Source organism: Astatotilapia calliptera, chromosome 7, assembly GCF_900246225.1.
Source record: "Astatotilapia calliptera chromosome 7, fAstCal1.2, whole genome shotgun sequence".
In the NCBI taxonomy this organism is placed as follows: Eukaryota; Metazoa; Chordata; class Actinopteri; order Cichliformes; family Cichlidae; genus Astatotilapia; species Astatotilapia calliptera.
This window is the reverse complement of record NC_039308.1, coordinates 40,650,446-40,911,428: the sequence shown is the minus strand read 5'-3', so window position 1 is coordinate 40,911,428 and position 260,983 is coordinate 40,650,446. Positions and strand designations below refer to the sequence as shown.

At 40.7% G+C, this 260,983-nt stretch overlaps 8 protein-coding genes and 3 long non-coding RNA genes across 19 annotated transcripts; 4 read left to right on the top strand and 7 right to left on the bottom strand.

Annotated features, from left to right (window-relative positions):
- Positions 1–24,478: 24,478 nt before the first annotated feature.
- LOC113026231 (metabotropic glutamate receptor 8-like) lies at positions 24,479–179,025 on the bottom strand. Of its 2 annotated transcripts, none has more exons than XM_026174761.1 (11): positions 178,949–179,025; positions 163,347–164,148; positions 96,909–97,125; positions 55,516–55,651; positions 53,092–53,246; positions 52,864–53,001; positions 44,954–45,154; positions 38,032–38,171; positions 36,835–37,770; positions 25,891–26,137; positions 24,479–25,104 (listed from the first exon to the last, which is right to left on the bottom strand). In XM_026174761.1, the coding sequence occupies exons 2-11, from the start codon at positions 163,995–163,997 to the stop codon at positions 25,055–25,057; spliced, it is 2,871 nt and encodes a 956-aa protein (XP_026030546.1). In that variant the 5' UTR covers positions 163,998–164,148; positions 178,949–179,025; the 3' UTR covers positions 24,479–25,054. The 2 variants fall into 2 exon arrangements, with proteins under 2 accessions (XP_026030546.1, XP_026030547.1); XM_026174762.1 differs by having other exon boundaries at positions 163,347–164,145.
- LOC113026233 (uncharacterized) lies at positions 112,548–115,122 on the top strand. The gene is made up of 4 exons (XM_026174764.1): positions 112,548–113,021; positions 113,333–113,500; positions 113,822–113,917; positions 114,410–115,122. Exons 1-4 carry the CDS (start codon positions 112,668–112,670, stop codon positions 114,740–114,742), a joined length of 951 nt encoding a protein of 316 aa, XP_026030549.1. The 5' UTR covers positions 112,548–112,667; the 3' UTR covers positions 114,743–115,122.
- On the bottom strand, positions 115,615–118,343 carry LOC113026232 (zinc finger BED domain-containing protein 1-like). The gene is made up of 3 exons (XM_026174763.1): positions 116,969–118,343; positions 116,540–116,792; positions 115,615–116,363 (listed from the first exon to the last, which is right to left on the bottom strand). The coding sequence occupies exons 1-3, from the start codon at positions 118,084–118,086 to the stop codon at positions 115,947–115,949; spliced, it is 1,788 nt and encodes a 595-aa protein (XP_026030548.1). The 5' UTR covers positions 118,087–118,343; the 3' UTR covers positions 115,615–115,946.
- LOC113026234 (uncharacterized) lies at positions 139,156–143,514 on the bottom strand. The gene is made up of 2 exons (XR_003272896.1): positions 142,723–143,514; positions 139,156–139,257 (listed from the first exon to the last, which is right to left on the bottom strand). It is a non-coding gene; the product is annotated as an uncharacterized LOC113026234 (long non-coding RNA).
- A 3,045-nt stretch (positions 179,026–182,070) lies between the features above and the next one.
- Positions 182,071–211,745, bottom strand: LOC113026230 (acyl-coenzyme A thioesterase 4-like). 5 transcript variants are annotated; one of them, XM_026174759.1, is made up of 11 exons: positions 211,495–211,736; positions 210,617–210,813; positions 209,476–209,575; positions 209,209–209,399; positions 208,959–209,128; positions 207,518–207,637; positions 207,196–207,278; positions 206,986–207,079; positions 184,821–184,901; positions 183,183–183,324; positions 182,071–182,931 (listed from the first exon to the last, which is right to left on the bottom strand). In XM_026174759.1, the coding sequence occupies exons 2-11, from the start codon at positions 210,810–210,812 to the stop codon at positions 182,801–182,803; spliced, it is 1,308 nt and encodes a 435-aa protein (XP_026030544.1). In that variant the 5' UTR covers position 210,813; positions 211,495–211,736; the 3' UTR covers positions 182,071–182,800. The 5 variants fall into 5 exon arrangements, 3 of the variants coding, with proteins under 3 accessions (XP_026030544.1, XP_026030543.1, XP_026030545.1); XM_026174758.1 differs by having other exon boundaries at positions 210,617–210,818; positions 211,495–211,735; XR_003272894.1 differs by lacking the exons at positions 182,071–182,931; positions 183,183–183,324 and adding an exon at positions 197,039–197,221 and having other exon boundaries at positions 184,842–184,901; positions 210,617–210,818; positions 211,495–211,745.
- Positions 211,746–217,437: 5,692 nt separating this feature from the next.
- kbtbd13b (kelch repeat and BTB domain containing 13b) lies at positions 217,438–220,480 on the bottom strand. Its single transcript, XM_026174756.1, has one exon. It carries the CDS (start codon positions 220,392–220,394, stop codon positions 218,952–218,954), a length of 1,443 nt encoding a protein of 480 aa, XP_026030541.1. The 5' UTR covers positions 220,395–220,480; the 3' UTR covers positions 217,438–218,951.
- A 574-nt stretch (positions 220,481–221,054) lies between these two features.
- On the top strand, positions 221,055–226,670 carry LOC113026229 (serine/threonine-protein kinase pim-3-like). The gene is made up of 6 exons (XM_026174757.1): positions 221,055–221,588; positions 222,174–222,283; positions 223,343–223,393; positions 224,671–225,034; positions 225,280–225,456; positions 226,222–226,670. The coding sequence occupies exons 1-6, from the start codon at positions 221,405–221,407 to the stop codon at positions 226,422–226,424; spliced, it is 1,089 nt and encodes a 362-aa protein (XP_026030542.1). The 5' UTR covers positions 221,055–221,404; the 3' UTR covers positions 226,425–226,670.
- Positions 226,671–230,457: 3,787 nt separating this feature from the next.
- On the top strand, positions 230,458–237,924 carry ftsj1 (FtsJ RNA 2'-O-methyltransferase 1). Its single transcript, XM_026174755.1, has 11 exons — positions 230,458–230,587; positions 230,854–230,991; positions 231,296–231,365; positions 232,543–232,663; positions 232,756–232,834; positions 232,931–232,983; positions 233,058–233,111; positions 233,704–233,806; positions 234,151–234,234; positions 235,998–236,101; positions 237,362–237,924. The coding sequence occupies exons 2-11, from the start codon at positions 230,871–230,873 to the stop codon at positions 237,533–237,535; spliced, it is 963 nt and encodes a 320-aa protein (XP_026030540.1). The 5' UTR covers positions 230,458–230,587; positions 230,854–230,870; the 3' UTR covers positions 237,536–237,924.
- A 679-nt stretch (positions 237,925–238,603) lies between these two features.
- On the top strand, positions 238,604–252,075 carry LOC113026224 (bromodomain-containing protein 1-like). 4 transcript variants are annotated; one of them, XM_026174752.1, is made up of 12 exons: positions 238,604–239,132; positions 240,660–242,044; positions 242,493–242,649; positions 242,743–242,871; positions 243,290–243,418; positions 244,914–245,226; positions 245,406–246,137; positions 246,246–246,375; positions 247,584–247,714; positions 248,742–248,836; positions 251,010–251,164; positions 251,765–252,075. In XM_026174752.1, exons 2-12 carry the CDS (start codon positions 240,678–240,680, stop codon positions 251,949–251,951), a joined length of 3,525 nt encoding a protein of 1,174 aa, XP_026030537.1. In that variant the 5' UTR covers positions 238,604–239,132; positions 240,660–240,677; the 3' UTR covers positions 251,952–252,075. The 4 variants fall into 4 exon arrangements, with proteins under 4 accessions (XP_026030537.1, XP_026030536.1, XP_026030538.1 ...); XM_026174751.1 differs by having other exon boundaries at positions 245,406–246,143; XM_026174754.1 differs by lacking the exon at positions 248,742–248,836 and having other exon boundaries at positions 238,605–239,132; positions 245,406–246,143; positions 251,765–251,851.
- On the bottom strand, positions 250,545–251,015 carry LOC113026226 (uncharacterized). Its single transcript, XR_003272893.1, has 2 exons — positions 250,950–251,015; positions 250,545–250,808 (listed from the first exon to the last, which is right to left on the bottom strand). It is a non-coding gene; the product is annotated as an uncharacterized LOC113026226 (long non-coding RNA).
- Positions 251,127–256,378, bottom strand: LOC113026225 (uncharacterized). The gene is made up of 4 exons (XR_003272892.1): positions 255,734–256,378; positions 255,407–255,486; positions 251,410–251,446; positions 251,127–251,192 (listed from the first exon to the last, which is right to left on the bottom strand). It is a non-coding gene; the product is annotated as an uncharacterized LOC113026225 (long non-coding RNA).
- Positions 256,379–260,983: the final 4,605 nt, after the last annotated feature.

The window sequence follows — 260,983 nt, the reverse complement described above, 5'->3', positions numbered from 1 at the left end:
GAAGGGGGGGTAATTTTTCCTGAGTGGTACACAAAAGTGAAGTTTTCACAAGAATGCATTATACATCAGTAATGCAGACCTTTTAAAATGTGAAGAACCCCCGGAAGCTCAAGAGACACTGAGAAGAGAAATAGAAAAAATTCCAGAAAACTCTCTGCCCTGAACACAACCATCACCGACTGTTAAATGCAACAGTCCTCTGATTTATAATATTTTTTCAAAGCTTTACACATCCAAGGTTTGATATTTGAAAATATGTCCATTTCCTCCTTTGGGATTGACAGGTCCTCACACTTATTCTGTGACAGTCTGTTATTTCATTCAAGTCATAGCAAACATTTTAGAATAAGGCTCAGTCAATACAAGAAAAACACAAGTATCTCCTCTGACCACACACCAAGTGGACTTAAAACCATTGATTAAGCCCTTATTTTAAGTCCCTCCATCAGGGTAATAAGGCTGACATTCTTGTGCTTTGTTAAAAAACTGACATTTGACTGAAGACAGTCAGTTTTATTGCGTAAAGATTGTGCATTGGCATGGATGATTGTGACAGGAGGGATCCTCCAATGGCCTTGCAACTGAAGTCTCTGTCTCACTCCGTGTCTGCCCCTCTTCCATTGATTTAGTTCTCCAACACCTAAGAAATCATACCAAAAAATGTTGGTGGCTACAGTCACCATGTGCTCCATGTTTGACGTTGTGGTCCCATAGGAACAAAAGGGACTCTATATCAGAGAAACAGAGGATATCTACCTCTCAAAAAGTGATAAATCAGTCAATTTTGTGTTTCCTTATGTTCATAAGGTTTCTGATATCACTCTCATCTTTATTATTGGTTTTCTGTGGTTTAATTATTTGTGGCACTAATCTTAGTTCCTTGGCTTATGAGTCCTCTTGGTGCTTTCTTTCTGTGCCCTTATTCTTGTCTGCCTTCCAGAGTCCATGGTAGTCTTTCTGTGTCAAGTTCATATGTTTGAGACCTTGTCTCTATTTGTTTTTTCATGTTTTATTTTGGTAATACGTTTCCTATATGTTTAGTGCCCAGTTTTACTTACAACAGTATTTAGTATTCCTTGCTCCTGTGAATTCTTCTTGGATTTGCGAGCAATCTTGGAGTAATTTTTAAACTAGAATATGCCCTTCAATAAATGTGTAGGACTGCTTTCTTACATTTATGCAATATCTCTAAATTAGAAACTGGAATGATGCTGGAAAAAGTAGCTCATGCATTTACTAGTCCTAGGCTTGACTGCTGTTCATTATTACCAGGTTGTAATTTAGGCTGACTGAGAGGCTTTCAGTTGATCCAGAATTCTGCAGTGGGAGTAATGACAGGGACAAGAAAGAGAGAGCATATTTCTCCCATATTCTTATGCCATTTCTTTATTGACTCCCTGTTAAATCCAGAACACCAGTTAGGACTATATCATCCTAATAGAGTACTTTGTTCTTGGACTACAGGCATACTCGTGGTTCATACAGTATATAACAATAGAATGGAAAGCAGATGCAGGAAAGGGATTGGACTCAAACCCGGGTCGCTGCATTTCAGCCATTTGGCAAGTCTTCACCTGCTTACTCAATAATATTGCTTAAATCAAGTTATTCCAGAATTCCTCTTGGCATCCAACTTGTGGGGTATATACTCCAAAATAATTCAACATCAATCCATCCAGTTTCAATCTGTCTAACTGTAACAATTCCAGCTCTTCATAAATCACAGACGCTCATAGAGCTTGGCTTTTCACGGTTTATTCTGCAGAAGACATAGAACACACTTAACATGTGTCTTCTGGTGGTACCCGCAATTGTAGCTCCCTCACATAACAATCTTTTCACTTCCAAAACACTCTTCATTAAAGATTACGCTTCCTATCTGCACCATGGCCTGAATCAACCTCTGATGCCCCTGGCTCTGCCTGGGTTTCCTGCCATTTCTCCCTGATTGTGTTTGTGTTGGTTCTTTCGCCTTTTGAATTAATCTTGTTGTTTTAACTTCTGATGCATTATCTTTTGTTACATTAAATCTTTTGTTTGCTCAACTTGTCAGTCTCTGTCTTGTTCTGCATTCCAGTCTACTTTAAAACACTCATAACATGCTTCTTATATAAGACTCTCTTTGCACAAATAGCATTCTCAAATGAAGGCACAACTTATATGGACCTAATATACTGCAGAGCTGTTTTGTACATAACTGTATCCTAAAATAAACTCCTCCATCAGCAGTGGCAGATATTCCATGTTGGGGTTAGCAAAAGGTTATCTGGACTGTCAATAAATTACACTTAAATACATTCAATGTTTTTTTTATTATGATGCTCAAGATGATGATGGCTATTGGCTTGGAGGATGTTAACTTAGGCCTCAGTAAACATGGTACATTGTACCATTGTTTATACATTGTAGTTTACTGTGTAGTCTCCAACTGGAGATTAAACCCTTATGAAGGGTCCTCATTAAAAACAAACAAAAAAATCAACTGGAAATATTAAAGTCTGCTGCAGGTGGTATTCTCAGCTTATGCAGACAACAGGATTAGAAGAACAGTAAAATGCTGCATTTGTCCACAGCCATGCTGGCAGTGTGTATGCTCACATCATTCTTAGTTCATTCTCCTTTAGGGTGAATAAAACACATTCAACCTAGTTTGATGAAGGTTTTATTCTGTCCTTAGGAAGTTAATAATAATAATAATAATAATAATAATAATAATAATAATAATAATAATAATAATAATAATAATACATTTTATTTATAAAGCGCCTTTCAAGACACCAAAGGACACTGTACAATAAGATAAAACACATAATAAAACAATGACACAATAGTTGAATAAGTATAGTAAGTTGAATAAAATGAAGACATCAGTAAGACAACTTCACAGTGACAGTGGATGGGGTAAACAAAGTTCAGCCTCCTTATAGCATGGTGAATAAAGCTGTTCAACAGTGTCATGGAGCAAGCACTGAGCCTCCGATATCTCCTCCCTGAGGGCAGTAGGCTCAGGGTGAGGTGGTTGCCAGCATTGCTGATGGCTCTGCTGATGAGGCTGGTTTCATAAATGTCTATTAAGGAGGGCAGAGGGACACCGATAATCTTGCAGACTGAGCCTTCTTGGCCAGTGATGTTGTGTCGTTGGACCAGGAGAAGTTCTGAAAAATGTGCACTGCCAGGAACTGTGCTGCCCAACCAAAAGTGAGTTCTTTCTCCCCACTGTCACTATTGCTTCCTCCATTGCTGGGGGTTGACTGTTCTCTTTATCACATTGTAGGGACTTTATCTTTTAATACAGGGCATGTTGTTACAAGCGCTGTTGTGTAATGGTCAGAGGTGGCAAATGTACAGGCATTCTGTATGCAAGTACAGACACTAGAGTTGAAAAAATACTCCAGTAAAAGCCCCTATTCAACCTTTTTACTCAAGTAAAAGTGAAAAAGTACAGGCTCTGAAATGTACTCAGAATAAGTAAGCAAAAAGTAAGTCTTTGATTTTCATTTCTTTGAGCTGTTTTTGTACAAAACTAAATGAACTATGCACTATATTAATGTAATAATATATAAATTTTAATTGAGTTTACATTTTTATTCTAATCGGTCTACTTAGCTTGAATCACCTAAGTAGAAAAAAGGCAGACAAAAAAGGAAAACAAAATAGCTCTTATTTCTGTTGCCTACATTGTAGAGAGTGAATTTGATTCTAAACAGAAAATTAGTACAGTTAGAGGTTAATATGGAAGTCAGCAGTTGGCAGAACCCTGAAACAGGTTGTAGTGGCTCAGCATGTGCAAAAGAATCAATTTCTATTATGGGCTCCGGCAGATTTTCTTTGTGTACATGCTGTGATCAGCTGATCTGGACTACTGCTGCCCTACTGCTCTTTGTGAATTTAACAAGATGTAAGCAGGTGTTTTATGAGTTGTCCTGTTCCATCCGCTACACTGTCAGTACACTGTTCACGCTGCCTTTATACCAAATAGTATGAAGTGGAATTCAGTGAATGAATCTAAGCATCATCAGGTTAAATCCAAATTCATCTCTACTATACTTAATGTGATCCAACTCTGACCATGAGCACCACAGTCTCTGTGCACCAGTCCAACACAGTGCTTTATTTTAAATTCTTAACATTAATGCACCTAACCAGTTTATCATGCACTAGACTGCAGAGTATTTTCATGCAAATTTTAAATAACATACTTTACCTTAGTTTGTTTTGCAGCATGTTTTACAATATGAAAAAGCATATTGTCACACGCACACACCCAATATCTGATTTAAAATATGAGGACTTAAATGTAAACTTTAAATTTCAAGGTTTTTTTTATATCGCACTGAACAGTCTGTCATGGTCTGGTTGGGCACCTGCAGGTCTCAGACAGCGGCTCCTCCTCCTTTAGGCGGAGTCCGGTTGCCCCTCCCTGGCTGACCACCTGTGAGCAATCGTGCCAGCGGTATATCAGACCTGCGCTCTCAACCACTCATCGCCTGAGTATCTCCTATTCCCATGTTAGTTCAGTGGAGCATCCTAAAACCTTGTCTTAACGCCGTGTGATGACTGACCTGTCTTTTCTTGTCCTCAGCGATAGCACCCGGAGTGGAGAGCTTGTTCCCCTCGCTCCCGTCCTCCTGGACCTGGGCCGCCAGCTGCTCACACAACGTGGCCTGCCGACCCACTGCTCACCTGCCTGCCTCCCCACGCCTCGACCGCTTCCGGGTTTTCCGCTCCACCTGTCCCCTCCATCTGAAACCAATGCCCCGGCCCCTACCTAGTCCTGTTTCTACCTCCCCGCTGTCCCCGCTGTTCAGCCGTCTCCTAGAGGTGTCTAGGTCGCCCTCATTTTCACAGACTAATCCTACGCGCCACTAGTGTGGTGGCGTCGCTTTGTGTTTCACATTTGTTTTCCTGTGGGCGGAAATAAATCATTTGTTTTCTGTCACCTCGCTTCCGGGTTGGTTTCTGCGCCTGTGTCCATCCCTGTTCCCTCGTGCCGTTGAGCCGTGACACAGTCTTTACCTTTGAAACTAACCTGTCTTCTTCCTCTCCTGTGCTGTCTTTCCTGCCTTTCTTCATCTCTGAGTGCAGTCTCATTCTCTCCCTGTGAAAAACAGCAGCTGCACCTTTAGGTGTGTGACAAACAGCACACACAGTTTGTGTTTGCTGGTGTTTGTTGAGCTGATAGAAATGTTGCATTTAGAATTATGCTACTTAGGAATTACCTGCTACTTAAAAAACATTATTCGCTTTATGCTTTCTCCGCTTTTGCAGCGCTAGCTAGATACTGAAGTATGGCAACTGCAACTTATGGAATTTCTGGTGTTGCATCCAAAAACTTTCAAAGTTTAGGTGTGGTAGAGAGTAAACTAGCAACAGTTTGCAGTATTATTACCTCCACTGAATAGTCAGTGTAGTGAAATTGTTCTGTCACACTCAGTAATGGTTTTCCGGCATTAATAGCCAGAGGTGTGGACTCGAGTCACATGACTTGGACTCGAGTCAGACTCGAGTCATTAATTTTATGACTTTAGACTTGACTTGAAAAAATGTTCTAAGACTTGTGACTTGACTTGGACTTTTACACCAATGACTTGGGACTTGAATTGGACTTGAACCGGTTTACTTGAAAAGACTTGATATTTTACCCCAAATATAAAATTTAACATGCATATTATATAGAGATTGAAAATGTGACGTCATTCACGGGTAGAACCGCAAAGGATTCTGGGAACTCGTGGCAAGCGGTACTAGCGCACGCAGGCTTTCAATTAAAATCAGTTATACAGCGATAAAAAGAAACACAAAAATGTCAAGAAGCCGTTGTATTATTAACTGCAATAGCCGGTCGCATGACAGCCACGGGAAGCCGACGGGTAAAGAGATCGGTTGTTATCGGATTACGTCGTTGAAGAGAAATTGTTCAAGCCATGTTTCCGAAGTAACAAAGACGCGACGGGTGGCCTGGATTGCAGCCATTCAAAGAGCAAATATAACGTCCCAGAACACTCCAGCTCACAGGTTAGTCTGCTCCAAACATTTACACGAAGGTCAGTCTGCTGTTGTAGTTAATGCGTCATTTTTCTTAACATAATTGGTGATATAGGTTACAAGCAAGTCTGGCGCTGAACAGAAATTGTCGCGCTATGCTCCTTTGTTTATTGTGCATAAATAGTGAATTGTCCTGACACAATATTGCGTTTCGCTTCTGTTATTATGGTACACTGACAAAAACATATACTTTTATTCACAGGATAAAACAGGTTTTTTGTATCACTAATTGCCCAGTACGATTACAGCATACAATATTATTGTCACTGCTACATTTCTGTGATGAACCAGAAATTATTTCCACTACTAATTAATTACCGTTGAGCTCAAAGGTCCTATTAATAAACGGTTAACGAATGTGTATTTATGACGACGATTTGTGAGACTGGTAAACTTATGATACGTACGATGGTCTTTACTTTCTACACGGTGCATTTCAAGGTCCTGCACCCATCCGTCGGTAAACTGTACCTGGGCTTGTTGCAGTGACCTGAAGTTACTAAACTTCATGAGTGTATGCGCTCACTCCAAGAGCCGTATGATTATAAATATGCATATAAATATGCTACGATGAGATAGCTGACTTCATCTAACTAGCAAATGTTGTCCAGGCTACGTTGGTGATACAGTTTTTTTTAATGTGTATGATATTTTTGTCATGCGATTTTAAAGCTGGTCCTACAACCGCATCCAAGAATAACATGCAGCGTATCTCAGAACTGTCGGTGAAAATTATTCTTGGAGCTAGGTTTAATTGAGCTGCATTTTAAAGAGGTGCAATTTCACAATTTGTGTATATTTTCTAAGTTCACTATTTTGTCATGTGTTGAGAAAAACACAGGTTTAAAAATCACATGGTCTAATATTTACATTTAGCATAACTGCAACATTGTTTTTTCATTTTTTTTTTTTAAAGACTCGAAAGGACTTGAAATTCAAAGTTTCAGACTTGTGACTTGACTCGGACTTTTACACCAGTGACTTGAGACTCGACTCTGACTTGCCTGACATTACTTGAGACTTGACTTGAGACTTGAGGATAAAGACTTGAGACTTACTTGAGACTTGCAAAACAATGACTTGGTCCCACCTCTGTTAATAGCAACCCATGCCTACGACTTGGAAAAGGGTATTTTTCTGACTTACTGTTGCTTGTGACAACCGTTTTAACAAAAGGCTTGATTTGAATATATCTAGACAACATGATGGAGTTCAGCTCTTCCATCTTAGCATGAAGTGAAGACAACATGTTAGATGACAGCAGGAGAGGACTGATGACTAATAACTGAACTAAAGGCTCCAGTGCAGCTCCAGGCTTCATCTGCACTGACAGATTCAGGACGGCAACTTCGCAGCATATCGTAATCTTCATTAGTAATACTCAGGAAAAAATAACAACAACAGGAACTGCATGTTTTATCTTTGGTATCGAAGGGTTCAGGTTGTGAATATTCACATTTCATAATCTGTTTTGTCAGGTATAAAAAGGTAAAGGTAATGCTATGAAAACATCATATTTGCCCTGATTATTATCAAACAGGTATCTTAGCAAAGAGATAATGTCTTCATATTTTAATATATTAAGTACTTTTATAGACAGTTTGGTGGATTTACAGAAGCCATATATAGTGACAGTTTGCAGCTTCGTATTGATAGTTGTCAGGGTGACAGTGTTAGTTGTCAACACGTTCTCATCCCAACGTGAAACATACCGACGAATGTGACAAACCGTCGGTATGTTCGGAGGCAAGAGTGGCAGTTGGAATGAATCTATACATGTAAATGTGTTTTACATTCTGATCCTGAATCACTTTGGAAAATTCTATGTGATAGGGTTAAGGTTATAAGTTTATGGTTAAAGTTACGGTTAAAGTCATGGTTATGGTCGCTTGCAAAGGGAGAAGAAGGCCCAGAAACAATAGTAAGAGATGTTATTCAGACTCACCTGAAACTATTAGAGGACACAATGAAAACCATCAGCTTCCGTTATAAACTTCACCATTAGCAACACTATCATAGATTCAGAAGGTTGATTTATAATACTTATACTAACATATAATATTTATATATTCAAAATATGAATTTATTTCTTGCCATGGATGAAATGTTGATAACCCCTCCTTTTTCATACCTTCTTCACTTCACTTTTTGATTGCTCTGGTACCACACTTATAATAGGAGGAAGTATCAGCTTAGCATTTAATCCATTGATAGGTCCAGTAAAGCACTGAGTCAGAGGTACTGGTAGTCTATAACCATTCTTAAACAGTACATGAAGCATTTTGGTTTTTACAATGCAACATTTTCAAGGATTGCAACTTCTTTTCATCAGTACACCTCTTACATTTTTGCTTATACTACTTTTTAGCAGCTTCATTATAACGGACATCCAAAATGCTCAGATTCATCCCATTACTATAATGTGATTATGCACCAGTGTCTCTCTTTGACAAATAAAAGGAAGTGGAGATTTAATACATCATTATTTAAAGAGCAAGATTTTCTTAACTATTTCAAAAACAAGTGAGTAACATACTTTGAAAACAGTGACCTGCCAAGAATGACATATGTGTTCTTTGGGAATGCAGAGTAAAACAGTATCTTATTGTCGAATTAAGAAAAAAACTCTTTAATATTAAAATTACAGCAAAAACATAATCAGAAGATGCCTATGCTGCCTCACCACGAGAACATATAATTAGGAACATAAGAAAACAAAAATGATAATTTAATGAAATAATTGATAAGATGGTGCAATTTCTAGTTGAAAGGCTGCCTTTGGAAAACTTTGAACATGGCAATAATTCCATGTCAACTTATTAATAGTAAATAAGGAATAGCTGTTTATTTAGATGGAGATAAAAGCATTTAACGGGTTAACTGGAAATTTATATAAGAAGTTCCACAGAAATTAGGTTTGGCTCATTCTTCATTGACTGGATAAAAATACTATACAGCTCTCCAAATGCATGTGTTATCACAAAGTCACTTGACCCAAACATCTCAAAATTCTTATAGAAAGACAAACCACCACAAAAAGGGTCGATTGTGGCTCAAGAGTTGGGAGTTTGCCTTGTAATCGGAAGGTTGCCGGTTTGAGCCCCGGCTCGGACAGTCTTGGTCGTTGTGTCCTTGGGCAAGACACTTCACCTACCGCTTACTGGTGTTGGCCAGAAGGGCCGATGGCGCGATATGGCAGCCTTGCTTCTGTCAGTCTTCCCCAGGGCAGCTGTGGCTACAACTGTAGCTGCCTCCACCAGTGTGTGAATTATGTGGATGAGTGGGTGTGTAAAGCGCTTTGGGGTACCTAGGGAGGACTACTAAAAGCGCTATACAAATACAGACCATTTACCAAAAAAGTTTAAAAACTCCAAAAATATTGGTGGTCTGGAATGCCAAATTTTGTATCACTACTTCTTAGCTAAAAGATTACTGTATGTTTTAAAATGGATCAAATCAAGTTTGTTAGACAGTCCTTGGCTAGGCCTAAACCAAGCACTCTAAGTCAAAATGTTTGATCTGCCTGCCGGGGATCTTTCTGACCATTAAGATTCATAACTGTTTTAAAAACCTTATAAACACTTCCCTCAAGGCATGGTGGGAATTTTTAAACATAAAAAAAATTTACAAGGTGTCACCTGTGATGGCTGCCTCTGTGTTTTTTTATGTGCTCTTTTTTTTATTTGTTTGCTAGTTAACTTTGGGCTTTGCCATACAACGAGAACGTCTTGGACCAGATATGGGCTCATGAACATCAGGGCCACTGGTGGTTCAAGGCTTTTTCACAGCACTGTTTACAAGACTAAACATGTTTTTAAAAATTCCTGAACTGAATGAGTTACCTCTATTTTATAGTTATCTTAAACTTAATATTAAGGTGTGCCGGCTTCCGTAAGTCTTGTTCAACTTGTCCCAAAGGTTTTTTTTTTTGGAGAGTATTCAGTTCAATTTTATTTTATTTATCCACCATCAAATCACAACAACAGTTGCCCGAGGAAGACCCTATAATAATACTACAGAGAAAACCCCAACAATAATACGACCCCCTATAAGCAAGCGACAGTGGAAAAGAAACACTCCCTTTTAACAGGCAGAAACTTGGGCTCAGGAAGGGGTGGCCATCTGCCATAACTGGTTGGGGGGATGGGAGGAAGACAAGACCAAGATTGAAGAAAAAATAGTCAGTGCATCATGGGAATCTCTAGCAGCCAACGCCTAAATATAGTTCAGCCTTTTTTTCCTTTTTCTTTTCCTCTCTTCTCCTCCATTTATTGGCATGAACATATCTAATTTTTAGTTCCACTGACTTTTCTGAAAAAGACAAAAAACAAAACAAAACATGGGACTATATTTAGTAACTCAAATCCTTGTTTATGCATATGAACACAACAAGGTACTGAATGTGTCTTTTATTTGAAGGTGTAACACAAGCAAGTTGGTGTCATCCCACCATCCTACCTGTGATCCGCTGGTAAATTTCTGAACAATTAACAAATTATTTGCTGAACCTGTTTAGGTGTTACTCATCACACTTATCTGTCTGCAGCATATGTTATTCTTGGCTTCTGCCTCTTTCTGAATTCATTACTCAAAAAGCATTCATCCCATGTCAACCAGTATACCTGTATGCCCAGATACACTTCACTGTTTCCTTTCTATCCCTGCTCTATTTACACGGCCCACACTGCTTGTCTGATGAGGAAGGCCTTCAGCCAAGAAAGACTTAAAGTCTGTGCTGCTAAACATTCCTTAACATAGAAATATCATTAAAAAAAGATGTTTAAAGGTAAAGCATCAGTATAAGTTGTAAACTCAAGTTTATTGCCTGCTCTAATGAGTGGACCCACCAGCTGCAACAGGAGTATTAAGGTAACAAAATATTTACCCCCCTGAAAAACAACTCATACTAAGCAGAAAGCAGGAACTTATTAACTAATCATTTTGGCAGAAACACAGAAAACACATCAAGAGGGAAAACTCGATAAAACTCAATAAAGCCCCGCTTTCCCCTCCTGAGTCACTTGATGGTTTGCCAGAATTGTTTCGAGGCAGTTCGAAAGTCTTTTATCATGGCCTCACCATTTTTGCTTCCGCCACTGCCCAAGCCACATTCTGCTTAAGTGTCTAGAACATATGGCAGCACATCTGATGATACAATTACACAACTGATTATCGACCTATGGCCTAGGGTGTTTTGGTGCCATGTGCACTTATGGACACAAACATGTTTTTCATTATGGACAAACTGTGGTCTGCACAGAAGTCCAATAACAGAACAACTCAGGCAGGCTGTGCCTCTCATTCACGCCCCTCCAACTGTTGTTGCCCATGTGACCATTGAAATCTCAGTACAACATCAGAGTCTCCAGGTGGAGCACCCTTAAGCACCCCATCCAGGGTCTACAGCAAGGATGGATACTCTGAACGGTCGTTCAGTGCAAAAGTGCAGACGACAGTCAGGACCTGCTCCCTGACCCGAAGGCGCGGGGAACAAACCCACTAATCCACTGGGAATAACTCCAACATACAGACATAAACCTAAGGGGATACCCAGCCCAACGCCTCTCACCAAAGGCAACTGCAGACTGGGACAGTCTCGCCCCTCTCCAAGAAACTGGCTCCAGTGCTTAAGCCGTGGACACTTGTGGGCTTTCCAAGTAGGAAGAAAAAAGGATGCAGTATAAACTGTTAAAAAAAAACTGTGCTCCACTATATTGAAATAAACAGGCTATTACTGAAATATAATCAACAGACTTAACATATAAATAACATACAAGTGCTATATAAACTATGATGATAAACTAGATCTAAAGGACACTTTCCTTCTTTTCCAGTCTTATTCATGTACCTTGTTGGTTCTCTTCTAAAATCCAGAGATCTGTAATGTTCATAATGTCTAACAAACCTTCTACATGTCTGTGAAGGTTCTCAGTCATCCAGGTCATCGTTTCTTAGCTGCAACTATTTGAGCCAGAAACTTTCAAATGATTCATAAATCTTGTTGATTCCACTTCGAACACAAAAGCAATAAATTTACTCACAAATAGCTATGTCTTCATTCTGAGACTGTCCACAGATGCAAGTGGTAAAACAGGAACAAACAAAAAAAATCTGTTTAAAATGTGACTAAACGTTGGTCTGTTTAGTATGTAGAATTACTTGAAAAACAATTTAGACTGATATGACAGGTTTGTGCTGTGAAGTGAGATGCCTGTTATTCTGTGACTGAAGGTTTGTGAGATGTTCTTATTAAGTGGAAACCACTAATAGTGGTATTTGTATGGAACGCCAGGACTGCCATAATGAATTAATTAAATACACCATTAAAAAAATAATTAAATGTGGCAATAATTAATTAAAACCGGAAATAAATATTTATGACACATGTCATTAATTAATTAATTATTGACATATTTAATTAATTAATGACACATTTAATTAATTATTTCTTTATTTCACATTTTAATTAATTATTGCACAGTTGACTCCTTCAGGTCTCACCATGAAATAATTTTATCTGTCAAACTCACCCATCAAACTCAGGGGGCGGGGCTAACGCTGATCGAGTCAAAACCATTGCTTTGGCCTGGTGGCCATTGTTTTTAGCACACAACAACCGGCATGTGGAAGCTAACAGAACTGAACTTTGAAAAACCCTGTTTGTGTGTCACCAAATACCGTTTTAATATTTTTTTAGCCGAGAATGTAGTGGTTTAATCTTCATGTGTCTGGTCGGTTTGTCAAGATACAGCCTCTTTGCAAAAGTGCTTCGATGATTTCGGAGATGTCTGCCCAGTCTCACGGCAAAGCGTGGATAGACCCGTTCGCCTCGCAAGCAATCGAGCTGTTATTACCACCGACAAAGCGCAGGCCCCGGTACACAGCTGTAATAACCCCCGTTGACACTGACTTCTTTTACTAAGATTATTTTTATCGAGGTTTTATTTCCTGATGTTCGTATGTGTCCTACGTGTTTCAGTCGCCAATTCTGAATTACAACTAACATTAAAAACATGTTTAAGGAGGAGAGAGAGCAAATAAATCTGTTTAACATCTGATCTTTGGGTTTTTGTTCAGTCATCAGTGTGACCTGCGTATAAACGCATAAAAGAGATAACGTTGGTGTTTCCGTCATGTAGTAACTGCTGGCTTTAACTGTACAAAGGTTGTTTGACACTATGAAACACATACAGACTTCATGATGTAATATTCCTAATCTTTTTATTGTGAATATTAATCCTGGGGGTAAACGGACCTGTACACCACGGAGCGAGGTCAGCATATCCACGATATCCTCAGCTCCATGAGTTAACACAGAGTTTCCCAGCTGACTAATCTAACGGTCTTCTACGAATATGTCACGGGTCATATCAATATGATTTTACAGAAAATCATCCTTATTACTGCCAACTATTCCAGAGACGTGAAAATCTACAGCATAAAGAACAAAACATCCAGAAGTCTGCACGATGTGTTTCATAGTTTGTAACAAGGCTTTGACAATTAAACATAACATGACCGAAAAAGAGAAAAAAAGAGAAAAAAATAAATCACAAATTATATGTTAACTTCATTTATTTTTATTTAAGTAAACTCTAAATATTCTAACAGACACCTGGTGCTTAGAATAAAGTTGAATAACTATTAAAAAACAGATGATATAATATTTCTGTCCAGGTTGCAGTCTTCATGATGAACATGCTGTTGCAAACTCTGCTCCTCTCTGTGGAAATGCGCCTCCTCTTCTCTTTCTTTAAAACATTTTAAAAGTCAGTTTACTCTCAAGATTCACTGTTAAATCCAAAACACACCAGATAAAGAAAAGCGAATAGTTCAGTCTAACACATGTGCCAGTGAACCATTAAAGGTCTGTAAAACTATGCAGTTCTGAAACGTAACTTTAACCTCAGCCAAACTGATTTGCTCAGTTGTAAATAAAACAGCGAAGTAAACGTGACCCGACAGACAGAACCTGAGTGAATGAAGTCCAGCGTTTAACCACTGAGAGCTAAAACTCAGCTGAGGTTTCAAAGCTGTGTGCCGGTGATTGGACATCAGCCGCTGATGAAGCTGTTCGCCTATAAAGTGCTCTGTAAGGAAACGAGCTCCAGCAGCTCTGCGCTCGGGAAAAATACTATATTTACTTATCTTGTGCAGAAAAATGTACATTTCAATTCCTTTAATTTTAAATATGTTTATATTGTCTATCCTGTAAAATAGTCAGATGTCTATTCATATTAATGTACAGAATTCACCTGCTTGCTGCTACTACTGCACATTCACCCAATGTATATATATATATATATATATATATATATATATATATATATATATATATATATATATATATATATATATATATATATATATATATATAATGTTCTTCCTCTACACCCCCCCAATTTTTTTGCACATGTCGAGGAGCGTGTCAGGCTACATTTCACTGTGTGTTATACTTGTATAACTATGCATGTGACAAATAAAGAACCTTGAACCTTGAACCTTGAGAAATGCGCTGACATTGCTTTATATCGAGCACCGGCTGCACAGTTAAACTGTGACTATCACCAGGTAACGTGGGCGTGTTTCTTGAATTAGCAGCAGGTGTTAAACAACTGACAGGTGAGGAGGAGGATGCATGCAGGTAAACTGAGGGTCTGTTGAGCTGATCGCTGGTTTCGTGAGAAAAATGTCAGTTCGTTCTTTATGTTGCAGAAGCACGGAGACACAAGACCAGGCGGAAAGAGACGATCGTTCTGTGAAAATGAGAATCTGCGAATGCAACATGTGGAAATCTCTGAAAACATCTGAGCACTTTTGCAAACATGTTCTATGTTGACAACCTGACCAGACATGTGAAGATTACGGCGCGACATTCGCGGCTAAAACACTGTTAAAAGTGTAGTTGGTGAAGGAAAAGGGGGTATTTTAAAACTACACCACCACCATTGTTGCCTGTGATTTGAAATGCATTCTGGGACACCTGGCTACACAAGCCAGTCTACACAAGCAATCGATTATCTAGGATCGACCTGTTTTGACTTATTTTGCACGGCAACCAATCAAATGTTAGAGAAGCTGCATGGGCAGTGTTAACCCCGCCCCCTGAGTTTGATGGGTGGGGCTGACAGATAAAATTAATTCAAGATGAGAGCCAGGCGCCAGGACTGCCAAAATGAAATAAATAAATATATCATTAAATAATTAATGAAATGTGTCATACCTATTTATTTAATTAATTAATTCCAATTTTAATTAATTATTGCCACATTTAATTAATTATTTAATGGTGTATTTAATTAATTCATTATGGCAGTCCTGGCATTTCATATATTTGCAGTTCAGTTCAATTTTATTTATATAGTGCCAAGTTAAAATAATTGTCACGGATCTGGGTCAGCATTTTCAGTTTCTTGTATTTTGGTATATTTCTGTATTATGGTTTATGTTCTGATTCTTTAGTTATCCTATTTTGAATATTATAATTCTATGTTTCAGATTTTCTGGTTAAGAGTTTAGTTCTTAGGTTTTGCTTTTGTGCCCTTGTGTTTAGTGTAGGTTTAGTTCAGTGTCAAGTCTGTGTCTTTGTGAATTGTTTCTTGTTTCTTGTTTCCTGTTTTACTTTGAAGGTCCAGGTCCTATGTCAGTGTATTCAGTTTTGCGTCCCCCCGTCTCGTCAGGCTCATCAGGTCCAGCTGTGTCCCCCACCTGTGTGTAATCTACCTGTGTTCTTCAGTGTGTATTTAAGTCGTGTCAACTCGTGTGCTGGTCGCTGGTCCGTCTGTGTCTCTACCGTGTGTTCTCCCTGCTGTCCACCTTCACGTGCCTCTGCCCACCCTCCTTCATGTTCATGTTCATGTTCATGTTCATGTTCATGTTCATGTTTGCTGTTTAGTAGTTTAGTTTCTTCCAGTTTAGATTATCTTTAGTTCCATTTTGTCACATTCACCTTGTGTTTTATTTTGCAACAAACCTCCTTATCATCCCAGCGAGTGTCTGCTCTTGTTTCCTCATTTATTCCTCAATACGGCTTACCCCATTAGCCGTAACAATAATAGTCTTCTCAAGGTGATTATTATTGAAAGGTAAAGACCAAACAATAATACTCAGAAACTTTGTCGACAGTGGGAAGGAAAAACTCCTTTCTGTCCTGATTTTCATTAAGAGAATATTATTGTAATGTAACACATAATATGATAATATTTAAATTCACCATTGTAGAAGTACTTTTGTGGGAATGGGAAGGACTGCAAATGAAAACTAAATGAAAATTTCTATCACAGTTGAAGGTCACTTGAAAGTATTTTTGCATCTTTTTATAACAAATGAAACAGCACATATATTATATTAATATCTTTGGTTCATTCATATTTTTCTTTTTCTTCTGTGTTTTCAATCAGTACTTGTGTACTGAATAAACATCTGTGGTATAGGAATACTGACTTTAACTTAGGGACTAAGGGAGTCATAGTAGAACACTTGGCAGCTTGAATGTAAGCCCAAGATTAAGATGCTAAGTGGGATGCAGATCTCAGCTGGAGGAAGACAACACATGCTCACATTTTCATACATATTGTGATCTCACAGATCTCATAGTTAAAAAAAAATAAATGTAATAGCATTCAGAGATTGTGACTAGTTGTCTTTTCCAACTTGAACGTTCATATTTATGTGTGCTCAAATATGGCAGTTTGCGGGACTGCTGGGTATCAATCTGGGGAGGGAGGAACAATGTTCTAACTTGTTCTAAACCACACCCCCTCCCAAACACTATTCCTCCACAACTCACCCTTGCCCACTCACCTCACCAATTTGAGTAACCTCAATTTCTCAGGCCACTCACACACAGACTCTATTCAGACCAAATCTTTTTTCTTTGAACTTTGAACTACTTCCAAGCACTTTGCAATTTGTTCTCTGTTGTGTGGCTTTCTCGAGTTGCTTCATCAACTCATCTTGTTGGATGACATGTGGAGCAGCATGGGCTCAAGTTTGTGAAAAGTTTGAGCCCTGACCTATTTGCAGTATTTGTAGCACTGAACTCCCTATAATGACGTCTGCAGACAGGTGGTAGGATGGAAAGAAAGAAAATGAAAAGGACCTACAGCTATCAGCACTGACGTGTCCTTGGTTCCTGAGCAGGTTTCTGTCTCCCACAGTCCTCGGGGTGTATTTCTGAATAAGCACGCTGCCTGGGAGCTATGCCGTAATGAAGAAAAATACAGCATTTCCTCCACAGCCAGAGCTAATGGTAAATAATAACAGGACAGCATGTGGCTCATTAATTTCAAGCTTCAACGATGGGTCATCTATGCCTGTAGGGAGCCCAGGGGGCCAGAGCTAATTATAGCCACTGCCCGGGAGGGAGATGAAGAGGAGGCTGTTAAAGCAAGAGAGTGTTTCCATCATGTATTGGCTTTATTATTCCTGAATGTGCAGGTGTGCCTCAGTGAGTGTGATTGCATGTGTCGTGCACATTCAGCAAATAAATGCATTTTTAGTTTAGTTTGTCTTACTGTGAATAATATGCTGGGTATCTTAACAATACAGTAATTTAATTGGCTTGAAATGGATGACTCTTTGACCTACCAAATAAGATAAATCTTGTATATAAATAAGAACACACACACACACACACACACACACACACACACACACACACACACACACACAAGAAATAACAACAACAACAACTTTTTTTCGAATTTAGTTGCCACACTCTTGGTGTCAGAAATATTGTGCTGTTTAACAAAAATAGCTTAGAAGTTGATGTAATTTTGTATCACCATTTCATAAAAATGTATTCGTTTGCAAGATGGTGAATGTGTTCTGCGTTGTTTCAAATTTAGTCTTTGACTCAGCCATTACATAACGCATGTAATTTGTTGTGATATGCTTGTGTGATTATTATCATGTTAAAAGGTCAGCTTTCATTTAAACAGCATTTTAGTACATATATTCTCACATTGTCTCTAATTTACTAATATGTGTGTGGAAATATTCTTATCCTAAAATAACAAAGACAGGCTAAAAGACTACAAAAAACCCAAAACAAACAACCAAAAAGCAGGCAAAGGACGAGATAGTGTGTGACTGTGTGATCATGAACAATGATTAGGCTGGGATGTTATAGTATTACTGTATACTAGGGTAATTAGAAAATCAGACAGTGAGATCAAAACCACCAAAAACAAAACAAAACTGAAATGGAGATCACAGTTAGCTGACATCACTGAGCTAGATAATATTAAGTAGTAGACAAAGGTCAGTAAACTAAAAATATTTCAAATTTAGTCCCAGGGATAAAGGTGAGCCAACAGCATGGCTCATCCATGTTTGTAGTTTGTCATTTTCAGTGGCTCAAAAATAAGTGGGCAAACTAACATAGTTTTAAATAAATAAGGGTTGTTCTTATTAATAACGTTATCAATTTGCACTGTCAAGTGCTGTGTGGTTTCCCAGCATTTGGCTGAATCTGAGCAGTGAGTATAAGACTACATGTAGACACTTCAAGAAACACTTACTGGCTCAGTTCCATTGGCAGCAATATCTGTGCCCATACCATAACATTGCTTCTGCCATGTTTGACAAATGATGTGATGTGCTTCCAATTATGGAATATTCCTCTCCTTCTTCATACTTTCTTTTCCAATCAGTCTGGTTCAATTTCCCTTGGTTTCTTCTGTCCAAAATGTTTATTTTTCAGAAATGCTCTTTTAGTTGTTTTCTGGCAAAATCTAATCTGGCCTTCCTGATCAGAAAAGTGTCTTTAAGTCAACTGTTCAATTTCTTTTGAGTGTCTGAAAAAGGAGAACTATGTTGTAACTAGCTGTAATTCCAAAGCATGCACAAAGTTTGGTAAACCCCTTGAATTAAAGTTGAATGTCTATACTTCAATGATATATTCATTTAATGTGGCGTGCAGAGGCAAAACTGCAAAAATTGTGTCTAATACAAATTATTCAATTCAATTATATTATATTTATATAGCGCCAAATCACAACAGCAGTCGCCTCAAGGCGCTTTATAGATCATACAATAATAGATACAGAGAGAAAAAAAAACCCTGTGAGCAAGCACTTTGGCAACAGTGGAAAGGAAAAACTCCCTTTTAACAGGAAGAAACCTTCGGCAGAAACAGGATCAGGGAGGGGCGGCCATCTGCTGCAACCAGTTGGGGTGAGAGAAGGAAAACAGGATAAAGACATGCTGTGGAAGAGAGACAGAGATTAATAACAGGTACGATTGAATGCAGAGAGGTCTATTAACATGTAGTATTATGGAGCTAATTGCCTCCGGAGTCATATGTAGTTGTACATATGATTCTAAGCTGATCCATTTTATCCAGCACACACTTGAGGGATCAGAATGGTCTTTTTCTGCTGTCTGTATGTAAAGAAAAGAGTAGTTGTGTTTCCGCTTTCTTCACACTCATATATATGCATTAAAAAAATTTCTTGAAGTAGTCTTCCATGGTTTATAAATAGGCAAGTCAGATGCCAGTGTGATGCCAGTGGCAGATTTCTCATGCTAATCGTGAATATGATTTACATGCTGATATGACGAGAATACCAGTGAATGATCTGTGACCAGCCTTATCTGAGTATGAATACGTCAGTTCATGTTTGCACTGGTATTATGTTCAGTTCTATTCTGTTCCAAGACTAATTTTCAAAGCCATTTCTATTAAAAAAAGTTGCTGATGGTGAGACTTAAAAAGATTATTTCTGTTACTTTAGACACTTCTGCTGCTTCACTAAAGATGGCATTTTGGATTCAATTAAAAACATATTTTATTCCATACAGGCTCAAGTCATAAATCAAGAATGTGAAATGCAAAACTGAGAAGTTTTGGGTTTCTGTGTTCCACTTTGACAAATCCACATCTTAAAAGTTCTCTGTTCAGACTCATTTATTCAAAAATAAAAAAATACCAAGTCAAAGAAGACATTTTAAATTATTTATTGTGATGTACACTTTCACTTACATGCACGACCAGTTTGATAATATGATTTAGTACATTGAGAGCATTTACCCAGCTGATGGTGAGACTGGTAGACAATTTTGCATAAAACCAATAAGGCAAGATTTCAGGATGTCCTAAAAACTTCCCGAAAAGGCTGCGTTGGTCCAAAATGCGGCAGCAAGTGTACTGAGTGACTATAAAGAGAGAGCATATTTCTCCTATACTTTTTTTCCCATTAGTGTTAAATTAGGTTTAAACCTTTCCTTTTTGACAATGCTTATAGTTAGGGGTGGATCAGGTGACCCTGAAAGCTCTCTTAGTTACACTGCAATAGGTTTATTGAGTGTTTCTTCTTTAGTCACCTTTTTAACTTATTATATGGTGTTAGCCCACAACTCTGCATGTAGTCAGAGGTTATTGTTAACGTCTGGCTCTCTTCCACAGTGTGATTTGTCCTGTCATCCTCCCATTATCCCCAAGTGGTCACAGTAGATGGCTTCCCCTGCCTGCACTTGGTTCTGCCAGAGGTTTCTTCTGTTAAAAGGGACCATTTCAATGTAGTATTTCCAAGGGGTCCAAATTATACCAAGAAAGTACCCCACACATCTATACACTATCTGCAACAGACTGAACTGTAAATACAATGCACAGGCATCCATGTTGTTTATCCCAAGTTCAGACCTGACCATCTAAATGTTGCAACCATTGCCAAAACTCAACAGACCAGGCAATGTTTTATTTCCAGTCTTCTATTGTCCAATTTTTGTGACCCTGTGGAAACTGTAGCTTCAATTTCCTGGTCTTAGCTCACAGCAGTGAGACTCAATGTGGTTTTTGTTTGTGTAGCCCTTTTGCTTTTTGCTTTTCTTCTTTTTCTTTTTATTTGACTGTTGATATAAAATTCCCACAAAAGCTGCTGCCTACTGATATTGCTTTGCTCTCCCTCTCACTGTGTGTAAAGTTTCCTGCACTGCCTGCCAATGGAGAGTTTTCTAAAACTTATGTCCCCACCTCACACTCTTACAATGGACTGTTTATCTTTGTAAACAATAGCCTATGTTAGAGAGTGTTCAAAGAGTCAACAAATGAATAGGTTGATGGTAGGTGTTTTATTCTCTGCAATACAGCTTTAAGACGACGATGTCTGATTGCAAGCTCAAAATAAAATGACTACTACTAGCCTCACAGGCTATATGTATTACAAGCACCATTATTACTAAAGGAAGCCAAGAAGTAACTAAACATCTTAGACACTGAGCAGGAAGATAACAGAAGGGACAGGTGAAGAGGCCATGCTGCTAGCGAGTTGGCTATGAATTAAGCTAAGCTAGCGAACCCTAAAGACAGTGAATGAATATTGTATAATATTGTTGACATGAAAAAGACACTCACAGGTGTTGGTAACCCTAGATTTGTTTGGCACTTAATTATTAACAGTCCACTGGCATAATGTAGCTTGAAATTACAATTGACCCCAGAGTGGATAGTTTGCCTGAGGCAAGCTAGAGTTTGCCTCAGATTATATTTGGAATGACCTAGTGCAATGGCAAATGTAGTGCAATGATTCTTATATAATCCTCTTCTATTCTACCTGAGGTTAGTTCATAGACTGCAGACTGTTAGACATGATGGATAGCATTAACAACCCGCTAGCTGCAAATAATCATGTGCAGTTCTGAAAGCGGTCTATGAGCTAACCTCAGCGAACACCAGCTAACAATGTTAGCTCGGTGGCCAGTAGCCTTCAGTAATAGGAATAAATCACAGGGCAACAGTACATTGATATTGTTGTAAAAAGCATGACAATATATTAAGTAATCCAAAGCATTCAGAATACGTTACTCACATTGAGTAACTTAACGGAATACGTTACAACTAAATTTTGGGGAATGTATTCTGTAATCTGTAGTGGAATACATTTTAAAAGTAACCTTCCTCACACTGCCTGAGCACTCACCACCAACCCTTCGGTTAGTAGATGGCCTGCTAACCCTCCTGAGCTACAGCCACCTCAAATAGTTCCAAATAGAAAAGATGGTGAGAGCAGTAAGTTGCAGTTACCGGTTCCAAACCAGCTGCAACTTAACCATTACTGCATCTTGTTATGTTAAGTATGTGGTAGGTTAAAGACAAACTGTAGTTCTTTGTTAAATGAACTGAATATGAATATCTCAAAGCAGGAAATACAATCTCTAAAGTACGTGTGAGCAGCCGAACCTGGTCAAACAGGAAATATTAAAACAGAACCTGTATAGAAATTTAGCTGAGCTGTTTCATCTTCAGTATTATATTCATTGTAGTTCTGTTCTTTCAGTTGGCTGCAAATACAAGAAATGAGAGACGTCCGGGGAAAGTAGTCTGGATGCTTCATCACTCAGACTCTACTTGTTCCTTTTTCCTGCCAGTACATGCAGAAATATTCATTACATGCACGAGGAGTTCTCTCCAGCAGCTTGTATTGATTCCCCCCTCTCTGATTCCACAGAATGTATTGATCCCACTGACTGTCTTTTTTGTATTGAGATGCCCACTGTGCTGAATTTCCTGCCAGGTTGTTAAGATGTTGAAGGTCAAATCCAGTGTAGAAATATAATATAGTAGTTTTTTAAATCTTTTGTGGATCTTGTGGTGTTGGCTGATTTCTCACATTTCCTCTATTGTATATCACATGAAAGTTATTCTCTCTTGCTAGGACTCTCCTTTACATGACCTTCTTCTAGTGAGTCTCTGGACAAATGCCCAGCAGGTGTTGCAGACAGGAACCATTTCAGTGATCTGCATGAGCAACTTTACTTAACTCATGTTCACTAGAATGAATGATTTCATACGTTCTCCGTGTAAATACTGAGGACTACCAGCTGGTCTTTGTTACTAGAAGACAGCATAAATTGATTAAACTGAGATTAGTCAACTTTTTTCTAATGTCTTGTGGAAGCACAACTCTTTTTATCTTTGGGAGCACAACACTGAAACAACAACAAGGCTTCTGTGAGAGGCCCCAGTATCAGTATGGTATAAATATGAACCCAACTTTAATGTCAGAAAAGGTAAATCAATGCAGTTTTTTTTAACCCTGACAGAATATCCACTATACTATTACTACTATTAATAGAGCACTGCATTGCTGGAAATAAATATAAATTTAACTAACGAGATGCAGCATTTCCAGTATGAAAGATTACGCTAAACCTTAGCAATTGAGCTTGCTAACTGGTGGAATTTTTTTTATCTGTTATAAACAATAGAAAAATATCTGTAACAATTTTGACAAATAATCAGCGCATGTAGGCCCACTACTTGCAGGAGGCTTGCTGCCTGCACGTTAAAGTTTTCATCAACAGGGTTGTTCACTTGCTCCTTTGGGCCGCAAACAGGTTGTGACCGTGGTTTACACTGTATCCAGCCTTCTTGGAGTCCCTGGCTTTAATGGTCAGGTGGGCAATGGGGCAGTGAGACCTGGAGAGGTGTGATTGTATGTAATTTCGTAAATAAAAACTTTTACTGGCTAGCCACACTGAAAAAAGAGAATCCACCTGTTTGCTGTAATGCCCAGGTTTTTAGAGCACTTTATAAATGAGGTTTGTGTTGAGAAGAGTCTGTTTAAGTTGAGAGTGTTGATTTTTCCTTGTTGGGTCAGGTCAACAGACTCAGTGGCACAATCAGCTGGCAGAGCAGATGTCCATAAGATATGGTGAGCACCATTTTATGCAATAAAAGTATTTTTCCCAAGCACATACAAACACTTTATACATTCAGATTACCATATATGTCACAACACAAACATAACAAAATTTCTTACTGAACCATGTTAGGAATCCTAACATCCATCAGCAGGTCTTTAGGGAAAATAGGTTGACGTGTGTGTGACAGACCGAAAAGAAGCCTCCAGAGAAGAGATGCCATACTTTTTGGAGACCTTATTCACATGCTTTGGTTAAGAATTTCTTATATCACTACTTCTTACTGAGTGGATTACTTCATATTAAAAGGGAGGAGAATTGAAGCTCAAATGTAAATGAAGAAGACTGTAGAGTAGGGTTCCATGTTTCAAATTAACCTTGCATGTCCACTTTAAAGACTCTTTCTTTTGCTAACAAATTGGCCCTATTGGTCTTTAGAAAGAGATGTTTAGGACATTAATTGGATTCACTTTTGAATCTACGACCACCTTAATATACACTTATTTTATTCAATAGCATTTCCCTAACACCAGGTTGCATGTTGACATAAGAAATCAACCCACCCTCTATCAAGAACATTAAGAAAATGCACTCCTGAAGCCTTGCACTTAGGGATCAGCAGTGTTTCCATAACATAAACTTTTTGTCATTGAGATGACAATGCCAGTTTGAAATAAATGGGAAATCAAAACGTTGCCACAGTCATTATGAAAAGAAAAGTTTTAATTTTGTCCATTTATTCTTTTTCAGACTTCCCCCTTCAAATAGAACAAAGAATGGCTACGACTTGAGAAACATTTTTTTATTATAAATAGAGCCTTTGTATAAAAAGTGCATGCGTTAGTTAAACCATGGCATTTAATCATATCACAACCAAAACCTGCCAACCAGTTAGTCAAAAACAGTGACAGTATCATCTCAAAATGCACGTCAATGGACACACAACATCAGACAAAATCAGAATTTTCACAACCACTATTAAGTTGTTTTTGTTGTCAACATACAATTAGAATAGCAACAAATACAGTTAGTCCCCACAATTTCTTTCAGAAGATTTTTAAAAAATGTATTTAAACAAAAATTTTGCTTGAGTCTCCAGTTACCATCTTCTTGTTTCCTTAATATTTTTCAGATGGATTTTACTTTATTTTTAGGCTTTTTGCTCCGCTGAAGTCTGTTCCCTGCTGTCTGTAAACAGAAAAAAACAAACAAACAAAAAACTCCACAGACTCCCTCTGATCTTGAAATTGTTCAGAGTACCTCGTTTCTGTCATAGCCTGTGGTGGTGTCCTTTCCTCAAAATCTGACAAAAATGTGCATATTAAATGTCCCAAAAGGTCTTTGTGCCAAAGTTGTTATATCTTCACATCGCATGGTTGGTGTAGCTCACATAGGTCGTTTTTGGAGGTGGCACTAATAAGAGGATAGAAAACAGCAGGTTTATGAGTTGAGATATTAGAACAGCAACAGACAACTCTTCTCTATTGGTATTTTTTTTGTCTCTTATGGTTTCATCAATCTTCTTTAGCCACAGTTCCGCTGTATATACCTATGTGGTAAGATTATGATTTGAATAATTCTAACATAATTCTTGGATTCTACTGAGACCAAAAAATGACTGATTATTATATTCTGTATACCACCTTAATTCTTATTTCTCTAGGAAAATTGAATGTTTATTACTTCTGCAGCATAAAAGAAGACCTCTTTTATCCTGTAAGAACATCAGCCTTCTGATGTTCTTACAGGATAAGAACATCAGAAGGTAGAGAAATTAAAAGTGATGTGGAAGCTCCTGCTTGTTAAAGAAAGAAGAGCAATTCAGTCAGCACATCTCGAATGAGTAAACAATCTGACGTCTCATGATTTTCTGCTGATGGACTAAGAAGTAGCTTTGAAGTGTAACTCTGAGCTATAAGCAGTTTTGGCTTCAAATCCAGTCTCAGGTGACGTCTAAATAAACTCCAGCCACTTCATGTTAAATGCTTATTACTGAAAAGAAGAAAGAAACTCATTCTGCCTCTGACATCACCTCATCAACAAAATATATATTTTCTTGCACATCTGTCCGTTCTAACTGATTCTAACAATAATACTTTTACCATAATTTAAAGGATAATGTTTAACTAGATCATCTTGTTCCCTGTCTCCTCCTGGTCTTTTAATGCCAGCTATCAAACATCTCCTGGTCACACTTACCACTAGCTTCCATACCCTCACAAAGCTCAGTCTTCACTTCGCCGTTGGGCCGCTCAGCTGCCAGGTGTGACAGCTTGCTGGTCATAGTGGCAGCGGTGACGATGGCCTTGAAGCTGCGTTTACGTTTGGGGACGTTCCGCTCGGGGTGGAAGATGATGATGTACACCTTTGGCATATAGAGCATGCCCAGAGAGACAGAAGCACTGAGGCTCAGAGACACCGTCAGTGTCGCCGTCTGGATGTACATCTGTGGATAAAACAGGAGGAAGAACTGGCTGAGAATGAGACTCAAAGAGGCAGTACAATGACCAAGACATCAACCTCCTAATAATGCTCAACTGCGGTGCAAAGAAACTATGAAACAGTTGGTGCTTTTAGTGACCTATAATAATTCCAAGGATTACATTTAAACAAAGTTTATATTAAGAATGGACGTTTAATTTCAGTGATCTAGTAGCTCATCCAGCTCACAATCATTCGCAATTCAGAGATTAATGTAATGTGTTAAATACAGAAAGAATGTGATTTGATATTTTGTCATTTATTGGCTGTACTGCACAAACCAATGAGAAGCCAAGAAGGCTCGCATTAATCTAATTCAACACTAAATTAAAGTGTTTGTATTATGCATTATGAGTAAGTATTATGATTACTGTAGTAACTGTCATTAATGTCCCCTGTCTCACTCTGTTCAGTGACAAATCAAATTCTTCTGATCCTCACAGTTTTGGCTGTAGAGTCAGGATAGGAGGAAAAAGTGTTAAGTGCGCTACCATGCCCTCAAGGTCCATCCGAAGAATAAAAGAGACCCTAGGAAGAATTTTTTTAGAAGAGCTAATTATTCTGGCTGTTATAATAGATAGTTTTCTGCAGGCCTTTTCTGTAGAGCCTCACAGTGCAGCCTGCTATGAGTGTAATTTCATAAACCATATTTTTTTATTTACTATATGGGTTAAACTTAAACGTACTTAATTTTAACATACCTGATTCTATTCTGATCAGTACTAAACAATATTTGTTATCTTTTCTACATTTTGATTTTGATTTATCTTTGATTGAGAATAATAATATTTTAGCACTCTGATCATTTTTAAAAGATAAGGCTGGATGTTGAAACCTTTTGCCACCTCTCAGATGTGATGACAGGGGAAAGTCAGGGGGACTTCAATCTCTCTCTGCCCCACTTCTCTCGACAGTACTAAAATGTTCTTTTTCACATAATGTATGTTTCATGCTCACATGCAAAAAATAACCAAAGCGTCCAATGATGATGTCAGTGTATGTAGAAGTATTGCTGAATGGTGATGATCTAGAAACTCCCGCTTCACAGTGGTGTAAACAGTTTTTCTACTTGCTGAACTGTATGATGTCAGTGAAAGGTGATATCTTTAATATAAGACCTCAGTCACACAGGCCTAGAGATTGCTGCCAGAGAAAAATGTGCGATCCTTGGCTAGTTGAAAAACGAGGTGAAGATGTTAGAGGGTGCTGGCTATTGCTCTGTGAAATCAGTTGGAACGAGGGTACTCGTTGTGTTTACTTGGTTGCTCGTTAGGTTGTTGCATTTACCTGTATTCTAGCATTAGCTGCACTGAAGCAGTCAACTTTTCTGCTAACTAACCACCAACTGGAAGAAACCAGAGGCTGTTCAGCTTCAAACTAAAAGCCTTATTTGTTGAAGTGGTAAGGCATAAATTTTACTTTGAATGGGAACTCTTCAGTTTCACAGCTGCTTAATAATTAGTTGTTGAGTAGTTGCAGACATGCTGTCATTTCCTTGCAAACAAATGACAATGACCAAGTCAATAGTACGTTTTTTGCAACCAGTTTCACCCAACAGCAAACAACCTGACAGTGGATAAACTGGTTGAAATACATAAGATAAATTAAAATTATTTTGAACTGCTAAGAAGCTTCTCTACTAGCGACAATAAAAACATGGAGCTGAAAATGAAAACTATGAGTGACGTAAGTAGCATGCAAAGTTAAACATACACAATACTAACTTAAACAAGATTTGTCCTTCTAAAACTTTGGCCAGAAGGGGTGAAAGAAACAAAAAACTATTTGGCTTTATTGGAAAAATGTACAAAAACCAAATAATGAATTATTTTGCACCAGAGAGTACTGATTTTGAGTTAGCTATTGAGAAAAACAGTAACTCCTGTACATTCAGGTGGATTTTATGCAGCAGAGACATGAGCTGCTGCATGAATAAAATAGGGATAGCTGAGCAGGAAAACCAGTGCAAGTTAAACAATGAAGTCACAGATCAGGTGGACATCACTGCAGCAAATTTTCTCCAACTGCTTTAACTGAACCAAAATGAAACATTGCAGCATTGAGCAGATTCTTGGATTTAAATGGAAAGCATCTTTGTGGTCTCAATTGAAACAGGAAGTATTAAAGTGTTTGTCTTCTCCGTCAGCTGACAGATGTGCTGCAGTCTGTGTTGGGATGAAAACCAACTGTCTGATGCAGCAAGGAAATTGTTGACTCAGTTAACAGAGTGAAAGAGAGAGAGAACAGTTTTCAACCTGACTCAAGCGCGCGCGCACACACACACACACACACACACACACACACACACACACACACACACACACACACACACACACACACACACACACACACACACACACACACACACACACACACACACACGTGGGGAGCTCAACCAGGCACCAAAAAGCTCATACCTGCCTTACAACATCTGTCACAGCACACCTTCGCTTATGCTCCCAAAACAGAACGCCACCTGCTGTTACTGACTGTTTTGACACCAACTTCATTACTATGACAACCACCTCAAGGAAGCACAGCCGGGTTAATGGCCCTTTTAACCGATTGTCAAACTGACAGCTGAATTCCTCAGTGGTGCTCTGCTCAGCCACCAGGAAAGAGAGGAAGTAAAGGGGAGGAAGGAACATTGGCGACAGATGGTGAGTTCCGTATTTACAGTTTTTTACAGACGCTAGGACACATTTCTCAATACTTAGGTCACGTTTGCAAAACTCCTCACACAGTGAGCACAACAGAAGTCTATGTGGGCTAAACTGAGGACCAGTTATCATTGTTTTGGCACAAAATGCATTCAATGACTACATCTCTCAAATTTCATGAATTATCTTCTCACTCAGACACAATAACTGCCAAAAACCTTTGTACGGACAGGACATTTTGCATGTGCTTACATACTGTTTTCAAAACTGTTAAACTCATGGTCAAAACAATAACACAATGCAAAACTTGAAAAGACAGCAAAATCCAACAACAATATTTTATTGAAACATATTTTAAATCTAAAAATGCAGTTTAACCAGCCACAGCTGATTCTCATTGTAGATGAACATCTACACAGGTGTTACTCCTTCAATTTTTCAACTCCTTCAATTCTGGCATGCCAGAAGATTCTTTCCTAGGTGTATTGGCCTAGATGACATGAGATGTGATGTGGATGAGAATCTGTGGCCAAATAGGGAAGACCGAGTAGATTAGCATTACTATTGTATGTGTATCAGTGGATGGTGTGTATACGAATCCTTGTATTTTGGGATTACTTAGTGCAAAAAAATAAAAATACAGAAACATAAATACAGGATGTCTGATTCATTCCAGTAACATATATTGAAATTATAAACAGAGATGTGTCCTTGTTTTACACAAGAAAACACTGTGTAATGCTACATGTTGTTAGTGTTTTTTAGGTCATTGTTTTGTGGGTGACAAAGTGTGTTTGTCGGCTGTCAACCTTTGCTAGTGTTCTGGAAGAATGAGTTTATTTGAGACCTGAATGAAGTGTTTTGGTAGTTGTAGTGCATTTTGAATGTGGAATGAACTGCTTTGCCAAGCTGAGGGTCAGTTAGGAGAATTGTGTGAAGAGTTTTGCAAAAGTGACCTAAGTATTGAGAAATGTGTCCTAGCGTCTGTAAAAAACTGTAAAAGCCCAAAACAAGTAGGTGGCAGTGATTCCAGTGATGCATTAAGGAATCGTTATAGGGAAAAACAAGTTCTTAAGTAATTTATGTGGCCTCTTAGATATAATCTGTTACTATAAAACCAGTGTTTGAAGGTCACAGTAGTCTAATAATAAGTGTTAGAAAACATAGAGAAGAAAGGTAAGCCAGCAGCGTACTCATAGTTACACACTGGTTTTTAAAGGAACATTTTAACATGAAATGGCATTACAATTATACTCTCAAATATAGTCTTAGTCTACCAAACTTCAGATTTGTGCAAAAAGGATATAGGTTATCCTGTTATTAAGCCTAACAGAAATAGCCAATTTTCAGGATCAAATGCTCCCTGAATTCTTCAAATCAAACTGAACTTGAGGTGTTGAAGGGTAAAAAGTAGGGGTGCAACAGTACACAAAATTCACGGTTCGGTTCGATATTTTGGTGTCACGGTTCAATATTTTTTCGATAAAAAAAATGTTCATGCCTTTTTAATTTGTCATTTATTAAAATTATAAATATATATTTTAACTCAAAAGTACAGTTTTTAAATTTAATGTTGCTGAAACAACAAAATGATTAAAAAAAAATCTGTCTGATCGAGAAATCACTCATCTTTGGAAAAGAGAGTTTATTACAGAGAAATGGTTCCAAACGCCAGATCTGAATGAGGGTGGGGGAGGTTCAATTTCGGGTAGCGTTGAGGCGGCTGCCATGTTGCAACGAGCTTAGCTTCTGTCTCACTAGCTTGCGCTGCGCTCAGTGGATCTGCACTCGACAGTGCAGCCTAGGTGGAGTAGTCGAACGCAGATACACTGAGCTCTCAAAACAGACAGCATCGTCAGAAGAAAAGTTGATAAAATAAATTAAAGATTTTGTATTGTAGAGTAGAAAAACTCTATATAAGAACCAGTCCATTCACCACTGCTATTACTTTGGATTTTGGAGTATCTGTGAAATTATGCTAGTTCACACGATCTGCCACTCCATGGCAAACTACAGATACATTCTTAAGCTATTTCCAAACTGAAAGTAATTTGCTTGTCGCACATTGCTTTGAAGCTGAAGGCCGGTCACGTACGGACAGTCTGGCTCCAGCTACCTGGGCAGCATTGTAATGTACTATACCATACATGCCATACAACTTCATTTTTAAAGCACTTTGGGCATTTTCTTTGGCCTTCAGACAATAATTCTGATTTTTACAGTGCCAGACAGGACAGGCAAAAAAAAAAACAAAGCACTTTAGCAAAAAGTAAAAATAACACCAATTAAAAAACTATAATAAAAACAAAAACAAGCAACTATAAAACAACAAAACAAAATCAAAACAAGTAAGATCAATGTCTCATGATGGGCTGAAAAGCCAGAGAGTTTTAAGATGAGTTTCAAAATGGACAATGTAGGTGATTGTCTAATGTGCAAAGACAATATATTCTATAATCTGGGGTCAACAAAAGAAAATACCCTCCAAACTTCCGCTTTTTGTGCATGTATAAGCAGCTGGTCAGATTACTTGACTTCGGACATGTATGTGTGTATGTGTATGAGTAAAGCAGCTCAGAGAGGTACCACAGGCCCAAACTATTTAAGGATTTAAATAATTTAAGGATTTAAAAACAAAAGAACTAAAGTGCACATGCAGCCAATGGAGTGTGGCCATAATAGGCTTAAGGTTCACTTCTCTACACACTGCAGTCAAAAGTGGCATTTTGAACCAACTGGAGATGTGAGAGGGAAAACTGTCTAACTCCTGCATAACCTCCTGAGGCCCAGCCTATTCTATTATGTCCTCTGTATGGACATTTGTTTTTGGTCAATATCTTGTGACTTATTTGAGCTATCTTACTAAGTCCTGATGTATTAAATAGAGGACATCTTGGGCTTTCCACTGATATCTCATGTGTTTGAGTAGCCTCTTTTAGCTCCAAAGAGGCAGCAAATCACAAATAACATTAAATGGGAATATTCTTTTTTTTCTTGGTTCATATAGCGCACTACAGTAATCCCACAGAGACATAATAATGTCACAGTACTGGGTCTGGGACACAGTGTTTTGTGTTTCTTGATTAACTGATATTCTTTGTTTTAGTGTTATTCATGGTTTTGGTTCTCCTTATTGTTCTCTGTGTGTTATAGTCTTATTTTCTATTTCTGTTTGGTTTCTGTTACTTTGCCTTCCCCGTGTTCCATGTTTCATGTCTAGTCACCCTTCCCTCTTGTCTCCATGTCTCAGTGTCAAGTCTGCATCTTTGTGAATGTCTCTTGGTTCCTGTTTTACTTTGACAGTCTCGTGTCCCTCTCTTCTCTGCTCTTCTCCTGTGTCTCATTCCCTCGTTTCATTAAGCCCTGTTTTCCTCTTTCCATTGTCACATCATTACCCCATGTGCTGTGTGCTTCCCTATTATCTTCGTCCCTAGTCTCTAGTTTCCTGGGTTCCTAGTTTTCTAGTTTCCCAGTGTTTAGTTATTAGTTTTCAGTTTCAAGTTCAGGTTTGTTTTTTGCAAGCTTATTTTATGGAGTGTTTGTGCAGAGTCCTGCATTTGTGTCCTTCATCCTGCCTACTACAGCTAAACATGACAAATAAAGGCATGTATTACTGTCTCCAATGTTGCCTATAGAGGATAGATTTCACCTTGGCCATGAAATGAAAGAAGGCCTTAAATGAAAGAAGCTAGACTTCACTACTGCTCCAGTTTAAACTCACCATCTGTTATAAAGCCCAGATTTGCAACTGTGGACATGACATGCATAACCCATGGGCTCAAAATTCACATGGGGAAACTCACAGGAACTAATAGGTCTAAACACCAACACTTCTCTACTGTAAGGTCGGGGGGTGGGTTCATTCCACTGCAGGGCAACCTGCATGTGGCGAATAAAATTTGAACTTGAACTTCAGTCTTCTTTTCATTAAAATGTAAATGGACCTAATATTGAGCCCTGTGGAACTCCACATGAGACTGGGGACACTGAGTCTGAATGGACCATGTTCAACACCTCCATTGGTGAGGCTGCTACACTGAGTTGTCGATAAAGGTGGCTGGTGCCTGTCGTGGTGGTAAACCCTGAACCAGCTGGTGTACACTAGAGGTGAAGGGAGTGATCAGGCGGAAGAAGGCGTCTTATCGGGCTTGGTTAGCCTGGGGGACTTTGGAGGCAGCCAATAAAATCAGTGAAAGGAATACCTCAAGGAGCTCCTTAATAGGGCTGCCACAAACGATTATTTTTATAGTCAACTAGTCACTGATTATTTTTGCGATTAGTTGACTAATCAGATCACGTATCCACTGGACGTGAAACATACAGCTTATTGCACCAGCATGCATGTGGTCTTATATAACTATCATTAGCTTACAGCTTTAAGTGTTTAAGGTACGTGCTAACTAAAAATAAAGACAAGACGAAAGTTTATTAAACTTTTAATGAAATTTGCAGATTGTCTCGGTGGAGTTTAATAAACTCAGCCGTCTGCTCCTTTCTATCTAAAATGTAACAAGACATTGGAGTAAGCTCTCGACCATCTCACACTTCTGTTTAATCAGTTTTCTGTTTGACGATTATTCAGCTGTGTGAAAACTATAACTTTAATCTCAGCCAAACCAATTTACTCAGGAACAAATAAAACACTGAAAAAAGCCAAACCTGAGTAGCGAAAGACTGCGGGGGTCTGAAAATGATGTGCCGAGAGTTTGCTGTTCTCGCCGGCTCTAGTGAGCCTTGAACCCCGGCTTGCTATCGAGCTGGTGGGTAACAGACGTCTCAGAAAACGTTGAAACACTTTTTCAAATATGTGATGTCTTGATAAACTGAGCAGATATTTGAAGTTTGCACAGCTACATTATTGCCTGAAAATATCTTATAAGTTTATTTTGTGACTCAGAAAGGGTAATAAGAATAATATTTAAACTAAGTAGCTGCCGCCATTGTTTGAAACTGGAATTGGCTGGGCTGCACTATAAATTCTGAGATATGCTGGGCTTTGAAGGATACACCTGACCTGATTTCCTTTCGTACGGATCAGGTAGTGACACCTTCAAATCTGGGGAAATGAAGGACGCATTTGTCGGCTGCATTTGGAAGTGTCTTCGAATTTGGACAGCTTTCGCATCGCTGTAACGCAATCGCCCAACAAATGCAGCCTCCGGAGGATGCAGCCCCTGAATTTGGACAGCTACGATCTTGGAGACTGCTTCTTTCTCTTCTGGGTTTAAGGGCAGGTGGCATCCTTGTACATGCAGTGCTGCCATCTTCTGTTTCAGTCTGTTATTACACTCTTAAATCCTACTACTTATTCCTGCGTCTTTCAGGATTTTACACAGCTTCAAACGACACGTCGACTATTAAATTAGTCGCCGACGATTTTGATCGTCGATGTAATCATGAGAAGTCGACTAATCGGGGCAGCCCTACTCCTTAATGCCACTGACATGTCTTCTCTAGAGAAAGCAGAGTCTGAGGATGAGGGGGACAACCCATCCATCATGAGGAGTGAGGTCAGTGAGGAAGTTAACCAAAACCTTGGTGGCAGGACCCCTGGGGGTGGATGAGGTTTTCTTTGGGTTCCTGAAGGCCTGTAGGTCTGTCTTAGTTGACACGCCTCTACAATGTTGTATAGAGATCTGTGGCGGTACCTATGGACTGGCAGATCAGGATGGTGTGTCCTATCTGTAAGAAGGGGTACCGGTGTGCTTCAGCTATAGGGGGATCACGCTTGTCAGCCTCCCTGGGAAAGTCTATGCAAGAGTGCTGGTAAGGAGAGTCTATCAGTTAGTCAAACCTCAGATATAGGAAGAACAAAACGGTTTTCATCCTGGTCCCAGAACACTGGACCAACTCTTTACCCTCTCAAGGATACTTGAGGGTGCCAGGGTACTGCCGGAGCCCTAACGAATGCTGCCCTTTGTCACAATTCTGTTCGTAATTTTTACGGACAGAATTTCTAGGCATAGCCAAGTGGTGGAAGGCTTTCACTTGGATGGTTTCAGAATTTCATCTCTGCTTTTTGCAGATAATTTGGTTCTGTTGGCTTCATTGGGTGATGGCCTCCAGCTCGCACTGGATCGGTTTGCAGCTGAGTTTGAAGCGGTGGGAATGAGAATCAGCACCTCCAAATCTGAGGCCATGGCCAAAAGTGCTGGCTGGCCTCTCCCTTACAGATAGGGTGAGAAGGATGGCCATCCAGGACGGGCTCAGAGTAGAGCCATTGCTCCTCCACATCAAAAGGAGCCAGTTGAGGTGGTTTGGGTATCTGACAAGGATGCCTCCTGAGGGAGGTGTTCTGGGCATGTCTCACCGGGAGGAGGCCCCGGGGCAGACTCACGACATGCTGGAGAGATTATATCTCTCGGCTGGCCTGGGAACACCTTGCTGTTCCCCCGGACAAGCTGGAGGGGGTGGCCAGGGAGAAGGAGGCCAGGTGGCCAGGATAAGTGGAGGAAGAAGGATGGATGGATGTAAATTTGAAAAATCATGAATGACAATAATAATAATTAGAATTTTCAGTTCCTGGAGAAATTGCATTGGGATAGCAATAACATTAAGTGCATTACTCTTTTCTGGCATCCTTGTATTATACTAAATTGTATATAGCATTTGTGTTCTATTTTATTCTATTTTATTCGATTGTATATAGTTTTTTATTTTATTCTATTCTCTTGTGTACAGTATCTTATTGATATCTAGTTGGTGGCTAAGCCACATTCCTCTCCACCAACTACAGAGGACTGGTTAGTATCAGGAATTTCATCAAGTTTCTTTTGAGACTGTCCAGGAACTCAACGATGACCTGGTCTAGATCTGGGGGGAGATCTCCGAGGCTACCATCTACTGTCTTATTAGGGGCATGCCCCAAGATTATCAGGCATACATACAAGCACATGGGGGGCATACAAACTACTGAGTACCATTCTGAGTTTGAGTTGTGAAGAAAAGTTTGGAAATGGACTAGGCCGTTACATAATTTTTTCACCTTGATTTTGGGGGTATATTTGAATTCAGCCCCCTGTAAGTTGATTTTCATTTTCATCAAAAAAGTGTGGGTCTTTTCATTTTAAAGTTATCCAGTTCATATAATATTAGATATCCAACATGAATTCTTTCTTGTTAAGATATTATACATCTTGAAAGTGTTCTATGTTTTTTGTTTGTTTTTTTAGCAGTATAAAGCACTGTGTAGTTTTTCTTTGGACATTGGCTCCTTTTTCACTCATTTTAAATCTAGTGCTTTTCAGAGGAATGTCTTTTTTCTTAGGCCAGTTAACTCACTGTCTTCCCATGCTTCAATGAATCATTAAAGCATGAAAGGAAAAATTGTAGTTACACATAGCAGAAAAATCAGAAAACTTTTGAATTCTATCTTTAGTTACAGCCTGTTGAATCTAAGAAAATAGCAAAGATAACATCTTGAAAGACATAAAATAGCATTCTTGCGCCAACAAAGAACTATTAGTCAAACCTTGGCATATCTCACTATATTTCCCATTTTTCAATCCAAATATAATTAAATGATTAATGATTAATTAATGGTGATTAATAGTAGAATGGCCTATAATTACAGATGATGATGTCAGTAGATATTCCAGCAGATCCTGTACATCAACAGCAAAAGCTCTAAGCACTCTGTTTCAAACAGTTTTTTTCTGGTGGAGAGGAGATATCCTCCTTACTATGGTCATCTCAGGCACAGAACACAGAAGTCACACTTACCTGGTATTCTGGCATTGTAATTTTTTGGTTGATATAAAGGCAGGTGGAAAAAGAGCTTGTTACATGCAGTGAATGAATTAACAGGTTTTATCTAAGCCCAATATAAGATACATTATGATTTTCTATGAACTGATCTTGTGTCATTTATCATTTGTGTACACACAGCATGTGTGAGAGCATATTTAGACATTGCTGATTTGTCTAGTTTCTATTTGGAGACGCTGTTAGATGGGTAAATATTACATAAATATGAAGGTGAATTATGCTGATGTGCACCCACCCTCTCTGCTGACTGTGCTGTGCCAAAGAAGATAGGGATGAAGGCAAGCCAGATAATACAGGTGGTGTACATTGTAAATCCAATGGGTTTGGCTTCATTGAAGGTCTCTGGCACACTTCGGGTCTTGATAGCATAAACAGTGCATGTGACCATCAAGAGAATGCTATATCCCAAGGAGCAGATAAGTGATAGGTCAGAAATGTCACACTTCAGGACACCCCGTGCATTCTCAGGATCCTGTGTGCGCTGCTCCCCGTAGTCCACAAAGGTATGTGGTGGGTCAGCAGCAAACCACAGGAGGACACCCAACAGTTGAACTGAGATGAGTGAGAAAGTGATAACTAGCTGCGAGGCTGGCGAAATGAAGCGTGGTGCTGTCACTGCCTTCTTTCCCTGTTCGAAGATGCGATGGATACGGTTAGTCTTGGTGAGCAGCGCAGCATAACTGAAACACATTCCAAGGCCCAGGAAAATGCGGCGGAAGGAGCAGACGACAATATCAGGAGCAGCAATCATGGGGAAGGTGATGATATAACATAGGAAAATACCTGTCAGCAGGACATAGCTCACTTCCCGACCTGAGGCACGCACAATGGGTGTGTCATTGTAGCGAAAAAAGGTTACGATGATAAAGGTTGTAGCGATAATGCCTAGAACAGAGATGAAGACAGGCACCACTGCCCAGGGCGAGTGCCACTCTAGCTTGATGATGGGGATTGGTTGGCAGCCAGTACGGTTTTGGTTGGGTCTCTTCTCGTAGGAACAGAGCTCACAGGTGAACTCACTGGCCTGGAAGTGGTATCCCTCGCAGCGCTCACAATGCCAGCAACACGGCACACCCTTTACTACTTTCTTCCTTTCACCAGTGAGGCAGGGCAGGCTGCATACTGAACCCGGAAGGGACAAGTCCCCAGTTGTCCACTGTAAGGCCTCCATCTAAGGAGAGGGAATAGGAAACTAAGCAATCTGTACCATCATAGTTGGGTCTAAATCAAAGTTCAAATATATTGTAGAACTGCACACAGCAACAGTTTTTAGATAGAGCTAAACAGAACACAATCAAATAAGATACTGATTCTTCTTGATGCAGTGCGAAGAATCAAATTGAGAAACACATAAACTTTTTCTTTGCGCTTGACTGGGGAGCATATTTGTTATTTTCATGTTTTTTACCCCTTGCAAGTTAGCGGCCCTTACATTTAGATGCAACTGATTGGTCCAGTGCCCGATGACCTTGTACTCTGCCACCGACCTGTTGTTGATCTGATATTGGAAGATGTCATAGCGTCCGGGAGCATCCCCATTCTCATTAAAGATGACTGGAGTCCCTGCACTTCCTGAACAAAGCAACAAAGCAACAAAAAAGAGCAGAACATTCTGTTTTCAGAAATTGATGGAAAAGGGAAACACAAGATAAAGAGTTATCCTAATACGCGGAAAGAGACGTAAATTTGGAAAGAGAGAGATATCAGATTAAATTAAAAAACGGGTATTGATAAAAAAGTGCCAGAAAATACTCAAGTTTAAAATTAAAATCTTTAACTGTATATTTATTTTATAACTTATATTCACGTTTTAAGCAATTTGGAGTTTAATGTTCTCCAGATGTCCTGATTGATGATTTGCTGATGCTCACAAAGTAATCCATTGTAACAGGAATTCAAATACCACTAATTATTAGCAAAAATTAAACTAAAATCTTAGTACCCTATTTTTATGTCAAAAAATTTTGTTTAATCAAATCCCACACGTAAAAGCCAAAAATGCAGTCAAATGTTTGTCAAGAACACACCAAATCCTAGCTGTGTAGAAATGTTGGCCAATCAAAAGTCTAGAAGCCTGGGAGGGAAAGAGTAAACAGAGTTTTATGCAAACCTTAAGTGCTTCTGAAAAGCTTTTTTGTTTTTCTGGAAAGGCAGCTAATTTTGTGTTACTTTTCAAGTGCCTTCATCATTTCAAATGTTAATAACCAAAGACAGTATTTTGGCTGGTGTAGGAAAGAACAAAATGCATACAGCATGCATAAATTTTAATTTAACAAAGTTAAATATACTTGCAACAATGCATCACTGATGCATTGTTGCAAATGCCATCAGTCCTTCAGACAAATGATGTTCTCCGGGGGAACATGAAAATCAGACTTACATTGCACATAGTCCACCGGATTACTAGACAAAGAAGCGTGATTTGTCACTCCCAAGAGTAAGTCCCCAGTGGTTTAGAGTCTATTGGCATTGTGCTTTACAACACTGCACCACTTTGCATTGTGCTTGGTCATGTAAGGTTTGGATGCAGCTGATGGGCCATGAAAACCTCAAGCTCTGTATGCACTGTTTTGGAGCTAATCTGAAGGCAACGTCAAGTTTGGAGGTTTATAGTGACTGACTTTGGAGATTGTACCTTGGCATCCACTGACCCTATTCTGTGATTTTGTAGGGCACTTCATAGCTGAGTTGTTGCCATTCATAGTTGCTTGTAATATGAATATACAAGTATAAAGAAAAAAACAGTTTTGACTGGCATATTAAAGCACTATTTGTAAACCCAAATGCTAGATCCCAATGCTTATACATTAAGGAAGAGCATTCAGAGTCTTGGATTCACTAAATGGATTCACTCTATTTTTCTTGCAGCCGCTATATTTACTGTATTGTGGTGTTAGTATACAGTTGAGCTGGATTACTTGCTGTGGGGTAAATAATACTGGGGACTCGAGGCACATTAGTTTAGATGTGGAAAGAGGAAGAGCAGAAGATAGAAGTTAATTTGCAGAACATCAACAACAAAAGAATTCACATTCATAATAAAGTGAGTGGGTGGCAGTTTGATTCGATGCTGTCCTGATTTCTTTCTTCAGCATGAATAAAAGTAGTCCATAACACATCACTACGGAGATGAATCAGCACAGCTTGCCTCAAGATGTACAAACGCCCCTCCACCACCTCCTATCTCCTCCCCCACTTCCCTTCACTTCACTTCCCTTCACTTCACTTCACAGACTCTGCTTTGATACAGAATTAACATCCTGACTTCACATCACTTCAAAACATGATAATCACAATAACTCACTGGTGATCTCTGTCATTTAACACAATAAGAAACAGACTACAAATAAACATTCTGTGAACAAACAAAAACAACTTGTACTATTGGTTACACATAAAATAAGATAGTTTCAATACTAGAATGTTGAGTCCAGATTGGTTTTCTATGAGTTTTGGTAAGTTTTTATCACGTGACAACTAACTAAGGTTTTAAATCTCAGCACTTAGCTATTACGGTGGAAAGTTAAAAAGTTTTGATGCATCAGCTCTATTATACATTCAATAAAAATCAGTCCATCATATCAACACCAAAGTGTTGATGGGCATTGACACATGTAACAAGATTTATTTTTAAGAAAATAATCTCTGGAGAATTTGACCATAAATATTCATACTTTATTAATTCTCCTGTTCAACCTGGATCCAACAGGACCGCATCTTTTTTAGTACACTGCCAGGAAGCACAGTGCAGCAAGGTATCTGGATTTTATGGAACCGCTACAGCTGAAGCTTGCCAGGTCGTCCATTCATCTGCGTGATAATGAGTCTGAACCTATATATTCACTCTGCTCGTATTTCTACATCCTTGCTCTGACTTTAATGTGTACTCGTCTGCAGCTTTCACATTTGTTCTGCTACCTTCACACAACATCCTGAGCCACATCCACTTCAAGGATGGCCATGGCTCAGGTGGTAAAGCATGACCATAACCTTTTTTTTTCCTGCTTCCTCCTGCTTTCCTTTCAGATGTCTTGATCTCAAGACATCTTTCAAGATGTCTTGTTCAAAGTAGAGTATAAAGAATTGTATTTTAGCTTAATAAAACGGAAGAGAAGCTGACGTCTGTTTCAACAATGTCTGTTGTTGAGATTAAAAGTCCACTAAAACAGCTGAATTATTTGTTTCCTCCTTATGCCTTGCTTTGCACTTTTTTTGTGAAGTCGCAGCAGGAGATGCACTTGTCACATATTCATCAGTTCACTCACTTAAAACATCTCTCCTCATCCCTCACAATTCCAATCTGATTGCTGCTCCACAGGGTCAATCACACTGCTTTAAAACATCAGAATGGTCTTATTGATTTTTAATACGCATCCAATGTCCAACTAAATCTGAGGGAATCTCCCTGACCTCTCCCTCTTTCTCCCTCACCCACTTCTCTACTTTGCTTAGCTAAATGTGTTCAAACAGAACGTTGGTACAAAGGCCTCATACAGATGGCTACTTTGCACTAAGCACTAACATTAGGACAAGTTTTCCGATTAACCTTCTGACGCTCCTCTAAAAATAAGCACAGTGAGCAGACGGCTGAATTGGCCATTAGCCATTAAAAAGCCTCAAACATGTGTGACATGAGTGTTTGTGTGTGTCTATACTGCAATAAAAAGAAGCTAATTGAGGCACAAATCGCACATGGGCCATATACTGGTGAGCCAGGATTAATTGGTGGTGCATAATAGATGCTGCAAAGCTAAGCTGAGTTGATGTTTTTAGAGGCTGTAGATTAATTCACAGTTAACCGATTCAGTTAATTTGCTTCATCAGTGAACTGACTGGTTTATGTTTAACAGGTTTAGTTAAACTGATATTACCCACGTAAACCTGCCTGAAATGACATCTACAAGTTTTCTGGGTCCCCTCCTCGATCACCGTCAAGCCATGGAGAAGACGTGTTCTCGATTGTCTGGGGCACAACCCTGGAAGATCACCGGCGCCAGTTCAAGGGGTGCTGAATCGAGGCAAAGAATCACCCCGTCGCCAATGCTCAGAGAGTCAGGACATGCAGCAGCCAGGCAGATGCAGCCAGGCCCTGGGGAGGAGGAAAGGTGGCTGTTGGAGCTTATTGTCTTGGAACAGCTCAGCATGTAGATACAGTTGCCAGTGGAAATGAACCAGCGCTGGCCGGAAAAGGCTCTTCAGTCCACCTCCGGTGTCACAGACTACCATGGAGCCTTACTAACTCATTTTTATCTGTTTCCCCTCCTCAGGTGCTGGTGGCTACAGGCGCTTCACCCATTTCATGGGGAGTCACACAGATGCTGGGGCAGGAGTGCTGGAGGTGGGGGTGTCTGGGATATCTCTGCAGGGAGTGTGCACTGATAGAGGTGGGGCAGATGTTTTACATCTTCAGCATCCCAGCATGTTCCCCCAGTCTGGGAGGGACAGGTATAGCATGTGGAACCCGAGACAGGTATAGCATGTGGAAATTCTTTGTGTGCATGGGGATGTTGGGGGCAGTTCTTAAAAGCTGTTGGGAACTGATATTCCAGGTGATTCATAAAAATCCTTACAGCTGGAAATACTCTGGAGGAAATAACGGCAACATTTTAAGGGTGGGCATCCAGGGCGGGCTCACTGATAGTGCACATCCTGCCCAAAATGTCAGCTGGTAAGCCAGCAGCCATTGCGCCTTTGCACTCAACCTTTAGTAAATGTTCCATTTTTGTCCATGATTTGTAAGTTCATTCGAATCATGAGGTGGCTTTAGCTCAGGAGGTAGAGCAGGTCATCTACAAATTGGAAGGTTGGTGGTTTGCCGGCAAGCCAAATATCCTTTGGCAAGAGAAGTTCCGGAAGTTGCTCATATGAATGTGTGATTGTTAGACAGACAGCATTTAGGTAGAAAAAGAAGAGACAAAAGTGCTTGTGGGTGTGAATAGGTGAATGAGGTATTAGTATATTATAGGGCTAATCAGACTTTATGCACATGGCTAGAGAGCAGCCAAATATGTAATATGTAGTAGTATTGTCGCAGTTACTTATTATCAGCAGATTAGACCCTGCTGTCTCCAGACAGCTGACAATAGGTCAGCTAAACAAGTGGATGGATTTTTTGTCATTATTTTTACCACTCAATTTGATATTTCACACTAGTTTTTTGTAGGTCCTAGCACACACAAGGAGATGTTTGCTTGAAAAACACAAGATAGAAAGACAGTAAGCAATTTAAATATCACTTTCCGTTTGAAGAAAAACTCTTTTTTTTTTGCTTTAAGAGAACCTCTGTTCACCTAATGGACATAAATTACTTTACCATGAAATTACATAGTACTTAAAATAACCTAAGGTGTATGTAAAATTACTTAAGTCATACTTAAAAATTGTATGCCGCGCTTAAAATTACTTGCAATACAATTTGTGTGTTCTTCCCTGTAAAATGCCTAGATTTAGGAAAGATTAAGTCACCCCATAATACAGCCTCCGCCCTAAAATTTCCTCAGAAGTCAGTGTGCCATATGATTGCATTAGCAATACATTTAATAACGCTCTATGTTAACAGTTACACACTATATAGGACAACTTTATAGAATTATATTTGTTCGCAGATGTTGGCAGCTATCAGTGAATAGTTATCAGCTGTTTTGCAACAAAAAAAGACACAACAGACATAACAAGAACTCCATAACAGCAAATGAACTGTACAACAGAAAATACAAATGCTATTTATGGTCTCCTCACAACAATGATAAGAAAAATAAACTGGGTCCATATGGCATGTTGTTAATACACTCTGATCTCTGGTCTCCCACTCAGAGACACAGGTCTCCAAGTGTCCAGCATTCAGACGGTTACCTGAGGACACTCATGTGAGAGAAAATCTGCTCACACAGATATGTAGAGCCAAATACTGTCAATAATGCCTCTGCAATGTTCTGAAGACAGTTAAACTTGTCAGGTAGTGATGTCCAGCAGGTGAAAATGCAGCTCCATGAACACGCACATCTATGTATTCCAACTGCTTCGATGTTATATGTATGATTTCTACACATTTTACGTCAGATAAAAACTTTGGTTGTAAGATAAGTAAGATAAGTAAGATAAGTATTTAATAAAAGCGAGACATTTTAAATGAGAATAAGAAAGTATTTCTTTGTGCCCCCCTTTCCCTGTTAATGCCCTACCTGGCCCCCTGGCAAAACTTTGCTAGATCCGCCCCTGCACAGTGTCAGCTGTCAGCTACGTAAAAAAAAGGATCCTGGTGTTATTTGTCTCTCAGAAACAGTTCATAACTTCCCTTCAACTCATTCATGTCACCTAAAAGGTAAACCTGTTTCTCCATCACCTGTTCAGCTCTGATGATTCAGTAAGGACATCTCCTGGTTTCATCTTCATGTTTCCCTCTCACCACATATCCAAACCGATATCGTGACCAGCAGCTTTTACAGCTGTGGCTCCAGCAAACATCAGCTGATACTAGAAATTAATATTAAATAAATTCTAACAAAAGCTTATCAAGCTTAAATGCGCTGCTGTTGTTTAGCGCGACATTTGCCGGTTTCTTCTTTCTGGCGCAAATTGGGCGATAAACAAACAAGAGAGAAAAGCCGATCAGCTGATCATTGATCAGTTTCATGATTGAAGTAGAAACAGGAGAGAGAGGGGAGAGAATGAGAGGAGAAGAGGCAGCTGTGCAGCATAAAGACAGAATAACTCCAGCTTTGTGTCTTTTTCCATTCTAGCTGAAGTACGGGACAAACTGTTCCTTTTCACCTCAACACGAAACGCGTAATATTTTCTCTGAATACGGGAGATTTCGTTTTTTTTCGGGATGGTTGGCAACTCTACTAACTAACCTTATGAATAAAATAAAGTTCACTACGATATCAGTAAAATCAAAGCACCCCCCCAGCTGTATAGAAACTCCTCATGCTAGCTAGCACGCAGTACGAGTTATTGTAACTGACTGTAAAAAGTCAGCACAACGAAAATAAACTCCACCTAAACTTGCATTATATCTGACACAGATAGACTGCAGGTCATAACTTCTTACCTGAAGTTCAGTTCACCTGACACTCGGACCGGCGGCTGCCTTGGGTCTCTCCTCCTGCCTCCCCTTTCTCTCATCCACCTGTTGGCCTCCACCACTTGCTAATTTTACTGAATCTGAGGAAGCTCCGCCATAGCCACCACCAAACAACAGAGTTATTTTTTATACAACGACTAGCATCTGGCCAATCCACCACCTTTCATTCTTTATACCGTTACAAAGAAGAAAAAATTTGAGATCTTCAGGTCTCAAGAATGAATTGTGTTCACCTTTGGCTATGGAATTTTGAATCACTCCAAAGTCTCACCATTGAAGTTGACGGCGTGGATATGGGTCAGCAGCTCTCTTCCATCAATGTTGGTCATACGAGGGCACAGGCCAAGGTACCCTGGGCAGAGCTCACGGTGCATGTGGTGCAGAGCATGGGCCATCGCGTAGACGGCGTCCATCACAAACTGCACCTTCCCCTCTTGTTCATAGATGGAGTCACGGCCAACTTTCTCCAACCCTGAAACAAAGTTGATCGACTTAAATTACCAAACATATAAAATATATTGCAGGCTGAAAGTTCAGTGAACTCACTATGGTTAAATGGGGAACTCAGCTGGGGTCTATTTTGGACCTTCTAATGGTTGCTTAAAGTAATGACTTGAATGACTGACTTACAAATGACTTAATAATTATCATCCAATAATATCATATATAAAAAAGAGAACATTCTGCATAATTAATACTTTGACTTTAGGATACTTAAGTTTTTTTTTTATATAAAACCATAAATATGATTAAGCAGAATTATGATTTTCTTAAGTAAGGAGTAAAAAAATAAATTCACCACTTGCAAAATAGTTATTATGTTAAAAAATGTATAGTGTCACTTTTTCCAGTGTTTTTCTATTGTGTGCCAACTGTACATATTTGTGATTAAATGGTTTCCTTGGCAAAGTTCTTGGTCTTTTTGGTACCACTCCATTGAAAAAAATCAAGCAAGTCAAAACTGCCATGGAAAATGCCTTAAAAGGAGTTGTTTACTGAGGACCACAAATATCACTGTGGGTTTCATTCAGGCAGCAACATTAAAATGACTAAGAAACTAAAGCACTGACATATTCATCTTTAGGCTCCACGGGGGAAAAAGAAAAGAAAAAAAAAACACCACACATTCAGAGAGCAAAGAAATAAGCACAATACTGTTCAACTACCTTTACTAATATATATCTGAGTCAATCTCATCCCACCTCTTTATTTGATCTCTTTCTTTTAACCCAAAGGTTACGGCACTCATCCTTTCCGTTAGGCAAGAAGTTACTAACAAAGATCATGGGAGTATGAAAAGAGCAACATTTCCTCTAATAAACCCATTAACATAAAAAGATACCTGATCTCATTTGTTGATTTAAAAATAAATCAAAGAAGACATTATGCAAAGTTTTTTCCAGATTTTCTAGAGAATTATTGGTGTTACTAGAGGCACGCTGCACCATGATGTTGGTGCACGCCAAAAAGGAAAAGAGAAAGACAGGAGGGGAAGACTAACTATTGGACTGGACCCTCCATAGACAAGAGACAAGGCCTTGTTGGATTAACAGGAGCTTCAAAAATCCAATTTAATTTTGATGGCAGACAAGAGAGGAAGGATCTGTCCAAATGGAGACATTTGCTCTGACTAATTACAGATAAAGAGTGATTACATATCTATATGGCTGACCCATGAATGGTGAGCAGACAGCACAGGATGTCAAACAACCGAGACTGACAGAATGTAAATGGTAAATGGCCTGTATTTGTATAGCGCTTTACTTGAAGAGTCGGTGCAACATCATCAAAGTAAAATTTGAATGTAGCTTCTCACAACGACATAGAGAAGCTGAGACACCATCACACACTAAGACAAACACACACACATTTTGAAACGCATTTTTGAGTGGCGCTAAATACTAAACAGCTGCTTAAACCCTTCAGACATTGTTGCTGCTTTCAAACAGAGAAGGAAAGAGGGAAAGATGCTGAGCCTGTGTCTAGGTACATCAGTTCATCTGGTGATGTCCCCAACTGAGCAAACTGCAGCACAAACAGAAACATGTACACAAGAAAACACAAGGCATTCAAATGCAATCTCTCATCTGTAATTAGCTTCGGTTCCCTTTTCCCTTGTTACACTGGGTGTATACATTGTCTCAGTCTTCCTTTTGCTCTTGGTCATGTTCTCCCTTCTAGCTGTGTCCTTCCTTCTCGTGTGTTAGGGTTAGAAGAGTTTTTGGTTATATACTTTTGCTTCTGACCTGTTTTGTTTTTCATTGTGTTTTTATAAGGCCTTTGCAATAAAACTATTTTTTAGTTTTATGCCTTGTCCTCCAGGTCCTGCCTGCCTGCCACACAGAAAAGTTTGACAGTTTGTCCACTAGGAGTTCGAAAAAACGTGTTACTTTAAAATTCAACACTTTTTTCTTTTTTTAACCTATCTGATTAACTAGGAACAGTCTGTAAACCCATATGGAAAAAAATAGTAAAAACTTATAAAAGACTTGCATAAGATGTGGCCTACTTCATATAGTAAATCATATAAGGCATATATGATTTACTCATGAAAGTGGCCACTTTCTCATTACTTTCATATATTATTTTAGTAAGTATCCAAAACATACATGTTTCATTTATATAATTTTTCAAGGGATCTTATATCTGTTTTCACTCTTGTATGCTTTTCATACACAACAGATACAAACTTTATAAGATTTATATATATCTTTTCCATATGGGAAGCTATAATTATCAAAATTTAAGATGCACATAGCCAGACTAATGATTGAAATTATAATCATAGCAATAGGAGTAAATTTAAAACAGGAAAAGCTGGTGCATTCAAGTGTAAAATGGAGAATAAAAACAACAACACTGATGTTTTTAGTGCCCTAAGTTATCATTTAAGTCTATCAAAGTTGATGAACAGCATTTAATTTAATATTTGCAACTTCAATATAATCTGTGTACACTAAGTAAAAACACAGCAGCAGCTTTTTTATGTTACCCTACAAATGGCCAAAGTGTTGAGTTTGTCCTTTAAATGTGTATTAGGATAACATTAGGCTTCACTCTCTTACTCTAACATCCATCTCACAACCTGAATTAGAAAACAACATGGTCATTCCCATTATCTAAACAAGCTTCTCTGTAAGCTGCTTCAGCTCGCACACAAAAACAAACAGAATGGTGATTGCAATCAACGACAGACAGATAGAGAATCCATGCATGCAGGGGAGGATGTCAGGGAAGACGACAAGCTCACCTGTGGAAAGCATCTGTCAGGTAATTTGGCTGAAAGCTGCTTTTATCTGAGCATGTGAGTGTGATGTGTTTCTGTTGCAGTGCTACACTTCAAACAGAATACTTTCATTTTCATTAACCCCCCTAATTTATCCATTAACAAAACATTATTGATGTGTTTTAATCATATTATAGTGGAGTGGAAAGATTAAATGATTTCAATATATGCACATTTTTATTGGATAGCTTGCACAGTTTAAGGGCTGTTTAGACTTTTGTAACAAAATGGAATTAATGAAATGTCTTTTCTTTATTTGGACTTTAAAAACTCCCTTCATATTCCTATGGAATTAGAAATATTAACAGATTCATTAATATTAGTATTAGTATTTGAGAACAAACAAACAAAAACAGCACCTCTGCTAAATCACTGACTGGCAATTTTTTTCAAAGAACAGAAATATTTCATATTTTAAGCCACATTTAGAATCCACGTATTTATACAAATATGATTAAAAAACTGAAAAACATGTTCTCCTATTAAATTCCTACCTTACAATGACCCCATTGTTATTTTTCCTTCAGCTGTAATTAAAATACCATAAAGAAAGCATTTCTTCTTTTTAAGTCAGAGCAAAACAGCAATCAGCACGATTTCAAAGAATTGTTTTATGGCATTTTAAACACGATTCATATCTTCTAAGAATTACATTTACAATTTAAGTATAATTTGTATAATTTAAAGTGTTTTTGTACCTTTGAAAGCATTAGTCTCAACATTAAACCATTGAGAAAATCCAGTCAGCAAACTTATTTTAGCTAATTACTGAATGGTAAAAAAATAAGAAAGTGTCATAAATTAGGTTTATTAAAGGTATTTCAAGGAAAAATTTTTATCCAATGTGTAAACTCAAGTAAAAGATGGGATAGAAAGAAAATACTCCCATCCAAGCAGGCTGGGGAAAAATGCTTTGCTTTTGAATGAATTTCTTTTTAAGAGCGACACACTTGACCACATGAGTTGAGCTCAGAGGAGGTGGTGACAGACATAACAGATTATTCCTAATTAACCCAGTTAATTACAGTTAATAAGCAAATCCTCTCATAGAACATATCACACGGACACTGAAGTTTTGAACACACTGAACACATTTCCCCTCAAGTGATCTCATTCAGGATTTTACAAAAATTAAGACCTGGCTAAAGATTATACAGAAACTTACATTTAAAACTTGTTATATCAAAACAAAGAGCAAAGCTGTGAGTAAACTTCACTACATATTTGAAAAAGGAATAGAAGTTGAGTCTCCTTTAGTTTGTGCAGTTTGGCTACGTTCACACTGCAGGCGAAAGCGCATCAAATCTGATTTTTTTGACCCTATGCGACCCATATCCAATCATGGTATAATGGATTGGATTGGATTTATATAGCACTTTTCAAGGCACCCAAAGCGCTTTACAATTCCATTATTCATTCACTCTCACATTCACACACTGGTGGAGGCAGCTACAGTTGTAGCCACAGCTGCCCTGGGGCAGACTGACAGAAGCGAGGCTGCCATATCGCGCGATCTGCCCCTCTGGCCGACACCAGTAGGCAAAGTGTCTTGCCCAAGGACACAACGACCAGGACAGAGAGCCCGGGGATCGAACCGGCGACCTTCCGGTTACAGATGTGCTTCCCAACCTCCTGCGTATGACAGAGTGAACGGCACAAATCCAATATTTTCAAATCTGATCTGGGTCACTTTCGTATGTGGTACTGAATCTGATACATATCTGATGTTTTAGAAAGCGACTGCTGTTTGAATGGTCATGTCATATTAAACGTGAACATTTTATTTGTACTGTATAATCTGCAGATTCTGACAGAAATCTGTAACTATCATTTGAAGCACCGCTCCTCTCAAAAACAGCAATAAGGATCATTATTAGGTTATCTACATTATGTAAATAACAAAATAACTTAAAGCAAAAATTGGGAAACGTAAAGTCCGAAGTCTTTATATTAAGGCCATCAGTCAAACAATATTGTTTGCTCTGGGTCTAAACAGAGTGCGTTGTGTGTGACGTCTTATTTTGTGCATGCGGGCCGCTTTGAGCGGTCACACTAGAGCGCGTTTGCTGTCGCATTTTATTTGTAGTGTGAACAAGCAGACAAAAAAATCGGATTTGATCAGAAAATCGAAATTGAGCACCTGCAGGGTGAACGTAGTTTGCAGTTAGTCTGGTTGTGACAGAAACCAATTAGTAGCTGTTAACAGAGAAGAATCAATGTATTGAAAACAGTTGATGGTGAAGTCGTTTTTATCTTTCAGAATCAGAATCAGAATACTTTATTGATCCCTGGGGGAAATTATTTCAGTCTCCTGACACAAACAGATGCAACCACAAAGACCATAAAGCTCCTGATTTCAGCTGATTTGCATCCGCAGGACTGAGGAGCTCAATGTCCAGTGAGTGACAAAACCCCCCCAAAAAGGAGTGTTTCTTGGTTTGGAGCAGAAATACAGCTTTACCCTGTATTCATGTTCCAGACTCTGTTAACTAGTTTTTATCTTCTGACTTTTAGCAACGCATCTGGAAACAGCCTTGAGTTTGCACATGAAATCCAATCATAAACTAATTTCATTTTCAGTGCAAGCAGTCCTGTTACAGAAGAGATCACAGTTCAGGGGAAATTGGAGGCCAAGTCAACAACTCAAACTCATTGCTGTGCTACTAAAACCATTGCCGGAGCTGGTTCAGAAGAAAAATGCTGTGACTGCAATGATCAGGATTATAAACGAGAATTCAGGAGAGTGATGGCTTATACCGGAATAGCTTAATACCTATCTATAATCACTAATTACATGAGGCTAAATCATTAAGTCACTCATCACTGCATGATTCAGTGTTGTCCCTCTGGTAAAGCTAAAGTTACTTTTTCCTCATCCTCAAAGTCGGAAATAAAGTCCCTGGTGTCTCGCTCATCAGTCTGTACAAGTGAGAACTGCACCTACGCAGTTCTGCTCATTCATCTGTGCCACACAGCATGTGTTATAGTGGATGGATAGTGCCAAATTAATGAAGTGCAAAGATGACACCCATCCCCTTGGGCTTTACCACTGTTAGGTAGCAAGGCTCTTTGCACACAATACAGTTCCATCAGTCTTCAGAATAAGAAGGTTTGATACTCACATACCACTCAACACTCATGTTGGTACAATTTAGTCTTTCAGCACTTTACAGCACTGACAAAGATACTACGCACACACACGCACACACACGCACGCACGCACACACACACACACACACACACACACACACAATTAAGACTGCTGACCTGCCAACTCAGCTGTTTTGTCTGTGTGATGATGCAGCTCCAAAACTCAATCTGGAACTTCTAATAAAATCTTTTGAGATCTGCCCGACAGCAGCAGCCTGATCAAAGCTCAGGTAACATTATCAGGGAAGCAGTTGGAACACTGCAGCTTTTTCTAGAGTGCTGACATTGCCTTCTGCTGTTTTACTTCTATCTCCAGCTGGAGGTACTCTGTTTGTTTGTACTTAGCCAAACACCTCCACAAATGCTGTTTTGCGTGTCAGACAAGTTTTTAAGGGATTTAGCCGATAGTGCACCTCTGCTGAGTGTCTCCCTGCAGTCCTGATTCAGGGCTTCTCATGTAACAAACAGCTGCATGAGACATGGAACGAGAACAAAAACTCATTTCAGATCAGATTCACTATCAGTTAATGAGTCCAAATTTTATGCAATCATTTTGTTTGTCTTCAGAACCTAAAAAAATAAATAAATCCTTATTCGTAATTTTTTGGTGAGAGTTTAGTTCACTGGGTGAGCAGGTACAATATGCCTTAAGGCCAAAGTAGAAGTGGCCCAGGCTGAGTCTGGGGCCTTTTGTTTTGTGTATTCCCCTGCTCTCTCCTCCTCTTTCCTCTCTGCACTCCTGGTTAGGAGTGCTGAGTGCTAATGGCAGTCCCAAGCAGATTTCTTCTGTTTGTCTTTTGGGATAAAAAGCAAACTGTTGTCTTTTCCGATGTAAGGTTGTTTTTTTTAACTAGTGTTTTCCAAATCTGGGCCTTTGCAGGATTATCATGGTTTTATCTGTATTCAAAACAAGTCAGCTGGTCTGGGCCTTAAAAAGAAAAAAAAAACCAACAACACCACCACCAACAAAAAAGAATCTAGAAAAGCATTTTTTTTTATTGCTATGACATTTTAGCTTCATATATCAAACTTTTTCAAATTTTTTCATAATTTTTTTTATATAAATTGAAAAAATGTCATTAAAGCATGAAATATAAAAATATACTTTTCATAAATTGCCACTTGCAGCTGTGTTCTGCAAGATTAAGATTTTATTAGTGTGTACTCAAATATTGGACCTTGCACGGCTGCAAATTTCTGAACACATTTCCTAAAATCAGGGAATGTAACAAATGGAAAGTACCTGTTTTTTATTTCCTGTTTTAGGCCTCTGAAATCAGAGTGAGTGCAGGAAAACATTAGATTTCCATGATGTGACTTTAGGCTGCCACTTTAGGGAGAAGATTACTGCATGTGTTCTGGTATGAAGAAACAAGTGTTTATAAGGCAAAAACGTGTTTTCTTTAATTTGTGTATTGAGAACATCATCAAGGAAGTAAATTATTAGTTTTTCCCAGTCAAATCTGCTTTGGCTAAAATCATACATCAGCTTCAAACTACTAAAGTATTAAAAAAAAAAAGGAAAATATATGTCTTCAACCCATAGCTGGGTCACAGAGGTAAATGAAAATATATGATTAAGAAGAAAAGGAAAGGAAGAAGAAGAGAAATGATTTGTGTATCCTATCTATTAACGTCACATGTGTGATGGTGTTCTCATGCAATAGTGTTATGGGCTATTGGTGCAATGGTGCATTGTGTGAATAAATGTCATTGTACATTGATAATGACAAAGACAAAGATACCTGTACATTTCTTGGGACTGCCAGGTCTCTTGCCATGCATGCCCAGTTTACAGCTAAAGTTTTCCTCCCAGAACTCAGCAAACCATATGTTCCTGCGGTTATTGGACAAAGAGCGACTCTTGAAGTAACGGTCAAATGCTACCAAAAGAAGGAAAACATAATTAAAATCAGGATTTCTTTCAAAACATCCTGAAAATCTGGTCAAGTCAAGGTTGTTTCTGGCCTCACCATCCACAGATGCCCTCTTAGGAAGGATGGTGATGGCGCCTTCGGCTACCCGCTCCTGCTGGACTACCGGAGAGATCTTGGACCCCCAGCTGTCGGATCCCACCCACAGGAAGTGACCTGTCAGATTGTTGCTTTTTGCTGCATCCAGGATTCTCCTTTTAGCATCACAGGTGACGGATGACACAGTCAAAGGGGAGAAGAGGGAGCCAATTCTCATTCAATATTTTATTCGTATGTAGCATGAACATGCAGCGTAAAAAGACATCAAGAAAGTATACGCACAAGACATACACAACCAAAGCACCACAAAACAAGACGCTGCAGATCTTTCATGCTTGATGCCTAAAAACTGTCTTCATCTAAACTAAAACTACTAAAAAAATAAATAAATAAATAAAATAAAACTATTCCCTCTACTCGGAAATAAAAGAATTTCCCAGATGAAGCTGTTTGTTAAACAACCATTGTTATTAATGTAATTTACTGGTTATTTAAATTGTTATTTTACAAAGAAAGAAATGAGGAAATAATGTTTGTAGTTAATTATTAACGGAATAATTTAAGTTTATTTATTTTAATTTTTTGTGTAAAAAAAAAATTGCTTTATGAATAATTTAATGTATGGCAGCTGGTAATTAACAAGTATTTTCTCACTCCAAACCCTTTTAACATACTAGATAGCATACATCCTCCATACATCCTATAACTGCTTATTTAGTTCAGATTTGTGCTGGAGTCTCCTGCAGCCCCCACACCATCTGGTTTCCCATCTTTCTTAGACTGGTAACTGGTCCATGGTGTACTTTGCCTTCCACACTATCACAAAGTAGAAAAGCACAGTTGTCTACTGTGCAAACTGCAAACCAGCAGCCAATTATGCCCTACAAGGATTTGTGAAGCCTGGCAGCATGACTGGCAGCCAGGTAAAAAGGTGGCAAATGCTGGTAGACCTCAGGAAAGACCTGGTCTTTATGAGAAAGGTCTTGACAACCACTCTCTGATCTGATTTCGCCATGTGGTAAAACCAACAACCTTTATTTGTCACATACACAATTATACAGAGTACAACATGTAGTGAAGTCCGAGCTGCAAACAGGCTGCAGACCTAGCCGCGCCCATTGCAGGGCTTGGTTTTTTAGCATGGGGGTCTAGCCAGGACTCTTACTGGATAAAGGGTGGGAATCAAACTTGTGACTCCCACTCCAAATGTGTGTAGTCATACCACTACACTATCCAGCTGCAGGTACATAGTGGAGAAGAGGGTTCTGCTCATTGAGCTGACCATCACTTGGGAGGGGGGAGTGACAGCAGCCCATAAAAGGAAAGGTGTCAGTTTTTGGCGGTATGCCTCTTTCTGTCATGAATCGGCTGTGGCAGGCAGGGTGTAGGGCCCAGAATGAAGGCCACTCAGACAGAAGCGTAAACTCAAAGAGGCTGCTTTTATTCCAGTAACAAAAAAAACTCCATAAACGATAAACTTCCAAAAACCGAAACTAAACTAGAAACTAATACTAAACAGTAAGAAACCTGGAGACGAGGCACACAGAGGGAAAACCAAACAGCATGAGGGGACGACACGACACTGACTGAGAGAAACACAGGGCTAAAATACACTGAGGGATAACGGGGGAATGGGACACAGGAGGAGAGCACACCTGGGAGTAATCAAACACAATAAGACCAGAGGAAGCCAAACTAGACAACAAAGTAAAACAGGAAACACAACACATAGACGCGGATTTGACAAGGAGAGACAGCTGACAGGGGGACACAGAGCATCCATGGAACACAGAGAGAAAAACCAGAATACTAAGAATGCTAACATAGAAACCAAAATACTAGAAATAATAAATACTGACAAAATCAAAGTTCAATAACAACGCAAACTCGAAACACTGGGTCACTGACCCATGACCGTGACACTTTCATGCATCATTTCGATAGAGGATACACACGTGCATCCTCAGTGATAGCTCTTCCATTAAGCTTTTGTCTCTTTTTCTAAGTTTTAGACTCTTCCAATACTTTTGTTTTTCATGTTTGTCCTGAATCAGCTTAAAATTAAACCTGACTTTTTGTTTGTTATCCCTGCTTATCAAAAAGATGAGCTTCAGGCTTTTATTAAGATTTAGATCTGCAATTAGTGAATGGGTAAGACATTTTCATGTCCTACTCATGTTAATGCACATGTAAAAATATTTTATTTTATACTAATAGCTGGCCCAGTTATGTGAACACATTCCTACAGTCATACTCAAGTCTTTCATCATGTTTAAGTAAAGAAATTCTTTCAACATTTACAGTATAGTTTTTCCCCTTTTTTGTACTAGTAGTACCATAAAATCATATAATCATAATAAAGTACAAATTAAATAGGACCTTGGAATACATGTTAGATGCACAAGAAATAACCTTTTTCTTTACCGAATGTCGTCTTCATTGGCGAACATGATGACAGCGCGGGCATTGGGTGTCTCCACTAAACGGAGGATTATCTTATCAAACTCTCCAGGTCTCGGCTCACGAGGAATTTTCAGAGATTGAGCAATGCACACCCCTCCTGAGAGTGACAGAGGGAGAAAAAACAAATATTTAATAAACAAGACTGAGACTGCTAGGGCTAGCCTCATTTTAACCTTCTGAGGTGGTAATTATTACAAAACAATTCTATTACAGTCTTAAAGTCTACTCATGTATATTCATATAAGGACATGATGTGATTTCTTTTTAACTCTGTCCTGTCTGGCAGCTTTCACAATTAGAATTATGATCTGAATACACTGTTGTTCGTGTGCTACTTTTATCTTTTTAGTTAATCATTTCTTTTCAGTGTTATTTCATTTATTACTTTATATGTGTTGTATGACAATGTGAACAAAATGAAAGAGAAAAGAATAATAATAGGAAGAGGAGAGAAAATATTGGAAAATGTAATAAAATAAAGGAGCACAAACAGAAAAGAATGATGATTCGCCAACTATTGCACCTATACAACCCAAATTTATTTTATCTTGGTCAAATTTTTACTCTGATACTCACATATGACAGCACATGAATCATCACACTTTTATCTGCTGTCAGTGAAACATATGCACCAATGTGATTCTGCATTTCCTTGTATTAATACATCTTAGATTATTTGTGAATCATTTAACATCCCTTGAATCATCCTTAAAATTTGTTTAAAGATTTCTTACATTTAGTTTTTCATGTATGATTTTTAATTTGTTTTTTTACTCTTTCAGTCTGGATACTGCTGCCGGGAAGACCTGGGTCATGAATAAGTCTTCCCGGCATGACAGTGACCCAAAACCCACTGCTAAGGCAACAAGAGAACTGCAATAGAAGAAGCACATTAAGGGCACTGAGTGGCGTAGTCAGTCTCCAGGCCTCAGTCCTATAATAATCTGTGGAGGGAACTGAAGCTTGGAGTTACTTAGTGGCAGCCAAGAAAACAGAACAATATTTTTGATAGATTACTCAGTGATTAATTCCAGCTCAGTAGGGGTGCAATGATCAGCTGCATGTGTGATACTGTGAGATTTATCTACAGCCAAGCAAACAAATATGGAGAATAAATAATTAATTTACTTGAATGTATCAGTTCTTTCAAATCAATATTATCTGTACTTTATATTAAATAAATAGTTGTTTCCCATATCTTCTTAAACAAAGACTTGTTAAACAATTTGAAGAGAGAGGAACAGTGTCACCTGTTAAAGCTAAGCTCAGAGCTGCAGAGAGAAAGGTGGAGATAAAACATTTAAGACCCTGCTGCCATTATCATTAACAACAAGTTGAAAGGGCATTTACTCTTTCTCCCCAGACTGCTTCAATCAGACTAAAACCTCCATTCTTAACTCAGTTCTGCACTACACAGACCCATCAGCACATCAGATTGGAGATGCTGTCTGTAATTTAAGGAATTATGTTTTCGAGGGTTTAAAGGTCATGGTACTGACAGTGTGACTGCAGATGCTCCATCTCACATTTTAGTGAGAGCACATCTTGTCATTCAACTAAAATCTGCTTTTCTTCACACTTGAATAAAATTGAGGATTTGTTAACAACAGTTGTTTTTGTTTCCAATTTGTTCTTTACATGTAATTTGTATTCTTCTGCAATGATAACAACTACAGAAATGTCATTTTAAGTTAAAAGAACTATTCAGCGTGCTGTTCAGTAAAGTTAACTAGTGCTCATTTGAATACAAAAAACAAGAGCTGGTATGAGCATGTAATAATGTTCTCTACGTTGTAAGCTACTAATATTTCAATGTGAAAATTTAGATAAGACACCGATCCTGTTCATAATTTTTATGGACAGGATATCTAGGCGTAACCAAGTGGCGGAAGGCTTTCACTTGGGTGGTCTCAGAATATCATCTATGCTTTTCGCAGATGATGTGGTTCTGTTGGTTTCATCGGGTGATGGCCTCCAGCTCGCCTTGGAACAGTTCGCAGCCGATTGTGAAGCAGTGGGAATGAGAATCAGCACCTCCAAATCTGAGGCCATGGTCCTCAGCCGGAAAAGGGTGGAGTGCCCACTCCGCGTTGGGGACGAGTTCCTGCCCCAAGTGGAGGAGTTTAAGTATCTTGGGATCTTGTTCATGAGTGACGGGAGAAAGGAGCGGGAGATCGACAGACGGATTGTTGCTGCGGCCGTAGCGATGTGGATGCTGTCCCGGTCTGTTGTGATGAAGAGAGAGCTGAGCGTAAAAGCGAAGCTCTCAATTTACCAGTCGATACATCTCTACCCCCACCTATGGTCACGAGCTTTGAGTAGTGGCCAAAAGAACGAGATTTCGGATACAAGCGGCAGAAATGAGCTTCCTCTGAAAGGTGGCTGGCCTCTCCCTTAGAGATAGGGTGAGATGTTCGACCATCCGGGACAGGCTCAGAGTAGAGCCGCTGCTGCTCCTTCACATTGAAACGAGCCAGTTGAGGTAGTTCGGGCATCTGACAAGGTTGCCTGCTATGCGCCCCCTGGGTGAAGTGTTCCGGCATGCCACACCCCACCGGGAGGAGGCCTTGGGCAGATCCAGAACACGCTGGAGAAATTATATCTCTCGGCTGGCCTAGGAACGCCTTGGTGTTCCCCCGGACAAGCTGTAGGAGGTGGCTGAGCAAGCCGACCCCGGATAAGTGGAAGAAGATGGATGGATGGATGGATGGATGGACAAAGCGTCTAACATGTGACAACATCGGTTATTCATTACAAGCCCTAATAAAACCTCAGCAAGACTCAAGCTGCAGAATATAGAGGTAACTGCAGAGATGCTATTTTTAATGCCAGGCTTTAGCTTCCCAAAACCTTTTTCTAGTGTTATTAATCGGCCAGCCAAATGCAGCGTATACATGGATGTAAGAATGAACTCACTGAGCACAAGCCATTTATTGAGGTTGACGGTCAACCATACCAAAAAAATAAAGAACAAATGAAAAAAGACTTTCCTACACTGTAATCCCTAACAGTTGTCCTAGCTCATAACTATTAAGCTCATAACACTCAAATGTCGTTTTGTAGTTGAGCAAACTATAAAGTATTGAGCTCTGTTGGCTTTTATGCAGCTTTAATTGAATAGGGCTCAATATTTTTTAGCTAATTTTTTTGGAAAGCTCAAAAAGTTTAAGAAGCTTAGTTTAGTGACGTTCTGGTGGGTGGAGTCTTGTCGCTCCCTCAGGAAAGCTGAGTCAGCCATCTTGAATTTACCTTGATGCGGGGAAGATTTGGCCAGCCCGTGTGGATTAAGAGTCCCCAACTTCAACCCACCACCTTATTTTTTTTCATCAACTGCCCTAAATTTGGTAAGTCTACGTGTTTTTGTTTTGTTTAAAGTTAATGTAGATAAACATTCTTTTTTAATTTTTTACTGGAAATATATTCGTACTTTGTGCACAGTGAATGTTTGTTATAAATGAATTCGAATCCAAGTAATTGTAATTTTAGAAGTTTTCGAATGTGACAAATACGTAATGTTATTTCAAATTAGAATGGTGTAACGTTTTGGCGGTTTTCCGTGGGGGACAACATTTCCCATAATGCATTGTATTCTTGCCCGGGAAGTTGACGGTTGGCAGTTCTAGCTCCATGCGTTTGAACTTTCTACTAAAACTTTCTACTGTCCGTTTCTACCGGTTGTCGTATTCGCCGGTAATGCACGTGCGTATTGTGAGTATACTTATTTCAATAAGTGTCCGTGTTACACAGTCAGTAGTTTACGCTGTTGAGCTGTGTGTGTGTGTGTGCTAGCATGAAGCGAACAATAATAAACAACGTGAGTGTGTTATCATTATGGTAATTAGACACGTTTGTATTTTTTCGTAGTCTCAAATGTGTGGTTGTGAGATAATCTCGAAATCCTTTTAACAGTTTAGAGGGGTATTCCACTAAGCGAGCTCTACAAGTCAAGGCTTGCGGAAAAATGCATCGCCTGATTCAGCCTAACATTTTACACTGGTCGAACTCGGTGCTACGAACGAAGTTCAGCTAAATTGTTCACGCTAATTCGACAAGGCTCAACCAGACTGAGGCGCCTCCTTGACACCTTTAAGCCAGACCCTATCGATCTTTGCTAGATAAATTGAAATGAAAATAAAGAGCCGCGTTCTGCTCCCAGGCTAAGAAAGAATCATTGATGCAGACTGTGCGGATCACAAATACTCCCTAACCTGTAAGGCTGGGGTGTCCAAACTTTTTTCACTGAGGGCCACTTACTAGAAATTAGGTAAATACCCTTAACTTTAGTGTATTAAAGATCACAAAATCACTTAAGTGGTCGAATATGTTATATTGTTGAATATAATTAAAGACAAAACTGCCTTCATCACAGCTTTCCATAAATGGATCTTTATTGATTCATTCAGAAAAAGCTTTGGTAGCTTATTTTCAGAACAGCAGCCTCAGATTTCTTCTTAGACAGAAGATTTACAGCACAGAGAAAAAAAACAATAAAAGGGAAAATAGGACGGGTAAATTTCAAGTTTGTTATTTAAGTTATTAAGCTTAGCAACACACCTATCAACATTAGTTCGAAACGGTTAACATTAACAGACTGAACTGGACTTAATAACAGGAGTGCATATAATCTTAGTAAATTATTGTGGTGAGTATCAGCTGCGCTGGGTATGTAAATCGGGCCATCCAGCTGCGATGCTGATTCGACGTCACTCGTGCCAAAAATCCGGACAAATGTCACTTGATCAAGGAGCAGATCTGCATCAGATGAGATCAGCTGACTACATGCGTGTGTGCTGTGCAAAAAATGTTTTTGAACATTAATAAGTCATCTTTGTGCACATATTGTTTACAGATATCAGACTGCAAAGAGCTACAGAGAGTCAACATTTCACCAGTTGTCAGTGGGTGAGTTTTATAATTTGTCCTAATTTAAATAAAAAATAAATACAAAGAAATTAGAGAATTTTGCCCTGAATTAAAAATTCAAATTTTTTAGATTTTTTTGGGTTACCCTTCTAGATTGACAAGTTTAGCCCGTTACACAAAAAGTTTGGACACCCCTGATCTATAACAATGACAATCAGAACATGGCTATCCAACACTTTGTTTTTACTCTGCATTTGTGTAAATACTATTCTAATAGATATTGTATGTTCATCTAGGAACAGCATGATGTAAATACAAGACGGGCCCTCGTCCTTCGTGCACTTCCTGTGTACCTGCGTGAAGATGCCTCCACGTTATTCAGGACTTGTGATGTAAGTGTACTGGCCTCAGCATCAACCCCTTTGCCTAGCTGTTCAGTCAAACATATGACATCACTCAGAACTCAAGGAGAACCAGGGTGTATATCAGGAAGGAGGTTCAACACAGTCCTCATTTGACTTGTTTTCTCCCATATATCAACTATTGTTGAATAAGATTGTTACGCATAAACCAGAAAACATGAAAATAGTTGAAAGATTATTAAACAAAAACAAATCCACAGATAAAAACTATCTCCCTTTTAAAATTCAAGTGTTCTATTTTTTTGGAGGTGCCATGTTGTGGTCAGAGAAATGTTTGGTAAATAACAAAAACAAATATCTTGGCATATATTTATTGAAAACATTTAAAACCAAACCCAAATTAAGATTATTGTAATGCATCATGATGTATCGCAATATCAAATTAAATCGTTGACATTATAATCCTAAAAGAAACGTGTGACTTCTGAAGATTCACACCTCTAATCAGTAGCATGATTTGTGTCCTTGTGGGGCTGAACTCATTCTTATATTATTTTTGTTTTGCAGTCAGCAGATGGTCCAGACCTCACTGACACTACTGTGGCTCTGCTGACAGTTGTCACGGATGACTCTACTGATTCGGCCCTCTTCAGTCCCGAAAGCATCTGCATTGTCGTTGAGGATGAAATACTTGTGAATGGTCCCACAAATCTGGCTGAGTCATTTCTCCTGCTCTTTGGGTACATCTATGCACTAGACCTACAATACCCAAAGAAACTTGAGCTTACATTCACATTTATCCAGAAGGTTGTGATGTGCCTTGAGGACAACAAACCACTGAAAGGGCATCTACTGATGCTGAAGAATGATTTGTTCAATGAGTGAATCACTCAGAATTGACTACTTGTTGAGCTGAGTATTGAGGAAGCTTTTTTTGTTTGTTTTTTTCCTAATCATTTGCCTCTTCTACCTCACATTTAAGATGAATGACTGTTCAGTTCATGCACTATTCATGTTTAATGTTCTGTTGCCTAACACGTAAATGCACTGCCTTGATGTTTGTTCCCTATAAGTACAGCAGTGGAAACAGTACTGTTTGTTTTTATGTATTTTTAAAAAAGAAAGTGAGCTGCAGCTGTCAAGGTACAGTAAGTGTTAAATGCCTCAATGTTCTAATAGCTGCAATTGCTGTTAATACTGAAAATGTTATTGAATTTTAGAATTGAGATGGAGACCCTTGGAGTCTTTTTCTCTTGTTTTATTTATGAAGCACTTTTTTATGAGTGAGCTCTGTTGTTTGTGCCTTTTTAAAAGCACATTGTGTTTAATAAAAAGTTGTTAAATTGTTAGTATGTGTAATTTCATGTTTTCTAACACTTTTAGCTGATTATAATTTACTGGGCAGTTTAGAATTATTTATAAGTGTATTTTACACCGTATTTTAAAAATATTGAAGATTTTAAGGGTTATTTCCCATATTATAAGTTAGAAGATATGAAAAAGTTTGAGTTTATTTCCCACATCGTATGAGTTGCAATATCTAAAATATTTTGAGTGTATTTCCCACCTTAATTAAGTTGAAAAATATTGAACATTTTGAGTTTATTACTCCCTAATTATAAGTTGAGGAATATCAACATTTATGAGTTAACATTGAGGTAATTTAAGGCAACTGCAACTATAATTTTTATTTTAGTTAAACTTAAAACTTTTAAAAACACAACTAAAAAATTGTTGTGTAATCTGTTACACAACAATTTTTGAGTTCTGTGAACTTATTAGGTTTTACAGTGTAACAGAAACTAAACTGAGCACATCACTAGGAACTAGGACCATAGAAACATGCTCTTAAAAACGTTAACACTGTCTGTGAAGCTAGATTTAAGAAATAAGTCTTTAAAGTTGAAGTAGGGCTCCATGGTGTAAATTTACCTTTACACATGTTTCATGTCTACTTGAAGTCTCTCAAAAACTCAGTTTTCATTATCTCTTCTTTACACTTAAGTATTACTATTCTACTTTATGACAGAATAAAAGGGGGCTCTTTAGATAACACAACACTGAGATCATTGCATCATGTAGTGTTGTACATAACTTTAACTTGGGGTGTTAAACGCAACTGAGCTCCCGTTAAAACCCATCAATCATCTGTCTGTAAAACAATAATGATCCCCTTTAAAATGTTTATAATAACATGGACTTGATGTCTTTACATAGTTTAGATATTTCTACTGAGCTGCACATAAGGCTTTAACACTATACAGTGCATCCAGAAAGTATTCACAATGCTTCACTTGTTCCACATTTTGCCATTTTAGAGCATAATTTGTGTAGTAAATTCAGTTGACTGGATATGATTTGGAAAGTCACGCTACAAGTCATGAAGTCAGACATGATATGTCAGACCATAAAACAAGCCATGAAGTCCAAGAAATTGTCTCTACACCTCTGAGACAGAATTTCATCAAGACACAGATCAGGGGAACCATACAGAAACATTTCTGCAGCACTGAAAGTCTGACTGAGCACAGTGGCCACTATCGCCTGTGAATCTGGAAGAAATGTGGAACAACCAGGACTCTTTCTAACCAATCTGAGCAATTGGGGTAGATTGGGGCATTAGCCAGGGAGATGGCTAAGAACCTGGTGGTCACTCTGACAGAGCTACACTGTTGCTTTGTGAAGAGAAGAGAACCTTCTAGATGGACAAGCCTTTCTATCAATCAGGTTTGTATGGTAGAGTTGCCAAATAGATGCCACTTGTAAAGGGGACATGACAGCCCACCTGGAGTTTGTCAAAAGGCAACCGAACCACTCTAAGGCAATGAAAAACAAAATTCTCTGGTGTGATGAAACAAAGGCTGAACTTTTTGGCCTGAAAACCAAGTGTCATGTCTGGAGGAAACCAGGCACCGCTCATCATCTGGCCAATGCCATCCCTACAGTGAAGCATAATGGTGGTGACAGCATCATGCTGTGGGGATGTTTTTGGCAGCAAGAACTGGTCAGTGTCAAGGGAATAATGAAGCAGTAATGTACAGAGACATCCTTGATGATAACCTGCTCCAGAGTACTCTGGACCTTGGACTGGGGTGACGATTCATCTTCCAGCAGGACATGACCCTAAGACACAGCTAAGATAATAAACGAGTGGCTCCAGGACCACTCTGGAACATCAGCCTGATGGAGCTTTTGAACTTCTACAAAGAAAATAGGAGCGTCGAGGCTATAATTGCTGCAAAAGGTGCTTCAACAAAGCAATGAGCAAAAGCTGTGTTTACTTACCTACATGTTATATTTTTTATTTTTATTAAATTGTATTATTTGCAAGAATATTAATTTTCATTTCCTGCATAACAGGAAGAACTAGTACATTAATTGGGACTACTTTCATTAACCTACAGTTGACGCTGTGAAAAAATAGTAAGTAAAAAATAAACAACAGCATGTGTGTTCATGATGAGAAAAAGAGAATTATTTTATTAATGTCTGAGTTTTGAAAATTATAACTTCAGACATCACTTAAATCTTTTTCATTTTTTGCTGCTCCTTGCATTCTGTGTACTGAAATATGAATTGTGATATGTGAAAAACAACCTACGAATTGTATCTAATATCAGTAGTCACTGTAAACAGTAATTGTATGGAAGAAATATACTAATTGCTATTGCCATAATACGTCTTTACATTACAGCTACTGTGTGTAATATAATATGATGTTGTAAGATGCTCATCAGTGTTGGATTCATAAGAATGTGGAGGCGTTTCACATTATTCTTTACAGACATCAGTAATGAACAGAGGTGACCTTCACTCTCCTGAATCATTCAATAAACCTCTGAGCTGATTTTATCTCTCAACAAAAGAGAAACCCAAACTCTAACATGAACAGAATATATGTGGCCTGGGCCTTTCATTGCTTCCAGTGTTTTTTATTCACCTCTTTTCTGTATGAAATGGTGAACAAGCTGCATTCATGTAACACTTCTAGTCTAATTATTTGCTTTAAGTTCTTTATACTACAAAGACAATTCACCCATTTATGCGCACAATTGCTTTTTCTTTAAGGTCATGATGGTGAATTAGGAGCAAGTTTTGGGTTCAGTACCTTTCATAGAATGTGATGCAGCTCTGAACAGTTTAATAATAACAACAGTTTACAACAGCAGCAAAAACAAAGATGAAATGTAACTGACTGTCAACACTTATGCAAAACGCATGTTTTGGATTTATTAGTTATAGTCACACTATCTAATTCTATTACTTAGGATCTTATCAGTACTGATAAGAGCACCAGAAATGTGTTAATTAGCACTATATTTTTTTTTAGTATTGTATAGTTACAGCATTATTGAGCTCTTCGTGGTTTACTTAAATGCAAAACGTTTTCCTCAACCCAGTCATTTTTAGAAGTGTATATGTGAATTGTCTGATGTGAGATTTGTGAACTTTTAACCTTTTTCCAATATATAATTCAGGTTATTTGAGGGAGTATGACATTTCAGATTATTTCACAGTCATTAATCATTAGTTAAACTCTGGTTTTCTTCCACAGTGTGTCTTTTGTTGTGTCTTACTCCCGTCAGCCCCAACTGGTCATAGCAGATGGCGGCCCGTCCCTGAGCCTGGTTCTACTGGTGTTAATTTTTCTGTTAAAAGGGGTTTTTTTATACAATATACAATATACAATATATACAATTTATTTAGATTGTATCTAAATAAATTGTAATTAAATCAAAATGAACTGCACTGAATAGAATAGAATTGAACTGAACTGTATTGAATACATTACAGTGATGTAGAGTTGCTATGTAAGTAGCAGCTGTCTAGTGCAAACTGATCAGTTTTAATGTGTTGAGAGTGAAATTTCATGTGGCTGTACACACTTTGAAGCTGTGCTGAGTCCAACAGGCATTCACCGTTACATGAACTCCACTGGGGAGTTAGCTTTCAAAATGAGCATGGTACATTAAAAGCTCTGTGCCCTGTCATGCTGCACTGAGATGTTAAATTAGCTGTTGTGATGTTTAACCCTAACCCTGGCAATTGCCCTAATGTGGTATCAGATTCAAAGGCAGTTACAGAGTGAATGTGGTTATGCCTCTTTACATATGAAAATATAAACAAGCCTTTTACTTTGTGATGTTTGTTATGCGCCCGATGAGTTATTGCGCCAGTGACACTGGAAGTTCTAAATAAGCTTCGGTTAGTTCGCCTGAACACTTGTGTGTATTTTTTTCTTCTTTTTTCCCGTTATTGTCTCAGCGAGCAGACAAGATGGTCTGCTCGCTGGAAGCTGTACTGAATGATACACCAGATGCTACACTGTTGCAGGCGAGCTATAGGAACAAATTTAAGGACCCTAATGTTGCATATTATTTAACACATGAGACTTTAAAATGAACTACTCGATCTAAAGTAAACTCTAAATACACTCAACAAAAATATAAACGCAACACCTTTGTTACTGCTCCCATTCCCCATGGGATGGACGTAGAGACCTAAAATTCATTCCAGATACACAATATAACCATCCCTCCCAAACAGTGGTCACAAATCAGTCCAAATGTGTGGTAGTGGGCACATCTGCTATATTGAGATAATCCATCCCACCTCACAGGTGTGCCACATCAGGATGCTGATCTGACATCATGAGTAGTGCACAGGTGTACCTCAGACTGCCCACAACAAAAGGCCACCCTGGAATGTGCAGTTTTTTGCGCTATTGGAGGTCTGGGGACCCAGAACCGGTCAGTATCTGGTGTGACCACCATTTGCCTCATGCAGTGCAACACATCGTCGCATGGAGTCTATCAGATTGTCAATTGTGGCCTGTGGAATGTTGGTCCACTCCACTTCAATGGCTGTGCGAGGTTGTTGGATATTCGTGGGAACTGGTACACGCTGTCGTATACGCCGGTCAAGCACATCCCGAACATGCTCAATGGGTGACATGTCCGGTGAGTATGCTGGCCATGCAAGAACTGGGACATTCTCAGCTGCCATCTGCCCTGAACAATGTGAACCATGATTCATCCGTGAAGCGCACACCTCTCCAACGTGCCAGACGCCATCGAATGTGAGCATTTGCCCACACAAGTCTGTTACGGCGACGAGCTGGAGTCAGGTCAAGACCCCGATGAGGACGACGGGCATGCAGTTGAGCGTCCCTGAGACGGTTTCTGACAGTTTTTGCAGAAATTGTTTGGTTGTGCAAACCAATTGTTCCAGCAGCTGTCTGGGTGGCTGGTCTCAGACGATCTTGGAGGTGAACCTGCTGGATGTGGAGGTCCTGGGCTGGTGTGGTTACACGAGGTCTGCGGTTGTGAGGCCGGTTGGATGTGCTGCCATATTCTCTGAAACGCCTGTGGAGACGGCTTATGGTTGAGAAATGAACATTCAATGCACGGGCGACAGATCTGGTTGACATTCCTGCTGTCAGCATGCCAGTTGCACGCTCCCTCATTGCTTGTGGCATCTGTGGCATTTTGCTGTGAGACAAAACTGCACATTCCAGGGTGGCCTTTTGTTGTGGGCAGTCTGAGGTACACCTGTGCACTACTCATGATGTCAGATCAGCATCCTGATGTGGCACACCTGTGAGGTGGGATGGATTATCTCAATATGGCAGATGTGCCCACTACCACACATTTGGACAGATTTGTGACCACTGTTTGGGAGGGATGGTTATATTGTGTATCTGGAATGAATTTTAGGTCTCTACGTCCATCCCATGGGGAATGGGAGCAGTAACAAAGGTGTTGCGTTTATATTTTTGTTGAGTGTATTACTGAATAAGAAGAACAGACTGTTAGGCAACTGTAGCAGCTTGCTGAGGGGCTGACATACAAACAAGATCCTAATCTCAAGAAACAAGCCAAATGATAGAAACACACTTTCACATTATGATCTGCCATGACAATGTCTGAGTAATATCTGATGGGTTTACATGCCTGAAGAAGCATGTTGCAGTCTTATCAAATGAGCTTCTGTAGAGAATTAATGTCATTGTCTCATCAACTACAGTGTACTCAGTCCTCTTTTCACTTACTGTGTGTGAAAAGACTGTAGAAGACAGTCTTCTACCTACAATATTGTTGACTTCCCTCTCAGGGGGTCAAAGGTCTTAGCATCCAGCTTTATGCGACTGCTAAAAAAGAGCTTTTCTCTATTTCCTAATAATAAAGCATTTTTATTCTTAATCAAAGATACGATATATTATCATGTTATAATAACATTATTTTTGATCAAAATGAGAAATGTAGTTTGAGTAGGTAAAATGACTATTCTAATGGCCCTGTTGTGTGTGTGTGTGTGTGTGTGTGTGTGTGTGTGTGTGTGTGTGGTGAATGCATAAATGGTGGTTGACAAACACAGAGTTTAAAAGGATAAAAGAAAGTATTCCCCTGGATCTGAATTAAAAAGTGAATGTTATGTGCTAAAGATAAATAGATAAATTAAAGTGGAATCACATAAACTGAATGAAACATTAAGGGAATTATATCTATATGTGATTCAGTGCTTAAATGTGATAGAATTTCTGTGTTAAGAATGAAAAAATTAACTTTTATGGATTAAAGTAGTTCAAAGTTGACATTTTGTCTTAAATCATGTAAGTCAGATTGACAGAGAGAGCATACGAGAGCAGAAAGTGTGAGTGGACATCAGATGATTGGATGTTGATAATGTGATTGGATGTCCCCATGGGTAAGGTTAAAAAGATGTGACAACCAGTGGGAAAGGGAGGTGAACAGGGGATCGACCCAGGCCAACCTGTGAACCTGCAAACTGGTTGTATATCTTTTTAAGAAGAATAAACTGTTTGCTTCGAAAGGAATGTATGAGAAAGTCTCACATATCTTATCTCAGATTTAGTGTGTGACTAGAAAAATGTATAAAAAGGATCAACAGGATCGCCTAGATGAGCACGTGCATAGACTTTCACTGTGTATGCTGTTGCTCCCCTGCAAGTATATAAACACATTAAACTTGCTGCTCATTAAAATTTCTGCTCTGCGTGTCTCACTTTTTAAGAACATTTTTCTGACAGCTATCCTCAATGCTCATTTTTACTGTGTTAGATGGTCAATTCAGAAGGAGTTTGATTTACTTCCACTGAATGCCCATGGGATGCTGCTTTCCTGTTGGGTGATTATCATGGACTTAGAACAAGAGGATGAGTGCATCTTTGGATCCAGTTGTGCTCCTACCTCTCCTCATCAAAGATAAGAAAATGCTCAGCGTTAGCTACATAAGTATAGTTTAAGTGATTTAATTATTGTTTAGTGATTTTTTACTATTTTATTTTCCTTTTGAATTAGTCCTGCAAAATTGCTATGATAAAATTTCCTGTTCCTTAAAGTCTACATTGCTGACATTCACTTTTTCACTCTTTGAGGACCACTAAAGGTAACAGTCCCTTGGGGCCTACGGTATGGACCTCTATAACCAGTCCAGATTAACAAGTGCCACGACTGAGAGGGGGGCTGCCATAACAGCTGTGACTGATGCAATGTGACCTGCAAGGCTACACAGGTTTTCTCATATCAGGGCAGGCAGGGAAGACACCTGGACATCAAGGCAGTCAGGCTGGGCGAGTCCCTTCACCCACATTGGCTCTGCATTACCTGAGAGGGGGTGGCTGTAGCTCAGGTGGTAGAGCAGAGTCCCGTCTGCTCCAGTCTGCATGGGCAAGATGCTCTGATTCATCACATTGTGAACGTTAGGTAGAAAGAGAATAGAAGAAAAAGGGCTTGTGTGAATGAGCAATGTGTAAGGCACTATATAAGAATCAGTCAATTTACCATCTAAGACTTATAGTGTAACAGATTAGGACTTTTCTTTTCTATCAGAGAGCTGAAACAGATTTCTTGTTTAGGGTTGTGGGTACTGCAGACTGACTAAATCAAACCTTGTAGTAAGTTCTTGTACTGTTTAAGTTGCCAACTTCGGGAGCAGAAGAATCCTGATTTGCATTTGTTGACCTCACCACACTATTTATATCCAGACCTGTTAAAATACAGACCTGTGGCCATAGTGTGGATGGATGCATGGATGCAGTTATTCCGTTATTTAATCAGCACTGAAAACTGATTTAGTACTGGAAGGTTTCATTTCTGGTGTCATTAGGATTCTTTTACTTTTTTCAAGTGAAGTGCACCAAAAATAAATATATTCCTCATAAAGGTTTTTCTTAATGCCGTACACCATAATAACATGGGAATGGTTGGTGATATTAAAGTCCTGTTTGTGGCACATTAGTATATGCGAGGGGACAAACTCCTCAAGATGGGTGGTGACCATGGTGGCCATTTAGAAGTCGGCCATCTTGGATACAACTTTTGTTTTTTCAATAGGAAGAGGGCCATGTGACACATCAAACTTATTGGTAATGTCACAAGAAAAACAATGGTGTTCTTGGTTTCAACGTAACTTTATTCTTTCATGAGTTATTTACAAGTTTCTGACCACTTATAAAATGTGTTCAATGTGCTGCCCATTGTGTTGGATTGTCAATGCAACCCTCTTCTCCCACTCTTCACACACTGTTTCTCTTTGTTCACAGCCATTGACATGTCGAAGAGGTTAACACGTGAGGAGCGAAATTGTGTTGATATCTGGTGAACGCAGTAACTGGGTCATTGCAGCAGATTTCAATGCAAGACACCCTACGAGACCACCCATCTCCCACGCTACAGTTAGCAAACTGCTTGCTAAGTTTCGTGAAAATGGTTCAGTGTTGGATTTGCCAAAATGTGGATGCAAGAAAACTGTCACTAATGAAGAAACATCAGTGGCTGTCCTAGCTTCATTCAGCAAGAGCCCACAGCGTAGCACTCGCCGCATGTCACTGGAGAGGGGCATTAGTCCAACATCCCTTCAGCAGATATTAGCTACTCACAAATGGCACCCTTACAAACTCCAGCTACTGCAGCATCCCAACGAGGATGACCCAGATCGGCGCACAGAATCTGCAGAATGGGCAAAACAAAAATTGGAACAGTACCCTCAGTTCACGCAGAAGATTTTGTTCAGTGATGAGGCAAACTTTTATGTGAATGGTGGAGTTAACAAACAAAACCACCGCTATTGGTCTGACACTAACCCACATTGGATGGATCCCTCCAAGACTGTTGGAACAACAAAAGTGATGGTTTGGTGTGGTATATGGGGTACAATGATAGTGGGTCCATTCTTCATCAATGGAAACCTCAAGGCCACTGGATATTTGATATTGCTACATGATGATGTGTTTCCCTCTTTATGCACTGAAGCTGGCACGTTCCCTGAGTTTTCCCAGCAAGATGGTGCACCACCACATTATGGGTGCCCGGTCCGAGCATTCCTAGATGAACAGTTTCCTGGAAAGTGGATTGGTCGTCGTGGGCCAGTTGAATGGCCCCCAACGTCTCCCGATCTGACCCCCTTAGACTTTTATCTTTGGGGTCATCTGAAGGCAATTGTTTATGGTGTGAAGATACGAGATGTGGAGCACCTGAAACTACGGATACTGGATCCCTGTGCTGGCATTTCTCCTGCGGTGTTGCTATCAGTGTGTGAAGAGTGGGAGAAGAGGGTTGCATTGACAATCCAACACAATGGGCAGCACATTGAACACATTTTATAAGTGGTCAGAAACTTGTAAATAACTCATGAAAGAATAAAGTTACGTTGAAACCAAGCACACCATTGTTTTTCTTGTGACATTACCAATAAGTTTGATGTGTCACATGGCCCTCTTCCTATTGAAAAAACAAAAGTTGTATCCAAGATGGCCGACTTCTAAATGGCCACCATGGTCACCACCCATCTTGAGGAGTTTGCCCCCTCGCATATACTAATGTGCCACAAACAGGACTTTAATATCACCAACCATTCCCATGTTATTACGGTGTATCTATATAAATGGCCCACCCTGTATGTCAGAGACTGTGACACTTATGTTTAGTCCTCAAGTCTCATATGCCAGGCTTTTGAAATTTAATGAATTTATGATTCCTTTCGGGTTCAAAAGTCATTTCAAATGGAGTTTTGTTCCTTATTTCTTTTGTAATAAAGGTAATATAGGTTGTATCATATTTATATATATTGCTTACTGTTTCCCCAGTGACTGTTGTACAGTATATGCTGAGCCCATTGTCTGAGTATTCTGGACGGAGTCATATATAAGTCTGGGTTCTATTATTAAACTATTCTTACGTGTTTTTTTTTTTTACATTGTTGTTCATTCTTAAGGGTTTATTTTCTAACCTTTTTATATGAATCCTCTGGTCTTAGTTTTAGTTGCTCTGTCTTTCAGGTTGTATTTGGCTAGTTTTGCTTAGTTTCCATTCGGTTCTCGTGTCACATCAGCTTTGGCTTTCAGTGATCGCTCGTGTCAAGTTAATCTTGTTCCCCCATTTAGATGTTTAATTTCCAATTTATTCTATTAGTGGTTTGTTATTCTGTATCTTCTCTAGCTTATGTTCATGTCCCTCCCATTATTGATTCCCTGATTCTCCTCAGCTGTGAATTAATCTCCCTGCACTTCTTCCCTCATTACCACTTGTATATATTGTCTCAGTCTTCCTCTGTCAAGGGAAGACTTAGCTCTGTTTTCCCAGTATTATGTTTCTAGTGTTCTCTCTATATTCAGCAGCTTCGCTCTCAGTTATTCTCTGGTTTTGGTACTTTGCTTATCTCATGTTCACGATAATCAGCTCATAAGTTATAAGGTTTTCATGTAACATGCATGACTGAGTAAATGGGTTAAATGCAGAGAGGAATTTCCCCATGGGGATCAATAAAGTATACATAACAGAACTAATTAGAAATTCATTTAAGCCATTTGTTAATATTCAATTCGATTTGATTTATATAGAGCCAATTTACAACAGCAGTAACCTTAAGGTGCTTTGTACTTGAAGGTAAAGACCCTGCAATTATAAGCTTACAACACCTGTTATTCTCAGGCAGTCTCCCATCCAAGTACCAACCCTTTCCCAGTGGGATTAATACAATTTTTAATTGTGTCTGAGGAAAGCATACGTTTAAAGGCAGTAATATTAATGATAATAATAGCAACAACAACAACAACAACAACAAGTTACGACTAAACTGAAGTGTCTTAGATGGAAAAAGTATTTTGCTGTTTTTAAAAAACAAACTGTAAAAAAAAGTTTTTAAAAAGAGTATTAAACGGCAACACCAACAGACTGTAAAATCCAAACAGTATACTTCTGTAGTAGAAACTGAATTACTGCTAATAAAGAGAACATAATCAAGAAAAGTCAAGAAACAGTACATAATCACATACATACATCACAAGCAAGTAACAAAAAATATATTTCTGTCTATAGAAAAATACCAATTTGCTTTTTTGATATTTACTTTACAATGTGTATATTACACATTTCACCATTCAGAAATTCACATCCTGTTTTCAATAAAAATAAGTACGGTTTATATTTGTCAAAGTGTTTTAAGTTCAAGTTAAAACATGAACAAAACTAAGCCAATCACATAAAAGCACATAAAAGGGAACCAGGAAACTACTAAGAAAACTAAACTGGAAAAATGTGAAACTAGAGATGCTAGAAAACAGTAACACCAGAGCCAAATGACACGGAGGGAAAGTGACGAATCCTCATGATACAGATGAGAGGGTGAAGTGGAAACACAGCTGGAGCAAACAAGACAAAACGAGACGGGGGAAGCAAAACTAAACATAATGCACACGGGACAAAAGACTATCACAATAAAACAGGAAACAGACTGAGACCAGCCACAGGAAACAAGGGAAACACATACTGAGACTCAGACTGACTAAATACAGGGAAGGGAGGAAGGAGACAGAGACAAGAGTTGGAAGAGATCGAGGGACAGAGAGGGAGACAGAGGCAGAGAGAGAGCGAATGGGTGAGAGACAGAGACAGAGAGTGACACCAAATTTGACATTCATTAACAGACACAATAGACTACATACTGGGGACACAGGGGAGGACACAGCAAGGACAGAGTGAGACAGACTGGACACATAAGGAAAGAGAATAAACCAGAACTAAGAACTACAATCATAACAAAACTCAGCGGCTCTCCAAAGTGAACATTAGCATCTCATTAACCCTCAAGAACTGAACAACAGACTAGGCAAACTCAAAAACCTGAGACAAAGACCCAGGCCAATGAAACTAAACTAATACACTAAGGAGCCAATCATCCCCAGTTCTTAACTTTCAGGGTTGGCAGGTGGACTGCCAGAGCTAAAAATGTTTCTTCAACCATCTAAAATTTCATTGGTACATGTTTGGCAACAGACTCAGATGTTAAAAAACATATTGGAGATGGGATTTCACAATGAGGCATCCCAGTTTATTACTCAGCATGGAACAGATGCAGTCAAACCCAGAAGGTTTGGACCAGAACTTCACATATTTATAAAAGAGAAGACAAAAATGAATTGGTCAAAAATGGGACACTTTCATTTGCAGTATGAAAGGTTTTTTAGCCTCACTTTGGGTTTGTTGTTCACAGAAACAGAAATTTTGGCACAAGCTTGGCTCTGTCTCATGTATCCGCATTAAAAAAAACCCAGCTTACAGTGCTATGTATAGCCTTTGAATAAAGTCTAAAGTGGCCTCATTTGCCAAAATTTCATAAAGTGGGCACCATGTCTTTAAAATGCAAATGAGGATAAAAGAAGAGTGTCTCAGTTGCAGGAATCATTTAAACAGAGCTTGTCTTGCAATGGTTAAGCTTGTGGGGTGTTTGCAGTCACTGCAGGATGTGTAGGAGACAGACAGGGCATCATCAGAAGTCTTTTAGACACTATATGTTTAGCTTTTGATGCTACTGTTAGGTGCTCAAAAGACCAACGGCATATTTTGCTGATGTGATCAAAATGTTTTGACATGTCAGAAATATAACAGAGAAATCTGTTCTAAGTACATTGGTTGGTGAAAATAGAGCATAACTAGGTGGCTTTCAGCATTCTTTGCATTCAGTTGGCAAATATCAGCAAGCAGCTTCATTCTATATCACACTTATTCAGTGAAATAAAATAATAACAGTTGTCAGTGATGCCTGCTCTGTTCTGTCTTGGGTCTCTTGGGGGTCCCAGAACAGAGCCATAGTACCAAATAAATGAAAATAACTGAAGATAGAATCTGCAGATGGTTACTGACTGAAATTAAGTTAACCTTTTCACACAAAATGGGTTTTTTTGTACAGATATAGACAAAACGTGCTTTGGAATTAATCTGCAATCATTATTATACCAAGACAAATCTAGGAAAAGCTCTCACATGACATCTTGCAAATTTTGGATTTGTCAAACACTGTTCATCCCTCAGTTTAACTTTTCTATAGGTTTCAGTTTCACCGAAAAACTTCATCATACTATAACTAGTTTAGCAAATGACGAGTATGCTGATAGACCATATGGCTGCCAACTCTGGTTGCGCTTTGCAGTTTGCCTCCACATCTGTCTCCAAACAAAATGAAGGAAATGAATTAATGGGAAAAAACCATTAGACTCTCAGCCTTTTCCTAAAAGGAGTAGTATGTGTACCAGGATACTAAAGAAATTCAGTGGAAAATAACTAACAAACCCACAGTGAGTGAGTATTTAGACAAGATGGCGCCGAGTATGGCAGCCTCGTCGCGAGCTCCCCCAAGCAACGGCTTTCTTCTGTGTTTAATTTTACTTTTCCTTTATTTTTTCACGAGCAGCACTTGTCTCCTTGTGTACGACCGACAAACCTTACTGGACATAAAAGACGGTCTTTCTTATAACTTTCCGGAGTTCAAGTTTTGCAACACGGACGCTCCGTTTGCAGACCCCCCATTCCAGAGGTGGGACCAAGTCATTGTTTTGCAAGTCTCAAGTAAGTCTCAAGTCTTTATCCTCAAGTCTCAAGTCAAGTCTCAAGTAATGTCAGGCAAGTCAGAGTCGAGTCTCAAGTCACTGGTGTAAAAGTCCGAGTCAAGTCACAAGTCTGAAACTTTGAATTTCAAGTCCTTTCGAGTCTTTAAAAAAAAAATGAAAAAAAGCATGTTGCAGTTTTATGCTAAATGTAAATATTAGACCATGTAATTTTAAAATCTGTGTTTTTCTCAACACATGACAAAATAGTGAACTTAGAAAATATACACAAATTGTGAAATTGCACCTCTTTAAAATGCAGCTCAATTAAACTTAGCTCCAAGAATAATTTTCACCGACAGTTCTGAGATAAGCTGCATGTTATTCTTGGATGCGGTTGTAGGACCAGCTTTAAAATCGCATGACAAAAATATCATACACATTAAAAAAAAACTGCATCACCAACGTAGCCTGGACAACATTTGCTAGTTAGATGAAGTCAGCTATCTCATCGTAGCATATTTATATGCATATTTATAATCATACGGTTCTTGGAGTGAGTGCATACACTCATGAAGTTTAGTAACTTCAGGTCACTGCAACAAGCCCAGGTACAGTTTACCGACGGATGGGTGCAGGACCTTGAAATGCACCGTGTAGAAAGTAAAGACCATCGTACGTATCATAAGTTTACCAGTCTCACAAATCGTCATCATAAATACACATTCCTTAACCGTTTATTAATAGGACCTTTGAGCTCAACGGTAATTAATTAGTAGTGGAAATAATTTCTGGTACCCATCACAGAAATGTAGCAGTGACAACAATACTGTATGTTGTAATCGTACTGGGCAATTAGTGATACAAAAACCTGTTTTATCCTGTGAATAAAAGTATATGTTTTTGTCAATGTACCATAATAACAGAAGCGAAACACAATATTGTGTCAGGACAATTCACTATTTATGCACAATAAATAAAGGAGCATAGCGCGACAATTTCTGTTCAGCGCCAGACTTGCTTGTAACCTATATCACCAATTATGTTAAGAAAAATGACGCATTAACTACAACAGCAGACTGACCTTCGTGTAAATGCTTGGAGCAGACTAACCTGTGAGCTGGAGTGTTCTGGGACGTTATATTTGATCTTTGAATGGCTGCAATCCAGGCCATCCGTCGCGTCTTTGTTACTTCGGAAACATGGCTTGAACAATTTCTCTTCAACGACGTAATCCGATAACAACCGATCTCTTTACCCGTCGGCTTCCCGTGGCTGTCATGCGACCGGCTATTGCAGTTAATAATACAACGGCTTCTTGACATTTTTGTGTTTCTTTTTATCGCTGTGTGACTGATTTCAATTGAAAGCCTGCGTGCGCTAGTACCGCTTGCCACGAGTTCCCAGAATCCTTTGCGGTTCTACCCGTGAATGACGTCACATTTTCAATCTCTATATAATATGCATGTTAAATTTTATATTTGGGGTAAAATATCAAGTCTTTTCAAGTAAACCGGTTCAAGTCCAATTCAAGTCCCAAGTCATTGGTGTAAAAGTCCAAGTCAAGTCACAAGTCTTAGAACATTTTTTCAAGTCAAGTCTAAAGTCATAAAATTAATGACTCGAGTCTGACTCGAGTCCAAGTCATGTGACTCGAGTCCACACCTCTGCCCCATTCATCTCACCTGAGACGCCTTTGTTCTCTGGCCCTGGAGGCCGCAAACGCCGACGCAGAGGGAGAAGATCTGGCGTTCTGGTTCGACTGAGACGGCGCACTTACAGACCACCGTTACCCAGTTTATTACTGGCTAATGTGCAGTCTCTGGAGAACAAGCTGTGCGAGCTTCGGGCACGGATCTCATTCCAGCGAGAGATGCGGGACTGCTGCGTGATCTGCCTCACAGAAACCTGGCTATCGGACAAAGTACCGGACTCCGCAATACAACTACCGGGGTTCTCCGTGCACCACGTGGACAGGTCACAGGATCTTACTGGGAAAAGCAGAGGCGGTGGTGTGTGTTTCATGATCAACAACAGCTGGTGTGATTATGCGAACGTGCACCCGGTCAAATCCTTCTGCTCACGATCACAGACTTTAGAGGGAAAACCAGCACACCGCAGACCACGGCCTCTCTGTGTGAGGATCTAAACGTATTCTACGCTAGATTCGACACAGCGAACACCATGAGACCGGACAGTGTGCGCACCGCGGATGACGTCAGTGCGCACACTGTGTCTGAGGAGGATGTGCGGAAGTGCTTCAGGAAGGTGAACGCGCGCAAAGCTACTTGTCCGGACGGGATTCCCGGCCGCGTCCTCAAGTCATGCGCGGCTCAGCTGGCTGGAGTGTTCACACACATCTTCAACCTTTCCCTCTCTCTGTCTGTAGTCCCAGCCTGCTTCAAAATGGCCACCATCGTCCCTGTACCCAAATCCTCCACCATCTCCTCATTGAACGACTGGCGACCTGTAGCCCTGACCCCCATCGTAAGCAAATGCTTCGAGAAGCTGGTCAGGGACTTCATCTGCTCTGCACTACCCGACTCACTGGACCCTCTACAGTTCGCATACCGCCACAACAGGTCCACTGATGATGCCATAGCCCTGACACTACACACTGCCCTGTCACACCTGGAGAAGAGAGACACGTATGTGAGAATGCTGTTTGTAGATTACAGCTCAGCATTCAATACCATCGTTCCCTCGAAGCTGGACAGGAAACTGCAGGATCTAGGACTGAGCAGCTCCCTCTGCAGCTGGATCCTTAGCTTCCTGTCTGACAGACGCCAGGTGGTCAGACTGGGCAGCATCACCTCATCCCCCATCACACTGAACACTGGTGCTCCACAGGGGTGTGTACTGAGCCCTCTCCTGTACTCACTCTACACCTACGACTGCACAGCCACTAACAACTCCAACATCATTGTGAAGTTTGCGGACGACACTACAGTGGTGGGTCTTATCACCAACGGTGATGAGACGGCTTACAGGGAGGAGGTCAGCGCCCTGACCCACTGGTGTCAAGACAACCATCTCACCCTCAACGTCGCAAAGACAAAGGAGTTGATAGTGGACTTCCGGAGGTGCAGAGAAGTACACACCCCCATCACCATCAACGGCGCTGCTGTGGAGAGAGTGAGCAGCTTCCGGTTCCTTGGAGTACATCTGGCTGAGGATCTTACGTGGTCAGTACACACAAACAAAACAGTGAAGAAGGCGCAGCAGCGCCTCTTCTTTCTCAGGAGACTGAAAAGATTCGGCATGAGCCCCCGCATCCTCAGGACCTTCTATCACTGTGCCATTGAGAGCATCCTCACTGGATGCATCACCACCTGGTATGGCAACAGCACCGCCTACAACTGCAAAGCTCTCCAGAGAGTAGTGCGGTGCTCTGAACGGATAATTGCAGGTGAGCTTCCCTCCCTCCAAGACATCTACAGGAAGCGCTGCCTGAGGAAAGCGGGGAGGATCATCAAGGACTCCAGTCACCCCAGCCATAAACTGTTCAGACTGCTTCCATCAGGAAGGAGGTTCTGCAGCATCCGGTCCCGTACCAGCAGACTGAGAGACAGCTTCTTCCATCAGGCCATCAGACTGCTGAACACGTCATAGACACCTCAGCTTCACTACTGGAACTTTAACATTATGCACTCCATACTGTACAGTAACGCCACTGTTTTGCACATGTCTCACTCTGTATATTTTATATATTTTATTATTATTATTATTATTATTATTATTTTATTTTTATTTTTTTTTACTATTTAATTTGTAAAAATGTGTACACACACACACACACACACACACACACACACACACACACACACACACACACGTAGGTAAATATTTAGTATACACATCCAGAAATGCATACACTATTATATATTGTACATATATTTATTAGTTTCAGGTTGGCCATTCTTGTATTTTGCTCGTTTGTGTTGTTGTGTTTGCACATCTCTGTTGCTTGTGGGGCTCGCACACAAGAATTTCACTCGCATGTGCTGTGCCAGTGTGCCTGCACATGTGATGTGACAATAAAAGTGATTTGATTTGATTTGATTTGAGGTGGCTTGCAGAGATGGCGAGATCCTTTCTTGTGAGGGAAATGTGTTCAAAATATGTTCACTTAGGTTTCTGTCTGCTTCAACCAGCTCTGATGATTAAGACAAGAAGCAGCAGTTACTGAATCAAATGGAAACAGACATAGAAAATAAAGGCCGTGGTAATAATAATAACAAAATACCTTGTACCTAGGCTCCTGTGGAGGTAAGGTGAGTAACATAGTCCTGATGACATTACAGGGATAGAATAACACTATGAGTGCTCAGTAAGAGGACAAAAATAAAGTCCATAAAGAATACTGTATGAGATCTTTTGCCCAGTTTAAAACTCTTTACATCCATCAGATCACCAGTGAACCTGGGTATGGTTAGGTTGCATTATAACTACATGCTAAACAACTGTGGTTTCAGACATTAGGAACTGTTACCTATCAAGTTTCTTATTTGCATTGTGGCCTTCACATCCTTCTGATTTCTATTTAATTATGCTTCAATACTGTGCAAAAGTTTTGAGCCACCCATTAGTTATTTATATTCTGCTACCACAAAGATGCAGTAGTTTCTTGAAACTAGACTATAAAGAGACAGATTCAACATATTTCTCCTATATCAGCTTCCCTTTACTGGCTCTCTGATTAATCAAGAATCTAATTTAAAATACTTCTCACCACATACAAGGTCTTCAATCAGGTCCCATCTTATCTTAAAGACCTTATATAACTGTATGGTCTGATGGTTGGGGTTACTATGTGGTATTGTAGGGTCTTTACCTTACAATATTAAGTTCCTTGAGGAAAATCTTGTTTCAATATAAATAAAACTGAACTGAATTAAAACAACAATACATGGAAAAACAGTAAATACAACAGGGCAAAAACAGGGTTTGTACAGTTCTAACTAAGTTCGAAAGTCAGTATTTGCTGACCACCGTTATTCTTCATCATCGTCAGCCTGAATTTTCTTGTGCAGGCTTTCTGGTAATTTCTTTACTTTAGTCTATTCAGTTGTTCCACTGTGTGTGTTTTTCTATCCAGGTATGCTTTTTCTGCAATTGTGGTTGGCATCACTGTCATGCTCAAAACGAAGCTGCCTTTTGTCTGTTAGGTGTTTTCCAGATGGTATTTCATGGTGGATCAAAATCTATTGGAATCACAAACGCAGAAAAGTACCATCAGTTTGGGCAGTTATCAACACCACTGGCTGAAATGCAGCCCCGAACCACAACAGAGCCTTTGTTATGTTACAGATAGCTGTAGACACCTACTGCTGCTCTCATCAGTCTCTTTTGTACATACTGAAAACAATTTGAACCAAAAACCTCAAGTTTGCATTTGTCACTCCAGAAGACCTACTGCCGCTACTTTTCACTCCAGAAAAATGTCATTTGACATAACTATGCCTTATCTCACTGTGTCCCTTCCTGAAGAATGGCTTCCACTGAGGCCTTTTCTGATTAGATTTTGGTAAACAGCAGATGTGTCTTGGTTCAAGCTGGATTTTCTAGGTCGGCCACTGCCAGAAGGCTAGTAATAATAAAGTGGCAAAAGTTACCGTTTAAAATTGGCTCTTTGCTAAATTGTCTGACATGTATAGATGTGACACCACTTCAGCCCTTGAGTTCAGTAAATTTTTATGCTTGAATAATTCATAGGTCAGTGGTAAGTGGCTTAAGATAAACAACAAACAAAAAGAAAATGTTTTCCTTTGAAAATGACTGTGGACAAGGACAAGACTAAAAACCAGAAAAGCTGGCAAGGTGTGCATTTAGTATATTACTTTAGTTCAATATCTAACCTTATACAGTGGTAGGCTTGAGGATTAGTTAGCAGTAGTCTATAAAATGCTGCCAGTTAATGTTACAGATTGCTGCTAGAGCTAACCTATGCTTCGTTCATCATATCATTTTATTTTATTTTGTCATGTTTGTGTATTCTTCAGTATTGGTGAATAAATCGGCTGGTCTACACCTCACCTCTGTCTCCTGTCATCTACTTTAATCCATTTGCTATTGTTCATCGACATCCTAACAAGAGATAAGCAAAACTCTAGTCTTTATCTCAAACAAGTCACTGGTGACCTGCTGTTTGTTGTGACTTTAAAAATGCTTTGATGGTCTTAACCCTGTAAAGCCTGCACCAGTGTCAAATCAAATCAAATCAAATCACTTTTATTGTCACATCACATGTGCAGGTACATTGGTACAGCACATGTGAGTGAAATTCTTGTGTGCGAGCTTCACAAGCAACAGAGTTGTGCAAAATACAATAATATAAACAAGCAAAATACAAGAATGGCTACATCTGAAACTAATAAATATATGTACAATATATAATAGTATATGCATTTCTGGATGTGTATACTAAATATTTTTCTACGTGTGTGTGTGTGTGTGTGTGTGTGTGTGTGTGTGTGTGTGTGTGTGTGTGTGTGTGTGTACACATATTTTACAAATTAAATAGAGTAAACAATAAAAAAAAAATATATATACAGAAAAATATACAGAGTTGAGACATGATAAAATATATAAAAATATACAGAGTTGAGACATGAATATACAGAGTTGGGACGTGTCTGTTGGAAAACATATTAATTTATTGCAATTTATTTGGCCTTTTCAAGGGAAAAAATTACACTGATTATGTAGAAGTCTCAATACAAATACTCATGCATCAAATTCGATGCACAAGGCTTTAAGGCTTTAAGGGGTTGACTGAAACAGAGTCAAAGCCTGAAAGAAAAATCTTTACACAAGGTTTGTACAAAGATTGACAAACAAGAGAAACTAATAAGCAACTCTAGTTTAAAGCCTAAACCCAGCATTAGCAAAGCCCTTATCTTAAGGCCTTCTAGACATGTGCTCAGTCTGCTCATTGGTGCTAGCTAACATATTTGGAGACATTTTCAAGCTGTCCCTTTCCCAGGCCACTGTGCCCACTTCAATCCCACCACTATTGTGTCCTTTCTAACACTTTTCACTGATTGCATTTGTTACTTTTACTTTAGCTGTATTTTTTTTTATCTCATTTATTTTAATATTGTTAGAAGTTTTATTTCATGTTATTTATCATATTAGATTGTTTTTATGTGTGCTGTGTGAAGGAACTCCAGTAAAATAAGAATTTAATTATACAGTATAAACTCAAACTCTGCATGTGCATATAACAATAAAACTACCATTTTTACTTCTACCAACAAAAGCGTTTTGTACTTCCAGAAAAAAAAGCAACTTGTTATTTCTAACCTAGCTCTCCTGGAGATTATCAATGGGCTGGAGGTTTTCAGATGTTATCCAAAGACAGTCAAAAGGCAGCACATGAACAAGACAGAAGACCAAAACATAGCAAGGCATACTACTACATTTATATTCATTTATTCCATCGCTAAGGACCAGTGTTGGTCAAGTTACTTGAAAAAAGTAATCAGTAACTGATTACTGATTACTTCCCCCAAAAAGTAATCCCGTTACTTTACTGATTACTTATTTTCAAAAGTAATTAATTACTTAGTTACTTTTTAAAAACACGATTTACAACCTGAATAGGTGATAAAGTGATAGATCTTTCAGCCCAATTCTACTTTTTCTACATAATCCATCATACAAAATGTAATCAAATGGAAAAGTCTCTTTTTTAAATCTTGTTTTATCAGTTTTAATCTTTTAACTTTATGCATCAAGCAAAAATTTAATTATATGCAACATTCTCTGACTGGAAGAAATTTGTTTAATATTTAAACCTATTTTCTGCACATTCCAGCGCATAATTTTCTTTTTTTGTGTTTACACTCACTCTTTCAAATAGATGCAAGTAAAACACAGCAGAAAATAAATAAAGTCAAAGACTAGCGGTCCTTTTGCTCTATTTTCACCTGTAAAGCAGGAGCAGGGTAGGCGGAGGTTTACCCTGGTGCAGGTGTGCCGCGGCGGTCAGTTGAAGAATCCGCGAGTTTCTCTGTGAGTTTTCCATTACGTCGTTGCGCACTTGGTGCTTGCTTGGAAGTTTAGGGGTTTTTTTCGCTGTAAAAATAAGTTTTCTTCCCACGCACAACGGACACTAATGTTTTTGTCACTTTTTATGGAATCAAACTTAAAGTAAGGTCAGTACTTCCACGCTTTAAACGCTGCACGCTCATACTCTCTCCCACACTCGATATATTATCCACTGTTGATCTGCACACAGCGGTTGTCATGAACGTCGCACTTGCTTACGTCACTGTCATGACACATTCTCGCAAAAAAAAATCACGGTTTTAGTAACGCAGTAATGCAGCGTTCCTACGGGAAAGTAACGGTAATCTAATTACCGTTTTTGCAATAGTAATCCCTTACTTTACTCGTTACTTGAAAAAGTAATCGGATTACAGTAAGTAACGCGTTACTGCCCATCTCTGCTAAGGACAGATAAACTATTCATAAGATTACTCTAACATCTGATTGTGAAGTCAGTTATATTCAACCAATGTAGGCAAACTTAACATTGTAGGAACAGTGGTTACAAACTTGGAAATAATTTTGTGCACACAACTTTGGTGTATCTGGCATTCCAGAAACCTGCAGTACGTTTCTGTTGGTATGATCCTTTGATGGTAGAACTAGAGTCAGGTGACAGTCATGTTTAATTCCTACATAGCTGAGCTCTCATTTTACTTCTAGTGTCTTCCTTTTTCCTTTCAAACACTGCAGCTGCCGACTCAAGCATCATGATGACATGGGTTTGGTGTGTCCTTTCAGTGCAAGCATAAGCTGTGATGAAATCTACAGCAACAGTTCATCACTGTGACTCAGTCAGGACCTGTGTGATACCTCTCATGGTTGCTCTATGTGTCTGGAAAAGAAGAAAATACGCTGCTTTATTGAAATGTGAGGATGCTACAAGTTTCTTCTAAATGGGCCTAATGTACTTTTTTAAGAAGCACATTCTGGGATATTTATTCAAGCTGCATCTATGTCTGACATTATACCTCAATATGGTAAATGGGCTGGTTCTTACATAGTACCTTTCTACACTTTCTGAGCATGCAAAGCACTTTACACAACTTGCCTCATTCGCATAAGCACATTTTTTTCTATATATATTTTTTAACTGCTTGTCTGTGTCTGTGCTCTGTCTAACATTCACACTCCGATGGATGCATCAGAGTGCAACTTAGGGTTATTATCTTGCCCAACGGTACTTGGCATGCAGACTGCAGTACCGAGGGACTGAACCATCAAACTTCTGATTAGCAAATGACCTGCTCTACCTCTTGAGCTGCAGCCAGCCCCACTGATTTTGTTTTTCCTTGAGATTGTTTTATGTCCCTTTGCAGCTGATTTAGGAATTTGGAGGACTGTTTTTATATCTTTAGTTACTATGAGTCTTTCCCCTTTTTTTTGCATTTGCATTTTCTTTTTCTGCATCTTTCTGTAGATCATCTGAGCTATGCAACATTCTCCAAGGGCTATTGTGCCAACTTGGTCTGTGATGATATTCTATAATTCAGCTTTGTCTATTAATCTTCTAACATTTGATTTCTTGAGAGCAAATGGTATCCAGCTGCTAATTCCTACCAGTAAGCTACAGCTATCAAAGCTAATTTAGCTTCCACCAGACCTGTAAAAGCCCCAAAGTATCTAGAAATTTGCTGTTCCTGTTTTTGTTCTTAATATTTTTTTTCTTCTTTCGCGTCCTTAAAAATTCTGCTGTAAACAGTCCTGTTACTTCAGCAGCCTCTTACTGAAATCCTGGGACTAAGCTCCCAAATGACACACCCTTCCTTCTTAGTGCAAATGACTTTCACCTCCCCCTCACCTCACTGTGTCCGACTGGCTGCCACTAATGGACTGTTTTATGTGTTGGAGAAAAGGTTAGTTACTAACTGCAGATGCTCTCCTCTCAAGGGAGGAAAGGTGGAGGAATCCCTTCCCATGAAATATTCATCCACTCCTTTGACTGCATGCAGAGCATAAGGATGAAAAAAACTCCTCTTCAGGAAAAAATGAAAATAAATAAATGAGTGATAACAAGAAAATAGGGTAAAAGTCAGAAAATACATTTCATCCATGACTGGACAACAGCAAATGTGAAAAGCATATATTTAACAGGGGGACAGTTAACAGAAAGCATGTATGCCATACGGTAGAATGGGAAAAAAAGAAAAAAGTTTAAGGGCTAAAGAAATACAGATGAGAAGATAGAAGAAAATGGGGAACTGAGAGAAACAAAAGCAGATTATCTTGTACAGGATTTTACACTTCAGAAGAAGAAAAACGACAGCAGAGTTTTTCCACAGCTGATCCAACAGAAAGCCAGTGGAAATACAAACAATCAGTTTCTCTAGTTAATCTGCTGCAAACACACAAATACACAGAGGACTATACTATATCTGACTAAAAACTGAAGGAGGGGGAATATCTGCTGCTATTCAAAAAATAATATTTTCTTGTGACAGTTTTTCATTATTAAAATGCTAAACTTTCACCCTGAGTCAAGGAAAAAACAGCAGATAACTCTGCATCTTTGCTTCCTCGAAAGATGACTGAAGCTGCTGGATATTTATTCATTACAACAAATTTACATCATTACACCTTGTGAAAATTTTAGAATACATTACAAAACTCTTGTTAAAGTTTACTCATTTTATAGCGATTCATTATATATAGTGTACTCTCTTTTTTTTTTTTCTTTTTTTTAAGCAGAATCATTTTAAGACAACACTTGTTTGCAGGTTTCGAACATGAACACATAATTAACAGCTTCTGAGCTGGATGTCATTTTGGAGACAGTTGGTGTCATCTCAGTCTGATATAAGTTCAAATAGGACTCAGTCTGCTGACAGCTACGATTTCCCACTGAAAGAAAGCAGGAAGATCACACTTCTCCTGGTGGGGAGGCTCCAGGATTAACTGAACGGTGGTGAGACAGTGACAGACTGAAGAAAGCACAACAGCTTTTCACTGTCAGAGATCAAAACAGTTCTGTTATTCTCTCAATATCTTTTCTAAATGATGTGGTAATATCCTCAGCAAAATACTGAAATACTGAAAACTACAGCCTTAGCAGAGCATTTATTCTACCATTAGACTCAAATGCAAAAGAACCCACCGACCACTTTCATCACTCTCTAGATCTTGTTCTGACATATGGCATAGAAACTGTACATTTAACAGTATTCCTTAAAAACCCTTTTTTGTCAGATCATTTTCTAATAACATTTAAATTCACAGTAATGGGGAATACATTTTATCACAGTAGATGCCTTTTTGAATGTGCTTTAAATAAGTCTAAGAATTGCTCCACTGTTATCTTCTTCCATGCTATGTGCCAACACAGAGCAGAACAGCTACCTGAATGCTACTCCCACAGAGGTCGATTATCTTGTAAATAGTTTAGCATGTTTACTACTATTGTGGCTCCTCTGACAAAGAAAGTATTTGACTCCCTGGTATAATTCTCAAATGTGCATCTTAAAGCACAGATAGCGAAGATGGAAGCAAAGATAACTAGTAAGCTGCAGAGGAAATCTCACTAATTTAGTGACCACCTCTAGTCTTAGTCATAGGTTATTTGTATTCTGTTTCTTTTAGTTTTCATGTCCGATGTTTAGCAACGTCTTATTTTTGTTAGTCTCTCATCTTGTGTGCTCTTTATTTCGTGTGCTCCCCTTGCTTTGTCTGCCATGATTCGTTTTAGGTTCAGTGTTCCCCACTTGTTTCCAATATCTGCGTTATCTCTGTGTATTTAAACCTTTTCCCTAGTTCCTTGTCATGTCATACTGTTTATTCTCTGTGCATTACCAGTGTGTTTTCCCATGCTTTGATTTATGAACTTCATTTTCTGCCACTTCCCATTTGGATTTTTGGACTTTGTTTCCCCCTGTTGCCTTGATTTTGTGTTGCTTCTTTATGCTACTCTATCTTAGAGTCTCTATTTGGGTCCACATTCAACACATCATGTGACATTTGTGGGTAGCTTGCTCTGGTGGTAACAATGAGCAGTCAGGCTGCAGCAGCAACAGACAGCTGTCGGGATGCAGAGTTGAAAATTCAGCATTGGGTTGCAGGACAAAGGAAGAAGCACACATCTAAGCTGCCTGTTAGGGTTAGTTCATATTGCAAATTTTTCCTTTGCTGAGAGTTTATCATTGAAGCTGTGAGACGTAGAGCCAGAAGCCAAGGCCTTGGTTAAAATGTAATCATCTATAAAAAACTAGTTGCTTCAGTCTCTTATATGAATTACAGGATTCCATTACAGACACATGACAAAGGACAAGGGTCGGCTTTAAACATCTGAACCTTTCCTAGCAAAGCTCCAAAGCAACAATGACGTTTTACCGAGCTTTATCCAGGGATGGAGCATTCAAGACTAGTTTTGTGATTCCCAACCAAACTCTAAAAAAAGAGTAAGCCATTATTTGGTGGGGAGTTGTGTTGGGTTGACCTGTTTACGCTAACATGCTCTGAGAAAGAGGAAACATTTGAGAATTTGCCCAACTCCACAGATCACGGATATTGTGGGACATCAGGAATTTCACTGGAAAAACAAAGCGGACATTTTTTCACATTTTTGCAATATACTGAATGAAAGGAAATACAACAGGAATGTTGGGGAATGTTGACTGAATAGTGATAAAATGTTGTTTTTACTATTCTTGTTTCATATTTTTCATTGTCTAATTGTGAGTATTAGCTTACTGTTACCAGTAGAGCAGTTTGTGAAGAGATACAATTAAAACTGAGTTCATCTTATTGCTCTGGTCTTCTATAACCGTTCCAGTTTCTCATGTGGCCCCTTGGGAAAATTACCTGCTTACCTCTGTCCTAGAGTCATGTAATATCATTCACTGAAGTGGAAGCACCTCTCAGCAGCACAGGAGAGCAGCTGGTGGCCTTACAGATGGAAAGTCTCTCTCCATCGGCCAGCTGTCACACTTTTACAAAGATTAAGAAGATGGAAGGAATTTTTTTATTTTAAAGTTTTTCTGGATTTTAAAGGTTTTCATTTTCTAACCACACAATGAAATATGCATTCATTCATTCTCTGTGTATAATTTGCAATATTATCATCAGCTTGCTTTTTTGTTAATTACTTCATGATAAAATTCAAACCAGACACTTGTGATTTCTGTTGCATTGTCCAACATTCATATATTCAATTTAGCATGTTGAACTAGTGTTAAATAACAGCAACTGAGTAACCTCACAGAGGCCTGATCTCAGCATCGAGTGCCAAAAACTGCAGCTCTTCTAATGATCACTTTGGGCTGGTCCCAAAAGTGAGTCAATCCAAATAGACTGCCACTTTAAATGCCCAACTTTACAGCAGAAGAGCACGTTTACAGCTCCTACAAAATCACCATGTACCCCAACCAGAAGCCTTGGATGAACCGGGATGTTCGTCTCCTCCTGAAGGCCCGCAACACTGCCTTTAGGTCAGGAGATGCACACGCCTACAGTACAGCCAGGGCTAATCTAAAGAAGGGCATCAAAAAAGCCAAACACCATTACAAAAAGAAGGTAGAAGAACACTTCTCCAACTCCAACCCCCGACGCATGTGGCAAGGACTCCAGACCATCACAGACTACAGGACCACCAAACCCTCCCCCGCATCCTCTGATGTCTCCTTCCTCAACAAGCTCAACAACTTTTATGCTCGTTTTGAGCGAGGGAACCCCACAACCACAACCAAAGCAGACATGACGCCAGACCACCAACCTATGACTCTCTCCCCCACCGATGTAGGAGCGGTGCTGAGCAGGATCAATGTCCACAAGGCTGCAGGCCCTGATGGCATCCCCGGGCGTGTTCTCAGAGCGTGTTCTGGGGAGCTTGCAGGAGTGCTCACAGACATATTCAATCTGTCCTTGGCCCACGCTGTGGTACCGGCCTGCTTCAAATCCACCTCCATCGTCCCGATACCCAAAAACTCCAACCCATCTTGCCTCAATGATTACCGCCCAGTAGCACTCACCCCCATCATCACTAAGTGCTTAGAGCGACTGGTCCTAGCACACTTCAAATCTTGTCTCCCCCCCACCCTGGACCCCCACCAATTCGCATACCGCCGGAACAGGAGCACAGAGGATGCAATCTCCATCGCAATGCACTCTGTCCTCTCACACCTGGACAACAACAACACCTACGCCAGAATGCTGTTTATAGACTTCAGTTCAGCGTTCAATACAATCCACCCCTCACAACTCATCAGGAAACTGACAGACCTGGGCATCAGTTCCCTCATCTGCAAATGGTTACTGGACTTCCTGACCAACCGCCCCCAACATGTCCGGCTGGATAACCGCTGCTCATCTACCATCACAATGAACACCGGTGTACCACAAAGCTGTGTGATGAGCCCTTTCCTCTACTCCCTCTTCACCCACGACTGCAGACCTGCTGATGGTTCCAACACCATCATTAAGTTTGCAGATGACACCACGGTGATTGGCCTCATCAGTGACAATGATGAGGCCGCCTACAGGGAGGAGGTGGATCGTCTGGCTGAGTGGTGCGACAGAAACAACCTGCTGCTTAACACCGAGAAGACCAAGGAGCTCATCGTGGACTACAGGAGGAATGCTGACCCACATCCACCCATCCACATTAAGGGGACGGCTGTGGAGCGTGTGAGCAGCTTCAAGTTCCTGGGAGTCCATATCTCCGAGGATCTCACCTGGACGACCAACTGCTCCAAGCTGGTCAAGAAGGCTCACCAGCGCCTCTTCTTCTTGAGGACTCTGAGGAAGAACCACCTGTCCTCAGACATCCTGGTGAACTTCTATCGCTGCACCATCGAGAGCATCCTGACCAACTGTATAACAGTCTGGTACGGGAACTGCTCTGCCTCGGACCGGAAGGCGTTGCAGAGGGTCGTGAAAACTGCCCAGCGCATCGCCGGAGCACCACTTCCTGCCATAAAAGACATCTACAGGAAGCGGTGTCTGAAAAGGGCTGGGAAAATCATCAAAGACCCCAGTCACCCATCACATGGACTCTTCACCCTCCTGCCCTCTGGGAGGCGCCACAGGAGCCTCCGGACTAAGACCACCAGGTACCGGAACAGCTTCTTCCCCACAGCTGTCAGACTCCTGAACTCTGCCTCCTGACATCTGACCCACGTTAAACTCATGGACTGAACATACACACACCCACAATGGACAACTGTACCCTCAAACACAATAATAACATGGACTGAACCACCACTCACAACCACTAGCACTTTATATAGCCTCTGTAGAAACTATCTACACCCTCACTTATCTTAACTGCACTACTGTATAGCTCTGTGTAAATAATCATTCTGTACATTCGATAATCTTTAATCCTACAACTGTTTACAACTTGCATAGTTCCCATTTCTGTATAGCTGTATATCCCAGATTCTGTAAAGTTATTTATTTCATATTCTGTATAGTTTTTCATATTTATATCCTGTTCATATCCTGTACATAGCTTGTACTCACTACAGCCTGTACATACTTATAGTTATAGAATATTCACAACATACTTCATACCGTGTACATTATAACATACCATAATAGACCCATTTCTGTAATATACTCACATATCTATATTATTGCTAATATATATTGTAATATATCTATATCACTAAAGCACTTCTGGATGGATGCAAACTGCATTTCGTTGCCCTGTACCTGTGCATGTGCAATGACAATAAAGTTGAATTCTATTCTATTCTATTCTATTCAAAAAGTATTTTTCTCTCTAACGTTCCCCAAGCTTAAAGTTTACATTTTATTAAGATTATTTTATACTGGCTGCCTGGATGTTGACACTGGCAGCTGTAACTGCTAACTGTCTGCTAGGTTTCACTACAAACGTGAGTCACTACTATGGAGCCTATGAGTCCATATAACTTAGCACTTCAAACTCTGATCTAAATATAGTCACTACTGTTGTGTCATAGCAAGAAGGTCCAAGTTTTTAATTGTGGCAAGACCCTTCTGTTTGGAGGTTGCATGGTTTTCCCAAGGCTGTGCAGATTTTCTCTTTCAATAAAGAATTTGCGAGTTTTCTGCTTAGAAAAGAAATTAAATAATCAAGGCTTGAAAATAGTTCATTGTGGCTAGATTAATCTTTTATAGGTACTGTAGAAAAGACAAAAGACACTGAGATAGCCTAAAGCCAGATGATTTTTCAGTTTCTGCTTTTGTTAAATAACAATTATTCAAATATCCTCACTTGATGAGTGTTTGGTAAAGGCATCAACTCAAGGGGGATATGGGGGTTTCATCAATCTGACCCTGAACTGCTCACCACGCTACAGTCAGAGCTGCAGTTGTTGTCATGGAGACAAACTACATAAGGTGGTCGTGGCAGCAATCCTGTGTTATGTTGTAGTTGAGCAGGTCTCTATGGCCCTCAAGTTACCCACATTAGTAACATCTGGCAATATCTCAGAAGTTGGATCATCAAATCACAAAGAAAACCACATTACAGGGTGCAGGGAGTTACCTCAGAGATAAACCTATTTCCACTTTTACCACCTTCATTGTCTTTTCTCTTTTTCCTTTGGACAGACACTTCTTTCCTCTTCTCTTTCATAGGGGCTAAGGTGAAAAGTCATGTCGCTCAATACATGAGCAGGGCCAAGAAAGGAATTGGCATAGAAACCAGGGGGGCAAAACACCAGCTACTGGTAGATAGAGGAGTCAGTCAACACTGTAGGACCAGACTGGTCCAAGTTAGCATTACTTGGATTGACTACCAGAAAGGCTATGAAATAATGCCTCACACATGGATCTTGGAAAACCTATAACTATACAAGATCAACAGGATAAGAGCCTTCATTAGAGAAATGAACATTTCTATGGTAGTTTAATTTTAATGGACAGAGAAAAAAATATCAATTAAAAATCCAAAAACCAAACATTTTCATAAAAGTTATAAATTGATTTGCAAGTTATTGAGTAAAATGAGTATAATAACAAGCTATTTTGATTAAGATTAACATTGCTCCCATTCATATCTCAATAACAAGACCACAGTCACCAAGAACACCATTATTAACACAATACACTGAATGGATTTAAATTTTGCGCTGCCCATCTCCTTTCTCATGAAAACACACGTACAGACCAATCTTAGGTTTGTGAGTGAACCCCTAAATAATTCAGAGAAAGCTTGGGAGAAACTCCTGTGTTCAAAATTGAGATAAAATCAAAATCGTGCTCTTTGGCACCAGCTTGATCCCCCATGATTGGAGGAAGAGAAATGCTTAGTGTTACCCAAAGAACACACACAGTCAAGCACAGAGTTGAAAATGTTTAGCAGAGAAACAGCTAAAGTTTCTCTGCTAAAGGTACAGAACAACTTCACCACATTGACAGGCCAAGGGATGTGACCATGTACTGTAACAATTTGGAACAGAACCTCCCTCCTTCAACCAGAACACTAAAGACAGGTTTGTGTGGGTCTTCCAGCATGACAACAACCCAAAACAGACAACCATGCCAACAAAGGAGTGGAACCACGTTAAGGTCATGCAGTGTCCTACCAAGTCTCCAGACCTCAGCCTTATTGAAAGTCTGTTGAAGGAAGTGAAGCTTCAGGGTGCCAAGTTCCCGCCAAAACACTTAAATGATTTAGAGAGTTTCAGCTAAGAGGAGTGGGTTCAATCTACTCCTGAGGTGTGTGCAAACCTCATGACAAGAATTGTTTTACCACTGTACTTGTCAGTACATAATACCGTCCCTATTATAATAATTATGCAATACGATGTTGCAAACATGCAAAGAACTGCATGTTGAGAAAGCCTGGAGAACTATTCTAGAACTAAGACTGATCAAAGAAATTACGAGCAAGCTTTCTTGAAATTTCAGGTTGAACTTAAAACATAAAGGTGGTCATACCGTTACTGAGATTCAGGCTTGTTACAAACTGTTCTTTACCTTTATATTTCTACTCATGTCTGCACATTTCAATAAATAGCTCCATCCATTTTCCTTTTTCCAAGCAAAAAATAAAGAAATCAGGGGAAGCAAGAGACTTTTGCACAGTATTGTAAATACATATTCACTCTGTTAATGAAGCCATTTGCATGTGCAGCATCGTGTGTTTGCACAGTGACAACAGCAGCATAGATGACACCTCACTGAGCCCACACAGGAGCCACAGCTGCTCTCTGCACAGTTATTAATCAGATGCTTTTAAAAGCCTCCATCGCAGCCATTTTTCATCATTAGTACAGCTGCCATCATTTGCGCAGAGATTACAGCAGTGTTGCAAAGCCAGATAAATGTGTCAGCAATAAAGCAACAAGGTGATAAAGCAGAATACATGACAGATGGAAAATGAAAAATGTAATTACATTTAAATTAACTTTTTCTAGTCATAGTTCTTCTTTTTACTGTAAGTCATGCACAGAGAAATAGCTTTTTCTCTTATAATCTGAACTATATATAATAATTCAGCACTTGCTTGAATATCATATCATAAATATCAGCAAAGTATGTTCGTGACATTTTGGACGTATAATAAATAGAGTGCCCTTTGTCACGAATCCAGGTTTTTCACCCAGTGTTTTCAGTTTTGGACGCTCTGTTTCTGTCAAACAGAAAATGTCAATATTCCCCATGCCCAGTCGTTGTTTCTGTTAGGTCTTCCATGTCCATAGTCACTTTTGTCTTTGTTTACTTTGGTCTGTCAAGTTTATCTGTTTAGTCTCCATCGCAGTGTTTATGCTTCCTGTGTTATTTTAATGGCCTCTCATCTCAAGTGCATTATGTTCAATTTTGCTTCCCCTCTTGCTTGTTAATTGATTCTATTCACCTACGCCTTGTTTTCCCCAGCTGTGTCTCTTTCCCTGATTACCTTGTGTGTATATTTAACCCTTAGTTTTCCTTAGTTCTCTGTCATGTTGTACTGTTTGTCTGCCTGCGGTTTTCCCCACGTTTTACCTGCTTCAGATTACTTTTGAATCCTGTTTGCTTCAGCCACCAGGATCTGCTGCCTGACCTGAATAAAGGTGAATTTTTTCGTTTGTTCAAACCTGTCTTGGAGTCTGTATTTTGGGTCCAAATTCTACATAAACTATGAATCCCCTTCCTTCTCAAAATAAGATACAAATAGAACAAAGAAGAACAATACACTATGGTGTGTATATATGAACAAATGTATAGTGTGGGTGGGGTATTCTGTGGGAGGTGTTTCGGGAGTATGGGGTGTCTAGTCCATTGCTATTAGCCGTTCAGTTCCTATATATAAACATTGTGGGAGCTCGTTCTGCATTGCCGGCAATAAGTCGGGAACATTAAGTTGTTCCCAGTACATGCTGAACTCCGGCACTGATTCTTTTATAAAGCACCAACAACCGGTATGACGAACGCGGCCGTGACTCTGGCAGACGAGCTGAACACTTTCTATGCTCGCTTCGAGGCTGCAGCTAAGGTCTCCAACAATGCTAATGTTAGCGGCGCTAACGGCTGCAGACAGGAAGATACTGCCAGCACCGGAAACGTGCTCGTCATCTCCGAGCATGAAGTAAGGAGAGCCTTCAAGAGAGTGAACACCAGGAAAGCAGCAGGACCAGACGGCATCCCAGGTCGTATCCTAAGAGACTGCGCATACCAGCTAGCTCCTGTGTTCACTGAGATATTCAACATCTCTTTATCTCAGTCGGTGATCCCCACATGCTTCAAAGAGTCCATCATTGTTCCTGTCCCGAAGAAACCCCACCCTGCTTCTCTCAATGACTATCGCCCTGTAGCCCTCACCTCAGTAGTGATGAAGTGCTTTGAACGCCTGGTCAGAGACTTCATCATTTCTTCACTACCAGACACACTGGACCCACTACAGTTCGCTTACCGTCCAAATCGTTCCACAGACGATGCCATCTCTCATCTCCTCCACACATCACTCACTCACTTGGACACTAGAAGGGGGAATTATGTTAAAATGTTCTTCATAGACTACAGCTCTGCATTTAACACCATAATTCCCTCCACACTCACCACCAAGCTGGAGCATCTGGGACTCAGCTCATCTATGTGTCAGTGGATCTCCAACTTCCTAACTGGCAGACCACAGGCAGTAAGGATGGGCGGACATGTCTCAGCCTCCACCACTCTCAGCACTGGAGCCCCCCAGGGGTGTGTTCTGAGCCCCCTGCTGTACTCTTTGTACACATATGACTGTGTGGCCACTACCAGCTCCACCACATCATCAAGTTTGCTGACGACACCGTCGTGGTGGGCCTGATCTCTGATAACAACGAGACGGCCTACCTGAAGGAGATTAGGAATCTGGAGAACTGGTGCCAGAGGAACAACCTCCTTCTAAACGTCAGTAAGACAAAGGAGCTGATAGTGGACTTCAGCACTAAGCAGGAGAGGAACTACCAGACCCCCGTCATCAACGAGTGCCCAGTGGAGAGAGTGGACAGCTTCAAATACCTCGGAGTTCACATCACGCAGGACCTGTTATGGTCCTGTCACATCAACACCGTGGTGAAAAAGGCCCGACAGCGTCTCTACCACCTCAGACGCTTGAGAGACTTCCAACTGCCCTCCAAGGTGCTCAGGAACTTTTACTCCTGCACCATAGAGAGCATCCTGGCGGGAAACATCTTAACCTGGTTCGGGAACAGCACCATGCAGGACAGACGAGCTCTACAGAGGGTTGTGCGGTCAGCTGAGCGCACCATCCGCTCCGAGCTCCCTGACCTGCACTCAATCTACAGCAGGCGGTGCTGGACCAAGGCCAGGAAGATGGTGAAGGACCTCAGCCATCCCAACAACAGACTGTTCTCTCTGTTGAGGTCAGGAAAGCGATTCGGCTCCCTGAAGACCAACACAGAGAGACTGAGGAGGAGCTTCTTCCCGCAGGCGATACGGTCTCTCATACATACAAACAAAATGCTAATCTCTATCAAACATGTGGTCACTGGTTAATTTCAAAAGTTTATATTAATTAATGTAAGGGCTTAACTCCATGTGATAACATTTTATTCAGTAAGCGCCAAACCTGATTACCTCACAGTGACCAGTCAAGGAGAAATGTGTCAACTTCTGGCATAATAAGATCAATAATCAGTTAGAAGACATCTTCTGTTCATTCATCAACAGAGTGCAGCAAATTTATCAGATCAATAGCTTTTGGTCCCATTTAACTCAATTAGTTTTAAAAGTTCAATATTTAATTAAGCTCTCTCGAGTACCAAAGTATAAAAAACTTTTAAATCTCACTTTGACTTGAATTAACTGTATATCTGTTTACAGTTTCCTACCCAACTCTCTGGAGATCTGGACAAAAGCATCAACGCCGCTCTCGCCGTAGTTTCCCTCTGAGGCAAGGGTGGACACGTAGTTCCAGCCCATCGCTGTCACAATGTCTAGCATGGCCTGAGCCTGATAGGAGTCGGGAGGAACCACACGGGAGAAGAAGTCATAGCGTGTGTTGTCACTGAGCTCTGGAGCTGTCGACGCATAGCTGATCTGAGGAATCTGTGGAGAAACAGCAAGGTTAAAACCACTAGACCCATAGAAGTGCAGATAATGCAGGCTACTGTATAAGCCGGTTTTAGTTTATTGCAACTTTCCATTACATCATGAAAAACTCAAAATTACACTGCAAAAAGCAAACTAATAAAACAGACAATAACATGTCCTATAATTTTGGGATGATATAGAAAACTTTTAACCATAATATGTCATGCTTAAGCATCTTGATCAAATGATATGTATCAGTGTTGTTTGTTTGTACATTTTTAACCATTTTTCTAATGTGCTTCTCCCAGCTGAAAATATAACAGATCTGTTAGAAAAATAGTTGCAACATGTTCTTAATTGTTCATTCATTTGCATGTAAAAAAACAAAACTTGGCTGTACAACAAATAAAGAATAATAATCAATATATATGGAAAAACTTTCAGCGCAACAGGCTAAGAGAAGATTTCAGGAATAGAAGATGCAAACTGACAGACAATCTCAAAAACAGAAATACTGTAGCTCACAAAAACATGCAAAAATTAACCCATCGAAGTTATCAAAAGAGTAGTGGAGAATATATATATATATATATATATATATATATATATATATATATATATATATATATATATATATATATATATATATATATATTTTTTTTTTTTTTTATTGAAGACATCAGAAGTCATACAAACCAAACTATGAACTTAAAAGATATGGAGGAATAAAGTAGTGATTTTACTCAGGCTGTTAAATATTGTCCACATTCATTTTCAAACATCTAACAGTTGATTTGTTAAGATTTAAACAAACTTCCAACTCCTGTCAGATTCAAATTAGTGAGCTTTACGGTGTGAAAAAGAGAAGTCATAGATCCTGCTGTAGGCAGGCCAACAGGCCTGCCGGGGCTGGATAATGGTCCTTTAGAGAAAGATTGAAGAGCTGATTGATTTCAACTTCAGTGTGTTGAACAGAGCACCACTGGACACCTCATCAGGATTCACAGAGGGAAAGGAAGAGGGAGGAAGATAGACAGCTGGGGGCCTAACAGCAACACAAATGTCACTCAGCCTGACTTGCTCAGTGACAGTCTACAAATTAAACACTGTACTGTAAATGCAACCCTGTCTGAGAGCTGACACTATCAGAGCACTGCAGGTTTAACACATCAGAGAGAAGCTGAAGTTTATTTCCTACAGAACTACAGAGCCTACATTTCCTGCAGAAATGAAGAACATCCCTGAGGTTCTGCTCATATTGAAAAGAAACTAAAAAAAAAAAGGGAAGGGAGAATATAAAAAATAAATGCAGTTACTTTTATTTAAGTTACAACTCTGATAGAAGTCATCCAATATAGTTTATCAGAAATTATAATAGGCTTGTTTTAATTGCTGATATGAATCATAAAAAGTACAACACAAAATAAAAAACATAAAAAATAAAAAAAAACTTTTTTGTATTTTCCATATCAGTGATCCTACAGCTGGATTTACATTTTCTCTTCTGGAGTTAATAGTGGAGATCCACATTTTCCATTCAACAAGGAATTAATTAATTTCGGGGCGAAATGTCAGCAATTCAGAGACTCAGAAAAACAACCTGTCACGTTAAGGATGCAGCGACTCCAAGACCTTATTTAAAACATAAATCGTTCTGCATCATTATCGCAATAACAGCGTATGTCCCCCCCTCGGCCAACGCGGATGCAGCCTGTGACACTCTCCACTCAGTGGTCAGCAGACTGCAAACACAATCTCCGAGAGCCCTTCTCATAATATCAGGGGACTTCAATCATGCCTCACTGGACTCCACACTGCCCACCTTCACCCAGTATGTGACCTGCTCAACCAGAGACAATAAAACACTGGACTTACTGTATGCCAATGCTGAAGAGGCATACAGTTCATCACCTCTCCCTCCCCTGGGCAGATCTGATCACAACCTGGTGCACCTTGTCCCTGTGTATGAGCCCTTAGTACGCAGGGAGCCACCAGCCACCCGCACAGTGCAGAGATGGTCAGAGGAGAGCGAGGAGGCTCTTAAGGACTGTTTTGAGTCGACTGTGTGGGAGGTGATCTGTGACGACCATGGAGAGGACATCGACAGCCTTACTACATGCATTACTGACTATATTAATTTCTGTGTGGATAACACCGTACCTACCAGGACTGTACGGTGTTTCTCCAACAACAAACCTTGGATTACCCCAGAAATTAAAACCGTCCTCAAGCAGAAGAGGAGGGCCTTCAAATCCAAAGACAAAGAGGAGTTGAAAAGGGTGCAGAGAGAGTTGAGGGGACTGATAAGGAATGGGAAGGACAGCTACAGGCAGAAGATGGAGAACCAGCTTCAGCAAAACAACGTTGGTGAAGTCTGGAGAGGCCTCAGAACCATCTCAGGCCACAAACAGCAGAACTCTCTGCCTGGAAGGGATGTGAGGTGGGCAAATGAACTGAATCATTTCTTCAACAGATTTGATTCAACCATGAGACAGTCTACAACATCGGCTGCAGACTCACCCACCCCCACTGCTGCTGTTCCACCTCTGACACCTCAGACACTTCACACCTCCTCTATTCACCCTGCTCACTCCCCCCCACCCCCAACAACAGCATCCAATACACACTCAACACAAGGCTCCAGCCTGTCTCTCTCAACCACCCAGGTTAGGAGGGAACTGAGGAGGATTAATGGCAAGAAGGCAGCGGGCCCAGATGGCATCAGCTCGAGGGTCGTCAGGTCCTGCGCGGACCAACTGTGTGGGGTGATGGAGCACCTCTTCAACCTGAACCTGAGGTTGGGAAGAGTCCCACAGCTCTGGAAAACCTCCTGTGTTGTACCAGTGCCAAAGACTTCACGCCCCAAGGACCTCAACAGCTACAGGCCGGTGGCTCTGACATCCCACCTGATGAAGACCCTGGAGCAGTTGGTCCTGGCTCAGCTTCGGCGCCTAACAAGCTCATCACTGGACCCACTTCAGTTTGCCTACCAGCCTGGCATTGGAGCGGATGATGCCGTCATTCACCTCCTACATCGTTCCCTCGCTCACCTGGAGACCGCTGGAAGCACTGTGAGAATCATGTTCTTTGATTTCTCCAGTGCCTTCAACACTATTCTTCCCTCGGTTCTGAAGGACAAGCTGGAGAACTCTGGAGTGGACCATCACCTCACTACCTGGATTTTGGACTACCTCACCGACCGACCACAGTATGTGAGGACTCAGGGCTGTGTGTCGGACAGGGTCGTCTGCAGTACGGGGGCCCCACAGGGAACGGTTCTGGCTCCGTTCCTCTTCACCATCTACACTGCAGACTTCTCCCACAATTCCACCCAGTGCTTCCTGCAGAAGTTCTCTGATGACTCTGCAATAGTCGGCCTCATCACTGATGGGGACGACAAGGAGTACAGAGGACTGACTCAAGACTTTGTGGACTGGTGCCAGCTGAACTACCTCCAGATCAACGCCAGTAAAACCAAGGAGCTGGTGGTAGACTTCCGCAGGCACAAGCATTCTCCACTGCAACCACTGAACATCCAAGGTATGGACATTGAGGCTGTGGACAGCTACAGGTACCTTGGTGCTCATCTGAACAACAGACTGGACTGGACTCATAACTCAGACGCCCTCTACAGGAAAGGGCAGAGCAGGCTGTACCTGCTGCGGAGACTCAGGTCGTTTGGGGTGGAGGGCCCACTCCTGAAGACCTTCTATGACTCTGTGGTGGCTTCTGCTATCTTTTATGGTGTGGTCTGCTGGGGCGGCAGCATCTCTGCTGGGGACAGGAAGAGACTGAACAGGGTGATCCGAAGGGCCAGCTCTGTTCTAGGATGCCCTCTGGACCCAGTGGAGGTGGTGAGTGACAGGAGAATGGCGGCTAAGCTGTCATCCCTGTTGGACAACGTCTCCCACCCCATGCAGCAGACTGTGACAGCACTGAGCAGCTCCTTCAGTGGGAGACTGCGGCACCCACGGTGTGGGACGGAGAGATTTCGCAGGTCTTTCCTCCCCACTGCTGTCAGACTCCATAATAAAGACTTTAACTGAACAAACACACACATCCACACATGTGCAATAACACTAAGTGCAATAATCCTTTCTGTCATTGTTGTATTTTTACTCAGTTGTATATAGCATTCGTATTCTATTTTTATCTTATTGTATATTTTTATTCTATTTTATTCTACTGTATATAGTATATTATTTTATTCTATTCTGTACAGCTGTGTACTGTATTTATTCTTATTGTATTCTAATTTTTGCGTCATAACTTTTGCACTGTCCACTTCCTGCTGTGACAAAACAAATTTCCCACGTGTGGGACTAATAAAGGTTATCTTATCTTATCTTATCTTATCTTATCATGTTTTCCTTCAGACTTTGGGAAATGAAATATTTTCTATGTAGGTACTGCACAAAAATCATACGTTTTAAATCAAGACTGACAAATACCAATGCATAAAATAAAACTAATATGCATAAACCTTTCACAGGGCCTACAGTATGTTGCAAAATTCTTAACCAAGTTTTCATTTTAAGGCTCAAACAATGCAGGATTTAAAAGATTCAAGTAAATAGATGTCAAAGAAAGAAACCATTATTGGCTAAAAAACAATAACACGCTCCAGAGAGAAGTAAAACATCTTGTAATTGGGGACCAAGAAACAAAGCTGCATAGGAGCCCCTAGTATGTCTTTTCTGTATGATTATACTGTTATTAACATGAGCACCAGTTACACTAATACCTGCTTTAAAGGGCCTTTTCACTTTTTTGGTGATTAGCTGATTTAAAGTTTCTCTCCTGGTATTGCATTGCTTAAACTTTCTTGTTTTTATTAAAATGACACAGCACAGAGGCACTAATCATGGCACCATATTAATGAGCTCTAAGCACAAAATCCATAAAGACTTGGCTCTACCACACCAGGCTGTGCCCCTGAGACAATCCAGCACATAACTGCAGGGTTCAAGATGTTAGCAGGCAGGGCATACATTGAAAACCATAACCAGGAGGATGGCATAGTATACCCAGTAACATCCCAGTATAGTTTGGAAGTCCCTATATCAAAACGGGATACGCCCCCTATAAGTGGGTGGTTGAGAATGACCCTGCTAAGGTCCTGTGGGACTTTCAGATACATACGGAAAAATTGGTCAACCAGACATAGTAGTGGTGGACAAGCAGAAGAAGACAGCCGCAGTGATAGATGTAGCTATACCAAAGGAACTGTAGAAGCTTGCAGCTTGGTAGAAGCAACATGCAACAAGAAGAAATGAGAGTGAGACAAAACTCTCACTCCCATTTCTTCTTGTTGCATGTTGAAGCTCTACTTGGAACCTTGTTAAGATCCAATCATGTAATATATGATTTTTTTCCTATTTTTCAAGTGGTCTTAAATTTTGATCAGGACTGCATATACAGAATCAGTCAAAAGTTTTAGAACGGCCCAAAATTGCTACCCGAAATTGAACCTCCCCAAAAGTAAAACAGTATGTTGGATGTGCCACGCAATGCTCAATTGGTGGGAACTAGTGCGTTAGCACAGTTAGCTTGTTAACGTGTGGATGCCGTCCAGCCCCACGCACGGGGCGATCCGCGGTAACTTGTTAACGGAGATTTGCCGCGTTATGGCGTTAATGTCATTTTAACTAGATTAACGCTGACAGCACTAGTGGGAGCACAACGAATATGACTGCACATTTACTCCGACATCATCCTAGTGCAAAGACAAGTGGAAGCAGACAAAAAACTGTACTTTTGAGTTAAAATATATTTTATAATTTTAATAAATGACAAATTAAAAAGGCATGAACATTTTTTTGTATCAAAAAAATATCGAACCGTGACACCAAAGTATTGAACCAAACCAAACCGTGAATTTTGTGTATCGTTGCCCCCCTAATATATATATGTGTGTGTGTGTGTGTGTCTTAGCATTGGGGTTTTTGTGCAGACTGATGAATACAGAATATTAATGAATATACAAATTGCTCTCTAGCAGCAGCTCTTCCTGCTACATTCCCTCTGCACCTGTGTACCCCAATTACTCAAATTTACCTTGTTAGGTGCAGGGTGAGTGGAGCAGTTTGAAAGGAAAACAGGTGGTCCATGAGAGTGTTCTTTCTTGAATGTTTAATGAAAGCATGAAGAAATTCAACTGGCATCATACATGTAAGCAAAGCCTTTTTGCTTTTACAAAAACATAATAACAAGGTCTCTACAGGGTGAAAAAATAGATCAAGCTTTGTGGGGGATAAAACTGACTTATAAGAATAATTACAATGATAATAACAATAATAGTAATAATGATTACTGTGTTACAGTTTGTGAAATAAGAGGCCCCTTCCAAATGTGTGTTAAATAAATTGCAGTGACTCACAGACAAAAAACTCTCTTGCCCTTTTGGTGGCTTTTGGAGGACTCTTTGCTAAGCTGAAGGGCTGTAATTTTAGTTAGTAGCTTATTTGGAAACCCTGCTGGTCAGTTCCAAGCACTCACTTCTCCCTCAACACAGACGTGTGATCATCAGTTTTAACAAAACATCACAATACTACAGCTAACTTTATTGCATTGGCTCTGAATTGACCCAAAGTCATTGATATCTGATACAAGTTTCTGACCTTACTGATATCCAATCCAAATATCATATCGCTCCATCTATCTATATGATCTTATTTTAAGTTCATGACTTTGGTTTTATATAATATTTTGGAATCGTGGTGAATTCTCCCACTAGTTTGATCGATGGCAACAATCATTACCCTCCACACTAGAATATTGCTATGCTGGAACAGGAACAGATCCATCTGACACTGAGCTCATATGTTCTTTTTAGGATATCTCTACACATTTTAGCCATATGTGGACATGTTTGCTGTTTTCCGCCATCTCAGGCTGCTTTCTGTCACAGAGACTGATGCTTGTCATTCTGTGACAGCTAAAGCGTTCCACTTGACTGAACAATAAAAGAAGGGATCCATCATTGGTGACAGCTCTCATCCATCATCTTGTATTCTGTGCTCTGTTTTTTATGATTTAAGCTGTTTAGTATCAACTGCCTCTGCCCTGGACAAGAAACAGCTTTCCCCTAGAGGTGAAATTCTGCATGGTTCCTGCTGTTGCATGTTTTTCATGTTTAATGTTTTCTTCTAGCAGTGATCAAAATAAATTCAGGGTAGATTCAAAATGACTGACTATCTCAGAAAATTCTCCCTTCTGGAAAGGCACAAAAAAGTCAATAACTAGAAATTGAGTTTTCTTATTTAATGAAATGTTTATACCAATATTAACTACTTGGTCCTTTCATTTCCAAAGAATTCTCAGAGCTTACTGTCTAAATGTAGCCAGATCAACCAGTTTGTAGGCTTTGACACTAAGTCAGCCCATCTCCACATGACATTTGGCATTCTGCTATTTAAAAGTGAGCTTAAATCTACAGTCAAACAATCAAAAGAACAGTTTGAAGTTGGAGGAAGTGAAACATAGTTCAAGGTTCAAGGTTCTTTATTATTTGTCACATGCATAGTTATACAAGTATAGCACACAGTGAAATGTAGCCTGACACGCTCCTCGACATGTGCAAAAATTGGGGGGGAGGGGTGTAGAGGAAGAACATATATATATATATATATATATATATATATATACACATATAGTATATACACTGGGTGAATGTGCAGTAGTAGCAGCAAGCAGGTGAATTCTGTACATTAATATGAATAGATATCTGACTATTTTACAGGATAGACAATATAAACACATTTAAAATTAAAGGAATTGAAATGTACATTGTGCCTTGGTTTAGTGTCTGGAAGAGTCCTGTCTCAGTCAATTATAGATGATGTGAGAGGGCGGGTGTGTGTGTTTAGGGCACGGATGGCTTGGGGATAGAAGCTCCTCTTGAGTCTCTCTGTCCTTGCCCGGAAGATGCGGAACCTTCTACCAGATTGCAGAAGTTGGAACAGTTTGTTGCCTGGATGGGACGGGTCCTTCAGTATCTGCGCTGCTCTAGTCCGGCATCTCCTGGTGTAGGTGTCCTGAAGCGGGGGGAGAGCAATCCTGCAGCAGCGTTCTGCTGTACGGATCACTCTCTGGAGAGCTTTTTGGTCCTTCACACAGCTGTTCCCGAACCACGATGTCATGTTCTGTGTGAGGATGCTCTCCACAGCGCCTGTATAGAAAATCCTGAGGATCTTTGGAGAGACCCTGAACTTCCTCAGTTGTCGTAGGTGATACAGGCGCTGCCTAGCCTTTTTGGTCTGGACCTGAATGTGGGCAGCCCATGTCAGGTCTGAGGAGATGTGGACACCAAGATACTTGAAGGACTGCACCCTCTCCACTGGAGCTCCATTGATGATAATGGGCTTGTAGTCTCTGTGCTGACCCCTTCTGAAGTCCACCACCAGCTCCTTGGTCTTGCTGACGTTCAGCTGGAGGTGGTTGTCCTGGCACCATGATGCCAGATTCTTCACTTCATCCATGTAGGCCGCCTCATCGTTGTTGGAGATGGCACCCAACACCACTGTGTCGTCAGCAAACTTCACAATGGTGTTGGAGCCATGGGTGGCCACACAGTCTGAAGTGTAGAGGGAGTAGAGCAGTGGCGAGAGGACACATCCCTGAGGTGCTCCTGTGTTGATGGTGATGCTGTTGGAGAAGCACCTGCCCACCCTCACCACCTGAGTTCTGCCGGTGAGGAAGTCCAACACCCAAGCACACAGACGGCTGTTAAGTCCCAGATCCCTCAGCTTTGTGAACAGTCTGCAGGGCACTATTGTGTTAAACGCTGAACTGTAATCAACAAACAGCATTCGCACATAGTTACCCTGTTTCTTGTCCACGTGGCTGAGAGTGGTGTGTAGGACGTGGGCGATGGCATCCTCTGTGGATCTGTTGGATCTGTAGGCGAACTGCAGCGGATCTGTGGTGTCTGGGGTGGCGGAGGAGATGATGTTCTTCAGCAGCCTCTCAAACACCTTCATTACTACCGAGGTCAGTGCAACTGGCCGGTAATCGTTCAGGGATGAGGGTTTGCTGTTCTTGGGCACAGGGATGATGGTGGATCTTTTGAAGCATGTGGGGACCACAGACTTCGCCAGGGACTCGTTGAAGATGTAAGTGAACACACCTGCTAGCTGGTCAGCACAGCAGCGCAGCAGACGGCCGGTGATGCCGTCTGGCCCCGCCGCTTTCCTTGTGTTCACTCTCCTCAGTGCCGCTCGGACGTCATGCTCCGCGATGCTGGTCACCGGTCTCTCGCTGATGACGTCACTGTCCTCGGTAGTCAGGCGGTAGATAGCATTAGCCGCCTGGCTTACCTCGAAATGGGCGTAGAACCGATTCAGCTCGTTGGTGAATGCAGAGTCGGCGTTGATCGGCGCAGTGTCCCTGGCTTTGTAGTCCGTAATGGTGTGTAGTCCGTGCCACATACTCCGTGTGTCGCCCTGGTGGAAGCGGGACTCCACACGTTCCCGGTACCTGCGTTTGGCATCTCTCACCGCGCGCCGCACGCCGTATGAGGCCGCTTTGTAGGCGCTCATATCGCCAGTGGCGAGACCCACGTTGTAGGAGGCGGTCCTGGCGTTTACTGCAGTGCGGATCGATCTGTCCATCCACGGTTTCTGGTTTGGGAATGTGGTGACTCTCGCAGTGGGGATAATCTCCTCCGCTAGCATATTGACGAAGCATACTGCTACTTCCGTAAACTCGTTGATGTCGACTGCGCATGCTCTGAACATGTCCCAGTCTACGTCGTTGAGTGCGTCCTGTAGCGTAGCTTCTGATTGGGCAGTCCACCGTTTTACTTCCTTCGTGGTCACGTCTTCCCTCCGTATGCTTTGTTTATACTGGGGAATGAGGAAGATGGCGTTGTGGTCAGACTTCCCAAAAGCCGGGTGTGAGACAGCTTTGTAGCCCTGCTTGTATGGCGTGTAGCAGTGATCCAAAATCCGATCCCCTCTCGTTGGACACGAGACATGCTGGTAAAAGTTTGGCATGACTTGTCTGAGGTTCGCTTTGTTAAAGTCTCCTGCTACAATGAGGGCTGCGCCCGGGTCCTTGTTTTGAAGCGAGCTCAGCACATCATGTAATTCGGACAAAGCCATACCTGTGTCCGCTTGGGGTGGGATGTAGACCGCCGTGGCGATGACTGAGGTGAACTCACGGGGCAGATAGAAAGGGCGGCACTTAATGCTCAGGAACTCCAGATGTGGCGAGCAGCCGCTGGAGAGAGTAGAAATGCTCCTGGCATCACACCACTTTCTGTTTACCATGAAACACACTCCTCCACCTTTGGTTTTGTTCGACTCTGCCGTTCTGTCCGCGCGGAGCACAAAGAATGAATCCGACGGAGTTACGGCCTGGTCCGGCACTGTGGGGGTCAGCCATGTCTCCGTGAAGCACAGAATGTTGCAGTCCCTCATGTCACGTTGGAAGGTGACCCTTGCTCTTAGTTAGTAGATGATACTATTTTGGCATGCAATTGCTAACAATACTAAACTTTGCTCTAACAATGCTGCAGTACACCACCTCATAAAATATGAAATTATTAAAAAGGTGTGCTAATTTACTCATTCGTTATTTTTTATATTTAAGTGCCTGACCTAATAGTATTTGGGATATTGTGACAATCTTTCTGCCAAACAGAAGTGACATGAGAGAGATTCCCAATCACATGAAAACATTTTGCATTTTTAATCCTTTCAAAAATCTACACAATTCTTGCACAAAAGTCTTTTTCCTAGGTTTTGCAGTATAACTAATTTGCAACTTTTTAAAGTATCTATGTTTCATATTCATCTCACAACTGGTGGATTTAGACCTGCGTTATTCTCCCAGCTCAGAGCTAATGCTCTCATCTGCTAATGCTCTCATCAGTGATGAGAGCATTAGCAGCTTTACTTATATCAGCAGGTGGTGATAAAGGTGAACTAAATAGTGGAAGAAAAGATTCAAGGATAACTTCTTTGCTGGATTTACACTACTGTACACAAAACGATGTCATATATATTCTATAATTTGTTCCCTTTGATTAATAATTTTTCGTGGGTCCAAAGTGTCGTTGTTTATACATTCAGCCAAAGATTACTGGTTTGTTTCAAGCTGGAGATACAAACACTCTCAGGGGTCAGCAAGGACATCTAGCAAAAAAATTCTGCAAAAGATAAATATAAAGCTACCTGCTGCGGTGACCCTTCTAACGACTGAGCAGCCAAAAGTAGCTTTCATAAGCCCTAAAAAACGCAAGTTGGTTGATCCCTAATTAGTATGATATGAATACAATTTGTACGGGAGAAGCAAGACCACAAGCTGATCAGAATTTTAATCACAGTAATAAGAATAAACATTTTTCTTCCACTGAATGAAATATTCATATTCTAAGACTTTTAAATGTAAATGTACTGTTTCAGACACATCTTTCCAGAATTGAGCCTGACAGTTTTGGCATCTTCGAAATGCTGAAATTTCCACTAGTATTTCTGTGGCGTTTCTTTCAGTTTGAATGAACAACATAAGTTTGTAAAAATTGTCACATATTTGTTTTCATTGATTATTCTCCAAATTATAAAAATCCCTTTATTCCCCATCTTCCTTATTTGTCTGACACTTACACCAGATTAATTTTCTACTATTGTCAGTCTATTGATCTGACTGTAAGCTCTATCCAGTCCTACACTTTCTCATTGTGAACGCCAGCTGTTAAAGGTGGGCAGGCAAGCAGACAAACTTCAAGATCTCCACTGATGATGACCTCACTTTACGGCCTTACTTGATGTCATTGAAGAGGAGATTTGGAACCATCACAAAAAAATGTGGTAACTAATATCTCAGCCAGCCAATCAATTTTACCAACAAGGTAAACAAACAAAAACAAAAGGTTGATGCTGAGAAGTCCTCTTAACTTGAGGGCTTTAGCTATCAGTTACATTCTCTCAATGGCTCTATTGAAGATGCTTGTGTTTATCTCATCTCCACCCTGAGAGTATTTTGTAACATTTTCAACTTTAAGGATGGTCCTTCAGCTCAGCAACATATTTGTATTCAACACACCAGTTCAGTGGAGTGTGATGAGAAGCTGTTACATTATGGACATATATTCAGATATTTCAAGCATGTATGTAAATGTTTCTACTCAGACAGTAGAGAGAGGACACTGTCTGAACAAACAGTGTTTAAGTAAAACAGACAGCGAAATACACAATACACAAGAAACTGTTTGCATTTCATGACTGAATAGCTGTTCATATAAAAACTATGAGGAAAATTCACCCAGTCCGAAGACGATCATTTCAGTAGTATTGTCACAGATCTTTCCACCCATCCATTCTTTTTCCATGCTTTTCTGGGCCTGGGTCATGAGGGCAGCAGTCTAATCAGAGAAGCCCAGACCTCCCTATCCATCTCTTCTAGCTCTTCCAAGGAAACACCAAGGAGTTACCAGGCCAGCTGAGAGATATAATCTCTCCAGCGTGTCTGGATCTGCCCGAGGCCTCCTCAGGGCCTTCTCCCAGTTTGACATGTCTGGAAGACCTCACTCAGGAGGCGCCCAAGAAGCATACTTGTCAGATGCCCGAACCACCTCAACTGACTCCTTTCACTGTGGAGAAGTAGTGACTCTACTCAGAGCTGCTCCCAGATGGATGAACTCCTCACCCTATCTCTAAGGGAGAGAACAGACACCCTTCAAAGAAAGCTAATTTCTGCCACTTGTATCGGTGATCTCATTCTTTCGGTCACTACCCAGAGCTAGTGAGCATAGGTGAGGGTAGGGACGAAGATCGACCAGTAAATTGAGAGATTAACTTTTACATTAAGCTCCAATCCGTCTGTTGAGCTCCCGCTTCCCTCTACCCTAACTCTTGAGGAAGACCCTGAGATTCTTAAACTCCTTAACTACTTTCACCATTTGGCTATGCCTAGAAATTCTTACCATAAAAATTATGAACAGAATTGGTGACAAAGGGCAGCCATGGCAGAGTTCAACACCCACCGAGAACAAGTCCAACCTATTGCTGGCAATGCGCACCAAGCTCTTCCATTGGTTGTATAAAGACCAAATCGTTCATAGCAGCATTTAGTTGGTCCATCATTGATTTTTCAACAGGACATTGATCCCAAACAAACCTCCAGGCCGTGTAAGGGCTAACTGACCAAGAAAGAGAGTGATGGAGTGCTGCGCCAGATGGCCTGGCCTCCACAGTCACCTGACCTAAACCCAATCAAGATGGTTTGGGATGAGATGGACCGCAGAGTGAAGGCAAAAGGGCCAACAAGTCCTCAGCATCTCTGCGAACTCCTTCAAGTCTGTTGGTAAACCATTTTAGGTGACTACCTCATGAAGCTCATTGAGAGATACAAATACAGACCATTTACCATTTATCATCTTTTGACTGGTAGTCCATATTACTATTGTACGTATATGCATACAAGAAGAATTGTGTGTGCCATTATGGTAATTTTGGTTTGAAATCCAAGACACTTAGCTTATGGCGTTCCATGTATGTCCTATCTTGAACCCTGCTGTTATGTGTTGGATTGTCTTAGGGGCAACTGGGGTCTTGCCTGGTGTGGAGCTTGTACCTAGAGCTTGTTCCTGTGGTGCCATGATTAGTTTGTTAAAGTGAATTCTTAAATGTTGTCATTTTTATGCTTACCACCTCTACACTGTAAACCCCAACAGTCCACCTGACTTATAAAGTTTGTGGATACAACAATTAAAATGCGTCACAAAGTTGAAACAACTTAAAACTTTTCTGTTCTCTTAACGATTCAAACAGTTCTAATTGTACATGGCTTAGAAGTTAAGAGTAAATACTGCTTTTTTAATTATGATTTTTGAGTAAATGTTTTTTTTTTCGAGCTCCGCATTTGTACGTCATGACGTCATGACGTTTTCTCTCTAACCTGAACGACGTTGACAGAAAATTCTGTTCAATATGGCTGCCCTTCTCGAGCGACCGGAGAGCACATTTGGAGAAACTTGTAAGTAAAACGGAACCTTCGTTATGTTTATTTTTTCCGTAAAAAAGCAAGTATATTAATATGTTGCAGCCATTAACTTGTTTTTGAATGCGCCGTTGTGTTAAACAGCACAGACCCAGGTAGTGAATTGTTGTTCGCTGTTGTTCGCGCTCTTTTTCAAACCGATGATATCGTCAGTTTTACAGTTTTAACCGATTAAAACACAGTTTTAATAAGAATTGCACATAAAGAAAGTGTCTTAGTGATATTTTAACGACCCATTGCCAACGCAAGAAAGTTGGCGTTTTTACAACAGCAGCCTCATTGTTCGGCCGGGTTTTCTTCTTCTTCTCATTAGCATCATTCAAAAGTGACTTAGCTAGCAGTGGCAACTACTATCTTAAGCAGCAGCCTGTAAAAGAAGTAGTTTGTAAGTAGAAGTTCTGTGCAATATTACAAGTATCTCACTGATGTATTATGTACTATTGCATAACAATGTATCTTTGCAAAGATTTATCCCGCAGTTTGGCTTGGTTTTTTAAAATAACTGCAGTGTAAATTCATATGTATTCTGTGCTTTTTTTTTTTTTTCTTTTTTTTTTTTTCCAACTTAACAGAATTTATACATGGTGAGACAATGTTGATTATATGGTAAAAACTTAAAACTAAAAGAGGGTTACTGTTTACCATGACTAAATGGAATGATGGCCTTACCTATGTTTTGGACTGTTGGATGATCGGCCATAGAATTCAAGACTGCACTCAAAGTAAACAGCAGTAATTGTAAGGTTTTTTTTTACCATGCTAAGTGTTTATTTTGTCATGAAATGTACAGTGTACTTTTGAAATTTTTGAAAGCTGTAATGATGGCTGAGTATATAATTATCACTGACCATAATAAGGTTAATGGTATGATGTACAGTGTTTTTATATATGAGACGATTCATTTTTTAAAAATCATCTCCATTCCTTGTTTTATTCATAGGATGATGGCAGTATCCCAAAAGTTCCTGCTGAGAGTTCACCTCACCACAGATGTTGTTGTGAAGGTTTCTCTAACTAAGCGGCCTGAGTCAGTGGAAGAACTAATCACCATACTCCGTGAGAAGCTCAACCCAAGGCTGGACTTTGAGTTTACCTTACAATACGAAGACCCCGACTTTAATGGGCAACTTACCTGCCTACTGGATATTCAAGAGTTGCCGGAGAAGGGCACACTAAAAGTACTGAGATCTGAAAGTGATGTCAGTTCTTGTGCAAGTTCTGATACAGACATCCTTCCTCATGTGCCTTTAGCTCAGCGTCTGAAGTGTTGGCCTGACACTTTCCCAGTACCTACCTTTTCTTACGAAGTTGAACATCTCCTTGAGGAGGGAAATAGAGCCTTTGAGATGTTTGGAAAACATCTGAAGTTGACTCGAGCCCAAAAGCACAACATCTTGGAGACCATGGCTTCAGTGATGCACACCTTCAAAGCCTATCCGAGTGATGGAGATGTCGGTTTGGCAGCAGAAGCTCTTGTTACCACTCATCCATGTCTTAAAGAGCCTGGAAGTAGGAATGGAAGTTATGGTTGGAAGACCAGTTTAAAATTCAAGATGGGAAATTATCGCACCAAGCTAGCCAGATCTGGATGTGTGGAGGTGTCTGTCAACGCTGGCAGGAGGAGTGTTAACAACCCTGAAGGAGAGCATCCCCACTCAAACATAAAAAGAGCCAGAAGAGCTGAGGTGAACTACCTCCCAAACTTTCCAAGAGGAGAAGATCAGGTCAGTTTGGAGGATATGAGAGTCCAGATAAAAAATGAGGTTGAGAAGACTGAGCCCAACAAAGTAATGATTGAAAAACTGATGCAGACTACCTTCGCACTTCGTCGCCATGAAATTGTTCAAGACAACCCAATGGTAAAGAACTTCTTAGAGAAATGGCCTGCTCTGCGATTTGACTCTCAGGTATCTGTGCTTTGATTTTTTTCTTCTTCTTCAGTTTAACATGAAACAATGCAAGTTCAGCAGATCTCTTCAGATTCAGATAATAAATAAATAACACATAAATAAATAATAGATAACAAACAAAAATATATTTCAGCTTTGTGATACATTTGTGCTTGTGGTTCGGGTCCAATTTAAAGAAAAAAAAAATTCATAGGACATCTATAAAGCAAGGTTAGACAGAAGTTGGGCAATTCCTCTTTAATGATAAGATGTAAATTTGGTCAGTAATTTGGCTTCATGTTGGATGTTTTTGTCCTGTTTTATTTTAGATTTGTGCGGAGTTCCACCGAGTCACAAACATTAACCTGCGGAACCAGTTCTACGCTGAACTTGACAGACACACACCACGACTTATGGCTCTATACAGACAGAAGGCTGCACGGACTGGCAAGATATCAGAGGCTCTGCGAACCATCCTGAATCATTATGATCTTCAGGTGAATATTGATAATGATAAAATTAACACAAATTAAAAGTTTCACTGATAAAAACTCAATTTTTCCTTGCTTTGAACATCTGTGTTTTATACAGATTACAGCTCTGATCTGGTATGTTACTTTAAAATACTGTGTAGGATTTTTGTCAAATGAGTAAGATACAGACTCTTTGTCATAAGAGACAGAAAGGTTGTGTCTTAAAAGAAATGTCTCCAAAATTATGTAGAGTCACATGTCATGCAGTTTCATAAACATGTATTCTCCCCAAAGAATGACACCTGAAAACTTTGTGTTCAATGAACTTTTCTTTTCCCTTTTTAGGAGGCGCCTGATATCAACGTGAAACGCACTGCAGTGCTTCGTGCCCTTCCTGTATACCTGCGGGAGGAGGACCCAGAATTCTTTAAGACATGTAATGTAAGTGTATTTTTGCATCACTTAAATTCTGCCAGTGAGATAAAACACCATGGATTTTTTTAAATACAATTTAATACCCTAGCAGCTACCAAATTGTACAAGCAAAATACCCTCTCTTTAGAAAACCCTCACACACACACACACAGGGTCAGGAGCAGGGCACAGGCGTATCACAGCACTTCGGCTACGCTGCAGGTGGCCCCAAAAACAAGGCTTGTTTTTGGGGCCACCAAAAGTCAAGATTTAGTTTCTTTTTGAGATAAAGTCATAAAATAAAAAATGACTTCTTTTTTTTTTTTTAGAAAAATAACAAACATACTAATTATGTAATGCAAGAAGCTAACGCGTTAATGTACATTTTTCAAAAAAGTAGAGTACCCTAACCCGTTACAAAGTAACCCACTACACTGCTGAATTTTTTGCTAGATTACAGGTCTTGCTTGTCACATTCTCTCAAAACAACCTTACTTATTGATACTGTGTCTATTCCAGGCGGACACATTGGATGAGTCGACCCTCATTGACACTCCAGTTGCCCTTCTCACAGTGGTTACCGACGGCGCTTCCCAGACCAGTCCAGTCCATTTTACTTCCTCAAGCATGGCCATTGTGGTGGAAGGCGACTTGGTGATGCGTGAGATTCCCAGATTTGCAGATGCATTTGCCTTATTGTTTGGCTTGATCTATGCTCTGCATTTAGACTACCCCAGGAAGCACGTTCACACATTTACCTTTGTCCAAAAAATCTTCATGGGGCTTGTTGACGGCAAACCTCTGAAACCCTGCCTACATGCTCTTAAAAATGATTTGTTGCTGAAAGAGTAGTTCTGGAAGAAATATAAGGCAATGTTTGTTAGGACATGCACTCTGTTACTGAGCACTTTGTTTTAAGCACTTTATTTAAAGCACTTTAAGTTTACTACGGACTTTGGGTGGATTTAACTCCATCAGTTTACCTAATTTTGCTCTGGTTATTTGGAAGATGATCATCTTTATTTGTACCCATTTTATAAAATTGTTTTTCATTTCTTTTTCAAACAAAAGTGATTAGTATTTGACTTTTTATTTTGAATTTATGTATTTTGAGAAAGATGCAATTAGGACTGATGTTGTCCTTTGTGATTTTATAAAAAGATACATGTTCTACATTGAATTTATAATGCTCACTTTATGGTGCCAATGTCCATGTTAGTGGTTTTATAAAAACACTAAGTGATGTTTTTACATTTCCATAAAAAATGTTAAATAAACAAAATGTAAAGTAAATGAATTTCTCTAATTTTTTTTACTAGTCTACACTCAAACATTTAATAATAAATATCTTTTAATTAATAATCATATAATTTGCGTTTAGTTTGTAATATAATTGCATTGTGTTGGATCAAAATAGTAAACTACAAAAAACACAAAAATATTAAAATTAAAGTATATAGTTTTTAAGTAAAGCTCAATTAATAAAATAAAAATATAATTTAAAATTTTTAAGTTAACAATAAATACAAATTTTGAGTACCCCATACTTAGAAAAGATGAGTTTGTGTTAGTGCTGTCAAGAGATTAAAAAAAAATAGAGATTAATTAATTATGATTTTTAATTAATTGATCTAATTAATCTCTTTTTTAATCTCACCTAAAAATAGCTGAGGAAAGCCCTCAACTTATTGTGGCAGACCAAAAGACTGATATAACAAAGAAAGTGACTTTATAAAGTCATTTATTGTTTAACAAACGTTAAACAGATGCAACCATTTACATACTGTTGTATTCTTTTGTAAAATAAGTGGAAAAATAAATACAAATAAAATCAAATAAATTAAGTGCTGCAAGTTAGCACATCAGAGTTGCTCTTTTCTGAGCAATACAGCACTGAAATTCCTCTGCTTCAGATAATGAAAAATAAAACTGACATTGCAGTGCTGCAAGTTAGCACATCAAAGTATTCTTCCATCACAAAAAAAAGTGCTGAACATCAAGCAATCTATTCTAGTAGGCTACAAATGACACAGCAGCTATGCTGACCACATGTGTCTCATTTCTTCTTCCTCAGCCAGTCGCTAAGACACACCAGCCTGGTAACATTTTCTGGAAGCAAGGCTGCCCTTTTCTTTTGCACTATGTGGCCTGCAAGGCTAAAGAGTCTCTCACAGGGTACAGAGGTAGCTGGGGAGGCCAGGTACTTTTGTGCTAGGACTGACAGCTTTTCATAGACTCCTGAGTGAGCATACCACCACTGCAGGGGACAGTCATCAATACTGATGCTGGGTTCTGCTCTGTAGCGCTGCAGCTCTCCAGACTCAATTCCATCTTCTGAGTCAGAGTCAGACCCCAGAAGGAGTTCGCTCCTCCTCTTCTTCTGAGCTGGTCCATCATCCTCTGTGGAGGGCTGGAGACTATCTGCTCTTCTGGGCTCTGCTGCCTGGAGCATATTCTCCAGAATGGTCCACACCTGAATGAATGAATGAATGAATGAATGAATGAATGAATGAATGATTGTGATTAAAACTAAGTGCTTTTTTATTTTTTATTTAATCTTGTAAAGAACTTTGTGTTCCATATAATAAATAAAAGTTTGATTTGATAATGAATTGGACTCATTAGTCCAGCTTAACCTTATTGTCCTACCTGTTCCCTCTTTTCTCTTGGAAGACATTTCAAATCCTTAAACCGTGGATCCAATGCTGTGGCCACCTCGAACCATATCTCGTTGCCATTAGCTCGTCGTGCTGCCAGATCCTTCTGGAAGGCATTCTTGAACTTCACCACGTAGGCAGGATCATCATCAGTAATGTCCATGACACGGTACAGATGGCGAAAAGCAGGCAGCACTACAGAGCAAGAGACGTAGGCCTCACCACCCAGCAGCTCTGTCACATACCTGCAGAGGTGGAGAGGTTTGCTAAATAAACCTAGCTGGATTCATTTAAATCAAAGTGTAACTGATTTCCAATTTAATTGTCCTTAAAAGTTCCTTGTTATGTTCATTAATTTTGATTTTACACATGTAACAGTAGTTTATATAATTAAAATGGGAAGGTGTTTATTTGAACTTACTTGCATGGTTCAAGCAGGAGCTCCAGCCTCTGCAGTTTCGCCCACTCAGCTTCGGTTGGCAAGACCAACCTGTGGTTCTGTTGGTGCAACGTAGCCTGGACAGCCTCTCGGTTACATAGGAGGCGTGAGACCATTGCGAGAGTCGAGTTCCACCTGGTGGGTACATCCTGTATAAGTTGATCGCTCTTCTTTCCGAGTGCTACTTGTTGTTGGTTAAGTTCTGTGGTACTCGCAGGGCTTTGTTTAAAATGACCAACAATCTTGCGGCACTTTGCCAGTACACCGACAAAACCACTGCTATCGAGACATACCGTGATGGTCCTCTGGAGAATGTGAGCATTGCAGGCGATGTGCTCATATGGAAGTGCTCTCATAGCAGCCAGCATGTTTGCTGCGCTGTCTGTGCCAATGGTGGATATCTTGTTTTCAATACCCCAGTCATTTGCTACCTTGAGGAACTGTTCGGCGCATTTATCAGCAAAGTGCCTGGTTTCTGTTCTCATGACGGTCAGTGCAAATGAGTTGAGGTTCCACTCACTATCAATAAAGTGTCCAGTCACCCCAAAATAGCTGTGGTTGCCAGCTGAGGTCCAGTGATCTCCGGTTATAGCAACACAGTTGGGAGAATCCTCCGCCAAAATCTCAAGTTTGTTTTTCTTTTCGCCGTCGTACATTTTGCTGATTTTGGTCGTTACTGTAGTCCTGCACGGCGGCTTGTATGACGGGTCATTGGACGCAATTTGCAACACCTCTGTCAATCCTTCGTCCTCTACTATATTTATCGGCCTACAGTTCATCGCTATCCACTTGGCAATAACATTAGTCAGCCTGTCGGTCGCAGACTTGCTCATACGAGGGGTATTCTCTAGTTTTGTTTGGCGAAAAGCTTTGCTCTGGCTTGCTATATTGCTAACGCCTTCACTGCTAGCTGTTGCTGCACTCGCGGCTGGGTGCTTTGCGTTGAGGTGATAGGCCAAACTTGAGCTGCTTCGGTGGTAAGCAAACTCCTTCTTACACTCTAGGCAGACCACTTTACCTTTGTCAATGGTGCCGTCGGGGCGTTTATGAAATACAAATTTCCCGTTCATTGGGCCAACAACTCTCAGATGCGCCTCCATATCCACACTGTAAGCTAATCACCACTTCTCACCTTGACCTCACGACGTGACTCCACCCCCAACAAGTCAAGCACAAGGAGCCCAGCACATAAAAACGGATTTTATAACATAGCAACTCTCATACAAAATCAATGACGTCAAGAGATTAAAAATTAGATTAACGAGATTAAAAAACATAACGCGCTAAATAGCATTGTAATTAATTAATCGCAATTAACGCGATAATTTGACACCCCTAGTTTGTGTACTTAAAACTTTTGAGGTAATCAGTTTCCACAAATGTTTTAAGTTCAGTCAACTGATTCGGGTTTACAGTGTACATTGTTTCAAATTCTGTGATCAAGGCATTCCTTTGTCCGCCTCTCGAGGTTCTGGGGGGAGGCTGTAGTGTTTTATCACAAGCACATCCCTTGTGAAGGTTTGTTTGATGTTTGGTAAGCTTCCTGCCCTTTTTATGGTTTCACTGTGTTGTGTATGGTGAACCAATACAGGAATTGAGCCATATATTGGGTGTGGGGGAGATTACCTTTTTATGACCAAGGATGTTGTTAGAAACAGTTGTGATCAGGAGGTTACACAAACGCACCCCCATGACACACACACACACACACACACACACACACACACAGGTATGAATGTGAAGGTAAATGTGAGGAGGTAAATCAGCATTATTGTGTGCAATAACATGTAGAACAGTCAAGAATACCAGCTGCTTTATCGTAGAGCTATGTGATAGACAAGATTATTGTCTATTTTATTCAGATTTTGCAATTTTGCATCAAATTCATTTTAAAAGTTGTTGAGAGTTTGTTTAAACTGTTTTGAACTTGAAGTGCTTCCTTGTTAAGAAGTTGCTGAGCTATTGCTATTGAGCTAATGTGGGCTGTTATTGATAGCTTTGATCACACACGATCATAAACTGACTGACTGAAATGAAGACATTTAAATTAGCACTGAATGTGAGTGGTTATTCGCCCTGAAGTGTATTTGACAAGTAGCTAGGCTACTTATTTTAGAAATGAGATGAAATGATTCTGGATCAGATTTTAGTGTTGATTGGGAGACTCAATAAAAAATGACCAAATACTAGAAACTCTCTTTCACATCTTCTAAATGCACACACTTGAGAGTATCTTTAATAATTCAGCAATGGAAGGAAAAACATAGGCTCAACAACTAACACTGATGATGCAAAATTAGGGTGTGTCATTCATCGCGGTACGCAAGTAATCTGATTGCATTACTTTTTGAAATGTTTGAGTCCTGAGGTGTAAATATTCATTCATGATAATCACTGGTAGACCTAGCAGCAGCACCAGTATTTAGCTGTAATGGTAGTCTGCATGATCTTTATTACATATGCAGAATCATAGCCTGTAATGATCCTTTTAATAGCAAGACTCATCGTGAAGGACTTTTTCTGCACAGTTCACATTTATCAAAAGAAGAAGGATTTAAAAATTGCCCACTGCTGTCATGCTTATAGGAGCTGAAGCAGTATTATGTTATCATTAAAATAGAGTGATGATCGAACACGAAAGAGTGAGGTTTCACACAGTGGGAATGATGGATGGTTTCCAAGAAAAACAGTGAGAGAATGACAAGCTTAATGATTGCTTCACAGAGTCATATATTAAAGGTGGATACTAATGGATACTAACATAGGAGCTAATGAATCGCAACAATAAAGATAAATGTTGTAAACATTCTGGCTTATGTCAGAATGAACTGATAGAAAAGTGAACATCTCATTTAGGCTGTGCCATAATCACATCTGTTTGCTGTGAATGGAAACCTTGAACAGTGCTGCAAACAGTTAAACTGTTTTGATGTTTTACCTCAGCACTGACAGCTAATCCTTTCATCTGGTTTTATGTTCTGTTCTGGTTTTTCAATTAGATCTTGGAAAGTTGGCACATCTATCTGACAAAGAAACAAAAAGTCAGAGGCCTTCTTTGTCCTCATCTGTCAATAGTCTATGTTCTGATGAACTGTCTTACAGTCTAAGAAGTTCTGTGTTCCTAGAACTTTAATTCAACACATTGATGTGAATGCTGCTTTTTCCTACATGCTGACTCTCTAGTCATTACACTCTGCAGGATAAATGCTTTGTCTCTCTCAACCCCTGACTTCCATGCTTCCTTCAGAATACACTCTAGTGATGTTCAGAACTTTAGAGCAAAAAAATTTTCATCTTAACAAAAATGACTAGACTGGAACAATCTCCTTTGGAGAGATGAGATGAAAATGGAGATTTTTGGACATGATGCCATGTTTGGTGAAAACCAAACACATATCAAACACCTCATACCACGTATTAAACATATTGGAGGAGGGGTGATGATTTCGGCATGTTTTGCAACCCCAAGACCCGCACACCTTGCATTGAGTCACTGAGTCAGCCATTAACACCTCTGCATATCAGACTATTCTAGGGTCAAATGTGAGGCAATTTGTCCAACAGCTAAAGCTTGTCTGTTATTGTGTCATACAACAATACTAAAGCAGAGCAGTACATCTACAACAGTAGGGCTAAAAACAGAAAATGAAAAGAACCAAGGTGTCCCAGTGGGCAAGTAAACATTTAACACTCGGATAGTTAGTTTAAACATGATCACACCGAAGTTTGTCACATGGAATGTATGTGGAGTTGGTTCCAGGGAAAAGAGATTTAAAATGACTAATTGGTTAAATGACGTACAGACATACAGTGGGGCAAAAAAGTATTTAGTCAGCCACCGATTGTGCAAGTTCCCCCACTCAAAATGATGACAGAGGTCAGTAATTTGCACCAGAGGTACACTTCAACTGTGAGAGACAGAATGTGAAAAAAAAAATCCATGAATCCACATGGTAGGATTTGTAAAGAATTTATTCGTAAATTAGGGTGGAAAATAAGTATTTGGTCAATAACAAAAATACAACTCAATACTTTGTAACATAACCTTTGTTGGCAATAACAGAGATCAAACGTTTACTATAGGTCTTTACCAGGTTTGCACACACAGTATCTGGTATTTTGGCCCATTCCTCCATGTAGATCTTCTCGAGAGCAGTGATGTTTTGGGGCTGTCGCCGAGCAACACGGACTTTCAACTCCCGCCACAGATTTTCTATGGGGTTGAGGTCTGGAGACTGGCTAGGCCACTCCAGGACTTTCAAATGCTTCTTACGGAGCCACTCCTTTGTTGCCCGGGCGGTGTGTTTTGGGTCATTGTCATGTTGGAAGACCCAGCCTCGTTTCATCTTCAAGGTTCTCACTGATGGAGGGAGGTTTTGGCTCAAAATCTCACGATACATGGCCCCATTCATTCTGTCCTTAACACGGATCAGTCGTCCTGTCCCCTTGGCAGAAAAACAGCCCCATAGCATGATGTTTCCACCCCCAGGCTTCACAGTAGGTATGGTGTTCTTGGGATGCAACTCAGTATTCTCCTTCCTCCAAACACGACGAGTTGAGTTTATACCAAAAAGTTCTACTTTGGTTTCATCTGACCACATGACATTCTCCCAATCCTCTGCTGTATCATCCATGTGCTCTCTGGCAAACTTCAGACGGGCCTGGACATGCACTGGCTTCAGCAGCGGAACACGTCTGGCACTGCGGGATTTGATTCCCTGTCGTTGTAGTGTGTTACTGATGGTGACTTTTGTTACTTTGGTCCCAGCTCTCTGCAGGTCATTCACCAGGTCCCCCCGTGTGGTTCTGGGATCTTTGCTCACCGTTCTCATGATCATTTTGACCCCACGGGATGAGATCTTGAGTGGAGCCCCAGATCGAGGGAGATTATCAGTGGTCTTGTATGTCTTCCATTTTCTGGTGATTGCTCCCACAGTTGATTTTTTCACACCAAGCTGCTTGCCTATTGTAGATTCACTCTTCCCAGTCTGGTGCAGGTCTACAATACTTTTCCTGGTGTCCTTCGAAAGCTCTTTGGTCTTGGCCATGGCGGAGTTTGGAGTCTGACTGTTTGAGGCTGTGGACAGGTGTCTTTTATACAGATGATGAGTTCGAACAGGTGCCATTCATACAGGTAACGAGTGGGGGACAGAAAAGCTTCTTAAAGAAGACGTTACAGGTCTGTGAGAGCCAGAGATTTTCCTTGTTTGAGGTGACCAAATACTTATTTTCCACCCTAATTTACGAATAAATTCTTTACAAATCCTACCATGTGAATTCATGGATTTTTTTTTCACATTCTGTCTCTCACAGTTGAAGTGTACCTCTGGTGCAAATTACTGACCTCTGTCATCATTTTGAGTGGGGGAACTTGCACAATCGGTGGCTGACTAAATACTTTTTTGCCCCACTGTATGTCTGTACGTCATTTAACCAATTAGTCATTTTATATCTCTTTTCCCTGGAACCAACTCCACATACATGCCCCACTGTATAATCTTTCTACAGGAAACTCATATGCCCAAAACATCTGCACACACACTTACTTCTCTCACACGCACTCATCCTGCTACAACTCAAAACAAAAAAGCATCGCCATATTAATCCAGAAATTGACAGGCTCAGTACAGCAGTAAGCCAAAGGAACTGGGAGTCTACAGTGCCCGCTAGCCCATTGTGGGCGGTGAGAGCGGGACCTTGAGGAGAGGGAGCAGCTGAGATTGTTTGGGTCGCCTAGAGCTCTGCCTTGTCTCATACGTAGCTACTCTGTCTTGTTCTTTTTCATCTATATTGTTGGGTGAGGTGCTGGTGCTGGGGCTCTGAGTGGACCAGCCGGACTACCCTTTGCAGTGGGGATGATGGGTGCTGGGCTTTGGTGCAGCGTTGCCCTGGGTTGCGGATGACACGGTTCCCAGTTCCACTTTTCCTCACCCTACAGTGGGATGTAGGAAATATGGGTGCTTACTAAACAAGCTTTGCTGGGACTCTGCTTCTGGGGGTGGTCCTCTATCTCCCATTCTTGATCATCTCTAGCCTTTTTCTCCCTCCACATCCTCCGACAACACATCACTCACACATGGAGGGTCTTGGGGGGAACATGAGGTACATAGGCCACAGTTGCTAGGGCCATTCATATGGCTTTGCTGGAGGTGCTGTGTGAGTAACGTATTCTGAATACTTTGGATTACTTAATATATTATCATGCTGGGGGTCTGGGTTCTGGGGGTATTGTCTCTCACCCTCATTTTTCAAGTATGTTTCATGATAAATGCTAATACACAGACTCTCTCTTTCACACACACGCACACAAACACACACAGCTAAACTGTATATTTGTTTGTGCACTTCCCTCTGTTTTGTCTTTGTGGTGCTTTGTATTGTTTGAGTATTGTTTGAGTGTGGTTTGTTACAGATGCAGCAGTTGGAGACCCAGCATGTCTGTTTGCCTCATCCTTAACACCCCCCTCCCTCCCCCTTTCTCTCTTTATGTCTGTCCCTTTTCTTTATCTATTCTTTTGCTTTCTTCTCCTATCTTTTGCCAATCTGGCCTTCATGCCATGCCTACTCCAGCACAATATACACATAGCTAATAAAATGAATAATAAAATAAAATAAATAAATAAATAAAACAAACACATTAACAAGATGAGCCTATAGTTGCACTCGGTGCTCCTCTTTGGAAAGCAAATGTGTTTGTCAGAACAAAGCTTTCAGACCATGATTATGCTTGCTACAACTGCCGGAGAGGAGGAGTTTAAAACAAAACAAAAAAACCCCACCAACCCTCAATGAATTAAAACAAATCTGTAAAGAATTGGGCAAAAAATTTAGAGAAGAAGGGTTCCCTTCTCTTTTTCCAAATTGCTTTTAAATCATATTTCAGTTGATTAATAAAATAAGATATAGCTTAGGCGTGCAGAGTTTTCCCAGGATTCCATCCATCTATTCCAGCTGTCAATGCTGCGTGCTATGGCGGAACCTGTGTCTGTGTGGTTAGACCTGGGTCTGTGGGTCGCTGAGCCTTAGTCCCTGGTTTTTAAGGGTGGGGGATTGCCCTCCTTGGCTTGTTGCCCACTGGTGGTCGCCTTCCCCCTGCCTTGGAACTTAGGTTCTTAGGGGCTCTGGAGTACTTGACTGGGGGTTTTGGCATGGGTGCTGGCCTGCTTCCTTGAGGGTTGTGGTCCAGGGTGGCTTGGGCGTCTTTGTTGTATGATGGAGATGCCAGGTGTCAGGTGGTTCTGGGGCCTGGGGGTATTGTCTCTCACCCTTGTTTTTCAAGTATGTTTCATGATAAATGCTAATACACAGACTCTCTCTCTGTGTAGTAGGCCTTCACTTCGGGCTCCTGTCCCGACACCCCCGTCCAGTCTGGACGTTGCGCCGCCTCCAGCCAGGCCCCCACCTGAACCAACGTCGCGTCGGCCTCCTGCTCCCGCTTCAGCTGCTGCATGGTCAATGGGAGCCATCCCCCTCCGCTGACCGCGGCCTGAGCAGTAGCCACCCCCAGCGCCTCCTGGGCCCGCTCCTCCTGTCGCAGACAGTAGCGGCACTCGACGGCCATGCAGGGCCGTCTGGAGAGGGCATCAGCGTTGCCATGCTGTCGACCTGCCCGATGCTGGATCTCAAAGTCGTAGCCTTGAAGGACCTCCAACCAGCGGGCCACCTGACCTTCTGGGTGTTTGAAGTTCAGGAGCCAAGAGATGCATGGTCAGTGCGCAGGAGAAACCGGCAGCTGTGCAGGTATGGCCGGAAGTGCCACACCGCTAGCACTACGGCCAGCAGCTCCCGGCGAGTCACGCAGTAGTTCCTCTCGGCTCGTCCCAGAGCACGACTGAAGTACACCACCACCCGTTCTCCAGCCTCGTCCTGCTGGGAAAGGACCGCCCCGACTCCTACATTGCTAGCATCAGTGTCCACAATGAAAGGTTGCCGGGCATCGGGGTAGGCCAGGACTGGGGCTCTGGTGAGGGCCTCCTTCAGCTGTGCAAAAGCCGCAGCACAGGCATCCCCCCAGCCAAACAGCTGTCACTTGTCAGTCAGGCGGTGGAGGGGGCTGGCCATCGTCGCGAACCCCTTGATGAACCGACGGTAGTAGGAGGCTAGGCCCAGGAAGCTCCGCAGTTCTTTGACATTCGAGGGAGTCGGCCAGTCCCGGACCGCAGCCACCTTTGCGGGGTCGGTGGCGATACCTTGAGTGCTGATCACATGGCCCAAGAATGTGGTCTCTCTCGCCAACAGCCGGCACTTCGCAGGGTTGAGCCGCAGCCCAGCTCGTCGGATGGCACTGAAGACCTCGCTCAGGTGAGACAGTGCACTGTCGAAGTCACCACCGTGCACCAACAGGTCATCCAGGTACACAACACAGCGGCTACGAGGGATGTTCACGAGCACCCTCTCCATCAGCCTCTCAAACGTCGCTGGCGCATTGCAGAGCCCATATGGCATGACCCTGAACTGCCACAGCCCCTGTCCAATGGTGAATGAAGTCTTAGGCCTTGCTTCGGGGGCTAGCTCCACCTGTCAGTAACCGCTGCGTAGGTCGAGGGAGCTGAACCAGCTGGAGCCAGTAACGTAATAAAGGGCCTCGTCGATCCGCGGAAGCGGGTATGAGTCCTTCTTGGTGACTGCATTGAGACGGCGAAAGTCCACGCAGAACCTCGGGCTGCCATCCTTCTTCCCCACCAGAACCACGGGTGCGGCCCATGGGCTATTGGACGGCTCGATCACCCCAGCCGCAGCCATCTCACGGATCTTCTCTTCCGCTACCTGCCATATTGAGAGGGGCAGCCTGTGCTGGCGCAGACGGATGGGTTGAGCAGAGCCGGTGTCGATGGTGTGCTAGACCAGACTCGTCTGCCTGCAGTCTTTGTCACTGGCGGCAAAGATGTCCACATTCTCGTCCAGGAGGCACCTCAACCGCTGGCGCTGGTCGACATTGAGGCCTACGCTGCTGCGCTGCCAAAGGTCATCAACAGCCTCGATGGTCTCGGTCGATGGAGGTTTGTCGGGCTGAGAGGCTGAGAGGCTGAGGCTGAGGCGAGTGGTGATGACCTGGAGCCACCGGCATCCGAAATCTGCTGAGCAGCAGCTGCCCGACGCCTGTCTCGTCTGGTCCCCTCCGCTCCCTGCTTTTGGCCGCGCTGGAGGGCAAAAGTCTTTGCGCCAAGAGTGATAGCCAGCTTTGCGGTGTCAACGCAGGCCCCCCAGAGGGTCAGCAGATCAAGGCCGATGATGCACTGGTCCTGAATGTTAGCAAGCCAGAAGTCGTGCACCAGCTCCAGATCCTTCACTCGGATCCGCAACGGTTTCTTCCCCCGCATGTCAGTTCTCTCTTGAGGTGCCCGACTCGGCCCACCACCGTGCATCGTCCTTGGAGGGGGGCAGGAAACTGGAGCAGTGGTCCCCTCGCTACACCGCTCCCTCCCCGTTTCCCTGAGGCTGCGTAGTTCTGGTCTTCGGGGCAGGTGCTGGGCAGTCACGCGCCACGTGGCCAGGCTCATCTTACCGGTAGCAGCGGTTGGTCGGTTGACGAGGACGCCTCTGGGGCACCGAGGGTTGCAGCTGGCATATCTCCGCGACCTCCCCCTCCCCGTCGCAGTATGCGGCTCTGATTTGGGAGTAGTTTGGGGGGGGGGGGGGGGGGGGGGGGGGGCACCTGCTGGTCAGGTCGCGAGGTGAGCACCAGCTCGGTCCTTTCAGCCTCAAGGAGCGCCTCACGGAGAGTTTGAGGCATGGCCAGGCGGACGTGTTGGCATAGTCGCTCTGGAAAAAGTCCTCGCAGAAAAGCATGCAAGCTAAGCTCCTCACGGGCTGCTGCTGGGAACTCCGGGTAGCCACGACGAGCATACAGCAACACATCCGCTGTAAAGGCGCCCAGGCTCTCCCCCGGCCGACGGCTCCGGTTGGTCAGCTGCTCCCTGCTTTGATCAGTGGAGTGCCGCTGCCCGAATCGCCTCTCGAGTGCCATGGTGAGGGCCTGGAGCTCATGCTGCTCTGCCGGGGCTAGGTCAAGGAGTACCTGCAGTGCATCTCCTTCCAATGCTAATGCTCGGTGTGTGGCAGCCTCTTCGTCGCTTATGTTTCATGTGTTACACCCCGGCCTAGGCAACCGGCGTGCAACACAGAAAAAATAAAAATAAGGGAAAAAAAACAAAACAAAAAAAACTACTACGGGTCTCCACAAAAAAAAATCCCAAAACAAAAGTATCGACAACTATTTACATCAAAGCAAAATAAGACATTTATTTACATCAAAACACCAAACTATTTACAACCGGGGGGGAAGATCTCGACCATGACAAACTGAAACACAGGGCTTAAATACATAGAGGGAGCAATCAGGGAATGGACAACAGGAGGGAAACACAGCTGGGGCAAATCAGAACTGACGAGACAAGGAAGCGTAAACTGAACACACTGAGATAAGACAGACTTTCAAAGTAAAGCAGGAAACACAACCGTCACGCCTAAAACAAAACACTGACAACACCGAATCGTAACACATGGAACAGTCGATGGCTATAGTTACTGTATTTTTCGTACCTCAGGTGTTGCACATACAACAGAGCATCAATTGCTATGCAACTATTCCATATCCATATCCATTCTCTTTGGACTCCTGTATCATGTTGGCTTTGATGCTGGCAGTGAGAATATCCATATTGCATGGTTTATTCTCCTAGGACCTGGCGTCCACATATGTGGACATCACATGTTGGGTTATTTAGACCAAAATACTAAATTTTGCTCGACAAGGGCCTGATATCCACTTACGAGGACATTATACTGCTACTGTTCTATCAAAATTTTAAATGACTATCCTCATATGGCTCTTATTTTTCTTAAAAGCAAAAATAAGGTAAGAAAAATGTTGCTCTCGGATACATCCACCAGAGTATGAATTGATTGATTGATTGATTGATTGAATCTTTATTTTGAACATGTTGAAAAAGTATAAAAAAAATAGAATTAAAAGAGACAAATGAACAAAGCAAACAAAAGGAAAATGAGCAACCACAACTCCAAATAACGTCCATGTTCAAAAAGGAGCAGGAAGAAACATAAGCTTATTTAATCCCACCCCTTTTCCACTATCTAGTATCAATAGACTACAGAATTACCTCCTTGCAATTACATTATGTTATGTGTAATTTTTTTTTTTTATATATACACATATATGTTTCTATCTATCCATACATACGTATATACACACATATACACATTTTCAATAACCCCATTAACACCTCAAGGATACACAACCTACAATTATTTATATATATATATATATATATATATATATATATATATATATATATATATATATATATATACCCATACCAACAAACCCGTGCATGCACACACACATGAAAATATTAGACAAGAACACCCTATCAAATCTCTACCTTTTCCCTGTACCCTGTAAAAACCATATCCTTAAACCGCTTTTTAAACTGCGCCATGCTTGGACATTGCTTCATATCTTTACTTAGTCTGTTCCACAGCTTCACTCCACACACAGAGATGCAAAAACTTTTTAATGTTGTACGGATACGAGGATGTTTTAAATTTAATTCCCCCCTCAAATTGTATCCCCGTTCCCTTTTAGAAAACATTTTTAGAATATTGTCAAGAAGCAGGTTATTTATTGCTTTATATATAATTTGTGCTGTGAGAAAATGAACCAGATCTGTGAATTTTAGAATTTTTGATTTTAAGAATAGTGGATTTGTATGATCTCTGTAACCAGTTTTATGGATTATCCTTATGGCCCTTTTTTGTAATATAAAGATTGATGATAGCGAACATTTGTAAGTATTGCCCCAAACCTCTGCACAGTAATTCAAATACGGTGCAATCAGGGAACAATAGAGAATGTGGAGTGATTTGTGGTCCAGAATGTGTTTTACTTTACTCAAGATTGAGACACTTCTTGAAATTTTGTTATGTATATGATTTATATGAGACTTCCAGTTTAATTTATCATCTATAATCACACCAAGAAACTTATGTTCAAGTACTCTTTCAATTTCCACACCATCTACATGAATCTGCACTTGTGCATTTCTAAGGGAATTCCCAAATAAGATAATTTTAGTTTTACTTAGATTTAGCGATAGTTTGTTCCTGTTAAACCATTTTTTAATTTTGCACATTTCTGAAGTAATTGTATCCAGCAGCTCCTTTAGATTCCCCCCAGAACAAAAAATATTTGTGTCATCTGCAAATAATACTAATTTTAATATATCAGATGCCTTACAAATATCATTTATATAAATAATAAATAATTTTGGACCCAGTACAGAGCCTTGTGGAACACCACAAGCAATGTCCAAGCATGATGAGGAATGGACACCCAGCTTCACAAATTGTTTCCGGTCACTTAAATAATTTTTCACCCATTGCAGTACAACCCCCCTAATCCCATACCCTTCCAGTTTATTAATTAATATGTCATGATTGATTGTGTCGAATGCTTTCTTGAGATCCAGAAATACTCCAGCTGCATACTGTTTCTGATCTATAGCATTCGTAATCTCCTCAATTGATTCGATTAATGCCAGAGATGTTGATCTTTTTGATCTGAATCCATATTGACTGTCAGAGAGTAATTTATATTTATCTAAGAATTTGTCTAATCGTTTATTAAACAGGTTTTCTAGGATTTTGGAGAATTGTGGTAGTAAAGAAACAGGCCTGTAATTTGTGAAGTGGCGTCTATCCCCGGTTTTATACAGCGGCACAACTTTAGCTATTTTCATTTTGTTTGGCACTTTTCCCGTCTGAAATGATAAGTTGCAAATATATGTTAGAGGTCCTACAATTCCTTCAATGACCTTCTTGACGATTTTCATGTCAATATCATTACAATCAGTAGATGTTTTATATTTACACATGTGTACAATGTCAATTATTTCTTTTTCCTCCACTGATGTGAGGAACATTGAGTTAGGGTTCCTATCAATCAGGTTTTCACTACATTCTACTGATGGCAGTGACTCAGGAATTTGTTCTGCCAGTTTTGGTCCAATATTTACAAAATAATGATTAAAGCTGTTGACCTTATCAGCAGTGTTTTCCATAATATTGCCATTATCGATAAAGTATTGTGGATAACTTTGTTGTCCAGAATTATTTTTAATGATACCGTTTAAAACATCCCATATTCCTTTCATATTATGTTTATTGTTGTTCAATATTTTACTATAATACTCCTTTCTACATACACGTATAATATTGGTCAACTTATTTTTGTATTTTTTATATTTATTTTCAGCATCTTTTGTTCTTGGTTTTAGGTATTCCCTATAGAGTGTATTTTTCTTTTTACATGCATTTTGTAAACCCTTAGTGATCCATGGTCTATCTGAATATTTGTGCTTTCTGTTGTATTTTATTGTTGGACAGTTTTTATCGTACAACTCCATGAATATTCTTAAAAATATGCCATATGCAATATCAATATCAGCTTCTTTGTACACATTGTCCCAGTCCTGATTTAATAGATCGTTCTTAAATGCAGTCATAGTTTCTTCTGTCCTTACACGTCTGTATCTCAGTTGTTCTTCATGCTGATTTTTCTTATAATTAGTGTCATAAACTGCAAAAACTGGTAGGTGATCACTGATGTCATTAATTAATATTCCGCTCACAATGTTGTTTTCCATATTGTTAGTGAAAATATTGTCAAGTAAGGTGGCACAATGTGGTGTAATTCTGCTAGGCCTGGTTATTTTAGGATGTAAACTCAAACTGTACATAGTGTTTAGGAATTCGTCGGTCATTTTATGCTTTTTTGGATTCAACAGGTCAATATTAAAATCACCACAGATAAACATAACTTTTTGATTTGTTTTAGAGAATATTTCCTCTATGAAGTCATTAAATACTTGAATACTAGAGCCAGGTGTTCTATATATACAGCTAATTATTACATTTTTTTCTTTTTCCTTATAAATTTCAATTGTTATACATTCTAGTAAATTATCAATTACAGTTGTCATACTTTCTACCACCTTGTAGTTTAAGTTTTTATCCACATACACAGCTACTCCCCCTCCACTCTTGTTCCTTCTATTTACAAAATTCACTTCATATCCCTCCAGTCCAAAGTCCATTCCTTTCTCCGCATTGATCCATGTTTCAGAAATGGCAATAATTCCAAATGGATTTGTCAACTCATTTAGATATTCCTTTATATTGTTGAAGTTGGCATACAGACTTCTGCTATTAAAATGGATTATTGATATGCAAGTAATCCATTTTACTTGCATATCAAAACTGTAAATTGCGAATGCTCTAGAATTCGCAATTTACAGTTTACAGGTGAAGATTTTTCCGCAATTTTCGTGAATCGCCTGTTTTTAACTTAAATAACTTAAAACAACCAAAATAAATGTGAATCGATTCATACGTTTAACATTATTCATGCAATCACATGAATACATGTGATTGTTCGACAGAAAGTACTTAGAAACAGCATAGTAAAAAAGTTCTGGTGTGAATGGGTGAATGAGGCAAGTTGTGTAAAGCACTTTGAGTGCTTAGCATAGAAAAGCGCTGTATAAGAACCAGTCCATTTACTATTTACCATCACTTTGTCACATTTATGGACAACATTGGGGGCCATGTGGTAAATATCCAGTTATAAAAACAGTGAGATGAAACTGTCAATCCAGATTTAAATTTGCAGGGTAACTGTTTTAGTCCAAAATCATGCATGGAGGAAGATGGCTACAGCCAATCGCGTTCTTAGTGAATACCTCAGGCAGCAGAAACCCAAGAAAGAAGAGGAGCAAGGAGAAGAACCATCATGGAATATGCACTGTATGTACCACCGGCAGAGAGAAGAAGTGGCTGTCTGAAAGACAGCACAGAAGAACTTGTTGGGTCTGTGTTTCCACATGCCCCGCTAGTTTAGAGACTTATTCCTCATGAAGAACACAAGACATAACAGAACACCTTCAACCGGTCTTTTAACTCGCTAACGAGGGAAGCCTTGGTCAGAACCAGGCGGTGGAGCATAATACTCATCACCTGTCTCTAGCCCAAATCCTTCAAAGAGTAGCTGTCCTCGTAGCCTTTTTATTGACATGACAGTTACAGTACACATCACAGCACAAGCACCTCCCCTCATAAAACCCCCCTTGGTTACAAAGACAAGGCACTGTGTGTGTGAGTGTGTGTACGCGTGTGTGTGCGTGTGTGTTAAAACCATTTTAAAACTTTTGTTTGTTTTAAATATCAAGGTGGGGTACAACTGTTATTCCCAAACAATCATAAGGCTACTTTTTGAACCACCCCACACACAGCTGGACACAGACAGGATTTTGGTTTCTACTGTGTTCAGCGTTATATCTTTAGCAATGAGGTAAGGTTCTTTCGGCAGAGGAAACATGCAGTTCCTCTGAGAGCTTGGCTCAACACAGCTAATTACTAACCATTCTTGAAATAACAATAGGCAGACAGATTTAATTGCTGGGTTTTTAGGGGCGACTGTGGAGGCGAGAGCTGCAGCTCATTACGTATGGGTAAGTGCAGAATTTCAGCAGGTTTGGAGGATTTGATGGGGGTGAAGAAGAAAATTACCACCTTTTAGAATGAAGCAAGGAAATGTTAAGTGTAGCTGTTAGGCTTTTTATTTCTTAAAGTGAAGAGGATATACTAAGAAACTTTTACTAAAACACCCATTTACTTTTTTCCCATTTAAATCAGAATTTGCTTTTTTTTTTCTCCCAACACACAAAAATATATTGTTGTACTATTTTTCCTACATTTCTAAATCCTCTGATGATACTTCCACCAAGCGATAAACTATGAGAGGGACATTATGTTCTCACACAACAGATTTAAATTCCAAGTTAGCTTCCAGTCTGACCAGTTTCACACTTTACAAAGTCTCCATGTTTCTGCAGCCAGTCTCCATCTGATCTAAAACACCCCAGTTTAACAGGATTTCTGACATACCTTCTGTCCTGCCAATTGTTTTTGGCCAACTTGATATCTTTCTGAAACTGGAGTTTCTGCTCCACAGGGGCCCTTTGAGGTTGGTTCTCTATCTCCCATTACTTTATAAAAATCAGGGGGGATTCAATGGGACAAAAAATCAACTGATGCTGTCCTACAGTATATCCAACTAGATGATCAGGTGAAGAAACTTTACCAAGACTAGAATTACAGTTTCTGTGTGTTTAATTATTATTTGCTGCCACTATAGTATTACACATTCATGAATACTCGTGGCCAATTCCTGTGTCCTAGAAATTGAATTTATACATACAACTAGTTTGCAAAACCAAATTTGAGACCTTCAGAATATATCTTCTCTTGGCTGCAGTAAAACTGTGGCCTGGTTCAAAGTGTTTCTGCACACCTTTGTCTGCACAATGCACACACTCAATCATCATTATTGTTATGTAAGAGGCATGAATTTAAGGGCTCTCTCTGTCACTGCAATGAAATACCTGTTGGTAGAGTTAACTTCAGCAACTCTGATAAATGCTAAAAAACATACACACTTTTTTTTAATCTCCACAATGGCATTAACGTCTGTAATGTACAGACAAGCTAATAAATACAACACAACAATGTAATGACAACAAAATGATTTAAATGCTGGTGTATGTGACTCTCGGACCATATTTTAAATTCTGAGGAATAATTAATGAATTGAAAGTGTGAATAAAAGTGAGAGGCATGCTAACACCAGTCAAAACACAAACTAGTACTGTGGTGTGTCGGTAAACTTATGCAGAGGAAGAAGAGAAGAGGTACATACATAGATATTAAATCTACATGGCACTTTCTTCTCAAACCCTATTTTATGTCGAATGACTTTATTACTTTAGTAATAATGTTTCACATACCCACTAAGCTGATCTGACCAACTGCACACTGTTGTAGCTATAAAAAAAGGTTTGAATTGAACACGACACAGTGCTTCACACTACTGAAGTAGAATAATTTACAGAATGAAGCTGACAAATCGCTACAAATACAGTGAGTCATAAAAGGTAATTCTTATCAAAGTTCAGAGGTTATATTTAAATACCAGCAAAGAGCACGTCAACAAAACATTCAACAGCACAATTTTTAAAATATATTATGGGGTTTTTTAGTCTTTTGGGTTTGTTTTTGTTAGGACAGTGGAGAGAAGACATGAAAGCTGGGGGGAAACACACAGTGAATGGCCTCAGGGCCGACTTAAACACAGGCCTCTGTATAAGCCTTGCCGCATAAGATTCATCTGCTTAACCCTGTGAGCTAAACTGGCATGTGAAAAGCACAGGGTGGGTTTTAAACTAGTGTACCAATTTGCTTTTCATCTTCATCAACTGAATTCAATATTTGCATTGTTTTTCTGCTTTTTTTAAAGCACTGGCTATGTTTAATTGAAAAAAAAAAATTGCAAATCATCACAAAGCGCACACTGTTGTTTTTTGTATTTGGTTTTTGTCTTTGTGTGTTTATCTGTATTTATGGAAGCCCGTTTCCACCACTTAAAAAAAAAAAGTATCCGTTACTCAAAATTTCGAGTCATCGTTCTCAAAATTTTGACTTATTAACTCAAAATTCTGATTTATTAACTTGAAATTTCGACTTATTAATTGGAAATTTCGAGTTACTATTCTCAAAATTTTGAGTTCGAGTTAGCTCTGCCAATCAGTAATCTACAGTGGGGCAAAAAAGTATTTAGTCAGCCACCGATTGTGCAAGTTCCCCCACTGAAAATGATGACAGAGGTCAGTAATTTGCACCAGAGGTACACTTCAACTGTGAGAGACAGAATGTGAAAAAAAAAAATCCATGAATTCACATGGTAGGATTTGTAAAGAATTTATTCATAAATTAGGGTGGAAAATAAGTATTTGGTCACCTCAAACAAGGAAAATCTCTGGCTCTCACAGACCTGTAACGTCTTCTGTAAGAAGCTTTTCTGTCCCCCACTCGTTACCTGTATGAATGGCACCTGTTCGAACTCATCATCTGTATAAAAGACACCTGTCCACAGCCTCAAACAGTCAGACTCCAAACTCCGCCATGGCCAAGACCAAAGAGCTTTCGAAGGACACCAGGAAAAGTATTGTAGACCTGCACCAGACTGGGAAGAGTGAATCTACAATAGGCAAGCAGCTTGGTGTGAAAAAATCAACTGTGGGAGCAATCATCAGAAAATGGAAGACATACAAGACCACTGATAATCTCCCACGATCTGGGGCTCCACGCAAGATCTCATCCCGTGGGGTCAAAATGATCATGAGAACGGTGAGCAAAGATCCCAGAACCACACGGGGGGACCTGGTGAATGACCTGCAGAGAGCTGGGACCAAAGTAACAAAGGTCACCATCAGTAACACACTACAACGGCAGGGAATCAAATCCCGCAGTGCCAGACGTGTTCCGCTGCTGAAGCCAGTGCATGTCCAGGCCCGTCTGAAGTTTGCCAGAGAGCACATGGATGATACAGCAGAGGATTGGGAGAATGTCATGTGGTCAGATGAAACCAAAGTAGAACTTTTTGGTATAAACTCAACTCGTCGTGTTTGGAGGAAGAAGAATACTGAGTTGCATCCCAAGAACACCATACCTACTGTGAAGCATGGGGGTGGAAACATCATGCTATGGGGCTGTTTTTCTGCCAAGGGGACAGGACGACTGATCCGTGTTAAGGACAGAATGAATGGGGCCATGTATCGTGAGATTTTGAGCCAAAACCTCCTTCCATCAGTGAGAACTTTGAAGATGAAACGAGGCTGGGTCTTCCAACATGACAATGATCCAAAACACACCGCCCGGGCAACAAAGGAGTGGCTCCGTAAGAAGCATTTGAAAGTCCTGGAGTGGCCTAGCCAGTCTCCAGACCTCAACCCCATAGAAAATCTGTGGCGGGAGTTGAAAGTCCGTGTTGCTCGGCGACAGCCCCAAAACATCATTGCTCTCGAGAAGATCTGCATGGAGGAATGGGCCAAAATACCAGCTACTGTGTGTGCAAACCTGGTAAAGACCTATAGTAAACGTTTGACCTCTGTTATTGCCAACAAAGGTTATGTTACAAAGTATTGAGTTGTATTTTTGTTATTGACCAAATACTTATTTTCCACCCTGATTTACGAATAAATTCTTTACAAATCCTACCATGTGGATTCATGGATTTTTTTTTCACATTCTGTCTCTCACAGTTGAAGTGTACCTCTGGTGCAAATTACTGACCTCTGTCATCATTTTAGGTGGGGGAACTTGCACAATCGGTGGCTGACTAAATACTTTTTTGCCCCACTGTACATGGAATGCGCACTCAAAACCGGATCGCAAGAGTACGTTTGCTGATAGTAACGCCACGTGATTCAGCTAATAACACAAGGATTTCATCATTTGTGAAGCCACGCTGAAAATAATCAGCAATTTGTGCGTTCATGACTGGCTGTAATACTGGTAGCTTAGCTGTAGCATTTGTAGCTGAGGGCTTCAGCTTCCAGGTAACAAGAAAATGACATCATTCAGCACTAACTCGAAATTTCGAGTTATTAACTAAAGAATATTTGCAAAAAGTAAGTCGAAATTTCGAGTTATGGATACTTTTTTTTTTTGTGGTGGAAACGGGCTTCCATACTTATTAGTGCTGTACAATCAGCCCTGTTTGTTGTTTTGTTTCTTCCCTGTCAGTTGTGAGTTTATCTTAGACCCCAGGAAGACAGGGCTAGAAGTCTGTCAATAACCCCCTAACATTGTCAGGGTCAAATGGAAGACGTCAACTTGTCAGCAAACACTTGGCAACTGCTGGCTAGACAGCAATGAAACCGTGAAATGTGTGACAGAAACCCAAAATGATATGAACTATAAAATGGAAAGTAAGTAGCTGCTGCTTCTTTTACCACTATGAAGCAGTGAAAATAGATTGTGAATAGAATGTGAAGTAGAGAAAATAGAATTCATGACAAATGTCACAAATCTTACGATCAGAAGCTGCAAAGCAGTTAAAGATAATCTACCTTCAGAGGCTGTCAGGTTTTTGTTAAACTGATGATTTCACTTTAGACAGGGAGAAAGAATCAAAGGAGCACTTTTTAAATCAGAGTATGGCATCAAATCAATTAAACTTCTGAATTATTATTCAGGTTAATTAAGCCAAGTGGGGTGTTAATCAGTTTCAGCTGCTTTGTTGTTAATGAAATTAACAACAGGTACACTTGACGAGCAACAATGACACAAACAACAAAACAGGAATAGTTTCAAACGTCAGGGACCAGGGACATTTTTCCCTCCTCATCTTTTCTCTTTTGCATTTGACTACAGGTCAGAGTCCTTGCTGGTAGCTTGAGGCATACCTAGACTGTACAGAATGGCACATCAACACATGTCATTGCCAAAAGGTTTGCTTTGTATCTCAGCATGATCTGAAATGCATGGGAGACAGGCAGTTACTCTAGGAGAGCTGGTCAGGGCTTCAAGAGGGTGGAATCAGGGGCCAGTGCCCTCTAGTGCTATTGAATACCATAACTGGCATCCTGTGGTTTTAAGAGCAGGGTCAGGCAGGCAAGTAGGTTTAACCTGAATATATGGGAGGGAAGTGAAGTGGAAACTGGAAAAGCCACGGAAGATGTTAAGCTGCTTAAAATATTGTTTAACATGACCAGTTTGGTTGTGGGCCAGTCATGGGCTAGGGATGCATATCCCTGGAAGGATGCACATACCTCTACAGGCAAGGCAACAGCACCCTGAATGCCATGAGGGGTCAGAATGAAATCCTGGACCCATCATCAGACTCTAAGCTTGTGCAGTGGATCTTCAGTTGCTCCTGGTGTGCAACAATGCCCAACCTCATCCAGTAAGCAGTTTTTGAAGGATAAGGAAACTGTTACCACTGACTGGCCCACATGCTTTCCTGACCTAAATCCAACAGAGCACCACTAGCATATTATGTTTTGGAACATCCAACACCGCCAGGTAACACGCCCGATTGTCCAGAAGTTCCAATCTGGGAGGAGACTCCTTGTAGATAATACAAACTACTGAAAACCATTTTGAGTTACTGCTATGAAATTTTGGGAAAATAGACTATTCTGCCCTCATTTTTTAACTTTGATTTTTGAGGTGTTTTTCATTTCAGCCCCATGTAAGTTGATCACAAGGGCCACTACTGAGGAAGGCTGCGCAGAGGGTAATTAACACAGACCAAAAAATTATTGGCTGCAATCTGTCACCCCTGGACACTATTACCAGCTCCTCCTGTCTCAGGGAAACCAGGGCCATCACAGGTGACACCTTGCACCCCGCCTACCACCTGTTTGATCTACTGCCCTGTGGTCAACGCCTCAGGTCAATCAGGTCCCACACCTCCAGACTCACAAACAGCTTCTTCCCCTAGACCATTCAGACTCTTAACAATCATTATTCCCCCACACCTCACCAATCTGGGCCATGGTCTAAGTAACTCTCATCACTCAGACACATGGACTGAGACCAAATCCTTTTGCACTGCTTCCAAGCACTTTGCGCTCCAATGTGTGCCTTTCTCTTGTTTTGTATATATTCCTCCTAACTGTATATATTTCTTCTGTTTGTTATTTATTCCTGCTGTCTTACTATTTATATTTTATTCCTGCAGAGTTAGCGTGGAGAACCCATGATTTTGTTGTAAATGTACAATGACAATAAAGGGCTATTCTATTCTATCATATTCTATTGCTGTTGGCTCTGAAACAAGGCATTTCTGTTTTAGTCATTTATTCAGCAAACCTTTCCATAAATTTATAGAAATCGTGTCTTTTGACATATTTCCATGTACTTAAGAATCATGTTATTAACATATATAAAATCATTCATTTCAACTGACTCAATTTTAGAGTGTTTCTCTACTCTATGATATCTTATATACACTACTGTTTTACTTGAGGGAGTTGATGTTGTAATTAGATTTATTTGCTGTCTGGATTAAATTGTTCTACATTGTCTCATGATGTGTATTTTCTTATTCATAGTTTTTTTCTGACCTGCCATGGACATTTGCATATGCTCATTAATATGCACTGTCCCTTTAAAATGAATAAGTAAATATCAAGATTTAAGCCAGCTACAGCAATATTTACTGCTCCATTTGACATTTGACAGGAGCATTGTTTTCTTTTTATCATATCAGCATGATTTAAAAAACAAACAAACAACAACACCATGAATATGAGCTGTTTGTACTTTCAGTTTATTTCTCCCTGACAATAACAGTGTGATGACAGGAAGCAGGTTTTCCGCTGATCTGGAGTGATGCAGGAGGATTTGCCCTGAGGATGGAAACGGACAGGGTGAGCTGGGGAGTCAGGGTTGGTATACTAATCAGTACTAAGAAGCTGTCAGGACCAACAAGTACTGTATCAGTGCTAAGGAAAAGGCTGCAGAAGATGATGTGACAAAAAACATATCAGGAGTTAATTCTCATCACCAATATTTTCATAAAAAGAAGAGATAACAGCTAGCTTGATTGCTACAAGTTCTCACTCCTCACTCTTCACATTCTCGTAAGAAACTTGACAAAAGTTCTTTTTGTAAAGACAAATTGACAAGTAAGAAAAGAAAAGCGTGTCAGGAAAACTGGGTCTGATTAGTACAGAAACCCGTTATTATTAGTTATACAGGACATAAGATTTTTATCACTTGTGGGGACCAGTTTCTCAAAGGATTTCTAGACTATTTAAAGTATGGTCAGTGATTTTTCTTGGCCAACATGACATCTTCAAATTGTTTGTTTTCACTTCCAAACACAAAACTACTGAGTTTTCTATCCAAGAGAACAAAAAAATAAACTTGAAGATTTTCTGTGTATTTGGTTTGGATAAAGGACTTTGCAGTTTTTGTTTACTTTACTGCTGACTATTGGTTTCATTTCAAATATGTCTGTCTGACTCCTGAAATTTGATGTTTTCAGATACAAAAAAGCTGCAAACTGTTGTCAAGTGAAAGCAGTAAGCAGTTTTGTCCAGTCATATACTGTAGCTCAGTTTGATGGTTGAACATTGGCTGTGTGTCACCACACACGTGTCAGTAGGGATCACATCCTATGGCAGGCAGTGAGCACCGCCCTCCCACAGCTTAACCCAAAAACGTCATGGCTACACTGGGCTGCTGTGGCGAGAGGTGAGGAGATGAATCTGAAGAAACATTTGATGATAATCTGAATCAACAATGTTAGCAACGGCATGCTGTGACATCATTATCCTAAGGCTTTGAGAGAACTAATGCAACACATCTTTGTGTTGACCCAGCATCCCATCTGAAGCCTGCAGCTGGGAACATCAGGATGCATGTGTGGAGTAACTTAGTCCATTACACACATAGCTGTGTGACCAGTGACACATTCAGCATTAAAAATAAGCCAGCTTTTTAATTCTACTTCTATAAAAGGAGGTCTAGAAAAATAGAAGAATTGATTGAAAATGTCTTTGTGTTACACAACAACACAACAGGAACACAACAAAACTGAGCTTGACAACTAGCTTGAGGAAATCTATTGTTATATATTATAGCGGTTTTCTTACAGCACCTTCAACTTCAATGCTTTAGACAAATCTCTCTACCCTCTGACCTGTAAGCTCAACAAAAGCACAAGAATAAAATAAAAACTAGAAAGCGAAAATTTCTGAAGAAATTTTAAGTGTGCCTATGCCGCCACTAATCAGTGTAGTTTGCCATTCAAACGGCTACAGAGAGCAAAACTCAGCAGAGCAGCCATTCTCCACCATGAACTATGGTAAAACCAAACACCGCTCGCACCTCACAGATGACAGCTTACAGTTTTGTGTAAAGATGGGGTGACTTCGTACAGCCCCGATTTGCAGACGCTGTGCGCAGAGGTTCATAAGCAGACCCGACAATGTTTGCATGAACACGCTTTGAAGCATTACGTTATGGACCACTTTTCACACATAGTTGCTGTACCCACACAGCCGGCTGTAGCTTTCATCTTACAGCCCGACACATACCCAAAAAAACAAAAACAAAACAAACAAAAAAAAAAAACAGAAGAGAGAGCACAGACTTTACGCCTGAGAGGCGTGATTGCAGATGCCGCTGAGATGGGTCCACCTCCCCTGCAGCGGCACTGCAGACCACGCCCTGCCACACACATCAAACACGTAAAATAAATATTTATGCACTTTTGCATTCACTTTTTGTTTTTTGTTATTTTTACACAGTGTTCTGAATAAATCCAGCTTTGTGTCTTCTTCCATTCTACCTGAAGTACGGGACAAACTGTGTTCCTTTTCAGCTCAATACGAAACGTGTAATATTTTCTCTGAATGCGGGACGATTCCGTTTGCACGGGGCGGTTGGCAACCCAATAACTAACCTTATGAATACAATAAAGTTCACCATCAGTAACACAGCACCCACCCAGCTGTACGACTTATTGGTCATGTCCAAATTCATGGGCTGCATCCTCCTGAGGCCACATTTGTAGACCGATTACGTCACAGCAACGCGCCGAAGGCTGTTCAAATTCGTAGACTGCACCTGAATGCAGCCGACAAATGCGTCCTCCTTTTCCCCGAATTTGAAGGATGGGTCGGGTGTGTCCTTCGTGGCCCACCATATCCCAGAACTCATAGCGCGGCCCAGCCAAATCAGAATCAGAAAGGGTTTTATTGCCAAATGTTGGGCAGGTTTACAACATTAAGAAATTGCTGCGGTGCTTCAGTGCAGACATACTGTCATAAATTATGCTTAAATAGACATGAAAATAAGAATAAGAATTAAAAGTTAAAAATTAAAAGTGCTAAATAGATAGGTATATACATGATATATACACATGAGTGCAGGTGGTGATCAGTGCCAAACATGGAATGATGCAGTCAACACAGCGTAGGGTCATGTGTTAGGGGTGGGAACAGTCATAAGGTTATTGTTCATGTGTCCAACAGCAGAGGGGAAGAAACTGTTCTTATGGCGAGAGGTTCTGGTGCGAATGGACCGGAGCCCCCTGCCTCCAGTTTCAAACTCCAGTTTCCAGCAATGGCGGCTGCTACTAAGTTTTAAAATTACTCTTACTAATCTTTCTGGGTCACAAAATAAACTTTTAACATATTTTCAGGCAAGAAAGTAGCTGTGTAAACATCAAATATCTGCTCGGTTTATCAAGATATCGCATATTTGCCAAAGTGCTTCAATGTTTTCGGAGACGTCTGCTACCCACCAGCTCGACAGCTAGCCGGGAGCTCGAGGGTTACTGATGCGGCCGAGAACGGCACAACTCCCGGCTCATCATTTTCAGATCATCGCGGACTTTCGCTACTCGGGTTAAGTGTAATATATAATTCACTTAGACAACCTATAAATGTTATTGTTGGGCTTTTTTCAGTGTTTTGTTTGTTCGTGAGTAAATCGGTTTGGCTGAGATTAAAGCTATTAGATTAGATTAGATAAAATAAAACTTTATTAATCCCCCTCCTCCTTGGTTTTTACACAGCTGACTAAACGTCAAACAGAAACCTGATTAAACAGAAGTATGAGACAGTCGAGAATTTACGCCAGTGTCCTGTTATATTTTAGATATCAAGAAGCTGACGGCTGAGTTTATAAAACTCCACCGAGACAGCGGCGATGCTAATCTGAAGGCTAGACTGTCCAATTTCACGGCAGTTTACTTCCGGCCTACCCGACCTCCTCAGGAGGATGCAGCCCATGAATTTGGACACGACCAGTGTAACTGATTGTAAAAAGTCAGCACAACGAAAATATACATAACATCTTACCTGACATTCAGTTCACCGGACACTCGTACCGGCGGCGTGAGGGTGAGGGGGGTGAAACCAGACAGAGAACCGCTGCCCTCCGTTGTAGCTCCGCGTTAGCCACCACCAAACAACCGAGTTATTTTTTCCACATCGAACAGCATCTGGACAATCCACCACCTTTCACTGTTCTTACCGTTACTAAAATGAATACATGAATCACCAGCCCATATAAATGAAAAATAAATCCAGCAGCCAACCAAGAGTCATTAAGAAAGACTAGGGGGTGGAACGAGAGCGTGAGCCGGCCTATGTGTGAGCCAGCCCGGCCTGGGTGTCACACAAGCCGCGCTAGCCAGCTAGCCGGCTAGCTGCCATGCGGCGCTAGCAGTAACATCGTGAGAGATATGGGACTTCTTGATAAAATATGGGACTCCTTGATAAAACGAGCAGATATTTGAAGTTTACACACCTACATTCTCGCCTGAAAACCGGTCGATCAGCGGCCGCCTCGCATGTTTCTTTCCCCACATACGAGGGGAAAGAGACACATACCGGTGGCTAGCTAGCTCCGCATTAGCCACCACCAAACAACTCAGTTAGTTTTTTCTCATCGACCAGCATCATCGGCCCATATAAATGAAAAAAAAAGTCCAGCTAAGACAAAGACTGTTTGCAGAGCGATCGGGGATGAAAGGAGTTAGAGACGCCAAGCCTGGGTGCTTTTGAGTGAAGCGGCGCTAGCCGGCTAGCTAGCCAACATCGTGAAAAATCTGTTGCCAATATGGGATGTCTTGACAAAACGAGCAGATATTTGACGTTTACACACCTACATTCTCGCCTGAAAATATCTTAAAAGTTTACTTTGTGACCTAGAAACACGAATAAGAGGAATATATTAAACCAAGTGGCAGCCGCCATTGTTTGACTGGGTAGAGGCGTGCTATGAATTTGTAGGATATGCAGTTTCCCACCAAGCATACACCCTTGCCATTACCGTAACTATTCAATGCTTCGCGCAACCTTAAGAATTCCAATGGTTCCTGAAAGCACCGACGCTGTGCGCGCCGTTGATATTGTCATCATTATGGTAATCCAAATACGGGGACATACCACTAGAGCAGTGGTTCTTAACCTTGTTGGAGGTACCGAACCCCACCAGCTTCATATGCGCATTCACTGAACCCCTCTTTAGTGAAAAATAAAATGTGATTTTTTTACTGGTGCACAAAATGAGCCATGCATGTCATGGCGAAGGCTCTGCCGAACCCCTGAGACCGACTCACCGAACCCCTAGGGTTCGATCGAACCCAGGTTAAGAACCACTGCACTAGAGTGAGCCAACACACCACAAATTAAGTTTCACTTACATTTGAAGTTAAGTTTCACTTTGCTAAGTTTCACTTTGCTTCCCATTCATTTCAATGGGCAAAAACTTGCATTAAAATATTCATATTTAAAAAACTATAGAAGTAATAAACACCAAAAGTCATAGCAACTCATTCCAGCTCCAGCCACACAAAATGATATAACATATGTGAACCTTGTCTCAAAACTGTGGGGCGAATTACGGTCCAAAATTTCAAATAATAATAATAAATCCGAGCAATAGTAATAAGTGTGCCTTTTGGCATAGGCACACTTAATAAAACGTCGATAAAAGACCAAATATTATTATTACTGTTTCGCTATCTTGTTTTGTTTTTAACTAATGTGCTCTCTTTTATAATACTGATGGAACAGCAGAGCTGGTAGGTGCAGATCTCATTAGTCCTTCTGCACAGTCACTGTTACTGATAAAAAGAGGGGGAGAGACACAGGATTTTATCCCACATAAAGCATGAAGCAAAAGTAGCATAGTCTTTGCTGGTGAGACAGAACGGATCAATGATAAAAGATTTCGCTTACTATAAATGGTCAACACAAACATACAGATCTAAGTTGAACAACACAACATAAATTGTATTATGGCATGATTTTTCACGGTTCTTTTCCTGAATGCAGAACCGTTCAAAAACTACGTCTTTCATGACTCCTTAGGTTTTTTAAAATAGATATCAAATAATTTCATAACCTTGAAAATTCCAGATAACCCCGTAAAGACTGCATGTTCTTCAAGAACTATCTTTATTATTATAGCATATTATCTTTATGCTCCAAGTATTCCCGCAAAAATGAAGATTAATGTTTCACATCAGTGTAAACACTGAGACATTGTCCAGTTAATCCTCTCGGTGCGAATTGTGACTTCTGACATAAAAAACTGGCAGAGATATAGAGAGAACAATATTAACATTAGGAATGTGAAAATGGAATCTGGGGCAAAAAGGGTGAATAAACATAGTGATTAAACCATCACAGATGGAACTGGCTTGGTAATAGCCTTTTCTACACACACGGAGCAAGAGGGAGTGAGAGAGAGAGAGCTTTAGCTGAAAGCTAGAAGCACAGTGGGGTGTGTAGTGAATTGTTTGGTTGCTTGAAAAAAATACAGTTAACCTCCTAAGACCCGAACTCTTCTATGGCATGCATTATTAATTTCTCTTTGATATTTTGTCACGGCTGCCGGGGTGAGCCCTGTGGTGAAGGAGGAAAAGGACCCAAAATGCAGGCAGTTGACTGGTGATGAGAGTGACGTTTATTTACAGAAGTGGCAGTGACAGAACAGGCAGTGAGGAATGACAAACGACTGGAGAAACCTAAACTGGGAAAACTAAACAACAAACCTGAGAGCACAAGAAACGGGGCGCGTTGCCGCAGACAGAGGAACTGAACACCATGGAACACAGACAAACCAGCAACAGACAGGAGAACACACAGGGCTTAAATACACACACCAGTAATCAGGGGATGAGAGACAGGAGGGCAACACACCTGGGAGAAATCAGAGCTGACGGGACAGGGGAAACGTAACCTGAACACACTCACATGAGAGGGGGACCTTCAGAATAAAACAGGAAACTCAGACACAACCAGACAAGACACTGAACTAAACAGACAGATTCACAAGCAGACAGTGTGACACCATAGACAGACAGAACACAGTGGGACCAGGGCAGGCACAGAACAGAAACCTAACAAATGGCAAATCATAACAGAATACATACTCAGAATAAACAAAAGCATAAAGAAACACAAAACACTCAGTCGGCAGACTCAGGACCATGACATATTTAGTCTGATTGGGACCTGATGAATGTAAAAACAAAGAATTACCAGATTTTATTTTTTTTACCTAAATTTTGTTTCTAAGAAAAATGAGAGCCACATATGAGGATATTCATTTAAAATTTCGATAGAACAGTAGCAGTATAGTGTCCTCGTAAGTGGATATTAGGCCCCTGTAGAGAAAGGTTAAGTATTTTGGTCTAAATAACCCAAAATGTGATGTCCACATATGTGGACGCCAGGTCCTAGGAGGTTAAAGGTTTTGTCTCTGTCGTCAAAGCACATTGTGTTTCCTCTCCACAAGCATTTGAAATAAGTCAGAAACTCAGACAGTGAAGTGGCGGGTTGGGGGGGATTGGGTGGAGGAGGAGGGGGTATCAGTTCAGGTTTGGAATTTAACAAAAGTGGAATATTTAGTAAAGGCACATAAGTCCTGACGTCCTGTAGCGCATTCAAACTTGCAGCTGTTCACTTCAGATTTAGGTGTTAACACATGCTCACTATTTCTTGAAGCTCCCACACAGGAAGAGGCCCATTTCATCTGAAAGAAAACAGCAGGGACTTGTGCCTCAAACCTGCCACCAGCTAACATCAAGATATGATGGAATGACGAAGAAGGTCAGAATGAATGACCATAAACTGTATTTATGTAGTCAGCATTTTGTCATAAAAACAGACTGAAGTGATCTGCTATCTGTGGTGCTAAAAAAACGAGCAAATTAATACAACTAAATGTCTAGATAGGGGATGAATACGGGAGAATCTGCCACGAAGCTAAGGGAGGATTCAAGGTCACGCAATCCAGCCCTAACTATATGCTTTAGCAAAAAGGAAAGTTTCTAATCGTAAAAATAGAGAGGGTGTCTGTCTCCTGAATCCACACTGGAAGCTGTTTCCACAGAAACCAGAAAGCTGAAGGCTCTGTCTCCCATTCTACTTTTAAATATTAAATATTTTAAATGAACCACAAGTAAACCCGCAATCTGCAAACGAAGTTCTCTAATGGGTGATATGGTACGATATCCATCATTAAGATAAGATGGGGCCTAATTATTCAAGACCTTGTATGTGTCAGGAGCAGGATTTTAAATTCAATTCTGGATTTAACAGGGAGCGAATGAAGAGAAGCCGATATAGGAGAAATATGCTCTCTCTTTCTAGTCCCTGTCAGGACTCTTGCTGCAACAATTTGGCTCAACTGAAGGCTTTTCAGAGAGTTTTTAGGACATCCTGATAATAATATCTTAGAAGCCTAGAAGTAATAAATGCATGAATTACATTCAGCATCATTCTGAGACAGAATGAAGAAAGCAGTCCTGCATATTTGTTTAATATGTGCATTGAAGGACATGTCCTGGTCAAAAATGACTCCAAGGTTCCTCACAGTGTTACTAGAGACCAAAGTAATGCCATCCATAGTAAGACTTCTGGTGTGTGTTGTCTGGCTTCATGGACAGTTAAAGCTGTGTGTCATCTGCATAGCAGGGAAAATGTATGCTAGGCCTTCTGATGATCATTGATGATCATGATCCGATCATTTAGTTTTACTAGATGATGGCTGTGCTAGTCAGCCTCTCCTGACACTGCCCCAAAAGCCAAAAACCACCCTACCACAGTTTATTTTGTCGTCTACCTTTATGTGGTCAGCTAATCGATGTTCGTTCATATTCTTGCAGAGGACACATCCCCTTCTGATGCTTTAAATACATTATAAAGGGATGTAGGGTACTTCTTTAACAATGTCTCCTTACCTGATTTACAGAATTATAGTCATGTTTTATCTTACTCTATATTTAAATTGAATGTAATTAGGACATTATACCTTAGTGGCTTCTTATCTTAGTGGCCCTCCTTAGTGCCTGTGTGGTGCCACATTTGCCTCTTTTATGAAAAATCCATTCTTTGGCTTGATTCTAGAAGGAGGCAAAAACTCAGCCTCAAGGGGTAATGAGCTAGTGTACTTCTCAAGCACTGGTCCAAAGCTTGGATAAGAGGGATGTTTTTTCCAAGGAGGAGTATCTAACAAAACACCTCTTGAGGTTGTGAAGGCCTAGCAGTGTCTCCACTTTCTGAGGAGCCTTAGGGGGATCAACCTGAAGAGGGAGCTGCTGACCATCTTCTTCCGCTGCTAAATTGAGAGTGTGCTGACGTATTGCATTTCTACGTGGTTCTCGAGCTGCACCACGGCACACACAAACGCATTACAAAAGGTTATTAACATGGCCCAGAAAAGCTTTTACAGCAGGGCTATAGCCTTAGTCAATGCTGATACCTGATGTTATTTTTGCACAAACATTTTCTTACCTGCACGTACTGTGCATTTCATCTCTGAACATACTGGATATTTTATCTTCTTCACATATTGTATGTATTTTATTTTGTATAAGTGGCATTGATTTATTGTGCTTTGTCTGTCGTCATCACCGATGTGGGACAATACTAACATTTTTTGTACTATTGTATAAAATAAAACTGTGCAATGACTACAAAGAGTTAAACTTGAAAGTTGTGCTAATGCAAACATGAAGATCCCTTTACTGTGGCAACCCCTTGGGAAATAAGGGGACTACACAAAGTGCCTCTATACGGTATAGTGTCCTGTAAAATAAAACATATTTTTAAAAAGTACCCAAAAGAGCTAAAAACCAACTACAAAAGTTGCTGATCAAAATTAATGTATGTAACGTGATGTAACTTAATAGCTGGGAGAAGATTTGCTTCTTCTCTTGGTTTCATATCATCGTAAACAAATTATATTTAGCCAGAGAGACATTTTAAGACATCAACTAGGCCTTTTAGAAACTTGAATTAGGATGTTTCTATAAATTATGATATGTTCTAGACATATTAATTACTCAGTTAATCAAAAAAAATCTCATTCCTGTTCCATAGCTGAGGTACAACTGGCAACACTGAGCGGACTAGGGAAAGCCTCTCCCACAGCAGTTAGAGCTACTAACACATTCAGACATGACGGCCGAACAGCAGAGAGGAAGAGACGAGCATGGGAGTGTGTCAGAAACACAAATGAAGCATGAAGTGTGTACAAAGACAGAATAAGAAGATGGCTCCTCCATTTATGACAGAGTCTCCCAAGATGACAGCCCATCCCTCCCCGTTTGACCGACTTATTCAAGCATAAAAACCCTCGGCGTTCCAATAAATGTCTTGTTACTGTTTGATCTCATCAGTGTCACTTCCAACCCTGACTCAACACTTGCCATGCATCACCAATGCATTTTAAAACGTGTCCGTGGTGATGGGGAGGGTGGAACCAAACCCTTGAGCTTATCTGATAAATCAGGTAGCAAAGTGAATGACAAATTACCAATCGCCACAAAAAACAGCTGCACAGGAGCATCTGAGCACTTCAGATATTGAGGGAAAAAAAAGATTAGTAGCATGTGAATGTGTGTTTAAGTCAAACACACATTCACATCTTCTGTGTGACTCAGAGCACTTAAAGGAGAGCATCAAAGCCAAGGGTTTTTCAAGGCAAATAATAGTTTTTAAGCAAATAATGTATTCATCATCACTTAGTTATAGAAATCCAATGGAAAAACACACGGACTCTTCCCAAAAAAAAAACATCTGCTGAGTGGGTGGACGCCTGAAGGACATAGTTTAAAGAAGTTTGATTGAGAAAAACATGAAACTTTAAGATAGAATCTAAACAGATGAAAATACACTATCTTCAGTCAATAAATGTCAGAAAATATAACTTTCTCTGATTGATCTACAACATGACTAAAATTACTAAACTTTATTTTTAAAGTATATAATTACAGGGTACAGCGTAGTGGAGGTAGTATCACTATTGAAAGGGACAACTGTATTTTCCAGGAGTGACTGCAGTTCATTCAGTAGGTAGAAAATTCACCACATTCACTTTGCAACCCCTGCAGCCGAGCTGGAAAATGATAAGTGCCTAGGAACCTAGGAAAACCTTGGAAATACAACATTGACAGAGCTGCTTTGTTTTATTACTTCCGGCAACACAGAAACATGTCAGTGATAGAATCCAGTGTAGCAATATCTCAACAGACTGGAAACATATACACTCCTGCAGCGCAGATCTATAAGGTGAAGTGAAAAGATTGGCGATAGATTGGTTGGTGGTTATGAATGAGTTGCAGCTGCATTGACATTCAGAAGGTCTATAGACAATGCATGTTCAATTCCAACAGGAGAGGTAAAAGAGTCATGTTAATTGAAATTCTCTGAGATGGACAGGAGGGGAGTGAGAAAGGCAAATAAGTGCTGGAGTGGGGAAATAAGGCTGAATGAAAACCTCCAGAGTAAGAAATAATTAACTGGAAGGCATTTTAGCAATTTCAAAGTCAAACTACATGTAAATGCCCAGGCTAAGACTTGAAATAGTTGCATGTTCCTTTTTTTGACTCAACTTACACTGCTAAAAGAATTAAAGGAACACTTTGAAAACACGCATCTCAATGGCAAGAAAAAACACATCCTGGATACTTATGCTGAACTGAGTAATGTGTTAGAAAGGATGCCATGTTATTTGATGGAAAGGAAAATTATCAGCCTACAGACGGTTGTATTCAAATAAACTCTAAAAATCAAAATGAATAAATGATATACCATGCTAGTCCATTTAGCTAAAATTTTATTATAGCAATTAAAAATGGAAAAAACTCAATAGTTTTTTTTTGGCATGCTCCTAACGAGACGACAGATGATGGCTCCTTCCAGATCTGGACAGATATGATCTGGACAAGATATGCCTGCATACTCTCAGGAACCCAGGCTGTTCATGCTGAATTGTGTTACAGGCAGGATATCATTTTTTGTGGCATCTCCAGATGAATTCACACCTGTCACATGTGCTCAGGGAAAATTTGTTCTCATCTGTGAAAAGCACAGTGCGCCAGTGTTGTTCTGTTAGTCTATGGCAAATGCAAATCGAGCTTCACTGTCCCAGGCAGTGAACACAGAGCCTAGTAAAAGATGTCGGGCCCTCAGGCAAATTCAACTCAATTCAGTTTTATTTATATACTGCCAAATCACAACAACAGTTGCCTCAAGGCATTTTTTCTATTGTAGTGTAAAGACCCTAAAATAATACAATCCAAGATTCCTAACAGTGTTACTAAAGGCCAAGTTAATGCCGTCCAGATCAAGTATCTGGTTAGACACTGTTTCCAAGATTTATAGAGCCAAGTACATTTAGTTTAATTTGAATTCAGATAAAACTAAATTCAAGATTAGAGATTAGAGATCATCCAGGTTTTTATGTCTTTAACCTCCTAAGACCTGAACTCTTCCAAGGCATGGATTTTTAATTTCTCTTTGATATTTGGGCTGGTTGGGGCCCGATGAATGTAATGAATTACCAGATTTATTTTTTTTTTTACCTTATTTTTGTTTTTAAGAAAAATAAGAGCCACATATGAGGATATTTGTTTAAAACTTTGATAGAACAGTAGCAGTATAGTGTAAGAGGATATCAGGCCCATGTAGAGCAAAATTGAGTATTTTGGTCTAAATAACCCAAAATGTGATGTCCACATATGTGGACGCCAGGTCCTAGCAGGTTAAGACATTCCTGCACTTTAACTAAATGGTGTTTGTTATCTGGCTTTCTTTCTAGCAAGGAAAATGTAGGCTATGCAATCGAATGATACTGCCTAGGTGAAGCATCTATAATGTAAAGTGAACTGGTCCTAGCACAGAAACCTGTCGAACTCCATTATTAATCTTTGTGTGTGAAGCAGACTCCCCATTTACATGAACAAACTGGATTTTATTAGACGGATACAGCGGGTAAAATAAGTATTGAACAAGTCAGCGATTTCGTAAGCAGATATGTCTACAACTGCTGCTTACATGAAATTCTCAATGTTTGTAACAACCCTTTCAATCAAACCATATCCATAAATTATGTTATGTGTCTTGACGCATGCACAATCATCCAGGTAAGGAAATTCCAAAAAGTTGATTCTGTTCATCTTGATGAAGCCTTTTCAATGGGAGAGATGTTTCATCACTCAATCCTGAATTCTTCAGTTTTCAGTCACTTGGATGAGTGACGAAATGTTTCTCCCACTAAAAATGCTATGTCCATATGAACAGAATCAACTTTTTCTGATATGGTATGTGTCATAATGAAAAATGACATAGGGAAAAAGTAATTGAAGACATAAAGAAAAGGAAGTGCAAAAAGGCACGAGAAGGCATGACACAAGCTGAAATCTATCAGTAATTTTTCATTTTTTCAGCATATGATACTGGCACGCTTCATATAATTGAAGGAAGGATGAATGGAAAATAGATAAATAGAAAAGAGATATTCTTGACAAAAAATCTGCTAACATCTACCAGGTTGATGAAGATGAATGAGTGTGGTTGTTGTCATCTGGTGAGAATTTGACTGTAATAGCACCTTTAGAAATATATTTACTTGGAAAACTGGTGACATGTTCAATACTTATTTTAATCCCTGCATGACTGAAACTTGTGCTATGCTGTACCTTTAATACTCAACTGATACTACTTAAAAAGGACATTGCTCTGCAAATGATCAGTTAGCTGTTTTACAACCTTCAGAGGCCACCCTCATGAAGTTTGTTTCTGATTGTTTGGTCAAACACATTCAGACCACCTGCTGGAGGTTATTTTGTAGGTTACTTTGTCACATAAAGCTGCAGATACTAGTTCTGCTGAAGAATTAAAGACTTTCTAGAGGTTTCCAGGCCTCCTAGAGTAACGCTGTCTGAATCCTGGAATGTCCTCTTGACAGTGGGAGACACAGCAAACCATTTCAATATGCAAAAGATGTGTGGGTTGACAGACCATTTTTCAAAAAATTATATCTTGAAAAGTTTTCATTTCTTTGATATATGAAGCTCTCATTGAAACACTCGTTTTATATGTTCAAAATCTGGACCACAATTTTTTTTATTCAAATCAGATGGTCAAGCTTATGGGTCATTTCATTTAAGATCAAATGACCAATAAGTCAAAACTTCAAATGACATCACACTTCACTTACACTGGGTTAGATTGTCTCTAAGCAGTAATAAAGTGTTGAGAGAATGATAAAGAGTGGGTCAGTGGTCAACAAACCAGTTGCAGTTGTGACTCACTGTAGGGGGTTTCACTTCCTTGAGCATGTCTTGATCCAAATCTAAAATAACAATTTGAGGAGACAGAAGAGGAGTCACACTTATTCCTGTTGCGTAAGCAGTTGCCTGTAGGGCTCCCATCCACCATTCAAGAGCTGCGAACTTTCCCTCTATCTTTTAGTAATGCTTCAGTTCACACAGCCAGCTAGGCAGTGATGCAATATTATCACATGATAGGTTCCCAGTTTTTCCCAGTCCTTCCTGAAGCATCCTGTCACGTTCTGCCTTTTACCAAAATTGGTTTCTATCTACAGCATAGACTGTTGGTAGGAAACAGGTCTGCATAGAATGACTATTTTATTATGCTGATTTTTCTCCATTATTATTTTTCCCCATCAAGAAAAAAATAAAATAAAATGAAATGTGACTCAGCTATCTGGGACTAGCTGATCATTATTATTATTATTATTATCAATATTATTATTATTATCATTATCAATATTATTATTATTATTATTATCATCATTATTATTATCATCATCATTATTATCATCATCATTATTATTATTATTATTATTATTATTAATTGGCTAAATTAAAAACCTCTGTTGTGAAAAAAACAGCTCACCCTCTTTAAATTCTAAGATTTTATGTTTGAAGTCATAAAAATATCTGGTCTTTACTAGGTTCTATTTAAATAAAACCGCATATGTACAGTATAACATGATGTAATACACTGGCTTGTAGAACCACTTTTATCGACAATAACCAAGTAACTTCAGTCGTCTTCTGTATGACTTGTGCAGCCTCTCACACCATTGTGGAAATTACAATGTTGTTTCATTTCAGTTTCACTGAAACATCTTGGCTATTTTCTTATTCAGCCATTCTGTTGCATTATCTTTGGACAGGGGATTTTTGTTTTTATTTTGTCCTGCTGAGTACAACTTAAGAAAAAAAAACAGAGGGTGCACGTTGGGTGTGTATACTGTAAATTTTAGTATTTTCTACATCAGTTAGTTTCATTCAAAGTCACAAATGAGCCAATTCAAGTGTATTGGCAGAAAGCATTGCACTTTTCAATAAAGACAATTTCACCATTTTATTAAAATTAAAAAGCTTAACCATAATTTCACTGAACAGGAAGAAATGACTATAAGAAAGAAGTGGCTTACGTGATGTATTATCCAACTACAAACAATAGTTCATCTTATTCTGCATCTGTGTTGAAGTTATGTCAATTTACCGAACAGCCCTCTAAATTGGAGTTTCACACCTGCAGGTTGTAATTGTGTGAAGTCAACATGACTTACTAATTTAATTTCCCCAAACACCATCACACCACTTTGCTCAACTATCATTCTGAAATGATGTGGCTCTGAATCAAAGATGAAGTCTGTAGTCTGTGTGCTTGAATATGAGTCTTTTCTTAAAACCAGCAGACCTCTGACCATTATTCCGGTTCAGCTGATCATAGATGATCTCTGCAGGTCATACTGACCACCAACAGCAGCTTGAGATTTTCGAGCATTAACCCCACCCTACTCGGGGCTGTTTTATTCCTAAATGGCTAAGATTGGTACCCAGTGGAAGAATAATGGCCTTTTTATACATTTGAGAAAGGCTGAGAAAAACAAGAGAAAGTGCAATACGTTTACACAGAGATGGTAAAGGTCTGAGGAACACAATGTTGATATAACTGTGCAAAACTAAAAATAATCACTTTGCAGACTTCCACAGAAAGTGAAAAATTGACATTGTCTTTATTAGCAAACTTGAGTTCAATAATAAGATAAAAACTCATTTAAATTTACTGACAAATTAAATTTTAAGTGGAGACTTTTACAAACCTTTTGTTATTGTGAAGGCTTTTATTGATTGATTGATTGATTGATTGATTATTGATATTAATTGCAACATTTTCTGGTACTTTTACCTCTTTTTTTAGTGTTCACATTGTGCAGCTTTTGTTTTGACCAATATAACTGGGATGAGAATATCTCCATGTATTACCTTGCATGATACACAGTATATCTGTCTGGTTAAAGTCTGACAGTTTAAAAATTGTTTCATTAAAACTGGATGAATTACAAATTGAAACCATAAAAATAAGTTATGAAAAGCTTTATTAACACAAAGACAAAAAGAGAGAATGGCAGCTTCAGACAGCATAATGAGGTTGTGATTATCAACTAAACACTAATAAATTGCTACTACAATGAGCAAATTCTCCCTGCAATTCACTTCTGTCCACCCTCTCCTATATTTCTTTCCTCTCACAGCTTCATTTGTTTTCAAACAATAGAGTGATTAGGTAATCACGACAGAATAGCCACAGGACACCTTCAGTGTGCATTCATTTTTATAGAGGCAGGAGTGATTTCACCCTCACATTCACAGTTTTAGGACATTATTAAGAGATGATCTTGTGTGATGGTGCCACTAAGAGGTCACACTGTTAGATATTCAACGATGTCATTAACAAATTGTTAAACCTCCAGTGCCACCTACTCTTGGTTTTTAGCCAGTATTCAGTTCAGGTCAAGATGGTTGTGTCACTTCATAAGAATGTTTACCATAGAAATACTCTCACTGGTACTGTATTTGGTACAACTTGCCGAAAAGGTTTGGATCCCCTTTGCCTTCAAAGGTGCTTTAATTCTTCATTTTACATATTTCCAATAAAGTCCTGAAAAAAATCCTCCTAGATTTCAGCCCATATTGACATGATAGCATCGTGCATTTGCACATGCATCAATGATGCAAACCTCCCATTCCACCATATCACAATTGGCTCTATGCAGAGGCCGTGTGAGTACAGTAAACTCATAGTCATATTCAAAAAAAACATTTTGAGATGTTTCAAACGCCTTGACAAGTCATCAAAGCAACCAACAGAAGATAAAGGGACATACCAGCCCAATATCACAGCAAAACATGTAGGAGACGTGCCAGTCCAACATGTCCATTTCACATTTTGAAGAGGCAGAGTGTGAAATGAACCCAGAAATGGTCGTTAGGTAAGGATAGGATAATACCATTTTTTGCGCATCTGTCACACTTTCATATTTCAGCTCATCAAACAAATTAGGTAGTTTAAGCTTCCGACGTCACCTTATGTGAAAAAGCAATGACCCCCACCCCACCCAAACCTAATAATTAGCTGTGTCACCCTTGTTAATATTAGAAACACTGAACCAAAAACTAGTGCGAGTTGTGTGTAAAGACCCAAGATAACTGTCAACAAACTAATGAATGACTTAGCCAAGTCTGGAATTGCAGTCTCAAAGAAGACAATCACTTAAACCCTGCACAGGAATGGACTGTGGTTGAAGAGCAAGAAAAACTTCACTTATGCAGGAGTCTTCTAGCCAGATTGAAGTATACTAGGGAAAACCTGGAGAAAGACTATGCATGTTGAAAGTGTGCCCTTTGGTCAGATAAGACAAAGCTAGAGGTCTCTAGCCACAGAACTGCTGCTTACGTTGGAGAGGTGTATGACAAGTAACCAGTTTAAAAATCTGATTGGAATGAAAATGCTTCATGTAAACACACCAATCCAAAGATTCTGTCCCAATCACAGTCCTGTATGATTATTATTTCCTCCTGATTGACAGGTGTCAAATAGGGCTGGGTATCGTCACTGATTTCTAGAATCGATTCGATTCCGATTCACAAGGTCCTGAATCGATTTGATCCATGATTCGCTTCAATTCAATTCAATTCAATTCAATTCAATTCGAATCTGGGAAATTTTGCCTCAGACAGTCAGAAATATTGTAATTCAGATCGGTACATTTACATATTTTTGTATCTATAAAAAGGAAGCTGACACTCGCAAGACTTTATCAAAGGTGTGAGCATCACAGCAGATGCCTTTGTGTCAAAGTAGCTGGGGATAAAACACAGAAAAACATGAAGGTGATTTTCCTGGCCTGGGATTTTATAAAAATATTCTGCAGTACATCAAAAATGAAAGAAAACCATTAATCAACATATGAACATTACCTCTGAAGTTACAGCGGTTTTATTAGAGACACAGCTAAGCGTTTTGCATAATTTTAAAAAGTTTAAATTTGTTCAGTCGGTGGGTCGCGCTTTGTGTTTACATCTTTGTGCAGAATCCGTGTACCTGCTCTCATTTAAAGCTGTTTTAGCTGTTTGGTGGTTTTCAAAATTTTGTGAGGTTTAACCTGTGATTTTGGCATTTTGGGTAAAAAAAATTTATATTAAAAAATCGATTCAGGATTTTAATGAATCGATATCACGTTATCCAAGCCAGAATAGATTTTAATCGATAAATCGATTATCAAAACCCACCCCTAGTGTCAATCTGTAAAGTTACAAGGGCAAGGTCACCAAGTCACTAAGTGACTTCTCTAATCTACTAAAAGAAATCTACTGCTTTTGCTATAAATTCTTCTCTTGGTTGATACAATGTCCTCAACTGGCTTTTAGGTGTACCCTTCTTAAATGTTTTAGTATGCATGCTATTGACCAACAACAGTATATTAGAAAGTAGCAGTAGAAAGTGCCCCATTATTTAAAACGACCCACATATTGAGTAAATGTATTTTATCCTTGCTAAACTCACAAGTAAACTGAAGGTTGTTCGTAAATGCATTTAGAATATGTACAAAAAATATGTCATCAGTGAAAACATCAAATTTAACATAACAGGAACCATGACAAAAATCTTGTAGCTCAGGATAAATATCAATACTGTTACAACCCAACAATCTATAGTAGTCAGCTTCTGAACACCACTGGATCCAGATGCGATGAATCTCCTGATAATTACTTTTATCAGCACTGGAATGGATTTGGTGGTTTGTTTACATTTGATATTACAATGCTGTCGTAGTGCTGGGAGACTGATGAGCATTTTCTGTGAACTGGATATCCAGTCATGACACTGGAGGCTCAGATCTTCTTCTTCGTCTGACTGTTCAAATAATAATAATAATAATAATAATAATGGATTGCATTTATATAGCGCTTTTCAAGGCACCCAAAGCGCTTTACAATGCCACTATTCATTCACTCTCACATTCACACACTGGTGGAGGCAGGCTACGATTGTAGCCACAGCTGCCCTGCGGCAGACTGACAGAGGCGAGGCTGCCATATCGCGCCAAATAGAAGGTTCCTTCTGTTTTCATTGCTCTTTCTGGTATTTTCCCACCTGATTCCTTTTTTATTTTGTGTTTTTGGCTAAACCTGCAGCAGATTCAAAACACAGACACCATGGTTGAGTTCCTCCCACGCAGACAGCAGAGATGGAAATATAACGCAGCAGCATGAAGGAATGTAGCAGCAGAGTGTCCTGAACACAAGACTGTGCTCACGCTGTGTGTTACAGTGTGAAAAGGATGCGCAAATATTATGCAAATGGACTTAGAGGATTTCACAGTTTTAGATGGAATATCTCACCCCTTATATCCTCAGTGAAGTGTCTGAAGAGGAAGAAAAATGCTTTTATTAAAAGCAAATCTCTTTGCAATCGAGACTGGAAATATTAATATTTTTTACTGATGGAGGAAATAAAAGTGTCATATTTAACCTCAGGAGTAAAAGGTTGAAAAAGAAGAAAGGCTGTAAAGTCATCAAAAGGTTCATCCTCTGGAGAGAAGGAACGAGATCAGCACAATCTATGGATGACTTATTATTGAAATGACCGATTATCACTTACTGCTGTGTGTTAGTAATATCCTATCTAAAATTAAGCCCAAAATTCTTTACCATATAAACACATTATGGCCATTACCTGTATAAAAAGGACCACTAAAAAATAAAGTCACAATAAAATGTTTCATAGTTGTGTTTCTGTTTGTCCCCAAGTAATCTGTAAAATGATATTATTGATAACAAGACCTTTCTTACACCTGCATTTTTTTTCTAATTGCCAGAAAGTTGAGGTTTGAAAAGGATGATGGCTTGTACAGGGTCACGTGATGTTTGACTTCAGTAAACAATTTCCATGAGTTTAAGCTGGTCGTTCTGAAGCCATATTGAATACAATTTCAATAAGTTGTATCCCTTTTATAAAGTTGCCACTTTGTGCAGTGCATTTTATCAAGCCTGGTTTCAAAACATCACGTGGTTGATGGGGAAAGGAAACCCACTAAACACAGGGTTTCACAACAGCACATAACTAACAAATGGGTAATGTCATTGAAATTAATTTATATACAGTCCATGATTGTATTGAGAATGTTCATTTTGTGAAATAGCACACTCATTAAAAATATGAGTCAAGTGCTTAAAAACAATACAACTCTATCTGGATGCAGAATCTGGATATGTGGTTACACTATTTTTATTTAGTTATTACCAAATGGGGTATAAGTGGGATGCCTATCGTAGTGTCTTTACTCAGAATATCCTCAACTAAAAAGAGCCTTTTCAATAAGCCTTGTTATCTGTCAGTGTTGTGACTATAGCTGAAGGCTGTGACAGCACTGGTGAGGAAACCTCTGCGTCAGCATTATCTGGCTATTCCCATCACCACCACCACCCCCTCCCCCACCGCCCCCAGAGGCATCTCTGGCTAATTTTAGATAAGCGATGTTGTTGGGCCTTTCCGTCCTCATTAAGCTGTTAGGGTTCTAACACACACACACACACACACACATACACACACACATTAAAATCATACACTTCATGACTAATTTAACGCAGTGGAGTATGTCTGCTGCTGTGCACAGCAACTCGCTGCCTTCAGACACAGTTTGTCTGTGCAGAGAATGAGGCAACAGCTGAGATCAACGTTTTGTCAGTGAGAAACACGTTATCTATTCTGTATCCAGCTGAGAGAAGAATAAAACTGAAGCTACATCCTCAATTGGAAGCCATTAGCATTGGCATGTTGACCAGAGGTCATAGAAAGTTAATAACATTCAGCAAATTTGAGTGATTACGGGAAAAACAACCAGTGGTGACATGAAGTGGGTGGTATTTGAAGTAAAGGTTTTTGAAATTTCAGACCAGCAACTCCAGTAGCTGCCAAAGAGAGAGTAGGATATTATTGACTGGCATATGGTTATGGTTGTAAGGTTACCAATTTAACTAGAATATCCACGAGCAAGCAGCTGTCAGCTTTAGAGCAAGGCAATAAGTGCTTGCAGTGTCAAATCTAAAAACAAACAAATTAAAATGTGTTCCTTCATATCAGAACATGCTGTTATAAGCTCCACGCCTTTTGGAATCAATCCTGCACATTACTGACATCTGGGGGGCGCAGTCAGCTATTGCTGCTGAAAGTGCTGTTTGTTTCATAGTCATAGGAAAGCAGGCTAGCTTAGATTAGTCTCCATTTTAAGGGTTTTAACAATGGCGGAAACAGGGCAATCTGACAAACCCAGAGTTTTTTTCTGGTGGTTTATGCATGCACACTGTTGATAAACCTCTGATCTTTCTTGGTAAACCAATGCAAGACTAGCATACAAGTCAAGCTGTTTCCGACTCCCTTCCACATGATGTATGGAAACCCAATTTGCATTAGCAAGTAAACAATTGTGATTTATCATGGGAACAGATGAGTTTCAACTTGCTAACCACCTTAGCTAACATGTGTAATTTAGAGAAGATGGAGTGTAAAAACTTTGTTAATTAGTGCAATTAGCAATGACTTAAGATTAATGATTTGAATCCCCCTGTAGATATTGACAGTTGCCTGCAGAACTGCTCCCAACAAACATAGATGTTTACATCTGCGCTGTAACTGCAATAAGTTAATTAACAGATTTGCACTACAACCTAGTTTGCCTCTTATCTGTAGTTATTTTTATTTAATTTAATAACTGTACAGTACTCTCTGTATATAGTAACCATTGTCCTTAATGTAAATATGTAAGAAAAATTGTGTATGTTTCTGTTCTGTGTCCTGTGTACTGTTTGTTTGTATATGTGTCTTTTTGACTGCTGTTACAACCATAATTTCCCCTTGTGGGACAATTAAAGGATTATTCTATTCTATTCTATTCTATTCTATTCTATTCTATTCTATTCTATTCTAAACATATCATACCGTATCACACACTGCTCTGTGTTTTTGATTAAACTGGTTATTCTTTTGTCATTAATATATTTAATATATTACACTTTAAAACAAACAAACAAACAAAAATCAAGATGTAGGCCTGTGTCTCATTAACTTTTTTTTGCGGGTGTTTTTTATAGAGACATGTGGTCCAGAATATGTTGCTGGACATTCAACAGAATGTTAGGTATTTAAAACAAGCTCAAACGTAAACATATGCAACAGTATTATTAATCCATTTAACAGTGCTTGGAAACATTTTTCTGTAAAATAATTATTATTTGATACTTTATGTACAATTTTCCAATAATACAGGTGTATGTTTAATCAGGTTCTTTTTTTTTTTTTTATCTCGTTATGCATGCTCAATAATCCAGGAAAGGAAATCCCCAAAGTTCTGTTCATCTAGACGTAGCGTTTTCAGTAGGAGAAATGTTTCGTCACTCATCCAAGTGACTTCTTCAGTCTCAGCTGACTGCAGGTTTCCCCAAATCTTATAAACAATACATTTGCACAATGACTGAAACTGGCCCCACTGAATGAACAATGGGCTGGGAGGTTGGTCCCTTGATCATTAATATGCAAATTCTCATGACCACTGATCAACAACCACTGATCAAAGCTCAGTGATCAATGTTCCATGAGTACCATTCACAGAGAGTTGGGGAATGGCCGCAATCACAGTATTGTTGGATGATGATGGAAGATGGTGAAAGCATTTGACAGGCATGTCAAATAAAATTTATCTTCGTAAATTACCAAACAGTAGAGGAAAATCTCTCCTACTTCATTGTCAAGTTAATTTACAAAGGTAAATGCTTAACTTTCCACTTCATACATGTTACACAATGGATCATGACTGAATAGAAGATGATTGCAATATCACAGAATTAAATTGTACTTTAATGTCTTAAATTGTGATTTTTGCAAAGAGAAATCTTTAGCAGATACAGAAGTGTGCAAATGTTTTGACTCCTTTCTTTGCTTTGTTTGGAGTCAGATTTTCTTGTGCTTTTTAAACATGATTAAACATAAAGTACAGGCACATCACTAATATTTATTCATATAATCAGCGCATCGTCTCAAATGAAAATATGTTCACCTTACTTGACTCAAGCAGCTTGAAGATTTTTTGAATCCACAGCTGCTGACAAGTCGATTTTTTCTTCACACTGTGAATCTTTTCACACTGCGGAGGTCAACAGAAGATTTAGCCAGGCTGTGAAAACACCCAGTAATCTGCTTCTCGCACCAAATATACACCTGTCCCTCTGTTTTGGGTTAAAGATGCTTTTGTCAGCATATTCTAATTTTTTGCAGGATACTCCCAGAAGTTTTCCCAAAGATGAAGATGTTATGATATTATAATATCTGGTTTTAAAAAAGGTGTCTGACAGATAATTTATATACACTGTAAGACCAAAGGCTGTACATAAAAGATCCCATGAGAAGTATCTTGTTTTTTCATAGTGGACATGACAAGCAAGGGCTGAATCTTATTATCTTAGGAACCATGAGACTGCATAGCAAATGGTAGCAACTCATCAGTCACAGGGCAGCCATCCCCGGTAGCATACCCTGATTAACTGTGGATTTAATTTTAGATGGATTCACAATTTATGAAAATAAATGTAATTATTTATTAGATAAGTCCTGAAGCTAGTGATGGAGGCCATAAACTTATCAAAGTATTTACTGAGGTCGGTACTGAGGTGTACAGTGTGTACAACCTCACTTTTGTGTTTTGCAATGTTTACATCTTAAAATACACTTCAGATTGATTGACACAATAAATCTCTCTACATGTAAATATTTTACATGCTTTCAACAAGTACATTTAGCATTAAACTGACATACAGAAGATTCTGTATCTTGCTTGTATATACACATGATTTACTTTATCAACTTAATGGGTATAAATGTTCTTTCAGTTAAAAAATCATTAGTAAAAATAATGATTCTAAACATTATTTTGAGATAACAATATTAGCTTTCTAACTCTTGGAGTTGTCATGGAGTTAGTGACAGTGTATGAAGCTGTTAAATATTAATTAAATAACATTTGATTGTTCATACAAGTATTTATCGACATATATATTCAGAACTTATGGCTTTAGAGACTGGTCCTTACAAGTACTAGGACTACCAAGCATATGGTGAGGTACAATGTACCCCACCGTACTCCAACAACCACAAACGTCTGTTGACTGACCCAACCTAACACCAAAAACCGACACACAAACACACAAACCTAACCTAACCACTCTTCGAATCACTGCTATAACCAAGCATTATTCTTAAAAACAAACAAACAAAAAACTTCAAGGAATCACACAGCATTCTTGTACCTTGAACAGTCGCAGGATGTTCGCCACCATGATCGATACAGAGCTGGCCGATGCGCCGATGACTCCCACAACTTTATCTGGCTTCGCAAAGATGGGAGGATCACCATTAGTGCAGCGAACATCAGAGCCATCCCTCTCAATTAGTGCCTGGACAAAAGTAAGGGACTGCTCCAGGGCATAGGTGTCACGTGAACATGTGTCCAAGATTCGTGCCCCAAGTGTCACATTGGGCAGCACGTCTGGGTCTTTGTTGATGAGGTCGATGGCAAATAGCATGGCCTCCAGTCGATGGATGCCTTTCTCCTTCTTCAATTCACCACATGGCATCCCCCTCTCACCACGGGAATGCACAGGGAACAACCCACCCAGAATGATGTCACCATCCAGGCGGATTGAATGGGTATACTCCTGTGAGCCCTGCTGGGAGTCTGCTAACACAGCAGGCTTCTGGGAGGTGGAACCTTGCAGCCAGCAGCTCTTTAGCATCAGCACACAGAGAAAGCAGTGACTGTAAAGAGTCAGGGGCTTTGACTCACTCACCATTTTTGCAGTGACAAGAGGTGTGGAAAAAGTAAGTGTTGATATTATCACACAATCAACAGTCAAATGACAGTGCAGGCTGTGTGATAACGGAAGGCTGGGCCAGAACATGGAATATCCCTTCACTTGGGGCAGGGTTGACCATTGCAGGCAGGTCCACTTTGGAGCAGTGACCTTGAAGATTTCCTGTAGTACAGGTTCCTGTGGCAAGAACACCTTTCTCGTCTCTACAGCTCCAGCTTCACATTCTTTCAGAGACCTGCTTGAGAGAAAAATAAATCCAGATAAATAAAAATAAAAGAACCTTTAAACAAGAGATTGCACAAGTTTTTCTGAGCAAAGGCATGCCACGGTGTTTCTTTGTTATTCTGCTTTACAACCTTTAAATATTTGTGCTGCCAAATACCAGAATAACTTTTCTGTTCAATAATAACAACAAAGATTCCTACAGGAGCAGAGTTTCTGTCTCGGTGTTTAAAAAGCAAAGATGTGATTACATCCCCATGGCTCTAATTTCAGCATTTAGAAAATACATATGGGAAACACTGGCCAATTAAAGGGTCTTATGAGAGCAAAATGCCATTCCTACTATCTGATTTGTGACACATCTTCCTTCAGACAACCCTGCTTCAACTCATAAAAGTTGAAAAAGTTGCCACTGCGGCATTGAAAACCTCTAAGCTGCAAAGATGAGCCGAGCGTTATGATATAAAGTGTAATTCCGCAAAACTTTTGCTCTGAATTCTAGATACCCCATTTAATTTTTTTTTTGAGGATCGTGTCAGTCCATTTCTGTGCACCAAAGCTGGTCACAAGTTTTTACTGATGATGATGTGTGCATCAAATTATGTTTGCAGAGGCAGTTCTCACGGGAATAATTACTGTTTCTGTAGTGTTAAAGGCTTTAGTAAAGTTTTTAGATATTTTTGGCCTTCTAACAGTTGTACAAAAAGATCAAGGCACCAACTTACACTCTCTGCACAGGTGATTAATCAGCTCAGCATCTCTCAGCATTATTGCAGTGCATACCACCCTGAAAGCCAGCACACGCTCAGGAGGTTTGATCAAACACTCAAACACGTTCCAAGGATACAGTTTTGAGTTTGATAAAGACCGGAAACAGGAGGTTCATCTTATTGCTGAACGGGAGGTAGTTCAAGTCATTTGGCTTTAGCCCAGCTGAGCTTGTGTTTGCTCGTGTGCATTGTGCATTGGCCTCTGAAACTCCTGCAAGAAAAATGGCTTAACAATGATAAAAAACAAAATATCCTGGGTTGTGTCAGTGCTTTCCATTTTAAACACCGCTGGGCCTGCAAGATTGCAAAACAAAATCTGGCTGCAGTCCCAAAAAGGATGAAAAGTTGGTTTAACAAAAAAAAAAAAAAAAAAAAGCCAAAGCCAGGTGACAGGGTGTTAGTTTCCGTGCCCATTTCCAGTACTAGTCTGTTGGCACATTACAGCAGCATTTTTGTAGTGGAGGAAAAAATAATTTGCGACACTTATGACTTCATTGCCATGTTCTACTGCAAATGACGAAGCAGACTGTGTCACATAAAGATGCTGAAACCATATTTTGACCAATGATTTGTCTGGTTCAAACTTAGTCGTCAAAGTAAAAACTGCTTTGACGTCTTTTTCTCACCGCCAACCTGCATGTGATGTGCTGGCATTTCCACCGGCATGCCTGTAGCAGCAGATAACTAAATCGGTGATGCTGATGGACCATCTATGGCATTGGTACAGGGCAACTGAAATAATTCTTAGATTCTGGCAAAGCTTAACTCATGTTTTAAACATTTGAGTGGGTCACAGCAAACTGACATGATTAGTCTTATTTATTCACAAGGGTCTCTAGTCTCTGTTCTCTGACATGCAATCCCAAATGCATATGTTAACATATGATGTAGATTTGGCGGTTTCTTACTCCATAAAACAACATCCATATACAGTGAACTAAGAGAAGTGGCAACATTTACAAAAGGAGGACAACTATATGTTGGCACATGGTATTGCAGAATTTAGCTGTAGCTCATGGAGTTCCTCCTTCCGAATAGCCAATAAGTCTTATAGCTTTGGCCATTTTTATACAGACTATAGGAACAGGAACAGTGTCTCAAAGTCACCCTCTTCCACAATTGGAAGATTGTGGGAACAGTGTTGGTTTAGCAGCTTTTGTGATTAAGCTGGACCTCTTAAAAGGCTCTTGGCAGGTGGCACTGTGATGCCAGATGGTTCTCTACAATACACAGTTATACCCTTTGGAGTCCGCAAAGCACCTGCCACATCCTGGTTTTGACTATGTCATGAATCGCTGTGTAGCAGGCAGGAGTTGGACTCAAAGTGCAGGCACTCAGGCACGAGGTTTAAACACAAAGAACTCAGCTTTATTTGCTGGCAGGGGAAAGTCATACAAGAGCAAACTAAACTAAACTAAACTAAACTAAACTGGAAACTCACAAACTAAACTCACAGTGAGTCACAGAGAGATCCACACAGCATGAGGGACGACGCAACACTGACTCAAAGAAACACAGGGTTTAAATACACTGGGGTCGTGTCCAAATTCATGGGCTGCATCCTCCTGAGGCCGCATTTGTAGACCGATTACGTCACAGCGACGCGCCGAAGGCTGTCCAAATTCGTAGACTCCTCCGAATGCAGCCGACAAATGCGTCCTCCTTTTCCCCGAATTTGAAGGATGGGTCGGGTGTGTCCTTCGTGGCCTACCATATCCCAGAATTCATAGCGCGGCCCAGCCAAACTCCAGTTTCCAACAATGGCGGCCGCTACTAAGTTTTAAAATTACTCATACTAATCTTTCTGGGTCACAAAATAAACTTTTAACATATTTTCAGGCGAGAAAGTAGTTGTGTAAACATCAAATATCTGCTCGGTTTATCAAGATATCGCATATCTGCAAAAGTGCATCGACGTTTTCGGAGGCTTCTGCTACCCACCAGCTCGATAGCTAGCCGGGAGCTCGAGGGTCACTGATGCGGCTGAGAACGGCACAACTCCTGGCACATCATTTTCAGATCCCCGCGGACTTTCGCTGCTCGGGTTAAACGTAATATATAAGTCACTTAGACAACCTAAAAATGTTATTGTTGGGCTTTTTTCAGTGTTTTGTTTGTTCGTGAGTAAATCGGTTTGGCTGAGATTAAAGTTATTAGATTAGATTAGATAAAATAAAACTTTATTAATCCCCCGACTGGGTTCCGCCTTGGTTTTTACACAGCTGACTAAACGTCAAACAGAAAACTGATTAAACAGAAGTATGAGACAGTCGAGAATTTACGCCAGTGTCCTGTTATATTTTAGATAGCAAGAAGCAGACGGCTGAGTTTATTAAACTCCACCGAGACAGCGGTGACGCTAATCAGAAGGCTAGACCATCCAATTTCACGGCCGTTTACTTCCGGCCTACCTGACCTTCTGAGGACCCGGCCCACGTAGACCGCGAAGGCTGGGTCCTCAGGAGGATGCAGCCCATGAATTTGGACACGACCTGGGAAGTAACGAGGGGAATGAGACACAGAAGGAGAGCACAGCTGGGGGAAATCAGGACTGACGAGACAAGGAAGCATAACTGCACACACTGAGATCAGACGTGGACTATCAAAATAAAACAGGAAACACAAACACAAAGACAGACTAAGAGACACGGGCTTAACACAGAGACCTGACTACATTACAGGCGATACACAGGCATACACAGGCAGAGACGATGGAAAACAGAGGGAGCACCGAATAAACACTGGGAAACCAAAACACAAACTGTCATAATTCATAATATCAAAAATAAGAGTACAAAAATCAAAAACACGGGGTCACCGACCCAGAACCATGACAGACTAGGGTGCCAGGCTGTGAAACATATATAGATGATATGGTGATTTTGTGGGTTTGAGCATGTTGAACAGCCGAGTAGTGTTTGAGAGGGTGGTAGATGCAAATCTGACCATAAATTTGTGCAGTGTGAGTTTTGGGGAGCTACGGTGGTGTACATGTGTAAAATAGTGGGTAGTGGGTAGTGGACAAAAATACCCATTAAGCTATTCTTATTTTCCCGTCGCCTTCATCCAGGTTTGAGTTGCAGCACTTCTGGGGGATGGTGGGTTATTATAGACATTTCTGCAAAAACCTTTCCCCTGTTGCTCCACTCAATGGTTAAGTGCCCCCAAAAAGTTCACCTGGTCTCCAGATTGTCATCATACATTAGAAAATATTAAAACTAGTGGCATTCCGTCAGGACAAGCAAGGCCAGCAGTGCTTTCCCTGTCATATCTAAAAATATACATGAATTAAAATTTACCAAAGTAAAGCAGTCTCTCTTCTTTCATCACAGACAACGCTGGCATAAAGCTACTTCTGTTTGTATCCATCCTGTACATTACTGCCATCTTTAGGCCAAGGTTGCAATTGCCACTAAAATTTGCTTGTTTCTTACTTACTTGTAGCCAGAGGTGGGTCGAGTATCCAAAAATTGTACTCAAGTAAGAGTATCATTACTTTAAAATATTATTACTCAAGTAAAAGTGAAAAGTAGTCGTCAAAAAAGCTACTCAAGTAAGAGTAAAAAAGTACTTGGTGAAAAGGCTACTCAAGTACTGAGTAAGTAGCGAGTAACTGTTTGAAATGTCCGATTTATTTTATAAATAAATGCTATCAGACAAACAAAAATAAATAAATATACAAATTTTAGTATTTTCAAAAGGAATATATGTAAAAAGATCCACAAAATAAGGCACAACAATTCTAATTTCAAGATTTCAGTTTTTCACAACGTAAATCTTTTTCAAGCAAAACACACAGTAAATATATTCGCATTTACAGCAGCCTCAGCGAAAACATTAGAACGAGGCAACTTCAACATAACAGGCTACAGCTGATGCGCCAAAATGTCATACTAGGGGTGGTTCTTTTAAATACAAGGATGGATTAAGTAAATCAGAAACAAATGACACAGAGATGCAACAGATATAATCAGTAAAAGTTTATTCCCAAGGCGGACAGCAGGAATTAAACACACACACACACCTGTGCTAAAATTCCACAGGAATAGACATTCTAACAAAACTATAAAATGTTCTTTGTATACTAAAATACCCTGAAGTATAGACAGTGGATTAACACAATGTAATATGTAAAAATGTAAAAACTACACTCACAAATACTGAAATCAGAGAAAAACTAATTATAAAAGACAAATACAAATTTCCACTATGTGGATGTACATATGTGTATGGCTCACTTTACTGTAAATTGTTTCTTCAGTCAGTGAAATGGTGGTTCAGCTTCAGCAGCAGTTGGCTCTCAAGGTTCTTGCTGTGAAGCTGTGACCGTTTGGCAGTGAACAGGAGTCCTGTATGACTAAAAAATCTCTCACAGGCTGCAGATGCAGGAAGAGCTGTATTGACTTTGATCGACAGCTTCTTGATCTGAGGAAAGCCATACAATACATCCATACCTCCAGTGAATGGATATGAAAGGTACCTCTCCAGTTCCTCTGCTTCTGGCTTTCCTGACCCCATGGATCCATCATCTTAGTCAGTTAGGCTGCTGTTTGTGCTGGCCTCATCCAGCTCTGTGTCTAGGTGATGTCTGATGAAGTGGAGACCTGTGGAAAGATGTATGGTTTTCAAAAGAATTAGGTCTGGTCATTATAGTGCTGTATACACTGCCAAGCTGCAGATGTTTGCTTGGAGCTAGCCTCCAAAAGCTGGCCATACACTGTGCAATTTTTGGCCGATTTTGAGCCGATTTTTCAGTTGTGCAACCGTTTTGGGGATCGGCCTGTGTCTTGCCTTAATCGTGTGTGCATCATGTAGTATACTTGGGGTAACGAGCAGTTAACACCTCACGACCAGCTCCCAATCATCAAATCAAATCAAATCAAATCAAATCACTTTTTATTGTCACATCACATGTGCAGGCACACTGGCACAGCACATGCGAGTGAAATTCTTGTGTGCGAGCCCCACAAGCAACAGAGATGTGCAAACACAACAACACAAACGAGCAAAATACAAGAATGGCCAACCTGAAACTAATAAATATATGTACAATATATAATAGTGTATGCATTTCTGGATGTGTATACTAAATATTTTCCTACGTGTGTGTGTGTGTGTGTGTGTGTGTGTGTGTGTGTGTGTGTGTGTGTGTGTGTGTGTGTGTACACATTTTTACAAATTAAATAGTAAAAAAAATAAATAAATAAAAAAAAAAATAATAATAATAATAAAATATATAAAATATACAGAGTTGAATATGTGCAAAACAAGTGGCATTTATATACAGTGTGGAGTGCATAATGTTGAAGTTCCAGTAGTGAAGCTGAGGTGTCTATGACGTGTTCAGCAGTCTGATGGCCTGGTGGAAGAAGCTGTCTCTCAGTCTGCTGGTACGGGACCGGATGCTGCAGAACCTCCTTCCTGATGGAAGCAGTCTGAACAGTTTATGGCTGGGGTGACTGGAGTCCTTGATGATCCTCCCCGCTTTCCTCAGGCAGCGCTTCCTGTAGATGTCTTGGAGGGAGGGAAGCTCACCTCCAATTATCCGTTCAGAGCACCGCACTACTCTCTGGAGAGCTTTGCAGTTGTAGGCGGTACTGTTGCCATACCAGGTGGTGATGCATCCAGTGAGGATGCTCTCAATGGCACAGTGATAGAAGGTCCTGAGGATGCGGGGGCTCATGCCGAATCTTTTCAGTCTCCTGAGAAAGAAGAGGCGCTGCTGCGCCTTCTTCACTGTTTTGTTTGTGTGTACTGACCACGTAAGATCCTCAGCCAGATGTACTCCAAGGAACCGGAAGCTGCTCACTCTCTCCACAGCAGCGCCGTTGATGGTGATGGGGGTGTGTACTTCTCTGCACCTCCGGAAGTCCACTATCAACTCCTTTGTCTTTGCGACGTTGAGGGTGAGATGGTTGTCTTGACACCAGTGGGTCAGGGCGCTGACCTCCTCCCTGTAAGCCGTCTCATCACCGTTGGTGATAAGACCCACCACTGTAGTGTCGTCCGCAAACTTCACAATGATGTTGGAGTTGTTAGTGGCTGTGCAGTCGTAGGTGTAGAGTGAGTATGGGAGAGGGCTCAGTACACACCCCTGTGGAGCACCAGTGTTCAGTGTGATGGGGGATGAGGTGATGCTGCCCAGTCTGACCACCTGGCGCCTGTCAGACAGGAAGCTAAGGATCCAGCTGCAGAGGGAGCTGCTCAGTCCTAGATCCTGCAGTTTCCTGTCCAGCTTCGAGGGAACGATGGTATTGAATGCTGAGCTGTAATCTACAAACAGCATTCTCACATACGTGTCTCTCTTCTCCAGGTGTGACAGGGCAGTGTGTAGTGTCAGGGCTATGGCATCATCAGTGGACCTGTTGTGGCGGTATGCAAACTGTAGAGGGTCCAGTGAGTCGGGTAGTGCAGAGCAGATGAAGTCCCTGACCAGCTTCTCGAAGCATTTGCTTACGATGGGGGTCAGGGCTACAGGTCGCCAGTCGTTCAATGAGGAGATGGTGGAGGATTTGGGTACAGGGACGACGGTGGCCATTTTGAAGCAGGCTGGGACTACAGACAGAGAGAGGGAAAGGTTGAAGATGTGCGTGAACACTCCAGCCAGCTGAGCCGCGCATGACCTGAGGACGCGGCCGGGAATCCCGTCCGGACCAGTAGCTTTGCGTGCGTTCACCTTCCTGAAGCACTTCCGCACATCCTCCTCAGACACAGTGTGCGCACTGACGTCATCCGCGGTGCGCACACTGTCCGGTCTCATGGTGTTCGCTGTGTCGAATCTAGCGTAGAATACGTTTAGATCCTCACACAGAGAGGCCGTGGTCTGCGGTGTGCTGGTTTTCCCTCTAAAGTCTGTGATCGTGTTTAGTCCCTGCCACATACTCCGAGGGTTGTCAAACTGTTGCTCCACCCTGTCCCTGTACTCACGTTTGGCTGCTTTGATCGTCTTCCGGAGTTGGTAATGTGCGTGTTTGTAGTCCGATGTGTTCGCGGAGGCAAAGGCGGTGTTCCGTGCCGCCAGTGCCGCGCGAACATCTCCGTTAATCCAGGGTTTTTGATTTGGGAAGGATTTAACTGTTCTGGATGGGACGACATCTTCCACGCATTTCCTGATAAATCCACAGACTGAGTCTGTGTACTCATCAATGTCTCTGGCGGCCACGTGAAACATTTCCCAGTCCGCGTGATCAAAACAGTCCCGCAGCGCAGACTCCGATTGGTCCGTCCAACAGTGCACCGCCCTCCGGGTTGGAGCTTCCTGTTTCAGCTTCTGCCTGTAGGCGGGCAGGAGCAGGATGGAGCGGTGATCTGATTGGCCGAATGGGGCGCGGGGGAGGGCTTTGTACGCATCCCGGAAAGAGGTGTAACAGTGGTCGAGTTGCCGGTTTCCACGTGTGTTGAAAAGGATGTGTTGATGGAGTTTTGGTGAGACTTTCTTCAGGTTTCCCTTATTAAAGTCTCCGGCTGTGATAAACGCTGCCTCTGGGTGTGCGGTTTCCTCGCTGCTGATCGCGCTGTACAGTTCCCTGAGTGCACGGTCAGTGTCGGCTTGTGGGGGAATGTAAACAGCCGTAATAATCACTGCTGTAAATTCAATCGTATGGTCGCATGATAATCAAACCAGTTTGAAATCCTGTCGCCTATCACACTGCGCACGCACAAACACAGAAATGAAAGAAAAGGTGGAGCAGCACGCAGTGCAGCGTGTGATCTGGACACAAGAGATGGAGGCACAACTTGTAGGATAAGGCAAGCTCATCCGAGTACGTAAGCGGAGAGCTGCCACCCAGCTGCAGACTGTTTAAACTAAACAAGCTGCTATTTGACATAATAAACCCTGTCAGCCGCAGTATTGCCTTCTGTTTTAACAGTTAAAGCAGTAGACACGAGCTGTTTGCATGTGCGTTGAACTCCAGGGTCATTAACCAGGCTACCTGTTACCTTATAGCTCACGCTAACTAACAAGCGAGCAGTTAAAAGGACAGCCGAGGCTGCACAAAACACCCACAAACTTATCTCACTACAACTCAGCGCCGAAAATATGACTGCCAGCTAGTGATGGTAAATTTGATTCTTTTTACTGAATCGAGTTTTAATGAGTCACTCACCAAAGTGAATCGAATTTTGGAGTCATTTGATTCACTGAGTCAGTCGACCAGAGAGTGCAAAAAATGTACATTTTCACTCAAACTTAATTTGTTTCTCTTTTCATGTAAATCCCACTGCTAAGATGAATGATTCAAAAAAAAAAAAAAACCCAACTATTTTATAGAGCAAAAAAGACCAAAAACATTTCTAAAATTAAGCAATTTCCTATCAAAATTGCTTAATAAGATAAGATAAGATAAGATAACCTTTATTAGTCCCACACGTGGGAAATTTGTTTTGTCACAGCAGGAAGTGGACAGTGCAAAAGTTATGAGGCAAAAATTAGAATACAATAAGAATAAATACAGTACACAACTGTACAGAATAGAATAAAATAAAATACTATATACAGTAGAATAAAATAAAATAAATATACAATAAGATAAAAATAGAATACAAATACAAATGCTATATACAACTGAGTAAAAATACAACGATGACAGAAAGGATTATTGCACTTAGTATTATTGCATATGTATGGATGTGTGTGCTTGATCAGTTAAAGTCTTTATTATGGAGTCTGACAGCAGTGGGGAGGAAAGACCTGCGAAATCTCTCCGTCCCACACCGTGGGTGCCGCAGTCTCCCACTGAAGGAGCTGCTCAGTGCTGTCACAGTCTGCTGCATGGGGTGGGAGATGTTGTCCATCAGGGATGACAGCTTAGCCGCCATTCTCCTGTCACTCACCACCTCCACTGGGTCCAGAGGGCATCCTAGAACAGAGCTGGCCCTTCGGATCACCCTGTTCAGTCTCTTCCTGTCCCCAGCAGAGATGCTGCCGCCCCAGCAGACCACGCCATAAAAGATAGCAGAAGCCACAACAGAGTCATAGAAGGTCTTCAGGAGTGGGCCCTCCACTCCAAACGACCTGAGTCTCCGCAGCAGGTACAGCCTGCTCTGCCCTTTCCTGTAGAGGGCGTCTGAGTTATGAGTCCAGTCCAGTCTATTGTTCAGATGAACACCAAGGTACCTGTAGCTGTCCACAGCCTCAATGTCCATACCTTGGATGTTCAGTGGTTGCAGTGGAGAATGCTTGTGCCTGCGGAAGTCTACCACCAGTTCCTTGGTTTTACTGGCGTTGATCTGGAGGTAGTTCAGCTGGCACCAGTCCACAAAGTCTTGAGTCAGTCCTCTGTACTCCTTGTCGTCCCCATCAGTGATGAGGCCGACTATTGCAGAGTCATCAGAGAACTTCTGCAGGAAGCACTGGGTGGAATTGTGGGAGAAGTCTGCAGTGTAGATGGTGAAGAGGAACGGAGCCAGAACCGTTCCCTGTGGGGCCCCCGTACTGCAGACGACCCTGTCCGACACACAGCCCTGAGTCCTCACATACTGTGGTCGGTCGGTGAGGTAGTCCAGGATCCAGGTAGTGAGGTGATGGTCCACTCCAGAGTTCACCAGCTTGTCCTTTAGAACCGAGGGAAGAATGGTGTTGAAGGCACTGGAGAAATCAAAGAACATGATTCTCACAGTGCTTCCAGCGGTCTCCAGGTGAGCGAGGGAACGATGTAGGAGGTGAATGACGGCATCATCCGCTCCAATGCCAGGCTGGTAGGCAAACTGAAGTGGGTCCAGTGATGAGCTTATTAGGCGCCGAAGCTGAGCCAGGACCAACCGCTCCAGGGTCTTCATCAGGTGGGATGTCAGAGCCACCGGCCTGTAGCTGTTGAGGTCCTTGGGGCGTGAAGTCTTTGGCACTGGTACAACACAGGAGGTTTTCCAGAGCTGTGGGACTCTTCCCAACCTCAGGCTCAGGTTGAAGAGGTGCTCCATCACCCCACACAGTTGGTCCGCGCAGGACCTGACGACCCTCGAGCTGATGCCATCTGGACCCACTGCCTTCTTGCCATTAATCCTCCTCAGTTCCTTCCTAACCTGGGTGGTTGAGAGAGACAGGCTGGAGCCTTGTGTTGAGTGTGTATTGGATGCTGTTGTTGGGGGTGGGGGGGAGTGAGCAGGGTGAATAGAGGAGGTGTGAAGTGTCTGAGGTGGAACAGCAGCAGTGGGGGTGGGTGAGTCTGCAGCCGATGTTGCAGACTGCCTCATGGCTGAGTCAAATCTGTTGAAGAAATGATTCAGTTCATTTGCCCATCTCACATCCCTCCCAGGCAGAGAGTTCTGCTGTTTGTGGCCCGAGATGGTTCTGAGGCCTCTCCAGACTTCACCAACGTTGTTTTGTTGAAGCTGGTTCTCCATCTTCTGCCTGTAGCTCTCCTTCCCATTCCTTATCAGTCCCCTCAGCTCTCTCTGCACCCTTTTCAACTCCTCTTTGTCTCTGGATTTGAAGGCCCTCCTCTTCTGCTTGAGGACGGTTTTAATTTCTGGGGTAATCCAAGGTTTGTTGTTGGAGAAACACCGTACAGTCCTGGTAGGTACAATGTTATCCACACAGAAGTTTATATAGTCAGTAATGCATGTAGTAAGGCTGTCGATGTCCTCACCGTGGTCATCACAAATCACCTCCCACACAGTCGACTCAAAACAATCCTTAAGAGCCTCCTCGCTCTCCTCTGACCATCTCTGCACTGTGCGGGTGGCTGGTGGCTCCCTGCGCACTAAGGGCTCATACACAGGGACAAGGTGCACCAGGTTGTGATCAGATCTGCCCAGGGGAGGGAGAGGTGATGAACTGTATGCCTCTTCTGCATTGGCATACAGTAAGTCCAGTGTTTTATTGACTCTGGTTGGGCAGGTCACATACTGGGTGAAGGTGGGCAGCGTGGAGTCCAGTGAGGCATGATTGAAGTCCCCTGATATTATGAGAAGGGCTCTCGGTGATTGTGTTTGCAGTCTGCTGACCACAAAACATTTATTTTGTTTATTTTTATTTTATTAGTATTTTCCTTAAATGTGTTAAATATATATTTTCTCATCCAAATGTCCACTGAGCTGTGAGCCAGGGGGCGGTAATGCACCTTAACATTGGTTGCCAACCAAGAAGAAGAAGCTGTGAGCCAGGAGGGAGGGGGTGAGTGAGTGAGTGAGTGAGTGAGTGATTCGCTTACGCTTACGATTCAGCACAGGAGGGAGGGGGTTAGTGAGTGAGTGAGTGAGTGAGTGAGTGATTCGTTTGCTCTATGATTCAGCACAGGAGGGAGGGGGTGAGTAGCTCAAATGTGCTGTTAGCATGTTAGCAGAGCGATGCTACTGTGAACCGAGGAGCTATTTTCTTGATGTGAGCTTCTACTCAGGGTTTTTTCTTCCAGTTCAGAGCAGAAATACTTTTGTTAAGAAACTGGCTGTTGTCCCCCCCCCCACAATTTTAATTATAAGCTAGATATATTTCTACTAAGCAAATTAGTTTGCTAACAGAAACAGGGATGAGTCAGTTGGGCTTGTGAATCATGATTCACGAGTCAGTAAAGTGATTCTCGAGTATTGAACGATTCGTTCACGAATCGAACATCACTACTGCCAGCTCAAGCTCGACACAGCTACTGTAACATAAGACTGACATCCAGCTAACCACAGCTAAAAAGATATTTAGAGAAAACTTACCATTTCCTCAGGTTACACGAATTGAGTTGTTTCATGCTGAAAAGTTGTTGTTTTGGCTCTCACTGAAGACACCGACATGGCCACATCTTATTGGTGAAAAAATTACCGGAAATTCCACTGACGGCATGTTATCTAATGTGTTAAACTAATTTTTTTTTTTTAAAGTAACGAGTCGAATTTTGCAAATGTAGCAGAGTAAAAGTACCGTTTCTTCTTCATAATTGTACTCAAGTAAAAGTAAAAAGTATCGTGCAAAAAAGGTACTTAAAAAGTATATATTTTTTTAAAAACTTACTCAAGTAAATGTAACGGAGTAAACGTAGCTCTTACTACCCACCTCTGCTTGTAGCTAACTCCGTTTTATCCATCTGTCTCTGGTTAACAATAACTGGACCTAGGCAAGCTGAGAGGCCAGCAGATTTCTTTCTGGGGGATAAACCTACAAATAAGACAAGTGCGTATACAAAGATAAGCAACACTGAGTAGTCTTCACCTTCTCCAGATGAAACAACTAGTATTCCATTTGGGAGCCCTTGTGACAGTGACGGACACTGTTGTTGTTCTAAAGACAATAAAGTACACCACATTTAGACTATAGAGAAAAGAACAACACCAGTTTGGAAAATCTGACAAATTTGTATTTGGAGAACAACAGACAATCGTAATATTGTCAAAATATTATTCTCAGATACTAACCAGTATTAAAATTTAACAGATATCAGATTAGATACTTTTTCATAACACAATCAATACCAATAGTGCTGTCTTTGCTTCCTCCAGGTGAGACAAATACAACACTGTGTAGACAGTCAGGCACACAGCACCTCCTCTCACTAACAGTAGTTGGCATTCACAATTATGAACAACACTTTAGAAGGAATTTTGAGAAGTCAGTAAAGCTCCTGTTTGAACAAAAAGTTCTTAACAGTTGTTATAAATGTTTACCTGGCCAGGATACAAATTAATGTTAGCCACTTAACTATTAGAGGTTACCATGTAGCCACAAACTCAGGGAACACAAGCTAATGTACTCTTAATGCCAGTGCCAAGCCCGAATAATTGGGGGGACTGTGTCAGGAAGCCTATCCAGCATAAAATCTTTGATAAATCAAGCGCTCATCTGCTGTGGCAACCACTGAAAAACAAAAATAATAATAATAATAATAAAATAAGAAAGCCTTTATTAGTCCGAGAGTGGTTTTTATTTTGTTTGTTTTGGTTTGTTTTTTGGTTTGTTTATTGGCACTATAATAACTGAATTAAAAATTATATATATATAATATACACACTTTACTAGTTTCTTAACATATTTCTGGTCTACACCAGTCACCTTTAAAATAGTGTTGTGACAGATTTATTATTATTATCATCATCATCATCATCATCATCATCCTCATTATTATTTTTGTATTGCTTTCAGCTTCTTCTTTTAAAAAAAAAAAAAAAATGCCTCTTTACCGTTTTCCCCAGGGATCAAAATTGAGCTGGAGATCCCAGTATTGCAACAACCCTTCCTTCCTCATATACCAAAGTCTGTTCAAGTTCATACATACACCTGGCTATAAGTGTATCTAAACAATGGTTGAACTGCGAGTTTCTACCTGCCTTATGAACTTTGCTGTATCCATCAGAACTAGATGATGGGTGATGATGATGATGGCAGTAGATTCCAGGTAAATAGATAAAGCCAGCAACTTCTTATTGGATGCTGCACAGTGGAAAAAAAAAAGAAATATATATATATATATATATATATATATACACATATATATACACGCATTGTCTCTGTGAGCTGCACTTTGTGCAGCTCACCGACTTCTTTTTATCCTTTCCTTCAGTTAATTCTGCTTTATTTTTTTATTTTTTTATTTATTTGCCCCTTTTTCTACGCCTCTTTGCCATTAAGACACACACTTAGTGAGCCTTGCACACGCAAACTCATCATAATAGGGAGCAAACACCTTTCATCCTAAGTACAGTGTAGATTCTTAAGCTGAGCGTACTCACACGTGCCTGAACATTTTCCCAGTGGGAACATGGAGAACACGCAAGCATTTTTCAGGTATGCGCACGAAGTCACCAAGACGCATCCATAAAAAAGGAGGGGTGGTGGCGGGGGGGGCGTAAAAGCGTGCCAGCACTGTGGGCTCATGTGCACGATTGAGTCAAATGCATTCAGAACTAGCTACAGTCCCAAAATCTATTTTTAATTGAAACATACAAACAGCTTGAGAAGCAAACTGGCAGCTTTGTAAACTGCTACTAAATGATTAACTGATTATTGACTGCAGAATCCGAAGCTCCAACATGTTCCCATAGATCACAAAAACGTTATCAATTACATGCGACATGTGTAGCTACATTTACAGAAAATTTAAATGTAATGTAATTAAAATTTACCTGCCAAATATCACCGGTAAATCTTCAGGAATCTTTTTTATCCTAGTAAGAAGAGGTTTTTTCGTCAGCTTCGCAAGTCAGCCAGTTGTCTTGTGTCTCCAGCAGTTAGTAACATCACATTAAACCTGTTCAGTCAAATTCCTCCACTGAGTTTCAATCCAGCATCCGCAAACAAAAAAGTGATGTGAAAATTCACCTTTTCCTCCGTGTCTTTAGTTAGAGATCAGCGCTGATCATAGTTCTGTCAGAGAAATTGTCATGTCTTCAGGTTAATATCAACCCTGATCGCCTGCAAGTGTAGGTTCGACTCACACGGGAAAATCCCAGGACCCTCCCTCTCCAGTCCTGATTGGTCTCATATCAAAGTGTCCGACAATTCAGAGAATGGACCTTATAAGAGCAGCCGGTTGCGTCCACAAGAGAGAAGCGCATGCTTTTCTTCGCCTCTCGCAGCTCTCCAAAGTGCAGTGTGCGGCTGGCCCACGTCACAGAAAACACTGGCGGCTCTCGTGCTCGTCACACGAAGCTGATGAGAGTTTCATGTCAAGCTCCCCCTAACAGAACCAGTGACAGACTTGTGCAGGGACTGCACGATCCTGGACCAAACTGAAATGATGTCAGTCACATCATAGAAGAGAAGAAAAGAAGCCCGACTGGTGCTGTCACACATAAGGTTAATAAGCTAAGAGAATACTGCACAGGTAGAGGGGTTTCCGAAGTTAAAGCAGCAGAGATGGAGAAAAGACGCCACCTAGCGGACACAAGTCGTAGTTACAACTAGATGCTGGTTCTCCGATGTCAATTCATTATGTCTATAATAAATAAAATCACAATAGTCACTTTAAGGTACGTTATACTAGAAGATAAAGAGACAATTAGATCCTATTACTGTGGGAAGGCGATGGTGTGAAGGAACCTCTTAACAGAAAGTAACAGAACCAGGCTCAGAGAGGGAGCCATTTGCCCCGACTGGCTGGGACTGAGTGGAAAGAGAAGAGAAAATGAGTTCATAGAGAACAAAACACAAAATATGGAAATGAAGATAAAGTATATATACAACTTCAAAATAGGAAAGGAGTTTTGTCTTTTGTTTTTTAAGTATTGCTATTTAAAAAAAAAAAAAAAAACATTTCATCCACCAGAAACAGTTATAAACTTGGCACCTAAAACCTGGTTTTAAAAATGTGTGTCTGCAGGCATCGAAATGCAAAATGCATGCAGACAAAAACATACAAAATCCAATTTTTAATTATTCCATGCAGGACAACATTTGTTTATGTTTTCTCTTCAGTTTGTTTGTTTTTTTGCTGTTTGTTGTGGGGGAGAGGTGTTTATTTGCTACAAGAACACATACATAATGTCAGCTGTTTGCAAACAAACACACAGATCTCTGGATTTCTTAATGAAATGAAATGCAGTGAGTAAAAAGTAACACTATAACTAAAAAGCCTCTTAGGAAGGTTTTTGTTATGATCACCTGCATCTTGTTTTTTATGATCATAATGGTGTATAGAATTTGGTTGTAATCTACCTGCAACAAAACTAGCTGGACATAAAATATAACTCTGTGTGCCACAATTCATTTTGCCTGCCAGGACAAAAAGCAATACATGATGATGCCAATCATTTGCTGAAAACAACACTAATAGTTTTTGCTCTTGTTTTGCTCCTACAGTGTTTCCAATCATGAAACAAATTTAAATATTAGACAAAGCTAACACAAGTAAACACAAAATGCAGTTTCTAAATGAAGGTGTTTATTATTAATTGGGGAAAAAAATCCAAACCTACATGGCCCTGTGTGCAAAAGGAATGATTTGATATCCTCGTGTCGGTGCTGGATTGGCAGACAGAGGCGGTTTCTCGCAAGTTAAGTAGATTTTTTTTAAGGCGGTTTTTTCCAAAGTCGCAAAAGTATGACGTCACAACAATTTGATTGGTCACTTGCAATGTTGAACCTTGAACCAACATTTATTATGATGATGTGGGAACAACACCGACACGAGGATATCAAATCGTGCGAGTGAACACCATCCCCACAGACACAGCGGCCAGGCAAGCAGAAGAACAGCACCTCAAGAAGAGTAAATGTGGTTATTCCAGCTGGACTTTTGTCAAAGCTGGGAAGGCACCAAAAGAAAGCTCCAGCCGATCCAGGAGAAAAGGACAACCGCTGCCTAAGCAAAAACCTGTAGTGATCCCATGTGTGTCAGGAGTATCGGAGCAGTTGAGACACATTTTTTCTAAACACCAGGTCTCTGTGGCTTTTAAACCCCAAAACACACTGCGCCAAAAATTGGTCCACCCCAAGGATCGGGTCCCCCGACACAAACAGAGTAACATAGTTTACGCTGTTAAATGCCAGGAGGATTGTCAGGATTTATACATCGGGGAAACAAAACAACCTCTGGCAAAGCGGATGGCACAACACAGAAGAGCCACCTCGTCAGGCCAGGACTCTGCAGTCTATTCACACCTACAGGCCCGTGGACACTCTTTCAATGATGAGGATGTACACATCTTGGACAGGGAGGAACGCTGGTTTGAGCGCGGAGTCAAGGAGGCCATTTACGTGAAAAGGGAAAGACCATCTCTGAATCGAGGAGGGGAGAGTTTGCTGGAGAGTCGGCGCAGTGGCAGGATGCCTGCTGTGTTGCCTGGGATTACTCCTTATCCCCTACCCAACCCCGTTGCTGGTCACGTGCTCTATAATGTTGTACTGTGGACATTTATGTGCTTTCTGTGCAGAGGAGTTTTTTTGTTTCCTGTTCTCATATAGCCCAGCATGAGTAGAGGTCTCTTTTTTTCCTCTTGTACTTTTCCCATTGTAGTGTACATTTCAGTGGTTTTTCTGTAATGCAACCGTTCTCTGACTTGTGTCCCCATGTGATGTCTGTGTTGTGTGTGTAAGGTCGGGGGGCGGGTTCATTTCACTGCAGGGCAACCTGCCACTGCATGTGGTGAATAAAATTTGATGAACTTGATGAACTTGAACTTGATGAACTATGAACTACTTAAATATAGTAACGGTGTATTTGTACTTTGTTACACTCTACATTCATTCATATTTTAATTGTCCCTATAGATATTGACAGTTAACCATGTCATGTAATGATCAAACCTTTTAATTTAGCCTTTATTTGTTATTAACATTTTAATACACTTTACAAACACAGGCCAACATATTTATTTTTCACAAACAACTTTTTTCCAGAGATCCCCAAAGGACAACTACTGCAGACATGATGTATAGAATTTGATGCTGGAAATTAAACTTATAGTCAGTCTGAATGCACAGTTTTCAGTAGTACATTTTTATGTGTACTGATGTGCTTTCAGTATTTTATTGCTTCTTTTCCTAAAGGAATGGTTTGAAAAATTTCTTCACCACTTGTCATTTTCACTAATAATTTTTTGTAATATATTAGATATTTATTTAATTATAGTAGTAAAAACATTTTAGAATTCATCAGTCAAAAAGCAGTGCACCTTATCCAGTTTATCCTGTTAAATCGGTATAGTGCAGGAAGATATTTTGGTTTGTGTAAGTATTTGGTGGGGGAACAATTGTCTCTGCTTGTCTTTCTGTAAAAGTAGTTTATGATTTAATGATCATATGAAGTGGCAGCTTCCTACTACAAAAGCCATTACACCCGTTAACTATTTCTATTAAGAAGACATTTTTAATAAGTAATATTGAAACTGAATCCAAAGGTCATAATCAATATCTTCATAGCAATGCATTATATACTGATTGCCACAGAAGAGCTTCCATTGTCGTCTCACCTAACTATGTCTTTAGCCAAATATTTTCATCTTGGATTGACTTTGGAACTCATGTCATCATCTTGACTACAGGTGAGAAAATGAGGTAGGGTTTCTGCCACCATACAGATTCTCTTTGAGAAAAACCACCATCTTTTTCCAGGCATCCTCCTGAGCTCGAGAATGTTCCACCGTTTGTCCACCCCACAGACACATCACTGCAAAAACAAAACAGACATCAGGACTCCCCAAAAAACTGCTGTTACCAAAACTGGTACCGCAAGAAATTTACTGATAATTTGCATGTGTAGTCCAGAGTTTTTTTCACAATCATTTTCTTGCCACAAAATTACCTGAACATCAACTTTAAATAACATTCATTTCTCAAACCTGCCAAAATGTGGACCCCTCTGGTCCTCAAAGAACAACTGAGACAGTCTACAACCTTGCAGTGTGAAAGTGAACCTACCCTTCTCTTCTATTTCAACGGTCTTTAAGGTGCTAGATCTGGCATGTGGTGTGTAGGGCGGTTCGATCAAGTGACCTGCATTTGGGTATGACAGGACAGTGAGCAGATGACTGTTCCCCGCTCGTGCCATCATTTCCTTAATCTGGAAAACATGAAAGTAAAACGTTCTTATATTTTTGAAATAGTTTTGTTGTGTCTTTTTTATGTGAAGCCCTTTAGTTGTCACATAATTTATTCTTTACAGACACAAACTTGAAAACATTTTATCTAAAAAAATCATGTTGATACTTACTAGCCAGAGAACTCACAAAATTATGTCTAATGATCTTCAATAAGTTATTACCCATCCCAAATGTAATGCACCAAAAACCTGAGAAATTTCGATTTGAATTTTATAGTTTTGATCCCCTTTACCCCCTATATGCTTTATTTTCTGTTTTATTTAGTAGAATTTTTTCAAATATATTTTTGAGATTTTTGTGAAGTGAAATATTGTTCCAATTGGATGTTGCAGGCAATTATATATTTAACTGACAATCCAGGAACGGGAGGATAACGCAAGTGATGTACCAGTACCGAGTGACTAAACTGCTGGGGGATGGATCTGAAATGCCATAGAAATGCAGCACGTCCTAACCTCTCTACTTTTGGTAAAGGTAATGAAGGAGCAGGGAGTGGCAACCAGCAGGGCTATGACCTCCTTCTGGATAGCAAAGCACTGCCCTCTGGCTATCTTAGGTAGAAAACCATGGCTGTCTACTTAAACTACTTGTGGTTCCATCTGCTATATCTGAGCCAGACACAAGCTCGATGCTATAGGAAGCAGCACTCCGTGTGGTAAAGCTGAACAAAGCCCACAGAAAAACAAGGGTTGGAGCCAGGGGCTACAAAAGCCTCCTCCCTGTTTCTGAAAGATTTCAGGACCAAGCCTCTTCCTGCTACCTCCCTGGGTGGCCAGTGTCCTGGGGGACTCTTGGAGCTGCCCCAGTGTCCCCTGGGGCATCAGCTGTCCTGGGAGACTCTTGGGGGCAAACCCTTCGATGGTTTATAAAATGATGCAGGGTTATCATTTATAGTTCCTGTGTTGGCCATCAGTGATGGCATTAACCACTTTTTTTCCCAATGGTGACACATCCTCAGCAAGGGGGGGTTCAAGCAATGGAAAGCTCCACTTTTCTGACAAGGAAGGGCTATCAGGGAGATGACAATCATCAGGCTATTTTGGCTTACACATGTCTGCAGCATCGCTTGGAGATCTGGGGCATTGCCTAGAACACCTAAGCCTGAACCTCAACTGGAGGTTGACAGGTTGCCCCAGTCTGTGGTTACTACTCTGTTGGAAGTCCGTGCTACATCAACCAGGGCAGTTTGCTGAGGAATGTTCAAAGCAATGCATGCAGATTCTTTTAACCCTCTCAGGCTCAAATTAAACTTAAACTTTTTATTGCTAATGCACAACCAAGTCCTGCAGTGGTACTTCTGAGTAAAAAAAACCTCATAAAATATGTATGTGGGGTAATCAGGTCGTTAGTTTTTAACTGTTGCAAATCTGCAACGCCTGCCTTGAGAGGGTTAATCCCATTTCTAACCTTATTTCAACCACCTTCTTTACATAGGAAGTTGTGACAGGAAACTTACATCCAATGCAGACTCTTGGGATGGCCAGTTCTGATCATCCTCACCTACAACCAGCAGCAGAGGACACTGTAGCCGTCCCACCTGAACAGACAAAAACAGCAGAAGTTTTGTTTTTTTCACCGTTTTCAACTATGGAAGTTTCATGAAATTATGCATGGCTTTCTATCACCTCTTGCTGGCATGGTTCTAAGGGTTTCTGTTGTTCGTTTCTGTTCTGAGTTTTGAATTCTTAGTTATAGATTTCAGCTTTGGATTTTTAGTGAATATTTTTAAGTTTTGCTTTTTCATTGTTGGACAGTTGTAACCACCAGTGGCGTTGTTGTTAGCACTGTTGCCTCACATCAAGAAGGTCCTTAGTTTGATTCCACCATCTAGCCTGGGCCTTTCTATGAGAAGTTTTTCTGGGTACTTCAGCTTCCTCCCATGGTCCAAAGACATGGAAATAGTTGGATTAGGTTAATTGGTTCAAAATTGGCCATAGGCCTGAAGGTAAATGGAAATGGTTGTCTGTCTGTGTTAGCCCTGAGACAGACTGGCGATCTAACCATAGTGTACCCTGTCTCTCATCCTACAGCTGCTGGGGTAGGCCCCAGCACCCTTGCAACACTGAATTGGATAAGTGGAGGAGAATGGATGGTTTTACTGTTTAGTGTTTGAAGTTAAAGTAGTGAGATTGGGGACTGCCTGTCCCTCCTTGGGATTTGAAAGTAGGGCTGATGAGCTTGCAGCATAAGCCATCAGAAAGCAATTTTCATCCATCTATGTTGTACTGCTTGTCTGAATTTGAGTAACGGGGGCAACAGTCTGAGATGAGTCGGTCAGGCCTGAACTCAACCCAGCTACCTCTTCCAGCTCATTCGGAGGACACATTGCGTCTAACTTATTGGGTAAAAAATCAAGTTGATCCATTGGTTTCCTTGATTAATTTGTTGGCACACATTGAGTCATGCCTAAGCCAGCTAAAGAGATGGGATATTCTGGGTCTGCCCGAGGGCCTCCTCCCCTCAGGACATGCCTGAAATCTCTCACCTGCGAGGAGTTGTTTTTTTTTTTGATGGTTGAAGTTTTATTTATGGTTATATATAGAATGCAGGCTTTGTATATCATGATGTAGCTTCCAACACTCAGATGATCTTATAATCCTCTCTCTCTCTCTCTCTCATACACATTGTTGCCTAGGTATTAGATATATAAGGTATATTGAACAATATGATCTTTTTTTTTTTTTTCCCCCAAAATATACAAGTAATCGAAAATAAACAAACGGGTGTACTGTCTTTTATATACATATACATACATACTAGGGGTGCAACGATACACAAAATTCACGGTTCGGTTCGGTTCGATACTTTGGTGTCACGGTTCGATATTTTTTCGATACAAAAAAATGTTCATGCCTTTTTAATTTGTCATTTATTAAAATTATAAATATATATTTTAACTCAAAAGTACAGTTTTTAAATTTAACCCTAGCCCTTGTGCGTGTTTTTTATTTTGACAGCGAATGCGCACCTGCGGACCACTTATGTGCAGCCCTGGTTATTTAGCTCGTCATATTGCAGCCACAGAAATTATTTTGTCCATGAAACCATAAAGCTGCACTTTCTTTTTGCCTTATAGTTTGGAAAAGAGAGTTTATTACAGAGAAATGTCTCTTTCCAAAATAAAAGCTATACTATCCGCTTCTTCTGGGCTATATTCTCAGCAGCATATTAAACATATAAGGAGAATCATGTGCTAACAGCTGTCTAAATGACTCGGCTAAAGTTAGTGGCATGCTTGCTTGTTTTTTTTCTGCTTCCACTTGTCTTTGCACTAGGATGATGTCGGTGTAAATGTGCAGTCATATTCGTTGTGTTCCCACTAGTGCTTTCAGGTTAATCTCGTTGAAATGACCTTAACGCCACAACACGGCAAATCTCCGTTAACGAGCTACCGCCGATCGCCCCGTGCATGGGGCTAGACGGCCAACACGTTAACGAGCTAACTGCGCTAACACACTAGTTCCCACCCATGTAATTGAGCATTGCATGGCACATCCAACATACTGTTTTACTTTAGTCCATGACTCGCTTACCTTCAGGGTCATACGTCACATGAAAACCAAAATAATTCCAAACGCCAGATCTGAATGAGGGTGGGGGAGGTCCATGTTGCAAGGAGAGCTTAACTTCTGTCTCGCTAGCTTGCCCTGCGCTCTTCCTTCTGACGATGCTGTCTGTGTTGAGCGCTCAGTGAATCTGCGTTCGACTACTCCGCCTAGGCTCGACAGTGCAGCCTAGGCGGAGTAGTCGAACGCAGATTCACTGAGCGCTCAACACAGACAGCATCATCAGAAGGAAAGTTGATAAAATAAATTAAAAATTTTGTATTGTTCGATACATATGCGTACCGAACCGAAAGCACTGTATCGAACGGTTCAATATCGATACGAATATCGTTGCACCCCTAGTATGTGTATGTGTATATATATATATATATATATATATATATATATATATATATATATATATATATACACACACACACACACACACACACACACACACACACACATACACACAGTGGGGCAAAAAAGTATTTAGTCAGCCACCGATTGTGCAAGTTCCCCCACCTAAAATGATGACAGAGGTCAGTAATTTGCACCAGAGGTACACTTCAACTGTGAGAGACAGAATGTGAAAGAAAAGTCCATGAATCCACATGGTAGGATTTGTAAAGAATTTATTCGTAAATTAGGGTGGAAAATAAGTATTTGGTCAATAACAAAAATACAACTCAATACTTTGTAACATAACCTTTGTTGGCAATAACAGAGGTCAAACGTTTACTATAGGTCTTTACCAGGTTTGCACACACAGTAGCTGGTATTTTGGCCCATTCCTCCATGCAGATCTTCTCGAGAGCAGTGATGTTTTGGGGCTGTTGCCGAGCAACACGGACTTTCAACTCCCGCCACAGATTTTCTATGGGGTTGAGGTCTGGAGACTGGCTAGGCCACTCCAGGACTTTCAAATGCTTCTTACGGAGCCACTCCTTTGTTGCCCGGGCGGTGTGTTTTGGATCATTGTCATGTTGGAAGACCCAGCCTCGTTTCATCTTCAAAGTTCTCACTGATGGAAGGAGGTTTTGGCTCAAAATCTCACGATACATGGCCCCATTCATTCTGTCCTTAACACGGATCAGTCGTCCTGTCCCCTTGGCAGAAAAATAGCCCCATGGCATGATGTTTCCACCCCCATGCTTCACAGTAGGTATGGTGTTCTTGGGATGCAACTCAGTATTCTTCTTCCTCCAAACACGACGAGTTGAGTTTATACCAAAAAGTTCTACTTTGGTTTCATCTGACCACATGACATTCTCCCAATCCTCTGCTGTATCATCCATGTGCTCTCTGGCAAACTTCAGACGGGCCTGGACATGCACTGGCTTCAGCAGCGGAACACGTCTGGCACTGCGGGATTTGATTCCCTGCCGTTGTAGTGTGTTACTGATGGTGACCTTTGTTACTTTGGTCCCAGCTCTCTGCAGGTCATTCACCAGGTCCCCCCGTGTGGTTCTGGGATCTTTGCTCACCGTTCTCATGATCATTTTGACCCCACGGGATGAGATCTTGCGTGGAGCCCCAGATCGAGGGACATTATCAGTGGTCTTGTATGTCTTCCATTTTCTGATGATTGCTCCCACAGTTGATTTTTTCACACCAAGCTGCTTGCCTATTGTAGATTCACTCTTCCCAGTCTGGTGCAGGTCTACAATACTTTTCCTGGTGTCCTTCGAAAGCTCTTTGGTCTTGGCCATGGCGGAGTTTGGAGTCTGACTGTTTGAGGCTGTGGACAGGTGTCTTTTATACAGATGATGAGTTCAAACAGGTGCCATTCATACAGGTAACGAGTGGGGGACAGAAAAGCTTCTTAAAGAAGACGTTACAGGTCTGTGAGAGCCAGAGATTTTCCTTGTTCGAGGTGACCAAATACTTATTTTCCCCCCTAATTTACGAATAAATTCTTTACAAATCCTACCATGTGAATTCATGGATTTTTTTTTCACATTCTGTCTCTCACAGTTGAAGTGTACCTCTGGTGCAAATTACTGACCTCACCTATTGTAGCCAACCTTTACATGGAGGAAGTGGAAAGGAAGGCTCTTGGCTCTTTCAAAGGAACAGTACCCAGCCACTGGTACAGATATGTGGACGACACCTGGGTCAAAATCAAGACACAAGAAGTGGAATCCTTCACTGCGCACATTAACGCTGTGGATAAGAATATCAAGTTCACCAGGGAAGACACAAAGGACAACTGTTTGCCTTTCCTGGACTGCGCCGTGCACATTGAAGAGAACGGCAAACTCAACATCGAAGTTTACCGGAAGCCCACACACACGGACCAGTACCTCCTCTTTGACTCCCATCACCCTCTGGAACACAAACTTGGAGTAATCAGGACCCTACACCACCGGGCAGAACATGTTCCCTCTAAGCCTGAAGGGAAAAAGAAGGAACACACACATGTAAAGTAAGCACTCAAAACGTGCGGCTATCCTAAATGGGCGTTCTTAAAGTCAGCAAAGAGGCACAGAAAAGAAGACCAGACACCAGCGAGGGAGGATAAGAAGGACAGACGCAACAACATTGTCATCCCCTATGTAGCCGGCGTATCAGAGAAACTCAGGAGAGTTTTCTCCAAGCATGACATCCCAGTGTATTTCAGACCCAGCAACACGCTCAGACAGAAACTGGTTCACTCGAAAGACAAAACTCCAAAACACAAACTTAACAATGTGGTGTATGCTGTACAGGGCAGCGAGGAATGCTCAGACCTCTACATTGGAGAGACCAAACAGCCACTTCACAAGCGCATGGCACAACACAGAAGAGCCACCTCCACAGGACAAGACTCAGCAGTCCATCCGCATCTTAAGGATAAAGGACACTCTTTCGAGGATGCCAATGTTCACATTTTGGACAGAGAGGACAGATGGTTTGAAAGAGGAGTGAAAGAAGCCATCTATGTCCACTGTGAGCGACCATCTTTGAACAGAGGCGGGGGTTTATGACACCAACTCTCTGCCATCTATAATCCAGTTTTGAGATCCCTTCCCAGACGCCTTAACGCCCACTCACATCCTGGGCCATCTGACCTCAGGAATTCGCATGATAAGGTGGGGCCAGGTTTCACAATGAACACACCCGAAACTCTGGCTGATTGGGACCCACGCCCAGTTTCCCACCTTGGCTCAGGCGATTAGAGGATCATCAGGGGGTCCTTTTGTCCCTCTGTGGGGGGTCACTCCCACTAGGTTTATATCTGGGACTCTCCACCATTTGACCTTAGAACTGAAGAAGCTTCTCGGATGAGAGGTGAAACGTCTTCAAGCAACTTAAAGAAGTCCAGACGCTTTTCTTTGCAAGCTCCTTTGACTGTACCTGGGCTTGTTGCAGTGACCTGAAGTTACTAAACTTCACGAGTGTATGCACTCACTCCAAGAAGCGTATAATTATAAATATGAGCGTGGTGAAAGTTGGGCAGCACGCCAACGTATTTTGTCCCTCTGTGTGCTCGTAAGGGTCTGACCCTTTCACTGGTTTGATTTTTTTCCTAGTATCTTTTCTTTGACTTTTCATCAAGTCTGTCTTTGTACGGACCGGCATTGTTCTCCTTCGTTTTGTACATTCCTTTTTGGGGGGCAAAGAAAAAGCAAGAATTTATTGGAATCGAAGAATGAACGTTTTGCGGTGCTGCAAATGCTTGGATTGTTTTGCCACGAGTTCCCGGCATGCAATGCGCGAAAGTCACGTGGTCTGTCAATCTCTATAAACCATCATCTCTTATAATGAATTTCATTCAAAATACTATTATAGAAAAACATTCTCATGGGTCCCATCAAAGTATATCAGCAATAAAGCTAATAAACATTATCCAAAGTTACTCAAATATATTTACAAAATTCATTTAACCACAGGTGTTGCGCAACAGATTCAATAATCTCATAGGCCGTTTTGGCATTTCATCAGAAGTAACAAAAAACATCCAAAACGGACAAAACTACAAAAATCAAATCACTCGTTCAACTCTAGATACGTTAAGTCAACATTCGGTCATAATGGAATAAACAAAAACAATATTCAATAAATAAAACTAATAATTGCACTTACTGTCGGTAGCCTAGCATTAGCTTACCGGCGTTTTAGGATGTGCGATCGCGGCTCCGCATTTTCATTGATTGTGACAAAACAAAACAAACAAATAACTCACCGTTGAGTCGATTGTGAGGTGGTGTAAAGATGAATGAATCGGCCGGGTTATTGCACGCTGTCAACTGGTCTGTAGTGTAAAATTTGTCGATATCTCACAAGTACGCCAACCACAGGGACAACAGCAGCCAGAGGAGCAGGGACATGCAGCTGATTGACCCGGAACTTCTACAGGGTTCATTCCCGCCACAATAAAGGGACTGGCAGTTAGTAGGGACAGAAGTTACCGTGGTTACACATGCACCAAGGTTTGACAAAGTTCAGCAATATGAACAAGTTCAACAAAGATCGAAGCGGGAGGCACGAAGGGCATTAGCACATTTTGTTCTATGGAACAGGCTTGTTGCTCATGGCTGGCTTGCTCAGCACTTACCACACGCTTAAAACATGGCTTTAATGATTTGCCAGCTATCTGAGCTGTCGACAGGTTTTCTCGGGTCAAAGGCAGTGGAATATCTTTTTCAGATGGACCAGGCTCCTCAGGGTTCACAAAGTCTGGTGGAGACAAAACATTGTTTTGTTCAGATAACGCGACACCCTCCTCAGAAAATGAGGTCCTCAACACAGAATCAGCGAGGGTAACGTAACCGTCTTTACGTGCTTGGGCATGAGTAACCACACAGGCTGGGTACAGCTTTGGGGTCACAGAAATCTCTGGGGCATCAGAACTGAGGGGCTTATCCAGCACCTCTAGACTAGGACGCACTAATCCGCCCACAATATCATTTCCTAGCAACATGGCAACCCCCTCTATGGGTAAGGTTGGGCATACTGCGACGGGGAAAAATCCCGTAACGAGTTCTGATTTGATATAGACTTTGTGAACTGGTTTAGGAGCATAACCCATCTCTATTCCAACCAGAAAATAGGACTTATGGGTGAGCACATACTCGTCTGCGAGAACTCCTGCAGTTGCTAAAGTGGTTACTTTCTGCTCATTCAGGTATAACACTATACTCTCTGGAAGACACTTTTTAAAGTCTTCCAGCAACATCAATTCACGCAATGAATCATAATCACTGGCTTTTGCCGCAGAGCACCACTTGTCAAAGAGGATACCTTTTTCCCTGGCAAACTCCACATACGTTTGGGAGGGAAGTTTCCTCTGTAGCCGAAATTTCTGCCTGTATGCTTCTGGAACCAATTCATATGCTTGCAACACAGCTGATTTAACACAAGAATACTCCAAACTGTCTTTTAAGGGAAGCGCAGCTACCACCTCTTGGGCTTTTCCAGTCAGTTTACACTGTAATAAAAGGGGCCAGATCTCACTGTGCCACTACAAAGCACCAGCAATGCACTCAAATCCTGCAAAATAAGAATCCACTTCAGCCTCTTTAAAAACAGGCACTAAAGAAATGCACTTACTAATGTCATAAGGAGTAGTAGACACGGGGGCAGAACCTGGTCCATCAGCAGAGACAGATGAGGCTCGTGGCTGAGACTCCAGCTCCAGCTTACGCAGCCTCACTGTTTTATCTGCCTCTATTTCCAGCTTTCTGATCTCAAGCTCTAATTGAGCTCGCCTGACTTGAGCCTTCTCCTCGGCCTCCAACTGGAGTCGTGCCAAGCGCATCTTTAGCCGGGCCCCGTCCCGTGCTTCTGAGCTTCCAGAGGAAAGGGGATCATAGCGAGGGAGCGTGCGTGGTGTCTTCCCCCGCTCATCTCCCACACTGTCATGACCCGTACCATCTTTATGGTCCCCCTCAAATGAGAAAGTTTGACTAGGCTCACCAGAGACCACAGGCACTCCAGGTAGATCAGGGACTTGCATTAGACCAGCCTCCACCAACTCGTGTACTACCCACGCTTTCAGGTCACTCTTACGGAGTGTTTTAGAGACCTGTAGCTTAAGGTGTTCTGCAATTTGCAGCAATTTGCATTTGCAGCAGCTCTCAAGGAGCACAACAGATGGAGCTTTTAAAAAATCCTCTAAACAAAATGGAGCCGACATGGCGCTCAAAACAGGGAAAAGGGCAGAAGAAGAAAAAAATCCCAAAATGGAGCATAACACACGTTCTCTCTTTCACAAATGGGAATTCTCCTTATGGGGAAAAGGAGGATCCCGGACGAGCCGCCACTTATGTTACAACCCCCTCTGCTAGGCGTCAGGGAAGGAGTAACATACATGAGCCCGCAACACAAGTAAAGAAAAAGGTTTTAATTACAAACTTTAAACAGAAAACCGACAGGGCTGTTCAACAGACCACTGGGCAAACAATTATTACATAAAGAAAGAACAGTCAAGAGTAAAAGTTAAAGGTTAACTAAGGCAAGCTGGCAGCACACAAAATAAAAGCTAGGGGTTAACTAAGGCAAGCCAGCATCACAAAATTCTACTCACAGCCAGCTAGCAGCTCAAAACTCTAATCAGGCTGAGTTCAAAGCATGCACCAAGGTTTGACAAAGTTCAGCAATATGAACAAGTTCAACAAAGATCGACGCGGGAGGCACGAAGGGCAAACTGCATGTTCAGTCCTAAGCAGCAGCCACTGAGTGAAGGACCTCCAGCCTTTTGTAGCCACAGGTGGGCACGATCAGCCACTGATTGCCTCTTGGAGCATCACGGGATCCCCGGGCAGCCAATCGTCCGTGTGGTCTGGCACACTTCATTCTGCATAAGAGAGGGTTGGCACGGGTCTCCCAGTAACCAATCACACACAAGTCATGGCACACATGGATTTGCATGAACACCAAAAAGGCAGTCTCACTCCCTCCAAGGCCCAGGGCCGTAACATTCATTCATTAAGTCTGGCAGTCATCAGGCCTGGGTATGGTTAGTTAATTCATGATTTACCAAGGTGTGCAATTACCTTTTCACATAGGGCCAGGTAGGTTTGGATAGCCTTAATAAATGAAATAACCTTTTAAAAACTCAATTTCATATTTTCCCAGGTTATCCTTGCTATATAAAAATTAATTTTATCATCTGAAACATTAAGTCTGACAAATTTGCAAAAAATAAATAAATAAATAAATACAAAAATAAAAGAAATTGGGAAATGGACAAACACTATTTCATAGCACCTTAGCTTTGTGTCACCCTCACCTCTTGTGCTTTTGACTAATGTCGACTTTGGACTTTTGGCTCTCTGTTGGTTATTTATTTACACAAATCCAACCTTCCTTTTATCTTCCAACCCCTCTTTTATCTAAAAAAAAAAATCTTGAAACAATAATTGTAAAACAGCTACATGATTATCTGCAAAGGAATGGTTTACTGCAGAATTTGAGTCAGGGTTCAGAATTTATCAAAGTACAGAAATAGTAGTAGTGAAGGTTATAAATAATTTTTTATGGCCTCTAACAGTGGACTCATCTCTGCAGCATTTGTCACTGTTAACCATAACATTATATTACACAGATCACTGCATGCTGTAGGTATTAAAACTAGTATGCAGCACTGGGTTGAATCACATCTGTCTAACTAGGGTTGCCAACCGTCCCTTAAAAAAAACGGAATAGTCCCGTATTTCGAAACAAAAGTACACGTCCCGTATTGAGCTAATAAGGGACGCACTTTGTCCCGTAATACAGTGATAATCAAAAGTAGTCTATAACTTTTAATGGAATTAACGCTTTGTTGGAAAACATAATTCCCAGCCCCTCTCCTGCTTTGTGACCAATGAGCTGACAGCACACTTATGACAATTCGAGTATGACAATTCAGATTACCGCTCATCTCATTGGTCAAGGAAAGGTCGCTTACGGAGAAAATACCGGAAGACAACAGATGACCACAACAAGAAGCATGGCCAACAGGGAAACAAACGCCGACACTGCGGTGCAAGTCTCGGATGACAGTACACCTAAAGCTGGGCAGACACTGTGCGATTTTCAAACTGCACGATTGACTCGCAGGGGTTAGAAGTTGGTAGGTCACGATGCAGGGTCTCACACTATACGGCCCGATGCTCTGATGCGACCTGAGTGCTCACACTGTGCCTCCATAAAATGAAGGTTATAACAGAAAATCTGTCGCTCGCTCCCCCTCTCTTTCACTCACACAGACACGCACACCACCACCATCAACTTTGCTAAATTGCTAATGAAAAACACTGATCAGGCAGCTGTGATTGAGCAGCAATGTAGATCCAACTATTTTCACGGTTGTTGTGGTCGTGATAATTTTGTGATGCCACATCGAAAAGGCTCGGATGAGCTTTCCAAAGTTCTACAAGTTGTGCCTCCATCGCTTGTGTCCAGATCACACGCTGCACTGCCGTGCTGCTCCGTCTTTTTCACCGACGTTTACGTGTTTGCGCGTGAGCAGTGTGAGCAGCTGCGGTGACACCCTCACGAGCGATTGATGATCGGGAGCTGCTCGAGGTGTTAATCGCTTCTCGTTACCCCACGTATACTAAACGATGCACAATGAAGGCCAAAATTGGGCAGATCACCAAATCGGTCGCATGACTCAAAAATCGGCTCAAAATGGGCCAAAAATCGCACAGTGTAAGCGCAGCATTAGAGCAGCATTAGAGCAGCAATGTTTGTTCCCCTCAGAGAAAGAAAAATAGGCTGCAAAAGTACAGGGAGGAATGGGAAAAGGAAAACACCTGGCTGGAAAAGTGCACGATAACACCTATAAAGCGCACTGCACTGTGTGCCAGCGCACTTTTTCCCATAGGCATGCTTCTAATGGTGGGCACATGAAGAACATGAGGGGCGTGAAAGCTCGGGGAACCTTTAACCAATTTCTTGTCCACCAGGCCACGGCAGAAGCAGATATGGCATGTAAACATTGGTTTGTTTTTTTAAAACCCTCTGGTTAAGGTTAATATGGGCATGTGCAGTGAATATCAGCGCTATGTGGCCAGAAGTGTGATAATTTATTTTGTGTAATAAACAACTGCAAGGATAGATGATTACAACAAATAGATGACTAATACATAAAAGTAATACATAGATGAATAATGATGATGAGTTAAGATACGTAATCATGGGAACAAGCAGGTTTACAAACAGGAGCAGCTGATTAGCATTAGAAAAGCTGAAATAATACCTCAACTGAAGCCAATTGTACTAAATGCACTATATGTGCACTGTTACAAGAATGATTTTGTTCTATTGTTTTCTATTAATTTATATAATTTTAAGTTAAGCAGGACAGAGTTATTTTAAAGAAAGTTTTACTTATATTCTCAAAAGTTAAGCATGACAGGCTTCTGTTTAAGAAGGAGACCTGTTTTACTGTGTTAATGTTGTCATTTTGAGCTAAAAAATAAATGGCTGAATGATCATTTGTTTCCCATATGGTCATATCACAAAGAATATGCATCTGCTTAAATCAAATTCAAGTCAAATGGTTAAAAAATTATTTCACACACAAAAAAAAAGAGCTACCACACTGGGAAGGGTGAAGACAACTGGGTTGCCCGGCCCTGGCCACGAGGTGTCCCTTATTTATTTTTCAGGGAGTTGGCAACCCTATGTCTAACAGACTTCAATTTGTTCATGTAAATGGGGATTCTTCCTGACACACTAAGGTCACTGCTGGCTCTAAAGGAAATGTGTTCATCTGCTTCAGAGGTTAGGGTGGATATGGAAAGATGTATCTTTGTGCAGTGTGCGTGTGTAGGCCTGGGTCTGAGGCGCTCAGCACTGTTAATTAAGTAAACTGCAGAAATGTCTTAAATACATAAAAACTGGGATTACCTCTAATTTTCTGCTTTTAAAGTCAGATTGTCATGGGTCACTGACCCAGTGTTGTGTATTTATGGAGTGTTGATTCTTGTTACTCGTTATTATTTTGATCTCAAGGAGTGATTTATTTTTCCTAGTCTCTATTGGTATTGTTTAGTTTCCTTGTTCTTATGAATTCTCTGTTAGTATTATTTATCTCTTGTGTAATTCATATGACTTTAGGTTGTTTAGCTTTCTTTAGCGTTCCCCTCCTGTTCTTCAGTCTCTCTTTTTTTAGGATCTCCTTTTCTAATTCAGTCTTGTTGTCTTGGCTTACTTGTGGTTCCTAGTCTTTATCTCTGTGTTCTGTCTTCAGCATGCCTGTGCTTGGTTACTGTGGCGGAGGTGTGGTCCCGGGCGCAGCTGCAGGGGAGGAGTGGTGCAGTGAGCTCAACGGGGCGGTGCTGGAGACGCAGGTGAGAACAGCTGATGGCGTTTGGACTGATGATGGTTTCCTTCCCTTTTATAGTGAGACGGGAGAGGAGCGGAGGGGAGGCTGGAAATCAGCTGAGACCAGAGCTGTCAGACTGTGGTCGGTCATAACATATGTAAACTATAAATAAACGTGGCATCTGGTGACAAACAACTGTGCGTGTGTGTACCTGTGTGAAGTGCATTTCACAGTTACCTTTAGTCTCCCCAGCCCGTAATGTTGCCCTTTGTATATCTGGTGCTCCCACTCTCTGTTTCTCTCTCTCTCTCTCGCTGTCTCCCTATGTATCTGTCTCTCCCCGCTTTCTCTTGGCCTTGTCATGTGTTTGTTATTCTCTTCTGGCGTCATGTTTGTGTGTCTTGAGTCTAGGTCTTTGTCTCTGTATTTGACTTATTTCGTGTCTTATTTTGACAGCCATCGTCTCGTGTGCATTGTGTTCAGGTTTTTTTGTCTCGTTATTACTAGTTTGCTCCAGCTGTGTTCCCATGTGTCTCCAATTCTCCTAATCATCCTCTTTGTTTATACTGTGCTAGTCTTCCACTGTGCTTTGTCAGAGTGTATTGTTATGTTCATGCTTTTGTCCTGGTCCCTGGTCTTAGTTTCCTAGTGTTTCACTGCTTGAGTTAGTTTAATCAGCTTGGAACCACTTCCAATTTGGATGCAGGAGACAGACCGCTCCCTCTACTTTTAAGGTTAGGTGTAAAACATTCTTTTTTGACAAATATTATAGTTAGGGTTGAATCTGATGACCTTGAATCCTCGCTTAGTTACCCTGCAATAGACCTAGACCTGCAAGGGCCTTCCCATGACTCAATGAGTATTCTTCTTCACTCACATCTTTTCACACTCTGTGTTTATACACTGCTCTCCATTTAACCATTAGTTATTATTAATCACTGGCTCTCTTCCACAGTATGTCTTTTTTCCTGTCTCCTCACCCACAACCCGTTGCGTTGGCTACCCCTCCCTGAGCCTGGTTCTTATGGAGTTTTTTTCCTGTTAAAAGGGGAGTTTTCTTTTCCCAACATTCTCTGCATTATAAGGTCTTTAAAATACAATATAAAATACCCGGATGCAACTGTTGTTGTGATTTGCTGCCAATTGAATTGAACAAATGTGATTTGTATCAATAGATAATATAATGCATACCACTTGTTAACTCAGGACAGTGGATGCTTTTAATCTTTTAATACTAAAAGCTGAGCTGAATTATGCATATAGCAAGTCTTGCTCGTGCAGAGGGTGTTGCTATGTAGGAAATGTAAATTACAAAAGTAGAATGAAGCAAGCACAACTACACAACATGAAAGTCACTCATAGTCTAGGAGGTCACAACACATCCTATCACAACCACAACCAAAAAGGAACATGATAAATCTGAACACCAACTCCTTTCAAAGGCATTAATTATATGAAAACAAAGCATCAACTTTTCTAAATGCTGTTTGTGACAGGTGAGACCTGAGTCTGGGAACCCTGGTCTTTGCCCCTTTCATAAGCTCAGGTGTGGGCAATTAACTATTCTCTAGCAAACCTGAAGGTGTGAGTGCTTGGTCCAAGCTGGGCAAGTTGGTGTTTTTAATTCCTTTCTATGAAAGCTTGATGCGGGTCCCACTAAACTTCTGTTAGAATGGTGGGAAACATTGCGTTCCTGTGAGAGTAGTGAACTTCACCGCCACTGACCCACATTTATTAGAGTGTGACGCAAACTTGTGGACAGAGTACCGAGCTGCTGCTTTGCCAGGTGGATTTCTGGTTGCGGGTAGAGGACCCGCCACATCAGTGTGTTTTAATTTGTTTTAAACTGGTGTAATTCGACATGGGGCCCAGCCGGGCACAGCCCGAAAAGGGGACATGGGCCCATCCTCCCACAGGCCCACCACCCGCAGGAGGCGCGGAGGCCCCTGGCGGACTAATCCCCGGCTGCCAAGACTGGCAATTGGGACATGGAATGTCACCTCTCTGGTGGGGAAGGAGCCTGAGTTAGTGCGTGAGGTTGAGAGGTACCGGCTAGATATAGTCGGGCTCACCTCTACGCATGGCTTGGGCTCTGGAACTGGTCTCCTGGAGAGGGGCTGGACTCAGTCTGGAGTTGCCCCTGGTGAGAGGCGGCGGGCTGGGGTGGGTATACTAATATCCCCTCGGCTTGGGGTTTTTCCCGGTGGATGAGAGGGTTTGTTCCCTGCGCCTTAGTGTCGGGGAACGGGTCCTGACTGTCATCTGCGCTTATGCGCCGAGTGGCATTTCAGAGTACCCAGCTTTCTTAGAGTCCCTGGGTGGGGTGCTGGAAGGTGCTCCACCTGGAGACTCTGTTGTCCTGCTGGGAGACTTCAATGCTCACGTGGGTAATGACAGCGAGACCTGGAGGGGCGTGATTGGGAGGAACAGCCTCCCTGATCTGAACCAGAGTGGTGTTTTGTTATTGGACTTCTGTGCAAATCACAGTTTGGCCATAACGAACACCCTGTTCGAACATCAGAGTGTCCATAAGGGCACGTGGCACCAGGACGCTCTAGGCTGCAGGTCGATGATCGATTTTGTAATCGTATCACCAGACCTGCGACCATATGTTCTGGACACTCGGGTAAAGAGAGGGGCTGAGCTGTCAACTGATCACCACCTGGTAGTGAGTTGGATCAGGTGGCGGGGGAGGACGCTGGACAGACCTGGTACACCTAAGAGGCCCCAGTCCACAATATCTTCAACGCACACCTCCAGCAGAGCTTCAACAGCATTCCGAGGGAGACTGGGGACATTGAGTCCGAATGGACCATGAGTCCGAATGGACCATGTTCAGCGTCTCCATTGCCGAAGCTGCTGCATTGAGCTGTGGCCGCAAGGTGGTTGGTGCCTGCTGTGGCACCAACCGGGCTTGGTTAGCCTGTGGGACTCCGGAGGCAGCCGAAGGGTATCGACAGGCCAAGCGGAATGCAGCTCGGGCAGTGGCTGAAGCAAAAACTCGGGTGTGGGAGGAGTTCGGAGAGGCCATGGAAAAAGACTTTCAGACTGCCTCGAAGAGATTCTGGCAAACCGTCAGGCGTCTCAGGAGGGGAAAGTGGTGCTCTACCTGCACTGTGTATCGTGCTGGCGGAGCGCTGCTGACTTCGACTGAGAAAATTGTCAGGCAGTGGAAGGAATACTTTGATGACCTCCTTAATCCCACTGACACATCTTCCGAGGAGGGAGCAGAGTCTGGGGATGAGGGGAATGACCCGTCAATTTCCGGAGGCGAGGTCACTGAAGCAGTTAAACAATTCCTTGGTGGCAGAGCCCCTGGTGTTGATGAGGTCCACCATGAGTTCCTGAAGGCTCTGGACGTTGTCGGGCTGTCCTGGTTGACACGCCTCTACAATGTTGCGTGGAAATCAGGGGGAGTACCCCTGGACTGGCAGACCGGGGTGATGGTCCCCATCTTTAAGAAGGGGGACCGGAGGGTGTGTTCCAACTACAGGGGATCACACTCTTCAGCCTCCCTGGGAAAGTCTATGCCAGGGTGCTGGAAAGGAGAGTTCACCCGCTAGTCGAACCTCAGATACAGGAGGGACAATGCGGTTTTCGTCCTGGTCACGGAACACTGGACCAGCTCTTTATCCTCTCAAGGATACTTGAGGGTGAATGGGAGTTTGCCCAACCAGGCTACATGTGTTTTGTGGACTTGGAGAAGGCATTCGACCGTGTCCCTCGGGGTGTCCTGTGGGAGGTGCTGCGGGAGTATGGGGTGTCTGGCCCATTGCTACGGGCCATTCGATCACTATACAACCGTTGCAAGAGCTTGGTTCTGTTCCGATTCTGTTCATAATTTTTATGGACAGGATTTCTAGGTGCAGCCAAGTGGCGGAGGGCTTTCACTTCGGTGCCCTCGGAATCTCATCTCTGCTTTTCGCGGATGATGTGGTTCTGTTGGCTTTATCGAGTGAAGGCCTCCAGCTCGTACTGGAACGGTTCGCAGCCGAGTGTGAAGCAGTGGGAATGAGGATCAGCACCTCCAAATCTGAGGCCATGATTCTCAGCCGGAAAAGGGTGGAGTGCCCACTCTGGGTCGGGGATGAGTTCCTGCCCCAAGTGGAGGAGTTCAAGTACCTCGGGGTCTTGTTCGCGAGTTATCGGAGAAGGAAGCCGGAGATCGACAGACGGATTGGTGCAGCGGCTGCAGTGATGCGGACGCTGCACCTGTCCGTCATGGTGAAGAGGGAGCTGAGTGTAAAAGCAAAGCTCTCAATTTACCGGTCGATCTACGTCCCTACCCTCAGCTATGGCCACGAGCTGTGGGTAGTGACCGAAAGAACGAGATCGTGCATACAAGCGGCGGAAATGAGCTTCCTCCGAAGGGTGGATAGCCTCTCCCTTAGAGATAGGGTGAGAAGTTCGGCCATCCGGGAGGGGCTCAGAGTAGAGCCGCTGCTCCTCCACATCAAAAGGAGCCAGCTGAGGTGGTTCGAGCATCGAGCATCTCCTGGGCGCCTTCTGGGGTTGGTGTTCTGGGCATGTCCCACCGGGAAGAGGCCCCGGGGCAGACCCAGGACACACTGGAGAGATTATATCTCTCGGCTGGCCTGGGAATGGATAAGCTGGAAGAGGTGGCTGGGGAGAGGGAGGTCTGGGCTTCTCTGCTTAGGCTGCTGCCCCCGCGACCCGGCCCCGGATAAAGCGGATGAAGATGGTAATTCGACAGACTGTGACAGGTGCGGCTGTCGATTTTGTTTGTTTCCTGTTTTATTTTCTGTATCAGAAGGCACCGCAGATATTGATGGTTTTTAGCGTTTTATCTTTATATATATATATATATATATATATATATATATATATATATATATCGCTGCAGACGGTAGAGGCGCTGCATGGAATCCTTTTTTTTTTCTTGCCGCGTTTTGCAAGCACCGCGGTGGGCCCGAGTGAAGACTGCACTGAAGGTTTGCTCTCTTTTTCTATAGTGTCTTTCACATTTGGGGTTATGTGTGAGTTGCAGTCCCTTTTTAACGTGTGTGCTATGTTGATTTGTTCTTAAACGGTTCCCCACAGTGCTTATCCTATCTCACAGGCAATCATACAGTCTTATTGTTTTTAATAAAGTACAGTTTTTAATTGTTTTTGGGTGCCGCTGTTACACTGTTACTTGTATTTTGTATTAAAAATTAAACCCTTTTTAACTAACTGTGCGTCTACAGCTCTGTCCTATTTTAAATAGGTACCTACCTACATATACATACATATACACACACACACACACACACACACATATACATATATATATACATATATATACATATATACACACACATATACATATATACACACACACACACATACATATATACACACATATATACGTGTGTGTGTGTGTGTGTGTGTGTGTGTGTGTGTGTGTGTATATATACATACACATATATATACACATATACATATATATACACATATATGTATGCCTACTGAATGCACTGCTTTTTTGTGGAAAATTGGGTGTTGTGAATAGAGCAGGGCGATATGGCCAAAAGTATTTATCACGATATATATTTGAAAATTTGCGATAACGATATAACTGACGATATAATTGATGCGAGACAAAATACAACTCCACAACTTTACTAGCGCAAACCCCCCCCCAAATCCATTTATTTTCACTTAAACAAGCAGCTGTTTTTTTACATGCATTAAAGCTTTATAAAAATGTAACAGTGCAAATGCAAATTCCTTGCTCAAAGTTTAACCAAAAGGCATTTCCAGTAGAAATGGGCTGACATATCCTGAGCATAACCATGTATAATATCCACTGAAGTTAAAAAGAGGTGCTTTGCAACATTAAACTACAGTGTGCCAAATAAAAAAGTCAAATATGTATTTTTCGGACCATAAGGTGCACGGGATTATAAGGCACATTAAGCAAAACAAAGCAGTCAGAGAAATCAAACTTTATTCAACTCATTGTTCTTGCTTCCTCCACTTCTGTACCATTGATTCATTAATGCTGTACTCTATCACAGCTGCTCTATTCCCGTGTTGTTGCAATATATTAATGACTAACCTCGTATTGTGGAAGGATTATCTCAGTTGTTCTCCTGACTGAAGTTTGGTCTGTTTACAGCATCCTGCCATGCGATTGCATTTGTCCCTAACCACCAGGAACCCTCACGTTAACTTTTATCGAGGGGAAAAGTGTTAGCGTTCATCCTCCAGCTTCACTGTTTATGTTATGCTAATGTGTAAGGGGCTACTAGCCCCTTTATGTAGGGGTGAAGAGGCGCACAGGCTGCCCTGAACGACTAAAGGGTGGTCGGATCTGAGTCAGTGACCCCCCCCCCCAGTACAGTTGACCCTGATACTTACTTCTGTAAGAATGGTTTTAGCTGTCTGGCTGCTACAGGCACAGAAGAAGGCTCCGGGGCCCAAACCTGCGAAACAACGACTGCCTGGCGCGCACTGTACTGTTGAATATTAACACAGCCTCGCTTACCTCCGTTTTTCTGTACCTAACCAGACAACTCGGGTGCCCCTACTCCAAGGCAACCTAAGTTAGACAGAAGCATACAATGACTTTTTAAACAACGTGGCCCCTTTTATTTTTTCGGATGGCCCTCGTGAACCAAGATTGATTATAGATGTTAACAGTGCCTTGGAGACAAAGGGCGACAGTAAGGAAACTCCCCAAGAGTAAAATAAAATAAATCAAACAGGCTGTTGTAACCCAATGTTTCGAGTTCTCGACCCCTCCCACCACACTAGCCACCGGAAAAGGGCGCCAAGATCACAATACAGCAGAACAATTCAGGTTAACACAGAAATTCTCTTATCTAGAATGGTTAACACAGCTTCATCACATTACTTGCAATGTCCAAACAGCAAAAAAAAAAAAAAAAAAAAAATAGTTCCAGTCTTTACAGTAAAGTCCGATCCAGTGAATTGTCCCTGGTATGTGAAACCAATAAACAGTTCTAGGTGTAGCTGTCGTGAACCAGAGTTCCCGTCTGTTAGGCTGCCCAGAAATTCCACAGCCGGAGCAGGATATCCAGACTCGGGTTCACAAAAAAACAAAAAACTGCTGTAACCTGAGTCGGATTCCACACACGGAGGGAAACTCCACATAAACTCGCTGCGATCCCGTCCGTTGCCCCACTAACCTCCCGGTTACTCTTCGTTCAGGTTCGTTCTGACCGCGGGGCTTTCCTGGTGTCTTCCGCTGTAATGGCACGCGCGGGATCAGTACCGCACACCCCGCTCGCTCCCAACAGCGCACCTCCCTGTTTTTTTTTTTTTCGCGCGCCCACAGGCTCTCCTCAATATGTCACTTCCTCTTGGCTTATTCAGACAGGCCGCTAAAGGCCCTACGTGACAGTTTTCCACAAGTTATATGCATGCGCCCTCACACTAACATAGCTGTATCGCTAGCGATCACGTAGCACATCATTATATACCACCTAGCCCAACTTCAGTAACCCTACAAACGTCACTGCTGTTTAGTTTCCCGTCTTCATTTATGTTGGAAGTGATAGCAAAGCAGTACATTTGAATTTTCTCAGAAATCTCTCAGTCAGAACATGCTATATCATGCTTAAGTAACTAGCGAAACTAGCGAGCTAACTTCCGCTAGCTTCCTGCTAACTTCTAACTCCGTTAAATGTAATAAATTCTGTTTTCATGGATGCCTGGATGTTCAACTTCATAGTTACACCTGGTAAAGAAGCAATGCTGATCGTTTTATTAAAGATGAAAGAATTTAGACAGTTTTTAACTCTCAGTGATGCTGTGTGTTCGTTTGACTTTGGGACCTGAAGGGGACGGAGTTTCGGATCCAGATTACTCCCAGATTTACGAGCACCTTAGTCCGACAAATACGGCAATAACGACGACCCGCTTGCATGTTCTACAAAAAAATGTGCTTTGTTGTGTATCTGATGGACAAACACCAAACCAGTTCCACATCACTGAACTTGCACCATTTTTACAAACCAATCAATCAATCAATCAATCAAAGCTTTATTCGTCACATGCAGGTTGCCCTGCAGTGAAATAGGACCCCCCCCCCGACCTTACACATATAGCACAAACATTACATGGGGATACAGGTCAGAGATTGGTAGAATCAGAAAAAAACATTGAAATGTACACTACACTGGGGAAAGTACAAGAGGAAAAAAAGAGACCCCTACTCATGCTATGCTTCCATGGTAGGACAGCATGAGAACAGGAAACAAAAAAACTCCTCTGCACAAGAAGCACATAAATGTCCACAGCACAACATTGTGAAGACATGACAAGCCACAGGGGTGGGTGGGGGTTGAGGAGTAATCCGAAGCGAACACAGCAGCCACCCTGCACAGCGCTACCATTCCAGCGCGGCACACAGACCCGCCGTGCTGCCCCTTCAGGAAACAAGCATCGAAGGCGTTTGGAAGGGAGGGGGGGATGAGTGTGTGCTTATCAGTGTAAGTGTATGTGTGTGCGTGTCCAGAGTTCAGCGGAGACAGTGTTCTTCGCTCTATCAGCTAAGTAAACAGTCTGCCAGCCAACCCAGGTGGCCTTCATGGGACGGGAAGAATAGTCATCACACAGTCGTTATCAGGGAGTTGTTTTGGTGGGCTCCAGCCTTGGGCCTGCAGCTGGCGCCGTGGTGTCCGAATGTTGAATATTGTTAATTTCTGTTTTGTGAGCAGCTCGAATTTTAGCACTCTGAGACAGGTCCCTCAACTTCGCGTTGAAGAGCTGCGAGCCTCCCCATGATGGTATCAAACTTCAGTTCCAAGGTGTTGTCAGTCTTTTGATTCTGAGACTTCACAACTGCAGTGATCCGTTCCGCGATGTTTTCCAACTGTCGCTCAAGGGTGTCATTTTGAGCAGGCCTTTCTCTGATGTTTCCCCTCATACGCTCAATGGTGTTGTTTTGAGCCTTCACAGCAGCAGTAAGCGTCTCCAAGGTGTTGACCATATTACGTTCGTTGTGAGAGGTCGCACCTCGTCCCCGCGCTTCGAATCCAGCGGGCAGCCATGTGGGGGTTTGAACAGCCGGTTCCGCTCTCTTATTTCTCCGATAAAGCAGGGCTAGGCCAACGCCGATCAGCATGAACCCTGTTATCATGGTTCCGAATAGGTAGATATCTTCAGCGTCCTCGATCGACAGTCCCGCCAGGCACACGGTCCTCCAGTTCTGCCACCCGTCCATCGTGTAACCGGCAGGGAAAGTCCCTCCAGGGCACTCAGGCTCTCCCGAGCCCCGACTTCTCGTTGAGAAAAGGGTGTCAATAGCACTCAGGGACCAGTTGATCAAATCCATAATTCTCTTTTAGGTTTAGAGAACGACAGTGAGAGGCTGTTCCAGGGAAAGTAATGCACGCAAGACAGGACAAGGACATAGAGGCTAAGCAGGGAAGATAAGGGTGAGGAGGAGAGGAGAAAGTGCGACCGTCTTCGCTGAGAGCTGAGAGAGAAACCAATTCTGGTTCATCCGTTTCACTCAACAATCGGCCATGTGCGTATGAAAACAAAGGCACTGCGCATGCACGTTTTATCCATATTCTATCGCGGTATTTCATTTTCTTACCGTTGCCTAACATTGTACCGGTATTACCGTGAACGGTATAATATGGCCCAGCCCTAGTTGTGAAAGAAATAAAGTGAAGCGATGATGAGTTTATCTTACTGCATCCTACCTCAGCAGCAGGAATAATTACGGGGTTGGTGTGAATGGCTACATTAGATGAATCCAAAGGTGACTTTTAATGCACAAAATATAAGCATGGATTTATTGTCTCTCGTGTGTAAGGGCTTTAAGACAGAAATATGCTTTAGCTGGTGGTACCCACATTGACTTTGAGTGAAGGGTCGGTGGGGATGGGCAACAGCAGATCTCGCCAGATCACCTCGTTCTTTTCACTGAAGCGAGTCTTTTCACCATTTCTGATGGGACAAAAAATTAAAAGGGAAAGTTAAAAAGGATTATTCTAACATCTTTCAATATATTAGATTTCCAATTTGGCTTTAACTAAAAAGTAACTGACAACACGTAAACTTACTTCTGAAAGAATCTCAATATTTCTTCCACAGATCCATCAACTGGCTGCACATGACTCCCACTGATACAGACTGCAGCACTGAGCTGGAAAAAAAACACATAAAATACACAGATGTTATCAACTGACAAAAAGACCTGATTAGGAATAAGATGGGTAGACAAGAATATTCTAAGAAATGATGAAGTTGCAATTTGCCAAAACCAGTGACTTTAAAAACACAGCCAGTGGTCAACCTATTTCTTCATCCTGACCATGCATTGTTGCTGAAAATAGACTGATGTTGATTTTCCAGCTCCAGTGTCACTATAAAAATATGTCTTACTTTTATAACTTCAGAGTAAACAGCCATCTTGAGGGTGATACTGGTGCCAAAGGAAAGACCTATCATGGCGATCTTGCTGCCGCAGACCTGAGGATGTTGCTGCAGGACTCTGTAGGCTGTCTGTAGGTGGAAAAATATATCAGACAACAGGTAACACCAAAACCAGGACTTTCATTTTGATCTTTGAGGTTAGATAAACAAATTCTTCAAGAGGATTTTTAGGGCCAGGAAGTGTCAAACCCAATTCCTCAAAACATAAAGGTACCAACATAATTACTAGGCAAAACACAAAATCTTGTACAAAAGTCAAAAGATATAAACTAAAACTGAGAATGACAGAAACCATAGTCCATGGTATATCATCTATATTTTAAAAATCATGCAGGGACCATGCATGCCATAACACCTGAACAACAAATTTTAATTGATTTTAAACGTTTTAAACTAAAACAACTTCAACACTTTTCATTCTCGTTTCTGTGGTCTGATTAAAGACGTGTGTGAAAGAGAATGACACTTTGAGACAGTTTTTCATGGGGCTAGTTACCTATAAACACACACACAGCATAGTGACAGCAGCTTCAAGGGCAGTTTGCATTTCAGTATTTGAAATTAAAGAAACTGAAGATCTTTTAAGGCATACATGATTTGAGATGATCAGATGTCCCATTTCTTTGTGGCATCTCGTGACATCACCCAAATGTTTTATTCAGTCTTAATCAACCTGACATGAATCATGGTGCATCTAAAAGCCCAGAGCTTTGTAGCATTCAAAGTATTTCAGGCTGTAAACTGTCTCGCTGTCATTCTAACTTCATCTGGTTTACATTATACAGAGATTTCTGAGCTGTTTTCATACATCAGAAAGGTTAAGAGAATTTAACCAAGGACAAAGATAGTGCTTGGGTAGGAAATGCTGGAGGCAGGATGCTGTTGCATGCATGTAATCAGACATTGCAGAGACTTTGTTTGAGGAAAGTGGCATTAAAGATCATTTAATATCAGATCCAAAATGCATGACTACTTCATTTTTACCACAGACTCTATGAAAACCGATTTTATTCACTGATGTACGCAACAGTATCAAGAAGTCTAAGTGTATTAAAACATACCTTGTTTTCCATGATCCATATGGTGATTCATCTGGTTGCAAAAAGACATGTATGGAAGTCTGTGGAATGGACCTGAAATCCTTCAGTCTATGACATCAGTAAACATTCTTGTTTGGCTTTTGGCTTAATTGCTTGTTTCAAGTCTTTTCGAAGACAATATGATTTTGTAAACTACAGTCTTCATTGGAGTCAAAAAGAAGGATAACTCAGGTGGAAGCCCAGGGTGGTCAACATTGCTATAGAGGTGAAAGAGACTAGCTGAACCCATCTCCTTTTTTTTTTTTAACGTTGTTTCCTTGTAACCAAAACATTAACTTTGTTAGATGTACCTCAAAATACTGGTTGTCCACCATCTTTCCAGTTTCCATGGTGATTTTAGCGGTCAGGTAGTCGATGGCCATACTAGCGAATCCATGAGAGGCCAAGAGCGCTGCACGGTACTCCACCAACTGCCCTCCACCCCCCCATAGATCCAGCAGGCCAGGAAAAGGTCCAGGACCTTAAGACAAGTTAACAAACATGTGCTGATTTAATTTACACCCACAGGATATCTCACTGTGGACCTTCTTCAGGACTTACCCGAGGGCAGAAAAAGGGCTGCGGTGAGTCCACCTTCTGTAACTGGAATCCTACGCACACCAGGTGCCATATACCAGCGCTCCACCGCCACACCAGAGAGTGGCACCAGATCTGCGAAGCCCTCTGTCTGGTGACCCTGGTAAACAGAAATTGTGACCTCCATGGGAGTCTGGATGTTCTTCTTTCGCATCCTGAGGAGAGATGGGAGAATTATCTATGGTGCCAATACTGGATTCTGCGTTGGTGTCATCTCCACAAAAAGACTACCTCAGTCCAGATTTGCTGCCTGGAATTGGTCTGAAGCTCCACAGTAGACCCATCTGTTCGACTCCGGAATATGTCCCACCTATACTGGGATCCTCTGAAACTAAAAAAAGTCAAATAAAACACAATCTTTTAGATACGTGCACATAGGGGTGGGCGGTATAAACGGTATATGGTAGAAGCGATATGAATTTGGCCAACGGTAGAGATTTTGACTATACCTCGGTCGTTGTGTCCTTGGGCAAGACACCTCACCTACCGCCTACTGGTGTTGGCCAGAAGGGCCGATGGCGCGATATGGCAGCCTCTTCTGTCAGTCTGCCCCAGGGCAGCAGTGGCTACAACTGTAGCTTGCCTCCACCAGTGTGTGAATGTGTGTGTGAATGGATGGATGACTGGGTGTGTAAAGCGCTTTGGGGTCCCTAGGGGGAACTAGTAAAAGCGCTATACAAATACAGACCATTTACCATTTTATACCGCTCTACCGCGATAGCGCATGTTGATGGTATCATCAATCTGCGCCTGTCTTGGTCGAAAGCATTGCAGCGGCTGCAAGCAATATCATCTGCAACTTTTGCCGGGCGACAGTAATAGCCAAGAGATAAAGCACCTTTTGTTGACGACAGTTATGTAATTAACTTTTTAATTACCTCATTACATTATGTTATTTCTGTCATCTATAATCCCAAATTTGGGGGTAGCTTTCATGGCTACCATTTTTTTCTGATAATAAGGCGCACCGGATTGTAAGGCACATTATGTGAAACATAACAGTCAGATAAGTCAAATTTTACTCAACTCATTCTTCTTGCTTCCTCTCCCCCCCAACACACACACACACACCTGCCCTCTCACATCATCCATAAGTGACTGAGACAGGACTCTCTTCTAGATACTCTAAACCCACCGGCACAATGTACATTTCAAATTCCTTTAATTTTAAATATGTTCATATTGTCTATTTTGTAAAATAGTCAGATTGTCTATTCTTATTTAATTCACTTAATGTACAGAATTCACCTGCTTGCTGCATACATGCTACTACTGCACATTCACCTATTGTATATATTATATATAATGTCTTTCTACATCTTTCTACATTTTCTTCTCTTAGTTTTCTAGGTCTCAGTACTGAACAATGTACCATTGATGGTCCCTGTGGTATCAGCAGTGTAGTGACCAAACGCTTCCCAGCTGTGTCCATCTTCACACTGGTGCAGGGCACGGATGGTCAGTTGGGAACCAGGCAGGGCATTCTGGACGAGGACAATGAATTTCTCATCCATGAGGCCTCTGGATGGCTGAACCGACAGCTTCACACAATACTGCTTCCTGTCCATCCTGAACTAAATACACAAACATATTACTTGACTTGGATTTGGAATTGAATCACTCAAGCATTATATGCATTTGTATTAAATACAGTTCCGATCAAAAGTTTAAGACTACTTGAAAAATGGCAAAAAAAATCACATTTTGCATGGTTGGATCTGAACAAGTTTCAACATGAAAACAAGAAGAAATGGGAGTGAAAGAAAACATTTTTGGGGCATGCAATTTATTGAAAACAACATTTAAACTAAAACAGCTATTTTACAGCTGATCAAAAGTTTAAGACCACACCTCCAAAAAACGGACTGGACCTTTAACATGACTGACACCTCTACTGTAGAATGTGGTCAATAACAAGAACAACTGTTACATTTTGTTTTTCCTTTTTGCAATTATTCAGTGTCATTACTGTGCTCCACTGATCTACGCTGTATACCTTAAAAATGCCAAAACATTTGAAATTTTTGGGCAAGTCATTAAAATACTAGTTTTTGCTGGCGACCTGTCTGGAACCTATATTAATTTTATTACACATGTATTGGAAAAAATATAATACTAAATGAAATATAGTGACCTGAATGTAAGTGATATAACAGACCCTGATAGTAGTCTAGCACATCAGTGGAAAAACACATTTAAGTCTCAATGACAGCTGCATAAACATTGTAGCGAATGTGGAACATTTCTTACCTTTATTTGTTAAATCACGTGAACAACTTCCTGTTAGCAGCAGACCTTTGAGCTGGTGTCTTCGGGTTTGTTGCTTCTCCGTCGATTTTTGGTCTGCAAGTTCCCTATAAGGGTCTTAAACTTACCGAAGAATCTAGCTTTAAAAGTTGAGTCAACAAAACTGCGAACTCAAAGCTTCCACACAAGCTGCGTGAAAGGGAGCTACAGTCTCCTCCTACAGGGACGTGCTCACTAGTGATGCGCGAATCATGAACGAATCGTTCAATACTCGAGAATGACTTTACTGACTCATGAATCATGATTCATGAATCATGATTCACAAGCCCAACTGACTCACTGACTTATCCCTGTTGCTGTTAGCAGAAATGTATCTAGCTTATAATTAAAATTGTGGAGAAAAAGACAACATCCAGTATCGTAACAAAAAAATTTCTGCTCTGAACTGGAAGAAAAAACCCTGAGTAGAAGCTCACATCAAGAAAATAGCTCCTCGGTTCACAGTAGCATCGCTCTGCTAAGATGCTAACAGCACTTTGAGCTACTCACTCCCTCCCTCCTGTGCTGAATCATAGAGCGAACGAATCACTCAGGACTCACTAACGCCCTCCCTCCTGTGCTGAATCGTAAGCGTAAGCGAATCACTCAGGACTCGCTAACCCTCTCCCTCCTGTGCTGAATCATAAAGCGAACGAATCACTCACTCACTCACCCCCTCCCTCCTGGCTCACAGCTTCTTCTTTTTCTTGGTTGTCAACCAATGTTAAGGAGCATTACCGCCCCCTGGCTCACAGCTCAGTGGACATTTAGATGAGAAAATATATATTTAACACATTTAACGAAAATACTAATAAAATAAAAAATAAAAAATATATTAAAATAAAATAAAATGTTTATTAAGCAATTTTGATAGGAAATTGCTTAATTTTAGAAATGTTTTTGCTCTTTTTTGTTTCTATAAAATAGTGGTTTTCTTTTAGAATCATTCATCTTAGCAGTAGGATTTACATGAAAAGAGAAACAAATTGAGTTTGAGTGAAAATGTACATTTTTTGCACTCTCTGGTCGACTGACTCAGTGAATCAAATGACTCAAATATCGATTCACTTTGGTGAGTGACTCATTAAAACTCGATTCAGTAAAAATAATCAAATTTATCATCACTAGTGCTCACTACCATGTATACGCCGCTGGACACAAGATGGCGTTATCAGACAGTGGTAAGCGTTCATAATCTAGGGCACCCAAGGGAAAACTTAAAAATAGTCATCATTCAGGGCTTCATGTGATCAATAGAGAATTATACTAAAATATTAATAGTCAACCTTTATAAAGTGGAAACACTGCTGTAGTCATTTACTGAAACATCTAAAAACATAAAGGTTAATGCAGTGTGGGGCAAATACAGAACATGTACAAATCTAATTGTCTTAAAAGTCACGCACACACAAAATTATCTTGAGCAGCTTGCTTGAAATTTAAGTTTTTCATCAATTGTTCTCAAGGCTTCTTGAAGGGATTTGCAAACTTTTTCTTTAGGTGTTTTTGCTATTTTACTGCCATGATGATCCCATGCTGCTTTAAAAACAGTGAAGCCATTGTCATGCTGAAAAATGAAGCCAATGATGTACATTCAAGAAGCTGACTGCTTTGAAAGATCCCCAAACCACTTCCTTTAATGTAGTTGGCTGTAGATATACTGTTGTACCTCTCCCCTAACTTTCAGTCTACATATTGATGCTCATTTGGAGGCCTGCCATTTCTTCACTTGTTAGAGTTGGATGTCTCGAGACTGGTCTTAGTCTCGAGACCACTTTTATGTGGTCTTGTCTTGGTCTCGACGGACTTTGGTGTTGGTCTTGGTCTCGCTGTCTAGGTCTTGCTTTCTCAGATCGACATAGTGGTCGGGAGATTTGGAGTCAGTCAACAGTATCCATGACACACATCATCACGTTCGATAATGTGTCATGCACAAAAGCATCAGCTCTAAGAGCCGTGCTTAGAGAGTGCTTTATAGTGAATCATAGTGGACTCCCATTGAGCGAGAGCCAGCTCCTCACTTAATTTCCTTTCGCTGCTCAGCTCTCACACAGTGGCTCAGCTATGCTCCAATCCTTCCGTATTGTGGCCAATCACATGCGAGGATATAGGATAATATCATTATGTGAAAAACAGAGAGCGTGAGAGACGCGACAGTCAAGTGGAGTGTGTGTCTGTCCTCTCAGTAAGTGAGTGAGACAGTAGACAGCGATGAGGAGGGCTGTGCGAGTGCATCGCAAAAACACATAAATATGCCTGACACCCGTAGACGAAGCAGCATCTGGCTGCAGATTAAAGACTTTTTTTGTCTCTGTCTTGGTCTCGATACCCTCTGGTGTTGGTATTGTCTTGGTCTCAGTTTAGGCGGTCTTGACTACAAGTCTATCATTTGTCCTCTCCTTGTTGAGATTTTGTTAGGCTTTTCTTATTTTATTTTTTTTCAAAGAACACACTACACACCATTCCAAGATATTCCAATTTTTCAGCCACTTGCTCTCTGGAAATCACCTTGTTGGTCCAAAAATACTAGTTTGCCTGTAGAACCATGTTATCTTTGGCATTTTTAATTTTGAAACAAAAAAAAAAAAAAAAAAAAAAAAAGGGGGGGGGGGAAGTTTTTTCGCTCACATTGATCACCTTTTAAAGAGGAGATAGGGTACACATGCAAACATTTATATGTATATATGTATATGTATATACATATGTGTGTATACATGGTCTAACTACCTGCCCAAAAGCTATCTCAATGTGCCTGACGGTCCTTAACCCAACAGCAAGACCAATATCAGTTCCTTTATGCAAGGACCTCCAGGAGGCCACTGGTGTGAATGTCTCTGACCAATTATAAACGGACTTCATGAGTGTGGCCTGAGGGCATGGCGTCCTCTTGTGGGCCCTGTGCTCATTGCCCGGGACAGTGTAAATCATGATTTACCACAGAACACAAGAATTGGCAGATCCACAACTGGTGCCCTCTGCTTTTCATAGGACACCATCCATCATCTCATTAGGAGTTTGTCTTAGTCTTATCTTCCTTTATTTTTAGCCGTTTATCAACCTACACTCTCTTGGATGCTATCGAGCTAATCATAGTAACAACTACGTAAGGAAAAACAAGCATATTGAGATGAGTTAAGAGGTCAAAGGTCAGCAGAGACTGACATGGTGAAAAATGTCTTCAGCCACGCCTCTTTTCTGTCCAAAGAAACATGCACACAATGCCTGACAACACAGACTAATTAAAGACAGACAGACAGAAAAGCTCAGCAACTCATACATTTTATATTCACCAGAGTCACAGGTTATTCTGCTGACATGGGTGGGATGGGTGGGGAGTCTGAAAACCAAAAGACACAAAGGAGGGAACATCTGTGATCATGGGGACTGATTGTTTTCTCTGAAAAGTGAGACAAGACTGAAATGTAAGTGAAGTGCTTTGGGAAAACATACCATTTATTTTTGATCACAACAACTGATTTAATTTCATTTCTACCAGCTTACATAAGCTTTAACTGCCATTATTTTTTAACATGTTACTAAATGACTGGCTAGAACTGCCGTATATCAAAAGTACAGGCTAGTTGTGTAATGATTGTGGACAGTGTTTTCTTGGTGTTCCACAGGCCCTTTATGGCCAGTTCATGATGATCTGAACTCTAAACTATGTCTGAGTCATAATGCTAATGTGTATCCTGATATGGGTATAGTGTTTGATCTTATAGCTACTTTTAGCATGACAATGCATCATTTTAACAAGGTGAAATCTTCTCAGTCTGGCTTCCAAAACATGACGATTAGTGTCAATGGATTTTAGGTGCTTCCCCAGACAACAGATCTTAATGGAATGGAGCATCTTTGGGTTTTACTGGAATAGTGGAATCTTAAAGGAACAGAGTCCAGAGAGTACGTGCCCATGTCATGGGTTCCTCATGTCAAAACTTGTCCTGGTTTTCAGCACCAAATGTTGGATCTCGACCAGGCACTCTCAATCCATTGCACTGAATCAATCCATAGAAGGAATCGTGGGCAGCATGATGGTGTGGTCCTGAGTTCAACTCCACCATCTGGCCATGGCTTTTCTGTGGTGTGCAGTTTGCATGTTCTACCACCAAGTACCATAGGCATAAATGGTTGTTGGTCTTTCTGTGTTAGTCCTGCAACAGCAACCTGTCCAGGATTTACCCTGCCTCTTTCCCTGTGTTAGCTGGGAAACGTGACTTGTTTTCAGTAGCCTTATTACCAAAACAAAACACTTCATTTTGTTTGTTTAGGTTTGTTGACGTTGTCCTTCACTTAAGTGTGTGTGTCCAAAAACTTGAGATCTGCAGCTTGTATATTAAGGGGTTTCCCCAGCTATTTCCACCTCTAAGTGAAGATATAGGTAGGCGTATTAGGTCAGATCTAGTGTGATCGATCATTATTTATTTTATTCTTGGCTTCCACTCATCCACCACGATAAATACTAAGATTTATCTTCTTTTTTTGACTATATGTTACATTTTACTTAATATTTTAAAATATATTATAACTTGCATGAAACAAATCAACAACAAATTGGCATGAAAGAACATGCTCCTTTTGTCGTCCATCTTCTGGACATTGTAGTTTTAACATGGTAGGTACATTCTTAAGCTTAGGTTTAGTTAATATTCTCTGAGCACTATGGTTCTCTTTCCATCAAATGAATCAATTCATAAGTTGGTTAAAAACTGCTGTTACCTGCATAAAAAAGTAAATAAGCTGTTGTATTTGACCTCAAAGATCAGCTGGAGTATAAAATAGAAATACTAAAGTAAAGAAGACAATCAATATTTTTTATTTTGGTAGTTTGGGTTTTGTTTTTCTTGTTTGTTTGTTTAAAGTGTGTAGTAGGATTGGTTCATGTGTGTTTGCAGAGACGCAGAGCAGACAGAGCATGCCCCCAACACTCATGACAAGATTAATGTCTATAGACAGACGTTCATCCATCACCTAGGCTGGGTCCTGGCTTCTGTCCCAGACTAAAGCTGACGGGGGTCACATAGAGCGTCCTCCCATGTGTGCAGACCAGACATTGGCCTTCCCCTTATTCTTGGTCACATTTACCATTACAGAAGATCTATAAGAAGATAGTATTAGGAACAGTCCCAGGGTTGTATTTGACACAATTAACATTGTCGTTTCTCTCCCACCTCAGCTCTGTTACTCTCTCACATTATTGTTCTCAGTCTTTCTCAAAATAAGGCTGTGTACCTGAGATCCAAAATCAGAATACTTTATTAATCCCTAAGGAAATTATGTGGGTTACAGTTGCTCCAAGACAGTAACAGTAATAGACTAAACTACTTAATTAATACAATATGTTACAGAGTTAACACATTTAAGAAATAGCACCAATATATACAAAGCGCTCAATTATAAATATCAAGAATATTAGACGGGTGGGAATATCACAGAGGTGAAATATATATGATTGACATGTACCTCTAACCTGTGAACATTGTCATTTGCTATTTTACTGTACAAAGGTACTGTGCAAAAGGTGTAACTATTTCAGTCTACATCGCATTAGGTGGAGGAGTTGTACAGGGAGATGGCCATGGGCAGGAATGATTTCCTGTGTGGTTCAGTGGTGCTTTTTGGAAATCTCAGTCTCTCACTGAACGTGCTCCTGTGACTAGCCAGCATGTCATGGAGTGGGTGGGTGGTATTATCCAGCATTCCATTTATCTTTGACAACATCTGCCCCTCAGACACTATCCTAAGGGAGTCTCGCTCCATCTCCACAACATTACTGGCCTTGCGGATCAGTTTATTTAGTCTGTTGGCATCTGCAATCCTCAACCTGCTGCCCCAGCACGCTGCAGTATAGAGGATGGCATTGGCCACAACAGACTCATAGAAAATCCTGAGCATTGTCAAAAAGATGTTGAAGGACCTCAGCCGCATCAGAAAATAGAGTCGACTCTGGCCCTTCTGTGGAGTGCAGTGGTGTTTTTAACCCAGTCCAGTTTATTGTCAATGTGTACTACAAGGTATTTATAGTCCTCCACAATGTCCACATTGACCACCTGGATCAAAACAAGGGTCAAGGTTTTCCTTCAGTCTCCCCCCTTATGAAGATAGCCTGAATCATTTATCTCATTTTTCATTAGACTGGATTGCCTCATATATATTTGATGGGACTTTCTCTGTTAAATCATTGCATTTGTTCCAAGACTCTTGTGCACTGGTAGAAGGCACATTGCCTTCTACCAGTGCCAGTCTATTGGACAGGTGTCCATCCTAGTTCAGTGTCAGGCCTGGATAAGTGACTGGGTTTACTCCATATTTATATTCTGTTTTTCTAAACATATACATTGATAATAAATAATAAACTATGAAAATGAATAGCATGTCAGGTATTTTGTGTCCTTTTTCCAGTTTGTTATACTTTTATACAGTCTGCTGCTGTCTGCTGAGCTGCCTGGGGATGCTTCATTCACTTGGAAATAAGAGTTTACATGTACCATTATCCCATTAACATGAATAGGAGAAAAATGTGTGGCTGGATTTAGAAAGAATAAAAAAAATAGAATCAATAATCTTAGCTATGGATTAAAAACTATATATTTCACATTCAAGCACCACATTTTTTTTCTTACTAACAAAAGCCACATGGAAATTATAACCAGAACCCTAAATACTAAACTGAGAGTATAACCAAGCAATATGTTACAAGAGAAATGATGCAAAGCTCAAAACACCATACAACAGTAACAAGAAAGAGCCAGAAAGGAAAACATGATAGAGAAGACCTAAACAGCAGACAAACTAAGAATTAAATTAAACAAAAATAATAATAAGAACTAAAAAGGACCCCCCACATACACACGCACACAAAATGCTGAGTCAAAGAGCAAGGACTGTGAAATCCACAGCAAATGCAGGTCTTCTGTCGTGCGCCCTCCACATTTTAACTTTAGAAACTGAACCTAAATTTAATGCATTTGTTCAGTGAGCCAAAATAGAAGAGATTTGTCTCACTGAACAAGAAAAAAAATGAAAAGCTGCACCTGAAGTAATTAAACTGCAATCAGAGTAGCAAGAGCACCTTGTATAAAATTCAGTGTTTGAAATTTTGAAAAAACATACACATTTTGTTCAGTTGTTGTGGGTAATGCTGATAATAAAATGTTATCATTTTTACTATGCTTGTTTCACATGTCCATTTTCTAAACATGTACTCTTACCAGTAGCACTTCATAAAGAGATAAAATCACTACCGAGCAAACCTGAGTTCATTTTATTGGTTCAGTCAACTTTTTTATTCACTTACCTGGATGATTGAGCATGCATCAGGATTAAAAATAGTAATATTGCTGTAATAAACAAAAAACTAACAAAACCCCATCTGAGTTTAATTTAAATAATACTGATAATCCAAAAAGCAGACAGTGTCACTACTGCAGGCTGAGAGCTTTTGGCAGCTGAAGCAGAAATGTCCACACAGATCCACTTCTTGGGAAACCCTTCATCTGCCGCCTAGGCTTCCAGGTTTTACCTTCCACTACGTATTCTAGAGTCATGCTTCTGTTCAGTGTAAACACACAGTCCCCTCTTACAACAGCAGTGAATAGTGAACCTTTACTGTTGGCGAAGTGTCCAGGCAGGGTTGACCACTGGCCCAAGCTCAGATTATAACAGTCTATGAGGCATCTTAGGAAGTCATCAGATGGGCCATTTCTTATGATGAAGAGGTTGTCCCTGTGGCCCACCATGCAGTGACCATAGCTTTGGTGCCTGATCAGTGTGGTAACTAGATGCCACTCATTTTCCCCAGATGCATACTCGTAGATCTCAGTGGTCTCCATTGGCCTCCATAAACACACAAATATCCTGCTCATGGTTTTGGTGCAAGCTGCTCCTGCTGCCGGCCGAGGTAGGTTAGCAGCAAATGTCCACGTTCTGTTTTTTACATTGTATATTTCCACAGACGACATTACTGTTCGCTCATACTCTCCTCCGATGGCATATAAATGACCATGGAGACCCATAAGGCTAAGATTGTAACGCAGCTGTGCTGGGCTGGGAATCCTGCTCCAGCTGTTGCTTTCAACACTGTAGCAAAAACAAGATTCCACAACTTGTTTATGGATGCCATGAATGCCACCAATTATGAACAGTTTGTTGTCTAAAACAGTCACTCCAGCCATTGAGGTGCTGGCCTCTAGTGGAAGATCTGTTAACACTTTCCAAGTATTGCCAGTTTCATTGAGGTAGCAGATGGTCCTTGAGGCAGCATGTACAGTTTCATCCAAACCGCAGGTCACATGGGCTCCTACAGCCATGAAAACATGGGGGGTCAAAGACTCCACATAAGAGATAAGCTCTAATGGTAAGGTTTTCTTGACCTCTACCTCAAGGTCAGTGTACATGTCTCGAATGAACAGTGCTGCTGCATGGTACAGATCCATAAGTCCAAAGACTGCAGAGGTGTGATACATCAGCAGACAGTTTTCTGCATCAAGAAGGTCAATAAGATGCCTAGTAAGTGGGGGCACCTGCAAGAAAGCTGCACATTCAATGGCTTCCACAATGTCGTCCTCATCCAGAATTGGCTTCTCTCCATGTAAAACTGCTAAAGCTAAAAGGAATCCTTGAGCTCGCAGAGACTTGAGGTGGATTTCTTCCTGCTGACATTCCTTCATACCGGAGCGATACAGAGCTTGAAAATAGTCGCAGCTCTGCACCAGTAACATTTTCTCCTCAGAGAACTGTCTGTCTCCAACCACAATAGTTAGTTTAGCCGAGACGAGACCAGAGCCAGCACATGGTAGATACCTTTCACAGTCTGCACCATTGAAGCGGTCACTGTCCTCTGATTCTCCATTGTACACTGACATTATAACTTGCTGGCAGTAACAAATATCCTCTGTAAAAATTACACAACAGGTTAAAGCTCTTGGAGTAGAGCACAAGAGCAGTGACTCACTCTTTAGAGTGGATCAGTTATTGCACAGGCTTTAAAATAGAAGCAGCTAAATATAGCAGAGAACAAATGATCGGGGTCACATTCATGTAGTGGACAGGACTGAAAGGGGTGAATACAGGGTTAGTGGTTGTTGCTGATACAAAATCAAAAAATCAGTTTGCCCCAAATTTACATTTGCTTTTTGATATAAAACAAATATGCCTTAAGAAATCTTTTTTTAGTACAATACTTTTATAACTTAAAATTGCTACTTTATGGTATTTAACAACAGTGGTCTTGATGGTCTACACATAACATGGACAATCAATGGTACAACAAAATTAAATCTTCACATTGACCCAAAAAGTAACATATGAGTAACTGGAGCTTCCAATAGCAAATCATCTCCATTACCAGTCGTTAGCGAATGGTTTGGAAAAAAACAAAACAAAAACGACATCATATTAACTTTCTCTCACATTGTCCAACCAACCTTATTACCATAAACAATAATATCATTTTAATTCAAATATTAAAATCATTGCATTTTAACATTATTTATTTATTTATTTATTCGTTTATTGTTGGGGGAAGCGCTTTTTCGTTTTTGGTGTGCTGCAGCATTGCCGAGTGACCGTCTCCGAATCCCTGCACTAGTCGCGTAAAGAATAAACTAGGTCGTGGGTTTCTCATTGAATTACGACTACATTTTCAAGAAAATGACTTCACATTTACCTAAAACATGGGGCCCCTTTGTTTTTTATTCCATTTAAGTGTGTTCGTGTAGTTTTAATGCAGCAAGCTTTGTGGTACAATTTGGTGTGTCAGCGGGGGTCAGGCGGAAGGATTTTCTTGTATATACTGGCAGCAGCGTTATAGCGGAGCAACCTCAGACTTCGGGGTTTGCGCTCTGTGGACCACATCCGGAATGGATTTTAGGTTATGTTTATCTCTCCCGTGAGAGGAGCCGAGGACTGTTTTTTTTTCCTGAGGATGTATAGCGCCAATAATTTCTCGGTGCGGTTGAATTATTCGGGAGAAGTCAGGAGCAGCATGCTGCTCTCTAAACTGGACACCCTCTCACACATGTCGTTCAGCATGGACCTGCCGGTGAAGCTCCTGCAAGGTAACAGCCTCGACTTCGCAGCTGTGTCCATTTCACGTCACTTTATTTTACCCGCCACGCTTCAAGTCTTAATCAGAAATGGATAATTCGAAGCCGGGATTTCGAATCGGGTTGGAAAATCTGGGTCATCTGATACAAAATACAGATTTTTCTGGACTTAGTTATTCATTTAGCTAACATGTGACTAAACTAAAATGAATTTATTATTATTATTATTATTATTATTATTATTATTATTTTAAGTATTGAAATCAACTCAGCCTGAATGGAGCTAGGACACCTTTACCCCAATCGGAGGGACTTAAACCACTTAAAGTTTCATATATCTGCCGAATACATGGCGATCATTGTTTAAATTAGGACATTTTCAGGCCAAGGACGGGACCATTTTGACATCTAGGTGTCTTGTATAACGTAAAGTGAGTTTTTGTCTTTGCTTTAAACGTTGCAAGTGTATTCGGTGATGTGTACGTTTGTGTCGACGATTACACGCAGTTCTAATCGCGGGACGTACTATGTTGGGGTTTATTTGCAAAGTTGACATGACTTTGATTAGCCCTGACTTTTCTTCCCTGTGCTCTGCAGCCAACGCAGAGAAGCAGTCGCTTGAGAAGCAGTACCGGCTGGGTCCGGTTCTCGGCAGTGGGGGATTCGGTACCGTTTACTCAGCTGTTCGCCTCGCTGATGGTTTGCCGGTAAGAACCGAGGGGCGGCTTTGTTTTGGTCGCAGCACATGGCCAACTCTCATTGTCAAGATGCCTTGTAGCAGACAGCTGAGTTTCCTGTTTGACCCTTCAAAATCAAGCCGTACTTGAATGTTCGAGTTTAAAAACAATAACTGACAATCCTACTTAAATATTTTGTATTAGGCCTCAAGGTTCTTGCATTAAAAAGGAAGACTGAATTTGAGACTAAATGAAAACAATTATCTCAAATACGAATTAATTGAATTGAAATAATGAATTGACAGTCATTAATTTTTCAGTCTTTGTTAATTTGGTCCAGTCTTTCAACAGCCAGAATGAAGAGGCATTGTTTTATTTAAGACCAGTGTCTACATGACTTGTAGTCTGCTCTGAACTTAAATCTTGTTGTTTTCTCCAGTAAATGTGTCACATTCATATGAATTCAATTAATCTAGGCTTTGTTTTTGTTTTTTTAATTGTTGTTTTCAATTACAGCATCTCCTTAGTCTGTTAAAAGTATTGGCTTCTCGCCTACATTATCATTACAATTTTCCATAGCTGTAATTTTATCTATCATCATTTTATTATGTAACTAACAAAAAATTGAAAATTCCGTTTCTTTTTGTCAGTTCGGAATAAAAAAAAAACAAACCTTTTTCAGATGCTGCTTTTATTTAAAACCCACATCTGTCACTCTTACTTCCTCTTTTACTGCTATCAGCTGTGCAGCTTGACTCAGTGCTGGCATGCCTGGCTCATGTCTTTGTTGTCACAAAGAAAGCCGGTTATTAAACAAAAGTGCTTTACTCTCTGTTCCTTCTGCTAAATCTTTACTTATTGGAAGTAGGAATTTGACAATAATAGTTATTTTAATTACGGTGGGAAAATAAAGTTATTTCATAAATGAGGAACAACATTGTTAGACCAAAAGATTCATATTATCAGCATGCACAGATCTACCCTAAAGCTGCTGTATGATGGTTTGTATTTTAGGATAGAAAGAGAATTTATTCAGTTTTATTCTGAGGATATGTTTATAATATTTTGATGGTGTTTATTTACATGTAGGTGGCAGTGAAACATGTGAGCAAGGATCGGGTGACTGAGTGGGGTTCTCTGGTAAGGGCTGCCTGCATTTCTACTTGCAGTTTAACAGTTTTAATTCCCTTACTACCTGTTTTCTTACCACTTCAGCTTCTATTACTATGTGAAATTATCTTTCGTGTTCACAAATAGATGAATAAAATGAATATTAGGGGTGGGGGGAAAAAATCGATACTGTGTAGTATCGTGATATTTTGTTTGCTAATAATGTATCGATACAGGGACAGCAGAAATCGATATTTTGTTACAAAAAAAGTTTTTGTGGACTGGAACATGCTCCGACTTCAGAGCATGTTGATCCTTTTTCTGAGCAAGAATCCTGACATTCCTTCACTGTCCAAATGTGTTTAACTTTTTTTTTGGCAGCAATAAACATGACAGTTTACTTATTTTAATTTAAGACATGTTTTATTTTAATTAAGTTTAAAACTTTTTTATTTAATGTAAAATTATATTTTGTTTTAATTTACTTTCAAATTCTTCAGTTGCTGAAGAGGCTGCATAGGTTTCACAAATTGCATAGTTCAGAATAGCTATAATTGTGCCAGATGGTTGCATTCAGTTAAGTTGGATTAGACTGTAAAACAAACCGATCAGTTTGTCAACAATAAAACTGACTGAAATGAGAGAGAGACTGAGTGTGAGACTTTGATATTAGATAAAATGAATATTGATAGTTTACCTTTATGTACAGAATCTGAATATCGCAAAATATTTTAAAAAATTGCGATAATATCGTATCGTGAGATGTATGGTGATTCCCACCTCTAATGAATATGTCTGGTCAATAACTAAGTCTAACTTTCTACTGCTGCTATGTATGGCCCATGAAGCTTCTTACTGTGCCCCCAGTTTCCTTGTGTTCTTTGCATGCTTTGGTATAGTTGCATGACTGGTTATCATTAGACAAAAAAGCCACTGTCAGAGTGCGTGTGCTTCTGTAGGATGAGGTGCTTGTTGCATGAATGCATTAAATGATTTAAAAATCAGGATATAGGTTTTGTTTACCTTAACTTTATAAACTGCTGTAACAAAGGAACATCACAACTCTTGGGACAAATAAAGTATATCTTGTCTTTATAATCATAAATTTTTTACCAAGCAAAACACCCCAAACACCTTAGTTCCTTGTTTTTGGATTTGTTTGGATTTCCAGCAACCTGTTGGTCCTCATGTGCCATTCTTCATAAAAACCCACATGATCGTCTTCCTCTTCTTTGCATACTTTTATCTGTATTTAACTTGATGTAATTTAAAGGACGACATCCTGATTATTTAAATTGCTCTCTCAGTCCGGAGCTTTAATTCCTTTAGAGATTGTGCTGCTGAAGAAAGTGAGTGGGACCTTTGCTGGCGTGGTGCAGCTCTTGGATTGGTGGGAGCAGGCGGATGGCTGGTTTATAGCGATGGAGCATCCCAAGCCATGTCAGGACCTGTTTGATTACATCACAGAGCGTGGCGCTCTTGATGAGGAGGCAGCACGTGGCTTCTTCCTGCAGGTACTGGAGGCCATACGTCACTGCTATGCCTGTGGCGTTGTCCACCGTGATATTAAGGACGAGAACCTGCTGGTGGACCTGAGGACCGAGCAGGTCAAACTCATTGACTTTGGCTCAGGGGCTGTTCTTAAAGACACTGTCTACACAGAGTTTGATGGTGAGTCCAAATGTCCCATTATCTGTCACTGTTTTTGTGTCTGTCACTATTTTGTGCTCCCACCCACACATCCCCCACTCACACACACAAAATTACTATTTAGAGATGGATCATTATGCTCAGAAAGTTGCCTTCATTGATGAGGAGGACATGTTCCTGACTCTATAGGCAGCCAGGAGTTGCAGCTGGAGCCATTGCTTGGCTTTAAAATGCCTGATGCTTTTCTGTATTTGTCCTCCCTGCAGGGACACGAGTATACAGTCCTCCAGAGTGGATCCGATTCCATCGATACTATGGGCGACCAGCCACCGTCTGGTCACTCGGTGTGCTGCTGTATGACATGGTGTGTGGCGACATCCCCTTTGAACATGACGAGGAGATCCTAACGGGACAGATCTATTTCAGGCGGAAAGTCTCCTCGGGTCAGTCTACCCAGTGATAGAAATTGTCTATTGTCTCTGTTCCTGTTTTGCAGCATTGGCATTTTTAGTGGCAAAGAGGGTGGGAAAACTGACCAATGAACTGACATCATACACACAAATGCTCACAAGCATGAAGCATGAAAGAGGCTATCCTGGGCTCTGTTTCATGAAACAACTTCATCCACTCTGAGTTGATTGACTCTATTTACTAACACACTGTGCCAGTGCAAGCTGGATTATGGCAGAAAAAGAAGTGCCAGTATTTACAAAGACAGTGCAATGACAAGATTGTGTATAAGAGCTGGAAACTCAGATTGTTGTGACTCACCCTATTGCAGGGGTCTCAGTCCTTGAGGGCCGGTGTCCCTGTTGCAACACACCTGAATAAAATTAGGTCATTAGCAAGAGCATAGAACTGCATGCTGAAGTGTCAACCCCTAACCCTACTCAAGTAAATTTAAGTTAATGTAAGTGTTTGGAAAAATGTACTTCTAAAAATACTTTTGCACCATGTTCATTCACTCATGAGCTGCTGTAAGATGAATCAAATGGCTGAATTGCCACCTCAGCATGCACTCAAGTTCTACAGTCTTGCTAATGACCTACTAATTGTCTTCAGGTGTGCTGCAATAGGGACACATGGAAAAGTTTCAGGACAGCGGCTCTCAAGGACTGGAGTTTGAGACCCCTGATATAAATGATTGGTCATTGGTCAGTGTGTTGTGCCTCAAGCTTTTGTACTAGTAGTTTATCTTTCTGTTGCAGAGTGCCAGCAGCTGATTGGCTGGTGTTTGTGCCAGCAGCCGTCCGACCGGCCAACCCTGGAGCAGATCTTCCTCCACCCTTGGTTGATGGGCAGCAGGGCTCAGCGAACAGACGAGGCAGCCATCACACTTCATGCTGTCAAAGATAACACCTCCTGCTCCTTCTTGAATCCATCTTCCTCCTACTCCCCTCCCAACCAGTAGAATCTCATGGTGGGCATGGTTTGGACTTGACTGACAGCTGTCCTTCAGTGTCTATGACATGTCGGTGGGAGTTGTTCACAGTTGTGGATGAAGTTTGCTGCTGTGGCGCAGCTTTGTGCTGCGTTAAAAGTGCCTTGAATTTGTTTATTTAAAGCTGCTATGGGGAAAGTGTCATTCATTGGCAAAAACCAGACTGCAAAGGGAGAGAATCTCTAGACCAGGGCTGCCCAATCCCAGTCCTCAAGAGCTACTATCCTGCAGCTTTTAGATGCATCCCTACTCCAACACAGCTGAATCAAATGGTTTGATTACCTCTTCAGCATGCCATCATGTTTGATAAAGGCCTTATAACAAGCCATTCATTTGATTCGGGTGTGTGGGAACAAGGATGCATCTAAAAGCTGCAGGACGGTAGCTCTCGAGGACCGGGATTGGGCACCCCTGCTCTAGACGTTGAAAATGAAAACATTTTTGAACATCTGGTTAAATTCTGCTGTGTGCAGCCACATCAGGGCAATGGAACATCTAATCGTCTGTAAGGCTGCAGGGGATTTTAAGTCTTCCAGATATATTTAGTTAGTCTGCAATGTAACACTTTTTTGTTTGTTTGTTTTTTGTTTCTTGTTTCTATGGTTAAACAATCATCTGGACAGTCGGTTTTTTAGTTGATTGGGTTTTTTTTCTCGCAGGGCTGATTTTACTTAAAATGTGTCCACATCCAGTGTGCTTGACAGGGAATACCTGCAGTCAACCTCATCTGTTTGTCAGGGTATAAGATGCACAGTCAATGCAAATATTGTGTTTTTTATTTTGAAAACATGCATTTTTGTTATATGTATATACTTTTGTATGCATTTATTGTATTTTGTTATCTTCTTTATTGTTTTTTAAAATATTTTATTTGTTGACATTTTGAAATGTAGAATCCTGGCAGGAAAGGTTTCTTCATGGACATTATTCCAATTAAACTTTTTTTTATATATATATTTTTTATATAGAAGCAGATAATATTGGTCTCAATTCTTTTCACTATACTACACAGCTTTTCCCTGTCACAGCTGCCACCACCAGTACTCTGACTCAGTCTTTCTCTATTAATAGCTGTCAATCAGGGTCAAGGCCCTCATAATGTAGGTATGATCAGCTTTGAAGAGCAGAACTGTCTACAGGAACATTTATGGCAAGCCAAATATAATAAGTTTGTTTAATACTCTACACACAAGCGTGACGGCCAGCAGTAATGTTGGCCACTCATGTAGGTTATGTTGTACGGCTCTGCAGAAACATGTAGTCATGTAAAAATATGGCAACTGTTTTACTTTGCGTGCTGGAAAGCTAAAAGTTGACAACTGCCAGACAGGTGCCAATCTCTCCTTCACATGGTTAATTTTTATGTGACTGAATAACAAATAGGTAAAGGTTAAAAACACTTTTTTAACTTAAAGAAATCCTACACAGTCCTACTCTGTGCAAACCAGGATTTGCATGTAGCCGGAGTTTACCATTGCCTGGTATATACCCTCTTAGTATGTTACTGGACTGCAGTATGTCTCTCCTGAACCAGGGGAAGTTGTCGGAGGGCTGGTGCCGTGGAACATCATGAGGATGTGTCCATGCTGCCCGCATCTCCAGCACTTCTGCCCTGACAGTTGCACGGCTTCTGAACAGCTGGGCACAGTTTCTGTGGCTGCCGGGAATTGTGGAGAGACAATGCATTTAATCAAAGGAAATGGCTGCTGCTCAGCAGAACCTTGAGAAACCTTGTTAAGGCCAGGTCTGCCTGACTTCCTGCCGCTGGCCTCGGCTGCTCCCGCGATGGAGCTAGCCGCACTGCCGGATGGTCCTCAGCCAGGGTCACGGCAATCTCAAGGCTCGAGGACCGGTGACAGCGGATTCACTTTGCTGTCCCAGCCAGGAGCCCCTCCATGGATTGCTCCAGAACCACCATGTTCAGCACGAAAACTTCTCGCGGGGAAGGGTCAGGCTGCAGCCACCTGGCCACAACATCATGCACCTACCTAGCTAAGGCAAAGGGCCAGTCCCCCATCTGACAAGAGACCCAGCAAGTCTAGGATTGCCACTGGACCGCATCAAATGATGTACATGCTGTAATTTGGAGGCTGAGGGCTGTGGAACATCTGTTTCATTTGTTAAAAAAAGATCTAAAGTAAAGCGTAAAAATTCATCTTTACGTTTTCTTCCTTGAAGCTGAGTTTTTGTACATGTGCGTCTGTGTGTTTAAGTGTGCAAGTAAATGAGTGAGTTTGTTTCTGCAAGCCTTTAAAGTGAAATGTGGTGGCTGCAATGTTGAGAAGCAAGTATATTAGCATTCTGAAGTTTGCCCTGTGCTTTGATGCAAAGTTCTTGTGTTGAGGGTATGTTGGTGTACATGTTAATCAATATTAACAATAATTCAGTGTCCAAGTTCAAATCCCTCAGGTCAGTGGCTCAGTTTTACTGGCCCATGTACATTTTTATTGGCTTGGGATTTTTAATTTTTTTTAGAAAAGATATTTTTAAATATTAACGCAATTTAATCGAGTCAGTATTTTATAATATTTCACTTTCAGTCTGAAAAATGTTATGAAACTACAAACCTATAACAACTCCGGTCACAAGACTGAGGCAGTTAAGTGTGTTCTTCTGTCATGCAGACAATCCATGAGAATAAGGAAAGAAATGATGGAAACTGAGTCAAGGACATAATGTACAACGTAGAAGTGGCGTACAGTGATTTAGTAAGGGCAGCACTATTCAGTTTTCCTCAGAGGTAGCAAAAGTACAGACATTCTGTACTTAAGTAGAAGTACAGATACTTATGTTATAAATACTGTAAAAGTTAAAGTACTGATTTTACTTCTTTACTCAATGAAAAGTGAAAAAGTGCAGCCTCTGAAATGTACTCAAAGTAAGAAAGTAAAAAGTAGTCTTTTAAGGCCATTTGCAGGCTACGAGTTATTACTGTGCAAAGCCAACTGAATCCTGTATTAATATGATAAAATTATATTAGTACAAAGGAATATAAACTTTCAGTCCTAATATGCTTTATGCTAAACAGTATAAAACTGGTATGAAGGTGGAATTCAGTGAATGAATCTACGTGTCGTCACCAAAAATGTAAAATAATTTCCAATTCCCTTCATTTAACCTACCCATGACCAAGAACATCACAGCTTCTGTGCACCAGTCCGACACAGTACAGCAAACCAACCTGTTTATCCTGCATTAAACTGCACAGTATTTTCATGCAACCTTTCAATAATACAAAGTTACTAAGCTATACCTCAGTTTGTTTTGCAGGATGTTTCACAATATGAAACATCCTGCAAAACAATGTCATATACAGAGCAAATATCTTATTTTTAAAAATGAGGATTTACATGTTAGCTTTAAATTTCCCCCTCATCAAATCCCACTGGCTAGGCCTTAATTTTAAATACAACTTCTCTTCTTCCTATCCTGTCCTGACTTTCTTATCTTTTTCCACCTCTGAGTAAAGTTAAGTGTAGCAGCAGATACACCTTTAGCTAGCAGACACACTGTGTGAGAAACAAACAGTCTGTGTCTTTGTTGAGCTGACATAAACCTTACATTTGAAAATACTTACACTTACAAAATGTTACCCCCTTTGTACATGCTTCTCTTCTGTAGAGCTAGGTAGATGCTGAAGTACGCTAACCCCTGGTGATTGACACACCATTAGGACTATCTTTCATGTTTTACTGTGTTGGCTCAAATCGGTTTAATGTTTGAAGGCCCGCTGTGGCATGAAATTTAAAATCACTTCAAATATGTTAAACCGAAAGTAGTCTATTTTGAAAATGAAAGGAGTGGGAAGTACAGATATTTATGTGAAAATGTAGGAGGAAAAGTAACGTTTTCAGAAAAATAAATACTCAAGTACAATTTTCAGGTATCTATACTTTACTTAAGTACATTAACGAAATATTTGTACTTCGTTACTTCCCACCTCTGGCGACATAAGAGGATCAAGAAGCAAAATGATTGGCTAGTGACCTTAAATGATTCGACAATCCTACAGGAGGCAGTAATGCACTATCCTGGATGCGAATTGCCGTTAAACACCAAAGAAGAAGAAGAGGCGGAAGGACGAAAAGAAGAAGAGCCTTTTCACAGTCGACAACAGCAAAGCCCACGTGAAAGTAAGTGAGTCTGGATGTCGTGAACCAGTCTTTGTGTTTTTACGTGTTTTGTGTAGTATGAACTTGAATTTAATTCACACAAAGACGCTTACCTACCTTCAAACAACAAGGACGGACAGCCATGCAGCGGGTCTTCTCCTGTAGTAACTGAAATCCAAATGCAACAATACTCAAGAAATACAGCCTGTGTTATACAGACAGCTTCCATTATAGCGATAATAGCTCTAAAAGAATAGGGGCCATTGTGACTGTGTGTTTTCCTTCAGAGGGGTCATAGGTCAATATGGGTCGGTCCTCCAAAGACAAACGAGACATTTACTATCGACTGGCCAAAGAGGAGGGCTGGAGAGCGAGGAGCGCCTTCAAGCTGCTGCAGCTCGATCAAGAGTTCAACTTGTTCACAGGTGAGACCCATAGGTCACCTGAGAAAGACTTTTATCAATAGTTTAGTATATGTATAATATGTAGAAAAGGGGTTCTTTAGAAAACCCTGATGTGACTTTTTCATGATATAAAATGATTTAGTATTGAGATGTTTTGTCATGAGCTTATAGGGCATACATTCTTACAAACCTTCTAATGTGGCTAAATTAAAATAATTCTGTAAAGAATAGTGGGCCAAAATTTCTCCACAGTGACATAAAAAACTCACTGCCAGCCCTTGTACTATTGTGTCTGTTGATAAATGTCAGTTTTCTTCTTTTTTAGGTGTAAACAGAGCAGTGGATCTCTGTGCAGCCCCTGGAAGTTGGAGTCAGGTTCTCAGCCGGAAACTCAGGTAACATGTTACTTATTTTAATATGCCAACATATAGTGAACATATCCTAGCTGAGCAAAAATGATTTGCATGGCTGCAGTATATTACACTTTTATACAACAAATCTTTTTTTTTTAGAAATATACCATTAAAGAAATAACATGGGCCTTAGAGTTGAACTCTTATCCTATTCCTCTTTTTATAGCATATAAACTGCTGCAGGGGTGTATTCTCATATTTATATGGTGTTTTCACAACTGCGGTGTTTAATCCATTTCAATTGAACTCCCGGTTCATTTTCCTACCTGGTGCAGTTCATTTGTGCAAGTGTGAACACAGTATTCGTAATGAGATGTGAACCAAAACAACCCCACCAAGACAATTTGGAGGAGGTGGTCTCAGTACCATTACAAATAAACTCCAGAGCAGTTTGTTTATGTGTCAACCTGATCCAACTACGTCACGAGTTTGAGCTATAAAAAACCCCACCCCATAGCCATCCATGTATGCTTGTTTTCTCAGTGCAGAAAGGTACTATAGATGTGCAAAGGTCTGTACGGGCTAGCAACAAGCTCTGAAATGAAAGTAAATTCTGTGTTCTCCAATAAACCAGAACACAGCACCTTCTTCCTGTATTTACTTTTGTTGCACTTGCCCCAGACACATCTGGCTAATGAGCTGACTGAACATTCTCATGTGGTTTATAGTGACGCATTTTAGATCTTCCTCAGTATGAAAACAAACTAACCCACAGGAAAAAGCTACAAGTTTACAAACTCATCAACTGATTTGGATCAAATTAACAAACTATAGGTATGAAAACACCTATAGGATTAAAAAAGGTGTTGGAAATACCAGAATATCATGCTAAGAATAACACACCATCCTTATGCTGCTCTTGTTGTTTCTGCACCAAGTGACCCCTAGACTGGCATCAGCTGTGGTTGTCTTTAAATCTAATCTGAACACATTTATTAAGCTTTCAACGCCTAATCTCTGGGACTGTGGATGGAGGACAGTTTGTTGCTGTGATATTTTATGTAAATTGTGTGAATATGTGTTTAAATGAATTTTTTGGAGCTGCTTTATTTCTATTATAAAGTATTTGGATTATGATATGTGATATATTCATAAAATGTGTCTACTTACTAAAAAACTATTCTGTGCATTTTGTTTGTTTGATTGTTTTTATTAAAAGAGGGTGTGCGGAGAAAGCTGAAAAGGGTGAGAGCGGTGAGGAAGTGAAGATTGTGGCAGTGGACCTTCAGGCCATGGCTCCTCTGCCCGGAGTTACTCAAATCCAGGGAGACATCACCAAGGTAGGGACATAAGCACAATGATGTCAGTAATCACAGTAACTCAACTCGTAGGCGTGGAGGAGTGAAGACCTATGTCAATGTCTTTCTCCTAGGTGTCAACAGCTCAGGAAATAATTCGCCACTTTGAGGGTCACCCGGCCGACCTTGTAGTGTGTGACGGAGCTCCAGATGGTGAGAGGCTTGCTTTCTGTCTGACGTCGTTGGTTCTTAAGTCTCCTCTGTCCCCCTCTTGTTGTTCTTATTCTATTTCTTATGTTCTTTTCTTAGTAACTGGACTCCACGATGTGGATGAATACATCCAGGCTCAGCTCCTGTTAGCTGTGAGTACAGAGATGTGTTTGATTGCACTGTCAGATTTCTTGTGATGTCACGCTAACAGCTGTTTGTTTCTTAGGCTTTGAACATTACCACACATGTCCTGAAGCCTGGAGGAACGTTTGTGGCTAAGGTGAGCTCAGGATTTGTGGTAATTCATAAATGTACACTTATAACATTTGATGTTAAATAAATGAGTCCTGTCTGCCAGAGAGGTGACAGTCATTTAAAATCCATCCACCCATTCTCTTAAAGTCTCATGGACACTTCCCGTCCTTCTTTTCCTGCTGTCATTTATGACAGACGAACTGTCAAGCTATTGCCACAGCAGTAGTAGTGCTGTAATGCAACAATAGTGACAGAGTATTATATGTCAAATGTATATATCAAAAGTATTGTACATCAAATGTGAGCACTAAAGCATCCAAGGTCCCATGAAATTTTAAGTATAACATAAGTGCATAACTTTTTGGTTTACTTAACAAGAAGTAAAACTTAGCTAAACTAACCAAACCTTGGAACTCTTCAGGAGGCGGCACAATAATGTTGCACGCTAAAACTGAATTTGAAAAATATTTTCTACCTGGGTTTGGTTGGCTTTCTTACACAGCTGCGTAAAACCTTCCTTTTCCACCATTTGAATTAGCCCTGTTGTGGGTCCTGGGTTTCATGTCTCTTGTCAGATTGGCCTGTAATGACAGCCGGGCTTTTACTCTCTCTGACAGATTTTCAGAGGTAAAGATGTGACACTGCTGTACTCCCAGCTGAAGCTCTTCTTCGATGGTGTGACCTGCACCAAGCCTCGCAGCAGCAGGAACTCCAGCATCGGTGAGCCACCACAGTCATAACCCACTCGCATGGATCTAATAGAAGGAAAATCTCATCTCCATTTCATTTATTTATTTTATTATGAAATCCAAAGCAAAGAAATTTATATTTGCTGTGGATTTTATTACATGTTTCAGCAGCACTCACACACAGGCGGTGGGCTACACAAAATCTTATACTAATTATGAATGGCTTCCTGGTCTTATAAAATCGTTTGGAGATTCTCTCTGAGGAACTTTCTAATCCAGTATCCATTGTTTGATTTTACACACCCATTCCCATCTCAAACATTTGAATGACCTCTGTTGACATACTGCGTGAATGATCTGTCTTTCTGTGTACAGAGGCCTTCGTGGTCTGTCAGAATTACTCTCCTCCCAAAGGCTACATCCCCAACATGTCTAATCCTCTGCTGGATCACTCCTATGGTAATTATCAATCATTTAACCACATAAGTCTTTACTTTGCTATCTGAACTGGATCAGGAAACTGTACTTGGGTCAGAATTATCACCCTGTTCTATGTGTTCAAACTAGTCATTGAAAAAATGTAAACCAAGTCTAAATAATAGTTTTCTCATGTTTTCAACCATGTAGTTTTAGTTGCAAGACAATAAGTTGTCTTAAAATTTACAGACGTAAATTACTAAGTGTGTAACATACATTGTATTGCCAAAAGTATTAGTTCATTTGCCTTTACACACATATGAACTAGACTGACATCCTATTCTTAATCCATAGTGTTTAATATATTGGTGGGCAACCCTTTGCAGCTATCACAGCTTTTGACTCTTCTTGGAAAGTTTTCTACAATGTTTAGGAGTGTATTTATATTTTTAGAAGCACATTTGTGAGGTCAGACACTGATGTTGGATGAAAAAGGCCTGGCTCACAGTGTCCACTCTAATTCATCCTAAAGATGTTCTATTAGGTTGAGGTCAGAACTCAGTCAAATTGTTCTACACCAAACTCTTTCATCCATCCCTTTATGGACCTTGTTTTGTGCACTTGTGTACAGTCATGGTGCAACAGGAAAATACCATTCCCAAACTGTTTCCACAAAGTTGGGAGTATGAAATTGTCCAAAATGTCTTGGTATGCTGAAGCATTAAGAGTTTCTCTCATTGAAACAAATGGGCTGAGCCCAAGTCTTGAAAAACAACCCCACACCATAATCCCCCCTCTACTTTATACTTGGCACTCTGCAGTAAGAAAAGTACCGTTCCCATGGCAACCGCCAAACCCAGACTTCTCCATCAGATGGAGAAGTGTGATTTGTCACTTCAAGAGACACCTCTGCACTGATCCAGTGAGTCCAGTGATGACATGCATTGTGCTTGGTGATGTAAAGCTTGGGTGCAGCTGCTCAGACATGCAAACCCATTCCATGAAACACTATTCACTGTTTATGAACTAATCTGAAGGCTACATGACGTTTAGAGGTCTGTAGCAAAAGTTGGCGACCATTGCGTACTATGCACCTCAGTATCAGCTGACCCTGCTCTGTCATTTTACATGGCCACTACTTCATGGCTGTCCTTCCCAATCGTTTCCACTAGTTGGTATAACACCACTAACAGTTGACTGTGGAATATTTAGTAGTGAGGAAATTTCACCACTGGACTTCCATCCTATCATGTAACACGCTGGAATTCACTGAGCTCCTCAGAGCGAGACGTTCCTTCAAACATGTTTGTAGAAGCAGTCTGCATGCCTAGGAGCTTGATTTTATACACTTGTGACCATGGAGTTGGTTGGAACACTTGAATTAAATTATTTGGATGAGTGAGTGAATGCTTTTGGCAAAATAGTGTATGCTAACAATAATTTTGTGGCCACATTTGGTAATTCTTTTAAAAAATACCCTGTGGAGTTTTCTTGCACATAAGCAAAAGTTATATTTAGTAAGTTTTATTCAAAGCTAAAGTTTAAATACTACATTTTTTGCATCTGTAGGTCCTGCCACGTGTTTCTTTTTCCTTGCTTTTTCCTTTTTTCCTTGCTTGCACATTAAGCCAACACAAGCTAAATACCAAACCATGGTGTATTGCATGAACAGAACCTCAGACTGTGCAGCACTGCATTACACATCTTTTGCTTCTTCCTTTGAATGTTGAATTAACTTTTGCATAGTCTCTTTCTGCAGCATAAATTCACACCTATAAGTTTCTCTTCTGGTCTCTGTGCTTAAGATGTGGATTTTAACCAGTTAGAAGGTCCAAACCGTGTCATTGTCCCATTCCTGGCGTGTGGTGACCTCAGTGCCTTTGACTCTGACAGAACCTACCCTTTGCAGGTGAGCTGCTTTATCCTCTTGATCCTGATACAGAGTCAAACTTGCCAACCAAACTTAAAGTAGACATGAAACCGTATGTGTATAAAGGTTAATTTACACCATGGAGCCCTGCTCTCAAAAACTGACAGATATAACTCCGTCTGTGAAGCTGTATTTAAGATAGAAGTGCTTACAGATTTTATAACATGTTTAGCGCCATCTTGTGCCAGTACGGAACGTGTCATCACTGGTTGGTTGGGGCTAATAGACACATTAGTTTGTGTTAGCTAACTAGTGACAGAACTGATAAATCTGTGGAAAGCACTAAACTACACTAAAACTAAAAATCAGTCTAAAGGGGGAGGGGGGTCACTTTTGTGCTGTCTCTGGCTGCAACAATGAGTTTTATGTTAAAACTGAGGATATACTGTCCACTTTCACTCTGTTTCTTAAGCAATCAGTGGTTTGTTATTGTTTTGCTAGCTAATTGTGACACGGGGAAATCCAGCTGTTAGCTGTAATGTTCAGGTTTGTAAAGCACTTTATAAATGAGAACTGTGTGGAAGAGAGTGTGCTTGAGCCAGGTGACAGGTGGTTCACCACCCCAACAAGCTGGAGTCAGAAGTTGATATTTCCTCCTCTGGCCGAGTGTACTGAGTGGGGAAATCAGCAGATGCAATAAGCTCTATTTTATGCAATAAAATCTCTTTTCTCAAGCACGCCCAGACAGTTTACAACATAGCAGCACACTACATGCACATCACACCACAAACGTAACTATGTTTCTTACTGAAGCACGATCGGGAATCCCATCAGCACGTCTGCAGGGAAAGTAGGTCAATGTGTATACTGACAGAAGATGACATTAAACATGTTTTAAAAACTTACTTTTTTTAGCAGAGCTCCATGGTGTAAATTAGTCTTTATATGTGTAGTGTTTCATGTCCACTTTAATTAATGTATTTTGAAAAAATTTTCTGTTTGAGTGTAATTTTTAATTAAACTTTTGTTTTTCTTGTGATGTCTTGGTTATCCCTTGCTTTATATTTTTTTCACTCTAATATGGAATGCATAATTATTCCAATATCTTAATACTGAATTTTAATGGTTTAGTAATAAATGAGTGAAATATAATAGGGGGTGCAGTTTTGCTTGACTCACCGTTCAAAAATAATCCTTATTTACCTACATACATAAATGCTGTTGAACAAATTGTCCAAAGAAATTAATGTATTTTTCTCTTTGCTGTCTTTGTCCTGGCTGTTTCTTGCCTTTCCTCAGCTTGATGCTGGTAAAGAGTACCAGTATACGCCCCCTGCTCAGCCACCCATACGTCCCCCATACCAGCAGGCCTGCCATCTCCGCAAAAAGAACCTGCTGTCCAGAGAGGATGCTCCATCAGTCTGTCCCACCCAGAGCCAAGATGAGCCAGAGCCAAACGCTGAATCAACCTGATCCAAATCAGTTATGCTCTTGGTGGTTTGAAGAAAAAAAACAAACAAAAAACAAAATCGGCCAACACCCGGATACGGTGGATAGTTACTATTAAAAGAACTCTTTCCTGACAGATGAGAAGATGGCTAACAGTTTAATTTCTATGAGGCCTGTAGTGGCATGTCTATCAACAAAGACACAGGAGGCTGTTTTGAATGTTTTTTCTAAGCAGAGATGTATGTTTTTATTGGTTTGTATTTTGATGCAAAATTCTTTGAAACAAATGTTTTTATCCATTACTTTTAAATTGAGAAAAATATTATTTTAAGCCAAACCAGGCACAGTCAATGTTATGTTATTTTTTCCATGACTAATAATTGTTCAGTTGTCACACTATAATAAAATTGTATTTAAAAAAAAAAAAGTGAAATAAAAGCACTCACTATGGTGATGTTTAGTATTTAATAATGCCACTCTTGCCAATAACCCCAAGGATTATCTACTTGGAACAGTAATAGTTTTAAAATATATACCTAATATGTTATGAGACTTACGGATGGTATTTTTAACTCACTGCTCCGCATTTATACTGGTGCAGTTTTTACTTATTATATATATTTTTTAAAAACACGAGACATTTTTTCAGGATCATAAAAATAGATCAATATATGGTTGACTGATATTATTGGCAGTGCCAGAAGTATACATAAAGGCTGTCAAAAATCATTTTATGCAAAGAGAAACTACCAGTTGTAGTCGGTCACGATCACTAATGAGAAGTTAATATGCCTTCGCCTTCTCAGGTTAGCATTGTGGAACTTTCAACATCACTACCTGAGTATATATTTGGGCCAGTATGTATACTTATAAATCCACATGGATTAGAGAAAATTCAAAATAAATTCAGATTCAGTCATAAAAGATATATTAATGTACATTAAATGTATATATTTAATGCAATCATTTAAAAGAAAAAGAAAATTTACAATCACAAATACATACGGCTCATAGTTTTATATTCCTTGAATCGTAATTTACCTTTTACTAAAGTGTAGGTAGGGTAGGTTCAAAACGTTCAAAACGTCTTTCAGACGACCCCACAAGCGGTTAGCGCGTGTACCATATGGAAGCGATGCGGTCGGAAAGTCCATACCCTTTCGATCGGTCATCTGTTGGATGCCAGAACGACTTTAATGTTTTTAATAATCTTTGCGTATCGTATTTAGAGATCATATGCTCGTATTTAAATATGAAATAATAACAATAATAAATATATATACACTTCCTGGTTTGCGTGGTGACGTCGCGGCATAGCGACTCACACAACCGCATTGTTGTGGGGGAAGAGAAGCTCAGGCAGCCGCTGAGCCCTGCCACTTCTTACTGCTTTTCCACAGTCCCAGCGATCGATTTTAAGCCTCATATCCTAGTATATCACTTGAAACCGCTCCCGTCGCCCTGGATACCTGTCGGTTACTTCTAAGGTTCACTCGGTTCAGCGCGAGCCGCGGTCGCCTTTGGATGACCAGACTGAATGTGGATTTAACTGCTGCTTCGCTCCGCAGGCCGCACCGCCATTGCTGCTGTTTTTATAAGCTTAATTCTTGAAAATAGCGAGGTAAGTTTTACCTCACTCTCGTTTTACCCGTTTAATGTTTTTCCCTGTACCCTGGATACCTTTAAGTTAGAAACGAAACAGTGCTACTCATAGAAAAAGACAACTTTTTTAATTGAGGTAGTTTCTTGTGTTGGTCGCCATATTTCCTTCCTCTTCAAGTCCCTGTAGTAGCAGGCTAATGTTAGCCCGGTTTCTGGACGGACTAGCAACTAGAGAGGCCACCGCCTGTTTATTAAGGGGAACAACATGGTTGTCTTTTCTTGTAACCCGCCAGTGTTTGATTGGTCGTTCTAAAGCAGGTTCGAAACATAGTACGGATCACTGTCTAGACGGACTTACCGTACCTACCCGTACCGGACATGGATCTAGTAACAAGCTGCAGCTACGTGGAGCCGCTGTTATTCAGGAAACAAACCACACAGGTTGCGCAGATCGGAGGCTCCTTGTCTTCGGCATTGCTGCTTCCTGCTCTCGATGCATTTCTTTCATTTGTCCATTGAAGGTTGAAGGTACTGTTAGCGCAGCCGGCTGAAAGCGCATTGATCTCACGAGTTAAAGGTGCACCAGCACACGTTGGAGCACTATGTTCAAAGCTGCTAGCTTAACTTCACTTGCCCTGGTTTAAAAAATAAAATAAAGTGTGTGTGTCGCGAAGGTACAAATCTAAGTAATAGCGTTATTTGGGGGGAGTTGGATTTCAGGGAAATCGATATACATATGCAAACATGGCTGGAATAATTCATTTGATAATGGTTTACCTGGCCAATAATAGATACGCTTGGAAAGTAGGTTTTGGTGGTTTTCTTCGTCTATGACATTTAACTATATCTTTCACGTTTTGGTTACAGAAAGATAGATCTTTTTAATGGTGTGTCAACAAATTCATAAAGAGCACAAGAAATTAAAATCCAAGTAGCCCCAGTCCTGATCTGTTTTTCTGTAGCTGTCAATGGATCAGATTTACTGTAGGATTAAAATTTACGTCACAACTTTATTCTGGATCTCACATTAAGGTTTTTATTTAATATTTACTAATTAGCATTTTGGAGTATTTTGATATGATTCCCTAACTAATGTAATGAACAGGGTTTTGTTTAGCAACTTTAACATAGCACTCCTTTAATATAGTCAAAACAATTGCACCATCAGGATCAAAAGACAGCAGTCGGTCATTTAAATGTAGAAGGCTTACTACTACTTTAAATTAGGCTTGACGAAGAAGACACAAAATACAGAGGTGAAAACTTTGTTTCGGGACATTTTTTCCCTTATCTGTAAACAAGGGTTGGAAGATGTGACAGCAGCCAGTTGTGTACATGCAGAAATGTACAGTGAAATCCATGACATGACAGCTTTCTCAGCAGCTGCTAGATCAGCGAGTTATTTATAATAATAATAATAATAATAATAATAATAATAATAACTTTTTGTGTAGCGCTTTTCAAGAAACCCAACGATGATTTACAAAAGAGTATAAATTTTAAAACATATATTTACACATTTGTTTCATTGCTTGGGTTTTTTCAGGGTCCTCATAGCTCAAACATGAAGAAGAAAAGTCGAAACCAACGACCAGCAGTGATTAAGAGAGAGACTTCTCCCATCAAGCCATCGCCCAACCGGGAGACACTGACATATGCACAAGCTCAGCGAATGGTGGAGTTGGAGGTGGATGGCCGTGTACACCGGCTCAGCATCTACGACAAGCTGGATGTTATCACAGACGACGACCCCACAGCTCAAGAGATCATGGAGTGTAACAGCAACAAGGAGAATAACGAGAAGCCCCAGCAGGTTCTGGTGCGCTCTGTCCGCCTCAAAAACAACCAGCAGAAGAAGAATGCAGCTCTCACCACCTCACATGGTGGTAGTGCCACCCACAGCAGTGCCAGTGGCCTATTGGAGCCGAAGGTTAGAACAGTTGAATACAATCTGCCAGTGGTACCGAAAAGGCCAGCAACCTACTACAAATACACTGAGAGGACACCTGAGGAGCTGGATGAGGAGGTGGAGTATGACATGGATGAGGAAGACTATGCCTGGATGGAGATCATCAATGAGAAAAGAAAAAGTGAGGGAATAAGTCAAGTGTCGCACAACCTGTTTGAGTTTCTCATGGATCGCTTTGAGAAAGAGTCATTCTTAGCCACGCAGGGTCAGAGTGACTTGCAGTCACTTGTGGATGAGGATGCTGTGTGCTGTATATGCATGGATGGAGATGGAGCTGACAGTAACGTCATCCTCTTCTGCGACTCCTGCAACATTGCCGTGCACCAGGAGTGCTACGGTGTGCCATACATCCCTGAAGGCCAATGGCTTTGTCGCCACTGCCTCCAGTGTCCGACACGACCGGCTGAGTGTGTTTTCTGCCCGAATCGAGGAGGAGCTCTGAAGAAGACAGATGATGACCGCTGGGGCCATGTAGCATGTGCCCTGTGGGTGCCCGAAGTTGGCTTCTCGGACACAGTTTTCATCGAGCCCATTGACGGGGTCCGCAACATCCCACCTGCTCGCTGGAAGCTTACTTGCTATCTGTGTAAGGAGAAAGGTGTCGGCGCGTGCATCCAGTGTGACAAGATCAACTGTTACACCGCCTTCCACGTTAGCTGCGCCCAGAAAGCTGGTCTCTGCATGAAGATGGAGCCCGTCAAAGAGGTGACTGCATCTGGTGCCACCACTTTCTCTGTGAAAAAGACTGCTTACTGTTGCAGCCACACACCTGAAGGCTGTGACCGCCGGCCACTCAACATCTATGAGGAGCCCCACCCTAAAAATGGAGCCTTTCACAAGCGAGCTGAAAAGAAAGGGAAGGCCAAGGGCTGGCAGAAGAAAAAGAATAAACGAGCAGATCCTGAACCAGAAACGGAACCTGAAACTCCGACCAGCTCTGGACCTAGCATTACTGCTTCAAGGTAACAGTCAGCCTTAGCTTACCAAATCAACACTCTCTCTCCTTGGTCTTTTGTCCTTTATTTCATTTGAAATGATAATTTTTTTCTGCTTCTAATTTTAGTTGAGTGCTATCTAAGGTAGGGATTTTTAATACATACAGAAAACAGTAAAACTGTATGAATCTGGAAAAAGTAAATATTGAAAGTTTAACTTGAGATAAGTGATATTTATCAGTAGTACTTCAAGAGAACTTTGCCAGCATTATTCCAATACAGTGGAGTTAAAGGTTTTTTCCACGGGTGTGTCAGCAGTGATTTTTATAAGAGATGAATACAAAGATATCTGATTGGTCAAAAATGACAAGCCAGAGATCTGACAGCATTTTAGAGCTACGGAGAAAATATTATCAAAAATATTATTATTATTATTCACTGATTAATATTCCCCTTTTCTTCTATGTTGGGTTAGTTTTGATACCATCCTCAACCAGGTATCAGTTCAGAGGAAGCGTTCATTTGTTGAGGGGGTGCTGAGCTACTGGGTGCTGAAGAGGCAGTCAAGGAACAATGTGCCCCTAATCCGCCGGTTACAGGCCAACCCACAGCCGCCCAAAGCCAAGAAGACGGTCAGTTCTGTTGACAGCTAGCAACCTCACACAGTAGGGTATTGTCCTTTTTAATGTAGTTCTTGTTATTGAGCTGACGCTTGTTTCCTGCAGGACCATATGGAGTCTAACCAGGCACTGAAGGAGCAGTTGAAAGAGTGGCACCGCCTCCGTCACGACCTGGAGCGAGCCCGCCTGTTGCTGGAGCTCATCAGGAAGAGAGAAAAACTGAAGAGGGAGGAGGTAAAACCCTTTCAGCATTTACTACTTCACGATTGTCTAGTGCAGAGCTTTATTCCTTTCATCATTTCTTTTCAGGACACATTGTTTATTCTCAAGTTAAAGCTAAATATTTTACTTTTCATTTACTACTCACTATTGTAATTATATTTGTTCTTGTTTAGTTAACTCATTACTACCCACAACATCCCAAATTCCACTGATTAGTTGGACAGCTCCTCACAAATTTGACTACTTGACTGTTAGTCTAAAACCTTTTATGTGCTTCAAACACCCAATGCGCTAAAACATAAACATCGACCCCAAAATGGGATTTACTGTATACACACATTCGGTTTTAATAAACATTGACCATGGACTCTTGATAACACCTCATGCCATTCATGTGGATTAACATTGTTTGGCTACCTTCTTTCGACAGATGAAGCTTCAGCAATCAGTGCTGGAGGTCCAGCTGACTCCCTTCAACATCCTGCTGAGAGCTGTGCTCAGTCAGCTGCAGGAGAAGGACCAGTACAGCATCTTCGCTCAGCCTGTCAGCATTAAAGAGGTCAGCAGTTGTTCATTATTCACTTTAAAACAGTTTAAAGCAAGTCTTTTTCCCCAGTTCAAATGAAATGGCTAATATATAACGACATTTAGCAACACCTCTTTTTCCTGCCATAGTCTTAGTCAAAGATGTTTATTTATAAAGTCTGTTTAACATCTACATAACTGTATTAAACAAATCAAGTGTGTCTCCATCATTATACTAAAAGTAGTTCACTGAACCGAAATCACCAGTTCAAGAAGACCCAATTTAATATGAAAGTATTCTCATTTCAGAAAACATTTCACGCATTGCATTTGAGATGACTGGCTTTTCATTACATTATAGTGCTCTATCAGTTGCTTTAAGCAACAGTTGCATTCCTTAAAAGCATACTTTCCATTGAAACTCAGGAACGATGTCCCATGTTCACGTGATGAAAATTTCAGGATAATGAGATGCACTGACACCAATTTGTTAATGAGTATTGGTTTCGACTAATGGTAAAAGTGTAAATAACATACTACCAGGGATATCAGGGATCACCACCATATCACCATATTTGCAAGTTTAGCAGTAGATTGTGTGGTATAAAGTCTGGTTCCACCATGCTCAACTGGTACAGACAGGGTTTCAGGCCCTTGTACTTCCACAATGTGTATTTGGCTCCACACTCTCTTCAGCCTAATTGAAGAATATTTGTCCATGTGCAAATAGAGAGTGTATGATAGGGGCCTGCGATTCAAATCAGCGATTCCTGTGCATCTGTGGTATTCTCTCTACTGTTTTCTTTTTTCCTTTTTTTAATTTATTTTTTTTATTTAAAGTGATATTTACCACAATGAAACATCCATCCATCCTCTTCCACTTATCCATATCAGGGTCATATCCCAGATACCATAGAGCAAGAGGCAGGGTACACCCTGGACAGGTCACCACTCAGAGCCATTCACACTTTAATCACCAGTTAACCTAACCCCACTCATTCCATGTCTTTGGAGTGTGGGAGGAAGAGAGAACCCATGCAAGCGCCACACAGAAAGGTCCCAGCCAGGTGGTGAAGTCAAACTCAGGACCTTCTTGCTGTGAGGCAGCAGTGTTAACCACACAACACCGTGCTGCCCTGACAGTGAAACATGTAGCACGGATTCCATACCTCAGTATCAAGTGGGTTGTATGAACAGCTAAACAGTGAAACTAATGGCACCTTTTGTGCCAATGATCGAAGAAATGCAATTTGTTTATGTGAGTGCAAAGCTTCTTGATATAAATGAAAGCATGCATTGTTTTCTAAATTTGGACAACCTGTGTTGCAAAGGTTGACCATTTTGAGGTTTAAAAATTGACATCCAAGTTCTGAAACTAGTGCCCAAACCGATCATCCATAAAAATCAAGCTTTAGAGGGTCAAGGCTCAGTACCTTCCAGCGTGCCTTTTGAAAAAGGGATATCGTGAACCAGAATTTCTTCCTCCTCTTAGACTGCTGCACCTGATGTCTGTTCTCTGTTCTCTGCAGGTACCTGACTACCTGGATATCATCAAGAACCCTATTGACTTCTCCACCATGAGAAAAAGAATCGATGCTCACTTCTACAGGAGCCTGGAGGAGTTTGAAGCAGACTTTGACCTCATAATATCCAACTGCATGACATACAATTCCAAGGACACCTTCTTTTACAAGGCGGCTCAGCGGATGCAAGACCATGGCGGAGCCATCCTTCGCAGGGCCCGCAGAGAAGCAGAGAGGATTGGCTTCGACTTCCCCAGTGGGTTGCATCTTCCTGAAGTTCCGAAACTGCAGCCAACACCGCCATTCACCTGGGAAGATGGTAGGCTTATAGTGCTTCATGAAGTAATATCTGAAAGTGATAAGTAACTTATCTTTAATCGTTATCTCTTAAGTATATTGAATAATAATAAATATTTAAACAGTGAAAGTGTGAGTTCAATAGTAAAATAGTCATGTAATCAGGATAATGACGTGGTTATATGTCACTGTCCTCCGTAGTGGACCGCTTACTGACTCCCACGTACCGCCAAAAGACTCCTCTGGAGGATCAGCTGAAGGAGCTCCTGGAGAAACTGGACCTGAGCATAGCCATGAAGCACAGCCCGTCCCGCAGCAAGAGGCTAAAGCTACTCAAGAAAACCATCACGGAGGTCCGCAGTGAGATAAGCCTGAAGAATTCCCTGCCACCACAACCCTCTACTCCAGATCCCAGCCCATCTCCTGCTGAATCTGAAGACCAACCACTACGAGAACTGCTGGCAGATCCCAGTATACCACAGGAAGACAAGTCTTTACCTCCACCACCATTAGAGACATTAACCTTACCATCCCAAATTTTGCCTATGGACTTGGACCCGACCCCCGTGAAGCTCACAAAGCCCTTGGACCAGTCACCCACAGAGTTTGAGGACGTCACCAACACATCTACCTCAGTGCCATCGGACACCCCTAATGGGCACATCCCAGAGTCGTTGCTCCCCAAAAGTGACCTCTACGTGGAACGCTATAACCGGAGGACCAATGTGCTCTTTCGGAAGTCAAAAAGTGCTAGCCCACAGAAACTACCCCGGACCCAAGAGGTCTCCTCTGGGTCCCCCCCACCCCTGGGCGCCAAAACCTTCCTGTCAGTAGTGATACCTCGATTGGAGACGCTCCTTCTGCCAAAGAAAAGAAAACGCAGCAGCAGCGCTGATGGTGAGGACGACGAGGAGTCGCCGATCAAACGCCTTGGTACAGGTGCCAGTCAGATATTAATTATTTTGTTTCAATTGCAAACAATGCTGGTGACAAAAAGATTCAGTGAGTTTAAAACAATTCTTGTATTATTATCCCTCTCAGGAATGGCAAACGGTTTTGTGGTGGAAGAGGAGGGTGTGGTCTCACAATCTCCCCGTTTGCTTGAGCCACGCCGACGCTGTGCCTCCGAGTCGAGCATCTCTTCAAGTGGAAGTATCCTTTGTGACACAAGGTGAGTGAGAAAAGAACCAACCAAATCCTGAGTGGCTATGCTTATTTTCATAATTTTGTCCTTAACTTCTTCCAGTGTTAACATTGTGGTGACCAAGTTTATAGTATAATCAGAACAATTAATATATGCGCCTCCAAGGCGAAAGGTGCCAAGACACTTTCTGTTTTCAAACCAAATTAATTAACCGTCAGTTGCACATAGAGGTTTTCCACAAATGACGATACTGTCACAGTAAGTCTGCTTCTGTGGTCAACACCAGACCTTTAACAAACAAAAGATCATAGCAACAAAAAACTCACGCGGCAAAATGAAACGACTGAAATTAAAAAGGTGCTTGTTTGTGGTTATAACATATAAAAATAGTAGAATAAAAAATGTGATGACTTTAAATTACAGAAACAAAAGTCTTGATAGTGTCTATAAAAAGAACTAACCAAGAACAGTCACAGGTGTCACAGCTGGTTTATTTAACGTTTTCTTTGGTGTGTGGGGAGACGCTGACATGCGGAGTTTAAAACGAGCTTCATTTTGTAGTGGATGACTTTAGCTGGTGGAATACATTTGTGGTGCTGCTACCTTTAGTGGCAATAGTTTTACGGCATCCTTCCTGTGAAATCCAAATGATAGTCTCCATCCCTCGCTCGTCTGAAACTCCTGCTGCGATATGTTTTTCCTTATCTGGTAGTATATAAACACACATGCTCAGTGCAGTGTGCCAGGTAGAAACATTTCTGGTAGGGAGCGGGGGATTAATGATTCATTGGATGCATGGGAGAAAAAAAACACTCCTAGTAAATCCCATGCAGACAGCCTAGTATTGCCATGGCAATTTATAATTGTTTTAACCATCGTACGTGGAAAACTTGCAATAGATCAAGTATATTCGATATATCACCCACCCCTAGTTTGATGTATTATCTATTAGCTTATATTTTGTAAAACTAAAAGTTCTTTTGAAGTATAAAATTTGATATTTAATAATTTGGAACAAAATGTCATAAGACAAAAATATATTTTTAATAATATGAAGTAGGTTTCTTTTGGTTTCACTTGCTTAACTAGATTTGGAGTTTGAAAATGAATTGGTGAAGACAAAATTAATAATTGTTAGTCAATCATTCCAGCAGCTCATACATGAGGGTTTTTTAAAAAACAAAACAAAACAAAAAAACATTTTCCTCATTGACCTTTGCTCCTGCATCTTTCAGGACCGTTATCCTGTCTAAAAGTGGTAAAGGGCGACCGGCCACCGCTCGACGTAGCACTGTGGATGACAAAAGCACTCTAATGACCTGCATTGAAAATGGCGAGTTCATCAAAGCTGCAAAGATCTCTTCAGGTGAGCCGATCAGCTCTGGATTGTGACCTAATGAGTGTGCATGAAACAGCTTGGCAAGCTTTGATTTGTCATTTCTTACTTCTGTCTTCTGAAGACATTTACTAAACTAATTAAAGAGTGGCTCTTTATTGGGATACTAATACTTCTTATGTCCAAGCATGCAGCATTTTATTAAATTAATTTCTTGCTTTCATGTTACATCTTCACTTTTCTACTTTTACACCTGTGTAATACAGAGCAATTGAAGTTGAATGAGTCATGTTGAGTGTCATAGGTTTTGATGTAAAAATCCTTTAAATAGAAATCCTTGAAAAGGGGTTACTACAGAACCATGAAATCACCGATTCGTCAATGGAGTCTTCCACACTGGTTCTGAAACTGAGGTTAAGTGGTTCATCAGGTACTGGATTTAAGTCAGCATATTCTGCGCTCACACTGAGTTCAAGCTACAAAGGAAGTTGTGAACGCAGGAGAACAACAGAAACGGGAAACCGCGGATGGACGAGGTGGAAGTGAACTAAAGACTGGTATTTTCTTTGTGGATTCAAAGCGAATTATACACTCGTGCCCGTCAGCTACATTGTACTTGAACTGATGTGGTGCAACTACTAAAACTGCATTGTTCATCATTACTGCCGACGTTAATGAACATTGCATTATGACAGTCTTGAAGTTAGGAAGTTGGATTGATTGTGTGTGTGTGTGTGTTTGTGAGAGTGCGTGTGCAGTTTGTTTTTGAGTGTGAGTGTTTGCAATGGTAAAAGCAAATCTAAAGAAAGTTATTTCCTATGCCATTCATGAAAAGTATCAGCAGTACGTGAACTTAATATATAAATTAACACGGACATATTTATATTAAAAAAAAAAAAAAGAGCCAGTACCCACACATACATACGATATACACCCTAAAAATGGTTTACATGGTCTACTTAATAGAAAGTATTATTGGCGGTGTGTGTGCGTTGAGATTGGTTGTGCTCTCTGTTGCAGTGTATCCTTCATAACTTGCTTGTTGTTGTTCCTGTAGAGGTGTGGAAACCCACTGCTGCTTCTCCATTTGTTCTGGAGCCTCTTAAACTAGTTTGGGCTAAATGTAGTGGATATCCCTCCTTCCCTGCCCTGGTGAGTGAGTGTTAGTCCCCTCTGTATCTCATTACCCATCTGCCCCTCTGCCATTGTCCATCCTGTAGCTCGTAATTTGTGCTCATGGCCACGCAGGAGCTTCCAGCTGGCTGATAGTGGAATGGTTGTTGTTGTCGTCGTGTGTAGTGTGGGTCGCTTCGCTCTGGGTGTATTGGGCTTGACTTGGCCTTGCATGCTTGTCTCTCTGAATGCTGCCTTCTTTCACCAGGTTATGCACTTCAGCTTTTTTTCTTTTTTTTTTTTCTTAAAAATACTGGAAATCAAGTGCTTTGAATTAGAATACAGAAAACACAAAGGACATGGAAGTGACTAAATATGTCAACAAACAGGGCAATAATTTAACATACATCAGTTGAAAGAAATCTCACGCATTCACACAACTGTCAGTTCAAGATGGGGGATTACATTGGATTAGTTTATCTAATTTTACAGGCTTCTGCAGATTGTTTCACTTGTGTGCAGCATAATAAAAGTCAGCTCCCTAAATTTAGTATTAGGATAATGAATTTCAGGACCAGTGAGTCATGGAGCTGCAGAGCAATGTGAAATTGATCTCTAGTTAAAGGATAGTCCCTGAAAGTTTGCCCACTTGGGCAAAGGATGAAATTTCCCTCCATAACATGCATTGAGAACCAGGAAAAAGGCTAAGTGTCACAATGGTAAAGAATTGTTCCAAAAAGCCTGGATCCTTCTCCTGATTGAACCACAAGTTAATCACTTAAGTTGGGCCAAGAACCCACCTCTGCTAAAAAACGTCATGCTAACCCCATCCATAACATTTTGTGTAAATCTGCTAACAAATAGAAACACTGAACCAATCCCCCTTTTTGGCAGAATTAACAAATAAAATCCAGTAAAGTTCTTTTCAACAGCTACCTCCCAACTTTCACATATGGAAAGAAACAATGCATTCTAAAATCTATCCCCCGTTACCAATGACAGGGTGGAAAGAGACTGCGCTGAAGGGTTTAAGGTCAGAGGCAGTCTAATGCAAATACATTACATCATCATGTATAACAACAATTTGCTCCTTGCAAATCTGGGCAGAATAGTCTCTTTAAAGAGCTTAAGTTCATTAATATGATTTTAAAATACAGTTTGCAAGTCAGAAACAAAGATCTTTCGATCAGTGTCACTTAAAAAGAAAGTCACTTTACAGGAACTGTTAGTTTGTATAGAACAGCATCCTTCAGTTTTAGTTACAAACTTTAAAGTTAGCAACATGAAAATCAAGTCCACTTATAGTTAAGCATGTAATTTATTTCTTACATTGTCAAAAGCCTTAACTAAATAACTTGGCTGGCACAATGTCAGTGTCATGTAAGACTTACACTGCTCACACAGTACTGTCTAAAAATAAAGACAGTACTCTGTATTTAATTGGTATAATATTTGCTAACTCCTTAGTCTGAATGTCTAACAAACTGGGGTGTTTTTAGTCACTGCAATTAGACATAAAATGTAAGTCGAGTAGTCAACTTGTAGCAGGGCTACAAATAATGTCTTTAGCTTTACTTGATCAGCTAGAATGGAAACGAGTGAAATGAGAATTAGGAAAAAAAAAAAAAAGCTCAGGGTCAGATTTTTCTAATGCAGAAAACACTTTCAAATATGCCCATCCAAAAAAAATAACATTCATTAAAACATCACATCTACTGTAAGAATGAAATAGAAATAGTAATTATAGAACTGTTTAGATCTTCTCTATTTCCTTTACTTCCGAGTGGAGACAAAGCTAATTTTGCATTTTGAATTATTTGATCTAGCTCAGTAGGAATTGAGCCATTTGGAATTAATAGTTTTTTTGGACTTCTCAGTTATCAGTACCTTTTACAGAAAGATTTTCCCCCAAGCAAGACGTGGACAACTTACAGCTTAGATGTGGAGTTGATGGCAGAAGCAGATATTTAACTCTTCACAGAAATGGCACTGACTTGGTGATGTTAGTGGGCTGTTCAAATAACACAAACAAACCAAAAGTAATGTACTTATCAAGACAAATTAGTATTTTTGCAAGTTTTCAGCCAGCCATTTAAATTAAAAAAACAAAACAAAAAAGTCCCAAACTCCAGGTGCCAATTTTTGGCCACACGTTTTCCTGCGAGAAGTCTGCCTCCCTCAGTGTCCCGCTCCATTTTCTTGGTCTTCACAGATCATGGACCCCAGGTCACGGAGGACAATGTGTCGGCACAGCGGGGTGGAGCTTCCCCAGCCACCGTTGGACGTTCTCAGAGCCGGAGAGCGGATGCAGTTCAGGTCCGCAGAGAAACTCTTCCTCGTCCACTTCTTCGACAGCAGGCGCAGCTGGTGAGCAGCCAACTTCTTTCACTGTTAGCTGGGATTGAATTAATCTTGCTTAAACAAAACAAGTGATCAAGACAGATTGTACGTTTGAAACCTATTTAACCTGGAAAGCAACATTTGATCCACTCTAATCTACTCCTGCTGTTGTCGATGAGCTCCACCAGTCATATCTGTGGCTAGCCAATGTATGAGTCACTGTAGCCTGCTTAATGACAGCTTTTTAATGTGTTCATAATAGGAAACTTAACTATTGTGATGTGGTCCCCAAACAGTTTTTCCAGAGACCTAGTTTGGGAGAAGAGGGGGAAAAAAAAGAAAAAGAAAAAAGGAAAGCTTCACTTTAACAAAAATTTACTTTTGTACTGATGTTGTTTAAGAGTGACTTCTGAGACAAAAAACAAAACACGTTAGCCACTTAATACAGACCTTTTTTTTGTCCTATGTCAAATTATTACTATATATGTAAAACAAAACCAATTTAGACTGATCAGACTATGAAAGAGATGCTGAACTGCATTCTGTGTCTTGTACAAAAGGTCTTGAAAGGAACTCCACTTCGTCACATGTGAAAACATTTTCCAAAATGGTCTTCTCTCTCATCAGGCAATGGCTTCCTAAATCCAAAATGGCTCCCTTTGGCGTCAATAAGATGCTCGACAGAATGAAGCTGATGGAGGCTCGGTCGTCCTCCGTCCGAAAATCTGTGCGACTCGCCTTCGATCGAGCCATGAACCATCTAGACCGAGCTAGAGAGCTCAAGCCGAACACTGGCCTTGGTGTCACGATTTGAAGCCCCGCCACCTCAAGAATCCTCCCATCTCCCATCTCTTAATCATGTTTTTGTCACTGCAGAGAACACGGTGTCTGCTGTATACGCACAACACAAACACATCTTGTTTACCACGTCCATCAAACTGGAAGCAAATCATTTCTACCCTTCCTCACACACAGGTTCCACCTCTCTGAAGTACTGTAGCTAGAAATGGTACTTCTGTTTTGTTCAAGAGCTATGCAATGAAAAACATTGTTGTTAGTGGATTCAAAAAGTTGACAGGGGAAAAAAAACAAATCAAATCTTGGCTGCGAGGACTGAAAAGTAGCAGGTCTAAACCTGTTGAATGTGGCAGAGTTTGGCCTCTGACCTCCTTAAATGTGCTGCAAGACTGCTGCAATCTCACTGCCATGAAATTGTCCATCATTGTGTGTGACAGCAGCAGCTCCTGTAAATATCCTGTACAAGGCCTGACACTAATTTATTCATTCCCTCAGTCAGTTTTGGTACACAGCATTCTGATATTTATACAGTGAGGTGATGATCCGCGCTGTCAACAGCACTGACAGTGTTGGGATTTCTGCTGGTGCTATCTCTACAGAGAAAAATCAAACATGCATACTGTATTGAACCTTTTTATTTCACCTTCTTTTGTACGTTTTTTTGTAAGTTATTGAGTTCTCAAGCTTCAAGTTCTCATCTTTGGCATTAATGTGTTTTTGTGTGTGCTTTTTTTTTTTTTTTAATTCTGAATGTTTTTACTGGACTACTTTTTTTTTTTTTTACTGTTTGTACATATTTATATAACATCTATAAAACTCTCAAAGTTTAAAATGCCCAAAGTGCATCATTCACACCAAAACAAAGGAGAAAAAAAGCTGCCCACAGGTTCCCCAATTATCTTTTATGGGGTTTTTATTAGATTTTTTCAGGTTTTTGGCCTGTTTGTTTGCTGTGATGAGTTCGTCTTCTGTAAAAATGTCATAGAATCACCTTCTCAACCTGGAGTGGACAGTCAGCTGTAGGCGAGAAGAGAATGTGCCTGTACTAATTTATTGTAAATTCAAAAATGTATATGCATTACTTTATAGAGAAAGTAAGAAAATACTACAGGTGCACTAGGAGTCACATAGAAGCCCCTTCTCTTTTACCTGTGTCAGTCTTTGTTTTCCCATATTGATAGCATTAAATCTGAAGGGTGAGGTGACAGTGTTTTATTTTGGCAGGGTAGCAGTGGGTAGACTTCCTGTTTTCTTTGGTCCTTCTGAATGTGGATGTTGTGTGTAAATAGATTTGGTACTTTAGCTGATTCTCTGGGAAAAACCACAGTTAACAGGGAACAGAACCCAGCTGACAGCAGGCTGGTGGGATTTTTATACTAAAACACTGAAATTAAAATATGTTATTAAATCAATCCGAATGTCTTCTGGCTTTGTTTTTACATTTTTCATTCAGACTTTACAAGAAAGAAAAAAAAATCAAGGCTGTTTGCCTGGTTTTATAGTACTTGTTATACTGAGAAGTTTTTATATTGAAAAAAAAAATTTGAGTAAACAAGTTCAGCAACTTCCCTGTATATCACCAAGTGACCATTAGATGGAGCCATTGCACCTTAACTGATTAAAGGAAATATGTCTTATTAACACAAACAAGAATAATAAATGCAGAACTCAATGCATTGTAGCCATTTGGGGACAGGGATAAGTCATCTATTCATTCCATATACTACATCACCATGACACTGTTTGACAACACAAATCAAAGTTGCACTACTTTATAGAGACACGTGCTTCTTCTGATAATGTGGATAGAAGTTGTTCTTTAAGAGCTGGAGCTTCCAAAGTCTGCCTGACCTCAACTCTGCTGTGGATGTTGTTTTTGATTTTAATGTCAGGTTCACTACATTTTCCACATGCCTTCAATATGAAGTCTGACCAATTTAAGTGTTAACTGAGCACTGAAATGTCACAAAAGAAGGAAGAACCATTTCCACAAATTACTGCACTAATTTTTCAAGTGAGAAAATATAATTTCATTCAATATTTAATTGCACTCATTTGCACTGCGAGTATGCATTCACTAGAAGAAGAAGAAAAAACTACTTTGAAAGACTATGATTACACAAATGAAAAGTCATTCTGCTCCATTCTTCAAACTGCGGCTGCTGTTTGTTTTTATTATCATTGCTGGTTCAGTTTTGACAGCCGTCCCTCAAATGTTTTTCTGATGACTCGTTATCCTTCAATTAGAAGCAGGGTCCAGGGGTTTAAATGTCTTTGAAGTTGGAAATTGTTAATTACCCATTTGGATGGATAATTAACAATTTCTAGCTAATCAATAAACCTAACACATGTTGACAACAATGCAGCTGCCACTGCTGCATATACGATGCTGGCTGAATCAACCAGCTTGCATCTGTTTGTTTGTGTTGAAGGTCATGAAACTTATTTTCTCCAGAGTGAAATCTAAAAAGCTGAAACAGTCTCTCTAAAATTCTGACAAATTCTGCTGAAATCTCCTTCCTGTCAGCACCAGTTGGATTCCTGTTTTATTATGTAAAAATCATGGTGTTTGATGCAGCATCACTCGAGCCCTAACCAATATCGTTGTCAGAATACAGTTTTTAGTTGAAGTTTGTGTTTTGTTTTCTTTCACTTAAGCCAAGAGGCAAGGATAAACGTGAATGTGCATTCATGTGTATGGAGGAGGATTTGGAGGACTGTTCAAGTCTAAAAATTCTGGGGGATTGGAAGGTTAAAAACACAACCCACTTTCAATATTTTCCTTGTTACAGGGACAATACAGCTAATGTTGAGTCCACAAGTTCACATAACACAATCTTATTCTGGTTGATGAGATGCCATCCCACAGTGGGTAACCATCAGGAGGTGGTTCCATACTTGTGGTTCCTCTACATGCAGAGGGACCATTAACTCAATAAATTGTTATATTGCCAATATGACTAATCATCCAGTCCAATAAATGATGAACATAAGTCAATATCAGAGTAAAGAAAGATTGTGCACGTTTTTCATAGACATAGTGCATACACTCACACATCTTATGCTCAACCCCAAAATGCATTTTCCTTACAAATGTGCCACAATTTCAAGGGAAATAACGCCAATAGCATAAGATTTATTGCCTAGAAGCGCAGCTACAACAAAATAATCATGGTGTCACAAAGTGTGCCAAGTTTAATTCCTTCCTCTTCGAGGTAAAAAGGAAATTAAAACACAGAAAGGAACTTTAGTCTGAAGTGATGCCTATAGTTGAAAAAAATAAGTTTTTAAATCAAGAACTCTGGTAAAATCTATTTAGTGTGCACTTTGCATAAGTCTGAGCTGTGAGGGATTATGCTGAAAACTGGGTTAATATAATTCAGTTCATTTGTATTTGCCAACTGGCTATTAAGAATTTTGCTAAAATATGTAGTTAAAATAAATAAATAAAACCAACCACTGCTGAGATACCTGGAGTATTCCATTAGTGAACAAACTGCTCCCAATATATCAACAAAGCCTAGAGCTGGAGGCAGCCACCCGCCACAGCACTAAAAACAAAGAGGACAGAACAACAAATATGAAAAACACAGTTATTAAATAGCTAAATAAACAATACTTCAAATGAAAGCTAAAAAATAAATAAATAAATCCCAGAATAAACAGCAGTCAGTGCTCCTGAAAAAACAAAACATAAGTTAGCTATGGCACCTACAAATTACTAAATGGAAATATACCAGTACAAAACAAAACACTGGAGTGGGTAAAACTATTAAGAAGTCCACTATTTCAGCTCACCAGGCAAAAGTGTAAATCAGTTCAACCCACAGGGGAGCCAAACCAGAGTCCAGGACAATGGCAGGAAGCAGTCCCCACACCTGGCTGCAATCACCTATTTAAGCCTTTGTAGTCCCCTTATGATTGGCTGTTCAACTGCTACACCTGTATGACTGATTGTAAATCCAGCAATAAACTTTGAAATGAACTGTAACCAAACACTTTTATAATTGTCTTTTTTCTTGGCTTGTCCTTTTTAAATCTCTAAATAGGACTTTTTTTTGCCAGCTCAAACCTTATCAAGTATAAGCTTCATAAAGTATTCTCACATATCCTTATAGTGTTATACATACTTTAACTTATGTGTGTGCATTCAGTCCAGGTTTTACCATAATAGCTTTACAGGGTAAAAGAGAAGAAGCTGCAGGCTTTATTAGAAGCCTTCTTTTTACCTTTTAATTATGGGGGAGTGCGCTGCAAGAGCTGGCTGATTGAAAACACACTAATTAACCAATCAAAAAGTGCTTGGGCAAGTGGTTACCTGTGTGATCACTCTGAGTGCAGTTTCCTTCTGCCTCGTCCCCTGATTCCTGATCTGCTAATGAGACAAAAGTGTTGGAGTCTATCTTAATGAAATTCAGTCATTCCCTCACATGCTGAAGCAAGTGCTCAATCTTCTGTCACATGGGCTTTTTGTAGCCCCTTGGCATTTGAATTTTTTTAAAGAGGAGAGATGGTTTCCTGATTTGGATTTTTGGATTCTCTCCTCGAAGAGAAAAAGGTGTTGGTGGAGGGTGGCAGGCTCTCAGCATGAAAACCTCATCTGATTTCTTTCCCTGCTCTTCCACTTCTCATCTCTTGATGGCCAGGTCATAATTGGCTGTGACTGGATGAAAATGGCACCTTCAACCTTCCCGCTGCCTGGAAATAATATTTCCTCATATTTCTAACATGAGAAAATCTAAAACCAGGTGAAAAGAACGGGGTGGAGAAAAAAAAGAGTACTTTTGTAAAATCTTATTTGTTTATTGGTGTAACATTTTGATTTACAGGACAAAAGCCAAAAAGTATAAAACCTTAGTTGAGAGATGAATTTTTAAGTTCTTTTAAAAATTTTGTTTTAATTCAAGGTAATATGTCTGAGGTATTAACATTACTACTAATTCCTAATTACTACTATTAAATCTTTCTAATTGTACACTATCTAAAAACTCATCAGTGCAAATTTGGATTAATCACCTGCAGAAATGTAAGTGTTTGAATACCTTTTGAGAAAAAGTACAGTCCCTGTTTTTTCCTTTCCCTGGAAACTATCAATTTCAGGTTCGCTAATCTGGCCAGAACATTTTTTCAAGCACTAATCAAAGCAGAAATAGAAAACAATGATGTGGCTTTATGAGATACAAACTGATTTGCAAAGTTTAAAAAAAAGGAAATTATTAAAAAAAAAACACCCACACCTATGAAATATAACACACAAAAATACCACTGGGGTCTGCATGACCCTGGTCAATAAGATGAGGGTCCAAACATTTGAGAAGACTTTAAATGAGATCTGGATCAATATGAGTAACTGATGTCTTTATTAAGTCAAGTCACAGACGTAAAGCAATAAAGAATACATTGTTGTTGTTTGACAGTGATCAATGTGCTTTTAAGGTTGTACAACCTGCCATTATATCCAATGGAATGTTGGACAGCTCTTTGTGTGTGTGTGTGTGTGTGTGTGTGTGTGTGTGTGTGTGTGTGTGTGTGTGTGTGTGCACTTGTGTATATTGCAGGGAAAGTGATAGTATAATTTGCAGAGGTATGAATATTTTATGGAGTGAACTCATTAGATGCTCGGGCTCTCGGGAGCTGAGAGGAGAGTTTGTTTTGTTCCAGATTATTTGTGTGATAAATTATACATCTCTGAGACTCAACAATATGAAAACAACACAGTTACAATTAGAGGAAGGGGGGTGAAGGGCTGTATTTACACTCCACACATCAAAAAGAAGCCTGGCCCACTTTTTTGTCCGCTATGCACAGCTTACTCTGTGAAGGCCACTCTGAAACTAAATCTAATTCTTAGATCAAGTAATTTCTGTTATGACATATTTTAACGGCAGTTCATTCTTAATTCAAGACTCAAGTTTGCACAGTCACAGTAGATACAAAATGTCAGTGATCTGTCATCATTTTAAGATTTCGTTCACTTAGTCCAAATTATCTGATGGAATAGTTCACATACACTTCCTTTTGTTTTATAATACAATTCAAATTTGTATGTTTTCATCATCACTATAAAAATAATTTCTTAAGGGCTGCTGTCAGAGCAAAAATGTCATATTAATTTAATTATCGTATCCCTTCTTTCACACAATTCCAGCTACTTCACTAGAATTTGTGTCAACATCCAATCCAAAATTAAAACAATATAATTTTTATTTGGTTTCTCTTATCCCTTGTCTTGGTATAGCTCTGATATTTTTTACTTCTATCTGTTCTATTCTACACTATAAATGACCATATTTTACTTGGTACGTAATAATAAGGCGACTTTAAAAGGAAGGGCTACCATACTAAATCACCTTCTCCCTTGAGATCAAACTTAAAATAGAATAGGAACATCTATTTAATTCTTAAATACTGTAGGAAACTGGTAGAAAATCCGTTCCATATCTAAAACGCATTATACTTTTAACAGCATGGTGGCAATAATGATGGTGGGGTAGCACTGGTAACTGTGGGGTTGTCTCCAATCTCCTCTGGCTCTATTAGAGAGTTGACAGGCTGTGAATGGGCTAGAGGCCCTATGGCCTCGGAGCAATCACCATGGCCATTTCACACCCTGCTGATCTCCTCATCTGCAGCAGATATTGGGGTGGGGTGGGAGGGTTGTAGAAGGTGCAGAGGCCCCAAATGAAGTTTTGTCCTCACTCTCAAGAACTCACAGGATTAAAAAAAAATTAATAAATGAAAAATTGTCATCCTGTTCAAAGTTAAAATGGCCACTTATGCTAAGCAACTGAAAGTTTTATATTGATATGAGAAAAGTGCCTCCGGAGTACCAAGACTACAAGAACTTGGTAAATTGTAAATGTTTACCTATGAAGTTTATAACTTGTCAGATTTTTTAAAAAAAGCACAACTTTAACAAACTTCTGATTGAGTCACCGCAAAAGATGTTAGAGGAAAAACTACGTTTTTAGCACATGATGTAACTTCAGCACATGTTGTTTTTAGTGAGCATAATACAATAGACAGCCAATCCTTATTGTTTACAGGTACTTGATTTATTTTTCAGTTGAAGGGTATAACTGAGCCACTACGTGATGATGAAATATAATCTATTGTGAGTGATTACTGCACAGTGGCCCAAATGAACTACCAGCAGCAGTTCAAAAGTAGACCAGTGCAATCAATTAGCTTACTGCCAGAGCTGAACTTGGCTCTCTCATTGATTGTCTGACAGGACAAATAGTGCACATCTTCACTAGCTTTGGGAGTTTGAAGGTGATACATTGAGTATGAGTATTACAGATGGATGACTGGATGTACATCTTTTATGATGCTGTTGTTATGTTTTGTTCTAGAGATTAATTTGTTTTGGAAATCTTTGGAGCAACGGCTTTACTCCTCCACATAGAATGGATGAAATCCTAACTCTATGTCTAAGGGTTCTGACAATTGTACTCACAATTTCATTCAGTCACTATACAAAGTTTGTGGCCATAGTTGAGGGTAAGGACGAAGATTGACCAGCAGCTTCACTTTCACACTCAGCTCTCTCTTCATCACGACAGACCAGTACAGTATCTGTATCACTGCAGTGGTAGCCCAAATCCATTTGTTGATCTCCCACTCCCCTCTTCCCTCACTCATGAACAAGATTCCAAGATACCTGAACTTTCCCCCTTGGAGCAGCAACTCGTCCCTGACTTAAAGTGTGCAGTCCACTCTTTCCCGGTTGAGACCAAAGGCCTCAGACTCGGAGGTCCCAGTACTCACCACTTCATACTCTGCTCCAAACCGCTCCAGCTAACAGACTCACAAGTGGAGAAAGTGGTGACAAAATGATAAGAGAGAAACCTGCACAACCAATTCAAGAAAAGTCTACTGTAGCAAACCTGATAACAGTGTCTAAGGTCCAAGTAGGAAGGCACAGATTTCCAAATTGTTTCTGCGGGAGTAAAAATCTTTTAAAAAATAGTTGGGGCGGGTATACCGGGACCTTAAAAGCAAAGTGTACGGATAAGTGTTTCAGCGGATAAGCTGGAGGAGGTGACTGGGGAGAAGGAGCTCTGGGCTTCTCTGATTCAGCTACTGCTCCTGTGACCTGGCCCCAGATAAGCAGAAGAAATGGATGGATGGATGTTAAAGCCTACACCTTTATTTGTTTTCCCTTACATATATTTTTTATTCATTCCGAGCATTTTGGTGCAGTGACATTTAACTGAAATTTTGTGGAATCACATGGACACAGCTTGAGGAGCAACTCAGTTGTACCAGTATTTAAAAGCTCATCCATAGAGATTGTCATTAAATAAGATTGGGAGCCAGGGACACCAATAAAAGAATGAGGAGCTGCTATTTAGAATTTTATGTCATTTAACTTTAGACTTGAAAAAATGTAGAAAGTGAAGACTTTTCTCAATCAACACCATAATCTGATTAAAGGTTACAGAATTTAAACACTCCAGTGTGTTAAAAAGAGCTCCAAGGCTGTGCTTATTTGTGTTAATTGAAATAGAGAAGTACCCATTTCTTGCTTTATTAAGCTCTTCATTAAAAACAGTCATTAACACTTTCGTTTGACTAACACTTTCATCACCCTGAACTGGTCACAGCAGATAGCCACCCCCCTGAGCCTGGTCCTGCTAGAAGTTTCTTCCAGGAAAAAAGGGAGTTTTTCCTTCCCACTGTCACCAAGAACTTCCTCAAAGGGGGTTGTTTGAACGTTGGGGTTTCTCTTTATTGTTGTAGTGTCTTTATTATACAATATAAAGTGCCTTGAGGTGACTGTTTTTGTAATTTTGTGCTATATAAATATGGTTGAATTTCAATTAATTGAACTGAATTTTTTGATTATGTACTTCCAGACTTCTTGCTGGAGCATGTTACCAACATATAGGGGGCCCCAGCAGACCAGCACAGTCAGACTCAGAAAAACCTTACTCTAATTAAATTTGGAGGTCATCTCCCTCTGCACCTCTGCACTGCATTCAGTGCTGATGCTATTTTTAGATTGCTCTTTAAATGTTTTGCCAACTATTTGCATATCAGCAC

Bases quoted from the DNA above. Each gene is read 5' to 3' on its own strand.
- LOC113026229 (XM_026174757.1), top strand. From the start codon at position 221,405: ATGTTTATCTCTCCCGTGAGAGGAGCCGAGGACTGTTTTTTTTTCCTG. The intron at 223,394-224,670 runs GTAAGGGCTGCC...TTGCTCTCTCAG, and splicing joins TGACTGAGTGGGGTTCTCTG to TCCGGAGCTTTAATTCCTTT. The intron at 225,035-225,279 runs GTGAGTCCAAAT...TCCTCCCTGCAG, and splicing joins TGTCTACACAGAGTTTGATG to GGACACGAGTATACAGTCCT.
- LOC113026232 (XM_026174763.1), bottom strand. From the start codon at position 118,086: ATGGAGGCGCATCTGAGAGTTGTTGGCCCAATGAACGGGAAATTTGTA. The intron at 116,793-116,968 runs GTAAGTTCAAAT...CCACCTCTGCAG, and splicing joins CTCCTGCTTGAACCATGCAA to GTATGTGACAGAGCTGCTGG. The intron at 116,364-116,539 runs GTAGGACAATAA...TCATTCATTCAG, and splicing joins CAAGAGAAAAGAGGGAACAG to GTGTGGACCATTCTGGAGAA.
- ftsj1 (XM_026174755.1), top strand. From the start codon at position 230,871: ATGGGTCGGTCCTCCAAAGACAAACGAGACATTTACTATCGACTGGCC. The intron at 230,992-231,295 runs GTGAGACCCATA...CTTCTTTTTTAG, and splicing joins AGAGTTCAACTTGTTCACAG to GTGTAAACAGAGCAGTGGAT. The intron at 232,835-232,930 runs GTGAGAGGCTTG...TTCTTTTCTTAG, and splicing joins GTGTGACGGAGCTCCAGATG to TAACTGGACTCCACGATGTG.
- LOC113026231 (XM_026174761.1), bottom strand. From the start codon at position 163,997: ATGTTCTGGCCCAGCCTTCCGTTATCACACAGCCTGCACTGTCATTTG. The intron at 55,652-96,908 runs GTAGGAAACTGT...TGTCACTCTCAG, and splicing joins CCAGATCTCCAGAGAGTTGG to GAGGGGTGTGCATTGCTCAA. The intron at 53,002-53,091 runs GTGAGGCCAGAA...TTCTTTTGGTAG, and splicing joins TAAGAGGGCATCTGTGGATG to CATTTGACCGTTACTTCAAG.
- kbtbd13b (XM_026174756.1), bottom strand. From the start codon at position 220,394: ATGTCAGTGTACAATGGAGAATCAGAGGACAGTGACCGCTTCAATGGT.
- LOC113026224 (XM_026174751.1), top strand. From the start codon at position 240,678: ATGAAGAAGAAAAGTCGAAACCAACGACCAGCAGTGATTAAGAGAGAG. The intron at 245,227-245,405 runs GTAGGCTTATAG...TGTCCTCCGTAG, and splicing joins GCCATTCACCTGGGAAGATG to TGGACCGCTTACTGACTCCC. The intron at 251,165-251,764 runs GTGAGCAGCCAA...CTCTCTCATCAG, and splicing joins TTCGACAGCAGGCGCAGCTG to GCAATGGCTTCCTAAATCCA.
- LOC113026230 (XM_026174759.1), bottom strand. From the start codon at position 210,812: ATGGACAGGAAGCAGTATTGTGTGAAGCTGTCGGTTCAGCCATCCAGA. The intron at 209,576-210,616 runs GTACATTGTTCA...GACTTTTTTTAG, and splicing joins TACCACAGGGACCATCAATG to TTTCAGAGGATCCCAGTATA. The intron at 209,129-209,208 runs GTAAGTCCTGAA...ACTTGTCTTAAG, and splicing joins AGCCCTTTTTCTGCCCTCGG to GTCCTGGACCTTTTCCTGGC.
- LOC113026233 (XM_026174764.1), top strand. From the start codon at position 112,668: ATGGGAAATTATCGCACCAAGCTAGCCAGATCTGGATGTGTGGAGGTG. The intron at 113,022-113,332 runs GTATCTGTGCTT...GTTTTATTTTAG, and splicing joins CTCTGCGATTTGACTCTCAG to ATTTGTGCGGAGTTCCACCG. The intron at 113,918-114,409 runs GTAAGTGTATTT...TGTCTATTCCAG, and splicing joins AATTCTTTAAGACATGTAAT to GCGGACACATTGGATGAGTC.